General features: G+C 45.9%; 10 protein-coding genes across 41 annotated transcripts in view; 6 read left to right on the top strand and 4 right to left on the bottom strand.

The window, feature by feature from the left end:
• The window catches only part of LOC109886862 (cilia- and flagella-associated protein 47), a 49,731-nt gene extending 46,045 nt beyond the window's left edge, over window positions 1–3,686 (bottom strand). The window contains exons 1-6 of the mRNA XM_031813326.1: window positions 3,274–3,686; window positions 2,364–2,576; window positions 1,649–1,749; window positions 1,408–1,563; window positions 941–1,107; window positions 781–857 (exon numbers count right to left, since the gene is read on the bottom strand). Of these exons, the coding sequence (XP_031669186.1) occupies window positions 781–857; window positions 941–1,107; window positions 1,408–1,563; window positions 1,649–1,749; window positions 2,364–2,545 (683 nt within the window). The 5' untranslated portion in view covers window positions 2,546–2,576; window positions 3,274–3,686. The remainder of the gene's footprint in view (window positions 1–780; window positions 858–940; window positions 1,108–1,407; window positions 1,564–1,648; window positions 1,750–2,363; window positions 2,577–3,273) is intronic.
• A 125-nt stretch (window positions 3,687–3,811) lies between these two features.
• On the bottom strand, window positions 3,812–35,145 carry LOC109876695 (cilia- and flagella-associated protein 47-like). The gene is made up of 24 exons (XM_031813237.1): window positions 34,858–35,145; window positions 34,485–34,639; window positions 34,220–34,335; window positions 33,926–34,064; window positions 33,392–33,617; window positions 32,290–32,459; window positions 32,064–32,206; window positions 31,609–31,835; window positions 30,378–30,573; window positions 29,621–29,867; window positions 27,019–27,171; window positions 25,186–25,378; window positions 24,653–24,749; window positions 24,299–24,518; window positions 23,770–24,014; window positions 23,354–23,484; window positions 23,149–23,271; window positions 22,923–23,054; window positions 12,653–12,730; window positions 7,433–7,580; window positions 7,195–7,280; window positions 6,024–6,213; window positions 4,487–4,575; window positions 3,812–4,310 (listed from the first exon to the last, which is right to left on the bottom strand). The coding sequence occupies exons 1-24, from the start codon at window positions 34,999–35,001 to the stop codon at window positions 4,110–4,112; spliced, it is 3,849 nt and encodes a 1,282-aa protein (XP_031669097.1). The 5' UTR covers window positions 35,002–35,145; the 3' UTR covers window positions 3,812–4,109.
• An 8-nt stretch (window positions 35,146–35,153) lies between these two features.
• LOC116359760 (60S ribosomal protein L31-like) lies at window positions 35,154–39,335 on the top strand. Its single transcript, XM_031813301.1, has 5 exons — window positions 35,154–35,264; window positions 35,705–35,808; window positions 36,480–36,605; window positions 38,911–39,023; window positions 39,265–39,335. The coding sequence occupies exons 1-5, from the start codon at window positions 35,160–35,162 to the stop codon at window positions 39,294–39,296; spliced, it is 480 nt and encodes a 159-aa protein (XP_031669161.1). The 5' UTR covers window positions 35,154–35,159; the 3' UTR covers window positions 39,297–39,335.
• A 2,536-nt stretch (window positions 39,336–41,871) lies between these two features.
• Window positions 41,872–49,374, top strand: LOC109877543 (carbohydrate sulfotransferase 10). Of its 3 annotated transcripts, none has more exons than XM_031813280.1 (6): window positions 41,872–42,087; window positions 42,659–42,801; window positions 42,982–43,091; window positions 43,169–43,403; window positions 43,778–43,883; window positions 47,195–49,374. In XM_031813280.1, the coding sequence occupies exons 2-6, from the start codon at window positions 42,690–42,692 to the stop codon at window positions 47,751–47,753; spliced, it is 1,122 nt and encodes a 373-aa protein (XP_031669140.1). In that variant the 5' UTR covers window positions 41,872–42,087; window positions 42,659–42,689; the 3' UTR covers window positions 47,754–49,374. The 3 variants fall into 3 exon arrangements, with proteins under 3 accessions (XP_031669140.1, XP_031669139.1, XP_031669138.1); XM_031813279.1 differs by having other exon boundaries at window positions 41,974–42,142; XM_031813278.1 differs by lacking the exon at window positions 41,872–42,087 and adding an exon at window positions 42,368–42,559.
• A 5,459-nt stretch (window positions 49,375–54,833) lies between these two features.
• Window positions 54,834–72,423, bottom strand: zc3h13 (zinc finger CCCH-type containing 13). 7 transcript variants are annotated; one of them, XM_031813228.1, is made up of 21 exons: window positions 72,246–72,402; window positions 71,352–71,567; window positions 71,149–71,258; window positions 70,841–70,955; window positions 70,587–70,698; window positions 70,279–70,412; window positions 70,129–70,167; window positions 69,630–69,994; window positions 69,265–69,441; window positions 68,660–68,988; window positions 64,108–64,620; window positions 63,230–63,532; window positions 62,332–62,866; window positions 61,946–62,172; window positions 60,181–61,554; window positions 59,100–60,061; window positions 58,775–59,063; window positions 58,465–58,611; window positions 57,865–58,065; window positions 55,793–55,956; window positions 54,834–55,589 (listed from the first exon to the last, which is right to left on the bottom strand). In XM_031813228.1, the coding sequence occupies exons 2-21, from the start codon at window positions 71,556–71,558 to the stop codon at window positions 55,359–55,361; spliced, it is 6,534 nt and encodes a 2,177-aa protein (XP_031669088.1). In that variant the 5' UTR covers window positions 71,559–71,567; window positions 72,246–72,402; the 3' UTR covers window positions 54,834–55,358. The 7 variants fall into 7 exon arrangements, with proteins under 7 accessions (XP_031669088.1, XP_031669087.1, XP_031669090.1 ...); XM_031813227.1 differs by having other exon boundaries at window positions 58,775–60,061; window positions 70,285–70,412; window positions 72,246–72,423; XM_031813230.1 differs by having other exon boundaries at window positions 58,775–60,061; window positions 70,285–70,412; window positions 71,415–71,567; window positions 72,246–72,403.
• Window positions 72,424–72,489: 66 nt separating this feature from the next.
• LOC109888121 (cyclin-T2) lies at window positions 72,490–83,526 on the top strand. 6 transcript variants are annotated; one of them, XM_031813258.1, is made up of 9 exons: window positions 72,492–72,871; window positions 73,538–73,619; window positions 77,311–77,439; window positions 77,541–77,601; window positions 78,189–78,251; window positions 78,452–78,497; window positions 80,002–80,165; window positions 80,679–80,749; window positions 80,920–83,526. In XM_031813258.1, exons 1-9 carry the CDS (start codon window positions 72,714–72,716, stop codon window positions 82,033–82,035), a joined length of 1,890 nt encoding a protein of 629 aa, XP_031669118.1. In that variant the 5' UTR covers window positions 72,492–72,713; the 3' UTR covers window positions 82,036–83,526. The 6 variants fall into 6 exon arrangements, 5 of the variants coding, with proteins under 5 accessions (XP_031669118.1, XP_031669120.1, XP_031669117.1 ...); XM_031813257.1 differs by having other exon boundaries at window positions 72,493–72,871; window positions 80,679–80,773; XR_004206755.1 differs by having other exon boundaries at window positions 72,490–72,871; window positions 78,452–80,165; window positions 80,679–80,773.
• Window positions 83,527–96,374: 12,848 nt separating this feature from the next.
• On the bottom strand, window positions 96,375–181,242 carry LOC109876264 (DNA annealing helicase and endonuclease ZRANB3). The gene is made up of 23 exons (XM_031813254.1): window positions 181,009–181,242; window positions 180,647–180,753; window positions 180,169–180,345; window positions 166,951–166,969; window positions 166,455–166,633; window positions 164,229–164,460; window positions 163,298–163,383; window positions 162,810–162,981; window positions 153,388–153,522; window positions 151,623–151,742; window positions 147,090–147,209; window positions 141,721–141,900; window positions 139,543–139,716; window positions 137,310–137,832; window positions 133,414–133,731; window positions 129,065–129,183; window positions 128,130–128,231; window positions 112,366–112,508; window positions 111,070–111,222; window positions 104,485–104,655; window positions 104,140–104,332; window positions 101,147–101,278; window positions 96,375–97,879 (listed from the first exon to the last, which is right to left on the bottom strand). Exons 3-23 carry the CDS (start codon window positions 180,321–180,323, stop codon window positions 97,781–97,783), a joined length of 3,525 nt encoding a protein of 1,174 aa, XP_031669114.1. The 5' UTR covers window positions 180,324–180,345; window positions 180,647–180,753; window positions 181,009–181,242; the 3' UTR covers window positions 96,375–97,780.
• LOC109877641 (R3H domain-containing protein 1) lies at window positions 180,619–243,641 on the top strand. 15 transcript variants are annotated; one of them, XM_031813241.1, is made up of 25 exons: window positions 180,619–180,710; window positions 194,919–195,148; window positions 200,256–200,547; window positions 207,264–207,308; window positions 208,161–208,256; window positions 214,070–214,166; window positions 214,649–214,787; window positions 214,920–215,060; window positions 215,257–215,365; window positions 215,698–215,793; window positions 215,925–215,950; window positions 216,710–216,763; window positions 216,880–217,097; window positions 218,421–218,768; window positions 219,501–219,646; window positions 219,966–220,073; window positions 222,132–222,392; window positions 222,616–222,736; window positions 227,218–227,351; window positions 227,663–227,820; window positions 231,364–231,467; window positions 231,691–231,857; window positions 232,899–233,156; window positions 235,804–235,894; window positions 240,872–243,641. In XM_031813241.1, exons 3-25 carry the CDS (start codon window positions 200,308–200,310, stop codon window positions 241,297–241,299), a joined length of 3,585 nt encoding a protein of 1,194 aa, XP_031669101.1. In that variant the 5' UTR covers window positions 180,619–180,710; window positions 194,919–195,148; window positions 200,256–200,307; the 3' UTR covers window positions 241,300–243,641. The 15 variants fall into 15 exon arrangements, with proteins under 15 accessions (XP_031669101.1, XP_031669100.1, XP_031669104.1 ...); XM_031813240.1 differs by having other exon boundaries at window positions 180,685–180,761; XM_031813244.1 differs by lacking the exon at window positions 180,619–180,710 and adding an exon at window positions 181,375–181,487 and having other exon boundaries at window positions 214,923–215,060.
• Window positions 222,743–226,857, top strand: LOC116359759 (uncharacterized). 2 transcript variants are annotated; one of them, XR_004206758.1, is made up of 3 exons: window positions 222,743–223,424; window positions 223,502–224,499; window positions 224,577–226,857. XR_004206758.1 is itself a non-coding variant. In XM_031813299.1 (2 exons), exons 1-2 carry the CDS (start codon window positions 223,394–223,396, stop codon window positions 224,173–224,175), a joined length of 705 nt encoding a protein of 234 aa, XP_031669159.1. In that variant the 5' UTR covers window positions 222,743–223,393; the 3' UTR covers window positions 224,176–226,857. The 2 variants fall into 2 exon arrangements, 1 of the variants encoding a protein (XP_031669159.1); XM_031813299.1 differs by having other exon boundaries at window positions 223,502–226,857.
• Window positions 243,642–245,319: 1,678 nt separating the features above from the next.
• Window positions 245,320–249,290, top strand: LOC109877324 (probable GPI-anchored adhesin-like protein PGA55). Of its 4 annotated transcripts, none has more exons than XM_031813255.1 (5): window positions 245,321–245,617; window positions 245,812–245,909; window positions 246,723–246,915; window positions 247,010–247,101; window positions 247,235–249,290. In XM_031813255.1, the coding sequence occupies exons 2-5, from the start codon at window positions 245,859–245,861 to the stop codon at window positions 248,972–248,974; spliced, it is 2,076 nt and encodes a 691-aa protein (XP_031669115.1). In that variant the 5' UTR covers window positions 245,321–245,617; window positions 245,812–245,858; the 3' UTR covers window positions 248,975–249,290. The 4 variants fall into 4 exon arrangements, with proteins under 4 accessions (XP_020325194.2, XP_031669115.1, XP_031669116.1 ...); XM_031813256.1 differs by having other exon boundaries at window positions 245,327–245,709; XM_020469605.2 differs by lacking the exon at window positions 245,812–245,909 and having other exon boundaries at window positions 245,320–245,617.
• Window positions 249,291–275,000: the final 25,710 nt, after the last annotated feature.

The following is a 275,000-nucleotide window of genomic DNA, read 5'->3' as shown; positions in this document are numbered from 1 at the left end:
TGAGGTTTACCTTCTGAGAGAGCGTGGTAGAGAGATGAGGTTTACCTTCTGAGAGAGCGTGGTAGAGAGATGAGGTTTACCTTCTGAGAGAGCATGGTAGAGAGATGAGGTTTACCTTCTGAGAGAGCGTGGTAGAGAGATGAGGTTTACCTTCTGAGAGAGCGTGGTAGAGAGATGAGGTTTACCTTCTGAGAGAGCGTGGTAGAGAGATGAGGTTTACCTTCTGAGAGAGCGTGGTAGAGAGATGAGGTTTACCTTCTGAGAGAGCATGGTAGAGAGATGAGGTTTACCTTCTGAGAGAGCGTGGTAGAGAGATGAGGTTTACCTTCTGAGAGAGCGTGGTAGAGAGATGAGGTTTACCTACTGAGAGAGTGTGGTAGAGAGATGAGGTTTACCTTCTGAGAGAGCGTGGTAGAGAGATGAGGTTTACCTTCTGAGAGAGTGTGGTAGAGAGATGAGGTTTATCTTCTGAGAGAGTGTGGTAGAGAGATGAGGTTTACCTTCTGAGAGAGCGTGGTAGAGAGATGAGGTTTACCTTCTGAGAGAGCGCGGTAGAGAGATGAGGTTTACCTTCTGAGAGAGCGTGGTAGAGAGATGAGGTTTACCTTCTGAGAGAGCGTGGTAGAGAGATGAGGTTTACCTTCTGAGAGAGCGTGGTAGAGAGATGAGGTTTACCTTCTGAGAGAGCGTGGTAGAGAGATGAGGTTTACCTTCTGAGAGAGCGTGGTAGAGAGATGAGGTTTACCTTCTGAGAGAGCGTGGTAGAGAGATGAGGTTTACCTTCTGAGAGAGCGTGGTAGAGAGATTGGGTTTGGTCCACGGGGCCAGCCAAACTGACTGAACCACTTCTGTACGGCCTGCAAGCAATCAAGCAATCACATTTAGCTATACAGCCTTTGTTCTATCAGCAGTTGTCGCAGAGTGATTTACCAGTTGTTACCTGCAGGATGCTGTGGTAGTACAACCCCTCCTCTGAGTCCTGCCCTGGAAACACTGGTATACCCTGTTGCTGGTCAGTCACACCCTCAGTCTCCTTCTGGGGCCAGTCCTCCTTCCCTCTAGGTCCTGGTCCTGCACTCCCAGTCCTACTCCTGCTGTCTCCAGAGTCTGAGGACAGGTCAATATGTTTGATTCAGCTTGGAATGGGCACTTTGGGGTTATTATTTGTGGATTGTGGTAGTGGTACCTTTGTAGGGGGAAAACCAAGTTACGGCCCCAGTACTTCACCGTACTTCACATACTGTATTTGACCAGGTCTGGTGTGTAGCAGTGTAGCTGTGGAGGTGTGTCTCACCAGAGGTGGAGTGATTACTGGTGGAGGAGAGGAAAGCGAAGGTGGAGGAGGAGGAAGTGTAGCGAGAGAGAGGGCTGGGGGAGTAGCAGTGTAGCTGTAGAGGTGTGTCTCACCAGAGGTGGAGTGATTACTGGTGGAGGAGAGGAAAGCGAAGGTGGAGGAGGAGGAAGTGTAGCGAGACAGAGGGCTGGGGGAGTAGCATGGCTGTAGCACCGCCTTCCCTGTCATCTGAGAGGGCCCTGATTCGCCGCTGCAACCGCTCAGATAACCTGAGTGACAACCACATGGACCAGTTAGGGTGGGGGGTGGAAGAACAGAGATACTTAGATTAGTAGACAGGACAGCAGGACGTACCACTCTTGAGGACTATCTGCTGCTCAGAGCGGTGCAGAGCCAGGTAGGGCCACACTGTCAACAAACTGTTATCTGCTGTAGCACAGACCTCCACCCTGAACCTGAAGAGACCGACAGATAGGAGAGAAATTAATACATCATGTACAACTCTGGACTAAGACAGGAGAGAGAGAGGAGGAGAGAAATTAATAGATCATGTACAACTCTGGACTAAGACAGGAGAGAGAGGAGGAGAAAGAAACAGAGAGAGAGAGAGAGAGACAGAGAGAGAGAAAGAGAAGGAAACAGAGAAAGGTCTAGAGTGCAATAGAGAGAGAGATAATGAACAGTATGTAAATATTCACTTTATATATTATCTACCTCACTTGCTTTGGCAATGTTAACACATGTTTCCCATGCCAATAAAGCCCTTGAATTGAATTGAATTGAGAGAGAGAGAGAGAGAGAGAGAGAGAGAGAGAGAGAGAGACAGAGAGAGAGAGAGAGAGACAGAGAGAGAGAGCGAGAGAGAGACAGAGAGACAGAGAGAGAGAGAGAGAGAGAGAGAGAGAGAGAGAGAGAGAGAGAGAGAGAGAGAGAGAGAGAGAAAGAAACAGAGAGAGAGAGACAGAGAGAGAGAGAGAAGGAAACAGAGAAAGGTCTAGAGTGCAATAGAGAGAGAGATAATGAACAGTATGTGTGGCTGACTGGGATGAGGTTTCCTAAGTATCCGTACCTGTTGTTGAGGTGGTCCAGGAATGTGATGTGTGAGCTGAGGTCCAGGGGCTGAGGGGAGCAGAAGGTCACTGTGCAGCTGATAGGGGTCTGGGGCTCTGTGTGGGTCTTGGGAGGGACGGTGCCGTTGTGGGGCAGGCTGACTGAGAGGGTCTTCACCCGACTGCCATCCTTCAGAACCATCTCCTCCACCTCCACACGCAGACAGGAACCACTAGGGTCAGAAGGCAAAGGTCACAGAGGTGAGAATGGGACTGTATTACACTATATGGGATATTAATATATGACTCTATAATGACTCTATAACGACTCTATAATGGGACTCTATAATGGGACTCTATAATGGGACTCTATAATGAGACTCTATAATGGCTCTATAATGGGACTCTATAATGAGACTCTATAATGGGACTCTATAATGGGACTCTATAGTGAGACTATAATGGGACTCTATAATGGGACTCTATAATGAGACTCTATAATGGGACTCTATAATGGGACTCTATAGTGAGACTATAATGGGACTCTATAATGGGACTCTATAATGGGACTCTATAGTGAGACTATAATGGGACTCTATAATGAGACTCTATAATGGGACTCTATAATGGGACTCTATAGTGAGACTATAATGAGACTCTATAATGGGACTCTATAATGGGACTCTATAGTGAGACTATAATGGGACTCTATAATGGGACTCTATAATGGGACTCTATAATGGGACTCTATTCTGTATTATTACTGTATGTAAATGCAGATCTGTTTATCTGGAGCTGTAACACTGCTGGATCAGGTTATAAATACACAGGCCACCTATCAGAGCATAGAGATCATTACTCTACTACAGTAAACAGTCAGTTAGTGGGTGGAAGCCCATCATGACAGGCAGGTGGATGGGTGGTACATACCTGGGGTACCCGGTGGGGAGCAGGAAGAGGGTGGTGGTGGAGGGTGTGTCCAGAGGGACAGGGGTGAGGAGGACTCGAGGGGGGAGGAAGGTGATGCTGGGGGGGTGAGGGGTGGCACTGAGAGACAGCACCCTGTAGGGGTGAGGGGCTCCCCCCTCCTCAGACAGAAACAGAGGGAGGGACACCTCGATCTGACCCGCTGTCACTGGTAGAAAGAGTGAAGATGCAGAACAAAACACTTACAGAACCTCCATGAAATCATTCAGTAGCAGCAGGACCCATCTAAACATAACACTCCTTTGGAGGTCGGAAAACCTGAACCTGAGTGGTGCAAAGGTCTAAGGCACTGTATCTCAGTGCTAGAGGCGTCACTACAGACCCTGGTTCGATTACAGGCTGTATCACAACTGGCCGTGATTGGGAGTCCCATAGGGCGGCGCACAATTGGCCCAGAGTCGTCCAGGTTTGGCCGTCATTGTAAATAATAATTTGCTCTTAACTGACTTGTCATGTTAAATAAATAAATGAACTTTGGAGTGTTTATTATAATTATTATATTAACTGTCCACCAAATGTGAGCTCTGAGGGTGAGGTGAGAGAGGGGTTAACCTGGTGTGACTCTCTCAGGAGAGAGGGAGACAGTGACCGAGGTGAGAGAGGGGTTAACCTGGTGTGACTCTCTCAGGAGAGAGGGAGACAGTGACCGAGGTGAGAGAGGGGTTAACCTGGTGTGACTCTCTCAGGAGAGAGGGAGACAGTGACCGAGGTGAGAGAGGGGTTAACCTGGTGTGACTCTCTCAGGAGAGAGGGAGACAGTGACCGAGGTGAGAGAGGGGTTAACCTGGTGTGACTCTCTCAGGAGAGAGGGAGACAGCGACAGACACACACTGCAATGGCTCCAGTGTCCCAGCGGTAGGACAGACAGTGAACAGCCCCTCATTGCTGCTGGTGCTACTGCCCCCTCCTGGTGTTACTGCAGCGCTGCAGTCAATCCTCCAGCTCAGCCTCTTGTCAGACACGTTACTCAGCTCTACGGTCTGGAGACAACAGAGGAGAAGAGCTTCCAGCTGGTTGTAGCTCAGCCCAACAACACACAAACTGCCTCTCAGTTGGGAACATCAAGCTCTTTCTCTCTGCCAGCCATGAGAAACATCTGCCATTCAGAATCTACCTGCTTTAGTAGTTGGTGGAGTGGTGAGGTGACAGTAGCTACCTGAGTTTGTGAGGTAGTAGTGACTGAGCTAAAGGGCTCCAGATCAAACTGGAGACTTGATGGGGACATCTCCAGCGGGACACACAGGGCTGAGGGACACACAGGGACAGAATATCTTAAGTGCTAATTACACAGCTCCTAAACCACTCTTATCTTCAACCTATTGTCTTATCACAGCTCCTAAACCCCTCTTATCTTCAACCTATTGTCTTATCTCAGCTCCTAAACCACTCTTATCTTCAACCTATTGTCTTATCTCAGCTCCTAAACCACTCTTATCTTCAACCTATTATCTTATCACAGCTCCTAAAACACTCTTATCTTCAACCTATTATCTTATCACAGCTCCTAAACCACTCTTATCTTCAACCTATTGTCTTATCTCAGCTCCTAAAACACTCTTATTTTCAACCTATTGTCTTATCTCAGCTCCTAAAACACTCTTATTTTCAACCTATTGTCTTATCTCAGCTCCTAAACCACTCTTATCTTCAACCTATTGTCTTATCTCAGCTCCTAAAACACTCTTATTTTCAACCTATTGTCTTATCTCAGCTCCTAAACCACTCTTATCTTCAACCTATTGTCTTATCTCAGCTCCTAAACCACTCTTATCTTCAACATATTGTCTTATCACAGCTCCTAAACCACTCTTATTTTCAACCTATTGTCTTATCTCAGCTCCTAAAACACTCTTATTTTCAACCTATTGTCTTATCTCAGCTCCTAAAACACTCTTATTTTCAACCTATTGTCTTATCTCAGCTCCTAAAACACTCTTATCTTCAACCTATTGTCTTATCTCAGCTACTAAACCACTCTTATTTTCAACCTATTGTCTTATCTCAGCTCCTAAACCACTCTTATTTACAACCTATTGTCTTATCTCAGCTCCTAAAACACTCTTATTTTCAACCTATTGTCTTATCACAGCTCCTAAACCACTCTTATCTTCAACCTATTGTCTTATCTCAGCTCCTAAACCACTCTTATCTTCAACCTATTGTCTTATCACAGCTCCTAAACCCCTCTTTACTTCAACCTATTGTCTTATCTCAGCTCCTAAACCACTCTTATTTCAACCTATTGTCTTATCTCAGCTCCTAAACCACTCTTATCTTCAACCTATTGTCTTATCTCAGAGCCCTATGGAATGCTGAGTGTGTAGTGTTATTACTGTCTAGTACACTGCAGGGACAGAAACAACATAGCACATTGTGAGGTCATATGGAGTCTTACAAGTATTGGAAACAATGTTGGATGTGGATACAGTGGGAACATGTAGGTCTGAGAAAGTGTGATTTCATTGATGTTTGTGGAAATGTATGTAAATGTTAAGTTGTTTCTTGTTTTTGTCTGTTGTTTGTTTACTGTCAAGGAAAAGCATCAAGAAAAGTTTTATAAAAAAAAAAATATATATATATATATATATATTAAGTATACTGCAGGGACAGAACATCTCAGTCCATCTGTTCAGGCCAATGGTTCAGGCAGGCAACTGACACACTTTCTGACCCCGTATCTCCACCCCTCTAACCTGTGGCCTGCACCCTGCGTGATAGCGTCTCCATGGCGATGGGCAGCGGGCGCGGGGTGACGATGTGTTGGTCCCGGGAAGAGGAGGACTTGGGGACAGAGTTGGGAGGGACGGAGGCGGAGGAAGAGGAGAAGGGAGGCATGCCCACACCGTTGACCGTCACAGGCAGGTTGAAGTCATACGCTGCCACCTGCAGGACAAACACAGGAACTACCGACTGATAGAGATGGGATGGGGTTTGGGTCAGTTCAGTTTGGTGTAATGGTGAGGTTAGGATCATGATTATGGTGGGGAGAACGTATCCTTGATGTCTCTGTGTTCAGGGAAAATGTCTATTATAAACACAGATGTAGGTGGAGTACTGTGGAAGGTGGTTGATGTGTTGGTGACTAATAGACACAGATAGATGTAGGTGGAGTACTGTGGAAGGTGGTTGATGTGTTGGTGATTAATAGACACAGATGTAGGTGGAGTACTGTGGAAGGTGGTTGATGTGTTGGTGATTAATAGACACAGATAGATGTAGGTGGAGTACTGTGGAAGGTGGTTGATGTGTTGGTGATTAATAGACACAGATGTAGGTGGAGTAAAGGAGGAAGGTGGTTGATGTGTTGGTGATTAATAGACACAGATGTAGGTGCAGTACTGTGGAAGGTAGTTGATGTGTTGGTGATTAATAGACACAGATGTAGGTGGAGTACTGTGGAAGGTGGTTGATGTGTTGGTGATTAATAGACACAGATGTAGGTGGAGTACTGTGGAAGGTGGTTGATGTGTTGGTGATTAATAGAAACTGATGTAGGTGGAGTACTGTGGAAGGTGTTTGATGTGTTGGTGATTAATAGACACAGATGTAGGTGGAGTACTGTGGAAGGTGGTTGATGTCTTGGTGATTAATAGACACAGATGTAGGTGGAGTACTGTGGAAGGTGGTTGATGTGTTGGTGATTAATAGACACAGATGTAGGTGGAGTACTGTGGAAGGTGGTTGATGTGTTGGTGATTAATAGACACAGATGTAGGTGGAGTACTGTGGAAGGTGGTTGATGATTAATAGACACAGATGTAGGTGGAGTACTGTGGAAGGTAGTTGATGTGTTGGTGATTAATAGGTGAAAATGAGTATAGATGAGGGATAATGAAAACAGAGGAGGGAGGACGGAGCCCTTACTTGTTTAGGGGAGAACACCAGGCAACACTGGGCAGTCTGCTGCCCCTGTAAATCCATCACAAACACGTCTGGCTCCTGGCTCGTACCTGTAACACACCAACACCTGGCTCTCAATATTAGGCCTCCAGTTTAGTAATCCATACATCTAAATTGAACTAGGCTGACAGTTTATGACAGTCTATCTTCTCAGAGCATTTCAGTCACAGTCAATGTGTCTATCAATCAATCAAATACATACCTGCAGAGTGTGGAGGGAGGTGGATGGTGAAGTCAGTGTGTTCTGACAGGTCAAACTGGACCCGGGCCAGGGCAGAGGATCGGTTCCTCAGGGAGAACGGAACGCCACGACTGGAACCAGAATACACCCCGTGGAACAGGAAGGATTTCTGAGAGGAGGAGGAGGATAACAAAGATGGAGAGATGTTTCTGAGATGAGGAGGAGGATAACTAAGATGGAGAGATGTTTCTGAGAAGAGGAGGCTAACTAAGATGGAGCGATGTTTCTGAGAGGAGGAGGAGGATAACTAAGATGGAGAGATGTTTCTGAGATGAGGAGGAGGAGGATAACTAAGATGGAGAGATGTTTCTGAGATGAGGAGGAGGAGGATAACTAAGATGGAGAGATGTTTCTGAGACGAGGAGGAGGAGGAGGATAACTAAGATGGAGAGTTGTTTCTGAGAGGAGGAGGAGGAGGATAACTAAGATGGAAAGATGTTTCTGAGATGAGGAGGAGGATAACTAAGATGGAGAGATGTTTCTGAGATGAGGAGGAGGATAACTAAGATGGAGAGATGTTTCTGAGAGGAGGAGGAGGAGGATAACTAAGATGGAGAGATGTTTCTGAGAGGAGGAGGAGGAGGATAACTAAGATGGAGAGATGTTTCTGAGACGAGGAGGAGGAGGATAACTAAGATGGAGAGATGTTTCTGAGATGAGGAGGAGGATAACTAAGATGGAGAGATGTTTCTGAGACGAGGAGGAGGAGGATAACTAAGATGGAGAGATGTTTCTGAGATGAGGAGGAGGATAACTAAGATGGAGAGATGTTTCTGAGATGAGGAGGAGGATAACTAAGATGGAGAGATGTTTCTGAGAGGAGGAGGAGGAGGATAACTAAGATGGAGAGATGTTTCTGAGATGAGGAGGAGGATAACTAAGATGGAGAGATGTTTCTGAGATGAGGAGGAGGATAACTAAGATGGAGAGATGTTTCTGAGAGGAGGAGGAGGATAACTAAGATGGAGAGATGTTTCTGAGATGAGGAGGAGGATAACTAAGATGGAGAGATGTTTCTGAGATGAGGAGGAGGATAACTAAGATGGAGAGATGTTTCTGAGAGGAGGAGGAGGAGGATAACTAAGATGGAGAGATGTTTCTGAGAGGAGGAGGAGGAGGATAACTAAGATGGAGAGATGTTTCTGAGACGAGGAGGAGGAGGATAACTAAGATGGAGAGATGTTTCTGAGATGAGGAGGAGGATAACTAAGATGGAGAGATGTTTCTGAGACGAGGAGGAGGAGGAGGATAACTAAGATGGAGAGATGTTTCTGAGAGGAGGAGGAGGAGGAGGATAACTAAGATGGAGAGATGTTTCTGAGACGAGGAGGAGGATAACTAAGATGGAGAGTTGTTTCTGAGAGGAGGAGGAGGAGGATAACTAAGATGGAGAGATGTTTCTGAGAGGAGGAGGAGGATAACTAAGATGGAGAGATGTTTCTGAGAGGAGGAGGAGGATAACTAAGATGGAGAGATGTTTCTGAGATGAGGAGGAGGATAACTAAGATGGAGAGATGTTTCTGAGATGAGGAGGAGGAGGAGGATAACTAAGATGGAGAGATGTTTCTGAGAGGAGGAGGAGGAGGATAACTAAGATGGAGAGATGTTTCTGAGATGAGGAGGAGGATAACTAAGATGGAGAGATGTTTCTGAGACGAGGAGGATAACTAAGATGGAGAGATGTTTCTGAGAGGAGGAGGAGGATAACTAAGATGGAGAGATGTTTCTGAGAGGAGGAATATTTAAGGACCGAGTTGAATGTTTTGTTTTCTGACTGTGGCAAAAAAACAGCCTTCAGAAAATGAACAGGTCTGCTCTGTTCTGCTCTCTGAAAATGAACAGCACAGCTCTGTTCTGCTCTCTGAAAATGAACAGGTCTGCTCTGTTCTCTGAAAATGAACAGCTCAGCTCTGTTCTGCTCTCTGAAAATGAACATCTCAGCTCTGTTCTGCTCTCTGAAAATGAACAGCTCAGCTCTGTTCTGCTCTCTGAAAATGAACAGCTCAGCTCTGTTCTGCTCTCTGAAAATGAACATCTCAGCTCTGTTCTGCTCTCTGAAAATGAACAGCTCAGCTCTGTTCTGCTCTCTGAAAATGAACAGCTCAGCTCTGTTCTGCTCTCTGAAAATGAACAGCTCAGCTCTGTTCTGCTCTCTGAAAATGAACATCTCAGCTCTGTTCTGCTCTCTGAAAATGAACAGCTCAGCTCTGTTCTGCTCTGGAGAGGGAGGATCCAGTTAAAGGAGAGGGAGGATCCAGTTAAAGGAGAGGAGGGATCCAGTTAAAGGAGAGGGAGGATCCAGTTAAAGGAGATGGGGGATCCAGTTAAAGGAGAGGGAGGATCCAGTTAAAGGAGAGGGAGGATCCAGTTAAAGGAGAGGGAGGATCCAGTTAAAGGAGAGGGAGGATCCAGTTAAAGGAGAGGGAGGATCAGGTTAAAGGAGAGGGAGGATCCATTTAAAGGAGAGGGAGGATCCATTTAAAGGAGAGGGAGGATCCAGTTAAAGGAGAGGGAGGATCCAGTTAAAGGAGAGGGAGGATCCAGTTAAAGGAGAGGGAGGATCCAGTTAAAGGAGAGGGAGGATCCAGTTAAAGGAGAGGGAGGGTCCAGTTAAAGGAGAGGGAGGGTCCAGTTAAAGGAGAGGGAGGATCCAGTTAAAGGAGAGGGAGGATCCAGTTAAAGGAGAGGGAGGATCCAGTTAAAGGAGGGGGAGGATCCAGTTAAAGGAGAGGGAGGATCCATTTAAAGGAGAGGGAGGATCCAGTTAAAGGAGAGGGAGGATCCAGTTAAAGGAGAGGAGGATCCAGTTAAAGGAGAGGGAGGGTCCAGTTAAAGGAGAGGGAGGATCCAGGTAAAGGAGAGGGAGGATCCAGTTAAAGGAGAGGGAGGATCCAGTTAAAGGAGAGGGGGGATCCAGTTAAAGGAGAGGGAGGATTCAGTTAAAGGAGAGGGAGGATCCAGTTAAAGGAGAGGGAGGATCCAGTTAAAGGAGAGGGAGGATCCAGTTAAAGGAGAGGGAGGATTCAGTTAAAGGAGAGGGGGATCCAGTTAAAGGAGAGGGAGGATCCAGTTAAAGGAGAGGGAGGATTCAGTTAAAGGAGAGGGGGATCCAGTTAAAGGAGAGGGAGGATCCAGTTGGATCCAGCTGTAAGCGTGGCCTGCCCTCTTCAAAGCCTGCGTGGCCCAGCAGCTCATTCTACAGAGCCCAGCAGCTCATTCTACAGAGCCCAGCAGCTCATTCTACAGAGCCCAGCAGCTCATTCTACAGAGCCCAGCAGCTCATTCTACAGAGCCCAGCAGCTCATTCTACAGAGCCCAGCTAAGGGGCTGAGACAAACACTCCAAAGGAAAACAGGTCAATTCTGATTTTCTTTTAAAGAACTCCCCATTGCAAAAAGGAAACAGGACTACTCACACACAAAAAGTAGTCTATTTCTGTGTGTGAACCACCTGCTCATTTGAAGGCAGTAAACACCACCACATTCATCTTGTTCTGTTGGAAAAGGGGTTTCCATTCATTTCAAAACAGGAAGCAGCAGACTTTGTTGTTATGATAAATTGGTACAGATTGTTTGTTTTCCACAACTCAGCAGAAAAGGACTAGAGACTCTGCTGTAGTGTGCTCCTGACAGGGCATATTCAGGACACGCTGTTATGCTCTGCTGTTCTGTGTGTTTCGTACACACACACACACACACACACAGACAGACAGACAGACAGACAGACAGACAGACAGACAGACAGACAGACAGACAGACAGACAGACAGACAGACAGACAGACAGACAGACAGACAGACAGACAGACAGACAGACAGACAGACAGACAGACAGACAGACAGACAGACAGACAGACAGACAGACAGACAGACAGACAGACAGACAGACAGACAGACAGACAGACAGACAGACACACACATACATACACACACACACACACACACTGGCAAGAAAAGTATGTGAACCCTTTGGAGTTATCTGGATTTCTGCATAAATTGGTCATCAAATTTGATCTGACCTTCATCTAAGTCACAACAGTAGACAAACATAGTGTGCTTAAACTGATAACACACAAATGATTGTATTTTTCTTGTCTATATTGTTTACATCATTTAAACATTCGCAGTGTAGGTTGGAAAAAGTATGTGAACCCCCAGGAGTCTGGACTCAGCTAACCTGGAGTCCAATCAATGAGACGAGATTGGAGATGTTGGTTAGAGCTGCCCTGCCCTATAAAAACACTCACAAAATGTGAGTTTGCGATTCACAAGAAGCATTGCCTGATGGGAACCATGCCTCGAACAAGAGAGATCTCAGAAGACATAAGATTAAGAATTGTTGACCTGCACAAAGCTGGAAAGGGTTACAAAAGTATGTCTAAAAGCCTTGATGTTCATCAGTCCACAGTAAGACAACTTGTCTATAAGTGGAGAAAGTTCAGCACTGTTGCGACAGGAGAGTCCGTCCTGCAAAGATGACTGCAAGAGAAAAGCACAGAGCAGAATACTCCATGAGGTTAAGAAGAATCCTTGAGTGTCAGCTAAAGACTTACAGAAATCTCTGGAACATGCTGACATCTCTGTTGACGAGTCTACGATATGTTAAACACTAAACAAGAATGGTGTTCATGGGAGGACACCATGGAAGAAGCCACTGCTGTCTCAAAAAAAAACAATGCAGCACATTTGAAGTTAACAAAAGAGCATCTGGATGTTCCACAGCGCTTCTGGCAAAATATGATGTGTACAGATTAAACTACAGTTGAGTTGTTTGGAAGGAACACACAACACTATGTGCGAGGAAAAAAACACACATTGTTTGTGTGTTATTAGTTTAAGCACACTATGTCTATTGTTGTGACTTAGATGAAGATCAGATCAAATGTGATGACCAATGTATGCAGAAATCCAGGTAATTCCAAAGGGTTCATATACTTTTTCTTGCCACTGTACATACACACATACATTGGGGCAAAAAAGTATTTAGTCAGCCACCAATTGTGCAAGTTCTCCCACTTAAAAATATGAGAGAGGCCTGTAATTTTCATCATAGGTACACTTCAACTTTGACCAGGGGGGGGGGGCTCCACATATGAACTCACCACGTTGATGTTTACCAGGGGGGCTCCACATATGAACTCACCATGTTGATGTTTACCAGGGGGGCTCCACATATGAACTTACCACATTGATGTCCACCAGGGGGGGCTCGACCGACCCGCCCACTCTCAGCTCCAGAGATTTCATGTTCCTTAGAGCTATCTGCAACACACACCTCGTTAGACAAGCTCATCCATCATGACTATCTAGGTTTCTGAAATAATGACAGGTAAGACTAGAGAATATTTAGGTTTCTGAAATAATGACAGGTAAGACTAGAGGTTATTTAGGTTTCTGAAATAATGACAGGTAAGACTAGAGGTTATTTAGGTTTCTGAAATAATGACAGGTAAGACTGGAGGTTATTTAGGTTTCTGAAATAATGACAGGTAAGACTAGAGGTTATTTAGGTTTCTGAAATAATGACAGGTAAGACTAGAGGTTATTTAGGTTTCTGAAATAATGACAGGTAAGACTAGAGGTTATTTAGGTTTCTGAAATAATGACAGGTAAGACTAGAGGTTATTTAGGTTTCTGAAATAATGACAGGTAAGACTAGAGGTTATTTAGGTTTCTGAAATAATGACAGGTAAGACTAGAGGTTATTTAGGTTTCTGAAATAATGACAGGTAAGACTAGAGGTTATTTAGGTTTCTGAAATAATGACAGGTAAGACTAGAGGTTATTTAGGTTTCTGAAATAATGACAGGTAAGACTAGAGGTTATTTAGGTTTCTGAAATAATGACAGGTAAGACTAGAGGTTATTTAGGTTTCTGAAATAATGACAGGTAAGACTAGAGGTTATTTAGGTTTCTGAAATAATGACAGGTAAGACTGGAGGTTATTTAGGTTTCTGAAATAATGACAGGTAAGACTAGAGGTTATTTAGGTTTCTGAAATAATGACAGGTAAGACTAGAGGTTATTTAGGTTTCTGAAATAATGACAGGTAAGACTAGAGGTTATTTAGGTTTCTGAAATAATGACAGGTAAGACTAGAGGTTATTTAGGTTTCTGAAATAATGACAGGTAAGACTAGAGGTTATTTAGGTTTCTGAAATAATGACAGGTAAGACTAGAGGTTATTTAGGTTTCTGAAATAATGACAGGTAAGACTAGAGGTTATTTAGGTTTCTGAAATAATGACAGGTAAGACTAGAGGTTATTTAGGTTTCTGAAATAATGACAGGTAAGACTAGAGGTTATTTAGGTTTCTGAAATAATGACAGGTAAGACTAGAGGTTATTTAGGTTTCTGAAATAATGACAGGTAAGACTAGAGGTTATTTAGGTTTCTGAAATAATGACAGGTAAGACTAGAGGTTATTTAGGTTTCTGAAATAATGACAGGTAAGACTAGAGGTTATTTAGGTTTCTGAAATAATGACAGGTAAGACTAGAGGTTATTTAGGTTTCTGAAATAATGACAGGTAAGACTAGAGGTTATTTAGGTTTCTGAAATAATGACAGGTAAGACTAGAGGTTATTTAGGTTTCTGAAATAATGGCAGGTAAGACTAGAGGTTATTTAGGTTTCTGAAATAATGACAGGTAAGACTAGAGGTTATTTAGGTTTCTGAAATAATGACAGGTAAGACTAGAGGTTATTTAGGTTTCTGAAATAATGACAGGTAAGACTAGAGGTTATTTAGGTTTCTGAAATAATGACAGGTAAGACTAGAGGTTATTTAGGTTTCTGAAATAATGACAGGTAAGACTAGAGGTTATTTAGGTTTCTGAAATAATGACAGGTAAGACTAGAGGTTATTTAGGTTTCTGAAATAATGACAGGTAAGACTAGAGGTTATTTAGGTTTCTGAAATAATGACAGGTAAGACTAGAGGTTATTTAGGTTTCTGAAATAATGACAGGTAAGACTAGAGGTTATTTAGGTTTCTGAAATAATGACAGGTAAGACTAGAGGTTATTTAGGTTTCTGAAATAATGACAGGTAAGACTAGAGGTTATTTAGGTTTCTGAAATAATGACAGGTAAGACTAGAGGTTATTTAGGTTTCTGAAATAATGACAGGTAAGACTAGAGATTATTTAGGTTTCTGAAATAATGACAGGTAAGACTAGAGGTTATTTAGGTTTCTGAAATAATGACAGGTAAGACTAGAGGTTATTTAGGTTTCTGAAATAATGACAGGTAAGACTAGAGGTTATTTAGGTTTCTGAAATAATGACAGGTAAGACTAGAGGTTATTTAGGTTTCTGAAATAATGACAGGTAAGACTAGAGGTTATTTAGGTTTCTGAAATAATGACAGGTAAGACTAGAGGTTATTTAGGTTTCTGAAATAATGACAGGTAAGACTAGAGGTTATTTAGGTTTCTGAAATAATGACAGGTAAGACTAGAGGTTATTTAGGTTTCTGAAATAATGACAGGTAAGACTAGAGGTTATTTAGGTTTCTGAAATAATGACAGGTAAGACTAGAGGTTATTTAGGTTTCTGAAATAATGACAGGTAAGACTAGAGGTTATTTAGGTTTCTGAAATAATGACAGGTAAGACTAGAGGTTATTTAGGTTTCTGAATAATGACAGGTAAGACTAGAGGTTATTTAGGTTTCTGAAATAATGACAGGTAAGACTAGAGGTTATTTAGGTTTCTGAAATAATGACAGGTAAGACTAGAGGTTATTTAGGTTTCTGAAATAATGACAGGTAAGACTAGAGGTTATTTAGGTTTCTGAAATAATGACAGGTAAGACTAGAGGTTATTTAGGTTTCTGAAATAATGACAGGTAAGACTAGAGATTATTTAGGTTTCTGAAATAATGACAGGTAAGACTAGAGGTTATTTAGGTTTCTGAAATAATGACAGGTAAGACTAGAGGTTATTTAGGTTTCTGAAATAATGACAGGTTGTCATGACAGTTGTCTAATCTACTGTAGGTGTCTAATCTACTGTAGTTGTCTAATCTACTGTAGTTATCTAATCTACTGTAGGTGTCTAATCTACTGTTGGTGTCTAATCTACTGTAGGTGTCTAATCTACTGTAGTTGTCTAATCTACTGTAGTTGTCTAATCTACTGTAGGTGTCTAATCTACTGTTGGTGTCTAATCTACTGTAGGTGTCTAATCTACTGTAGTTGTCTAATCTACTGTAGTTGTCTAATCTACTGTAGGTGTCTAATCTACTGTAGGTGTCTAATCTACTGTTGGTGTCTAATCTACTGTAGGTGTCTAATCTACTGTAGTTGTCTAATCTACTGTAGTTGTCTAATCTACTGTGGTTGTCTAATCTACTGTAGTTGTCTAATCTACTGTAGGTGTCTAATCTACTGTAGTTGTCTAATCTACTGTAGTTGTCTAATCTACTGTAGTTGTCTAATCTACTGCTGGTGTCTAATCTACTGTAGGTGTCTAATCTACTGTAGTTGTCTAATCTACTGTAGGTGTCTAATCTACTGTAGGTGTCTAATCTACTGTAGTTGTCTAATCTACTGTAGGTGTCTAATCTACTGTAGGTGTTTAATCTACTGTAGGTGTCTAATCTACTGTAGGTGTCTAATCTACTGTAGGTGTCTAATCTACTGTAGTTGTCTAATCTACTGTAGGTGTCTAATCTACTGTAGGTGTCTAATCTACTGTAGTTGTCTAATCTACTGTAGGTGTCTAATCTACTGTAGGTGTTTAATCTACTGTAGGTGTCTAATCTACTGTAGGTGTTTAATCTACTGTAGTTGTCTAATCTACTGTAGTTATCTAATCTACTGTAGTTGTCTAATCTACTGTAGTTGTCTAATCTACTGTAGGTGTCTAATCTACTGTAGGTGTCTAATCTACTGTAGTTGTCTAATCTACTGTAGGTGTCTAATCTACTGTAGGTGTCTAATCTACTGTAGTTGTCTAATCTACTGTAGGTGTCTAATCTACTGTAGTTGTCTAATCTACTGTAGGTGTCTAATCTACTGTAGGTGTCTAATCTACTGTAGTTGTCTAATCTACTGTAGGTGTCTAATCTACTGTAGTTGTCTAATCTACTGTAGTTGTCTAATCTACTGTAGTTGTCTAGTCTACTGTAGTTGTCTAGTCTACTGTAGTTGTCTAATCTACTGTAGTTGTCTAATCTACTGTAGTTGTCTAATCTACTGTAGTTGTCTAGTCTACTGTAGTTGTCTAATCTACTGTAGTTGTCTAATCTACTGTAGGTGTCTAATCTACTGTAGTTGTCTAATCTACTGTAGTTGTCTAGTCTACTGTAGTTGTCTAATCTACTGTAGGTGTCTAATCTACTGTAGTTGTCTAATCTACTGTAGGTGTCTAATCTACTGTAGGTGTCTAATCTACTGTAGTTGTCTAGTCTACTGTAGTTGTCTAATCTACTGTAGTTGTCTAGTCTACTGTAGTTGTCTAATCTACTGTAGGTGTCTAATCTACTGTAGTTGTCTAGTCTACTGTAGTTGTCTAATCTACTGTAGTTGTCTAATCTACTGTAGTTGTTTAATCTACTGTAGTTGTTTAATCTACTGTAGGTGTCTAATCTACTGTAGTTGTTTAATCTACTGTAGGTGTTTAATCTACTGTAGTTGTTTAATCTACTGTAGTTGTTTAATCTACTGTAGGTGTCTAATCTACTGTAGTTGTTAATCTACTGTAGTTGTTTAATCTACTGTAGGTGTCTAATCTACTGTAGTTGTTTAATCTACTGTAGTTGTCTAATCTACTGCTGGTGTCTAATCTACTGTAGTTGTCTAATCTACTGTAGTTGTTTAATCTACTGTAGTTGTCTAATCTACTGTAGTTGTCTAATCTACTGTAGGTGTCTAATCTACTGTAGTTATCTAATCTACTGTAGTTGTCTAATCTACTGTAGTTGTCTAATCTACTGTAGTTGTCTAATCTACTGTAGATGTCTAATCTACTGTAGTTGTCTAATCTACTGTAGTTGTCTAATCTACTGTAGATGTCTAATCTACTGTAGTTGTCTAATCTACTGTAGTTGTCTAATCTACTGTAGTTGTCTAATCTACTGTAGTTGTCTAGTCTACTGTAGTTGTCTAGTCTACTGTAGTTGTCTAATCTACTGTAGTTGTCTAATCTACTGTAGTTGTCTAATCTACTGTAGTTGTCTAGTCTACTGTAGTTGTCTAGTCTGTAGTTGTCTAATCTACTGTAGTTGTCTAATCTACTGTAGTTGTCTAATCTACTGTAGGTGTCTAATCTACTGTAGTTGTCTAATCTACTGTAGTTGTCTAGTCTACTGTAGTTGTCTAATCTACTGTAGGTGTCTAATCTACTGTAGTTGTCCAATCTACTGTAGGTGTCTAATCTACTGTAGGTGTCTAATCTACTGTAGTTGTCTAGTCTACTGTAGTTGTCGAATCTACTGTAGTTGTCTAGTCTACTGTAGTTGTCTAATCTACTGTAGGTGTCTAATCTACTGTAGTTGTCTAGTCTACTGTAGTTGTCTAATCTACTGTAGTTGTCTAATCTACTGTAGTTGTTTAATCTACTGTAGGTGTCTAATCTACTGTAGTTGTTTAATCTACTGTAGTTGTTTAATCTACTGTAGGTGTTTAATCTACTGTAGTTGTTTAATCTACTGTAGTTGTTTAATCTACTGTAGGTGTCTAATCTACTGTAGTTGTTTAATCTACTGTAGTTGTTTAATCTACTGTAGGTGTCTAATCTACTGTAGTTGTTTAATCTACTGTAGTTGTTTAATCTACTGTAGGTGTCTAATCTACTGTAGTTGTTTAATCTACTGTAGTTGTTTAATCTACTGTAGTTGTTTAATCTACTGTAGGTGTCTAATCTACTGTAGTTGTCTAATCTACTGTTGGTGTCTAATCTACTGTAGTTGTCTAATCTACTGTAGTTGTCTAATCTACTGTAGGTGTCTAATCTACTGTAGGTGTCTAATCTACTGTAGTTGTTTAATCTACTGTAGTTGTTTAATCTACTGTAGTTGTTTAATCTACTGTAGGTGTCTAATCTACTGTAGTTGTCTAATCTACTGTTGGTGTCTAATCTACTGTAGTTGTCTAATCTACTGTAGGTGTCTAATCTACTGTAGGTGTCTAATCTACTGTAGTTGTCTAATCTACTGTAGTTGTCTAATCTACTGTAGTTGTCTAATCTACTGCTGGTGTCTAATCTACTGTAGTTGTCTAATCTACTGTAGTTGTTTAATCTACTGTAGTTGTCTAATCTACTGTAGTTGTCTAATCTACTGTAGGTGTCTAATCTACTGTAGTTATCTAATCTACTGTAGTTGTCTAATCTACTGTAGTTGTCTAATCTACTGTAGTTGTCTAATCTACTGTAGTTGTCTAATCTACTGTAGGTGTCTAATCTACTGTAGTTGTCTAATCTACTGTAGTTGTCTAGTCTACTGTAGTTGTCTAATCTACTGTAGGTGTCTAATCTACTGTAGTTGTCTAATCTACTGTAGGTGTCTAATCTACTGTAGGTGTCTAATCTACTGTAGTTGTCTAGTCTACTGTAGTTGTCTAATCTACTGTAGTTGTCTAGTCTACTGTAGTTGTCTAATCTACTGTAGGTGTCTAATCTACTGTAGTTGTCTAGTCTACTGTAGTTGTCTAATCTACTGTAGTTGTCTAATCTACTGTAGTTGTTTAATCTACTGTAGGTGTCTAATCTACTGTAGTTGTTTAATCTACTGTAGTTGTTTAATCTACTGTAGGTGTTTAATCTACTGTAGTTGTTTAATCTACTGTAGTTGTTTAATCTACTGTAGGTGTCTAATCTACTGTAGTTGTTTAATCTACTGTAGTTGTTTAATCTACTGTAGGTGTCTAATCTACTGTAGTTGTTTAATCTACTGTAGTTGTTTAATCTACTGTAGGTGTCTAATCTACTGTAGTTGTTTAATCTACTGTAGTTGTTTAATCTACTGTAGGTGTCTAATCTACTGTAGTTGTCTAATCTACTGTTGGTGTCTAATCTACTGTAGTTGTCTAATCTACTGTAGTTGTCTAATCTACTGTAGGTGTCTAATCTACTGTAGGTGTCTAATCTACTGTAGTTGTTTAATCTACTGTAGTTGTTTAATCTACTGTAGTTGTTTAATCTACTGTAGGTGTCTAATCTACTGTAGTTGTCTAATCTACTGTTGGTGTCTAATCTACTGTAGTTGTCTAATCTACTGTAGGTGTCTAATCTACTGTAGGTGTCTAATCTACTGTAGGTGTCTAATCTACTGTAGATGTCTAATCTACTGTAGTTGTCTAATCTACTGTAGTTGTCTAATCTACTGCTGGTGTCTAATCTACTGTAGTTGTCTAATCTACTGTAGATGTCTAATCTACTGTAGTTGTCTAATCTACTGTAGTTGTCTAATCTACTGTAGTTGTCTAATCTACTGTAGTTGTCTAGTCTACTGTAGTTGTCTAGTCTACTGTAGTTGTCTAATCTACTGTAGTTGTCTAATCTACTGTAGTTGTCTAATCTACTGTAGTTGTCTAGTCTACTGTAGTTGTCTAGTCTACTGTAGTTGTCTAATCTACTGTAGTTGTCTAATCTACTGTAGTTGTCTAATCTACTGTAGGTGTCTAATCTACTGTAGTTGTCTAATCTACTGTAGTTGTCTAGTCTACTGTAGTTGTCTAATCTACTGTAGGTGTCTAATCTACTGTAGTTGTCTAATCTACTGTAGGTGTCTAATCTACTGTAGGTGTCTAATCTACTGTAGTTGTCTAGTCTACTGTAGTTGTCTAATCTACTGTAGTTGTCTAGTCTACTGTAGTTGTCTAATCTACTGTAGGTGTCTAATCTACTGTAGTTGTCTAGTCTACTGTAGTTGTCTAATCTACTGTAGTTGTCTAATCTACTGTAGTTGTTTAATCTACTGTAGGTGTCTAATCTACTGTAGTTGTTTAATCTACTGTAGTTGTTTAATCTACTGTAGTTGTTTAATCTACTGTAGTTGTTTAATCTACTGTAGTTGTTTAATCTACTGTAGGTGTCTAATCTACTGTAGTTGTTTAATCTACTGTAGTTGTTTAATCTACTGTAGGTGTCTAATCTACTGTAGTTGTTTAATCTACTGTAGTTGTTTAATCTACTGTAGTTGTTTAATCTACTGTAGGTGTCTAATCTACTGTAGTTGTCTAATCTACTGTTGGTGTCTAATCTACTGTAGTTGTCTAATCTACTGTAGTTGTCTAATCTACTGTAGGTGTCTAATCTACTGTAGGTGTCTAATCTACTGTAGTTGTTTAATCTACTGTAGTTGTTTAATCTACTGTAGTTGTTTAATCTACTGTAGGTGTCTAATCTACTGTAGTTGTCTAATCTACTGTTGGTGTCTAATCTACTGTAGTTGTCTAATCTACTGTAGGTGTCTAATCTACTGTAGGTGTCTAATCTACTGTAGATGTCTAATCTACTGTAGTTGCCTAATCTACTGTAGTTGTCTAATCTACTGTAGTTGTCTAATCTACTGCTGGTGTCTAATCTACTGTAGTTGTCTAATCTACTGTAGTTGTTTAATCTACTGTAGTTGTCTAATCTACTGTAGTTGTCTAATCTACTGTAGGTGTCTAATCTACTGTAGTTATCTAATCTACTGTAGTTGTCTAATCTACTGTAGTTGTCTAATCTACTGTAGATGTCTAATCTACTGTAGTTGTCTAATCTACTGTAGTTGTCTAATCTACTGTAGTTGTCTAATCTACTGTAGTTGTCTAGTCTACTGTAGTTGTCTAGTCTACTGTAGTTGTCTAATCTACTGTAGTTGTCTAGTCTACTGTAGTTGTCTAATCTACTGTAGTTGTCTAATCTACTGTAGTTGTCTAATCTACTGTAGTTGTCTAGTCTACTGTAGTTGTCTAGTCTACTGTAGTTGTCTAATCTACTGTAGTTGTCTAATCTACTGTAGTTGTCTAATCTACTGTAGGTGTCTAATCTACTGTAGTTGTCTAATCTACTGTAGTTGTCTAGTCTACTGTAGTTGTCTAATCTACTGTAGGTGTCTAATCTACTGTAGTTGTCTAATCTACTGTAGGTGTCTAATCTACTGTAGGTGTCTAATCTACTGTAGTTGTCTAGTCTACTGTAGTTGTCTAATCTACTGTAGTTGTCTAGTCTACTGTAGTTGTCTAATCTACTGTAGGTGTCTAATCTACTGTAGTTGTCTAGTCTACTGTAGTTGTCTAATCTACTGTAGTTGTCTAATCTACTGTAGTTGTTTAATCTACTGTAGGTGTCTAATCTACTGTAGTTGTTTAATCTACTGTAGTTGTTTAATCTACTGTAGGTGTTTAATCTACTGTAGTTGTTTAATCTACTGTAGGTGTCTAATCTACTGTAGTTGTTTAATCTACTGTAGGTGTCTAATCTACTGTAGTTGTTTAATCTACTGTAGTTGTTTAATCTACTGTAGGTGTCTAATCTACTGTAGTTGTTTAATCTACTGTAGTTGTTTAATCTACTGTAGTTGTTTAATCTACTGTAGGTGTCTAATCTACTGTAGTTGTCTAATCTACTGTTGGTGTCTAATCTACTGTAGTTGTCTAATCTACTGTAGGTGTCTAATCTACTGTAGTTGTCTAATCTACTGTAGGTGTCTAATCTACTGTAGTTGTCTAATCTACTGTAGGTGTCTAATCTACTGTAGTTGTTTAATCTACTGTAGTTGTTTAATCTACTGTAGTTGTTTAATCTACTGTAGGTGTCTAATCTACTGTAGTTGTCTAATCTACTGTTGGTGTCTAATCTACTGTAGGTGTCTAATCTACTGTAGGTGTCTAATCTACTGTAGGTGTCTAATCTACTGTAGTTGTCTAATCTACTGTAGGTGTCTAATCTACTGTAGTTGTCTAATCTACTGTAGTTGTCTAGTCTACTGTAGTTGTCTAGGCTACTGTAGTTGTCTAATCTACTGTAGTTGTTTAATCTACTGTAGTTGTCTAATCTACTGTAGTTGTCTAATCTACTGTAGTTGTCTAATCTACTGTAGGTGTCTAATCTACTGTAGTTGTCTAATCTACTGTAGGTGTCTAATCTACTGTAGGTGTCTAATCTACTGTAGGTGTCTAATCTACTGTAGTTGTCTAATCTACTGTAGTTGTCTAATCTACTGTTGGTGTCTAATCTACTGTAGTTGTCTAATCTACTGTAGTTGTACATTGTCTTTCCATGTTGTGTGTTTGTAGAGACTTTACGATGTTGTGTGTTTGTAGAGACTTTATGATGTTGTGTGTTTGTAGAGACTTTACGATGTTGTGTGTTTGTAGAGACTTTACGATGTTGTGTGTTTGTAGAGACTTTACGATGTTGTGTGTTTGTAGAGACTTTACGATGTTGTGTGTTTGTAGAGACTTTATGATGTTGTGTGTTTGTAGAGACTTTACGATGTGTTGTGTGTCTGTTTCCTTCACCTCCACTCTGGTGTCAAACTTCATGATAGCGCCGGGGTTGAGGTGCACCTGGACTTCTGCCTGCCCCCCCACAGGTACCACACCGTCGGTGGGGGTCACCACCATGCCAGGCAGGGGGTACACGTCCAACACCTGATACCCACACACATACACACACACACGCTATACCTCTATAGAACACACACACAAGTATAAACGGTACAAAGACCCGGTGTGGAGTGTGTACCTGGAAGTAGGCATGGTTGTGTCCTGTGTTGTGTAGCGTTGCGGTCCTGACGGAGGGGAAGATGAGAGGTACTGATCCAAACACCAGATGTTTCTCAGCCAGCTGCACACTGGATGAACCAAGCTGGAGGGAGGGGAATGGGATCTCTCTCTACATTAACAATCACAGGAACCTCAACTACAGAAACACACAGATACACACACACCTTGGCCAGACATCGTAGCTGTGCGGTGTTTCCCTGGTGAACACACAGGTCAAACTGTCCCTCCAGAGGAGAGGAGAAAGAGGGATGCCACATCACCTCACAGTCTAACTCCCTGTACGCCTCCACAGTACCTGGCAGAGAGAAGAGAAGAGGAGGGAGAGAGAGAGAGAGAGAGAGAGGGAGAGGGGGGAGGGGGGGGGGAGAGAGAGAGAGGGGGGGAGGGAGAGAGGGGGGGGAGGGGGAGAGGGGGGGGAGGGGGAGAGAGAGGGGGAGGGACAGAGAGAGAGAGGGTGGTAGGGAGAGAGAGCAATACTAGAGACACATATAGAAGACTAGACTACAGTACATCACCATACAGAACATATAGAAGACTACAGTAGTGTGTGGTTTTGATAAGGCCCAGAGCAGCAGCCTACCTGTGGCTGGGCGTATGGAGAAGGCCAGGCCCGTCTCTGTGATGATGGGCCTCCAGGTGAAGTCAGCCGGGTGGTTCCTGGGGTTGACCAGGGTCACAGTACCCCTGTAGCCCGACTGGGCCAGGTAGCTGGGGGAAGGGGACAGGACCACCTGGCTCTGGGACAGCTGGAGGACCACAGGGACCAGCTGGGACTGAACCAGGACATGGCTTCGGTGATGACTATTCACCGTGTAGGAGATTGACCTGGGAGAGGGAGATGGAATCTACCAGTCAAATGTCAGCCAGGCAGTCAGTTAATCAACCAATAAGAATTGGACATGATTTGGTTTGTCATTTATCAATTAAGGAAACCTCTATATATATATATATATATATATATATATATATATATATATAGAGAGAGAGAGAGAGAGAGAGAGAGAGAGAGAGAGAGAGAGAGAGAGAGAGAGAGAGAGAGAGAGAGAGAGAGAGAGAGAGAGAGAGAGAGAGAGAGAGACAGACAACCAGCCACACACACAGTGACTAACTTGTGGAACTTTCCCAGCTTGGTGCTCTCTAAGACGAGGGGCAGGGTGGCTCTGGAGAGGGGGGGCAGGACGTGGGACAGGGGGCTGGAGCGCTGCAGCTCAGGACAGCAGTCTAACTCCAGCTGCACCCACACATACACCTGCAGGTTGTTCACCAGGTCCAGGTTCCTCACACACACTGAGGCCACACACACCTCACCAAAATCTATTAAGGATGGGCCTGGAAGGGGAGGAGGGGAAACCAAACTCTGATTCACATCTTTAAAATGCTAATTTTGTGAATATTCTCAGCCATGCGAGGGACAAGAGGGCTTAAGATTCCTAATGCAAACAAAGACTGCATGCGTGTCTCACCTATGACTACATGGTGGAGCTGCTGAACTGTCAGGGTGCGACTGCAGTCTGCCACCTCCTGGTTGGTGGATGGTAGTGCATTGATGCCCTCTGTCACCTGGACAGCAGAGGGTTAAAGAATGATAGAGACAGAGGAATTCCATACAGTCAGATATAGAATGATAGAGAGAGGAATACCATACAGTCAGTCAGGAAACACCAGATACAGAATGAAAGAGACAGAGGAATTCCATAGAGTCAGATATAGAATGATAGAGACAGAGGAATTCCATACAGTCAGATATAGAATGATAGAGACAGAGGAATTCCATACAGTCAGATATAGAATGATAGAGACAAAGGAATTCCATACAGTCAGTCAGGAAACACCAGATATAGAATGATAGAGACAAAGGAATTCCATACAGTCAGTCAGGAAACACCAGATACAGAATGATAAAGGGAGGGGATTGCAGAGGCTAAAACAGGTAACTGTAGACTTTAGAGGACCCATGAAAAATGGTTTACCAGAGACTTTAAACACCCTGCTTTACCTGTCTGAATCTGGACCTGGTCTCCATGGCAGCCAGCATACTGGTGGTCAATAGCTGGCTATGTCCCTGGTCGACGCTATGCCCCTCCTGGCTGTGATTGGACTCCAGGTCCCTCAGAGAGAGCTGGGGGGTGAGGAGTCCTGCGGCAGGCCGGAGCCCAATGTCTATGTTGTCCTCCACCTCACCATGCAGCCTGAGCATACATATGGAAAACATCGTCAGATACCACCTTGTTGTCAGCCTACAGCACATATTGAGGGGATTTTATTAAACTGGCCAGGTTGCACTGGGGTATGGCCCATCACGTGACTGGGCGAAGCTGGTGAGGGAGGCGCGCTCTGCTCATATTATCAACAAGTCAGCATGATGCATCGTTCAGAAACATCTATTTTTCATCAAATACAGGATATGTTTGAACCTTCAAACTAGTTTTCATTGGGAAGGAAGATAAAGCCTTTCATTCAAAAGAGAAGTGTGGAGTGCCAGATGAATCAGGTCCCCTCATAGGTCAAAGTTTTAGAAGGGGAGTGGCTAGGACCGAGCTTTGGAAAGGGGGGAGGGGTGGATTTGTCAGTTTCAGTTTGCAGTTTCGTTCTTGCTTAAAATGTTGAACCCACTAAGCAGTTACCGCCAGGCGATGTCTTTTGGACTTTGTTTTTGTGGTCCGGCTGTCTTATTCAGGTATTTTTTGTGGTGCGGTCTGGACCGGCCTTGATTTCAATATCCACTGATTTAGACAATATTTGAACCATTCATAGACATCTATATTTGGTTCAGATTTGGTCCAGTCCAGACCAGCCTTGATTTGACCCCAAAAAACAAGTCTATGATTGGCCTATGGGACTCCCAATCACGGCCGGTTGTGATACAGCCTGGAATTGAACCAGGGTCTGCAGTGACGCCTCTAACAGTAGAGCACAATACAGTAGAGCACAATACAGTACTTGTACTCTATTCTACTGAACTAAACTGTACTCCATAGTACTTTACTGAATAAAACTTAACTGTCCCGTACCATACCATACTCTACAGTACTTTACTGTACTGTACTGTAATGTGATTTTCATACGTGTGAAACAGCCTAGACGTCTATGATTCGTTCAGATTTGGATCTGGTCAGCACTGACCAAATTTGTACTTGTTTGGTGGTAAGGGTAGGTAACAACACACCCGACACGCTGATCATCAACACAGGGACCCCTCAGGGGTGTGTGCTCAGTCCCCTCCTGTACTCCCTGTTCACTCATGACTGCACGGCCAGGCACGACTCCAACACCATCATTGAGTTTGTTGATTTACACAACAGTGGTAGGCCTGATCACCGACAACGATGAGTATTTTCTTAAAACTGCATTGTTGGTTAAGGGCTTGTCAGTAAGCATTTCACTGTAAGGTCTACTACACCTGTTGTATTCAGCATTTCACTGTAAGGTCTACCTACACCTGTTGTATTCAGCATTTCACTGTAAGGTCTACTACACCTGTTGTATTCAGCATTTCACTGTAAGGTCTACTACACCTGTTGTATTCAGCATTTCACTGTAAGGTCTACCTACACCTGTTGTATTCAGCATTTCACTGTGAGGTCTACTACACCTGTTGTATTCAGCATTTCACTGTAAGGTCTACTACACCTGTTGTATTCAGCATTTCACTGGAAGGTCTACTACACCTGTTGTATTCGGCGCATGTGACAAATACAATTTGATTTGATTTGAAGACGCATTTTCAGCACCTGAAATGTCTTTTCAGGGTCATTTTGCTTACTGGGTAGCTCTTTGGTTGTGGGTGCCAAGATTACAACATACAGAACACACATCCCACTCTGTCTACCTCGCAGTGGTTTTCTGCAAGCGTGTCTTTCGCAGGCTCCTGATGAAGGCTAGGTAGTGATCTCTGTGTCTCTGTCTCTGCTGCTCCTCCTCCTCCGTGAAGGAAAAGTCAGGGTCCTCGTAGCGGTAACGCTCCACCCCCGTGAAGATGGTCCTGGGTGGAGGGAGAGAGGATATAAGCAGTTCATAAGAGTTCATAGGCAGAACATAGGGGCTACATAGGACTTTACAGAACATAGGGGCTACATAGGTCTTTAGAGAACATAGGGGCTACATAGGACATTAGAGAACATAGGGGCTACATAGGACTTTACAGAACATAGGGGCTACATAGGACTTTACAGAACATAGGGGCTACATAGGACTTTACAGAACATAGGGGCTACATAGGTCTTTACAGAACATAGGGGCTACATAGGACTTTACAGAACATAGGGGCTACATAGGTCTTTAGAGAACATAGGGGCTACATAGGACTTTACAGAACATAGGGGCTACATAGGACTTTACAGAACATAGGGGCTACATAGGACTTTACAGAACATAGGGGCTACATAGGTCTTTAGAGAACATAGGGGCTACATAGGTCTTTAGAGAACATAGGGGCTACATAGGACATTAGAGAACATAGGGGCTACATAGGACTTTACAGAACATAGGGGCTACATAGGTCTTTACAGAACATAGGGGCTACATAGGACTTTACAGAACATAGGGGCTACATAGGTCTTTAGAGAACATAGGGGCTACATTAGAGAACATAGGGGCTACATAGGACTTTACAGAACATAGGGGCTACATAGGACTTTACAGAACATAGGGGCTACATAGTAATTTACAGAACATAGGGGCTACATAGGACTTTACAGAACATAGGGGCTACATAGGACATTACAGAACATAGGGGCTACATAGGACTTTACAGAACATAGGGGCTACATAGGACTTTACAGAACATAGGGGCGACATAGGACTTTACAGAATATAGGGGCTACATAGGACTTTACAGAACATAGGGGCTACATAGGACTTTACAGAACATAGGGGCTACATAGGACTTTACATAACATAGGGGCTACATAGGACTTTACAGAACATAGGGGCTACATAGGTCTTTACAGAACATAGGGGCTACATAGGACTTTACAGAACATAGGGGCTACATAGGTCTTTAGAGAACATAGGGGCTACATAGGACTTTACAGAACATAGGGGCTACATAGGACTTTACAGAACATAGGGGCTACATAGGACTTTACAGAACATAGGGGCTACATAGGACATTAGAGAACATAGGGGCTACATAGGACTTTACAGAACATAGGGGCTACATAGGTCTTTACAGAACATAGGGGCTACATAGGACTTTACAGAACATAGGGGCTACATAGGTCTTTAGAGAACATAGGGGCTACATAGGACATTAGAGAACATAGGGGCTACATAGGACTTTACAGAACATAGGGGCTACATAGGACTTTACAGAACATAGGGGCTACATAGTAATTTACAGAACATAGGGGCTACATAGGACTTTACAGAACATAGGGGCTACATAGGACATTACAGAACATAGGGGCTACATAGGACTTTACAGAACATAGGGGCTACATAGGACTTTACAGAACATAGGGGCTACATAGGACTTTACAGAACATAGGGGCTACATAGGACTTTACAGAACATAGGGGCTACATAGGACATTATAGAACATAGGGGCTACATAGGTCTTTACAGAACATAGGGGCTACATAGGTCTTTAGAGAACATAGGGGCTACATAGGACATTAGAGAACATAGGGGCTACATAGGTCTTTACAGAACATAGGGGCTACATAGGACTTTACAAGAACACGGATGCAAATTGTAAACCAACCGCGCTGACTGCCCAGACATCTGGTCACTTTAATAATGCCACTTTAATAATGTTTACATATCTTGCATTACTCATCTCATATGTACATACTGTATCTTATACCATCTATTGCATCTTCCCTATGACACTCGGTTATCGCTCATCCATATATTTATATGTACATATTCTTATTCCATCTCTTTACTTAGAATTGTGTGTATTAGGTAGTTGTTGTGGAATTGTTAGATTACTTGTTACATATCACTGCACTGTCGGAACTAGAAGCACAAGCATTTCACTACACTCGCATTAACATTCTATGTGACCAATATAATTTGATTTGATTTGATCTGGCTAGTAGGTCCCTGCAAACCTGACTGCACTGATACTGTTTCCATCAATACTATTAGTAGTACTGATACTGTTTCCATCAATACTATTAGTAGTACTGATACTATTTCCATCAATACTATTAGTAGTACTGATACTGTTTCCATCAATACTATTAGTAGTACTGATACTATTTCCATCAATACTATTAGTAGTACTGATACTGTTTCCATCAATACTATTAGTAGTACTGATACTGTTTCCATCATTACTATTAGTAGTACTGATACTATTTCCATCAATACTATTAGTAGTACTGATACTGTTTCCATCATTACTATTAGTAGTACTGATACGTCTGTGGAATAGGTCACAGGGTGCCATGGCAGATACTCTCTGCCAGTATAACTCAGATGACCTGTAGGTGGTGTCTGGAGAGGCAGGGCGGATGCTGCAGGCCCTGTCGTTGGGGAAGGCCAGTAGCTCTCGCCGGCTACCGTCTAGACTCTGGTTCCTACGGTGGCTCTGGCTCTGACCGTGGCTGTGGAGCCGGGTCTTGGCCGTGCTGAGGACAGCTGCCCGCACCAATCCCACACACCTGCCCAGCTCACTGGAGGGCACCCGGGCATACTGGCCTGTCTCATTGGTCACAGCCGGGGTGATTCCTGATACATCACAGACAAAACAATGACTGGGTGGGTCCAATAACAGGTTGAAGATAGAATGCCAGACAATACTTTGAAGAACTATACAGTATGGAAAGGAGATCAGTGGACAGGGAAGTGAGGGGTTCAGTGTGAACTATACAGTATGGGACAGGGCAGCGAGGGGTTCAGTGTGAACTATACAGTATGGGACAGGGCAGTGAGGGGTTCAGTGTGAACTATACAGTATGGGACAGGGCAGTGAGGGGTTCAGTGTGAACTATACAGTATGGGACAGGGCAGCGAGGGGTTCAGTGTGAACTATACAGTATGGGACAGGGCAGTGAGGGGTTCAGTGTGAACTATACAGTATGGGACAGGGCAGAGAGGGGTTCAGTGTGAACTATACAGTATGGGACAGGGCAGTGAGGGGTTCAGTGTGAACTATACAGTATGGGAAGGAGATCAGAGGACAGGGCAGTGAGGGGTTCAGTGTGCTGGCTGTGTGCAGGGGGTGGTGTTGGGTCTCACCGGGGTTGAGTTTGGGTGTCTCGCATGCGGTCTGCGCTCGGCAAACGGCTGACAGGTGCAGGGTGATGGTGTGGAAGCTGCGGAGGCGGAGCTTGATGGAGGAGGGCTCCAGGTGTACCACCTGACCCAGCACCTCCAGCACCTGTTTCACCTTGAACGTCCCCATCTGGTGGGGGGCGAAGGACAGCACCACGTCCTGGACAAAAACACAGATCAATGATTCTGATCAGCTTTCTGTCAGACTCAGGGAGGATATCGAGGATATTGATAATTCATCCTCTCTGTCTGTTCTGTCAGAGAGGATGCTTGGAGGAGACTGGGGTTGTCTCCAAAATGGCTCCTATTTCCTATATAATGTACAACTTTAGGAACCAGACACTCTGTATAGTGGACTACTTTCCTCTGGCCAAAATAAGGAGCCATCTGAGCCTGGACCAGGGCTGTCTACCTGGCTCTGCCCTGGGGAGATGGTTCCACTAGGAGGGTCACTGATGAAGTTGACCATCTATCTACCTGGCTCTGCTCTGGGGAGATGGTTCCACTAGGAGGGTCACTGATGAAGTTGACCATCTATCTACCTGGCTCTGCTCTGGGGAGATGGTTCCACTAGGGGGGCCACTGATAAAGTTGACCATCTATCTACCTGGCTCTGCCCTGGGGAGATGGTTCCACTAGGGGGGTCACTGATGAAGTTGACCATCTATCTACCTGGCTCTGCCCTGGGGAGATGGTTCCACTAGTGGGGTCACTGATGAAGTTGACCATCTATCTACCTGGCTCTGCTCTGGGGAGATGGTTCCACTAGGGGGGGTCACTGATGAAGTTGACCATCTATCTACCTGGCTCTGCCCTGGGGAGATGGTTCCACTAGTGGGGTCACTGATGAAGTTGACCATCTATCTACCTGGCTCTGCTCTGGGGAGATGGTTCCACTAGGGGGGGTCACTGATGAAGTTGACCATCTATCTACCTGGCTCTGCTCTGGGGAGGTGGTTCCACTAGGAGGGTCACTGATGAAGTTGACCATCTATCTACCTGGCTCTGCCCTGGGGAGATGGTTCCACTAGTGGGGTCACTGATGAAGTTGACCATCTATCTACCTGGCTCTGCTCTGGGGAGATGGTTCCACTAGGGGGGGTCACTGATGAAGTTGACCATCTATCTACCTGGCTCTGCTCTGGGGAGGTGGTTCCACTAGGAGGGTCACTGATGAAGTTGACCATCTATCTACCTGGCTCTGCCCTGGGGAGATGGTTCCACTAGGGGGGTCACTGATGAAGTTGGCCATCTTTCGGAACTTGAAGGTGACAGGGAGATGAGGGGAGAGGTTGTGGAGCACACACAGGACGTCCACACGCTCTCCCATCAGGCACTGCTGGAAGCTGAAGCTGTGGCCGGGGCTGGGCACCAGGGAGACAGGGAGGGCTGAGCCAGTCACCGCCAGCTCCACACAGTAACCTGGGGATAGAGGTCAGGGCTTAGAGGTCAGAGAGGTCAGGGGTCAAGTACAAGACAGTCCCAGATCAAGCACAACACTTATGTTATAGCTGTTGTACACATGTCAGTCAGTACCCCTCACCAGAGAATGGCTTAAATTGTTGTTTATACTAATGATATAATATACACTGTTAAATTGCAGCATATTGTTCCTGCTATTGGTAAGGAACAGACTGAGGCTTGCTGTACCATTGTGGGGAGGTACAGTGGAGTGCTGCTGGTGGTTGAAGCCATCTTTACTTCCCACTGTCTGAAACTTGAGGAAGAGTGAGTAGTCTTGTTTACTGGCTGCTGCTGAGGCCCCACTGGTCTTCTGCTCCTCCCTGCTCCTTCTGAAGAACAGAACAACCATTATATACTGCCTGTTATAATATCTTTATACACACATAGACACACACACAGGAGGGCTGGATACCTTCTGCTGACAGGACGGAAGCAGACCCACAGAGTGGTTCTGTCGTAGGGTCTCAGTCGTCCCTCGTTGGGCACACAGGCGATCACAGTGGAGGGATCCACAGCGGTGGCCCTGTTACGAACACTCCTCTCTAGCAGCGCTGCGTCTGTACTCCTCTGGAGGTCAAAGCCCTGATGAAACACACACACAAAGACACACAAACACACAGGCAGACACACACACAGACACACACAGACACACACAGACACACACATACACACAGACAGACACACACACACACACACACACACACACACAAACACAGTTTAGTATAGTTGCACTTCAGTGTGAAATATGTCAAAAAATATTATTTAACATAATTTTACCAGATACATTGACTGAGAACACATTCTCATCTACAGCAACGACCTGAGGAATAGTTACAGGGGAGAGGGGGGGGGGGGGGGGGGGGGGGATGAGACAATTGTAAACTGGGGATGATTAGGTGGCCATGATGGTATGAAGACCAGATTGGGAATTTAGTCAGGACACCGGGGTTAACAGCCCTACTTGTACAATAAGTGCCATGGGATCTTTAGTGACCACACAGAGTCAGGACACCCTTTTAAAGTCCCATCCGAAAGACAGCACCCTACACAGGGCAATGTCCCCAATCACTGCCCTGGGGTGTTGGGGCATTGTTTTTAGACCAGAGGAAAGGGTGCCTCCTACTGGCCCTCCAACACCACTTCCAGCAGCATCTGGTCTCCCATCCAGGGAATGTGTCTGTGTTTTCTCTCTGTGTGTGTTGGTTCATGTGTGTGTCTGTGTTTTCTCTCTGTGTGTGTTGGTGCATGTGTGTGTCTGTGTTTTCTCTCTGTGTGTGTTGGTTCATGTGTGTGTCTGTGTTTTCTCTGTGTGTGTGTTGGTGCATGTGTGTGTCTGTGTTTTCTCTGTGTGTGTGTTGGTGCATGTGTGTGTCTGTGTTTTCTCTGTGTGTGTTGGTTCATGTGTGTGTCTGTGTTTTCTCTGTGTGTGTGTTGGTGCATGTGTGTGTCTGTGTTTTCTCTCTGTGTGTGTTGGTTCATGTGTGTGTCTGTGTTTTCTCTCTGTGTGTGCGTACCATTTCTGTCCCTGGAGCATCGTCCTGCAGCACCACCATCCAGTCGCAGGCCTGTGGTCCATTGTTCACCAGAACCACCTTTTCCACCCGGGACGTCCCAAAGAAGACGGGTCCGAAGCGGAGGCAGGACAACCTCTCCCCCTCTAGGTCCTGGAGCTCCAGGCTCTGCTCCAAAACATCAGCCCTGATCTTCAGGACCACGTCCTTACTGTTCTGCAGCTTCACCCTGAGAGAAAGGGAAGAAGGGAAGCCTGGTTCCTCTCTAGGTTTCTTCCTAGGTTTTGGCCTTTCTAGGGAGTTTTTCCTAGCCACCGTGCTTCTACACCTGCATTGCTTGCTGTTTGGGGTTTTAGGCTGGGTTTCTGTACAGCACTTTGAGATATCAGCTGATGTACGAAGGGCTATATAAATACATTTGATTTGATTTGATTTTGAGGGAGGGAGGAAACTCAATAAACAAAGAACCATAAGTAACACTAAGCAGAATAAGGTGGAGCGTTTAAGATGATGTTCAAGAGTCTCTAGTTTCCTTACTGGGCCTCCTCTCTGACCCTCGTGGGTCTGTCAGTGCAGAGTTCCACCTTCAGCCACTGGGTTGCGCCAGACTGCAGGACGCCACTGCTGGGAGAGAGCCTGATGGACTGGTCTCCATCATACAGCACCTGAAAAGATCCTTCAGCAAGGCCAAGGGCATGAACAGCAATCAATTAATATAACAATAAGAAATATACCATAAATAAATCAGCTAGATTACTGCAAATGTCAACTAAAATCAATCAATGCAAGTTTACAGAAGTGGGTTCAATGGGAGAGGCAAAAGCATAATACCTGGAGCAGATCCCTGATTGGTCAATTCCACCTCTTTGCTGATCACCTGACTGTTTGCCATCACAGAGCCGAAATCAGCGAGAGATTCCATGGTGAGAGAACACACTGGGGAGAACCTGCAGGAAAGCCCAAATATAAGTAACCTTGGATGAGAGCTGAAGATTGCATTAACCCGCTAATGCCTAGGCACATGTCTGTTGGAACCCGTGAAAGCAACTACATGAATGAGTGATGTCATAGCAGGTGTATATATGACTCTACTTACGCTAAGAGGGGGATCTCCATGGCTTTGTCTTCCAGGACAAGGAGCAGACGGTCACAGACATCCTCATCTTTCTCAGGCCTGAACTCTAGAGTGCCACTCAGGGACAATCCAGCAGCAATGGGGGTTTCAGTGTTTGTCACCCTGAATTTGAACAGCTTGAGTGGTAGGACAACGGGTTGATACAATTAAAGAAGAGGGGCAGGACAGTATGAAGGGTGGAAGTAACAAAAGTGTATAATAATCAATCAAAATGAGTTTATAAATTAGAATTAGGACAAAAGCGCAATGAAAACTAAGCACACGTTGCTCTGAATTTTACTAACGTATTACACACAAAGACAGCTGACAGGCAGCACTGCAGAAAGGATTTCACCTTTGATGTGGGTTCAAGCAGTCTCATTCTTTTCGAGGTAATTCCAGTGTTGGTCACCGTGACAGTGGTCTTGTAAACCTTCCCTGCTTTTACGTCGGTAAACTCAACAACCGGGGGATTAATTCTAACATAATTCGTTGTCATATTGTTATAGCTAAAAGTTGAGAGACTAATAGCAAAATTCGACGGCTTATCCCAGTTCGGGTTTTGGTCCTAAGTTATCAATGAAATAGGCTTCCTTTTCTGCACTAGCAATGTTTCAATGTATAAAGCTAACCACATACCGATACAGTGTAGCGTTCATGGTTACCATGGCAACAAGACGTAGGACCATTGTCATAGGTAGTTGGGACAACATTCAGCCGGATCTATTTCCGGTCCTTCCTTTTCAACAGTTCCCCACCAAAGTGAGTTTGGCTGATTGATAATCCTCGTACAATCTAACTCCATCCTGCAGTATTTATGCATAAAATACATATTTTCATTGTCCAAATCCAAAGTTGTGTACCTCATTGTCAATCGGATTTGAGTTTGTGATGCATTGTGCATTCATTTAGTTAACAAAAACAGTCAGAACTTTAGTTACCGTGCACACCACAGGCTCCGTAACATGCTAGCTGGCTAGCTATCAGACATAACATATACATTTGCCAGCTAACTACAGGCAGTCCAATTAATGGTTACATTTAGACATTTTCATGAGCCATTTTTGTTTCGGTGGAGCAGGGATGTTTTCGTTTTGGACGTTAGTGTACCTGGCTAGCTAGCTAACGTTAGCCTAGCAGTTCTGGCGTTTTACTTTGTATGGGACAATCTCAACTTGAACCGTCCCGGTTTGTCTTTTCAGATGGCTCCTACCAAGAAGGGAGAGAAGAAGAAGGGGCGTTCAGCCATCAATGAGGTGGTGACCAGAGAATACACCGTCAACATCCACAAGCGCATCCATGGAGTGTAAGTACTGTGGTGCAAATGGACAAATTCACCAACAGAAGTCAGGTCAATGTTGGCTCAGCGTCCTCAAAACACTTGTGTCATTTGCACCTGAAGTCGTTTTTCATCAGTACCAGAGGATATGGTCTGGTGTGACATCATATGGGAGTATTTACATCACAGAGCATGGTGTGACATCATATGGGAGTATTTACATCACAGAGCATGGTGTGACATCATATGGGAGTATTTACATCACAGAGCATGGTGTGACATCACATGGGAGTATTTACATCACAGAGCATGGTGTGACATCATATGGGAGTATTTACATCACAGAGCATGGTGTGACATCACATGGGAGTATTTACATCACAGAGCATGGTGTGACATCATATGGGAGTATTTACATCACAGAGCATGGTGTGACATCATATGGGAGTATTTACATCACAGAGCATGGTGTGACATCACATGGGAGTATTTACATCACAGAGCATGGTGTGACATCATATGGGAGTATTTACATCACAGAGCATGGTGTGACATCACATGGGAGTATTTACATCACAGAGCGTGGCTATTGACAAATCTGCTGTTCCTCTAAATTGGCAGGTGTCCCTCAAGATGTAGGCTAGTTTTTGTTAGTCCCCCGCGGCTGGTCTTGATCAGAACGTTCCTTCTCTCTACAGGAGCTTCAAGAGGAGAGCTCCTCGCGCTCTCAAAGAGATCCGCAAGTTCGCCATGAAGGAGATGGGAACTCCTGATGTACGCATCGACACCCGCCTGAACAAGGCTGTGTGGACCAAAGGCGTCAAGTAAGGACTAACGAGACGCCTGTTTTAAGATTAATCGGGTGTATTCATTAGTGCACACTAGCAGAATGTTTTGCAACAGTAAACATGGGGTTTCTATTGGACAAGTTCAGAGGTTTCTCCCCATTTCTGCTGTTTGCTTCCATTTGGTGTCTAGTGAATACACCCCTGTTATCATATGAATCAGGTATTACTGTACTCGTGTTTCCCAAACCATATTAAGTTGGTTAAACAATCACTAAGCCCATTAATTGAATGGGGCGCTTTCAGCAGGATTAAACGTTTTGGAACGTTCAGATAGAAATAGGGTATGTGGATCAAACATGCCTCTCTGACATGTAGAATAAGGAATCACATCTGCTCTGTTCATGGCATTTCTATCTGCAACGTTGGAGAACGTTTGGCAGCTGAACATGGCCCAGGTCTGCTTCCTCAGGAACAAATACGTGTTCAAATATCAAAACCATGGAATAGCTGCTTGAGGAAAGGGTTTGGTAACAGCTCTTTCTCTGCCCATACAACCACTTATGGTTGTTGACACACATAGCACTACAACATGTTGCACAAGCATGTTTTCATTCTGCTTAGTACTAATGTTCACCTGTGTTATTTACAGGAACATTCCATACAGGATGAGACTAACGTTCACCTGTGTTATTTACAGGATGAGACTAACGTTCACTATGTTATTTACAGGATGAGACTAACGTTCACTATGTTATTTACAGGATGAGACTAACGTTCACTATGTTATTTACAGGATGAGACTAACGTTCACCTGTGTTATTTACAGGATGAGACTAACGTTCACTATGTTATTTACAGGATGAGACTAACGTTCACTATGTTATTTACAGGAATGTGCCATACAGGATGAGACTAACGTTCACTATGTTATTTACAGGATGAGACTAACGTTCACTATGTTATTTACAGGATGAGACTAACGTTCACCTGTGTTATTTACAGGATGAGACTAGCGTTCACTATGTTATTTACAGGATGAGACTAACGTTCACTATGTTATTTACAGGATGAGACTAACGTTCACTATGTTATTTACAGGAATGTGCCATACAGGATGAGACTAACGTTCACTATGTTATTTACAGGAATGTGCCATACAGGATGAGACTAACGTTCACTATGTTATTTACAGGAATGTGCCATACAGGATGAGACTAACGTTCACTATGTTATTTACAGGATGAGACTAACGTTCACTATGTTATTTACAGGATGAGACTAACGTTCACTATGTTATTTACAGGAATGTGCCATACAGGATGAGACTAACGTTCACTATGTTATTTACAGGAATGTGCCATACAGGATGAGACTAACGTTCACTATGTTATTTACAGGAATGTGCCATACAGGATGAGACTAACGTTCACTATGTTATTTACAGGATGAGACTAACGTTCACTATGTTATTTACAGGATGAGACTAACGTTCACTATGTTATTTACAGGAATGTGCCATACAGGATGAGACTAACGTTCACTATGTTATTTACAGGAATGTGCCATACAGGATGAGACTAACGTTCACTATGTTATTTACAGGAATGTGCCATACAGGATGAGACTAACATTCACTATGTTATTTACAGGAATGTGCCATACAGGATGAGACTAACGTTCACTATGTTATTTACAGGAATGTGCCATACAGGATGAGACTAACGTTCACTATGTTATTTACAGGAATGTGCCATACAGGATGAGACTAACGTTCACTATGTTATTTACAGGAATGTGCCATACAGGATCAGACTAACGTTCACTATGTTATTTACAGGATGAGACTAACGTTCACTATGTTATTTACAGGATGAGACTAACGTTCACTATGTTATTTACAGGAATGTGCCATACAGGATGAGACTAACGTTCACTATGTTATTTACAGGAATGTGCCATACAGGATGAGACTAACATTCACTATGTTATTTACAGGAATGTGCCATACAGGATGAGACTAACGTTCACTATGTTATTTACAGGAATGTGCCATACAGGATGAGACTAACGTTCACTATGTTATTTACAGGAATGTGCCATACAGGATGAGACTAACGTTCACTATGTTATTTACAGGAATGTGCCATACAGGATGAGACTAACGTTCACTATGTTATTTACAGGATGAGACTAACGTTCACTATGTTATTTACAGGAATGTGCCATACAGGATGAGACTAACGTTCACTATGTTATTTACAGGAATGTGCCATACAGGATGAGACTAACGTTCACTATGTTATTTACAGGATGAGACTAACGTTCACTATGTTATTTACAGGAATGTGCCATACAGGATGAGGGTACGATTGTCCAGGAAGCGCAATGAGGATGAAGACTCCCCAAACAAACTGTACACACTCGTCACGTATGTCCCTGTCACAACATACAAAGGTGAGGCGTAGTCAATACCAAATGTGCCTTCGTAGGTTTGCTAGAGTGTCATTTATTATGCTGAAACGTCAACGATAGTCTGTTACTGTATATCCCTGTTCTGTTCCTGATTTTTCTAATAGCAAATATACCAATATGAAAGATTTAGTTCTATCATCTTTTCTGTCCTAGGATGATGAAGACAGAGGTTTATTATTGTCACGCTCTGTTGCTAAAACCTTTTTCTTTCCTTTGTCAACAGGTCTACAGACGGTCAATGTTGATGAGAATTAGATCTGTCTTCAACGCTTGTAGAATAAATGTATAGAAGGAGTTGTGTCTGATGTCTTTATTATACACCACAACACTACAACACCACAACACTACAACACCACAACACTACAATACCACAACACTACAACACCACAACACCACAACACTACAACACCACAACACCACAACACTACAATACCACAACACTACAATACCACAACACTACAACACTACAACACCACAACACTACAACACTACAACACCACAACACTACAATACCACAACACTACAACACTACAACACCACAACACTACAATACCACAACACCACAACACTACAACACTACAATACCACAACACCACAATACTACAATACCACAACACTACAATACCACAACACTACAATACCACAACACTACAATACCACAACACTACAACACCACAACACTACAATACCACAACACTACAATACCACAACACTACAACACTACAATACCACAACACTACAATACCACAACACTACAATACCACAACACTACAACACCACAACACTACAATACCACAACACTACAACACTACAATACCACAACACTACAATACCACAACACCACAACACTACAATACCACAACACTACAACAACACCACAATACCACAACACTACAACACCACCACAACACTACAATACCACAACACTACAATACCACAACACTACTACACCACAACAACACTACTACACCACAACAACACTACAGGTCCCCAACTTGTGGCCCACTGGTTTTATTTGCCCCCACAGTTTTCTGAGCAGAATAATATTTTAGTTGGATGGAAAGCGCTCTAAGTGATTTTAATTTCACATCTGTTCCCAAGTATTCCCCCATAATAGAGAGATACGTGATCATATAGAAATGTAAGCCAGGTTTGAAATGATTGTTTTAGTCAAACATCTGTTTGGGCTTCTTGCAGTCAATTTGCAGTCTACAAATGATTAGTAATTATGTTCCAGCCCCCCGACCATCCCCACTCCCTAAAAATGGTCCTGAGTCTGAATCTAGTTGATGATCCCTGCACTATCAAGTAGATGAACTGTTATGAATACAGGCCTACTTGAAGCGTGTCTGTGACTTGCATGTCTGAATGAGGTTGGATGCCTAAATGTAACTATTCATGACATTATAAACACACAAACACCTCACACTTCTCCCTTCCTTTTCTATTGACTCAAGCTACTGCCTTTTTCAACTTCCTCATACCCCTTATCCTCTGTGGAAGACCATTGTCCAAGAACTGCCAGAACCAATATATATATTTATTAGGTTCTTTGAGATTGTCATTGTGATGATAAGCACTATATCTAATAAATATTATTAGATGTGATTGAATCCCTATCCATTGACCAGTCATCTGTGTTAGCCAATATAGTCTCTTGAGGGTTTACCCATAATTTCCAAAAATGCTTGAATCCTGATCCCAGTGCCTATTGCCAGCTGGAGAGTTTTGCATTTTGAGTGCAAATTTCAGACACTCATCTCGTCTCTGCCACAAGTTATATGCTCTATTCTGATGTAACATGGGGAGATTTTTTTTAATGATGTGACGAGTGTCTGAAATTTACACTCAATTTCTCCAGCTGGCTGCCACAGGGGGTGTTGTGGTCTGCCCTCCAGGACACCTACAGCACCCTATGTCACAGGAAGGGCATAAAGATCATCAACCACCTGAGCCACTGCCTGTTCATCCTGCTATCATCCAGAAGGCGAGGTCAGTACAGGTGCATCAAAGCTGGGACGGAGAGACTGAAAAACAGCTATCTCAAGGCCATCAGACTGTTAAATAGCCATCACTAGATGACCTCCACCCAGTACTCTACCCTGATCTTAGTCACTGTCTCTAGCCGGCTACCACCCAGTTACTCAATCCTGCATGGAATCATAGGTCACTTTAATTTTGTTTACATACTGTTTTACTCATTTTATATGTATATACTTACTGTATTATAGTCAATGCCACTGACATTGCTTGTCCTAATATTGATGTATTTCTTAATTCCATTCATATAATAATTCATACATAATTCATATTGTTGTGAATTGTTAGATACTACTACACTGTTGGAGCTAAGAACACAAGCATTTCGCTACAACCGCAATAACATCTGCTAAATATGTGTATGCGACCAATACAATTTGATTTAACCTCCCTGGCACATCCAACTGGCTGTAAGGAATGATGAGCTGTTGGGGGGGTTCACCTTAGCTGAGTATGGTGTTCTTCTTAACACCCAAGCCCAGCTGCTCCTCAAGAAGACCAAGAGCAACAGCAGCAGTCATTTATGCAAACAATGCCAATAATACCCATGATGCCATGTAACCGAGGAATTGTATTTATTTAATTAAAAAAGAATTATATCACACGGTAAGCCTTATCCTGATATGTGTGTATGTTGTGCAACACTGGTACTCATTCCCACTGGCATCTGGATGTACAACAGGGTTGTTGTCCAAACACACATGACCAGCAGCATGGTGTGACTGGGGCGAATAGTCAATGTTGCATTGTGTGCCATATGAAGCCATGTATGATGGTAGCCCATAGCCTAAGCTCATTTTATATTTGCAGTGAGCATATGCACAACTTTTTGTGTAGAGTTTTTTATTATTTTTTTATATACAGGAGCATATGATATCACTGGCCAGTTGCATAGGTAGTTCTCGGGTAGTCTTGTCCAGTCTTATGTTGTGCGGTGTAAACATTTGAACGCTAGAGGGTGAAATTGGTCTGTGTTTATGCATCAACAACATGGATAACGGGACAGGTACGCGAACATCACAAGAAACGTTACTATTGCATTAGTTGCAATTACACAGCAGGTAAGACATCACATTTGGGTTGTACAATGGGAAACTAGCTATCAGATCATTTTTTGATCAAGTCAAACGTACTCAGGAGCAGGCCTAGCTTTCTACACCATTCGGAATGGTCAGGATTATGGCTAGCTAGCAAACAGCAACAAGCTAACAGTAGCTAACGTTAACCGAAGTTAGCCAGCTAGCTGAGCTAAATTGATCTCGCCCTGTCTTTCAGTAGGGACAGTTGTTTTGACCACGCCTGTAGTTAGTTGGTGATTGGCATAAATGGTCATGTAGTTTTACAGCCTGCTGAAATGGTAGCCTATGGATGCTAGCTAAGTAGCCTGCTAAGTAACTAGTCTCTCCTCACTGTCCCTGTGCCACTCCTCTGCCGGTGGAGCGCCCGTCTGAGTCCAAAGATTATGACAACTAGCTAACGTTAGTTAGTCCAAATATTATAGTAAGGTTTCCCCCTTTCATCTGTGCAGAGTCTGACGAGAAAGACTACCTGCTATTGCTAAACAGCTGTTTCTGCAGGTACCGTCGCTACTTCGATGGCCCACGGGTGATGCAAATAACGATGCGGCACCACTGGCTGCTCGTCGGGGCTTGCGGCTGGGTGTTGCTCATCCTTGTGTTTGCCAACAAGTTTATCAATTTTAACGCCAGAACCACGGATGGTAAGTTATCAGACTGAAACCTGATAGTTTTTTCTCATCAATACTAGCTATCTATACCTTTAAGTAATTGTTCAGCTAGAGCTGTAGCTATAGTTACATAACAACTATGCTGTTAGATTTGAATGTCTAGTCTATCCCCCTTGGAATTGTCTTGAGATCTCTTAGTGTTTTGTGTTTCAGACTATGGGGAGAAGACTGAGATGCAGAGTTGGACTCAACCAGGAGTTAAGACCATCAAATCACTGCCAGCTCAGAAATCAGACAGAAGAGCTCCCAAGTCATCAAACCTGGTAGGTGTTTTGCTTGCGTGTGTTCGCCCTTGAAACAGAATCATCAGTTACTTGAAGTGTGTGTGTGTGTGTGTCAGTCCTCAGTAGGCCCCTCCATGGCCAACCCAACAGACTGGAACACTGTGGAGACGAGGCGTCGGGAGCTGCTGTCAGCCGTGTGTAAGAACGACTCCCTCAAGAACCTCACTCACACCTCAATCAACAAGTTTGTCTTGGACCGCATCTTTGTGTGCGACAAGCACAAGATCCTCTTCTGCCAGACCCCCAAAGTGGGCAACACTCAATGGAAGAAGGTCCTCATCGTTCTCAATGGTGAGTGAGGGAGGACGGTAGGGAGAGAGTCAGTGAGGGAGGACGGTAGGGGGAGAGTCAGTGAGGGAGGACGGTAGGGGGAGAGTCAGTGAGGGAGGACGGTAGGGGGAGAGTCAGTGAGGGAGGACGGTAGGGGGAGAGTCAGTGAGGGAGGACGGTAGGGGGAGAGTCAGTGAGGGAGGACGGTAGGGGGAGAGTCAGTGAGGGAGGACGGTAGGGGGAGAGTCAGTGAGGGAGTGTCAGTGAGTGATGATGATGAGTAAAAGTTGACTCAAAACGTAAGCTTATCTGTCTGTAAATTGTAGTGATGTAGTAGCCTCGATCCCAGTGAAGGACGAAAAAATAGTGTTCTTCTCTGTCCTTTTGCCCCTCAGGAGAGTTCTCCACTGTGGAGGAGATCCCAGAGAACCTGGTTCATGACCACGAGAAGAACGGACTGCCCCGCCTCTCCTCTCTGACGGAGAAAGAAATCACTAAAAGGTTAAGGCCCTGCTTCAATACTTCAGAAATGCATCCTACCTTCCTTCCTTGAAGTAATCACAGATCTGAATGAGTTAGATTGGTTAAAGTAATAAGATGGTAATTTAGGCTACCATCGCTTACACCTACCCAATCACTTCAAATCAAATCAAATTTATTTATATAGCCCTTCGTACATCAGCTGATATCTCAAAGTGCTGTACAGAAACCCAGCCTAAAACCCCAAACAGCAAGCAATGCAGGTGGAGAAGCACGGTGGCTAGGAAAAACTCCCTAGAAAGGCCAATACCTAGGAAGAAACCTAGAGAGGAACCAGGCTATGTGGGGTGGCCAGTCCTCTTCTGGCTGTGCCGGGTGGAGATTATAACAGAACATGGTCAAGATGTTCAATGTTCATAAATGACCAGCATGGACGAATAATAATAAGGCAGAACAGTTGAAACTAGAACAGCAGCACAGTCAGGTGGAAGTTGAAACTGGAGCAGCAGCATGGCCAGGTAGACTGGGGACAGCAAGGAGTCATCATGTCAGGTAGTCCTGGGGCATGGTCCTAGGGCTCAGGTCAGTTGAAACTGGAACAGCAGCATGGCCAGGTGGACTGGGGACAGCAAGGAGTCATCATGTCAGGTAGTCCTGGGGCATGGTCCTAGGGCTCAGGTCCTCCGAGAGAGAGAAAGAAAGAGAGAAGGAGAGAATTAGAGAACGCACACTTAGATTCACACAGGACACCGAATAGGACAGGAGAAGTACTCCAGATATAACAAACTGACCCCAGCCCCCCGACACATAAACTACTGCAGCATAAATACTGGAGGCTGAGACAGGAGGGGTCAGGAGACACTGTGGCCCCATCCGAGGACACCCCCGGACAGGGCCAAACAGGAAGGATATAACCCCACCCACTTTGCCAAAGCACAGCCCCCACACCACTAGAGGGATATCTTCAACCACCAACTTACCATCCTGAGACAAGGCTGAGTATAGCCCACAAAGATCTCCGCCACGGCACAACCCAAGGGGGGGGGGGGCGCCAACCCAGACAGGATGACCACAACAGTGAATCAACCCACTCAGGTGACGCACCCCCTCCAGGGACGGCATGAGAGAGCCCCAGCAAGCCAGTGACTCAGCCCCTGTAATAGGGTTAGAGGCAGAGAATCCCAGTGGAAAGAGGGGAACCGGCCAGGCAGAGACAGCAAGGGCGGTTCGTTGCTCCAGAGCCTTTCCGTTCACCTTCCCACTCCTGGGCCAGACTACACTCAATCATATGACCCACTGAAGAGATGAGTCTTCAGTAAAGACTTAAAGGTTGAGACCGAGTCTGCGTCTCTGACATGGGTAGGCAGACCGTTCCATAAAAATGGAGCTCTATAGGAGAAAGCCCTGCCTCCAGCTGTTTGCTTAGAAATTCTAGGGACAATTAGGAGGCCTGCGTCTTGTGACCGTAGCGTACGTATAGGTATGTACGGCAGGACCAAATCAGAGAGATAGGTAGGAGCAAGCCCATGTAATGCTTTGTAGGTTAGCAGTAAAACCTTGAAATCAGCCCTTGCTTTGACAGGAAGCCAGTGTAGAGAGGCTAGCACTGGAGTAATATGATCAAATTTTTTGGTTCTAGTCAGGATTCTAGCAGCCGTATTTAGCACTAACTGAAGTTTATTTAGTGCTTTATCCGGGTAGCCGGAAAATAGAGCATTGCAGTAGTCTAACCTAGAAGTGACAAAAGCATGGATTAATTTTTCTGCATCATTTTTGGACAGAAAGTTTCTGATTTTTGCAATGTTACGTAGATGGAAAAAAGCTGTCCTCGAAATGGTCTTGATATGTTCTTCAAAAGAGAGATCAGGGTCCAGAGTAACGCCGAGGTCCTTCACAGTTTTATTTGAGACGACTGTACAACCATTAAGATTAATTGTCAGATTCAACAGAAGATCTCTTTGTTTCTTGGGACCTAGAACAAGCATCTCTGTTTTGTCCGAGTTTAATAGTAGAAAGTTTGCAGCCATCCACTTCCTTATGTCTGAAACACATGCTTCTAGCGAGGGCAATTTTGGGGCTTCACCATGTTTCATTGAAATGTACAGCTGTGTGTCATCCGCATAGCAGTGAAAGTTTACATTATGTTTTCGAATAACATCCCCAAGAGGTAAAATATATAGTGAAAACAATAGTGGTCCTAAAACGGAACCTTGAGGAACACCGAAATTTACAGTTGATTTGTCAGAGGACAAACCATTCACAGAGACAAACTGATATCTTTCCGACAGATAAGATCTAAACCAGGCCAGAACATGTCCGTGTAGACCAATTTGGGTTTCCAATCTCTCCAAAAGAATGTGGTGATCGATGGTATCAAAAGCAGCACTAAGGTCTAGGAGCACGAGGACAGATGCAGAGCCTCGGTCCGATGCCATTAAAATGTCATTTACCACCTTCACAAGTGCCGTCTCAGTGCTATGATGGGGTCTAAAACCAGACTGAAGCATTTCGTATACATTGTTTGTCTTCAGGAAGGCAGTGAGTTGCTGCGCAACAGCCTTCTCTAAAATTTTTGAGAGGAATGGAAGATTCGATATAGGCCGATAGTTTTTTATATTTTCTGGGTCAAGGTTTGGCTTTTTCAAGAGAGGCTTTATTACTGCCACTTTTAGTGAGTTTGGTACACATCCAGTGGATAGAGAGCCGTTTATTATGTTCAACATAGGAGGGCCAAGCACAGGAAGCAGCTCTTTCAGTAGTTTAGTTGGAATAGGGTCCAGTATGCAGCTTGAAGGTTTAGAGGCCATGATTATTTTCATCATTGTGTCAAGAGATATAGTACTAAAACACTTGAGCGTCTCTCTTGATCCTAGGTCCTGGCAGAGTTGTGCAGACTCAGGACAACTGAGGTTTGGAGGAATACGCAGGTTTAAAGAGGAGTCCGTAATTTGCTTTCTAATAATCATAATCTTTTCCTCAAAGAAGTTCATGAATTTATCACTGCTAAAGTGAAAGTCATCCTCTCTTGGGGAATGCTGCTTTTTAGTTAGCTTTGCGACAGTATTAAAAAGGAATTTCGGATTGTTCTTATTTTCCTCAATTAAGTTAGAAAAATAGGATGATCGAGCAGCACTTGCTATCTTTAATGCACTAATTGATTAATGCACTAATTGTATGTCGGTCTGGATAAGAATGTCTGCTAAATGACTGAAATGTTATAGAGCTGTGCTTACGTTAAGTTTTGCTGAACACCTTTACTGGCTTGTTTGGCCCTGTATTCCATTGTGGTGCTCTGATTCTACGGGACGGTGCTTTTTGTTTTCTCTCGCCAGGTTAGCCACATACTTCAAGTTCTTCATCGTCAGAGACCCGTTCGAGCGCCTCATCTCCGCCTTCAAGGACAAGTTTGTGAAGAACCCGCGCTTCGAGCCCTGGTACAAGCACGACATCGCTCCCGCCATCATCCGCAAGTACCGTAAGAGTCACCGTGACAACGACGACAACCAGGCGACTACGGGCCTGCGCTTCGAGGACTTCATCCGTTACCTGGGCGATGAGCCCGGGCGGCGCCGCATGGACCGTCAGTTTGGGGAGCATGTTATCCACTGGGTGACGTACGCGGAACTCTGCGCCCCCTGTGACATCACGTACAGCGTCGTGGGGCACCACGAAACTCTAGAACGCGATGCCCCCTACATCCTGAAAGCTGCCGGGATCGAGCGTCTGGTATCGTACCCCACCATCCCCCCAGGGATCACCCGTTACAACCGGACCAAGGTGGAGCGCTACTTCTCAGGCATCAGCAAGCGGGACGTCAGGCGGCTTTACGGCCGGTACCAAGGAGACTTCAGCCTCTTCGGATACCCGAGCCCGGACTTCCTGCTGAACTGAACGACGACGACACTAAAGAAAGACTGTTTTGCAACAATAATATGTCTCTCTAATCTAACATGCATCTTAATCAGTGTGTGGTTTACTGAAGAGGTAGGGAGGGTGTAGCTAGCTAGCCGCCTAGCCTGGCTGCTCTAACTAGGAGCCATAGTAGAGACTAGTGATACCCACCATCCGGGTTCAAGCCAGGGAGGGATGGAGACTACAGGTTGGTCTGATATAACGTGCTGATCTGCTGTAGGATGATCGTCACTCCTCTACCTGGCTGACAGTAATTCCTGTCTCGACCTAGCAACACTTCCTGCCTCTGCCTAGCAACTGTCACCATGGGCGATGACTGTACTACATGCCTCTACTTCCTGGTAGCCGTCACCATGGTGGCCATGAATGGCATGAGGACCGAGTTGATGGAGAGTTACTCACTATGGTCATGGTTAATGGCTATATTCGCCATACGACCAATGAATTAAGTGCCACATTTCAACGTTATTTAACAAAGCTTTTTGTATTATAATAACTTTATTTAAACCAGAGATTACTGTTACATACTGTGCTAAATTGTACCACCCTCTGCACTACTTCCACACAAAGCAGGTCTGCATTATGGACTAACACTGAAGTGGGTTTGGGAGACAGTAGCCTGGTTAAACCAGACTGAATGCTGAGCACACCATTGAAACGTAGCAGAATCAGTATGAATGCGATGGTAATAGAGATGGTAGTGAAACACTAACCAGTTAACAATATCAGAGCCCCAGCTCTCTTCCCTCCAGTCTAACCGCTCATACAGAGTAAAGCAACACCATCTAGCTTCAAGACTCTGCGCCTATATAAATGGTGTGATTCTGTGACCTCAAAGGGTTGACAAGCGCTGAGTGGGAGGAGTCAGTGTCTACAATGCCTGTGTTCAGGTGACAGGGGGAAGGGTCACTGTGGCGTAACTCCTGCTGATTGGCTGAAGCTACTACAGTGGGGTGTACAGTCCCTGGGTCTTACCTCATGTTCCCATCCAGTACAGTAGACAGACAGATATATAGATGTCCTTCAGGGTTAATCCAGTTAAATTCAGCCCAGACACATAATATGGGATCATGGCAATAGGGATTGGAGGCATACAGCCAACCCTCTTCTATACCAATACTTATGTCAAAGGTGGATGAACAAAGATGTCTTACTCAGGCTGTTTACGTTCTACTTATTAAGGGGTGGCTCTCCCATAGACACCATTGCGATAGCAGCTGTGTCTGGTCTACTTAGTTCCTTGACTGTATATAAACCATAAAGTGAGGGAGTGGGATGCCTCGCTTCCTCTTCCGTCTCAGTTTGCCACCTGTAAGGGCAGTACATTAGACTACATTGGCACTGTACCTGGGAGAAGGAAAAAATGGTTTCACTTTCTCATCCTCAGAACTGTTATTTCACAATTGAATTCCATGAATTGTCTTATTCTTCATCCTAAACATGACGCCGTCCAATGGCGTCCATGAAGAGAAGTGAGTGACAGTTTCCTGTTGACCTTTTTTAATCAACCAATGTTTGGTATGGTCAGTCACATGGTATTGACAGCTAGGTGGACAGATGAGGGTTACTGAGTAATAAAGGTTTCATGTCAAATATAAAACTGGTCTTTTTCACTCTTCTCTGTACCACAACACATGTATGATGCTTTCAGTTATTTTCCCTTTACATGTGAGGTCAGTTAAACTCTGCAGTAGACCTGATATTCTCATTCTAGCAGTAGACCTACTACCACAATTCATTCAATTACACCTAGGGTTGGGCCATATGGGCACAATATTATCGCAAGGTATTTTCTTTATTAATTTTATGATTTTTAATAATAAAAGTTCTAAATGTGCTTTATGAGTAGTGAGTGATCCTAGGGTGCTTTATGAGTAGTGAGTGATCCTAGGGTGCTTTATGAGTAGTGAGTGATCCTAGGGTGCTTTATGAGTAGTGAGTGATCCTAGGGTGCTTTATGAGTAGTGAGTGATCCTAGGGTGCTTTATGAGTAGTGAGTGATCCTAGGGTGCTTTATGAGTAGTGAGTGATCCTAGGGTGCTTTATGAGTAGTGAGTGATCCTAGGGTGCTTTATGAGTAGTGAGTGATCCTAGGGTGCTTTATGAGTAGTGAGTGATCCTAGGGTGCTTTATGAGTAGTGAGTGATCCTAGGGTGCTTTATGAGTAGTGAGTGATCCTAAGGTGCTTTATGAGTAGTGAGTGATCCTAGGGTGCTTTATGAGTAGTGAGTGATCCTAAGGTGCTTTATGAGTAGTGAGTGATCCTAGGGTGCTTTATGAGTAGTGAGTGATCCTAGGGTGCTTTATGAGTAGTGAGTGATCCTAGGGTGCTTTATGAGTAGTGAGTGATCCTAAGGTGCTTTATGAGTAGTGAGTGATCCTAGGGTGCTTTATGAGTAGTGAGTGATCCTAGGGTGCTTTATGAGTAGTGAGTGATCCTAGGGTGCTTTATGAGTAGTGAGTGATCCTAGGGTGCTTTATGAGTAGTGAGTGATCCTAGGGTGCTTTATGAGTAGTGAGTGATCCTAAGGTGCTTTATGAGTAGTGAGTGATCCTAAGGTGCTTTATGAGTCGTGAGTGATCCTAAGGTGCTTTGAGTAGTGAGTGATCCTAAGGTGCTTTATGAGTAGTGAGTGATCCTAAGGTGCTTTATGAGTAGTGAGTGATCCTAGGGTGCTTTATGAGTAGTGAGTGATCCTAGGGTGCTTTATGAGTAGTGAGTGATCCTAAGGTGCTTTATGAGTAGTGAGTGATCCTAGGGTGCTTTATGAGTAGTGAGTGATCCTAAGGTGCTTTATGAGTAGTGAGTGATCCTAGGGTGCTTTATGAGTAGTGAGTGATCCTAGGGTGCTTTATGAGTAGTGAGTGATCCTAAGGTGCTTTATGAGTAGTGAGTGATCCTAAGGTGCTTTATGAGTAGTGAGTGATCCTAGGGTGCTTTATGAGTAGTGAGTGATCCTAGGGTGCTTTATGAGTAGTGAGTGATCCTAAGGTGCTTTATGAGTAGTGAGTGATCCTAAGGTGCTTTATGAGTAGTGAGTGATCCTAAGGTGCTTTATGAGTAGTGAGTGATCCTAAGGTGCTTTATGAGTAGTGAGTGATCCTAAGGTGCTTTGAGTAGTGAGTGATCCTAAGGTGCTTTATGAGTAGTGAGTGATCCTAAGGTGCTTTATGAGTAGTGAGTGATCCTAGGGTGCTTTATGAGTAGTGAGTGATCCTAAGGTGCTTTATGAGTAGTGAGTGATCCTAAGGTGCTTTATGAGTAGTGAGTGATCCTAAGGTGCTTTGAGTAGTGAGTGATCCTAAGGTGCTTTATGAGTAGTGAGTGATCCTAAGGTGCTTTGAGTAGTGAGTGATCCTAGGGTGCTTTATGAGTAGTGAGTGATCCTAAGGTGCTTTATGAGTAGTGAGTGATCCTAAGGTGCTTTGAGTAGTGAGTGATCCTAAGGTGCTTTATGAGTAGTGAGTGATCCTAAGGTGCTTTATGAGTAGTGAGTGATCCTAGGGTGCTTTATGAGTAGTGAGTGATCCTAGGGTGCTTTATGAGTAGTGAGTGATCCTAAGGTGCTTTATGAGTAGTGAGTGATCCTAAGGTGCTTTATGAGTAGTGAGTGATCCTAGGGTGCTTTATGAGTAGTGAGTGATCCTAAGGTGCTTTATGAGTAGTGAGTGATCCTAAGGTGCTTTATGAGTAGTGAGTGATCCTAAGGTGCTTTATGAGTAGTGAGTGATCCTAAGGTGCTTTATGAGTAGTGAGTGATCCTAAGGTGCTTTATGAGTAGTGAGTGATCCTAAGGTGCTTTATGAGTAGTGAGTGATCCTAGGGTGCTTTATGAGTAGTGAGTGATCCTAAGGTGCTTTATGAGTAGTGAGTGATCCTAAGGTGCTTTATGAGTAGTGAGTGATCCTAAGGTGCTTTATGAGTAGTGAGTGATCCTAAGGTGCTTTATGAGTAGTGAGTGATCCTAGGGTGCTTTATGAGTAGTGAGTGATCCTAGGGTGCTTTATGAGTAGTGAGTGATCCTAGGGTGCTTTATGAGTAGTGAGTGATCCTAGGGTGCTTTATGAGTAGTGAGTGATCCTAAGGTGCTTTATGAGTAGTGAGTGATCCTAAGGTGCTTTATGAGTAGTGAGTGATCCTAAGGTGCTTTATGAGTAGTGAGTGATCCTACGGTGCTTTATGAGTAGTGAGTGATCCTAAGGTGCTTTTTGAGTAGTGAGTGATCCTAGGGTGCTTTATGAGTAGTGAGTGATCCTAAGGTGCTTTATGAGTAGTGAGTGATCCTAAGGTGCTTTATGAGTAGTGAGTGATCCTAGGTGCTTTATGAGTAGTGAGTGATCCTAAGGTGCTTTATGAGTAGTGAGTGATCCTAAGGTGCTTTATGAGTAGTGAGTGATCCTAAGGTGCTTTATGAGTAGTGAGTGATCCTAAGGTGCTTTATGAGTAGTGAGTGATCCTAAGGTGCTTTATGAGTAGTGAGTGATCCTAAGGTGCTTTATGAGTAGTGAGTGATCCTAAGGTGCTTTATGAGTAGTGAGTGATCCTAAGGTGCTTTATGAGTAGTGAGTGATCCTAAGGTGCTTTATGAGTAGTGAGTGATCCTAAGGTGCTTTGAGTAGTGAGTGATCCTAAGGTGCTTTATGAGTAGTGAGTGATCCTAAGGTGCTTTGAGTAGTGAGTGATCCTAGGGTGCTTTATGAGTAGTGAGTGATCCTAAGGTGCTTTGAGTAGTGAGTGATCCTAGGGTGCTTTATGAGTAGTAGTGATCCTAAGGTGCTTTATGAGTAGTGAGTGATCCTAAGGTGCTTTATGAGTAGTGAGTGATCCTAAGGTGCTTTATGAGTAGTGAGTGATCCTAGGGTGCTTTATGAGTAGTGAGTGATCCTAAGGTGCTTTATGAGTAGTGAGTGATCCTAAGGTGCTTTATGAGTAGTGAGTGATCCTAAGGTGCTTTATGAGTAGTGAGTGATCCTAAGGTGCTTTATGAGTAGTGAGTGATCCTAAGGTGCTTTGAGTAGTGAGTGATCCTAGGGTGCTTTATGAGTAGTGAGTGATCCTAAGGTGCTTTATGAGTAGTGAGTGATCCTAGGGTGCTTTATGAGTAGTGAGTGATCCTAAGGTGCTTTATGAGTAGTGAGTGATCCTAAGGTGCTTTATGAGTAGTGAGTGATCCTAAGGTGCTTTATGAGTAGTGAGTGATCCTAAGGTGCTTTATGAGTAGTGAGTGATCCTAAGGTGCTTTGAGTAGTGAGTGATCCTAGGGTGCTTTATGAGTAGTGAGTGATCCTAAGGTGCTTTATGAGTAGTGAGTGATCCTAAGGTGCTTTGAGTAGTGAGTGATCCTAAGGTGCTTTATGAGTAGTGAGTGATCCTCTGGTGCTTTATGAGTAGTGAGTGATCCTAGGGTGCTTTATGAGTAGTGAGTGATCCTAAGGTGCTTTGAGTAGTGAGTGATCCTAAGGTGCTTTATGAGTAGTGAGTGATCCTAGGGTGGCAACACATAGATACTGAGTGATTTCAATGAGTCTTTCTGCATTCTTTGTTATACCGTTCACTTCAACCCCCCAAAAGTCAGAATTTTCATAGATTTCTGCATTTGAGATCATTTCTACACTGCCACGTAGGGCTACACGATATGGGCAAGCAATCTGGGCCTTACTTTTAACCAAATGTTGCAATTTGACTTGCATTTAGGAGCATAACACTTAACTGTTGGAATCATGGAAATAGAATGTCTATTCTAGTTATATAATAGTGGGCACTTTTAAATGCCAGGGAGGAGTTATTGTGACAGTGTAGGAACTAAAGTGTTGATGATAGGTGTTTCCTAGGGGGCCCTTTAATCTTTGGCTACATTAAATGTTTTCTCTTAGCTACATGAAGTAGCTAACATGTTCTTGCTTTGCGTTTACCTCTAATTTAGAAAATGCTGTTGCACAAACATGCCGATTTAGGTCTACACCATCACTGGTATTATCAGGCTGATAAGCTAATTACGCTTGCTCTTACTAGGACATTTATTAGCTAGCGATTAGCATTAGCGGCTAACAAGATTTAGGAACAACTTGTTAAGACAAACTAGCTGTTTGCAGATGTAAAAAAAAAAAAGAAGCTAATAGTGTAATTATAGAATGCTAGTAGATTTATATTAAGACACAAAGTGACAACTGCATTGTTGTCATCAACCCTTGTTGCATGTGCTGCGTATACCATGCAGACTAAACGCAAGTGTCTCGTGGTCGAGGAAAAACAAATGCGCTCCTTGAGTGAAAGGACCTGGAGCCAGCGCTAGGTCTGTGTGGAAAGCCGCATGGGGAGAGAAGACTCAAGTAGTGAACTATAAAAATGGACGTTACACACTACGTATCTCATTTAACAAAACATACATTCAAATACCGGTATAGAAGGTAAAATAAAAACCCAAACCGGTCCATGCATCAATATCGGTATATCGCAAAAAACGGTATACCGCCCAGCCCTAATTACACCCACCACCAGAATCAATTCAATTAGACCTACCACCACAATTCATGTAATCTTTCAACCTGCAAACAGAATACATTAAGACAATTCAACACTGCTACAGAGAGTCATCATATTTTAAGAGTCAAATCCATCTCCTGATTGGATTATGTTCAGGCCAGCCAGAGTCCTGTCGGTAAGAGTCTAGACTGGAGTGTTGTTATGGCACAGCAGTCTGAGGGTGTTGGCTGAGTTTAACCCAGAGGTCCTAGCAAAGTAGGCCATTGCCAAAGTTTCGAGTGACCTCAAGAGAAATGTATTCATGTCGGGGTGGAGTAGCCTAGGCAGTACAGTAAACATTCATACAAGTCACTCAGAGATTTGAGTGCATTTGGCCAGGGTGCATCCCAAATTACACCCTGTACAGCGCACTATTTTTGACCCGAGCCCTATGGGCCAGGTCAGAAGAAGTGCACTACATAGGGAATAGGGTGCCATCGGGGATGTAAGTCAATGTCTCTTGAACAATACACAAATGACATCAAGCAACACATGGCACTAAGACTGAACTCCATACAAAGCAAGGATAAGAGCCATTACAAATGAACAACTAGCCACTTTAATCTTAAAAACCAATGCACAACAAAAGAAACAAAAAACAATAAATCAGCGGCATTACGAAAGGGAGACTTATCCCCCTCCGACAACAAATATCCAATCGCACAAAAACAACTGTGTTATTCGGGAAAATGCATGTCTTTCCTGTAGCATTGTCATTTCTAGTTCAAGGTACAGTACATTGTACAAGGCCTCTATCAATCCCTCCATAGGCTAGTATCTCCAATAGTCTCTATGGTAGAAGCAGTACAGTACTTGCGGATCAGATCAGTCTTCCATAATGACAGCACTGCTGACTGACAAGAGTTTCAGCGTTTTGTTAGATTTTTCCTTGTGATTAACAAAGCTATAGCAGGGGGGCGGGTTTTAGCATTAGGGGGCAGGGTTTAGAGTTAGGGGGCAGGGACTCAGAGCAGGCTTAGTAGTCAGAGCTGATTCAATTTCTGATCACAGGTCAGTTTCATCATGCAGCGTTTGTTTTTACCCATAAGCCCCGCACGCTCTCAGGAGACACACATCTCGGGGGGCTGTGGTGTACTGGGCTTGGCTACCGGTGAAGCTGCCGGTACCAACCCCGGTGGCCCCTTGTCGGCCTTCTCTGGGCCTGCTGGGGGCCCCAACGGGGGCTGGTTGCTTCTGGCGGCGGCTACAGTCTTCTTGAAGAGACGCATGCTGAGTTGGAAGAGCTCACTGTCCACCACAGGAACACTGGGGTACATCTGCTTGGCCAGGCCCTGGAGAGAGAAAGAGTTAGCTTACTATACAGCGATAGGCAGTGTGTGTCAAAATATTGCTGCATCTATTATAATATACTATCTACATATACCCAGTCCATTCCTCCATATATCCTACAGCAGAGGGCCATCTTAGTCAATTGGTATATGGTCTAGAATAGTCTATGGTTCTGGGTACAAGTCGTTTTTCTTGGAGCACTCACCTTTTCGTTCTTGAGGAGCTGCCGTCTGATGGCCATGTCCCTGCGGGCACAGAGGGCCTTACAGCAGGGGCCCAGGTTCCTCAGCAGACCTGCCCTCTCTATCTTCCTGTTCAGAGCTGCCTTGTTCAGAGCACCCAGGTCGTGCTCAAACAGCTTGTCAGCATCTGGAGGAATGGACGGAGAGCTGGGTTAGACTCACTGCATATTTCCGGTGATGAATGGAAGCAACATACAAAAGATGCTTCTATTGCTGCTGCTTAGTGCTTTATCATATGCTAGCACCACACTGACTGCTTAGTGCTTTATGATATGCTAGCACCACACTGACTGCTTAGTGCTTTATCATATGCTAGCACCACACTGACTGCTTGGGGGGCTTTATGATATGCTAGCACCACACTGACTGCTTAGTGCTTTATGATAGCACCACACTGACTGCTTGGGGGGCTTTATGATATGCTAGCACCACACTGACTGCTTAGTGCTTTATGATATGCTAGCACCACACTGACTGCTTGGGGGGCTTTATCATATGCTAGCACCACACTGACTGCTTGGGGGGCTTTATGATATGCTAGCACCACACTGACTGCTTAGTGCTTTATGATATGCTAGCACCACACTGACTGCTTGGGGGGCTTTATCATATGCTAGCACCACACTGACTGCTTAGTGCTTTATGATATGCTAGCACCACACTGACTGCTTAGTGCTTTATGATATGCTAGCACCACACTGACTGCTTAGTGCTTTATCATATGCTAGCACCACACTGACTGCTTGGGGGGCTTTATGATATGCTAGCACCACACTGACTGCTTAGTGCTTTATCATATGCTAGCACCACACTGACTGCTTGGGGGGCTTTATGATATGCTAGCACCACACTGACTGCTTAGTGCTTTATGATAGCACCACACTGACTGCTTGGGGGGCTTTATGATATGCTAGCACCACACTGACTGCTTAGTGCTTTATGATATGCTAGCACCACACTGACTGCTTGGGGGGCTTTATGATATGATAGCACCACACTGACTGCTTGGGGGGCTTTATGATATGCTAGCACCACACTGACTGCCTGGGGGCTTTATCATATGCTAGCACCACACTGACTGCTTAGGGGGCTTTATGATATGCTAGCACCACACTGACTGCTTGGGGGGCTTTATCATATGCTAGCACCACACTGACTGCTTAGGGGGCTTTATGATATGCTAGCACCACACTGACTGCCTGGGGGGCTTTATCATATGCTAGCACCACACTGACTGCTTGGGGGGCTTTATCATATGCTAGCACCACACTGACTGCTTGGGGGGCTTTATCATATGCTAGCACCACACTGACTGCTTAGGGGGCTTTATGATATGCTAGCACCACACTGACTGCCTGGGGGGCTTTATCATATGCTAGCACCACACTGACTGCTTGGGGGGCTTTATCATATGCTAGCACCACACTGACTGCTTAGGGGGCTTTATGATATGCTAGCACCACACTGACTGCCTGGGGGGCTTTATCATATGCTAGCACCACACATTCTCACACAACTGAGCCACATTCTAAGTATGCATACTTCCATGAACAGTCTGTGTCTTGTAAAGTAGACAGAGCTGGTAGGGATAATGTTTGTCATATTATACATGGTTCTAAAATCCAGTAGGAGAAAGACGGAATAGAGTATGTAATAGTATTAATATAATCCAGTAGGAGAAAGATGGAGTACAGTATGTAATAGTACTAATATAATCCAGTAGGAGAAAGATGGAGTACAGTATGTAATAGTACTAATATAATCCAGTAGGAGAAAGATGGAGTACAGTATGTAATAGTACTAATATAATCCAGTAGGAGAAAGATGGAGTAGAGTATGTAATAGTACTAATATAATCCAGTAGGAGTACAGTATGTAATAGTACTAATATAATCCAGTAGGAGAAAGATGGAGTAGAGTATGTAATAGTACTAATATAATCCAGTAGGAGTACAGTATGTAATAGTACTAATATAATCCAGTAGGAGAAAGATGGAGTAGAGTATGTAATAGTACTAATATCTCCTCCAATCACCTTTAGGGTCGTCCAGCTCCTTTTTGCAGACCTCCCTGACTCTTTCCAGGAGCTCGGGCCCAGCCAGCCGCTTGGAGACGCCCGCCCTGAGGAGCACTGCCCCTGGGGTGAACCGGAGCAGAGCTGCCCCTGCCGCCCGGGGCTCCTGCTTCTGCTTGGGCATCAGGCTGGACCAGTCCACATCAATCACATCCAGGGGACCTGTAGGAACACAGCACATATGAAGGACTTAGACCACAATAACCAAACAACAATTTAGTTCACAATAATAATAAAAAACACAACAGTTTGTCTTTTACCAGTGTCCAACTGCAGACTAGACAGGGTTGCCAGGTGTGTGATATTGGGCTAGTTTTGAGCTGGTTTGGGGGAGCCATTGGACCAGAATTTCTCATGACCTGGCAACCCCGCTGGCAAACAATAAGGACTGTGTAGCCCTGTTCTCAGCCAGAAGGACTGTGTAGCCCTGTTCTCAGCCAGAAGGACTGTGTAGCCCTGTTCTCAGCCAGAAGGACTGTGTAGCCCTGTTCCCAGCCAGAAGGACTGTGTAGCCCTGTTCTCAGCCAGAAGGACTGTGTAGTCCTGTTCTCAGTATTGTACCTGGCGTCTTCTCTTCTTCCTGCCCATCCTCTCTCTTCTGGGCGCTGTCCGCCAAGATCTCATCTAACTCGTCATCACTGATTGGCTCGTACTCCTCCCCGCCAGACACCACCGACACAGCGTCATCCGCCTTCGCGTCATCTTCGTCTGAGGACAAACAAATAAACTCACTCAATAACCTGCTACCATATCAACACAAACATAGACAAACAGATCTGGGACAAGGCTGTTGTTGCCAGCTCCCTTGGTCACTGTCACACCAACAGTTCTGGGATCAGGCTAGTAGTCTGTGATTGTAGATGATCCTTACCGGCAACGCTGTCCTGTTTCTCTGCTTCCTGTATCTGTCCTCCCACAGGGTGATGGCTGTTGCCTGCTTTGTCCTGGTCCATGCCGCCGTGTCCCAAGGCTTCGTGGGGGAGCAGGAGAGAGAACTCAGCCCTGTCCGGCCCCCTGATATCTGGTCTCATGTGATCTGGCCTTATGTCCGGTCTTATATCTGGCCCCCCTCTCATATCCCCTCGAATGTCTCCCCTAATATCAGGTCTCATATCCCCTCGAATGTCTCCCCTAATATCAGGTCTCATGTCCCCTCGAATGTCTCCCCTAATTTCAGGTCTCATGTCCCCTCGAATGTCTCCCCTCATATCCCCTCGAATGTCTCCCCTAATATCAGGTCTCATGTCTCCCCTCATATCAGGTCTCATGTCCCCTCGAATGTCTCCCCTCATATCGGGTCTCATATCCCCTCGAATATCTCCCCTAATATCGGGTCTCATGTCTCCCCTCATATCAGGTCTCATATCCCCTCGAATGTCTCCCCTAATATCAGGTCTCATGTCTCCCCTCATATCAGGTCTCATGTCCCCTCGAATGTCTCCCCTCATATCAGGTCTCATATCTCCTCGAATGTCTCCTCTCATGTCTCCTCTCATATCCCCTCGAATGTCTCCCCTCATATCAGGTCTCATATCTCCTCGCATGTCCCCTCTTAAATCTGGTCTGTCTCCCCTCATATCTGGTCTGTCTCCCCTCATATCTGGTCTGTCTCCCCTCATATCTGGTCTGTCTCCCCTCATATCTGGTCTGTCTCCCCTCATATCCATCCTGTTCTTGGGGTCCCCATGTGGCGGCAGGTCCATCAGCAGTATCCTCTCCCGCTCCCGGTCGTTGCCATGGTCGCCACCGCGGCCAATGCCCCTGTTGCCACCACGCTCCCTTTCCCGCTCTCGTTCGTGCTGCTGCAGGAGACCCTCGGGCAGAAGCCGCTCTCTCTCACCCCGCATGTCACGGAGATCACGCTCTCTGTTGCCTCCACGCATGAGGAGGGGTTCACGGCCCCTCCCACCCCACTCCCGTGGCCCCTCGGGCTCCCAGTCTCTCTGCTGCCCCTGCTGCTGGAGAGGAGGTAGTGGCCCCGGAGGCCCCTGTTGCTGTCGGAGGTCCTTGCGCTCACGCTCCCTCTCAAACTGTTCCCGCTCCCTCTCTCTCTCCCTCTCACGCTCTCGGCCATCGTAGGACCCGGCCCGCGACTGCACCTGACGCTCTGACTCAGGAGAGCTACGTCTGGAGCTGTGGCTGCGAGAGTCCTGCCGGTCTGGGAAGGAAAACCAACAGAAAAGTAATATAAGAGATAATAATATCAATCAAATCAAACTAGTAAAGGAGCTCACTGTTTTCTCAACAAAACCTGTTAATAGTATGTGTCTGGCGTACCTGAGGAGGTGCTGCGACTGGGCTCTCCTCTCCTCAGCTGGTCGATGCGTGACTTCCGCTCCTCTCCCCTCACCACTGGAGGCTCTGTGAGCACTGGTCCCCTCTCTCTCTCACCACGCTCCCTCTCTCTTTCCCTGTCTCGCTCCCTTTCTCGCTCCCTTTCTCGTTCCCGGTCTCGGGAGTTGGCCCCCTGGAGCTGGTGTCCTCTCCTGGGTCGGCCTGGTCCTTGGCCCTGCTGAGGGTCCTCTCTGTGGGCTGACTCGTTGGAGGGAGAACGGAGACGTCTGGATGAGGCCCTGCTCTGGTTGCTTCCCATACTGCTGCTCCTCTTCTGCTCCGGAGGATGCTTCCTCAGCAGGGGCTGGGACATGAGGGGCTGGGGAGGCAGGGTCTGGAGTAACATGGGAGGGTCCTGGGACAGCAGAGGGGCGATGGGCAGGGGAACAGGCCTCTCCAACCTCTCCTTGCCCCCCCTCGGACCTCCTCTCCTGGGAAGAGCTTCGGTCGGAGTCCTCTCAGTTGGGACTGTGGGGGGTGCCTTAACGGGAGCCGATCCACCACCGCGCTCCAGCACATCCTCGTCAGACCAGTCGCTGAAGTTGGCGTCCATTTTGACGGGCTGTGGCAAGGGCTCTGCAACTGAATGTGGCATGGCCCTCTGGGATAGCAGAGCCTCCTTTGGCGCGGGCGGGGGTGTCCGGGGACCCCTCTTGTTCCTCTTGCCCGGGGGAAGATGGGAGGAGCCTGGTTCCTCCTCAGACGCGTCCGACTCAGCGCCACGGGATCGTTTCCTCTTCTTGTCCAGCGCCTTCTTCTTAGGCGCTTTGCGGGGAGAGAGGAGAGGGGGCGGGGGGCCGTCCGAGAGGGCCATGGAGGAGGGGGGCTCTGGGTTGGTGAACCTCTCTGGAGCTCCTGAAACACCTCCTGCCACAGCCTCCTCCTTCCTCCCCTTCTTCAGGCCTTTCTTCTGGGACTTAGTCTTCTTCTTGCCCTCCTCATGACCTGCCGGGACTGGAGCATCTCTGTCCTCAGTGACCAGGGCCACGGGAGGCGGGGGAGGGGTGGGCTCCCGACCGTCCCTCTCTTTACCCCTCCTAGAGTCCGAGCCGGAGGCCGAGACAGGGGTACTGCTATCTGAGGGGTGCTCCCCCCGTCTCTCCCCTCCTCTGCCTGCTCCTCCTCTGTCTCCGCGGGCGTCGGCCTCCTCGTTCCGGCGGCTCCTCCCCTCCCTCTTGTCCCCGCCTCCACGGCGCTCCTCGTCCTTCCAGCGGCTGGGCTTGGCGTCCTCCGCTACAGAGGTGCTGGGGGGGGAACGCAGGAGGGGGTCCTGGGGCGGGAGTACCACCTGACTCAACAGTCGGTGTTTCTCAACACCTGAACACACACCAAGAAGCCGAGGGATTCTGTTAGCACCAAGGTTTATCAACATCATGGAAATGTCGACAAAGGTCAAAGAAACAAAACACCTTGTTATCTTAAAGGGCGCCTTGGCTCGGTCTCAAAGATCTCTGATCGCCTTCTAATAACAATCAAACCCCAGCTGTTACTTCTATGTCAGCACGTTGACTTCCAGTCTGTCTCTATGAAATGTGCTCAAACATTAAAAGGTATTATCACCATTACTGAGTGTGCCCTGGGCTCACGTGGAGGGATATTGAAGTGATCAGGCCAAGGCACCCTTTGGGGAGGTGTTAATCCATACGGGACTAGTTTCCTCCAGACAGAACCAGTGCTGTTTGTTTTTCCCATTAAAGATTGTCCCTACTGTCAAGCACTGGAGGAGGAGGACACACTGGTACTGTGACGGGGAGGATGGTGATTGGGCCAGAGCCAGAGGTGGGGCGGACCTTGGGCTGACCTCCACCAATCAAACGCTCACTTTTCTCCTCAGGGCTGTTGTATTCCTCGCCGTCTCCTGGGGTGGCGTCCCTTGCTCGCTTGGGAGAGGGGCGAGTCGGGCTGGGTGTGGTCTCTACCCTATGCCTCTTCCGGCTGCAGATGACACACACAGAGAAGAGGGGTTAGAGGTCAGCTGGGTTGTGTTAAGTTGGAAAGAAACAGACGGAAACCACAACTAAGGTAAAACAATGGAGTGATTCTAGTTAAGTGTCATGGGTTAGTTGTTACCTGGTGGTTACTACTGATACTTGCCTGGTCTTGCGGTCTTCATGCGAGTCTCGGACAGAGCGGTCATCCCTTGGTTCATCCCTAGTCCGTTCCCGTCGCTCATCCCTTCCTTTCTCACGCTCCTCCCATTCCCGCTGCCTCTCCCTCTCTCTTTGCTCTCGCTCCCTCTCCCGCTCTCGTTCCCTCTCCCGCTCTCTCTCCTTCCTCTCCCTATCTCGCTCCTCCCTCTCCCGCTCCCTCTCTTCCCTCTCCCGCTCCCTCTCTCGCTCCTTTTCCCTCTCTTTCTCCTTTTCCCTCTCCCTTTCCTTTTCCCTCTCTCGCTCCCTCTCTCGCTCCCTCTCCCGAACCCTCTCCCGCTCTGCCTCCCTCTCCTTCTCCTTCTCTCTTTCTCTCTCCTTCTCTCTTTCCCGTTCCCTCTCTCGCTCCCTCTCTCGGGCCCTGTCCTCTCGCCTGTCCCCTCCCTTTTCCTCTCCTCTGCGTTCATCCCTCCCTCTGGTCTCCTCCCTGTCTGGCTCTTCTCCTCTGGCTGGGTGCCGACCAGGAGAGGAAGCTCTTTGGTCTGTTAGAAACAGAGGAAACAGCCAGTCAGTCACAACATCCAACACCAAGGGTTCATTCTGAATGAATGTTTCAAAAAGCACTAGAGGGCCTGGATGTTCTTCTCCCTACGAGGGAGAGACAGGATGCTTTACGAAGGCTTTCTGTTACATATAACCGTGTTTCTTGTTGGCCTTGCCTCTTGTAGCATCAGCTGTGTACTTTGTCAGTTGCCTTGTCTAGCTGTGTCCTTTTCTGTCTATGTCTCCTTTCTATTTTAAATCACTCACGACAGAACATTGAGATTGTTTTTCAATGAAAAGCGTATTACAAATGGTATTTTATTTAACTAGTATTATAGATGAAATTTATTTTTTCTTCTCACCTCTCTCCCTGTTCTCTCTGCGGTCACCACGGTCGGTGTGACCACCTCTACGGTCGTAGGATGAGTCTCTCCCAGTCGCCTGCTCCCCTCCTCTCCTGTCTCCGTCATAACGGTCACGCTCCGCTCCTCCTCTGTCGACACCTCCTCTTTCGGCGCCTCCTCCTCTCTCTGCGCCTCCTCTCTCCGCCCCACGGTCGGTGCTCCTCTCCGCACTCTTCTCACGGAAGCCTCCGCCGCTACGTGACTCCCAGCCGTCATGACCACCGCTCTCCAGCTGGGAGCCTCGGGCATTCCGGGTGGAGCCTGAGGAAACGGAGGCAGGAGGGACAGAGTTAAGAGTATGCTGAAACAGACACAGAGGGGATTGGATTATCTGGCCTGGGATGCCCCGGTGGGAGGAGTTCGCACCAGGTGAACAGTGACTGTATTCGTTTTGGAACCGGGCGACCTCCCAGGCACGAGCCAGGTGCCCCCCTCTGGGCTGACGGCGAAACAGGTACAAAACAAAAGTGCCGTATGTTATGAACGTGGAGTAATGAGTAGGAATCAGAGGCTTTTCTCACGTCCCAAAGTGATTGCTTTTGATATAAACGCTTTATCTGCCTTCCCAATGAAAACTCATTTGATCAAAAAGAGATGTTTCTGTATGTTGCTCCATGCTGCTTTGTTGACAACATGGCCGAGCGGCACAGATTACTGTTCCATTTGAGAAGGGAGCTCCTCCCTCAGCCATAGACTGGTGCACCGCAGTTCATCTTGATCAAATTCCCTCACTTCCACAGACACAACAGCAACAAACACATTAACAACTGTTACTCCAACTGGCCATTAGTAGATTTTGCTGGTCATAAGATGTGTGATGTCATGCGTGACCTCACCTTTGTCAGATGCGTCAGCCTCGCGGCCCCTACCCCTGCCAGGTCTCTCAGCTCTACTCTCTGTCCTCGTCTCCCCCCTCCCTTCAGTCCTCCCTCCTTCCTCTCGCCCGTGGCCCCTCCCATAGCCCCTCCCCTCCTCCGGGACAGCCTCCTCCTTCCTGTCCGTCTTCTCCCTCTCTCCTCTCTCCCGCTCCCTCTCTTTCTCCTTTTCTCGCTCCCTCTCCCGTTCTCGGTCCCTGTACTCCAGAGGGTCTCGTCCGGAGCGTGTTGACGTGGTCTCTGTGGTTCTGGGTTCCCGGGTCGAGTCCTTGGTGTCCCGGTCTCTATCCCTGGTGGGGTCCCTGGAGGTACTGGTGGAGTCTCCTCGTCGGTCGCTGCGCCCGTCACCCCGGCGCTCTCGCCCCTCTTTTGTCTCCCGGTCCTCACGGGCGGCATCACGAGAAGAGCTCGTCTCTGCCACCTCGTAGTCCCGGTCGTCACGGGTACCGTCTTTCTCTCGCTTCCCGCGGCTCTCTGCATGGACGAGACAAAAACACAGGTGTCATTACAGCGTCCAGTCAAACGACACAATGTAGAGACTGTGTTCATATAAACAAACAGCCACATATAGAAAACCAGTAGTTTATTTAAAGGGAGGTGACCACATATAGAGAACCAGTAGTTTATTTAAAGGGAGGTGACCACATATAGAGAACCAGTAGTTTATTTAAAGGGAGGTGACCACATATAGAAAACCAGTAGTTTATTTAAAGGGAGGTGACCACATATAGAGAACCAGTAGTTTATTTAAAGGTGGTGACCACATATAGAGAACCAGTAGTTTATTTAAAGGTGGTGACCACATATAGAAAACCAGTAGTTTATTTAAAGGTGGTGACCACATATAGAGAACCAGTAGTTTATTTAAAGGGAGGTGACCACATATAGAGAACCAGTAGTTTATTTAAAGGTGGTGACCACATAAAGAACCAGTAGTTTATTTAAAGGTGGTGACCACATATAGAGAACCAGTAGTTTATTTAAAGGGAGGTGACCACATATAGAAAACCAGTAGTTTATTTAAAGGGAGGTGACCACATATAGAAAACCAGTAGTTTATTTAAAGGGAGGTGACCACATATAGAGAACCAGTAGTTTATTTAAAGGTGGTGACCACATATAGAAAACCAGTAGTTTATTTAAAGGTGGTGACCACATATAGAGAACCAGTAGTTTATTTAAAGGTGGTGACCACATATAGAAAACCAGTAGTTTATTTAAAGGGAGGTGACCACATATAGAGAACCAGTAGTTTATTTAAAGGTGGTGACCACATATAGAGAACCAGTAGTTTATTTAAAGGGAGGTGACCACATATAGAGAACCAGTAGTTTATTTAAAGGGAGGTGACCACATATAGAGAACCAGTAGTTTATTTAAAGGGAGGTGACCACATATAGAGAACCAGTAGTTTATTTAAAGGGAGGTGACCACATATAGAAAACCAGTAGTTTATTTAAAGGGAGGTGACCACATATAGAGAACCAGTAGTTTATTTAAAGGGAGGTGACCACATATAGAGAACCAGTAGTTTATTTAAAGGGAGGTGACCACATATAGAAAACCAGTAGTTTATTTAAAGGGAGGTGACCACATATAGAGAACCAGTAGTTTATTTAAAGGTGGTGACCACATATAGAGAACCAGTAGTTTATTTAAAGGTGGTGACCACATATAGAAAACCAGTAGTTTATTTAAAGGTGGTGACCACATATAGAGAACCAGTAGTTTATTTAAAGGTGGTGACCACATATAGAGAACCAGTAGTTTATTTAAAGGGAGGTGACCACATATAGAAAACCAGTAGTTTATTTAAAGGTGGTGACCACATATAGAGAACCAGTAGTTTATTTAAAGGGAGGTGACCACATATAGAGAACCAGTAGTTTATTTAAAGGTGGTGACCACATATAGAGAACCAGTAGTTTATTTAAAGGGAGGTGACCACATATAGAGAACCAGTAGTTTATTTAAAGGGAGGTGACCACATATAGAGAACCAGTAGTTTATTTAAAGGTGGTGACCACATATAGAGAACCAGTAGTTTATTTAAAGGGAGGTGACCACATATAGAAAACCAGTAGTTTATTTAAAGGTGGTGACCACATATAGAGAACCAGTAGTTTATTTAAAGGTGGTGACCACATATAGAGAACCAGTAGTTTATTTAAAGGTGGTGACCACATATAGAAAACCAGTAGTTTATTTAAAGGTGGTGACCACATATAGAAAACCAGTAGTTTATTTAAAGGTGGTGACCACATATAGAGAACCAGTAGTTTATTTAAAGGTGGTGACCACATATAGAAAACCAGTAGTTTATTTAAAGGTGGTGACCACATATAGAAAACCAGTAGTTTATTTAAAGGTGGTGACCACATATAGAGAACCAGTAGTTTATTTAAAGGTGGTGACCACATATAGAAAACCAGTAGTTTATTTAAAGGTGGTGACCACATATAGAAAACCAGTAGTTTATTTAAAGGGAGGTGACCACATATAGAGAACCAGTAGTTTATTTAAAGGTGGTGACCACATATAGAAAACCAGTAGTTTATTTAAAGGGAGGTGACCACATATAGAGAACCAGTAGTTTATTTAAAGGTGGTGACCACATATAGAAAACCAGTAGTTTATTTAAAGGTGGTGACCACATATAGAAAACCAGTAGTTTATTTAAAGGTGGTGACCACATATAGAAAACCAGTAGTTTATTTAAAGGTGGTGACCACATATAGAAAACCAGTAGTTTATTTAAAGGGAGGTGACCACATATAGAGAACCAGTAGTTTATTTAAAGGTGGTGACCACATATAGAAAACCAGTAGTTTATTTAAAGGTGGTGACCACATATAGAAAACCAGTAGTTTATTTAAAGGTGGTGACCACATATAGAAAACCAGTAGTTTATTTAAAGGGAGGTGACCACATATAGAAAACCAGTAGTTTATTTAAAGGGAGGTGACCACATATAAAGAACCAGTAGTTTATTTAAAGGTGGTGACCACATATAGAAAACCAGTAGTTTATTTAAAGGGAGGTGACCACATATAGAGAACCAGTAGTTTATTTAAAGGTGGTGACCACATATAGAGAACCAGTAGTTTATTTAAAGGGAGGTGACCACATATAGAGAACCAGTAGTTTATTTAAAGGGAGGTGACCACATATAGAGAACCAGTAGTTTATTTAAAGGGAGGTGACCACATATAGAAAACCAGTAGTTTATTTAAAGGGAGGTGACCACATATAGAGAACCAGTAGTTTATTTAAAGGGAGGTGACCACATATAGAGAACCAGTAGTTTATTTAAAGGGAGGTGACCACATATAGAAAACCAGTAGTTTATTTAAAGGTGGTGACCACATATAGAAAACCAGTAGTTTATTTAAAGGGAGGTGACCACATATAGAGAACCAGTAGTTTATTTAAAGGTGGTGACCACATATAGAAAACCAGTAGTTTATTTAAAGGGAGGTGACCACATATAGAAAACCAGTAGTTTATATAAAGGGAGGTGACCACATATAGAAAACCAGTAGTTTATTTAAAGGGAGGTGACCACATATAGAAAACCAGTAGTTTATTTAAAGGTGGTGACCACATATAGAAAACCAGTAGTTTATTTAAAGGGAGGTGACCACATATAGAAAACCAGTAGTTTATTTAAAGGTGGTGACCACATATAGAAAACCAGTAGTTTATTTAAAGGTGGTGACCACATATAGAAAACCAGTAGTTTATTTAAAGGGAGTTGACCACATATAGAAAACCAGTAGTTTATTTAAAGGTGGTGACCACATATAGAAAACCAGTAGTTTATTTAAAGGGAGGTGACCACATATAGAAAACCAGTAGTTTATTTAAAGGGAGGTGACCACATATAGAAAACCAGTAGTTTATTTAAAGGGAGGTGACCACATATAGAAAACCAGTAGTTTATTTAAAGGTGGTGACCACATATAGAAAACCAGTAGTTTATTTAAAGGTGGTGACCACATATAGAAAACCAGTAGTTTATTTAAAGGTGGTGACCACATATAGAAAACCAGTAGTTTATTTAAAGGTGGTGACCACATATAGAAAACCAGTAGTTTATTTAAAGGGAGGTGACCACATATAGAAAACCAGTAGTTTATTTAAAGGTGGTGACCACATATAGAAAACCAGTAGTTTATTTAAAGGTGGTGACCACATATAGAAAACCAGTAGTTTATTTAAAGGGAGGTGACCACATATAGAAAACCAGTAGTTTATTTAAAGGGAGGTGACCACATATAGAAAACTAGTAGTTTATTTAAAGGTGGTGACCACATATAGAAAACCAGTAGTTTATTTGAAGGTGGTGACCACATATAGAAAACCAGTAGTTTATTTAAAGGTGGTGACCACATATAGAAAACCAGTAGTTTATTTAAAGGTGGTGACCACATATAGAAAACCAGTAGTTTATTTAAAGGTGGTGACCACATATAGAAAATGGTCTGTGTTTTATGTTAATGAGTTGCTGTACCGTCTCGACGCTCGTGTCGGTTCTCCTGGGCAGGTGGGCTCCTCCCCCTCTCGCTGCGTCCTCTCTCACGCCCCCGAGAGTGGTTTCGTCCTCCGGGGCTAGTCCTCCTCTGAGGAGAGGAGGTGTCCCGGGAGGCTGCAGGGGAGCGGGAGGAACACCTCTGGCCAGGAGGTGAGGAGGCGGCTGGGGGATCGCGGTTGTAGGCGGGGGATGCCGAGCGGCGTCGGCGGGGGGAAGGAGAGTGTCTCTGGGCTGAGGAGCCAGAGTGGGAGGAGGGGGAGTGGTGGCGGGGCGGAGTGGGGGTGCGCTTGTGGCGGGGAGGGGGAGACCTGGAAGACCAGGAGAGGACGAGGGGTTATGGTTATTCAGGGAAAGTGACCGTCTTGCTAGTCTGTCTACCATCTACACCAACTCATGAGAATCCTGCTAATAACATGACTGAAAATGCTAGTGTTAGGATAGATGGCATCTTTAGACCATCGTCTCAGGTTCAGGTGCTGCTGCATATTTCTCCATTTCTGCAAGCCGATGTTTATACTGTCATCTTACTGCTTCCGGCATGACAATGATGTTGTTATCTTCTTAGTGTCTAACAGGCTACTGACCTGTGAGGTGGGGAGGCAGGCGCAAGGGTCTTCTGGGAGGCTACTTTTGGGGAGGTGGACTTGTTCTTCCTGGCTGACGGGGACGCCTCTCGGTCTCTGGAAAGAGAGGACACGCTGCCGGATCGTTCCTCAGACATCACTGACCGCTTGGCCTTGTGGGAGCTGTCTGACCGGTCTCTGCAAGCGCCAAGAGAAACTAAAAGTGAGTCCCTTTCATAGTATATTCAACAACAGTGCTAACAGACTTAAACAGTTTAAACGGCTGTTGTTTTCAGTGGGTCTTGTTATGCCTATTCAACGAGGCTGCTAGATCCCTCTACAGCTTGGAGTGGAGCTGGACAAAGCATGGCAGTCAACCTCTTTACCTGCGTTTCTCCTTCTTCTCCTTGTGTTTCTCCACGTCTCTCCCCCTCTCCTTTCCCTCCTTGGGCGGCTTCTCCTCACACTTCTCCTTGTTCTTGTGCTTCCCCTTGTGTTTCTTCCCCCCGGCTGCCACGACAGGGTTCACCAGCGGAAGCACCGGAGGAGGGGGGCTGGGGGTGCGGGGACCTTTCTTCTTCCCGTGGCCCCCCTTGGAAGATCTGGCCGTGGCGGATGCAGAGGACGACACAGAGGTCTTCTTCTCCTTCTTCCTAGAACCGGAAGCTTTAGGTCCTTTAGTGTGTTTGGGAGATCCACTGGACTTCCTGGAGGAGGGGGAACCTTTCGAGCTGGAACGCTCCGGGGATGTCTGGAATTACAACGTGGAATAAAGGCAGAATTGGTTAGCATGGACACTGAAAGGAGAGAAGTCTAAACCAGATATGAGTGTTGATATGGATGGCTCCTGAATGACAATAAGGTTAGGTAGGTATCTCTTCTTACCTTTGATATGATAGTGGTCCTAGTTTTGGTGGTCGGCTCCTAGTGAGAGATTGTAAGTGTATAAGGTTATAAAACAGATCAACCTCAGTCTTAAATCATACAGGGCTCTATGAACTATAGTAGATATAGCTACAGTCGATACATGCATACCGGTACCTCTTTCTTGATAACAATCTCCTCTCTTTTCTCCATATTCTCCTGCTCCAACTTCATGAGCTCCCGCTGAATCTTCTGTCTCTTCATCTCTAGGGATAATTCGTAGTCGTAGTCGCCGTTATCCGAGTCTAAAAGACAAATACAACACCACATTACTTAAGGTTAGAATATGCAATACAAACAACTTTTCCCAATAGAGTGAAAAACGGTTCGACATTCATTAGTTCTCCTTTCATATGTTAATAAGGGCTTTCTTTCTTTTCGTTGTGCCTATTGAACACGGCCCTACTTTCAAACCTCACCTTCGCGGTTGGCTTCCCACTCGGTGGTCTCTTCTTCGCTGGCAGGGCTTCTCTCTTTAGTGATTTTTATATCTTCCTTCTCCCTGTGGCGGCCTCGGGACGAGTCTCGCTGCTGCAGAACACAGACAAGTGTTCCCATACATGTTGGTCTAATATCTAACCCCAAGGGGGGCCACAAAATGGTTGTTCACTATGTCCTAAAGAACAAAAGAAAACCGGACATGAAAGTGAGGTGTGTGTGGAGAGTAACTCACTCTGGCTGTGGGGGACGTAGGCTCCTCTGGGTCTCTCTTTGTAGCATCTGATTCAACATCCTGCCTCTTATTCTTCATCCTCTCTCGCAGATCGCCAGTTGGTCTCTCCGCTGACCTGTTTACACACAAACATATGGTAATCTCCGGCATTGGTTCAGCATAAGACAACTGGCTTATCAAATACAATAAGAAACAGCCACGGGAGAATATTTGGACCGTCTGACTGTGTTGCCCACTTGGATAAAATAAATATATTTTTCAGTTGCCTGCATACACGGGTCACAGGCAATTCTCCAAGGCCATCTAACCTGCTAAAAGATCCACTAAATCCTTTGCCTCGTGGCTGAGTTCCATGTGTGTAGCGACAAGTATTGCCGTAACTGCAATTCCCAGTCTTCAACCAATTTCTACAATTAGTCTGAAAGGAAGAAAGCAAGAAAGTGTCATTTCATGAAGCAGAAATTGGGTTTTGCTCTGATGAATCCAAAATTCAAAGATGTTCTTTCTCTACCTTCTCTGGACATGCATGTGTTGTATCTGTCAGTGGGTTAGATGCAGGTGTAGAGGTACACACCTCGACAGCATTACTACCAGTGCTGGGGCCAAGTCTTTCAAACACGCTGGGCCGGCGAGACGGGGTGGTGGTGGTCTGGCTACTGCTGCTGTCAGATATGGTTTTAGAATTCTCCACTGTTACCCTCCGCCTTATCTTGGACATTCTGCAGGGCTGCAATGGTAGAATAATATATTATAAACCTGCATTGGTACATACAGAAATCTGAATATGCACTTTACTGTAAACAACAAAACATTTCAACGTTGGTTTGTCAAACAACAAAAATCAGTAGCCTGGTTGACATTTCCATTTGAAACTAATGTAGCAAATTGATGCAAAGAAACATTGGGGATTTTGTGAATCTTTTTACACACTGGACACACTGATCTGGGGTGTAATTATTCTTCCAAACAGTTGCAAAACGTTCCATTTTGCAACAAAAAATAGTTTTTAATTGTACAAATTCAGTTAGCTCCCTCCCCGTTTCGTTTGCTTCCGTTTAAGAAGTTTTGCAACAGAATCGGCTTTAATGAATACACCCCAACATCAACGTTAACGCTACCAATCAAGCCCCGATGATGAGTTAACATTAGCATATTGATACTGACTAGTTACTAACACGTTAGTTAACTAATCATTTATGCATATTTTTTTGCCAGAGATCGTATCTGAAAATGCAGTTTGGTAGCTAGCTAGTTAACTAGCGAATGAAAAGGGAACTTTGGATATTTATGATAACGTATTAGCATAAGCTAGCTATGCTCTCTGGGCCCGAGGCCTGTATAAGCCATCCCCATATTCAAAGATCCTGGAAAGCTATTGCACATTGCATTAAAAGAGTTGCCTCACCCAAAATATTAATTCGGTGTCGCATCTATTTTCGTAGGCAATGGGATTCGCTACCTCTTGAAATCACAAGTTGTATTCTTGTATTTCAATGGCAGGGGCTCCCCTATCCGCCTTCATGTTGGCAAAGGGTGCGTGTGTAATGATTGGGTGTGTTTTTGACCGTAGAGATCTAAAAGTGGAGCCGCAATATAATCTACACGCGCGGGGAACTATGGGATACTGGGTGTCTTCTTTTTTCTTTACACGACTTTGAGCCTGCAAGTTTGGACAGAATGGACCTATTATCATATCCATGATTCTCCACAATTTGTGAGAGATTTTTTTATTTGCTATATTGAAAGTTAAAATAGTGCTAATTTGCTGAGAAATTGGTTTACTAGTCCTAGGAGAGTAGCCAACACGCATGCGCGTTTTGTTTCCTACGCTCCCTACCCTCTCGAGCCACCAGGGGCTAGTCGTTGGAGCGCAATGGCGGTGCACCGGGGACCTTCTTCGAAATGGCTCTTTTCCCGGGAGCAACTAGAAACAACGCCGTCCCGCCGCAGTGGAGTCGAATCTGATAGGGAACTTTCTTACCGACAGCAAGCCGCCAACCTAATTCAGGATATGGGCCAGAGACTCAACGTGTATCCTTTCTGAAAATGAGTCTTTCAGCCCGCTATGTGGCAGCTAGGCTAACTAGCTACCAAAATGTTTGTGCCGTTTGTTAGCTTGGTACCTAGTAGCTAGGTACCTAGCTTTCTTTGCAAGTAACTGAAACACAGCTAAATGTGTCCATTTAAAATACAAGTTGAATGTTTTACTTCGACTAACGTTATGTCTTGGTCGGATTACAAAATAGGATACTTAACGAAGCAACCGTAACCTTTGAGGTTGTTACGCTAGCTAGTTCTTCAGCTAACTTGATAGCTACCATGCTAACCTCGTTCTGTTATGTGATCAGCTAACGGTAGCTATTATTTTGGCCTGCTAGACGTTCGCCTTAGCAGCTCTTATCGTCTACTGGATGTACGAGTAACTATTAGTTAATCATTTTTATGAACATATATAATATGGTTTGTTATCTCACGAGGTTGTTAGTTGTGACATCTTGGTCAGCTGTGTCTCATTATTGGAGTAACGTTAGTGAACCTGAGCTAACTAGCTGAGATGGGAACAAAGCTAGGTGGATTGTCACCCAACTACCGGTAAATGACATCAGCCAGCTATGATGTTAGAATAGTTTATGCATTGAATTCAGTATTACTGTTGTTTCCGCATATCACTTGGAAAACCTTAACCCTTGTATTCAGCTCTCAACTCATCATCAACACTGCAATCGTTTACATGCATAGATTTTATATGATTCACTCTTTCACTAAGTTTCATAGGAATGTAAGTAATCACCATCTCAATTGTAACATTCATTTTTTTCATTTTCTGACTCGCCTCTTCCTATATCTCTTTGTGCTGTCTTGCCAACTCTTATAGTCATTGTGCTTTGGTGTGACAATGACTTGCAGCACAAACAGATTTGGGACAAGGCTAACTTCTATCTACAAGGGAGATCTGATGGATTTTCTTGTCATCTTGGCAGTATACCGGGTTATTTGGAAATAGCCAGTTAAGTGCTCTCTATAACATTTAAACTATTTAATATAAGCTTTTCTATACATTTTAATATTTGTAGCTACTTTTTAAGCAAATACCTGCAGTCAACTTGTACGTTTGAGTCATTTAGCAGATGCTCTTATCCAGAGCGACTTACAGTAAGTAGTAAGCACACATTTTCATACTGGTCCCCTGTGAGAATCGAACCCACAACCCTGGCGTTGTAAGCTCCATGTTCTACCAGCTGAGCCACATTGTACTACCTACACTAGTTCCCTACCATAGTTCCCCCAGAACAGTTGAGCTAGTCACATGTTTTGTAAATAGCAACACTGGGGAAAGTGGGAGCAGGTGAATCCAACTGTGTATTGACAGAGGTTGTGTTTTATATTGAAAGTCAAGTGTGTTTTGCCTCAGTAGAGTGATCGGGGATGTGCAACTATAGTTTTTCTTCACAGAAAATACAACACATTCGGCAGAAAATAAGCATAATTTTTATCTGATGACGACAGAATTGCAATGCTATTTGGCTGGCAGCCACACAAGTAGGCTAAATGAGCTTACAATTTTAAAAAGCTATGTATTTTTTTTGAGAAAACGATGCATGGCCATCATATTTCTGTTTTATCATAGAAAGAATGTAGCCAGTTAATCTGGCGTTTTACCAGAGAGAAGTAGGCTGGCTACATAGAGAAAAGTGTCATAGAAAAGTAACTACACATCAGTCAGAGCGCTGTCTGCTGATAATGTGTGAATTCTCATCAATCAAATCACATTTTATTGGTCACATATTTAGCAGATGTTATTGCGGGTGTAGTGAAATGCTTGTGTTCCTAGCTCCAACACTGCAGTAGTATCTAACAATTCACAACAATACACACATGTAAAATTATGGAATTAAGAAATATATAAATATTAGGACGAGCACTGTCGTAGTGGTATTTGAGGTGTCAAAGCCTTTGGATGAGTTAGCTGTACAGCTGCCACTGCAGCTTGATCGGAGAGCCTGTTGCCCGGACCTCTGGCAGTCTCTATAGGGGTACCACAGGGTTCAATTCTCGGGCCGACTCTTCTCTGTATACGTCAATGATGTCGCTCTTGCTGCTGGTGATTTTCTGATCCACCTCTAAGCAGATGACACCATTCTGTATACTTTTGGCCCTTGTTTGGACACTTTGTTAACTAACCTCCAGCCAAGCTTCATTGCCATACAACTCTCCTTCCGTGGCTTCCAACTGCTCTTAAATGCAAGGAAAACTAAATGCATGCTCTTCAACCGATCACTGCCTGCACCTGCCCGCCCATCCAGCATCACTGCTCTGGACAGTTCTGACTTAGAGTATGTGGACAACTACAAATACTTAGGTGTCTGGTTAGGCTGTAAACTCTTCTTCCAGACTCACATTAAGCATCGCCAATCCAAAATTAAATCTAGAAGCGGCTTCCTATTTCGCAACAAAGCATCCACTCATGCTGCCAAACACCCTCGTAAAACTGACCATCCTACCGATCCTCGACTTTGGCGATGTCATTTATAAAATAGCCTCCAAGACTGCATCCAATTTGTTGAGTAGAGTTTATCACAGTGCCATGTGCCAGCTTTGTCACCAAAGCCCCTTTACACTACCCACCACTGCGACCTGTACGCTCTCGTTGGCTGGCCCTGGCTTCATACTCGTCGCCAAACCCACTGGCTCCAGGTCATCTACAAGTCTCTGTTAGGTAAAGCCCCGCCTTATCTCAGCTCACTGATCACCATAGCAGCACCCGCCTGTAGCATGCTCTCCAGTAGGTATATTTCACTGGTCACCCCCAAAGCCAATTCCTCCTTTGGCCGCCTTTCCTTCCAGTTCTCTGCTGCCAATGACTGGAACGAACTGCAAAAATCACTGAAGCTGGAGACTCATATCTCCTTCACTAGCTTTAAGCACCAGCTGTCAGAGCAGCTCACAGATCACTGCACCTGTACATAGCCCATCTGTAAATAGCCCCATACAACTACCTCATCCCCATACTGTATTTATTTATCTTGCTCCTTTGCACCCCAGTATCTCTACTTGCACATTCATCTTCTGCACATCTACCATTCCAGTGTTTAATTGCTGTATTGTAATTACTTCACCACCATGGCCTATTCTTTGCCATACCTCCCTTATCTTACCTCATTTGCACTCACTGTATATTATTTATTTTGTTCTACTGTATTATTGACTATATGTTTAGTTTATTCCATGTTTAACTCTGTTGTTGTATGTGTCGAACTGCTATGCTTTATCTTGGCCGGGTCGCAGTTGTAAATGAGAACTTGTTCTCAACTAGCCTACCTGGTTAAATAAAGGTGAAATAAAAAAACAAATCCTTCTGTTTTCCTCTCCGTTCTGGGCCCGTCTGCTTCTCCCCTATCATCTCAGAGCAGGCAGGCCCGTTGGCCTAGCGACTCCATACTCCACACATGCATAGCGTGTACACATGCTGCTCCACAACCAGTATTGTTCAGTTGCACAATGTCTAACATTCCCTTGTAAATGTACAAACTCACCAAAAATGACTTTACATTAAAAAAAATTATTTAACTAGGCAAGTCCGTTAAGAACAAACTCTTATTTACAATGACAGCCTAGGAACAGTGGGTTAACTGCCTTGTTCAGGGGCAGAACGACAGATTTTTACCTTGTCAGCTCAGGGATTTGAACTTGCAACCTTCCGGTTACTAGTCCACCTCTCTAACCATAACCTTCCGGTTACTAGTCCACCTCTCTAACCATAACCTTTCGGTTACTAGTCCACCTCTCTAACCATAACCTTTCTGTTACTAGTCCACCGCTCTAACCACAACCTTTCGGTTACTAGTCCACCTCTCTAACCATAACCTTTCGGTTACTAGTCCACCTCTCTAACCACAACCTTTCTGTTACTAGTCCACCTCTCTAACCATAACCTTTCGGTTACTAGTCCACCTCTCTAACCACAACCTTTCTGTTACTAGTCCACCTCTAACCACAACCTTTCGGTTACTAGTCCACCGCTCTAACCACAACCTTTCTGTTACTAGTCCACCTCTCTAACCATAACCTTTCGGTTACTAGTCCACCTCTCTAACCACAACCTTTCGGTTACTAGTCCACCTCTCTTAACCACAACCTTTCGGTTACTAGTCCACCTCTCTAACCACCGGTCCACCTGCCGCTCCTCAGTAGCCCCTTCCTGTATATGTATAACTTTGAGCTGGACTGTCTGTTTTTGAAGAAAACAATATGTTTTGTGCTCGATAGCATATTTAGCTAGCAGCCTCTCTATTACTTGTGCTCAGTATGTTAGCATTCTGGTAAGACTTCCAATAGGCGTTTTCACCCAGTTTTATGGCGCACCCTTGTGCATTAAGCCTATAATACCGTAAATCCTGGGATGAGTGAAGGACGGTAGGACGATATGAAAACCTGGATACCGCCCAACCTTAATGTCTTTATTTCTACAGATCATCTCCCAAACAACCTTGTTCTTGGCTGCGAAGGTGGAGGAACAACCCAGGAAGCTTGAACATGTCATCAAAGTGGCCCACGCCTGCGTTAACCCCCAGGATGCCCCACTAGACACCAAGAGTAATGTAAGTGAGGCCTCTGTACCTGGGTGTTGTGATGTGGATCTCTTGTCATGGTGATACTGAGAGAGAGACACATTACAAATATGAAATCTGTTGAACTTTAGGCCTACCATCAGCAAGCTCAGGAGCTGGTGATACTAGAAACGATAGTACTGCAGACGCTAGGTAAGGATCTGTCTATAGATGGATGATACATGGAAACTTCATGGGCTGCATCCCAAAGGGCACCCTATGCTTTACACACAGTAAAATGCTTTTATTGTACAAGGGCACTACCCCAGTGGGGTCTGGTCTAAAGTAGTGCACTATCCCAGTGGGCCCTGGTCTAAAGAAGTGCACTATCCCAGTGGGCCCTGGTCTAAAGAAGTGCACTATCCCAGTGGGCCCTGGTCTAAAGTATTGCACTACCGCAGTGGGCTCTGGTCTAAAGTAGTGCACTACCCCAGTGGGCCCTGGTCTAAAGTAGTGCACTACCATAGTGGGCCCTGGTCTAAAGTAGTGCACTACCCTAGTGGGCCCTGGTCTAAAGTAGTGCACTTTCCCAGTGGGCCTTGGCCTAAAGTAGTGCGCTACCCTAGTGGGCCCTGGTCTACAGTAGTGCACTTTCCCAGTGGGCCCTGGTCTAAAGTAGTGCACTATAAAGGGAATGGGGTGCCATTTGGGACGTAGTCGTGGTACTTGTTGGTTAATTTGCATCTGGATGGCCAGTGGGCTCTGGAATGTCTAATCATGTTCCATTCCATTGTTTTCAGGTTTTGAAATAACGATTGAACATCCTCACACTGATGTTGTGAGATGTTCCCAGCTAGTGCGAGGTACAGCCTTCTTCCTGTGTCTTTCCATCTTATCACCTTCTCTCATCTTTGACACACACACCCCGACACAGACACGTGTACTTTTATTAAACCTCTCCTGTGTGTAGTAACCAGTTCAAAAATGTTTTCATTTGATTTAATTCCAGTGCTTGTCTGAGATTCCGAGCTAACCTTTGACCCCTCTCTTCCTTCTATTACAGCAAGCAAGGATTTGGCACAGACTTCCTATTTCATGGCTACCAACAGGTTGTTATCCTGACCCCGCCCCCCCACTATGTTGCACTGTGATGGCACACTATAGCTTCCTGTACTGGCAGGTCCCCCTTCCTGTGTCCAACGCCCTCTTTGCGCCAGGCAGGTTTCTGGTAAACCCCTAGGGGCGGTACCGGACAGCCAGCCAGGCTGCAGCAGTGCGGTGTATTGTACAAGGGCTCAGTGTTGGCACATAGGGGTTGAATGCACAATGTGAACGTGTTGGTTGTGCTGTAGACTGTCCTCACTGACCGTTTGGTTGCTCCAGAGTGCATATGTCTCCTCCTTCCTAAAACACAATTGGTAGCCTGAATATAGCTTGCCACTAAAGATCAGTGAAAAGATGTAAACTATAGCATCTGTCCCGGTAAGTATTAATAACCTTTAGTTTTTTCTTGATTTATGTTTGATAAATAGATAGATATATATATATACACACACAAGGGTAACAAGCTAATTCTTAGTGATAATTGACACACCTAATACTCCAGTAGTAAAATGATCATCCATAATTCTCTCTAATATATGAATGACTTGTATGCTATAGGTATCCTCTTCTTTACCATAGTAGAATATAAACATTACAGTTCATTATTTTCCTAAATGTAATTTTAGTAACTGTACTTGCCCTGACTTAGATGAATAATTTTGCTATCCTATCAACAGCAGTATACAATGTCTGGACAGAGGGCAAAAAAATGTTAGTTTTTTTACACGGTCAAAAGGCTACTTCCATAATGAATGTATTGCCCAGATTTTTGCAATGCAAGACGATTGAACCATTTTGAAAAGGGACATTTTAAAAAGAAAGTTGGCAAAGGTATGAGTGAGATGGCATAACTTGACAGGCTGGACTGGAACACAGCAGGTGGATGGTGGACATCAATTATCTCTAGGAAACGAGCTTGATCCCAATAAAATGCTCAGTACTCTCAAAGAACAAGTTTACCGTCTAGGTTGTCCTCAATGTATCAGTTTTCTACGGTAAGATTCTGTATGAAATGGTAAGAGAAACAGCCACGATCATCCATCATAGAAAACCACCTGTGGTACGTGCCTCTGCCACTCACTCTCTCAACAGTCTGGAATATGAAGGCAGTATTATAATATGGACTGTATGCATGCAGATCAGCTGCACTCTGAGCTTTATTAGACCAGAGACATGGCTCTAGTCTGGAGACACCATAGAGATGTTCAAACCTCTCCCCGGGGACCCCCAGCCCTTCCACAACTAGCACACCTGATTCAACTTGTCAACTAATCGTCAAGTCCTTGATTAGGTGATTCAACTTGTCAACAAGTCCTTGATTAGGTGAATCCGTGCTCTAGTTCAGGGCTGCAATAGAATTGTGAAACGTCTGGGATTTCCCGGGGAAAGGTTTGAAAACCAGTTCCATATGGGACTTCAGCCATGTCCCAGGGATAGTGCTAATGTCCTGTATTCCAACCCTAGAACTGTAGCTAACGGGTGTCTCCTCTGTGGTCTTCCCTCCGACAGCCTCCACCTCACCACGTTCTGCCTGCAGCACAAGCCCACAGTCATCGCCTGCGTCTGCATCCACCTGGCCTGTAAATGGTCCAACTGGGAGATCCCGGTCTCCACTGATGGGAAACACTGGTGGGAGTATCTGGACCGCACCGTCACGCTCACACTGCTGGACGGTCAGAAACATTTGTGTTTTGATTTTAATTTTAAGGACAGTGGAATTCCACCCTCGTAGGGGGAAATTGGGAACACTTGATTGAAGGTGTTGAACCCAAGACCTTCGGGATTCTATAGTGGAATTCCACCCTCTGTTTAGTATTTCTTGTTTATTCCGACTGAGTTGTCTTTGTCTGACGTAGAGCTGAACCATCACTTCCTTCAGGGTTCTAATAGTTGTCTTTGTGTCTGACGTAGAGCTGAACCATCACTTCCTTCAGGGTTCTAATAGTTGTCTTTGTGTCCGATGTAGAGCTGAACCATCACTTCCTTCAGGGTTCTAATAGTTGTCATTGTGTCTGATGTAGAGCTGAACCATCACTTCCTTCAGGGTTCTAATAGTTGTCTTTGTGTCCGATGTAGAGCTGAACCATCACTTCCTTCAGGGTTCTAATAGTTGTCTTTGTGTCCGATGTAGAGCTGAACCATCACTTCCTTCAGGGTTCTAATAGTTGTCTTTGTGTCCGATGTAGAGCTGACCAATGAATTCCTGCAGATTCTGGAGAAGACGCCCAGCAGGCTGAAAAGGATACGTAACTGGAGGGTAGGTTCTGCTCTCACAACTGGTGTAAGTGTTTCAGCATTTAGCCCTAGTAGCTACTACTTCACTGTTTCATCAGATTGGTTTTCTGAATGATATTGACTGACATTTGGGTGTGGAATTGTTTGGTGTTGCCCTTTTGTTAACTGAATTTCACCACATCGCTATTCCAGGCCACACAAGCTGCCAAGAAGCCCAAGATGGACAGTCAAACGGGCGACACCTCCTTCCAAGGGACCTCCTCATTGGACGGCATCACCGGTGTGGCCGGCAGCAACTCATTCTTCTCTTCGTCTCTGTCAGACTCTGGGGAGATGGCTTCACTAGACGACATGTCTATCCCGTTCCCTCCCTACCAGGCCCTGGCTGGGGACCACGCTGAGCTGCTGGGGCTGGACCAGGGCCTTGCGTTTCTTCCTCAAGCCATCCCTTCAAAGTACCCATCAGGCAAACACGAACACAAAACGGCCAGTGCAGGCAAGCACCCACAGGCCCTACCCAATAACCCCTCGCCCTTCACCCGGCCCCCACAGAAACTCTCCCTGGATAAGTACAGAGAGAAACAGGCGGCAGACCTGCAGACCATGCAGAACGGTGTCCGAGAGGAGCAGAGCGGTGTGGACATGTACCAGTCCCCCGCCCTCCCTCACCACCAGTCCCATAAAAGACGCTCCCAGCCTGGGCAGGGTGTCTCCCAGCACGGGGACAGCAGGAGGGACAAGGCCAGCTCTAAAAAGACACGAGGTCTCCCACCACAGGCTTCGGCGGTTGAGAACGGCGTTGCGGCCAGCAACGAGGAGCTAAAGATGAGAATCAAAGTATCAGCTGAGAGGGACCAGGGCGGCCATGTTGGTGTCCCACAGGGCAAAGAGAAGTACAAAGACCACTCTGGCCCCAGCAGACACCCCAAGCACGGCCACTCGCACCCCTATTCCCTCAGCGGGAACGGCCGAGGGGCCATCGACCCCGCCCTGGCACTCAGAGTCCTCGGGGGCCATGGTAGCGACCTAGGGGGCTCCAGTTCCTCCTCCAGGAAACGGGCCAACCCTGACGTCAGTAGTCATAACAACCACCACCACTCTGCTAAGAGCAGCAGGAGTTCCAAAGGGGCCGGAGGCTCCTCCCACTACTCTTCGGACGGTGGTGGTGGCCCGAGGACTGTGGAGAGACACCACGGTGGCCCGGAGGGGTCAAATGGAGTGCTGGGGTCTAACGGCCAACACACCGACTACAAAGACACTTTTGACATGCTGGACTCTCTGCTAAGTGCCCAGGGAATGAACCTGTAAATTCAGACAGTCGTTTAGCCTGGGTGCAGGCTGTTTGGCTCTCTTGCCAACTCCGTCCAAATATGTTTGGCTTGACATTTGAGTTGGCAAGACTGGACAAACTAATCTGGATAGTAGGCTTGGCAGGAGTTGTTGGATAGAGATAAAATAATTCTGGAAAAAAAGTTTTTTATGATTTAAAACAAGTAAAACATGATTTTATAACTTTGAAGTTATGTGAAAGTAACTTCGTCACCCAGTCAGTCAGTCAGTCCTGTCCACACACGGTAATAATTACTGATGCTTTAAGGATCTTCAGAAATGTCCACATGATATATACACAGTGCTGTAATGCTACTTGTCTGCTTGCTAAAAAAACCCCGGGAGCCACATTCACTGGTTCTGTGATTGACAAAATTCCAGATTTTTAATTCTGTTCTTTTAAGGGAGAGATAAAGAGAAGTCTGCGTTTTTATTAGTTATTTGTTATTAATGATGTGCATGTTTCAATCACATAAGGGAAGATAGCAGCCTGGTGGCGGTTCAGTGTCCACGTAAATGCGTGTACGTTTTTGTATGTTAAGAAACAACCTTATTCCTTGAAATACTCAGGTCTTGAAACATTTTTTGATATAAAGAACGAAATAAATCTTCCTCTCTTGGCGTAATACCTGTATCTGTAGAGATGTATAACTTCTGTCATGTTGTTGGTTGAAGGCTGCAGAAGTACAGCATCTATCTGACTGTAGAGGCTGTTTCAGTGTGCTTGTCTTCTAATGGGAGGACACGCAATCCAACTCATCACACATGGCTAGTCAGAGGACATACCAAGGCCCTTTCCCAGATCACCACCTCATAGACCCTATGTGTGTATCCAAAATGGCACCCTATTCCCTATGTAGGACACTACTTTTTGACCAGGGCCCGCAAAGTTCCCAGCTGGGAAAAACACTGGGTCCTGATCGAAAGTAGTGTACTACATAGGGTATAGTGTGCCGTTTTGAGAGAGACATCCTTATGCGCTTGTGGGATCTCAAGTACTTAGGGTCTAGGGGTTGATTGGGGACTGGACATTATGCTGTCTACTGTCAAACTAAGTGGATGCCAAAGGCTGTGCCTGTAAAACGTACGGCAGATTATTCTAGAGCTATAAAAGAAGTTTACGTTATATCTGCTGTGAAGTGCATTTAAAAAGATATCTCGGCATATTTACAAAAAGCCTTGTGATTGTAACAAGTCGTCAACAAGTTGCTATTCTTCAATTTTGATTAATGTCTAATTAACCAACCGCCATCCTATGAAAAGATCTCTAGAGGTGATTGTATATAGGACTGCAGTTCTGAGTTATAACTAGCTAGTCGGTTGACTTGTTACACCCTCAGACCACACATTCTATTCTGCCATAACAGTGTATTAGGAGGTCCTAAAGCGGACACTATTGAACAAATCCTTAATATGTGTACTGGGAACCCAAATAAATGTGTAAAACTGTCGTTTTTACACACAAACACATCATGGTCTTGTGTATTTTATAATGGTTAATTGTGCTACCACATACATCCACTGGGTGGTGCTGTTCAATCATTGATTAGTTGTCATCACTTGGTCTGGCAAAAAGATCAAATCAAATTTATTTGTCACATACACATGGTTAGCAGATGTTAATGCGAGTGTAGCGAAATGCTTGTGCTTCTAGTTCCGACAATGCAGTAATAACGAACAAGTGATCTAAGTAACAATTCCAAAAAAAACTGTCTTATACACAATGTAAGGGGATAAAGAATATGTACATAAAGATATATGAATGAGTGATGGTACAGAGCAGCATAGGCAAGATACAGTAGATGATATCGAGTACAGTATATACATATGAGATGAGTATGTAAACCAAGTGGCATAGTTAAAGTGGCTAGTGATACATGTATTACATAAGGATGCAGTCGATGATATAGAGTACAGTATCTACGTATGCATATGAGATGAATAATGTAGGGTAAGTAACATTATATAAGGTAGCATTGTTTAAAGTGGCTAGTGATATATTTACATCATTTCCCATCAATTCCCATGATTAAAGTGGCTTGAGTAGAGTCAGTGGCATTGACAGTGTGTTGGCAGTAGCCACTCAATGTTAGTGGTGGCTGTTTAACAGTCTGATGGCCTTGAGATAGATTTGGTCTTTTGACCAATCAGATCTTTTGAAAGATTAAAATATATCGCGGCTCCCGAGTGGCGCAGCGGTATAAGGCACTGCATCTCACTACAGTCCCTGTTTCACATCCGGTCATGATTGGGAAGCCCATTGGGCGGCGCACAATTGGCCCAGCATTGTCCGGGGGCGTCATTGTAGATAATAATTTGTTCTTAACTGACTTGCCTAATTAAATAAAAAATACAATAATAATATTGACCAGAACAAACCAGTCGACCTTTGCCTACTCCTCCCCGACCGCATATATCAGGAAGTCTCTTTCGTCTGAAAACTAAGGGACTTCTTAATATGGATTCCATAGTTGCAATGTATTATTGTAGAGTTATGTCAAGAGAGAGAAGGGTCTTGGCGTGCCGCTGCCAACACTTAACGGAACTAACTAGTCTTATTAGCTGTAGCTATGTGCAAAAGTGAACAATTTATTTCAATCTCTAACCAGGTTTCCATGATCCAATATTTTATTATGTGACTAATGTGTCTGATCAAACATGTAATGACAGATCTAATGCAAATGGAACATTTGTCGGTAAACAAAATACCCAAGACAAGGTGAAATCTATTTGTTTCGGTATTATGCGAGAAATGTCGGTGGAAACGATTTTATGCGCAAATATTGGTATAGTAACTATCATATCGAAGTATGAAGTACTTCTCGTCGGAAAGCATGCAGTTATGCTACAGATGAAATTCACCGAGATGGTGAAAGAGCAAGGTGATGAGTTTGATGCTCCTTTCCAATAAATATCGAGGTTCTTTATTCTGGTGACATGATAGAATAATCTCTCTGTTGTCCACAATAATCTGACCATGTAGGTAGTGTATCTGTGGGCTGTTGACTGCCAGTACCAGAGTAGGTACACTCGCTATATAACGCACTTCTTTTGTGTGAGAAATCATCAGTATTGTTGAAGATGTAATGGACATCCATTTAACTTGTATTTTTTATTCGGTACATGCGAATATAACAGCAAAACGTAATTTTATGTGCACTTCGTCATCACGCAGACTTTTATAGGCGACAAGTCAATTTGACGGAAACATCACTGGTTAGGAAATGCGCATTGTTTTAATGCCGTTTTTTAAAAACATTCGCATGAAGATTTCTCGCCAATCGAAAGAAAAGTGTCAATTTGGGACAAAATCTATCTGGGGGTCCAAGCCCAGTTTTGCCACCCGGTAGCGCCGGCACTGACCGTCTGATTAATGGCTGTTGTCACTGTATTGTGCTCATGGATGTATTACGGAAGTAACATCCTGGTCTTATTTGGATCATCCAGGTGCTTCATTCTGCCAGCTCAGTACAGACTCAGCAGAACTAGCAGGTGTAGGTCGTTACATAGGGGATTCATATCATCATACATTATGTCCCTCAGTCAGAAATAAATTCATGGTTCATTTCTCCACAAAGTCCCCAGCTGGCAAAAACAATCATATGTTCTGGTGACAATGCAGTCTTGCCTTGCTCACAGAGTGCAAAACTCAAGCAAATATTTATTTGGTGAAACTTTGCAAAAGTGTCCCCAAATATAACTGCCCCCAAAGCTCCAGCTGTCCCTTTAAAAACCGGTTGAAACCAGCCAATTTTAGGTTTCCTCCCTTGTCATCAATAATTCACCATCTTTGACATTTCAACTAATTATGGTCCATAGTGTGACCTATTTGAGCTGGGCTGTGTCTAGGCCAGGGCAGAGTTGGAGAGAGGACAGAGAGCCAAGTACACTAATTTTAGTGTTGATATCTAGGTTAACAAATACTATGGCAGCGAATGTAGAGAATATTCAATCAACAGTTGTACATGTGTTCAATAATGCCTCTATGACTGCATCCCAGTGTCTTCAACAGTGCAAAGAAACAGTGTCTTGTCTTGTGTGTGAGCAGATAAACAGGAACCACTCAGGCTCACAATCACAGCCCTCTGAGGACACGGGTGGCTGACCACTGGGTGAGTTGCGTGCCGTTCACAGCCTGGCTTGGTGAGTGTCTTGTTTGAAATTCCAGTCATCACCTCACCTCGTAATTTCTAATGAAGCGGAAGTCTCCTACCCCCCCCCCTCCACCAGAAGTCTCCTCACCTCCCCCTCCGCCAGAAGTCTCCTCACCTCCCCCTCCACCAAAAGTCTCCTCACCTCCCCCTCCACCAAAAGTCTCCTCACCTCCCCCTTCACCAAAAGTCTCCTCACCTCCCCCTCCACCAAAAGTCTCCTCACCTCCCCCTCCACCAAAAGTCTCCTCACCTCCCCCTCCACCAAAAGTCTCCTCACCTCCCCCAAAAGTCTCCTCACCTCCCCCTCCACCAAAAGTCTCCTCACCTCCCCCTCCACCAAAAGTCTCCTCACCTCCCCCTCCACCAAAAGTCTCCTCACCCCCCCCTCCACCAAAAGTCTCCTCACCTCCCCCTCCACCAAAAGTCTCCTCACCCCCCCCCCCCACCAAAAGTCTCCTCACCTCCCCCTCCACCAAAAGTCTCCTCACCTCCTCCCTCCAACCCAGAAGTCTCCTCATCTCCTCCATCCACCCCAGAAGTCTCCTCACCTCCTCCCTCCACCCCAGAAGTCTCCTCACCTCCCCCTCCACCAAAAGTCTCCTCATCTCCTCCCTCCACCCCAGAAGTCTCCTCACCTCCTCCCTCCACCAGAAGTCTCCTCACCTCCTCCCTCCACCAGAAGTCTCCTCACCTCCTCCCTCCACCAGAAGTCTCCTCACCTCCTCCCTCCACCAGAAGTCTCCTCACCTCCTCCCTCCACCAGAAGTCTCCTCACCTCCTCCCTCCACCAGAAGTCTCCTCACCTCCTCCCTCCACCAGAAGTCTCTTCACCTCCTCCCTCCACCAGAAGTCTCTTCACCTCCTCCCTCCACCAGAAGTCTCCTCACCTCCTCCCTCCACCAGAAGTCTCTTCACCTCCTCCCTCCACCAGAAGTCTTCTCACCTCCTCCCTCCACCAGAAGTCTCCTCACCCCCCCCCCCACCAAAAGTCTCACCTCCCCCTCCACCAAAAGTCTCCTCACCTCCTCCCTCCAACCCAGAAGTCTCCTCATCTCCTCCATCCACCCCAGAAGTCTCCTCACCTCCTCCCTCCACCCCAGAAGTCTCCTCACCTCCCCCTCCACCAAAAGTCTCCTCATCTCCTCCCTCCACCCCAGAAGTCTCCTCACCTCCTCCCTCCACCAGAAGTCTCCTCACCTCCTCCCTCCACCAGAAGTCTCCTCACCTCCTCCCTCCACCAGAAGTCTCCTCACCTCCTCCCTCCACCAGAAGTCTCCTCACCTCCTCCCTCCACCAGAAGTCTCTTCACCTCCTCCCTCCACCAGAAGTCTCTTCACCTCCTCCCTCCACCAGAAGTCTCCTCACCTCCTCCCTCCACCAGAAGTCTCTTCACCTCCTCCCTCCACCAGAAGTCTTCTCACCTCCTCCCTCCACCAGAAGTCTCCTCACCTCCTCCCTCCACCAGAAGTCTCCTCACCTCCTCCCTCCACTAAAAGTCTCCTCACCTCCTCCCTCCACCAGAAGTCTCCTCACCTCCTCCCTCCACCAGAAGTCTCTTCACCTCCTCCCTCCAACAGAAGTCTTCTCACCTCCTCCCTCCACCAGAAGTCTCCTCCCCTCCTCTCTTCACCAGAAGTGTAATTAGTCTGTTGCTCAGCTCAGCCTATTTATATTCTCTAAAGAGCTAAACTAATAGTTTCTCTGGCTCAGGAGAGCTTTCATTAGAGACACAGTAATAACCCTTATGTCAGGAACAAAGGGCACTTCAGAGACAGAGAGAATAGTAGGTTTTGATAAAGGTTTTCAAAACTTGAATTTATATTTCTGCCCACGGGATCTTCCTGAATTTCAGTGTCGACTGTAACCACACAAGGGTTTCTACAGTCCATGGAGGTAGTCCTTACCTTGGACCAGGGTTACTATGGAGGTAGTCCTTAACTTGGACCAGGGTTACTATGGTAGTCCTTACCTTGGACCAGGGTTACTATGGTAGTCCTTACCTTGGACCAGGGTTACTATAGAGGTAGTCCTTACCTTGGACCAGGGTTACTATGGAGGTAGTCCTTACCTTGGACCAGTGTTACTATGGAGGTAGTCCTTACCTTGGACCAGGGTTACTATGGAGGTAATCCTTACCTTGGACCAGGGTTACTATGGAGGTAGTTCTTACCTTGGACCAGGGTTACTATGGAAGGTAGTCCTTACCTTGGACCAGGGTTACTATGGAAGGTAGTCCTTACCTTGGACCAGGGTTACTATGGAGGTAGTCCTTACCTTGGACCAGGGTTACTATGGAGGTAGTCCTTACCTTGGACCAGGGTTACTATGGAGGTAGTCCTTACCTTGGGCCAGGGTTACTATGGAGGTAGTCCTTACCTTGGACCAGGGTTGCTATGGAGGTAGTCCTTACCTTGGACCAGTGTTACTATGGAGGTAGTCCTTACCTTGGACCAGTGTTACTATGGAGGTAATCCTTACCTTGGACCAGGGTTATTATGGAGGTAGTCCTTACCTTGAACCCATTTCAAACTGAATTGATTCAGACTAGTCTGAGGAGATCAGATTAACTTGGGTTATTTCAGTGTACAGTAGTTTGTGTTGTGTAGCTGTAGTGTGAAAAGGACTGTGTTCTGTGTCTAATCTCTTCTCACAGCCACTGTGTGGACGACTGTGGACAGGTCTGGTCCTCATTAAATGCATGTCATTGGCTGTGTGTTCATTAGGCAGGTGACAGGCAGGGTGAAGGGGTGATTGAAGAGGTGCAGAAAGTGGTGATGGGGTGTCTGTATCCAGGGGTGACAGAGGTGTTCAGACTGCTCTCTGTCTGTCTGTCTGTCTGTAGCTCAGTAATGATACTAAGGACCTCTCCCCCCCCTCTCTCTTTCAATTCAATTTGAGGGGCTTTATTGGCATGGGAAACATGTTTACATTGCCAAAGCAAGTGAAATAGATAAAACAAAAGTGAAATAAACAAAAATTAACAGTAAACATTACACTCACAGAAGTTCCAAAGGAATAGAGACATTTCAAATGTCATATTATGTCTATATACAGTTTAGTAATGATGTGCAATTAGTTAAAGTGCAAAAGGGAAAATAAAAAACAAATATGGGTTGTATTTACATTGGTGTTTGTTCTTCACTGGTTGACCTTTTCTAGTGGCAACAGGTCACAAATCTTGATGCTGTGATGTCACATTGTGGTATTTCACCCAGTAGATATGGGAGTTTATCGAATTCTTTGTGGATCTGTGTAATCTGAGGGAAATATGTATCTCTAATATGGTCATACATTAGGCAGGAGGTTAGGAAGTGCAGCTTAGTTTCCACCTCATTTTGTGGGCAGTGAGCACATGCCTGTCTTCTCTTGAGAGCCATGTCTACCTATGGCGGCCTTTCTCAATAGCAAGGCTATGCTCACTGAGTCTGTACATAGTCAAAGCTTTCCTTAAGTTTGGGTCAGTCACAGTGGTCAGGTATTCTGCCACTGTGTACTCTCTGTTTAGGGCCAAATAGCATTCTAGTTGACTGTTTTTTTGTTAATTCTTTCCAATATGTCAAAGTAATTATATTTTTGTTTTCTCATGATTTGATTAGGTCTAATTGTGTTGATGTCCTGAGACTCTTGTGGTGTCTGTGAACAGAGCCCCAGGACCAGCTTGCTTAGGGGACTCTTCTCCAGGTTCATCGCTTTGTAGGTGATGGCCTTATTATGGAAGGTTTGGTAATCACTTCCTTTTAGGTGGTTGTAGAATTGAACTGCTCTTCTCTCTCGTCACATGAGCTATAACGAATAGCATTAAGGTATGTATTGCTACAGCAATATAAATGAATCTACCACCGACTGGGAAATGTATGAATGATACTAAGCACCTTGTCCTCTCTTTCCCTGGATCCATTACTTTGTGAATTGATTGTGTTTTTGGTCTTCATCCTCTTCTCTGCATGCAACACATCCTGGAGGTAGACTACAGAGAGCCTCTTCAATAAATACGCTTAGCCAGGGATGGTCTATCATTTAACAGGCTTTGGTTTAGCACCTGAAAGATATCACCTCCCTGTATGGTACTGGGAGGATGGTTACTGTATATCCCATCTAGAGATCACCTCCCTGTATGGTACTGGAAGGATGGTTACTGTATATCCCATCTAGAGATCACCTCCCTGTATGGTACTGGAAGGATGGTTACTGTATATCCCATCTAGAGATCACCTCCCTGTATGGTACTGGAAGGATGGTTACTGTAAATCCCATCTAGAGATCACCTCCCTGTATGGTACTGGAAGGATGGTTACTGTATATCCCATCTAGAGATCACCTCCCTGTATGGTACTGGAAGGATGGTTACATCCCATCTAGAGATCACCTCCCTGTATGGTACTGGAAGGATGGTTACTGTATATCCCATCTAGAGATCACCTCCCTGTATGGTACTGGAAGGATGGTTACATCCCATCTAGAGATCACCTCCCTGTATGGTACTGGAAGGATGGTTACTGTATATCCCATCTAGAGATCACCTCCCTGTATGGTACTGGAAGGATGGTTACTGTATATCCCATCTAGAGATCACCTCCCTGTATGGTACTGGAAGGATGGTTACTGTATATCCCATCTAGAGATCACCTCCCTGTATGGTACTGGAAGGATGGTTACTGTATATCCCATCTAGAGATCACCTCCCTGTATGGTACTGGAAGGATGGTTACATCCCATCTAGAGATCACCTCCCTGTATGGTACTGGAAGGATGGTTACTGTATATCCTGGACTTCCTGACGGGCCGCCCCCAGGTGGTAAGAGTAGGCAACAACACGTCTGACATGCTGATCCTCAACACTGGGGCCCCTAGGGGTGTGTACTTAGTCCCCTCCTGTATTCCCTGTTCACCCACGACTGCGTGGCCAAACACGACATCAACACCATCATTAAGTTTGCTGACGACACAACAGTGGCCTGATCACCGACAACGATAAGGGAACCTATAGGGAGGAGGTCTGAGAACTGGCAGTGTGGTGTCAGGACAACAACCTCTCCCTCAAAGTGAGCAAGACAAAGGAGCTGATTGTGGACTACAGGAAAAGGCAGGTCGAACAGGCCCCCATTAACATTGACAGGGCTGTAGTGGAGTGGGTCAAGAGTTTCAAGTTCCTTGGTGTCCACATCGCCAACAAACTAACATGGTCCAAACATACCAAGACAGTCGTGAAGAGGGCACGACAAAACCTATTCCCCCTCAGGAGACTGAAAAGATTTGGCATGGGTCCCATCGAGAGCATCCTGACCAGTTGCATCACTGCCTGGTATGGCAACTGCTCGGCATCTGACCGTAAGGCGCTACAGGGGGTAGTGCGTCCGGCCCAGTACATCACTGGGGCCAAGCTTCCCGTTGTAATCCAGGACCTATATCATAGGCAGTGTCAGAGGAAAGCCCATAAAATTGTCAGAGACTCCAGTCACCCAAGTTCTAGACTGTGTTCTCTGCTACCTCACGGCATGCGATACCGGAGCACCAAGTCAGGGACCCAAAGGCTCCTCAACAGCTTTTACCCCCAAGCCATTAGACTGCTGAACAGTTCATAAAATCGCCACCGGACAATTTACATTGACCCCCCTCCCTTTTGTACACTGCTGCTACTCGCTGTTTGTTTGTTACCTATGCATAGTCACTTCACCCCCACCTACATGTACAGATTACCTCAACTAGCCTGTACCCCTGCACACTGACACAGTACCGGTGCCCCCTGTATATACCCCCCACACTGACTCGGTACAGGTGCCCCCTGATATATACCCCCCCACACTGACTCGGTACCGGTGCCCCCTGTATATACCCCTGCACACTGACTCGGTACAGGTGCCCCCTGTATATACCCCCCACACTGACTCGGTACAGGTGCCCCCTGTATATACCCCCCCACACTGACTCGGTACAGGTGCCCCCTGTATATACCACCCACACTGACTCGGTACAGGTGCCCCTGTATATACCCCCCCACACTGACTCGGTACAGGTGCCCCCTGTATATACCCCCCACACTGACTCGGTACAGGTGCCCCCTGTATATAGCCTCCACACTGACTCGGTACAGGTGCCCCCTGTATATAGCCTCCACACTGACTCGGTACAGGTGCCCCCTGTATATACCCCCCCACACTGACTCGGTACAGGTGCCCCCTGTATATACCACCCACACTGACTCGGTACAGGTGCCCCTGTATATACCCCCCCACACTGACTCGGTACAGGTGCCCCCTGTATATAGCCTCCACACTGACTCGGTACAGGTGCCCCCTGTATATACCCCCCACACTGACTCGGTACAGGTGCCCCCTGTATATAGCCTCCACACTGACTCGGTACAGGTGCCCCCTGTATATAGCCTCCACACTGACTCGGTACAGGTGCCCCCTGTATATACCCCCCACACTGACTCGGTACAGGTGCCCCCTGTATATAGCCTCCACACTGACTCGGTACAGGTGCCCCCTGTATATATAGCCTCGTTGTTGTTATTATTATTGTGTTACTTGTTATTTTAACTTTTTATTGTAGCCTACTTGGTAAATATTTTCTTAACTCTTCTTGAACTGCAGTTGGTTAAGGGCTTGTAAGTCAGCATTTCACAGTAAAGTCTACACTTGTTGTATTCGGCGCATGTGACAAGCTTAATTTGATTTTCTCTAAATGTAATTTGCAAAGGCTATCAGACAGTTATAGCAAAGCTAACCACCCATCAGACAGACAGGATGGACAGTGGAGATAGACTACTACCTCTGTTACTGTGGACTGTTCTCCTTTCTTAACACCAACTGACAGTGATATTGTTTTTCCCAGGGCCTGGCGGGAGGGTCTGGAGTTTACCCAACACAAACAGACGAAGCATCACGTGACTCTGGCTGCTCTTTAATCAACGGGCCCTCTGGGAAGAGAGAGAACGCCGCGATGCAGCCGCACGTCTTCATCTGATGCCAGGACGCTCCATACGGCTCCCTCCGTCTGGGCTTGGCGTTATTAAAGTTCTCCCCCCCAATCCTCCCTCCTGGCTTGAGTGTAATAAAAGAAGCAGGGAGCCGTATGAGTGGAGGGAGAGAGAGGCCCGGCTGCAGTAACATTTGTAAAGTTGCATCCATCTACAGGTGTGGACCGAAGAAAGCAGGCAGTGGAGCGCTGGCTGTCAGGACAGGGACAGAAAGCAGGCAGTAGAGCGCTGGCTGTCAGGACAGGGACAGAAAGCAGGCAGTAGAGCGCTGGCTGTCAGGACAGGGACAGAAAGCAGGCAGTAGAGCGCTGGCTGACAGGACAGGGACAGAAAGCAGGCAGTAGAGCGCTGGCTGACAGGACAGGGACAGAAAGCAGGCAGTAGAGCGCTGGCTGTCAGGACAGGGACAGAAAGCAGGCAGTAGAGCGCTGGCTGTCAGGACAGGGACAGAAAGCAGGCAGTGTAGCGCTGGCTGACAGGACAGGGACAGAAAGCAGGCAGTAGAGCGCTGGCTGTCAGGACAGGGACAGAAAGCAGGCAGTAGAGCGCTGGCTGTCAGGACAGGGACAGAAAGCAGGCAGTGTAGCGCTGGCTGACAGGACAGGGACAGAAAGCAGGCAGTAGAGCGCTGGCTGTCAGGACAGGGACAGAAAGCAGGAAGTGGAGCGCTGGCTGTCAGGACAGGGACAGAAAGCAGGCAGTAGAGCGCTGGCTGTCAGGACAGGGACAGAAAGCAGGAAGTGGAGCGCTGGCTGTCAGGACAGGGACAGAAAGCAGGCAGTAGAGCGCTGGCTGTCAGGACAGGGGCAGAAAGCAGGAAGTGGAGCGCTGGCTGTCAGGACAGGGACAGAAAGCAGGCAGTAGAGCACTGGCTGTCAGGACAGGGACAGAAAGCAGGAAGTGGAGTGCTGGCTGTCAGCTGACAGGACAGGGACAGAAAGCAGGTAGTGGAGTGCTGGCTGTCAGCTGACAGGACAGGGACAGAAAGCAGGCAGTGTAGCGCTGGCTGACAGGACAGGGACAGAAAGCAGGCAGTAGAGCGCTGGCTGTCAGGACAGGGACAGAAAGCAGGAAGTGGAGCGCTGGCTGACAGGACAGGGACAGAAAGCAGGAAGTGGAGCGCTGGCTGTCAGGACAGGGACAGAAAGCAGGCAGTAGAGCGCTGGCTGTCAGGACAGGGACAGAAAGCAGGAAGTGGAGCGCTGGCTGTCAGGACAGGGACAGAAAGCAGGAAGTGGAGGGCTGGCTGTCAGCTGACAGGACAGGGACAGAAAGCAGGCAGTAGAGCACTGGCTGTCAGGACAGGGACAGAAAGCAGGAAGTGGAGCGCTGGCTGTCAGGACAGGGACAGAAAGCAGGCAGTGGAGCGCTGGCTGTCAGGACAGGGACAGAAAGCAGGCAGTGGAGCGCTGGCTGACAGGACAGGGACAGAAAGCAGGAAGTGGAGCGCTGGCTGACAGGACAGGGACAGAAAGAGCGTGTCAGGATGCTGCCTCCCTGTGAGATGACCAGTACTCAAAGCGAGCCTGCCGGCTCAGTCAGACAGACAACAGAGGGTCAACAGCCATATTAAGTGGAGACCTGGCTGGAGCCCTGCAGCAGATGTAGAGGACTGAGGATGAGGCACAAGGCTCCCGATAAAGAGACCATATTAAGTGGAGACCTGGCTGGAGCCCTGCAGCAGATGTAGAGGACTGAGGACGAGGCACAAGGCTCCCGATAAAGCTGTTAGTGGTCTCGCATGGAATCGAAACTGAGAAGCTCAGTTGAAACAATGCTGAACCAGGAAGTTAGCATTCCAGACTAGAAGTGGTCTTAGCTGGGCTGGGGATACCTTTATCTGATGTGATTGGTTGACATGAGCTGTATTAGGGATACTGAGGTTCCATTCTCTGTGCACATCATCCTCCTTTCTCCTTTGTCTGGTCTGAGCCAGTCAACCAGGTCTGGTGTGGATTTATTCTATCAGGAGGGTTGGGATCAAGATCTGCAAGCTCAGCTGCAAACTCCCAGAACCAACATGGCCGACTCATGTTCCCACTGTCCCAACGAGCTGGATGGACCACCTGAGACAGTGTTGAGTAGAGATACTTTGATGGCAGACTGATACAGACAGGAGGCTGGTGAGATACTCTGAAGGCAGACTGATACAGACAGGAGGCTGGTGAGGTACTCTGATGGCAGACTGATACAGACAGGAGGCTGGTGAGATACTCTGATGGCAGACTGATACAGACAGGAGGCTGGTGAGATACTCTGATGGCAGACTGATACAGACAGAAGGCTGGTGAGATACTCTGATGGCAGACTGATACAGACAGGAGGCTGGTGAGATACTCTGATGGCAGACTGATACAGACAGAAGGCTGGTGAGATACTCTGAAGGGCAGACTGATACAGACATGAGGCTGGTGAGATACTCTGATGGCAGACTGATACAGACAGAAGGCTGGTGAGATACTCTGAAGGGCAGACTGATACAGACATGAGGCTGGTGAGATACTCTGATGGCAGACTGATACAGACAGGAGGCTGGTGAGATACTCTGATGGCAGACTGATACAGACAGAAGGCTGGTGAGATTGATTGCAGCCAGCCAGCTGCTGATCTGTAGCCTGAACTCTAAACAGAGGAGCTGTGAAAATGATTCAATATTCTGCCTCCGCAATGCCGATCACCAACACACAGGTCTACTGTTTCCATAGTAACCTTTCCTTCCTCTCTCTTTCTTCTTTATTGAGTTAAGTCCTTTCAGAAGAACACAGGGGGGCAGGAAGATGGATCGACATGTCAGAATGTGGATATTAGTACCTTTCTGATGGACTTTAAGCGATGCACATTTGCACAGTACATTTTATGCTGTGAGATGCAGTTCTGTACATTCCTAATAACGGTACAATGGTTTGCCTGGGAAAGCCCTCCTACACTCCAGACCCTGGTTCAATCCCGCTGTATCACAACCGGGAGTCCCATAGGGCGGCGCACAATTTGGCCCAGCGTCGTCCGGGTTAGGGAGGGTTTGGCAGGGGTAGGCCGTCATTGTAAAATAAGAATTTGTTACCGACTTACTTGCCTAATTAAATAAAAGGTAAAAAAAAAAAATATATATATATATATATATATAAACTCCTGAGACGTTTGACTTTGAAACAACCACCACAACCACACAGACAACAGATCACTCAACAGGAGAATAATAGAGTTTTATTTTCATTTCAGTCGAGTTTGTTCATCCATTCATGCTCAGTCTAACAAATCCAAGACTCCAGCTAAAACAGTAGACATCACAGAAAACCTATCATCTAGACTACATGTAGAGGACATAAAGACACTATCATCTAGACTACATGTAGAGGACATAAAGACACTATCATCTAGACTACATGTAGAGGACATAAAGACACTATCATCTAGACTACATGTAGAGGACATAAAGACACTATCAACTAGACTACATGTAGAGGACATAAAGACACTATCAACTAGGCTACATGTAGAGGACATGAAGAAACTATCATCTAGACTACATGTAGAGGACATAAAGACACTATCAACTAGACTACATGTAGAGGACATGAAGAAACTATCATCTAGACTACATGTAGAGGACATAAAGACACTATCATCTAGACTACATGTAGAGGACATAAAGACACTATCATCTAGACTACATGTAGAGGACATAAAGACACTATCAACTAGACTACATGTAGAGGACATAAAGACACTATCAACTAGACTACATGTAGAGGACATAAAGACACTATCAACTAGACTACATGTAGAGGACATGAAGACACTATCATCTAGACTACATGTAGAGGACATAAAGACACTATCATCTAGACTACATGTAGAGGACATAAAGACACTATCAACTAGACTACATGTAGAGGACATAAAGACACTAGACTACATGTAGAGGACATAAAGACACTAGACTACATGTAGAGGACATAAAGACACTATCATCTAGACTACATGTAGAGGACATGAAGGAAAACACTTGTGATATCCTGTCAAGATGTAAACTAGAGCATCACACATATCAGGGTTTTTCTACCAAGTTTGCACAACCTAAAATAGCAGCGAGCGCTCGGCAGGCATGCAGGCAGGCTGGCAATTCAAACAGGCAGCAGCCTGCCCAGCTTGGTTCAGTTCAGCCTGTATCTGAGCTAGATAAGCCCGTTATAAATCAACCCAGGCTCACTGCTGACGGTTCGGGGACAACATGGGAAGGAGCGTAGCTGCTCATTTGGAACATTTGCATTTGATACAGGCAGCATTGTTTAGTCAAATCTATTCAGGTAACTCAACAAAAACAACCCTGAAAGAACAGTCTTCACGTCAACACTCTCAATGATCCAACTTGAACATGGTGTCATTAAAGGAAGGAGGCGATGTTCGTCTACATTGGATTGCTGGTGAATCCATAACATGGACAGCAGTGGCAGCATTGAGAACCAACTGTGACATGTAGCCTTCTTCACAGAGATGACAACACACTGAAGAAACATCCTTCCTATGTCACTCAGTACTCCTGACTTTCCCTCCTTCCTTGGTTGAGGAAAACATTTGGTTTTAATGTTCATTTCTTTATGAAGAAGCGAGTGATGTCTGAAGCCACCTTGGAGGCTGCCAGTCCTTTCTTCACCTGGCTTCTGTCCTTGGCTTGCTGAGCTGTCCTCTGTAAAACACACAGCCTACTGTCATCAGTACTCTGTCCTCTGCAAAACAAACAGCCTACTGTCATCAGTACTCTGTCCTCTGTAAAACACACAGCCTACTGTCATCAATACTCTGTCCTCTGCAAAACACACAGCCTACTGTCATCAGTACTCTGTCCTCTGTAAAACACACAGCCTACTGTCATCAATACTCTGTCCTCTGCAAAACAAACAGCCTACTGTCATCAGTACTCTGTCCTCTGTAAAACACACAGCCTACTGTCATCAGTACTCTGTCCTCTGCAAAACAAACAGCCTACTGTCATCAGTACTCTGTCCTCTGTAAAACACACAGCCTACTGTCATCAATACTCTGTCCTCTGCAAAACACACAGCCTATTGTCATCAATACTCTGTCCTCTGCAAAACACACAGCCTACTGTCATCAGTACTCTGTCCTCTGCAAAACACACAGCCTACTGTCATCAATACTCTGTCCTCTGTAAAACACACAGCCTACTGTCATCAGTACTCTGTCCTCTGTAAAACACACAGCCTACTGTCATCAGTACTCTGTCCTCTGCAAAACACACAGCCTACTGTCATCAATACTCTGTCCTCTGCAAAACACACAGCCTACTGTCATCAATACTCTGTCCTCTGCAAAACACACAGCCTACTGTCATTAATACTCTGTCCTCTGCAAAACACACAGCCTATTGTCATCAATACTCTGTCCTCTGCAAAACACACAGCCTACTGTCATCAGTACTCTGTCCTCTGCAAAACACACAGCCTACTGTCATCAATACTCTGTCCTCTGCAAAACACACAGCCTACTGTCATCAATACTCTGTCCTCTGCAAAACACACAGCCTACGGTCATCAATACTCTGTCCTCTGCAAAACACACAGCCTACTGTCATTAATACTCTGTCCTCTGCAAAACACACAGCCTATTGTCATCAGTACTCTGTCCTCTGTAAAACACACAGCCTACTGTCATCAGTACTCTGTCCTCTGCAAAACACACAGCCTACTGTCATCAATACTCTGTCCTCTGCAAAACACACAGCCTACTGTCATCAATACTCTGTCCTCTGCAAAACACACAGCCTACTGTCATTAATACTCTGTCCTCTGTAAAACACACAGCCTACTGTCATCAATACTCTGTCCTCTGTAAAACACACAGCCTACTGTCATCAATACTCTGTCCTCTGTAAAACACACAGCCTACGGTCATCAATACTCTGTCCTCTGCAAAACACACAGCCTACTGTCATCAGTACTCCGTCCTCTGTAAAACACACAGCCTACTGTCATCAATACTCTGTCCTCTGTAAAACACACAGCCTACTGTCATCAATACTCCATCCTCTGTAAAACACACAGCCTACTGTCATCAATACTCTGTCCTCTGTAAAACACACAGCCTACTGTCATTAATACTCTGTCCTCTGTAAAACAAACACTACTGTCATCAATACTCTGTCCTCTGTAAAACAAACAGCCTACTGTCATCAGTACTCTGTCCTCTGTAAAACAAACAGCCTACTGTCATCAGTACTCTGTCCTCTGTAAAACAACAAAGGACCACTTTATACTGTAACATGGTATTAAATTATAACATGTTGGTGTATTATACTATAACATGATATTATACTATAACATATTATACTATAACATATTATACTATAACATGGTATTATACTATAACATATTATACTATAACATGGTATTATACTATAACATATTATACTATAACATGGTATTACATTATAACATGGTAATATCACATGGTATTACATTATAACATGGTGGTGTATTATATTATAACACAGTATTATAACATGGTATTATATTATAACATGGTATTATACTATAACATGGTATTATATTATAACATGGTATGATACTATAACATGGTATTATATTATATCATGGTATTATACTATAACATGGTATTATATTATAACATGGTATTATATTATAACATGGTATTATACTATAACATGGTATTACATTATAACATGGTATTATATTATAACATGATATTATATTATAACATGGTATTATACTATAACATGGTATTATATTATAACATGGTGGTCTATTATACTATAACATGGTATTGTATTATATCATGGTATTATACTATAACATGGTATTATATTATAACATGGTGGTCTATTATACTATAACATGGTATTGTATTATATCATGGTATTATATTATAACATGGTGGTGTATTATATTATAACATGGTATTATATTATAACATGGTATTATATTATAACATGGTGGTCTATTATATTATAACATGGTATTATATTATAACATGGTATTATATTATAACATGGTGGTCTATTATACTATAACATGGTATTATATTATAACATGCTATTATAACATGGTATTATATTATAACATGGTATTATATTATAACATGGTGGTGTATTATAACATGGTATGATATTATAACATGGTATGATATTATAACATGCTATTATAACATGGTATGGTATTATAACATGGTATGATATTATAACATGGTATGATATTATAACATGGTATGATATTATAACATGGTATGATATTATAACATGCTATTATAACATGGTATGGTATTATAACATGGTATGATATTATAACATGGTATGATATTATAACATGGTATGGTATTATAACATGGTAATATAACATGCTATGATATTATAACATGGTGGTGTATTATAACATGGTGGTGTATTATATTATAACATGGTATGATATTATAACATGGTATGGTATGATATTATGGTGGTGGTTTGAGGGGGCATATGGGTGTAATGAAGCACCATGTGGGACTGAGTGTTTATGTCGACACAGAGGAACGGGGACCAGGACCCTTGTGGTTCTGTGGCAGACGGTGCAGTGTCTGTAGGTTGTCCAGGGAACACTGTGTGTCTGTGTGTGATGGTGTGTGTGTGTGTGTGTCTGTAGGTTGTCCAGGGAACACTGTGTGTCTGTGTGTGATGGTGTGTGTGTGTCTGTGTGTGATGGTGTGTGTGTGTCTGTGTGTACTCAACTCTTACGGTTCTCTGGCAGACGGTGCAGAGTGTCTGTAGGTTGTCCAGGGAACACTGTGTGTTTGTGTGTGATGGTGTGTCTGTGTGTGTCTGTGTGTACTGGACTCTTACGGTTCTGTGGCAGACATTGCAGAGTGTCTGTAGGTTGTCCAGGGAACACTGTGTGTTTGTGTGTGATGGTGTGTCTGTGTGTGTCTGTGTGTACTGGACTCTTACGGTTCTGTGGCAGACAGTGCAGAGTGTCTGTAGGTTGTCCAGGGAACACTGTCCTCCCCCACTGTAGACGGGTCGGATGTGGTCCACCTGCCAGAACTGACCCTCCACGGGGGCACGGATCATCTCATTCAGCTGGACACAACAGACAACTTTAATAAACACATTTCTCAGTAAAGGAGGTAGTATAATGATTATATAATGTACAGTTTTAATAGCTCAAATGGGTAAAAAAAACAATTTGGTGTAAGAAATATTTGTAAAATCCCTTGTGAGTTTTGTCCATGTGTTTTTCATAATAGGATCTTGTCAGCCTTCCCGTGTCAGCATCACATTGCCTCCGCCTGTCTGTCTTCAGACAGAGAGAATGACAAGGCTCTAATGTAAGAGAACGAGCTGGGGACTCTGGGAACAGGTAGGAAACCAAACGCCTGTAATTCTAGTTCTATGGCCTGGAGCTGGGGACTCTGGGAACAGGTAGGAAACCAAACGCCTGTAATTCTAGTTCTATGGCCTGGAGCTGGGGACTCTGGGAACAGGTAGGAAACCAAACGCCTGTAATTCTAGTTCTATGGCCTGGAGCTGGGGACTCTGGGAACAGGTAGGAAACCAAACGCCTGTAATTCTAGTTCTATGGCCTGGAGCTGGGGACTCTGGGAACAGGTAGGAAACCAAACGCCTGTAATTCTAGTTCTATGGCCTGGAGCTGGGGACTCTGGGAACAGGTAGGAAACCAAACGCCTGTAATTCTAGTTCTATGGCCTGGAGCTGGGGACTCTGGGAACAGGTAGGAAACCAAACGCCTGTAATTCTAGTTCTATGGCCTGGAGCTGGGGACTCTGGGAACAGGTAGGAAACCAAACGCCTGTAATTCTAGTTCTATGGCCTGGAGCTGGGGACTCTGGGAACAAGTAGGAAACCAAACGCCTGTAATTCTAGTTCTATGGCCTGGAGCTGGGGACTCTGGGAACAGGTAGGAAACCAAACGCCTGTAATTCTAGTTCTATGCCCTGGAGCTGGGGACTCTGGGAACAGGTAGGAAACCAAATGCCTGTAATTCTAGTTCTATGGCCTGGAGCTGGGGACTCTGGGAACAGGTAGGAAACCAAACGCCTGTAATTCTAGTTCTATGGCCTGGAGCTGGGGACTCTGGGAACAGGTAGGAAACCAAACGCCTGTAATTCTAGTTCTATGGCCTGGAGCTGGGGACTCTGGGAACAGGTAGGAAACCAAACGCCTGTAATTCTAGTTCTATGGCCTGGAGCTGGGGACTCTGGGAACAGGTAGGAAACCAAACGCCTGTAATTCTAGTTCTATGGCCTGGAGCTGGGGACTCTGGGAACAAGTAGGAAACCAAACGCCTGTAATTCTAGTTCTATGGCCTGGAGCTGGGGACTCTGGGAACAGGTAGGAAACCAAACGCCTGTAATTCTAGTTCTATGCCCTGGAGCTGGGGACTCTGGGAACAGGTAGGAAACCAAACGCCTGTAATTCTAGTTCTATGGCCTGGAGCTGGGGACTCTGGGAACAGGTAGGAAACCAAACGCCTGTAATTCTAGTTCTATGGCCTGGAGCTGGGGACTCTGGGAACAGGTAGGAAACCAAACGCCTGTAATTCTAGTTCTATGGCCTGGAGCTGGGGAACACTAGAACCAAAATGGAGGCATTTCAATTTGAAGCTAAGCCTTTTCTTTTCTCCATTTTATGTGGAAAGAGCCAGAGAAGGGGAACCCTGGGGACGATTCAGCCCAGAAATCAATCTCCATTCCTGGGAAGAAGCGGTAGATAGAGTAGCGCTCTCCCAACATTAGCCACAAGAGAACCGGGGGGGGGGTCACATACCCACAGAGGAGAAGAAAAGCAAAGCTGTACTCAGGAACAAGCTCCGTTCCACCACGACTACCGACCCACCTCCACCCCCTCCTCGGTCCATACAGAACATTCACTCTGCATTCCCCCACTGGTCTACTAATGCCTTAGAAAGCCTTTACTAAAGCTAGAGTCCTCAGACCTCCTATACAGCGCACCAATACAATGCGTTAATCAGCAGTTGTTATCGGTGGTTTCTGTGCAGTACAGAGGTCCTGTTAGTGTTAGGCCAAATCCATCCATTGATCTGTGAGCGAGAAGGCAGAAGGTCTTTCCAGTAGAAATGGCAGAGCCAAATCTAACAGGCTCTTGGCTGAGGTGAGGTTGAGCTGTGGGAGAAATCCATGGAGGATCTGACAGTACTGGCCAATCTATTTACTGTGAGCCGAGAGAGAGGAAGTCACACACGCACACAGGTTGAGAGAGGAACTTGTGTGTCCACAGTACAGTACACCCCCTCCACACACACCCGTCATCCACACCCACACCCACACCCCCTCCACCCACACATCTAATGGTTTATCTTCCCCCAGCACAAAGCAGCAGTTTCCAGGGAAGATAAGTGTCAGTCAGTAGTAGAGAGGACTGAGTCCCTCTCATTTCAGTCTCTTCTCTGTGTTCTCCCCCTCCTCTCCCAGTGTATAATATAATGTCTACTAAAGCCTTTAGTGGTCTCCCCAGATCCAGGGGATTAGTTGGAACAGGTGACACCCGTCTGTTCTCCACACTACACACGCTGCTTTATATCAGAAGTGGCTTCAAATGTCTAAATGGGTCCTTTCCATTTCAGTGTTTTCTGTAAAACTTCAGTAGTGTGATATGCTAATTTGAGAAGAGAGAGATGATACTGCTCTTGATAAATCCAGTTGAAAATCAACCCACATGAATAGTATGACTGTTCTCTCTGTCTGTAGATTTGTGCACCTTTAAAAAGCTCATGTCTGTAAAGGGCTCATAAAGTCATGTAGAAGACTGTATCCCGACTAAGAGAGCTCAGGTAGTGTAGGTCAGACCCCATACAGAGTAATGGAATGCTCCTAGGTCCCCCCATACAGAGTAATGGAATGCTCCTAGGTCCCTCTCTGTATCACAGACCTGGGGGGCTAAAGACATCCAAAACAACCAACCTGTTTGAGTGACAGCTGGGCCAGCCCGGTGTTCTCTAGCATCTCCTTCCTGTGTGTGGGCGGGGCGTCGCGGACCTTCAGGTACAGCTGGTGGGCTTGCAGGCCGCAGCTCTGACACACCCCCTGCTCCGTCTGCAGTACCCGGGCACGCATGTAGGCCTGGCTGGAGCGCAGCTGGAACTCCTCCTGACACCTAAGTAGAATACAACAGAATAACTTGATGTTTTCTTTGTAGAGCTTTAATTAAGGAACGCAGTAGGCCTACGAGGCAACACTAATAATAGCAGGGTATACAACACCACTGATGGGTGAACTTGGCTTTACTTTGATGATACTGCTACTTACGTCTGGCTACAGAAGCAGGTGTCCCAGGCTCCTCCGGTGGACCCACAGGCCTTGTGGCAGGACAGACACAAGGGTCGACCCTCACTGTCCAGCACCTGCAGGTACCCAGCTTCAGCCTCTGACGGGCCCTCAGGAGCACCAACAGGAGGCTCTGGGTGCACCTCGGATGGTCTGGGGGGAGAGATGGAAAGAGACAGAGACACAGAGAGGGAGGGAGGATTGTCAGTCATCTGCCCAACAAGTGAATAAATAGTATTAATCCACTGGGCACAGACATCAATTCAACGTCTATTCCACGTTGGTTCAACGTAATTTCAACGACATGACGATTCCGTCTGCCTTGCGGTCAGACGCCAAGCAGTTGCCGTACCAGGCAGTGATGCAACCAGTCAGGATGCTCTCGAAGTTGCAGCTGTAGAACCTTTCGAGGATCTCAGGACCCATGCCAAATCTTTTTAGTTTCCTGAGGGGGATTAGGATTTGTCGTGCCCTCTTCACGACTGTCTTGGTGTGTTTGGACCATGTTAGTTTGTTGGTGATGTGGACACCAAGGAACTTGAAGCTCTCAACCTGCTCCACTAAAGCCCTGTCGATGAGAATGGGGGCGTGCTCGGTCCTCCTTTTCCTGTAGTCCACAATCATCTCCATAGTCTTGGTTACGTTAAGGGATAGGTTGTTATTCTGGCACCACCCGGCTAGGTCTCTGACCTCTTCCCTATAGGCTGTCTCGTCGTTGTCGGTGATCAGACCTACCACTGTTGTGTCATCTGCAAACTTAATGATGGTGTTGGAGTCGTGCGTGGCCATGCAGTCGTGGGTGAACAGGGAGTACAGCAGGGGACTGAGCACCCACCCCTGAGGGGCTCCAGTGTTGAGGATCAGCGTGGCAGATGTGTTGTTACCTACCCTCACCACCTAGGGACGGCCCGTCAGGAAGTCCAGGATTCAGTGGCAGAGGGAGGTGTTTAGTCCCAGGATCCTTAGCTTAGTGATGAACTTTGAGGGTACTATGGTGTTGAACGCTGAGCTGTAGTCAATGAACAGCATTCTCACGTAGGTGTTATTTTTGTCCAGGTGGGAAAGGGCAGTGTGGAGTGCAATAGAGATTGCATCATCTGTGGATCTGTTTGGGCGGTATGCAAATTGGAGTGGGTCTAGCGTTTCTGGGATAATGGTGTTGATGTGAGCCATTACCAGTCTTTCAAAGCACTTCATGGCTACAGACGTGAGTGCTACGGGTCTGTAGTCATTTAGGCAGAACAAATGTTCTTGGGCACAGGGACTATGGTGGTCTGCTTGAAACATGTTGGTATTACAGACTCAATCAGGGACATGTTGAAAATGTCAGTGAAGACACCTGCCAGTTGGTCAGCACATGCCCGGAGCACATGTCCTGGTAAACCGTCTGGCCCCGCAGCCTTGTGAATAATGACCTGTTTAAAATATCTTACTCACGTCAGCTACGGAGAGCGTGATCACACAGTCGTCTGGAACAGCTGATGCTCTCATGCATGCCTCAGTGTTGCTTGCCTCAAAGCTAGCATAGAAGTGACTGTGACGTGGCTGTGTTTCGATTTGTAGTCTGTAATAGTTTGCAAGCCCTGCCACATCCGACGAGCGTCGGAGCCGGTGTAGTACGATTCAATCTTAGCCCTGTATTGACGCGTTGCCTGTTTGATGGTTCATCGGAGGGTATAGCAGGATTTCTTATAAGCTTCCGGGTTAGAGTTCCGCACCTTGAAAGCGGCAGCTCTACCCTTTAGCTCAGTGGGAATGTTGCCTGTAATCCATGGCTTCTGGTTGGGGTATGTACGTACAGTCACTGTGGGGACGACGTCCTCGATATACTTATTGATGAAGCCAGTGACTGATTTGGTGTACTCCTCAATGCCATCGGAAGAATTCTGGAACATGTTCCAGTCTGTGATAGCAAAACAGTCCTGTAGTTTAGCATCTGCTTCACCTGACCACTTTTTTATAGACCGATAGCCAATTGTAAACTGGGGATTATTAGGTGACCGTGATGGTTTGATGGCCAGATTGGGAATTTAGCCAGGACACCGGGGTTAACACCCCTACTCTTACGATAAGTGCCATGGGATCTTTAATGAGTCAGGACACCCGTTTAACATCCCATCCGAAAGATGGCACCCTACACAGGGCAGTACCAATCACTGCCCTGGGGCATTGGGATATTTTTTAGACCAGAGGAAAGTGTGCCTCCTACTGGCCCTCCAACACCACTTCCAGCAGCATCTGGTCTCCCATCCAGGACCAACCCTGCTTAGCTTCAGAAGAAAGCCAGCAGTGGTATGCAGGGTGGTATGCTGCTGGCAAGGTATTGCATATTTAATATGCTGGTAGAAATGAGGTAGAACTGATTTAAGTTTCCCTGCATTAAAGTCTCTGGCCACTAGGAGCGCCGCCTCTGGGTGAGTGGTTTCCTTTTTGCTTATTTCCTTATACAGCTGACTGAGTGCGGTCTTAGTGCCAGCATCTGTCTGTGGTGGTAAATAAACAGCCACAAAAAGTATAGCTGAAAACTCTAGGCAAGTAGTGTGGTCTGCATTTTATCACAAGATTCTCTACTTCAGGCGAGCAAAATCTAGACTTCCTTAGATTTCGTGCACCAGCTGTTGTTTACAAATATTCACAGACCGCCCCCCCCTCGTCTTACCGGAGTGTGCTGTTCTATCCTGCCGGTGCAGCTTATATCCCGCTAGCTGAATATCCATGTCATCATTCAGCCATGATTCCGTGAAACATAAGATATTACAGAGTATGATGTCCCGTTGGTAGGATTTTCGTGATCGTACCTCGTCTAGTTTATTGTCCAATGATTGCACATTGGCGAGTAATATTGACGGTAACGGCAGCTTTCCCAGTTGCCTTCTGCGGATCCTTACGAGGCATCCCGCTTTGTGTCCTCTGTACCTGCGTCTCTTCCTCTTGCAAATAACTGGGATGTTGGCCTTGTCGGGTGTTTGGAGGATGTCCTGTGCGTCCTGCTGGTTGAAGAAAACATCTAATCTGAGGTGAGTGATCGCTGTCCTGACATCCTAACTAACGAACTGGTGCCTGTATAGAGGCTCGCTACTGTATAGAGGCTCGCTACTGTATAGAGGCTCGCTACTGTATAGAGCCTCGCTACTGTATAGAGCCTCACTACTGTATAGAGTCTAGCTACTGTATAGAGCCTCACTACTGTATAGAGTCTAGCTACTGTATAGAGTCTAGCTACTGTATAGAGTCTAGCTACTGTATAGAGCCTCACTACTGTATAGAGCCTCACTACTGTATAGAGCCTCACTACTGTATAGAGCCTCACTACTGTATAGAGCCTCACTACTGTATAGAGCCTCACTACTGTATAGAGCCTCACTACTGTATAGAGTCTAGCTACTGTATAGAGTCTAGCTACTGTATAGAGCCTCGCTACTGTATAGAGCCTAGCTACTGTATAGAGCCTAGCTACTGTATAGAGCCTAGCTACTGTATAGAGTCTAGCTACTGTATAGAGCCTCACTACTGTATAGAGTCTAGCTACTGTATAGAGTCTAGCTACTGTATAGAGCCTCACTACTGTATAGAGCCTCACTACTGTATAGAGCCTAGCTACTGTATAGAGTCTAGCTACTGTATAGAGCCTCACTACTGTATAGAGTCTAGCTACTGTATAGAGTCTAGCTACTGTATAGAGTCTAGCTACTGTATAGAGCCTAGCTACTGTATAGAGCCTCACTACTGTATAGAGTCTAGCTACTGTATAGAGTCTAGCTACTGTATAGAGCCTCACTACTGTATAGAGTCTCACTACTGTATAGAGCCTCACTACTGTATAGAGTCTCACTACTGTATAGAGTCTCACTACTGTATAGAGCCTCACTACTGTATAGAGCCTCACTACTGTATAGAGTCTAGCTACTGTATAGAGCCTCGCTACTGTATAGAGCCTCTCTACTGTATAGAGCCTCGCTACTGTATAGAGCCTCACTACTGTATAGAGCCTCGCTACTGTATAGAGCCTAGCTACTGTATAGAGTCTAGCTACTGTATAGAGTCTAGCTACTGTATAGAGTCTAGCTACTGTATAGAGCCTAGCTACTGTATAGAGTCTAGCTACTGTATAGAGCCTCACTACTGTATAGAGCCTCACTACTGTATAGAGTCTAGCTACTGTATAGAGCATCACTACTGTATAGAGTCTAGCTACTGTATAGAGTCTAGCTACTGTATAGAGCCTCGCTACTGTATAGAGCCTCACTACTGTATAGAGTCTAGCTACTGTATAGAGTCTAGCTACTGTATAGAGCCTCACTACTGTATAGAGTCTAGCTACTGTATAGAGCCTCACTACTGTATAGAGTCTAGCTACTGTATAGAGTCTAGCTACTGTATAGAGCCTAGCTACTGTATAGAGCCTAGCTACTGTATAGAGTCTAGCTACTGTATAGAGCCTCACTACTGTATAGAGTCTCACTACTGTATAGAGCCTCGCTACTGTATAGAGTCTCACTACTGTATAGAGCCTCACTACTGTATAGAGTCTAGCTACTGTATAGAGTCTAGCTACTGTATAGAGTCTAGCTACTGTATAGAGTCTAGCTACTGTATAGAGCCTAGCTACTGTATAGAGCCTAGCTACTGTATAGAGCCTAGCTACTGTATAGAGTCTAGCTACTGTATAGTCTAGCTACTGTATAGAGCCTCACTACTGTATAGAGCCTCACTACTGTATAGAGCCTAGCTACTGTATAGGGTCTAGCTACTGTATAGAGCCTCACTACTGTATAGAGCCTCACTACTGTATAGAGCCTCACTACTGTATAGAGCCTCACTACTGTATAGAGCCTCTACTGTATAGAGCCTCACTACTGTATAGTCTAGCTACTGTATAGAGTCTAGCTACTGTATAGAGTCTAGCTACTGTATAGAGCCTCACTACTGTATAGAGTCTAGCTACTGTATAGAGCCTCACTACTGTATAGAGTCTAGCTACTGTATAGAGCCTCACTACTGTATAGAGCCTCTACTGTATAGAGCCTCACTACTGTATAGAGTCTAGCTACTGTATAGAGCCTCACTACTGTATAGAGTCTAGCTACTGTATAGAGCCTCACTACTGTATAGAGCCTCACTACTGTATAGAGTCTAGCTACTGTATAGAGCCTCACTACTGTATAGAGCCTCACTACTGTATAGAGCCTAGCTACTGTATAGAGCCTCACTACTGTTATTTTCACTGTCTTTTTTACTGTTGGTTATTTCTTATCTTACCTATTGTTCACCGAATACCTTTTTTGCACTATTGGTTAGAGCCTGTATGTAAGCATTTCACTGTAAGGTGTCTACTCTACACCTGTTGTAGTCGACGCACGTGACAAATAAACTTAGATTTGAAACAACGTTGATTCAACCAGTGTGTGGAAGCTACTGTATTACTATACAGTTACAAGGCATTCATTCAATAGGAACATCTAAGCATGGCTTTGGGGAGCTGGGACATATGGTTGTTGTCTGTGTGAGTCCTCCTCCTGGCTGGAGAAGCAGAGGGAGAGGAAGGTGAGCCTGGACCACTGCCACAGTGTGGATGTGTTTCTTACAGCGCTCCACCAGGGTACTTGCCTGTCCGCACGTTAGGGAACAGATGGGACACGGCTCTCTGGAGCGCCCCCGATGATCCTCGAACCAATCAGCAAGACTCGCTGGGTGAGAGAGAAAGAGCCAGTCCCTGTGGTGGTTGCCATAGCGATGTGCTCCATCTATCCAACAAGCCTTCAGTCAATTGCCTCTAAAACAGTGGATTATAGCCTGGTTCCTCTGTGGTAAACACTCACTGGTCCCATAGCCTCTAAAACAGTGGATTATAGCCTGGTTCCTCTGTGGTAAACACTCACTGGTCCCATAGCCTCTAAAACAGTGGATTATAGCCTGGTTCTCTGTGGTAAACACTCACTGGTCCCATAGCCTCTAAAACAGTGGATTATAGCCTGGTCGCTCTGTGGTAAACACTCACTGGTCCCATAGCCTCTAAAACAGTGGATTATAGCCTGGTTCCTCTGTGGTAAACACTCACTGGTCTTGTACAGGCCAGGACATAGACAAGTGTTCATTGAGCCTCACTGGCGAAACCCACGAAAAGACAGACTTACTTCAACCTTCTAAACGTCAAGTGAGGACACATTTAGTTCCTTGGGTACTGAACAACATTTAGTTCCTTGGGTACTGAACAACATTTAGTTCCTTGGGTACTGAACAACCATTAGTTCCTTGGGTACTGAACAACAATTAGTTCCTTGGGTACTGAACAACAATTAGTTCCTTGGGTACTGAACAACAATTAGTTCCTTGGGTACTGAACAACAATTAGTTCCTTGGGTACTGAACAACAATTAGTTCCTTGGGTACTGAACAACAATTAGTTCCTTGGGTACTGAACAACAATTAGTTCCTTGGGTACTGAACAACAATTGTACAGACAGGACATACCGTGGTCTTTCAATGTAATATCATTTCAATGTGGAGGGGAAAGTCTGGCACTGTGAACTAGTGTTGCTATGACTCTCTAGGAGACTGGAGACCTACTTCTCTGGGACGGAGGCAGAGGTGTTGGGTCGGGACATAGAGGCAGTTCTCCTCTTGGTGAAGAAGATCTCCTTGTTGACCATGCGGACAGTTCCTCCATCACACTGGGCCTTACTGAGAGAGGCCTGGGACACATCTTCTTTGGTTAGATACCTTGATGGAGGGAGGAAGAGTATGGTTAGATACCTGGATGGAGGGAGGAAGAGTATGGTTAGGTACCTGGATGGAGGGAGGAAGAGTATGGTTAGATACCAGAACGGATGGATGGGGGAGGAGAGTGGGAGTTTGGTTAGGATGGAGGGAGGCAGGCAGGCAGGGAGGGAGGAGAAAGTTACCTGGGGGGAGGAAGGAGGAGGAAGAGTAAGGTCAGATAGTTGGATGAGGAGAGGAAGGGGACACATCAAAGAGGAGGAATCTTGAAGAAAGGAGGAGGAGGAGGAAGAAGAGAGGAAGGGGCAGATTTGCATGAAAGAAAGAAGGGGTGAGGGGACTGTTGGGCTTCAAACAGCCCAGTGTAGAGAGGCTGGATGAAAGGACATGAAAGCCAGGTCCAGCTGACAGTAGTACTGAGAGGTGTTGGGCGGAGGGGTGTGTGTGTGTGTGTGTGTGTGTGTGTGTGTGTGTGTGTGTGTGTGTGTGTGTGTGTGTGTGTGTGTGTGTGTGTGTCCAAAAGGCTAAACTGATCCTATATCAGCAGCACTCCTACTCTGAGTCCCTTCGTGAAGACGGCCCTGATCCTTCAGGACAACCCAGCACAGCACTACAGCAGAGTCTAACTAACCTCAGGATAATCACCTTCCCATCCATCTTCTTACTACAAGATAATCACCTTCCCATCCATCTCCTCACTACAAGATAATCACCTTCCCATCCACCTCCTCACTACAAGATAATCACCTTCCCATCCACCTCCTTACTATAAGATAATCACCTTCCCATCCATATCCTTACTCCTGTATTGTATTAGCTCAGTTACAGTGTGAATCTCTACCTCTGTAGGAACCAGGGTTCGCAGTTGGACTTCGTTTCTACCATACTTTCTCAGCTTGAAGTCTTTAACCAACATATCATCTCTGGAAATCAGCTTGATGCGCAGTCAATGGGGCAAACCTTGATTAGCGAATAAATCCCACATTCTGTCAAATGCTTTCCTCCTACGTCCACTGTGATTGGCTCTTGAGACACCCACCCCCACATGAACCAGGATGAATCTGTGATTAACTGATGCCGTCTGGGCACCAACACAGCAGGATGGAGACATAGGACAGGTTCAACCCCCCTCCCCCCACCACCTACCTCTTGGTGCTGCTGTGTTTGCGCTGGGTGCTGGTCAGTTGGTCCAGGACCAGGACTGGGCTGCAGAACAGGAGACCACTGCGGCGGATCAGTCTCTGCTTCATGGCTGTCAGAGTGCTCCACTGCTGAACAAACCTCAATATCTGACCCACACAGACAGTCACATCAACACCACTTTAAACCTCAGTGCCTTACCCACACAGATAGTCACATCAACTCCACTTTAAACCTCAGTGCCTGACCCACACAGAGAGAGTCACTTTGAAGCAGTCAAAAAAGACACAATCTGTAATTCATTTTACAGCCAAACGGCAGCCACATTAAATGAAATGACCATTGAACAGTGCCTTTAAATGACTGTGCCTTTAAAATGCCTACCTCTAGGCGACAGCTTCCCTGTAGTGACTACAGTGACGTCTACCTCTAGGCGACAGCTTCCCTGTAGTGACTACAGTGACGTCTACCTCTAGGCGACAGCTTCCCTGTAGTGACTACAGTGACGTCTACCTCTAGGCGACAGCTTCCCTGTAGTGACTACAGTGACGTCTACCTCTAGGCGACAGCTTCCCTGTAGTGACTACAGTGACGTCTACCTCTAGGCGACAGCTTCCCTGTAGTGACTACAGTGACGTCTACCTCTAGGCGACAGCTTCCCTGTAGTGACTACAGTGACGTCTACCTCTAGGCGACAGCTTCCCTGTAGTGACTACAGTGACGTCTACCTCTAGGCGACAGCTTCCCTGTAGTGACTACAGTGACGTCTACCTCTAGGCGACAGCTTCCCTGTAGTGACTACAGTGACGTCTACCTCTAGGCGACAGCTTCCCTGTAGTGACTACAGTGACGTCTACCTCTAGGCGACAGCTTCCCTGTAGTGACTACAGTGACGTCTACCTCTAGGCGACAGCTTCCCTGTAGTGACTACAGTGACGTCTACCTCTAGGCGACAGCTTCCCTGTAGTGACTACAGTGACGTCTACCTCTAGGCGACAGCTTCCCTGTAGTGACTACAGTGACGTCTACCTCTAGGCGACAGCTTCCCTGTAGTGACTACAGTGACGTCTACCTCTAGGCGACAGCTTCCCTGTAGTGACTACAGTGACGTCTACCTCTAGGCGACAGCTTCCCTGTAGTGACTACAGTGACGTCTACCTCTAGGCGACAGCTTCCCTGTAGTGACTACAGTGACGTCTACCTCTAGGCGACAGCTTCCCTGTAGTGACTACAGTGACGTCTACCTCTAGGCGACAGCTTCCCTGTAGTGACTACAGTGACGTCTACCTCTAGGCGACAGCTTCCCTGTAGTGACTACAGTGACGTCTACCTCTAGGCGACAGCTTCCCTGTAGTGACTACAGTGACGTCTACCTCTAGGCGACAGCTTCCCTGTAGTGACTACAGTGACGTCTACCTCTAGGCGACAGCTTCCCTGTAGTGACTACAGTGACGTCTACCTCTAGGCGACAGCTTCCCTGTAGTGACTACAGTGACGTCTACCTCTAGGCGACAGCTTCCCTGTAGTGACTACAGTGACGTCTACCTCTAGGCGACAGCTTCCCTGTAGTGACTACAGTGACGTCTACCTCTAGGCGACAGCTTCCCTGTAGTGACTACAGTGACGTCTACCTCTAGGCGACAGCTTCCCTGTAGTGACTACAGTGACGTCTACCTCTAGGCGACAGCTTCCCTGTAGTGACTACAGTGACGTCTACCTCTAGGCGACAGCTTCCCTGTAGTGACTACAGTGACGTCTACCTCTAGGCGACAGCTTCCCTGTAGTGACTACAGTGACGTCTACCTCTAGGCGACAGCTTCCCTGTAGTGACTACAGTGACGTCTACCTCTAGGCGAAGCTTCCCTGTAGTGACTACAGTGACGTCTACCTCTAGGCGAGAGCTTCCCTGTAGTGACTACAGTGACGTCTACCTCTAGGCGACAGCTTCCCTGTAGTGACTACAGTGACGTCTACCTCTAGGCGACAGCTTCCCTGTAGTGACTACAGTGACGTCTACCTCTAGGCGACAGCTTCCCTGTAGTGACTACAGTGACGTCTACCTCTAGGCGACAGCTTCCCTGTAGTGACTACAGTGACGTCTACCTCTAGGCGACAGCTTCCCTGTAGTGACTACAGTGACGTCTACCTCTAGGCGACAGCTTCCCTGTAGTGACTACAGTGACGTCTACCTCTAGGCGACAGCTTCCCTGTAGTGACTACAGTGACGTCTACCTCTAGGCGACAGCTTCCCTGTAGTGACTACAGTGACGTCTACCTCTAGGCGACAGCTTCCCTGTAGTGACTACAGTGACGTCTACCTCTAGGCGACAGCTTCCCTGTAGTGACTACAGTGACGTCTACCTCTAGGCGACAGCTTCCCTGTAGTGACTACAGTGACGTCTACCTCTAGGCGACAGCTTCCCTGTAGTGACTACAGTGACGTCTACCTCTAGGCGACAGCTTCCCTGTAGTGACTACAGTGACGTCTACCTCTAGGCGACAGCTTCCCTGTAGTGACTACAGTGACGTCTACCTCTAGGCGACAGCTTCCCTGTAGTGACTACAGTGACGTCTACCTCTAGGCGACAGCTTCCCTGTAGTGACTACAGTGACGTCTACCTCTAGGCGACAGCTTCCCTGTAGTGACGTCTACCTCTAGGCGACAGCTTCCCTGTAGTGACGTCTACCTCTAGGCGACAGCTTCCCTGTAGTGACGTCTACCTCTAGGCGACAGCTTCTCTGTAGTGACTACAGTGACGTCTACCTCTAGGCGACAGCTTCCCTGTAGTGACTACAGTGACGTCTACCTCTAGGCGACAGCTTCCCTGTAGTGACTACAGTGACGTCTACCTCTAGGCGACAGCTTCCCTGTAGTGACTACAGTGACGTCTACCTCTAGGCGACAGCTTCCCTGTAGTGACTACAGTGACGTCTACCTCTAGGCGACAGCTTCCCTGTAGTGACTACAGTGACGTCTACCTCTAGGCGACAGCTTCCCTGTAGTGACTACAGTGACGTCTACCTCTAGGCGACAGCTTCCCTGTAGTGACTACAGTGACGTCTACCTCTAGGCGACAGCTTCCCTGTAGTGACTACAGTGACGTCTACCTCTAGGCGACAGCTTCCCTGTAGTGACTACAGTGACGTCTACCTCTAGGCGAGAGCTTCCCTGTAGTGACTACAGTGACGTCTACCTCTAGGCGAGAGCTTCCCTGTAGTGACTACAGTGACGTCTACCTCTAGGCGACAGCTTCCCTGTAGTGACTACAGTGACGTCTACCTCTAGGCGACAGCTTCCCTGTAGTGACTACAGTGACGTCTACCTCTAGGCGACAGCTTCCCTGTAGTGACTACAGTGACGTCTACCTCTAGGCGACAGCTTCCCTGTAGTGACTACAGTGACGTCTACCTCTAGGCGACAGCTTCCCTGTAGTGACTACAGTGACGTCTACCTCTAGGCGACAGCTTCCCTGTAGTGACTACAGTGACGTCTACCTCTAGGCGACAGCTTCCCTGTAGTGACTACAGTGACGTCTACCTCTAGGCGACAGCTTCCCTGTAGTGACTACAGTGACGTCTACCTCTAGGCGACAGCTTCCCTGTAGTGACTACAGTGACGTCTACCTCTAGGCGACAGCTTCCCTGTAGTGACTACAGTGACGTCTACCTCTAGGCGAGAGCTTCCCTGTAGTGACTACAGTGACGTCTACCTCTAGGCGAGAGCTTCCCTGTAGTGACTACAGTGACGTCTACCTCTAGGCGACAGCTTCCCTGTAGTGACTACAGTGACGTCTACCTCTAGGCGACAGCTTCCCTGTAGTGACTACAGTGACGTCTACCTCTAGGCGACAGCTTCCCTGTAGTGACTACAGTGACGTCTACCTCTAGGCGACAGCTTCCCTGTAGTGACTACAGTGACGTCTACCTCTAGGCGACAGCTTCCCTGTAGTGACTACAGTGACGTCTACCTCTAGGCGACAGCTTCCCTGTAGTGACTACAGTGACGTCTACCTCTAGGCGACAGCTTCCCTGTAGTGACTACAGTGACGTCTACCTCTAGGCGACAGCTTCCCTGTAGTGACGTCTACCTCTAGGCGACAGCTTCCCTGTAGTGACGTCTACCTCTAGGCGACAGCTTCCCTGTAGTGACGTCTACCTCTAGGCGACAGCTTCTCTGTAGTGACTACAGTGACGTCTACCTCTAGGCGACAGCTTCCCTGTAGTGACTACAGTGACGTCTACCTCTAGGCGACAGCTTCCCTGTAGTGACTACAGTGACGTCTACCTCTAGGCGACAGCTTCCCTGTAGTGACGTCTACCTCTAGGCGACAGCTTCCCTGTAGTGACGTCTACCTCTAGGCGACAGCTTCCCTGTAGTGACTACAGTGACGTCTACCTCTAGGCGACAGCTTCCCTGTAGTGACTACAGTGACGTCTACCTCTAGGCGACAGCTTCCCTGTAGTGACGTCTACCTCTAGGCGACAGCTTCCCTGTAGTGACTACAGTGACGTCTACCTCTAGGCGACAGCTTCCCTGTAGTGACTACAGTGACGTCTACCTCTAGGCGACAGCTTCCCTGTAGTGACGTCTACCTCTAGGCGACAGCTTCCCTGTAGTGACTACAGTGACGTCTACCTCTAGGCGACAGTGACGTCTACCTCTAGGCGACAGCTTCCCTGTAGTGACGTCTACCTCTAGGCGACAGCTTCCCTGTAGTGACGTCTACCTCTAGGCGACAGCTTCCCTGTAGTGACGTCTACCTCTAGGCGACAGCTTCCCTGTAGTGACGTCTACCTCTAGGCGACAGCTTCCCTGTAGTGACGTCTACCTCTAGGCGACAGCTTCCCTGTAGTGACGTCTACCTCTAGGCGACAGCTTCCCTGTAGTGACGTCTACCTCTAGGCGACAGCTTCCCTGTAGTGACGTCTACCTCTAGGCGACAGCTTCCCTGTAGTGACGTCTACCTCTAGGCGACAGCTTCCCTGTAGTGACGTCTACCTCTAGGCGACAGCTTCCCTGTAGTGACGTCTACCTCTAGGCGACAGCTTCCCTGTAGTGACGTCTACCTCTAGGCGACAGCTTCCCTGTAGTGACTACAGTGACGTCTACCTCTAGGCGACAGCTTCCCTGTAGTGACTACAGTGACGTCTACCTCTAGGCGACAGCTTCCCTGTAGTGACAACAGTGACGTCTACCTCTAGGCGACAGCTTCCCTGTAGTGACTACAGTGACGTCTACCTCTAGGCGACAGCTTCCCTGTAGTGACTACAGTGACGTCTACCTCTAGGCGACAGCTTCCCTGTAGTGACTACAGTGACGTCTACCTCTAGGCGACAGCTTCCCTGTAGTGACTACAGTGACGTCTACCTCTAGGCGACAGCTTCCCTGTAGTGACTACAGTGACGTCTACCTCTAGGCGACAGCTTCCCTGTAGTGACTACAGTGACGTCTACCTCTAGGCGACAGCTTCCCTGTAGTGACTACAGTGACGTCTACCTCTAGGCGACAGCTTCCCTGTAGTGACTACAGTGACGTCTACCTCTAGGCGACAGCTTCCCTGTAGTGACTACAGTGACGTCTACCTCTAGGCGACAGCTTCCCTGTAGTGACTACAGTGACGTCTACCTCTAGGCGACAGCTTCCCTGTAGTGACTACAGTGACGTCTACCTCTAGGCGACAGCTTCCCTGTAGTGACTACAGTGACGTCTACCTCTAGGCGACAGCTTCCCTGTAGTGACTACAGTGACGTCTACCTCTAGGCGAGAGCTTCCCTGTAGTGACTACAGTGACGTCTACCTCTAGGCGACAGCTTCCCTGTAGTGACAACAGTGACGTCTACCTCTAGGCGACAGCTTCCCTGTAGTGACTACAGTGACGTCTACCTCTAGGCGACAGCTTCCCTGTAGTGACTACAGTGACGTCTACCTCTAGGCGACAGCTTCCCTGTAGTGACTACAGTGACGTCTACCTCTAGGCGACAGCTTCCCTGTAGTGACTACAGTGACGTCTACCTCTAGGCGACAGTGACGTCTACCTCTAGGCGACAGCTTCCCTGTAGTGACGTCTACCTCTAGGCGACAGCTTCCCTGTAGTGACGTCTACCTCTAGGCGACAGCTTCCCTGTAGTGACGTCTACCTCTAGGCGACAGCTTCCCTGTAGTGACGTCTACCTCTAGGCGACAGCTTCCCTGTAGTGACGTCTACCTCTAGGCGACAGCTTCCCTGTAGTGACGTCTACCTCTAGGCGACAGCTTCCCTGTAGTGACGTCTACCTCTAGGCGACAGCTTCCCTGTAGTGACGTCTACCTCTAGGCGACAGCTTCCCTGTAGTGACGTCTACCTCTAGGCGACAGCTTCCCTGTAGTGACGTCTACCTCTAGGCGACAGCTTCCCTGTAGTGACGTCTACCTCTAGGCGACAGCTTCCCTGTAGTGACGTCTACCTCTAGGCGACAGCTTCCCTGTAGTGACGTCTACCTCTAGGCGACAGCTTCCCTGTAGTGACTACAGTGACGTCTACCTCTAGGCGACAGCTTCCCTGTAGTGACTACAGTGACGTCTACCTCTAGGCGACAGCTTCCCTGTAGTGACAACAGTGACGTCTACCTCTAGGCGACAGCTTCCCTGTAGTGACTACAGTGACGTCTACCTCTAGGCGACAGCTTCCCTGTAGTGACTACAGTGACGTCTACCTCTAGGCGACAGCTTCCCTGTAGTGACGTCTACCTCTAGGCGACAGCTTCCCTGTAGTGACGTCTACCTCTAGGCGACAGCTTCCCTGTAGTGACGTCTACCTCTAGGCGACAGCTTCCCTGTAGTGACGTCTACCTCTAGGCGACAGCTTCCCTGTAGTGACGTCTACCTCTAGGCGACAGCTTCCCTGTAGTGACTACAGTGACGTCTACCTCTAGGCGACAGCTTCCCTGTAGTGACTACAGTGACGTCTACCTCTAGGCGACAGCTTCCCTGTAGTGACAACAGTGACGTCTACCTCTAGGCGACAGCTTCCCTGTAGTGACTACAGTGACGTCTACCTCTAGGCGACAGCTTCCCTGTAGTGACTACAGTGACGTCTACCTCTAGGCGACAGCTTCCCTGTAGTGACTACAGTGACGTCTACCTCTAGGCGACAGCTTCCCTGTAGTGACTACAGTGACGTCTACCTCTAGGCGACAGCTTCCCTGTAGTGACTACAGTGACGTCTACCTCTAGGCGACAGCTTCCCTGTAGTGACTACAGTGACGTCTACCTCTAGGCGACAGCTTCCCTGTAGTGACTACAGTGACGTCTACCTCTAGGCGACAGCTTCCCTGTAGTGACTACAGTGACGTCTACCTCTAGGCGACAGCTTCCCTGTAGTGACTACAGTGACGTCTACCTCTAGGCGACAGCTTCCCTGTAGTGACTACAGTGACGTCTACCTCTAGGCGACAGCTTCCCTGTAGTGACTACAGTGACGTCTACCTCTAGGCGAGAGCTTCCCTGTAGTGACTACAGTGACGTCTACCTCTAGGCGACAGCTTCCCTGTAGTGACTACAGTGACGTCTACCTCTAGGCGACAGCTTCCCTGTAGTGACTACAGTGACGTCTACCTCTAGGCGACAGCTTCCCTGTAGTGACTACAGTGACGTCTACCTCTAGGCGACAGCTTCCCTGTAGTGACTACAGTGACGTCTACCTCTAGGCGACAGCTTCCCTGTAGTGACTACAGTGACGTCTACCTCTAGGCGACAGCTTCCCTGTAGTGACTACAGTGACGTCTACCTCTAGGCGACAGCTTCCCTGTAGTGACTACAGTGACGTCTACCTCTAGGCGACAGCTTCCCTGTAGTGACTACAGTGACGTCTACCTCTAGGCGACAGCTTCCCTGTAGTGACTACAGTGACGTCTACCTCTAGGCGAGAGCTTCCCTGTAGTGACTACAGTGACGTCTACCTCTAGGCGACAGCTTCCCTGTAGTGACTACAGTGACGTCTACCTCTAGGCGACAGCTTCCCTGTAGTGACTACAGTGACGTCTACCTCTAGGCGACAGCTTCCCTGTAGTGACTACAGTGACGTCTACCTCTAGGCGACAGCTTCCCTGTAGTGACTACAGTGACGTCTACCTCTAGGCGACAGCTTCCCTGTAGTGACTACAGTGACGTCTACCTCTAGGCGACAGCTTCCCTGTAGTGACTACAGTGACGTCTACCTCTAGGCGACAGCTTCCCTGTAGTGACTACAGTGACGTCTACCTCTAGGCGACAGCTTCCCTGTAGTGACTACAGTGACGTCTACCTCTAGGCGACAGCTTCCCTGTAGTGACTACAGTGACGTCTACCTCTAGGCGACAGCTTCCCTGTAGTGACTACAGTGACGTCTACCTCTAGGCGACAGCTTCCCTGTAGTGACTACAGTGACGTCTACCTCTAGGCGACAGCTTCCCTGTAGTGACTACAGTGACGTCTACCTCTAGGCGACAGCTTCCCTGTAGTGACTACAGTGACGTCTACCTCTAGGCGACAGCTTCCCTGTAAGTGACTACAGTGACGTCTACCTCTAGGCGACAGCTTCCCTGTAGTGACGTCTACCTCTAGGCGACAGCTTCCCTGTAGTGACGTCTACCTCTAGGCGACAGCTTCCCTGTAGTGACGTCTACCTCTAGGCGACAGCTTCCCTGTAGTGACGTCTACCTCTAGGCGACAGCTTCCCTGTAGTGACGTCTACCTCTAGGCGACAGCTTCCCTGTAGTGACGTCTACCTCTAGGCGACAGCTTCCCTGTAGTGACGTCTACCTCTAGGCGACAGCTTCCTGTAGTGACGTCTACCTCTAGGCGACAGCTTCCCTGTAGTGACGTCTACCTCTAGGCGACAGCTTCCCTGTAGTGACGTCTACCTCTAGGCGACAGCTTCCCTGTAGTGACGTCTACCTCTAGGCGACAGCTTCCCTGTAGTGACGTCTACCTCTAGGCGACAGCTTCCCTGTAGTGACGTCTACCTCTAGGCGACAGCTTCCCTGTAGTGACGTCTACCTCTAGGCGACAGCTTCCCTGTAGTGACGTCTACCTCTAGGCGACAGCTTCCCTGTAGTGACGTCTACCTCTAGGCGACAGCTTCCCTGTAGTGACGTCTACCTCTAGGCGACAGCTTCCCTGTAGTGACGTCTACCTCTAGGCGACAGCTTCCCTGTAGTGACGTCTACCTCTAGGCGACAGCTACCTAGGCCCCCTGTAAGTGACGTCTACCTCTAGGCGACAGCTTCCCTGTAGTGACTACAGTGACGTCTACCTCTAGGCGACAGCTTCCCTGTAGTGACTACAGTGACGTCTACCTCTAGGCGACAGCTTCCCTGTAGTGACAACAGTGACGTCTACCTCTAGGCGACAGCTTCCCTGTAGTGACTACAGTGACGTCTACCTCTAGGCGACAGCTTCCCTGTAGTGACTACAGTGACGTCTACCTCTAGGCGACAGCTTCCCTGTAGTGACTACAGTGACGTCTACCTCTAGGCGACAGCTTCCCTGTAGTGACTACAGTGACGTCTACCTCTAGGCGACAGCTTCCCTGTAGTGACTACAGTGACGTCTACCTCTAGGCGACAGCTTCCCTGTAGTGACTACAGTGACGTCTACCTCTAGGCGACAGCTTCCCTGTAGTGACTACAGTGACGTCTACCTCTAGGCGACAGCTTCCCTGTAGTGACTACAGTGACGTCTACCTCTAGGCGACAGCTTCCCTGTAGTGACTACAGTGACGTCTACCTCTAGGCGACAGCTTCCCTGTAGTGACTACAGTGACGTCTACCTCTAGGCGACAGCTTCCCTGTAGTGACTACAGTGACGTCTACCTCTAGGCGACAGCTTCCCTGTAGTGACTACAGTGACGTCTACCTCTAGGCGACAGCTTCCCTGTAGTGACTACAGTGACGTCTACCTCTAGGCGACAGCTTCCCTGTAGTGACTACAGTGACGTCTACCTCTAGGCGAGAGCTTCCCTGTAGTGACTACAGTGACGTCTACCTCTAGGCGACAGCTTCCCTGTAGTGACTACAGTGACGTCTACCTCTAGGCGACAGCTTCCCTGTAGTGACTACAGTGACGTCTACCTCTAGGCGACAGCTTCCCTGTAGTGACTACAGTGACGTCTACCTCTAGGCGACAGCTTCCCTGTAGTGACTACAGTGACGTCTACCTCTAGGCGACAGCTTCCCTGTAGTGACTACAGTGACGTCTACCTCTAGGCGACAGCTTCCCTGTAGTGACTACAGTGACGTCTACCTCTAGGCGACAGCTTCCCTGTAGTGACTACAGTGACGTCTACCTCTAGGCGACAGCTTCCCTGTAGTGACTACAGTGACGTCTACCTCTAGGCGACAGCTTCCCTGTAGTGACTACAGTGACGTCTACCTCTAGGCGAGAGCTTCCCTGTAGTGACTACAGTGACGTCTACCTCTAGGCGACAGCTTCCCTGTAGTGACTACAGTGACGTCTACCTCTAGGCGACAGCTTCCCTGTAGTGACTACAGTGACGTCTACCTCTAGGCGACAGCTTCCCTGTAGTGACTACAGTGACGTCTACCTCTAGGCGACAGCTTCCCTGTAGTGACTACAGTGACGTCTACCTCTAGGCGACAGCTTCCCTGTAGTGACTACAGTGACGTCTACCTCTAGGCGACAGCTTCCCTGTAGTGACTACAGTGACGTCTACCTCTAGGCGACAGCTTCCCTGTAGTGACTACAGTGACGTCTACCTCTAGGCGACAGCTTCCCTGTAGTGACTACAGTGACGTCTACCTCTAGGCGACAGCTTCCCTGTAGTGACTACAGTGACGTCTACCTCTAGGCGACAGCTTCCCTGTAGTGACGTCTACCTCTAGGCGACAGCTTCCCTGTAGTGACGTCTACCTCTAGGCGACAGCTTCCCTGTAGTGACGTCTACCTCTAGGCGACAGCTTCTCTGTAGTGACTACAGTGACGTCTACCTCTAGGCGACAGCTTCCCTGTAGTGACTACAGTGACGTCTACCTCTAGGCGACAGCTTCCCTGTAGTGACTACAGTGACGTCTACCTCTAGGCGACAGCTTCCCTGTAGTGACGTCTACCTCTAGGCGACAGCTTCCCTGTAGTGACGTCTACCTCTAGGCGACAGCTTCCCTGTAGTGACTACAGTGACGTCTACCTCTAGGCGACAGCTTCCCTGTAGTGACTACAGTGACGTCTACCTCTAGGCGACAGCTTCCCTGTAGTGACGTCTACCTCTAGGCGACAGCTTCCCTGTAGTGACTACAGTGACGTCTACCTCTAGGCGACAGCTTCCCTGTAGTGACTACAGTGACGTCTACCTCTAGGCGACAGCTTCCCTGTAGTGACGTCTACCTCTAGGCGACAGCTTCCCTGTAGTGACTACAGTGACGTCTACCTCTAGGCGACAGCTTCCCTGTAGTGACTACAGTGACGTCTACCTCTAGGCGACAGCTTCCCTGTAGTGACGTCTACCTCTAGGCGACAGCTTCCCTGTAGTGACTACAGTGACGTCTACCTCTAGGCGACAGCTTCCCTGTAGTGACTACAGTGACGTCTACCTCTAGGCGACAGCTTCCCTGTAGTGACTACAGTGACGTCTACCTCTAGGCGACAGCTTCCCTGTAGTGACTACAGTGACGTCTACCTCTAGGCGACAGCTTCCCTGTAGTGACTACAGTGACGTCTACCTCTAGGCGACAGCTTCCCTGTAGTGACTACAGTGACGTCTACCTCTAGGCGACAGCTTCCCTGTAGTGACTACAGTGACGTCTACCTCTAGGCGACAGCTTCCCTGTAGTGACTACAGTGACGTCTACCTCTAGGCGACAGCTTCCCTGTAGTGACGTCTACCTCTAGGCGACAGCTTCCCTGTAGTGACGTCTACCTCTAGGCGACAGCTTCCCTGTAGTGACGTCTACCTCTAGGCGACAGCTTCCCTGTAGTGACGTCTACCTCTAGGCGACAGCTTCCCCTGTAGTGACGTCTACCTCTAGGCGACAGCTTCCCTGTAGTGACGTCTACCTCTAGGCGACAGCTTCCCTGTAGTGACGTCTACCTCTAGGGGACAGATTCCCTGTAGTGACGTCTACCTCTAGGCGACAGCTTCCCTGTAGTGACGTCTACCTCTAGGCGACAGCTTCCCTGTAGTGACGTCTACCTCTAGGCGACAGCTTCCCTGTAGTGACGTCTACCTCTAGGCGACAGCTTCCCTGTAGTGACGTCTACCTCTAGGCGACAGCTTCCCTGTAGTGACTACAGTGACGTCTACCTCTAGGCGACAGCTTCCCTGTAGTGACAACAGTGACGTCTACCTCTAGGCGACAGCTTCCCTGTAGTGACAACAGTGACGTCTACCTCTAGGCGACAGCTTCCCTGTAGTGACTACAGTGACGTCTACCTCTAGGCGACAGCTTCCCTGTAGTGACTACAGTGACGTCTACCTCTAGGCGACAGCTTCCCTGTAGTGACTACAGTGACGTCTACCTCTAGGCGACAGCTTCCCTGTAGTGACTACAGTGACGTCTACCTCTAGGCGACAGCTTCCCTGTAGTGACTACAGTGACGTCTACCTCTAGGCGACAGCTTCCCTGTAGTGACTACAGTGACGTCTACCTCTAGGCGACAGCTTCCCTGTAGTGACTACAGTGACGTCTACCTCTAGGCGACAGCTTCCCTGTAGTGACTACAGTGACGTCTACCTCTAGGCGACAGCTTCCCTGTAGTGACTACAGTGACGTCTACCTCTAGGCGACAGCTTCCCTGTAGTGACTACAGTGACGTCTACCTCTAGGCGACAGCTTCCCTGTAGTGACTACAGTGACGTCTACCTCTAGGCGACAGCTTCCCTGTAGTGACTACAGTGACGTCTACCTCTAGGCGACAGCTTCCCTGTAGTGACTACAGTGACGTCTACCTCTAGGCGACAGCTTCCCTGTAGTGACTACAGTGACGTCTACCTCTAGGCGACAGCTTCCCTGTAGTGACGTCTACCTCTAGGCGACAGCTTCCCTTAGTGACGTCTACCTCTAGGCGACAGCTTCCCTGTAGTGACGTCTACCTCTAGGCGACAGCTTCCCTGTAGTGACGTCTACCTCTAGGCGACAGCTTCCCTGTAGTGACGTCTACCTCTAGGCGACAGCTTCCCTGTAGTGACGTCTACCTCTAGGCGACAGCTTCCCTGTAGTGCGTCTACCTTAGGCACAGCTTCCCGTGTGACGCTCCTCTAGGCGACAGCTTCCCTGTAGTGACGTCTACCTCTAGGCGACAGCTTCCCTGTAGTGACGTCTACCTCTAGGCGACAGCTTCCCTGTAGTGACGTCTACCTCTAGGCGACAGCTTCCCTGTAGTGACTACAGTGACGTCTACCTCTAGGCGACAGCTTCCCTGTAGTGACTACAGTGACGTCTACCTCTAGGCGACAGCTTCCCTGTAGTGACTACAGTGACGTCTACCTCTAGGCGACAGCTTCCCTGTAGTGACTACAGTGACGTCTACCTCTAGGCGACAGCTTCCCTGTAGTGACTACAGTGACGTCTACCTCTAGGCGACAGCTTCCCTGTAGTGACTACAGTGACGTCTACCTCTAGGCGACAGCTTCCCTGTAGTGACTACAGTGACGTCTACCTCTAGGCGACAGCTTCCCTGTAGTGACTACAGTGACGTCTACCTCTAGGCGACAGCTTCCCTGTAGTGACTACAGTGACGTCTACCTCTAGGCGACAGCTTCCCTGTAGTGACTACAGTGACGTCTACCTCTAGGCGACAGCTTCCCTGTAGTGACTACAGTGACGTCTACCTCTAGGCGACAGCTTCCCTGTAGTGACTACAGTGACGTCTACCTCTAGGCGACAGCTTCCCTGTAGTGACTACAGTGACGTCTACCTCTAGGCGACAGCTTCCCTGTAGTGACTACAGTGACGTCTACCTCTAGGCGACAGCTTCCCTGTAGTGACGTCTACCTCTAGGCGACAGCTTCCCTGTAGTGACGTCTACCTCTAGGCGACAGCTTCTCTGTAGTGACTACAGTGACGTCTAACTCTAGGTGACAGCTTCCCTGTAGTGACGACAGTGACGTCTACCTCTAGGTGACAGCTTCCCTGTAGTGACTACAGTGACGTCTACCTCTAGGCGACAGCTTCCCTGTAGTGACTACAGTGACGTCTACCTCTAGGCGACAGCTTCCCTGTAGTGACGTCTACCTCTAGGCGACAGCTTCCCTGTAGTGACGTCTACCTCTAGGCGACAGCTTCTCTGTAGTGACTACAGTGACGTCTAACTCTAGGTGACAGCTTCCCTGTAGTGACGACAGTGACGTCTACCTCTAGGTGACAGCTTCCCTGTAGTGACTACAGTGACGTCTACCTCTAGGCGACAGCTTCCCTGTAGTGACTACAGTGACGTCTACCTCTAGGCGACAGCTTCCCTGTAGTGACTACAGTGACGTCTACCTCTAGGCGACAGCTTCCCTGTAGTGACGTCTACCTCTAGGCGACAGCTTCCCTGTAGTGACTACAGTGACGTCTACCTCTAGGCGACAGCTTCCCTGTAGTGACTACAGTGACGTCTACCTCTAGGCGACAGCTTCCCTGTAGTGACTACAGTGACGTCTACCTCTAGGCGACAGCATCCCTGTAGTGACTACAGTGACGTCTACCTCTAGGCGACAGCTTCTCTGTAGTGACTACAGTGACGTCTACCTCTAGGCGACAGCTTCTCTGTAGTGACTACAGTGACGTCTACCTCTAGGCGACAGCTTCCCTGTAGTGACTACAGTGACGTCTACCTCTAGGCGACAGCTTCCCTGTAGTGACTACAGTGACGTCTACCTCTAGGCGACAGCTTCCCTGTAGTGACTACAGTGACGTCTACCTCTAGGCGACAGCTTCCCTGTAGTGACTACAGTGACGTCTACCTCTAGGCGACAGCTTCCCTGTAGTGACTACAGTGACGTCTACCTCTAGGCGACAGCTTCCCTGTAGTGACTACAGTGACGTCTACCTCTAGGCGACAGCTTCCCTGTAGTGACGTCTACCTCTAGGCGACAGCTTCCCTGTAGTGACTACAGTGACGTCTACCTCTAGGCGACAGCTTCCCTGTAGTGACTACAGTGACGTCTACCTCTAGGCGACAGCTTCCCTGTAGTGACTACAGTGACGTCTACCTCTAGGCGACAGCTTCCCTGTAGTGACTACAGTGACGTCTACCTCTAGGCGACAGCTTCTCTGTAGTGACTACAGTGACGTCTACCTCTAGGCGACAGCTTCTCTGTAGTGACTACAGTGACGTCTACCTCTAGGCGACAGCTTCCCTGTAGTGACTACAGTGACGTCTACCTCTAGGCGACAGCTTCCCTGTAGTGACTACAGTGACGTCTACCTCTAGGTGACAGCTTCCCTGTAGTGACGTCTACCTCTAGGCGACAGCTTCCCTGTAGTGACGTCTACCTCTAGGTGACAGCTTCCCTGTAGTGACTACAGTGACGTCTACCTCTAGGTGACAGCTTCCCTGTAGTGACTACAGTGACGTCTACCTCTAGGCGACAGCTTCCCTGTAGTGACTACAGTGACGTCTACCTCTAGGTGACAGCTTCCCTGTAGTGACTACATTGACGTCTACCTCTAGGTGACAGCTTCCCTGTAGTGACTACAGTGACGTCTACCTCTAGGTGACAGCTTCCCTGTAGTGACTACAGTGATGTCTACCTCTAGGTGACCTCCTGTGACTAGACTACAGTGATGTCTACTTGCGGGTCAAACAAACCGACCTGTGTCCTGTTCTCTCTGCGTCTGAAGGCTTCAGGCAGGTCCTCCCAGCTGTCCAGTTTAATGTCCAGAGGAATGAAATTCCAGTGCAGTGGACTGTCCTCCTGATGAAGGGAGAGACAGAGGATAAGACACATTCACACACTTCAGCTGTTAGCCAAGTCCTCATACGTTATACTTTACATTTCACCCAGATTGATAAATCTGATCCCATTTTCATTCAGCAGTTGATTAAATCCATTTCTGAATAATGTGAGTGGCCTAGGATGAATCAAATCCGACATGATTTAAAAGGGTAAACCACGTCTGATTTATGCCTTAAAAGGGTATTATTATGTTGAAGAAGGTAGATAGATGCTTATCCTTTGATGGTACATAAGAGGTCTGTCACAGAAAATTTTCCATTTCCATTTCAATTGGTCACTCATATCAAAGACATATTGGACTACAGGTATTAAAGAGGGGAAATGAAGGAGTAGGAGAGAGGAGGAAGAGGAGAAGGAGGAGGAGGGAGGAGGAAGAGGAGATAGGGGAAGAGGAGTAGGAGAGAGGAGAGGGGAAGGAGGAGGAGGGAGGAGGAAGAGGAGGAGGAGGAGGGAGGAGGAAGAGGAGAGAGGGGGAGGAGGAGGAGGGAGGAGGAAGAGGAGAGAGGGGAAGGAGGAGGAGGAAGAGGAGAAGGAGGAGGAGGGAGGAGGAAGAGGAGAGAGGGGAAGGAGGAAGAGGAGAGAGGGGAAGAGGAGTAGGAGAGAGGGGAAGAGGAGAGGGGAAGGAGGAGGAGGGAGGAGGAAGAGGAGAAGTAAGAGGAGGAGGAGAGGGGAAGGAGGAGAGAGGGGAAGATGGAGGCGAGAGGCAGAAGAGGAGGCGAGAGGGGACGAGGAGGCAAGAGGGGAAGAGGAAGGAGGAGTGTTGAGTACAGAGTAGCAGCATCGTCATGTACCTGGGAGTAAAGGTAGATACGCTCAGTGTTCTTGCTGGCGCAGAACTTCATGTTGGGGTACAGGGGGAGACTGGCCGTAGCATCACCATCAGCAGGACTAAATACACTGTCTGTCTGGGCTGCAGGGAGGGAGAGAGGAGAAAGGTCACTACGGTCTAGGGGTGAGGCTCCCTAATGATCACAATGCCTGCAAGAAAAGGTCAATTGGTGGAAATCAGACTCCATATTACATCTAGGAGGGACAGTCACAGTACACAGCAGCTTTAGTTAGAACAGACAGGATATCTATCTAGGTGGACGACAGCAGCTTTAGTTAGGACAGGATATCTATCTAGGTGACGACAGCAGCTTTAGTTAGAACAGACAGGATATCTATCTAGGTGGACGACAGCAGCTTTAGTTAGAACAGACAGGATATCTATCTAGGTGACGACAGCAGCTTTAGTTAGAACAGACAGGATATCTATCTAGGTGACGACAGCAGCTTTAGTTAGAACAGACAGGATATCTATCTAGGTGGACGACAGCAGCTTTAGTTAGAACAGACAGGATATCTACAGTGCCTTGCGAAAGTATCCGGCCCCCTTGAACTTTGCGACCTTTTGCCACATTTCAGGCTTCAAACATAAAGATATAAAACTGTATTTTTTTGTGAAGAATCAACAACAAGTGGGACACAATCATGAAGTGGAACTACTTTTATAACAAATCAAAAACTGAAAAATTGGGCGTGCAAAATTATTCAGCCCCTTTACTTTCAGTGCAGCAAACTCTCTCCAGAAGTTCAGTGAGGATCTCTGAATGATCCAATGTTGACCTAAATGACTAATGATGATAAATACAATCCACCTGTGTGTAATCAAGTCTCCGTATAAATGCACCTGCACTGTGATAGTCTCAGAGGTCCGTTAAAAGCGCAGAGAGCATCATGAAGAACAAGGAACACACCAGGCAGGTCCGAGATACTGTTGTGAAGAAGTTTAAAGCCGGATTTGGATACAAAAAGATTTCCCAAGCTTTAAACATCCCAAGGAGCACTGTGCAAGCGATAATATTGAAATGGAAGGAGTATCAGACCACTGCAAATCTACCAAGACCTGGCCGTCCCTCTAAACTTTCAGCTCATACAAGGAGAAGACTGATCAGAGATGCAGCCAAGAGGCCCATGATCACTCTGGATGAACTGCAGAGATCTACAGCTGAGGTGGGAGACTCTGTCCATAGGACAACAATCAGTCGTATATTGCACAAATCTGGCCTTTATGGAAGAGTGGCAAGTTTAAAGTTTGCCACAAGCCACCTGGGAGACACACCAAACATGTGGAAGAAGGTGCTCTGGTCAGATTAAACCAAAATTGAACTTTTTGGCAACAATGCAAAACGTTATGTTTGGCGTAAAAGCAACACAGCTCATCACCCTTAACACACCATCCCCACTGTCAAACATGGTGGTGGCAGCATCATGGTTTGGGCCTGCTTTTCTTCAGCAGGGACAGGGAAGATGGTTAAAATTGATGGGAAGATGGATGGAGCCAAATACAGGACCATCCTGGAAGAAAACCTGATGGAGTCTGCAAAAGACCTGAGACTGGGACGGAGATTTGTCTTCCAACAAGACAATGATCCAAAAGAATGGTTAGAATGGCCAAGTCAAAGTCCAGACCTGAATCCAATTGAGAATCTGTGGAAAGAACTGAAAACTGCTGTTCACAAATGCTCTCCATCCAACCTCACTGAGCTCGAGCTGTTTTGCAAGGAGGAATAGGAAAAAATGTCAGTCTCTCGATATGCAAAACTGATAGAGACATACCCCAAGCGACTTACAGCTGTAATCGCAGCAAAAGGTGGCGCTACAAAGTATTAACTTAAGGGGGCTGAATAATTTTGCACGCCCAATTTTTCAGTTTTTGATTTGTTAAAAAAGTTTGAAATATCCAATAAATGTCGTTCCACTTCATGATTGTGTCCCACTTGTTGTTGATTCTTCACAAAAAAATACAGTTTTATATCTTTATGTTTGAAGCCTGAAATGTGGCAAAAGGTCGCAAAGTTCAAGGGGGCCGAATACTTTCGCAAGGCACTGTATCTAGGTGGACGACAGCAGCTTTACTTAGAACAGACAGGATATCTATCTAGGTGACGACAGCAGCTTTAGTTAGAACAGACAGGAAATCTATCTAGGTGGCGACAGCAGCTTTAGTTAGAACAGACAGGATATCTATCTAGGTGACGACAGCAGCTTTAGTTAGAACAGACAGGATATCTATCTAGGTGACGACAGCAGCTTTAGTTAGAACAGACAGGATATCTATCTAGGTGACGACAGCAGCTTTAGTTAGTACAGACAGGATATCTATGCCTCTCTGTCGTCTAGAATCTAATGCCTCTCTGTCTTCTAGAATCTAATGCCTCTCTGTCGTCTAGAATCTAATGCCTCTCTGTCGTCTAGAATCTAATGCCTCTCTGTCGTCTAGAATCTAATGCCTCTCTGTCGTCTAGAATCTAATGCCTCTCTGTCGTCTAGAATCTAATGCCTCTCTGTCGTCTAGAATCTAATGCCTCTCTGTCGTCTAGAATCTAATGCCTCTCTGTCGTCTAGAATCTAATGCCTCTCTGTCGTCTAGAATCTAATGCCTCTCTGTCGTCTAGAATCTAATGCCTCTCTGTCGTCTAGAATCTAATGCCTCTCTGTCGTCTAGAATCTAATGCCTCTCTGTCGTCTAGAATCTAATGCCTCTCTGTCGTCTAGAATCTAATGCCTCTCTGTCGTCTAGAATCTAATGCCTCTCTGTCGTCTAGAATCTAATGCCTCTCTGTCGTCTAGAATCTAATGCCTCTCTGTCGTCTAGAATATAATGCCTCTCTGTCGTCTAGAATATAATGCCTCTCTGTCGTCTAGAATCTAATGCCTCTCTGTCGTCTAGAATCTAATGCCTCTCTGTCGTCTAGAATCCTCTCCCCCTCTCGATGGGAAACATGTGTTAACATTGCCAAAGCAAGTGAGGTAGATAATATACAAAAGTGAAATAAACAATAAAAATGAACAGTAAACATTACACTCATAGAAGTTCCAAAAGAATAAAGACATTACAAATGTCATATTATGTCTATATACAGTGTTATAACGATGTACAAATGGTTAAAGTACAAAAGGGAAGCATAAATAAACATAAATATGGATTGTATTTACAATGTTCTTCACTGGTTGACCTTTTCTTGTGGCAACAGGTCACACATCTTGCTGCTGTGATGTCACACTGTGGTATTTCACCCAATAGATAAAGGGAGTTTCTAACAATTGGTTTTGTTTTTGAATTCTTTGTGGATCTGTGTAATCTGAGGGAAATATGTGTCTCTAATTTAGTCATACATTGGGCAGGAGGTTAGGAAGTGCACCACAGTTTCCACCTCATTTTGTGGGCAGAGTGCCCATAGCCTGTCTTCTCTTGAGAGCCAGGTCTGCCTACGGCGGCCTTTCTCAACAGCAAGGCTCTGCTCACCGAGTCTCTCTCTCATTAAGCCGCTCCAAACCCCATAGGTCACTTTTATTGGTCCACTGCAGTGTTCCACATGAGACTGAAGAACGTCTGTCTGGAAATAGAACCCCCAGCCACTAGTGTCACATCACCAACAGGAGTGAGTGACATACACAAGGCCATTAACTGCCATTAAAAGAGCTTCAGGAAAAGTCCTGAATGGGAAAGACCAGACAAGGCAGGACTAACAGAACACACTTCTTTATTTCTGGACATATTTCTGGATCAGAATGTGTGATGTGTTATGATGACTGGATGCAGGGTGTCTGGAACTGGTTGGTGCTGTTGAGGGTGTTAATTCATGTAGAGACAGACAGACAGACAGAGACAGACGGACGGACAGACAGACAAGACATGACTCATTCTTATGGAGTTTTTCAGAGCAATTAAAAAGCAATTAAAAACTTGAGGTAAATGCAAAATACACTAAATAAAAGCAATTTTATGAACCTTTAGTTTAGAGCCAGTTTAAATCCCATAAGGCTGTGAAGAGAAGAAACAATCCCCTTCTATAATAATACTAACAATAATAAGTCACACCCTCCCTTACCCAATCACCACACAACGGAGGGAGGCAGCTGGCGGCATATTGATGACTACCTCAGTGATACATAGCATTACAACATTACAACATATGGGTGACTATTCACCCCAGACAATATCCCCCAGATATGTAGAAGGAAAGAAGGAAAGGAGGGTAGCAGGAAAGGAGGGTAGCAGGAAAGGAGGGTAGCAGGAAAGGGAAGATTAAAGTTGGATTACCATCAGTGTGCTCATGAGGGGCTGACTGGTTCTCTCCTGGTGATTGTTTACCTTTGAGCTTCTCCTCCTCCTGCTCTCTCTGTTGCCCGTCTGTCTGTCTCTCCTCCTCCTGCTCTCTCTGTTGACCGTCTGTCTGTCTCTCCTCCTGCTCTCTCTGTTGCCCGTCTGTCTGTCTCTCCTCCTGCTCTCTCTGTTGACCGTCCGTCTGTGGTTCAGTTGTCCTGGGAGAGGCAGGACCAGGACAGGGGGGGTCCTCCTGCTTGCTGTCCGACCCAGAGAGGACGATCCAGGGGTGTTCTCTAGGGGTGGACTGATCAGGCCTGGAGCCTGGGGACACAGCAGGTGAACCTGTAGATTGTGTGTCTGGAGCTGAGAGGTGGAAAAGAGAAAACACCAGGTTCTTTAGATGTACATGTAGCCTAACAGTTCATATCCGTGTAGAAAACATGTACAACCACACAGATTAGTTCTGTACAGTTGTGTTCAGTGAAATGTACAAAGGCCAAGATTACAGGAAGTAGTTCAAAGACCTGTTAGGGGAGCAGAGAAGCAATGCGTCACAGTCACTAAAATAATGTGCGAATTCAAATGTGAGCAGCTGCTTGTTGAGAGACACAGATTCTTGTCATTCTGCTCAGACAGCGTGGAATATTTGTGACTTGGTAACACATGGTGAAAACTAATAACATGCTGCTGATATGTTGAAAATTAGCAAGATGAAGCCATCAATATCTAACTGATTCTCAACTCAAATTTCATCTGTGGGCAATTATGGGCCCCTTCTTTGATAAATTGTGACATCCTGAACGTGTTTTGTTTTGTTGTGGACGAACAGGGGAAGAACTGGAACTAACAGAGTAATTCATGATGTTTCCATTATAAGGTTTGTTTCTGAAAGGCCATCCTCTTATAGATTTTCTCAAATGTCACCTGAATTTCCCAGCGCCCGACGTCGAGCCCCTACAACTAACGAGCTGAGGGGACCAGAGACTGCAGCTCAATTCTCCTCAGACTAGACTGCTGCCTGCCAAACAAGACATTCTCCTCAGACTAGACTGCTGCCTGCCAAACAAGACATTCTCCTCAGACTAGACTGCTGCCTGCCAAACAAGACATTCTCCTCAGACTAGACTGCTGCCTGCCAAACAAGACATTCTCCTCAGACTAGACTGCTGCCTGCCAAACAAGACATTCTCCTCAGACTAGACTGCTGCCTGCCAAACAAGACATTCTCCTCAGACTAGACTGCTGCCTGCCAAACAAGACATTCTCCTCAGACTAGACTGCTGCCTGCCAAACAAGACATTCTCCTCAGACTAGACTACTGCCTGCCAAACAAGACATTCTCCTCAGACTAGACTGCTGCCTGCCAAACAAGACATTCTCCTCAGACTAGACTACTGCCTGTCAAACAAGACATTCTCCTGACGATTCTTTTGTCAAAAGTCTGTGAATGCAATATGCATTTATTTCCTAATGCTGTGATATAATAGTGCTTATTTTCTCAGCATTTCCTGTTTGGTGACAGTGATTACAGTGTCATGTTTTGAGAGATGTGAAGTCTTAATACCATCAGAGTTGTTGTTCTGCCTCGGTTGTCATTGCAGATCTGACGGCCTGGTAAATTCCCCTTCTAACATGCTGCCTGTGGTGCCTGCAGTACCATAACAGAGAACCGTGTTTGTTTGCTGATTAGATATCAAACATTACACACCTCAGTCAAGCATGACATGGAGAGGATTTTGTTAATGGATTGTGTATGTGTGTGTGTGTGTGTGTGTGTGTGTGTGTAAAAAAAAACACACACTTGTAATGGTGTGTTTGATCAGTCCTTGATGATCGAGCTAGTCTAGCATAGAAGTACAATGTATGTTCTAGTGATCCTATTTCTATGATTGAGACCACCCTCCTCTAGTGTTGACAGACAGTCAGGTGCCTGTATAACATCCCCTACACCAGCGCTATTCAGATCTCACCTGCATTTCTGTTCTACCTGATAACTCTACTGAACATAAATGTTAAAGCAACCTGTAACCATTTCAACGATTTTACTGAGCTACAGTTCATATATGGAAATCAGTCATTTTAAATCAATTAATTAGGCCCTAATCTATGGATTTCACATGACTGGACAGAGGCGTAAGCCATGGGCCCACCCACTGAGGAGCCGGGCCCAGCCACTGAGGAGCCGGGCCCAGCCACTGAGGAGCCGGGCCCAGCCACTGAGGAGCCGGGCCCAGCCACTGAGGAGCCGGGCCCAACCACTGAGGAGCCGGGCCCAACCACTGAGGAACCGGGCCCAACCACTGAGGAGCCGGGCCCACCCACTGAGGAGCCGGGCCCACCCACTGAGGAGCCGGGCCCACCCACTGAGGAGCCGGGCCCACCCACTGAGGAGCCGGGCCCAACCACTGAGGAGCCGGGCCCACCCACTGAGGAGCCGGGCCCAACCACTGAGGAGCCGGGCCCACCCACTGAGGAGCCATGGGCCCACCCACTGAGGAGCCGGGCCCACCCACTGAGGAGCCGGGCCCACCCACTGAGGAGCCGGGCCCACCCACTGAGGAACCATGGGCCCACCCACTGAGGAGCCATGGGCCCACCCACTGAGGAGCCATGGGCCCACCCACTGAGGAGCCAGGCCCACCCACTGAGGAGCCATGGGCCCACCCACTGAGGAGCCATGGGCCCAACCACTGAGGAGCCATGGGCCCACCCACTGAGGAGCCAGGCCCACCCACTGAGGAGCCAGGCCCACCCACTGAGGAGCCAGGCCCACCCACTGAGGAGCCAGGCCCACCCACTGAGGAGCCAGGCCCACCCACTGAGGAGCCATGGCCCCAACCACTGAGGAGCCAGGCCCAGCCAATCAGAATGAGTTTTCACCCACAGGGGTTTACTACAGAAAGACAAACTGCTCTGTTTCATCTGCTGTCCAGGGGGAGCTGGTCTCAGACGATCCCGCAGGTGAAGAGGCCGGATGTGGAGGTCCTGGGCTGGTGTGGTTACACTCGGTCTGCGGTTCTGAGGCCGCTTTGGACGTATTGGCAAATCCTCTAAAATGTAGTTGGAGCCGGCTTCTGGTTGAGAAATGAACATTCAACTCTCTGGCAACAGCTCAGGTGGACATTCCTGCAGTCAGCAGGCCAAATGCACACTCTCTCAAAATATCTGTGGCATTGTGTTGTGTGACAAAACAGCACATTTAAGAGTGACCTTTTATTGTCCGCAGCACAAGGTGCACCTGTGTGATGATCATTCTTGATATGCCACACATGTCAGGTGGATGGATTATCATGGCAAAGAGCAGCAACCCAGCCTTACAGAGCAGCAGCCCAACCTTACAGAGCAGCAACCCAGCCTTACAGAGCAGCAACCCAGCCTTACAGAGCAGCAACCCAGCCTTACAGAGCAACAACCCAGGCAGGTAGCAGGGTTATTCTGGGTTATTATTACTGAGAGACAGACAGGAGGGATGCTGCTGTGTGAATTCCCTGTGCCGCTCGGTCGTGATGGATGGAAGAATCCTTTAAAGACTGAGGACTGATCTCAACCCTCCTTCACCCCCCTCTTTACGCCCTCCACTTCCCCCCGGTACTGCCAACTGAACCAGGAGGTGTCTGTGTTTGAGGAGAGACAGTTACCTTCCTTCTCCCAGTCCTATTAGATAGTCAGCCAGAGTGCCTTGGGGAACTTTAACTTCAGCCGGGGCCAATTCATCAACTTTACTTTGTAAACTTTGAGACGCTCGCTGCACAACGAGAACAGGCCTTGTGACTGTTTCTCACTTGACAGTCAGGTGAACAGTGTGTTGCGTCCTCTTCTACTCGTTGTCATCTAGCAGAGACACGTTGTCACGCTGGTCTATTTCTGACTTGGTGTATGTTACGCCTGCCAACGTGTGTGTGTGTGTGTGTGTGTGTGTGTATGTGTGTGTGTGTACTCACCAGTGCTGGGCCTGTGGAGTGGGGACTCACACACCTCACAGTAAAGGAGAAGGATGCTGTTGGAGTAAGTACAGGCCCCACAGCTCCACTCATCTCCCTTCCCCTGATCTGGTGGTCCTGGTCTGGGGCTCAACCTTGGTTGCGGGGTCCCTTTCTCAGAGAGCCGACGGGGGGTAAACAGAGAGGCCAGGGGGCTGCTGCTGGTGTCTCTCCCCCCATGGAGGGACCTCCGTTTCCCCCCAAGACGAGACCTGGGGCTGTGGGTAGCGCTGGGGGTGAGGGTGGAGGTGGGCAGCCGCAGCCTCTTCACCTGGGGAGAGAAGTCTAGGTCCTGGAGGTCAGGGGGATCTTGGGAGTTGTAGTTTTTCTCCTTGTCACTCTCTGAGTTCTCCACATCTATAGAACCCTCCTTCTCTGAGGGGGTAACGGGGGAAAGGCAAACCTCTGTTCTTTTCCTCTTCTTCTCTTTACCCGCGTCCGGAGAGAAGAACGAACGGATGTCGTGCTGTTTGTCCTTCTCAAACTGCAGAGAGGAGGGATAGAGTCACGGTAAGACTGTTGTAAAGCCTGTCCTTCTCAAACTGCAGATAGGAGGTATAGAGTCACGGTAAGACTGTTGTAAAGCCTGTCCTTCTCAAACTGCAGAGAGGAGGGATAGAGTCACGGTAAGACTGTTGTAAAGCCTGTCATTCATCTGATCTGTTGTAAAGCCTGTTTGTTCATCTGATCTGTTGTAAAGCCGGTCTTTCATCTGATCTGTTGTAAAGCCTGTCCTTCATCTGATCTGTTGTAAAGCCTGTCCTTCTCAAACTGCAGAGAGGAGGGATAGAGTCACGGTAAGACTGTGGTAAAGCCTGTCATTCATCTGATCTGTTGTAAAGCCTGTCCTTCATCTGATCTGTTGTAAAGCCTGTCCTTCATCTGATCTGTTGTAAAGCCTGTACTTCATCTGATCTGTTGTAAAAGCCTGTCCTTCATCTGATCTGTTGTAAAAGCCTGTCCTTCATCTGATCTGTTGTAAAGCCGGTCCTTCATCTGATCTGTTGTAAAGCATGTCCTTCATCTGATCTGTTGTAAAGCACGTCATTCATCTGATCTGTTGTAAAGCACGTCATTCATCTGATCTGTTGTAAAGCGCATCATTCATCTGATCTGTTGTAAAGCCTGTCATTCATCTGATCTGTTGTAAAGCCTGTCCTTCATCTGATCTGTTTTAAAGCCTGTCCTTCATCTGATCTGCTGTAAAGCCTGTCATTCATCTGATCTAACAGTATCATGTCAGAGTTCATTTTGTCCCTTTAGACCTCTTTTGAGAGAGAGAACTAACACATTATATTCATAAATAATAGCAGTTTAAGATGGTTTCCAGATAATGATGCATTATCATTTAGTAATATATATGATACATTGTCGTTTAGTGATGTGTATACTACATGATCCTTTAGCGATATACATTATCGTTTAGTAATGTGTATGATGCATTATTGTTTAATACTATATATAACACATTGTCGTTTAGTGATATGCATAATGCATTATCATTTGGAGATATGTATAATGCATTATCGTTTAGTAGTATGTATAATGCATTATCGTTTAGTGATATGTATACTACATTATTGTTTAGTGATATGTATGATGCACCTACATGTCTATACTGTTAGACAGACATAAACATAAAGTAGCAGTATGATTGCTAGGATTCAAAACCTTCCCAGTGTTAGAACACCATCTGCACACACATTAAAGAACCCAGATCACTAGACCAGTGCCTCACATGGTTAAAGAACCCAGATCACTAGACCAGTGCCTCACATGGTTAAAGAACCCAGATCACTAGACCAGTGCCTCACATGGTTAAAGAACCCAGATCACTAGACCAGTGCCTCACATGGTTAAAGAACCCAGATCACTAGACCAGTGCCTCACATGGTTAAAGAACCCAGATCACTAGACCAGTGCCTCACATGGTTAAAGAACCCAGATCACTAGACCAGTGCCGCACATGGTTAAAGAACCCAGATCACTAGACCAGTGCCTCACATGGTTAAAGAACCCAGATCACTAGACCAGTGCCTCACATGGTTAAAGAACTCAGATCACTAGACCAGTGCCTCACATGGTTAAAGAACCCAGATCACTAGACCAGTGACTCACATGGTTAAAGAACCCAGATCACTAGACCAGTGACTCACATGGTTAAAGAACCCAGATCACTAGACCAGTGACTCACATGGTTAAAGAACACAGGATCTTTGTCATTGTCAACCACTCCTCCTGCTGCCAGGGTCGTCTCGCTTGGTGTCCACGCCTCAGCGAAATTCAGGAAGTCCCATTTGTCCTTATCCCCCAACTCTGCCTTTAAGTACTCCTTCTTACCGTTCAGAGTACTGCCCGTTACCGTTTCCTGTCAACAACAACACACACACAGTCTCCTATCAGAACAACACGTACAGGGAAACTCCACTCAAAAATAAAATGTTTTGGACTTTCAAGAAGCATTTTCCTTTTAAGCACTTAATGGCAGAAAATTGACTAAATCAGGGAGCCGCACGCAGGACTTATCCAATAAGAAACACTTGTTTTGCTACAATGTGCACTAATGAATGTGACCATAAACTGCTCTGTTCTTTGCAGCATAATTAACAACAACAAGGTCAATAAACAACAAATAAACACCAAGATCAACAACCTCACTCTGATACATCTGTAATGGTCTTTAAAAGTTTTTTTCTAAAGAAGGAAGGCGGTCATTTTATTGATTCAAATCCAGTTCATTGGAAACGGTGGTCCTGCAGTGGATATTAGTACCCCATAGAATTACAGATATATTGAGTGAACCCGCTATTCAACCCACTGTGTTCCAGTCAAAATGACAAGGTGGTCTCGGGGCTTTGTGCTGTCCCTTTAAGTAAATCTACAGTACCAGTCAAAATGACAAGGTGGTCTCGGGGCTTTGTGCTGTCCCTTTAAGTAAATCTACAGTACCAGTCAAAGTTTGGACACACCTACTCATTCAAGGGTTTTTCTGTATTTTTAATAGTGAATACATCAAAACTATGAAATAACACATATGGAATCATGTAGTAACCAAAAAAGTGTTAAACAAATCAAAGTATATTTTAGATTCTTCAAATTAGCCACCCTTTGCCTTGATGACAGCTATGTACACTCTTGGCATTCTCTCAACCAGCTTCATGAGGTCGACACCTGGAATGCATTTCAATTAACAGGTGTGCCTTGTTGAAAGTTACATTTGTCGATTTTATTTCCTTCTTAATGCATTTGAGCCAATCAGTTGTGTTGTGACATGGTAGGGGTGGTATACAGAAGATAGCCCTATTTGGTTAAAGACCAAGTCCATATTATGGCAAGAACAGACCAAATAAGCAAAGAGAAACGACAGTGCATCATTACTTTAAGACATGAAGGTCAGTCAATACGGAACATTTCAAGAACATTGAATATTTCTTCAAGCAGTCGCAAAAACTATCAAGCGCTTTGATGAAACTGGCTCTCAAGAGGATCACCACAGGAAAGGAAGACTGCTGCAGAGGATAAGTTGATTAGAGATAACTGCACATCAGATTGCAGCCCAAATAAATGCTTCACAGAGTTCAACTAACAGACACATCTCAACATCAACTGTTCAGAGGACAGAATCAGGCCTTCATGGTCAGATTGCTGCAAAGAAACCACTACTAAAGGACACCAATAAGAAGAAGAGATTTGCTTGGGCCAAGAAACACAAGCAATGAACATGACTGGTGAAGCATGGAGGAGGTGGTGTGATGGTAATACTGTAAGTGATTCATTTAGAATTCAAAGAACACTGAACCAGCATGGATCCACAGCATTCTGCAGCGATACGCCATCCCATCTGGTTTGCGCTTAGTGGGACTATCACTTGTTTTTCAACAGGACAAAGACCCAACAGTAATATTTGACCAAGGAGAGTGATGGAGTGCTGTATCAGATGACCTGGCCTCCACAATCACCCGACCTCAATCCAATTGAGATGGTGTGGGATGAGTTAGACCGCAGAGTGAAGGAAAAGCAGCCAACAAGTGCTCAGCATATGTGGGAACTCCTTCAAGACAGTTGGAAAAGCATTCCTCATGTAGCTGGTTGAGAGAATGCCGAGAGTGTGCAAAGCTGTCATCAAGGCAAATGGGTGACTACTTTGAAGAATCTAAAATATATGTTGATTTGTTTGGTTACTACATGATTTGTTTGGTTACTACATGATTCCATATGTGTTGTTTCATAGTTTTGATGTCCACTATTATTCTACAACATAGAAAATAGTAAAAATAAAGAAAAACCCTTGGATGCGTGTGTCAACTTTTGACTGGTACTGTATTTCTATGAAAAGTACCTTCCTTCCAGTTAAAACTAAACACACACACACCTTCCTGTTGAGCATGCCCCACATGACGGTGTCAAAGGTTCCCTTGGCGATGAGGTAGTGCACGTGGACGGAGGCGGTCTGTCCGATGCGGTGCGCCCGGTCCTCAGCCTGCTTCACATGGCCAGGGTTCCAGTACAGCTCAGCAAACACCACGTGAGTGGCTGCTGTGAACGTCAGGCCCTGGACACCACAGAACACACAGGACACACTCACTTAAGGGAAGAACTCTCCGGAAGCAGACAGGCGGAGAAAGCAGAGAGAGGCGGGAGAACAGTACGGGAACAGGCAGAGCGAGGAGGGTGAACAGTACGGGAACAGGCAGAGCAGTGACTGTATGCTAGCAGGATAGTACAGATACAGTTGAAGTCGGAAGTTACATACACTTAGGTTGGAGTCATTAAAACTCGTTTTTCAACCACTCCACAAATGTATTGTTAACATACTATAGTTTTGACAAGTCGGTTAGGACATCTACTTTGTGCATGACACAAGTAATTTTTCTTACAATTGTTTACAGACAGATTATTTCCCTTATAATTCACTGTATCACAATTCCAGTGGGTCAGAAGTTTACATACACTAAGTTGACTGTTCATTTAAACAGCTTGGAAAATTCCAGAAAATGTCATGGCTTTAGAAGCTTCTGGCTAATTGACATCATTTGAGGCAATTGGAGGTGCACCTGTGGATGTATTTCAAGGCCTACCTTCAAACTCAGTGCCTCTTTGCTTGACATCATGGGAAAATCAAATGAAATCTGCCAAGACCTCAGAAAAAAACATTGGAGACCTCCACAAGTGTGGTTCATACTTGGGAGCAATTTCCAAACGCCTGAAGGTACCACATTCATCTGTACAAACATTAGTACGCAAGTATAAACACCATGGGACGACGCAGCTGTCATACCGCTCAGGAAGGAAACGCGTTCTGTCTCCTAGAGATGAGCGTACGTTGGTGCGAAAAGTGCAAATCAATCCCAGAACAAAAAGGACCTTGTAAAAGATGCTGGAGGAAACGGGTACAAAAGTCTCTATATCCACAGTAAAACGAGTCCTATATCAACATAACCTGAAAGGCCGCTCAGCAAGGAAGAAGCCACTGCTCCAAAACCGCCATAAAAAAGCCAAACTACGGTTTGCAACTGCACATGGGGACAAATATCGTCTTCCAAATGGACAATGACCCCAATCATACTTCCAAAGTTGTGGCAAAATGGCTTAAGGACAACAAAGTCAAGGTATTGGAGTGGCCATCACAAAGCCCTGACCTCAATCCTATAGAACATTTGTGGGCAGAACTGAAAAAGCGTGTGCGAGCAAGGAGGCCTACAAACCTGACTCAGTTACACCAGCTCTGTCAGGAGGAACGGGCAAGAATTCACCCAACTTAATGTTGGGAAGCTTTTGGAAGGCTACCTGAAGTGTTTGACCCAAGTCAAACAATTTAAAGGCAATGCTACCAAATACTAATTGAGTGTATGTAAACTTCTGACCCACTGGGAATTTTATGAAAGATATTCTGACATTATTATTATTATTATTATTATTATTCTGACATTTCACATTCTTAAAATAAAGTGGTGATCCTAACTGACCTAAAACAGGGAATTTTTACTAGGATTAAATGTCAGCAATTGTGAAAACTGAGTTCAATGTATTCAGCTAAGATGTACGTAAACTTCCGACTTCAACTGTAATATTATAATATTATCTACGCTTTTATCTCACAGTCATGCACACATTTGACATATGGGTGGTCACGGGAATGGAACCCACCACCCCGGCTTTACAAGCGCCATGCTCTACCAACTGAGCTACAGGAAGGAGTGCCATGCTCTACCAACTGAGCTACAGGAAGGAGTGCCATGCTCTACCAACTGAGCTACAGGAAGGAGCACCTTGCTCTACCAACTGAGCTACAGGAAGGAGCACCTTGCTCTACCAACTGAGCTACAGGAAGGAGCGCCATGCTCTACCAACTGAGCTACAGGAAGGAGCGCCATGCTCTACCAACTGAGCTACAGGAAGGAGCGCCATGCTCTACCAACTGAGCTACAGGAAGGAGCGCCATGCTCTACCAACTGAGCTACAGGAAGGAGCGCCATGCTCTACCAACTGAGCTACAGGAAGGAGCGCCATGCTCTACCAACTGAGCTACAGGAAGGAGCGCCATGCTCTACCAACTGAGCTACAGGAAGGAGCGCCATGCTCTACCAACTGAGCTACAGGAAGGAGCGCCATGCTCTACCAACTGAGCTACAGGAAGGAGCGCCATGCTCTACCAACTGAGCTACAGGAAGGAGTGCCATGCTCTACCAACTGAGCTACAGGAAGGAGCGCCATGCTCTACCAACTGAGCTACAGGAAGGAGCGCCATGCTCTACCAACTGAGCTACAGGAAGGAGCGCCATGCTCTACCAACTGAGCTACAGGAAGGAGCGCCATGCTCTACCAACTGAGCTACAGGAAGGAGCGCCATGCTCTACCAATTGAGCTACAGGAAGGAGCGCCATGCTCTACCAACTGAGCTACAGGAAGGAGCACCATGCTCTACCAACTGAGCTACAGGAAGGAGCGCCATGCTCTACCAACTGAGCTACAGGAAGGAGCGCCATGGTCTACCAACTGAGCTACAGGAAGGAGCACCATGCTCTACCAACTGAGCTACAGAGGACCACACCTCCAATCAGCTTTGCTGATAGCAATGTTGTTTCCATAAGTGGATGAATTGGTGTAATTTAGCATGTATAGTAAAGCCTTAACCCTTAGCTACCTCTTCCAATTCAAATGAGCTCGGGAAAAAAGTTGGTATTGTTTTGTGTGAATACATCTCTAGCGACACAACACAACACAAAAATGGAGACACGTTTTAATTGAGTGAGGCGACCTGCCCGCCCCGCTTCGGTTGGGTCATTAGAATTCAAAACAACAGATTCTAAAATAAATTCACACACACGCTTCGCATGCTCGCCTTTAGTGAGTTTAGGCCATTAGTCAAGAACTTTCTCACTGTTTTTAATGCTCGTTTTAATTTGAGAGCTCTGGAAAGAAAGACTTCCTATCCATTTATTACACATAACAAATAAACTGGACCATATCAATCAAAAAGTGTTACTGGGACTGGAATTAGGACATGGTGGATGTACACAGTGTTACAGGGACTGGAATTAGGACATGGTGGATGTACAGTGTTACAGGGACTGGAATTAGGACATGGTGGATGTACACAGTGTTACTGGGACTGGAATTAGGACATGGTGGATGTACAGTGTTACTGGGACTGGAATTAGGACATGGTGGATGTATACAGTGTTACAGGGACTGGAATTAGGACATGGTGGATGTACAGTGTTACTGGGACTGGAATTAGGACATGGTGGATGTATACAGTGTTACAGGGACTGGAATTAGGACATGGTGGATGTACAGTGTTACTGGGACTGGAATTAGGACATGGTGGATGTACAGTGTTACTGGGACTGGAATTAGGACATGGTGGATGTACAGTGTTACTGGGACTGGAATTAGGACATGGTGGATGTATACAGTGTTACAGGGACTGGAGTTAGGACATGGTGGATGTACAGTGTTACTGGGACTGGAATTAGGACACACGGTGGATGTACAGTGTTACTGGGACTGGAATTAGGACATGGTGGATGTATACAGTGTTACAGGGACTGGAATTAGGACATGGTGGATGTACAGTGTTACTGGGACTGGAATTAGGACACACGGTGGATGTACAGTGTTACTGGGACTGGAATTAGGACATGGTGGATGTACAGTGTTACAGGGACTGGAATTAGGACATGGTGGATGTACAGTGTTACTGGGACTGGAATTAGGACACACGGTGGATGTACAGTGTTACTGGGACTGGAATTAGGACATGGTGGATGTACAGTGTTACAGGGACTGGAATTAGGACATGGTGGATGTACAGTGTTACTGGGACTGGAATTAGGACATGGTGGATGTACAGTGTTACTGGGACTGGAATTAGGACATGGTGGATGTACAGTGTTACAGGGACTGGAATTAGGACATGGTGGATGTACAGTGTTACTGGGACTGGAATTAGGACATGGTGGATGTACAGTGTTACTGGGACTGGAATTAGGACATGGTGGATGTACAGTGTTACTGGGACTGGAATTAGGACATGGTGGATGTACAGTGTTACAGGGACTGGAATTAGGACATGGTGGATGTACAGTGTTACAGGGACTGGAATTAGGACATGGTGGATGTACAGTGTTACTGGGACTGGAATTAGGACATGGTGGATGTACAGTGTTACTGGGACTGGAATTAGGACATGGTGGATGTACAGTGTTACTGGGACTGGAATTAGGACATGGTGGATGTACAGTGTTACTGGGACTGGAATTAGGACATGGTGGATGTATACAGTGTTACAGGGACTGGAATTAGGACATGGTGGATGTACAGTGTTACTGGGACTGGAATTAGGACATGGTGGATGTATACAGTGTTACAGGGACTGGAATTAGGACATGGTGGATGTACAGTGTTACTGGGACTGGAATTAGGACATGGTGGATGTACAGTGTTACTGGGACTGGAATTAGGACATGGTGGATGTACAGTGTTACTGGGACTGGAATTAGGACATGGTGGATGTACAGTGTTACAGGGACTGGAATTAGGACATGGTGGATGTACAGTGTTACTGGGACTGGAATTAGGACATGGTGGATGTACAGTGTTACTGGGACTGGAATTAGGACATGGTGGATGTACAGTGTTACTGGGACTGGAATTAGGACATGGTGGATGTACAGTGTTACAGGGACTGGAATTAGGACATGGTGGATGTACAGTGTTACTGGGACTGGAATTAGGACATGGTGGATGTACAGTGTTACTGGGACTGGAATTAGGACATGGTGGATGTACAGTGTTACTGGGACTGGAATTAGGACACATGGTGGATGTATACAGTGTTACTGGGACTGGAATTAGGACACATGGTGGATGTACAGTGTTACAGGGACTGGAATTAGGACACATGGTGGATGTACAGTGTTACAGGGACTGGAATTAGGACACGTAGTGGATGTATAGTGTTACTGGGACTGGAATTAGGACACGTAGTGGATGTATAGTGTTACAGGGACTGGAATTAGGACACATGGTGGATGTATAGTGTTACTGGGACTGGAATTAGGACACACGGTGGATGTATAGTGTTACAGGGACTGGAATTAGGACATGGTGGATGTACAGTGTTACAGGGACTGGAATTAGGACATGGTGGATGTATATGCCCAGTAGAGGGTCTGTACCGTAGAAATATAATCACTATTCTATCATCAGTGTTTCTATGGTCTGTACGTGCAGTACCTGCCCAGCTGCCTGTATGCTGAGGACGGCCACGCGCGTCTCAGGGTCATTCTGGAACCGGTGAACCAAGTGGATACGCTCTGAGGACGGAACACTGCCATCAATACGGATGTAACTGGCCTGAGAGAGGGGGGGGGGGGGGGGATGGGGAGAGAGGGAGCGCGTGGTCATTACTGATGGGACACTGCCAATGATATGGATGTAACTGGCCTGAGAGAGAGGGGGGAGAGGGAGAGCGTGGTCATTACTGATGGGACACTGCCAATGATATGGATGTAACTGGCCTGAGAGAGAGAGGAGATAGGGAGAGAGGTAAATGTCAGCGCTGATTAAAACCTTGACCTCTGAACCCACCACTAAAACGACAGCAACATCCTATAGCATTGCTGTTTAGAAAAACAACCATTTACTAATACATCGGTGTACACGTCACTGACAAGCTGAAATGGTCCACTCACACAGACAGTGTGGTGAAGAAAATGGGGCTTGTCACCTAAAACCCTCAAACTTCTACAGATGCACAATCGAGAGCATCCTGTCGGGTTGTATCACCGTATGGTACGGCAACCGCACCGCCCACAACCGCAGGGCTCTCCAGAGGGTGGTGCGGTCTGCCCAACACATCACCGGGGGTGCGAACTACCTGCCCTCCAGAACACCTATAGCACCCAATGTCACAGGAAGGCCAAAAAGATCATCAAGGGCAACAACCACCCGAGCCACTGCCTGTTCACCCCGCTATCATCCAGAAGGTGACGTCAGTACAGGTGCATCAAAGCAGGGACAGAGAGACTGAAAAACAGCTTCTATCTCAAGGCCATCAGACTGTTAAACAGCATCACTAACATTGAGAGGCTGCTGCCTATATACATAGACTTGAAATCACTGGCCACTTTAATAAATAGAACACTAGTCACTTTAATAATGTCTACATATCTTTCATTACCCATCTCATATGTATATACTGTATCCTATACTATATCTTATTCTATACCGCTCTCACATTGCATGTCCATATATTTGTATAGGTTTAATTCCATTCCTTTACTAGGTGTGTGTGTATTGGGTATATGTTGTGTAATGGTTAGATATTACTTGTTCGATATTACTGCACTGTCGGAGATAGAAGCACAAGCATTTCTCTACACCAGCAATAACATCTGTTAAACACGTGTATGTGACCAATAACATTTGATTTGACATTTAGTCAATTCCACTCCACACAGACTGTACCCATATACAGGAAGAACAATGTAGTGTTCTAATACACCCATCGCAGTGATGTCATCGATTTGATTTTGATTTGATTGGATTAGTCGTGTCTCCCGCCCTCTGTCTCCCCCTCCGTCTCTCTCCCCGTCTCCCCCTCCGTCTCTCTCCCCGTCTCCCCCTCCGTCTCTCTCCCCGTCTCCCCCTCCGTCTCTCTCCCCGTCTCCCCCTCCGTCTCTCTCCCCGTCTCCCCATCCGTCTCTCTCCCCGCCCCCCCCTCCGTCTCTCTCCCCGTCTCCCCCTCCGTCTCTCTCCCCGTCTCCCCCTCCGTCTCTCTCCCCGTTCTCACGGCTGTAGTTCATCACGGCAGCATGCAGCTCCTTATTTTAGTCTTGTTCCTGTTAATGGGTGATGATGATGCTTCAGCGAGTGGGAGACTTCTCAAATTAGAAGATGTGATCACACTTGATCACGTATCAGATAACAGCAGACGACACCTATACCCTTCCTCTCACATCACTGCCATCGAGCTGAGAAACGCATGAAACTGGCTTAAAATAAAAATTGTGTGTGTGTGTGTGTGTGTGTGTGTGTGTGTGTGTGTGTGTGTGTGTGTGTGTGTGTGTGTGTGTGTGTGTGTGTGCATTTTACAAACTTCTGTTTTGAGTTTCTACATAATTGGAGATGAGATTCAGCAACACTTGGAGAACAAATGGAATAAAATGATTTATTTTTTATTTTAAAGCTTCTTTATTGCTAAAAAGTAATTGGTTCATAAAAATAGTTATTAAATAAATTCCACATTCAGTGTTGCTGAATCTCCTCTCTCCTTGGTTTGAAAGAGAGGAAGCGACAGTGATCCCTTCCCTTTGAGTTTCTACATAGTCTGTTCTAGTGAAAACACAAGTGTGAGTGGTATCACTGCCAGTGGCTGGTTCAACATGTATAGACTTGAGGGGAAAGTACACATGTACACAACACTAACATGTATAGACATGAGGGGAAAGTACACATGTACCCAACACTAACATGTATAGACATGAGGGGAAAGTACACATGTACCCAACACTAACATGTATAGACTTGAGGGGAAAGTACACATGTACCCAACACTAACATGTATAGACTTGAGGGGAAAGTACACATGTACCCAACACTAACATGTATAGACTTGAGGGGAAAGTACACATGTACCCAACACTAACATGTATAGACTTGAGGGGAAAGTACACATGTACCCAACACTAACATGTATAGACTTGAGGGGAAAGTACACATATACACAACACTAGCATGTATAGACTTGAGGGGAAAGTACACATGTACCCAACACTAACATGTATAGACTTGAGGGGAAAGTACACATATACACAACACTAGCATGTATAGACTTGAGGGGAAAGTACACATGTACCCAACACTAACATGTATAGACTTGAGGGGAAAGTACACATATACACAACACTAGCATGTATAGACTTGAGGGGAAAGTACACATGTACCCAACACTAACATGTATAGACTTGAGGGGAAAGTACACATATACACAACACTAGCATGTATAGACTTGAGGGGAAAGTACACATATACACAACACTAGCATGTATAGACTTGAGGGGAAAGTACACATGTACCCAACACTAACATGTATAGACTTGAGGGGAAAGTACACATGTACCCAACACTAACATGTATAGACTTGAGGGGAAAGTACACATATACACAACACTAGCATGTATAGACTTGAGGGGAAAGTACACATGTACCCAACACTAACATGTATAGACTTGAGGGGAAAGTACACATATACACAACACTAGCATGTATAGACTTGAGGGGAAAGTACACATGTACCCAACACTAACATGTATAGACATGAGGGGAAAGTACACATGTACCCAACACTAACATGTATAGACTTGAGGGGAAAGTACACATGTACCCAACACTAACATGTATAGACTTGAGGGGAAAGTACACATGTACCCAACACTAACATGTATAGACTTGAGGGGAAAGTACACATGTACCCAACACTAACATGTATAGACTTGAGGGGAAAGTACACATGTACCCAACACTAACATGTATAGACTTGAGGGGAAAGTACACATGTACCCAACACTAACATGTATAGACATGAGGGGAAAGTACACATATACACAACACTAACATGTATAGACTTGAGGGGAAAGTACACATGTACCCAACACTAACATGTATAGACTTGAGGGGAAAGTACACATGTACCCAACACTAACATGTATAGACTTGAGGGGAAAGTACACATATACCCAACACTAACATGTATAGACTTGAGGGGAAAGTACACATGTACCCAACACTAACATGTATAGACTTGAGGGGAAAGTACACATATACACAACACTAGCATGTATAGACTTGAGGGGAAAGTACACATGTACCCAACACTAACATGTATAGACTTGAGGGGAAAGTACACATATACACAACACTAGCATGTATCTGCTGCTGTCTCCACTGTATCTGCCATTCTGCACTCAGAGCCAAACACACACAGGGCATCTACATTTTATTCATTTAGCCGACGCTCTTACCCAGAGGGACTTACAGGAGTAATTTGGGTTAAGTGCCTTGCTCAAGGGCAGATCGACAGATTTTTCACCTCGTCCGCTCTGGGATTGGAACCTTTCGGTTACTGGCCCAATGCTCCGAACCGCTAGGTTACCTGCAGCTACAGGGTGGAACTCACTGGCGTTGTGTAAACAGTGACAGTCTATGACCCCCACGCCTGGGAATCTATGACCCCCACGCCTGGGAATCATGATCCCTACAGGGCTGTGACGACAACATCAGGGTTTTGTAACTCAGTTGCTTTATATTTGTGTTCAGTGTAGTTATTTTGTTAGATACTTTTCCCTATTAGCTGAAATCATCCTTAGCTAGCAAACATGTTTCACTATAAAACAACAAAATACTGCACTCTTGAACCACACAACTTTCCTAGATTCATGAAAGTGTTGTTAGACAACAGAAGAAATGTCAACTTCAATATGTGATGTAGTTTTAGGGGAATTTGCAGCAGTTGTTGGTAAGTAATGAATGTGCTAGCTTCTAGAGTAACTTCCTCAACCTTTAAGTGGTTTAGGATTTGAAGACAGGTATGGAACAATCTCCATAATAGTTTGACAGGTCTGAGAAAGTGCCTGAGGGCACATCTGTGTGCTGTGTCAGGGAGAGGGACAGAGATGGCCCCTTAGTGGGGAATTTGTGACAGAGGGGCTGCTGAACAGTGGGAGAGGTGTGCGTGTCCATTAGTTGTGATGAGTGAACAACCGTTACCTTGGCTTCGATGACAGCCTCGGTACATGCCTGTAGCATGGTCAGGTGATGAGCGAACACCAGGAACTTTAACTTCTCAGTCTCCAGCAGCATCTTTATGTAGTCTTTCACTGCTCCGGCCTATAGGAGGAGACCACAGAGGGGCCAATAGAAATGCAACAACAACATATTAGAATACATCTCTATGTGAAGGCCATACAGGGGAAATCAACCACAGGAAGGAAGGGAATGAATTGCTATGAGACACATACTCAAGACTTTGTCTTGAAGGACCACATATACGATACACCCCCCCCCCCAATCGACAGTCCTGTCCTGCTGTCCACATGCCACACACCTCCTGGACTTCAGACCTCTCTCACCAGTCTCTCCTCGTTCACCTAGAGACTTGGACTGTTAATTATCAGAAGGCCTTTCCTCTCAGAGGGAGGATAATGAAAGTAGGTCTAAGCAGGTCTAGCTAGAAGCCCCCTCCTCCATCTGCTAATGGGAACTTCTCATTACTGGGTTGCTGGGTTGCTTTTAACTCTGCAGAAGTTTAATTAGTGCAACACAAACTTCCTGTCCACTGAAGCAGTGATATGTTATCTCTCTTTAAAGTCCATCATCAGAGGCAGCAGGGTCTCTGGGTAATTGGGAGCATCTGCTGCTGCTGGTAGACGGGGTAAAAATAAAAACCCTGTCCCCTTTCACACTGCCAAACTCGGTCCCAACATGACACCCTATTCTCTATGTAGTGCACTACTTTTGACCAAGGCCCATAGTGCTCTGGTTAAAAGTAGGGCACCATGTAGGGAATAGGGTGCCATTTGGGATGCATCCATGGTCCACTCGCCAGGCATTCACATACGCTTCAGAAGTGACATGAGATGTGTGTGTGTGTGTGTGTATCCACTCACCCCCCAAAAAAGTTATTTTCTGTCAGAGTGTGTGTAGCGGCAGCCAACCAAAAGGGCGAGGAAATGAGACAGGAAGATGACACGTCTACAGCGACGGTGAACTTTAATCAAGCGGAGGAAGGGAAACTGAGAGGAACCAATCAGCAAACAAGACGGAGCGAAACAAGCCAACCGGTGAGGAAGGATTCCTCCGTTGATTACGTTCAGCAGGCGGAGGCAGTCTGAGGCTTTGTTAACCTTGGTGTCGGTATCCTTATTACAGAGGAGCCTGGGTCATGTTCAGTTAGACACCAAACAAAAGTAAAACGGTCCAAAACGGAGCGAAACAGGTGGAGGTACTATCTGTGCTTGTTTTCTGTTTTCTGTTGAAAAAACGTTTGTATCCTTGGTACCAAGTCAGCTTCCTTCACTTAAAGTCACCTGGAAGTTAACGGCTGACATTCTTGCCTGGTGGCGTTACCATGGCAACCACATTAGAAGTAACACCTTGAAAAGGTTCCACTATATTTGGGTTCGGTCTGCTGTGTCGAAAAGGTTTACTTTAGAAAAAAACAGAGAAATTGAAAGGCCACAGTTATGGCTGTCCAGAGTTATGATGGCCAGCCAGAATGCTTTCACTAAGGGGTGGCAGACCTTCACTCTGTTCCCATGGCGATGCGCTCTGAGTAATGTGAAGCATAATAACCTATGGGAGGGAGGGCCTTGCATCTGAGGAGAAGAAAAAAACATGCTTCTCACCTTTTGACATCGCCCTTCAACAAACAACCTCTCTAGAGAGTGAGAGAGAGAGAGACCCTTTTCTAGAACGGTGCAGAAGTGCTGGGCCAGGAGGGGGTTAGGTGCCTGTGTGTGTATATACACTGTACCTTAGCGATGGCGGTCTGTTTGTACATGCGTGTCACGAGCCCCATGACTTCAGTGAAGGGGTTGTCCGTGGCAGAGACCCCCGAACCCATCGTCCTCATCAGGCGCTCCCACTCCTCCAAGCTGCCGCTCGCCTCCTGCACACGCACACACACACACACACACACCACACACACACCACACACACGTCAAAAGGCCTGTCTCTTTCTTTCTCTTTCCCCTCTTCTCTGTTTGCTATAAGGGCAGAACATGTTGCTGTGGATGGTACCCTACTTTTCCTCCTTCAGGTAGAGAGAAAGGAGGAGAGAGAAAACGAAAGACAAGACAATTCCCAAAGACGCTTCTCCCCTCCCCTCCCCTCCCCTCCTCTCCTCTCCTCTCCTCTCCTCTCCTCTCCTCTCCTCTCCTCTCCTCTCCTCTCCTCTCCTCTCCTCTCCTCTCACGTCAGTAGTGCCTAGGTAGGTCACATGGGCTAGCCCAATTATAGCTGGATTGTGACAAGGGGATGTTGAAGATGGAGAACACACTATCCCAATACAATAAATCACACACAGTCTGTTCTCAAGGTGAAACACAATGAGTATTTAGGGGAGTTACTGTACAACGGTAGTATGAAGGAGTATTTAGGAGAGTTACTGTACAACGGCAGTATGAAGGACTATTTAGGGGAGTTACTGTAGAAAGGCAGTAGGAAGGAGTATTTAGGAGAGTTACTGTACAACGGCAGTATGAAGGAGTATTTAGGGGAGTTACTGTAGAAAGGCAGTATGAAGGAGTATTTAGGGGAGTTACTGTAGAAAGGCAGTACGAAGGAGTATTTAGGGGAGTTACTGTAGGAAGGCAGTGTGAAGGAGTATTTAGGGGAGTTACTGTAGGAAGGCAGTATGAAGGAGTATTTAGGGGAGTTACTGTAGAAAGGCAGTGTGAAGGAATATTTAGGGGAGTTAGGGGTATTACTGTAGAAAGGCAGTATTTAGGGGAGTTAGGGGTATTACTGTAGAAAGGCAGTATGAAGGAGTATTTAGGGGAGTTACTGTAGAAAGGCAGTATGAAGGAGTATTTAGGAGAGTTAGGGGTATTACTGTAGAAAGGCAGTATGAAGGAGTATTTAGGGGAGTTAGGGATATTACTGTAGAAAGGCAGTATTTAGGGGAGTTAGGGGTATTACTGTAGAAAGGCAGTAGGAAGGAGTATTTAGGGGAGTTAGGGGTATTACTGTAGAAAGGCAGTATGAAGGAGTATTTAGAGGAGTTAGGGGTATTACTGTAGAAAGGCAGTAGGAAGGAGTATTTAGGGGAGTTAGGGGTATTACTGTAGAAAGGCAGTATGAAGGAGTATTTAGAGGAGTTAGGGGTATTACTGTAGAAAGGCAGTAGGAAGGAGTATTTAGGGGAGTTAGGGGTATTACTGTAGAAAGGCAGTATGAAGGAGTATTTAGAGGAGTTAGGGGTATTACTGTAGAAAGGCAGTAGGAAGGAGTATTTAGGGGAGTTAGGGGTATTACTGTAGAAAGGCAGTACGAAGGAGTATTTAGAGGAGTTAGGGGTATTACTGTAGAAAGGCAGTAGGAAGGAGTATTTAGAGGAGTTAGGGGTATTACTGTAGAAAGGCAGTAGGAAGGAGTATTTAGGGGAGTTAGGGGTATTACTGTAGAAAGGCAGTAGGAAGGAGTATTTAGGGGAGTTAGGGGTATTACTGTAGAAAGGCAGTAGGAAGGAGTATTTAGGGGAGTTAGGGGTATTACTGTAGAAAGGCAGTAGGAAGGAGTATTTAGGGGAGTTAGGGGTATTACTGTAGAAAGGCAGTAGGAAGGAGTATTTAGGGGAGTTAGGGGTATTACTGTAGAAAGGCAGTAGGAAGGAGTATTAGTTAGTTAGGGAAGCAGCTCTGAGAAGACAACAGATACACCTGATTGTATTGCAAGTATTTTTGTAATGTATATATATTTTTTCGCCTTTATTTAACCAGGTAAAAATTGGGCGTGCAAAATTATTCAGCCCCTTTACTTTCAGTGCAGCAAAATCTCTCCAGAAGTTCAGTGAGGATCTCTGAATGATCCAATGTTGACCTAAATGACTAATGATGATAAATACAATCCACCTGTGTGTAATCAAGTCTCCGTATAAATGCACCTGCACTGTGATAGTCTCAGAGGTCCGTTAAAAGCGCAGAGAGCATCATGAAGAACAAGGAACACACCAGGCAGGTCCGAGATACTGTTGTGAAGAAGTTTAAAGCCGGATTTGGATACAAAAAGATTTCCCAAGCTTTAAACATCCCAAGGAGCACTGTGCAAGCGATAATATTGAAATGGAAGGAGTATCAGACCACTGCAAATCTACCAAGACCTGGCCGTCCCTCTAAACTTTCAGCTCATACAAGGAGAAGACTGATCAGAGATGCAGCCAAGAGGCCCATGATCACTCTGGATGAACTGCAGAGATCTACAGCTGAGGTGGGAGACTCTGTCCATAGGACAACAATCAGTCGTATATTGCACAAATCTGGCCTTTATGGAAGAGTGGCAAGAAGAAAGCCATTTCTTAAAGATATCCATAAAAAGTGTCGTTTAAAGTTTTCCACAAGCCACCTGGAAGACACACCAAACATGTGGAAGAAGGTGCTCTGGTCAGGTGAAACCAAAATTAAACTTTTTAGCAACAATGCAAAACGTTATGTTTGGCGTAAAAGCAACACAGCTCATCACCCTGAACACCCTATCCCCACTGTCAAACATGGTGGTGGCAGCATCATGGTTTGGGCCTGCTTTTCTTCAGCAGGGACAATGGTTAAAATTGATGGGAAGATGGATGGAGCCAAATACAGGAGCATTCTGGAAGAAAACCTGATGGAGTCTGCAAAAGACCTGAGACTGGGACGGAGATTTGTCTTCCAACAAGACAATGATCCAAAACATAAAGCAAAATCTACAATGGAATGGTTAAAAAAAAAACATATCCAGGTGTTAGAATGGCCAAGTCCAGACCTGAATCCAATCGAGAATCTGTGGAAAGAACTGAAAACTGCTGTTCACAAATGCTCTCCATCCAACCTCACTGAGCTCGAGCTGTTTTGCAAGGAGGAATGGGAAAAAAATGTCAGTCTCTCGATGTGCAAAACTGATAGAGACATACCCCAAGCGACTTACAGCTGTAATCGCGGCAAAAGGTGGTGCTACAAAGTATTAACTTAAGGGGGCTGAATAATTTTGCACGCCCAATTTCTCAGTTTTTGATTTGTTAAAAAAGTTTGAAATATCCAATAAATGTCATTCCACTTCATGATTGTGTCCCACTTGTTGTTGATTCTTCACAGAAAAATAGTTTTATATCTTTATGTTTGAAGCCTGAAATGTGGAAAATGGTTGCAAAGTCGAATACTTTCGCATGGCACTGTACATGTCCCCTTACCTTTGGTATGTAAATACAAAGACAAGCTATATATTATGATGTTTAGACATACAGGGCCTTCAGAAAGTATTCAGACCCCTTGACTTTTGACACATTTTGTTATGTTAAAGCCTTATTCTAAAATGGATTAAATGGTTATGTTTCTCCTTCAATCTACACACAATACCCCATAATGAAAAAGCAAAAAACTGTTTTTAAGAAATGTTTGCTAATTTATTAAAAACACAAATATCACATTTTCATAAGTATTCAGACCCTTTACTCGGTACTTTGCTGAAGCACCTTTGGCAGCGATTACAGCATCGAGTCTTCTTGGGTATGATGCTACAAGCTTGGCACATCTGTATTTGGGGAGTTTCTCCCATTCTTCTCTGCAGATCCTCTCAAGCTCTGTCGGGTTGGATGGTGAGCATCGCTGGACAGCTATTTTCAGGTCTCTTCAGAGATGTTCGATCGGGTTCAAGTCCGGGCTCTGGCTGGGCCACTAAGGAACATTCAGAGACTTGTCCTGAAGCCACACCTGTGTTGTCTTGGCTGTGTGCTTAGGGTCGTTGTCCTGTTGGAAGGTGAACCTTCGCCCCAGTCTGAGGACCTGAACACTTTCCACCGTTCAGCTTTCCCTCGATCCGGACTAGCCTCCCAGTCCCTGCCGCTGAAAAACATCCCCACAGCATGATGCTGCCACCACCATGCTTCATCGTATAGGGATGGTGCCAGGTTTCCTCCAGACTTGACACTTGGCATTCAGGCCAAAGATTCCATCCTGGTTTCATCAGACCAGAGAATCTGGCCACTCTACCATAAAGGCCTGATTGGTGGAGTGCTGCAGAGATGGTTGTCCTTCTGGAAGGTTTTCCAATCTCCACAGAGGAACTCTAGAGCTCTGTCAGAGTGACTATCGGGTTCTTGGTCACCTCCCTAACCAAGGCCCTTCTCCAGATCTGTGCCTCGACACAATCCTGTCTGGGAGCTCTATGGACAACTTATAACAACTCTGCAATCATTTCCAACCAATTGAATTTACCACAGGTGGACTCCAATCAAGTTGAAGAAACGTCTCAAGGATGATCAGTGGAAACAGGATGCAGCTGAGCCTCATAGCAAAGGGTCTGAATATGTACGTAAATAAAGTATTTGTTTTTAATACTTTTGCAAACATTTAAAAAAAAACTGTTTTTGCTTTGTCATTATGGGGTATTCTGTGTAGATTTGCTGGAAAAAAAATGTAACCGATTTTAGAATAAGGCTGTAACGTAACAAAATGTGGAAAAAGTCAAGGGGTCTGAATACTTTCTGAATGCACCATACATGCATAAATTAATTATTTCATTCACACTGACTGCATACATACAGTCCTTAAATTAGCCAGCCAATGGAGAGCATAGGCTGAGGAGTGTGTGTGTGTGTGTGTTGCCAGCATGTGATTTGAGTGCAGCAGCAGGTGAGGTCTCTTTGTACTGAGAGAGAGAGACAGATAAAGAGAGAGAAATCAGAGAGAGATCAGAGTGAATCAGAGAGAGAGAGAGAGATCACAGCGAGAGAGAGATCATAGAGAGAGAGATCAGAGTGAATCAGAGAGAGAGAGATCACAGAGAGATCCCAGAGAGAGAGAGAGAGATCAGAGAGAGAGAGAGAGAGAGATCATAGAGAGAGAAAAGAGGGAATGTGCAGGCCATGCATTCCTCTGGCCGACAGAGGTAACAGAGGATGAGTTCTACTTCATTACTTCAGCCTTATACAGAGAGGAGAGGAGCGTAGCGCACAGAGTTTAGAGCTCACCGAGTAACGTTTACACACTAGAGAGCTCACAGAGAGGCTAGCGGAGAGTGAAGCTCACAGAGTAGTTTACACACTACTAGAGAACTCACAGAGAGGCTAGCGGAGAATGAAGCTCACAGAGTAGTTTACACACTACTAGAGAGCTCACAGAGAGGCTAGCGGAGGGTGAAGCTTAGAGAGTAGTTTACACACTACTAGAGAGCTCACAGAGAGGCTAGCGGAGAGTGAAGCTTAGAGAGTAGTTTACACACTAGAGAGCTCACAGAGAGGCTAGCGGAGAGTGAAGCTCACAGAGTAGTTTACACACTACTAGAGAGCTCACAGAGAGGCTAGCGGAGAGTGAAGCTCACAGAGTAGTTTACACACTACTAGAGAGCTCACAGAGAGGCTAGCAGAGAGTGAAGCTCACAGAGTAGTTTACACACTAGAGAGCTCACACAGAGGCTAGCGGAGAGTGAAGCTCACAGAGTAGTTTATACACTAGAGAGCTCACACAGAGGCTAGCGGAGAGTGAAGCTCACAGAGTAGTTTACACACTAGAGAGCTCACAGAGAGGCTAGCGGAGAGTGAAGCTCACAGAGTAGTTTACACACTACTAGAGAGCTCACAGAGAGGCTAGCGGAGAGTGAAGCTCACAGAGTAGTTTACACACTACTAGAGAGCTCACAGAGAGGCTAGCAGAGAGTGAAGCTCACAGAGTAGTTTACACACTAGAGAGCTCACACAGAGGCTAGCGGAGAGTGAAGCTCACAGAGTAGTTTATACACTAGAGAGCTCACACAGAGGCTAGCGGAGAGTGAAGCTCACAGAGTAGTTTACACACTAGAGAGCTCACAGAGAGGCTAGCGGAGAGTGAAGCTCAGAGTAGTTTACACACTAGAGAGCTCACACAGAGGCTAGCGGAGAGTGAAGCTCACAGAGAGGCTAGCGGAGAGTGAAGCTTAGAGAGTAGTTTACACACTACTAGAGAGCTCACAGAGAGGCTAGCGGAGAGTGAAGCTCACAGAGTAGTTTATACACTAGAGAGCTCACACAGAGGCTAGCGGAGAGTGAAGCTCACAGAGTAGTTTACACACTAGAGAGCTCACAGAGAGGCTAGCGGAGAGTGAAGCTCACAGAGTAGTTTACACACTAGAGAGCTCACACAGAGGCTAGCGGAGAGTGAAGCTCACAGAGAGGCTAGCGGAGAGTGAAGCTTAGAGAGTAGTTTACACACTACTAGAGAGCTCACAGAGAGGCTAGCGGAGAGTGAAGCTTAGAGAGTAGTTTACACACTAGAGAGCTCACAGAGAGGCTAGCGGAGAGTGAAGCTCACAGAGTAGTTTACACACTACTAGAGAGCTCACAGAGAGGCTAGCGGAGAGTGAAGCTCACAGAGTAGTTTACACACTACTAGAGAGCTCACAGAGAGGCTAGCGGAGAGTGAAGCTCACAGAGTAGTTTACACACTACTAGAGAGCTCACAGAGAGGCTAGCGGAGAGTGAAGCTCACAGAGTAGTTTACACACTACTAGAGAGCTCACAGAGAGGCTAGCGGAGAGTGAAGCTCACAGAGTAGTTTACACACTACTAGAGAGCTCACAGAGAGGCTAGCGGAGAGTGAAGCTTAGAGAGTAGTTTACACACTAGAGAGCTCACAGAGAGGCTAGCGGAGAGTGAAGCTCACAGAGTAGTTTACACACTACTAGAGAGCTCACAGAGAGGCTAGCGGAGAGTGAAGCTCACAGAGTAGTTTACACACTAGAGAGCTCACACAGAGGCTAGCGGAGAGTGAAGCTCACAGAGTAGTTTACACACTAGAGAGCTCACAGAGAGGCTAGCGGAGAGTGAAGCTCACAGAGTAGTTTACACACTAGAGAGCTCACACAGAGGCTAGCGGAGAGTGAAGCTCACAGAGAGGCTAGCGGAGAGTGAAGCTCACAGAGTAGTTTACACACTAGAGAGCTCACACAGAGGCTAGCGGAGAGTGAAGCTCACAGAGAGGCTAGCGGAGAGTGAAGCTCACAGAGTAGTTTACACACTAGAGAGCTCACAGAGAGGCTAGCGGAGAGTGAAGCTTACAGAGTAGTTTACACACTAGAGAGCTCACAGAGAGGCTAGCGGAGAGTGAAGCTTAGAGAGTAGTTTACACACTACAGAGCTCACAGAGAGGCTAGCGGAGAGTGAAGCTTACAGAGTAGTTTACACACTAGAGAGCTCACAGAGAGGCTAGCGGAGAGTGAAGCTTAGAGAGTAGTTTACACACTAGAGAGCTCACAGAGAGGCTAGCGGAGAGTGAAGCTTAGAGAGTAGTTTACACACTAGAGAGCTCACAGAGAGGCTAGCGGAGAGTGAAGCTCACAGAGTAGTTTACACACTAGAGAGCTCACACAGAGGCTAGCGGAGAGTGAAGCTCACAGAGTAGTTTACACACTAGAGAGCTCACAGAGAGGCTAGCGGAGAGTGAAGCTCACAGAGTAGTTTACACACTAGAGAGCTCACAGAGAGGCTAGCGGAGAGTGAAGCTCACAGAGTAGTTTACACACTAGAGAGCTCACAGAGAGGCTAGCGGAGAGTGAAGCTTAGAGAGTAGTTTACACACTACAGAGCTCACAGAGAGGCTAGCGGAGAGTGAAGCTTACAGAGTAGTTTACACACTAGAGAGCTCACAGAGAGGCTAGCGGAGAGTGAAGCTTACAGAGTAGTTTACACACTAGAGAGCTCACAGAGAGGCTAGCGGAGAGTGAAGCTTACAGAGTAGTTTACACACTACAGAGCTCACAGAGGCTAATTAAGAGATTATGGAGTTCACACTGAGTTTATAGAGCACACTGAGTTTAGATCTCACAGGGTAGAGAGCTATAGAGCTCAGAGTTTACACACTAGACTAGAGAGCTCGTTCAGAGATGATGGAGTTTACACTGAGTTTATACAGCTCAGAGTATAGAGCTCACAGGATATAGAGATCACAGAGATCACAGAGTTTAGAGCTCACGAGATATAGAGCTCACAGGGTACAGAGCTATAGAGCTCACAGGGTACAGAGGTATATGGGATGGGGCCACAGTGTCTCCCGACCCCTCCTGTCTCAGCCTCCAGTATTTATGCTGCAGTAGTTTGTGTCGGGAGGCTAGGGTCAGTCTGTTATATCTGGAGTACTTCTCCTGTCATATCCGGTGTCCTGTGTGAATTTAAGTATGCTCTCTCTAATTCTCTCTCTTTCTTTCTCTCTCTCATTCAGAGGACCTGAGCCCTAGGACCATGCCCCAGGACTACCTGACATGATGACTCCTTGCTGTCCCCAGTCCACCTGGCCGTGCTGCTGCTCCAGTTTCAACTTCCACCTGACTGTGCTGCTGCTCCAGTTTCAACTGTTCTGCCTTATTATTATTCGACCATGCAGGTCATTTATGAACATTTGAACATCTTGGCCATGTTCTGTTATAATCTCCACCCGGCACAGCCAGAAGAGGACTGGCCACCCCACATAGCCTGGTTCCTCTCTAGGTTTCTTCCTAGGTATTGGCCTTTCTAGGGAGTTTTTCCTAGCCACCGTGCTTCTACACCTGCATTGCTTGCTGTTTGGGGTTTTAGGCTGGGTTTCTGTACAGCACTTTGAGATATCAGCTGATGTACGAAGGGCTATATAAATACATTTGATTTGATTTGAGAGGTATAGAGCTCACAGGGTAGAGAGGTATAGAGCTCACAGGGTAGAGAGCTCACAGGGTAGAGAGGTATAGAGCTCACAGGGTAGAGAGGTATAGAGCTCACAGGGTAGAGAGGTATAGAGCTCACAGGGTAGAGAGCTGAGTATACTGTCCACAGAGCTCATGGTGGATAAAAGAGCCCACAAAATACAGATATGATGGAAATAAAGTTAAATGAAATAGAAATGAACTGGCTAATGTTTGAATATGCATTCAGTTTTATAGAACAGACAGCGAGTGCTGATCAGTATGAAAGGCTACTTTACTTATGAACGGAAAAGGGCAAGACTGAAATAAGAACCATATGGCAATGGGAGATAAAATGATAACTAGTGTAAATTGGATACTATTGCCGAGCAACAGGATGGGAGAGCAAGAGAGGGAGGGTGGGGGAGTGTGAGAGAGAGAGAGATATGATAATGAGGGGATATTTTCTGAATATTTAGCACCCTGTCTCCCCTCTGCCTAGAGGGGTCTGTCCGTCCAGCCGTTTGTCAGCGTGTATGTGTGTGTTTCGGTCTGTCTGCCCGTCTGTCTGTCCGTTACCTTGGCAGCGTCTTTGGGCAGGTCGAAGGGGATGCGCTGGCGTATTTTGGGGGGTAGCTGGGGGAGGACCTGGACCTTCAGCCTCCGGATCATGATCTCACTGAGACGCTGGTGGAGTTCCTCAAGATGAGAGGCACCACGACTGTCCCACTGTCTCCTATTACCAAAGAACCTGAGAGGGACAGATCATAAACAGTCCCACTGTCTCCTGTTACCAAAGAACCTGAGAGGGACAGATCATAAACAGTCCCACTGTCTCCTGTTACCAAAGAACCTGAGAGGGACAGATCATAAACAGTCCCACTGTCTCCTGTTACCAAAGTGTCATTATGCGACTGCCCAGTATGTACACACTGCTGTTTGTCATTTTGGGAGATGTAGCATTTTCACCATGCCAATGATCATTATTACTGTGTGTGTGTTTGTATGTATGTGTGTGTGTGTGTGTGTGTGAGTGAGTGAGTGAGTGTGTGAGTGTAGGGCGTTACCTGTAGTGGGCGTTACAGTATTGTTTGGCGTAGTCACTCCACGTTCCAAACATCCTAGGATAGAGAGCCTCTATCTGCATAAAGAGCTGTGGAAACATAATAAATGTAATGTGTGTGTGTGTGAGAGGTGTGTGTGTGTGTGTGTGTGTGTAAGAGAGGTGTGTGTGTGTGAGTGAGTGTGTGTGTGTGTGAGTGAGAGAGGTGTGTGTGTGTGTGTGAGAGAGGTGTGTGTGTGTGAGAGAGGTGTGTGTGTGTGTGTGTGTGAGAGAGGTGTGTGTGTGTGTGAGAGAGGTGTGTGTGTGTGTGTGTGTGTGTGTGTGTGTGTGTGTGTGTGTGTGTGTGAGTGAGAGAGGTGTGGCAGATGTGTTCTACCCCCTCCATTCTAACCATCATCACTCTCCAAGGCACTAAACGGAACATTTCTACCATGATGATAATAATGGACAATTATTCAAATGGATCTTTTCAGGCAGCAGCCATGTGAATAACTACAGCCACTGTGAATGTCCTCATCAAAGCACTGTAGCAGCACAGTGGAGCCAAGAATACTCTGCTGTTACACGGGGAAATGGAAGGTTTGGTGTCGGGAACAATAGTAACACGTGGGTGGAAGGAAAGGAGCGATGCTGGTTCTCTGGCACGGGCTCTGTGGTTGGTGTGTGTGTGTGTCATTTTAAAGTTATAAATACTACAGAAAGAACAGAGCTGCAATGGTTTCTAGAGCCTTTAAATCCCAGACCATCTGTACTCAACCAGCCCTTCATGCTTCCTCTAGACGCAGACAGGTTCAATGCAGATCTGTGTCTGTGAAGTACTAATGGAATGATAGGATCCCAGCGGGCCAAGCTGGTTCAAATGTCAGAATAGAACAGAAATGTGTGATCGGGGGATGGCGTGTGTTCGGACGTTTGGACCTTCGGGGGTACCGTACCTCCTCTGGCCGTCCCAGGGCCGGGGTGCCCGTCAGTAGGATGGCCCGCTTGGCGTTCTGGATGAGTGGTACCAGTATCTTAGACCTGGCTGCGTTCCTGGATTTGAGGTAGTGGGACTCATCCACCACCACCACATTAAACCTCTGTCTGGTCAGAGCCTCCACCAGGGGGCGTGCATCTGTGGTGAGCAGCCCGTAACCTAAAACTGTTACCTTACTGCTACTGATCCCCCTATATAACACACAGAGGGTTATAATGTGTTATGTATGGGTTAGTGTGTTATAATGGGTCTGTGGTGACCAGCCCGTAACCCAACACTGTTACCTTACTGCTACTGATCCCCCTATATAACACAGAGGGTTATAATGTGTTATGTATGGGTTAGTGTGTTATAATGGGTCTGTGGTGACCAGCCCGTAACCCAACACTGTTACCTTACTGCTACTGATCCCCCTATATAACACACAGAGGGTTATAATGTGTTATGTATGGGTTAGTGTGTTATAATGGGTCTGTGGTGACCAGCCCGTAACCCAACACTGTTACCGTACTGCCTCTGTAGAGTGGACAGAGACACACCGATTATCGATCATCTCTAACAGTGAAAACATTGACTGCTGCTGTACTGATACTGTCAACTTGAACTAAATTGATTGAGAAAATAGACCTTCATTTAGCGGGAATGAAAATATCAATTTGCACATTTACAATTTTAAACTGCAGGTTAACATTTATTGTCATGAGTCTTGTCCAGGAGGCAGAACTGAAAGATCTCCCTTAGTTAGACCAGCTGCAAAGTCAACATGTACTATGTTGTAAAAATCATGAAAACAAAATGAGCTTTTTGGTCTTAATTGAAGGTTATAGTTTGACATTAGGGTTAGCAGTGTGGTTAAGGTTAGGGTTAGCAGTGTGGTTAGGGTTAGACATTAGGGTTAGCAGTGTGGTTAGGGTTAGACATTAGGGTTAGCAGTGTGGTTAAGGTTAGACATTGGGGTTAGCAGTGTGGTTAAGGTTAGACATTGGGGTTAGCAGTGTGGTTAAGGTTAGACATTAGGGTTAGCAGTGTGGTTAAGGTTAGGGTTAGACATTAGGGTTAGCAGTGTGGTTAAGGTTAGACATTAGGGTTAGCAGTGTGGTTAAGGTTAGGGTTAGACATTAGGGTTAGCAGTGTGGTTAAGGTTAGGGTTAGACATTGGGGTTAGCAGTGTGGTTAGGGTTAGACATTGGGGTTAGCAGTGTGGTTAAGGTTAGTGTTAGACATTGGGGTTAGCAGTGTGGTTAAGGTTAGGGTTAGACATTGGGGTTAGCAGTGTGGTTAAGGTTAGGGTTAGACATTGGGGTTAGCAGTGTGGTTAAGGTTAGGGTTAGACATTGGGGTTAGCAGTGTGGTTAAGGTTAGGGTTAGCAGTGTGGTTAAGGTTAGACATTAGGATTAGCAGTGTGGTTAAGGTTAGACATTAGGGTTAGCAGTGTGGTTAAGGTTAGGGTTAGACATTAGGGTTAGCAGTGTGGTTAAGGTTAGGGTTAGACATTGGGGTTAGCAGTGTGGTTAGGGTTAGACATTGGGGTTAGCAGTGTGGTTAAGGTTAGTGTTAGACATTGGGGTTAGCAGTGTGGTTAAGGTTAGGGTTAGACATTGGGGTTAGCAGTGTGGTTAAGGTTAGGGTTAGACATTGGGGTTAGCAGTGTGGTTAAGGTTAGGGTTAGACATTGGGGTTAGCAGTGTGGTTAAGGTTAGGGTTAGCAGTGTGGTTAAGGTTAGACATTAGGATTAGCAGTGTGGTTAAGGTTAGGGTTAGACATTAGGGTTAGCAGTGTGGTTAAGGTTAGACATTAGGGTTAGCAGTGTGGTTAAGGTTCGACATTAGGGTTAGCAGTGTGGTTAAGGTTAGGGTTAGACATTAGGGTTAGCAGTGTGGTTAAGGTTAGACATTAGGGTTAGCAGTGTGGTTAAGGTTAGGGTTAGACATTAGGGTTAGCAGTGTGGTTAAGGTTAGGGTTAGACATTGGGGTTAGCAGTGTGGTTAAGGTTAGTTAAGAGTTGATGACTTTGTGGCTGTGCTAGTTAGTGACCACTCTGCAGAGGTGCCTCTAGAACAAACTAAAAACATTAACCTGCATTTTAACAGGAGGAGAACTTCAGTAGGGAAACCAGGACCACAACCAAGCAGCGCAGGAAAAGCAGACCTGAGTCCAGGTGAAGTTAACATGGGGTAACGTACAGCGTGTCACTCTTCGTCTCCACCAGGTTGATATCTCCAGGGTTGAGCTCAGGGATCCACCTCTCCATCTCCTCGATCCAGGGGTACTTTAGAGAAGAGGGCACCACGATGAGCAGAGGCCACTCCTGTCTGTAGGCGTAGGCCACAGAGATAGCCTGAACCGTCTTCCCTAGACCCATCTGGAGAAGAGGATTAACAGTACAATGTAGAGGATGAAAACAATGATGTATGGATATAATCCATGAAAACCCATTTCAAAAACAAAACAAACCGAACACAATCATTGCCTGGCTCAAAGGAAGCATGTGATGGAGTGTTCCTGACATTCTGAGACACCAATACATTCTAGAATGACTTTATGTCAAAAATGATTACATGGCTAGGAAGGTTTCTTAAACTTGACAAATTAATTCAGAGGGAAGCATAGCATATATTATTTGAGGAAAATAGATTTGATAGGACTGGGGAGTTGGGTTGTGTGTGCCTCAGGGCTTACCTCATCTGCGATCATACACCTGAAACAGAGAAGAGAACGACGGGGGGGTTGAGAGTGGAGGACATAGAATACTTCATGTATTCACGCAATATTGCACTAGCAATCAAATCCAAATGGATTGGTCACATGCGCCGAATACAACAGGTGTAGACTTTACCGTGTAATGCTCGTTTACGAGCCCCTTTCCCAACAACACAGTCTAAAAATAATAATACTAATAACACACTGTAACACAAGAATGGAGTTATACAGGAAGTACCAGATCAATGTGGAGCTATATACAGGAAGTACCAGATCAATGTGGAGCTATATACAGGAAGTACCAGATCAATGTGGAGCTATATACAGGAAGTACCAGATCAATGTGGAGCTATATACAGGAAGTACCAGATCAATGTGCAGCTATATACAGGAAGTACCAGATCAATGTGGAGCTATATACAGGAAGTACCAGATCAATGTGGAGCTATATACAGGAAGTACCAGATCAATGTGGAGCTATATACAGGAAGTACCAGATCAATGTGGAGCTATATACAGGAAGTACCAGATCAATGTGGAGCTATATACAGGAAGTACCAGATCAATGTGGAGCTATATACAGGAAGTACCAGATCAATGTGGAGCTATATACAGGAAGTACCAGATCAATGTGCAGCTATATACAGGAAGTACCAGATCAATGTGCAGCTATATACAGGAAGTACCAGATCAATGTGCAGCTATATACAGGAAGTACCAGATCAATGTGGAGCTATATACAGGAAGTACCAGATCAATGTGCAGCTATATACAGGAAGTACCAGATCAATGTGGAGCTATATACAGGAAGTACCAGATCAATGTGGAGCTATATACAGGAAGTACCAGATCAATGTGGAGCTATATACAGGAAGTACCAGATCAATGTGCAGCTATATACAGGAAGTACCAGATCAATGTGGAGCTATATACAGGAAGTACCAGATCAATGTGGAGCTATATACAGGAAGTACCAGATCAATGTGGAGCTATATACAGGAAGTACCAGATCAATGTGGAGCTATATACAGGAAGTACCAGATCAATGTGGAGCTATATACAGGAAGTACCAGATCAATGTGGAGCTATATACAGGAAGTACCAGATCAATGTGGAGCTATATACAGGAAGTACCAGATCAATGTGGAGCTATATACAGGAAGTACCAGATCAATGTGGAGCTATATACAGGAAGTACCAGATCAATGTGCAGCTATATACAGGAAGTACCAGATCAATGTGCAGCTATATACAGGAAGTACCAGATCAATGTGCAGCTATATACAGGAAGTACCAGATCAATGTGGAGCTATATACAGGAAGTACCAGATCAATGTGCAGCTATATACAGGAAGTACCAGATCAATGTGGAGCTATATACAGGAAGTACCAGATCAATGTGGAGCTATATACAGGAAGTACCAGATCAATGTGGAGCTATATACAGGAAGTATCAGATCAATGTGCAGCTATATACAGGAAGTACCAGATCAATGTGGAGCTATATACAGGAAGTACCAGATCAATGTGGAGCTATATACAGGAAGTACCAGATCAATGTGGAGCTATATACAGGAAGTACCAGATCAATGTGGAGCTATATACAGGAAGTACCAGATCAATGTGGAGCTATATACAGGAAGTACCAGATCAATGTGGAGCTATATACAGGAAGTACCAGATCAATGTGGAGCTATATACAGGAAGTACCAGATCAATGTGGAGCTATATACAGGAAGTACCAGATCAATGTGGAGCTATATACAGGAAGTACCAGATCAATGTGGAGCTATATACAGGAAGTACCAGATCAATGTGGCAGCTATATACAGGAAGTACCAGATCAATGTGGAGCTATATACAGGAAGTACCAGATCAATGTGGAGCTATATACAGGAAGTACCAGATCAATGTGGAGCTATATACAGGAAGTTACCAGATCAATGTGGAATACAGGAAGTACCAATCATGTGAGCTATATACAGGAAGTACCAGATCAATGTGGAGCTATATACAGGAAGTACCAGATCAATGTGGAGCTATATACAGGAAGTACCAGATCAATGTGGAGCTATATACAGGAAGTACCAGATCAATGTGGAGCTATATACAGGAAGTACCAGATCAATGTGCAGCTATATACAGGAAGTACCAGATCAATGTGGAGCTATATACAGGAAGTACCAGATCAATGTGGAGCTATATACAGGAAGTACCAGATCAATGTGCAGCTATATACAGGAAGTACCAGATCAATGTGGAGCTATATACAGGAAGTACCAGATCAATGTGGAGCTATATACAGGAAGTACCAGATCAATGTGGAGCTATATACAGGAAGTACCAGATCAATGTGCAGCTATATACAGGAAGTACCAGATCAATGTGGAGCTATATACAGGAAGTACCAGATCAATGTGGAGCTATATACAGGAAGTACCAGATCAATGTGGAGCTATATACAGGAAGTACCAGATCAATGTGGAGCTATATACAGGAAGTACCAGATCAATGTGGAGCTATATACAGGAAGTACCAGATCAATGTGGAGCTATATACAGGAAGTACCAGATCAATGTGGAGCTATATACAGGAAGTACCAGATCAATGTGGAGCTATATACAGGAAGTACCAGATCAATGTGGAGCTATATACAGGAAGTACCAGATCAATGTGCAGCTATATACAGGAAGTACCAGATCAATGTGCAGCTATATACAGGAAGTACCAGATCAATGTGGAGCTATATACAGGAAGTACCAGATCAATGTGCAGCTATATACAGGAAGTACCAGATCAATGTGGAGCTATATACAGGAAGTACCAGATCAATGTGGAGCTATATACAGGAAGTACCAGATCAATGTGGAGCTATATACAGGAAGTATCAGATCAATGTGCAGCTATATACAGGAAGTACCAGATCAATGTGGAGCTATATACAGGAAGTACCAGATCAATGTGGAGCTATATACAGGAAGTACCAGATCAATGTGGAGCTATATACAGGAAGTACCAGATCAATGTGGAGCTATATACAGGAAGTACCAGATCAATGTGGAGCTATATACAGGAAGTACCAGATCAATGTGGAGCTATATACAGGAAGTACCAGATCAATGTGGAGCTATATACAGGAAGTACCAGATCAATGTGGAGCTATATACAGGAAGTACCAGATCAATGTGGAGCTATATACAGGAAGTACCAGATCAATGTGGAGCTATATACAGGAAGTACCAGATCAATGTGAGCTATATACAGGAAGTACCAGATCAATGTGGAGCTATATACAGGAAGTACCAGATCAATGTGGAGCTATATACAGGAAGTACCAGATCAATGTGGAGCTATATACAGGAAGTACCAGTACCAGATCAATGTGGAGCTATATACAGGAAGTACCAGATCAATGTGGAGCTATATACAGGAAGTACCAGATCAATGTGCAGCTATATACAGGAAGTACCAGATCAATGTGGAGCTATATACAGGAAGTACCAGATCAATGTGGAGCTATATACAGGAAGTACCAGATCAATGTGGAGCTATATACAGGAAGTACCAGATCAATGTGGAGCTATATACAGGAAGTACCAGATCAATGTGGAGCTATATACAGGAAGTACCAGATCAATGTGCAGCTATATACAGGAAGTACCAGATCAATGTGGAGCTATATACAGGAAGTACCAGATCAATGTGGAGCTATATACAGGAAGTACCAGATCAATGTGGAGCTATATACAGGAAGTACCAGATCAATGTGGAGCTATATACAGGAAGTACCAGATCAATGTGCAGCTATATACAGGAAGTACCAGATCAATGTGCAGCTATATACAGGAAGTACCAGATCAATGTGCAGCTATATACAGGAAGTACCAGATCAATGTGCAGCTATATACAGGAAGTACCAGATCAATGTGCAGCTATATACAGGAAGTACCAGTACCAGATCAATGTGCAGAGGTATGAGGTAATTGAGGTAGATATGTACATGAAGGCAGGGTAAAGTGACTAGACATCAGGATAGATAATAATAAGGTATTTGAGGTAGATATGTATATGAAGGCAAGGTAAAGTGACTAGACATCAGGATAGATAATAATAAGGTATTTGAGGTAGATATGTATATGAAGGCAGGGTAAAGTGACTAGACATCAGGATAGATAATAATAAGGTATTTGAGGTAGATATGTATATGAAGGCAGGGTAAAGTGACTAGACATCAGGATAGATAATAATAAGGTATTTGAGGTAGATATGTATATGAAGGCAAGGTAAAGTGACTAGACATCAGGATAGATAATATTAAGGGAAAAATAAAGAACAGAGTAGCAGTAACAATGATGAGTGTAAACGTGTGTGTGTGTGTGTGTGCGTGTGCGCGTGTGCATGTGTGTTTGTGTTGTGTCGGTATGTGTGTGTGTTAGCATATGTAGTGTATATGAATGTGTGTGGGTTTTGTGTGGGAGTGTCAATCAATTTTTTTATTTTATTTTACCTTTATTTAACTAGGCAAGTCAGTTAAGAACAAATTCTTATTTTCAATGACAGCCTAGGAACAGTGGGTTAACTGCCTGTTCAGGGGCAGAACAACAGATTTGTACCTTGTCAGCTCGGGGGTTTGAACTTGCAACCTTCCGGTAGTGAGTGAGTATGTATGTACAGTGTCTTCAGGGAGTATTCAGACCCCTGGACCTATTCCACATGTTGTTGTGTTACAGCCTGAATTGCTCTCACCCATCTACACACAATACCCATAATGACAAAGTAAAAACATGTTTTTAGAAAGTTGATAATTTACTGAAAATGAAATACAGAAATATCTAAATTTACACACAGTAAGTATTCACACCCCTTTGCTATGACACTCCCAATTGCTCAGGTGCATCCAATTTCCTTTGATCAACGATGAGACGTCACCACAACTTGGCTGGATTCCACCTGTGGCCAATTCAATTGTTTGGACATAGAAAGAAACCCACCTGTCTATATAAGGCGCCACAGATGACAGTGCATGTCAGAGCAGGAACTATCCCCTGAAGTCCAGGGAACTGTCCGTAGAGCTCCAAGATAGAATTGTCATGAGGCATATATCTGGGGGAGGGTATAAAACAATGGATTCCAAGAGCACAGTGGTCTCCATCATTGAGAGAATTATGGAACTACCCAGACTCTGCCTACAGCTGGCCCTCTGACCAAACTGAACAACTGGACAAGAAGGACCTTGGAACTACCCAGGCTCTGCCTACAGCTGGCCCTCTGACCAAACTGAACAACTGGACAAGAAGGACCTTGGAACTACCCAGACTCTGCCTACAGCTGGCCCTCTGACCAAACTGAACAACTGGACAAGAAGGACCTTGGAACTACCCAGGCTCTGCCTACAGCTGGCCCTCTGACCAAACTGAACAACTGGACAAGAAGGACCTTGGAACTACCCAGACTCTGCCTACAGCTGGCCCTCTGACCAAACTGAACAACTGGACAAGAAGGGCCTTGGAACTACCCAGGCTCTGCCTACAGCTGGCCCTCTGACCAAACTGAACAACTGGACAAGAAGGACCTTGGAACTACCCAGGCTCTGCCTACAGCTGGCCCTCTGATCAAACTGAACAACTGGACAAGAAGGACCTTGGAACTACCCAGACTCTGCCTACAGCTGGCCCTCTGACCAAACTGAACAACTGGACAAGAAGGACCTTGGAACTACCCAGGCTCTGCCTACAGCTGGCCCTCTGACCAAACTGAACAACTGGACAAGAAGGACCTTGGAACTACCCAGACTCTGCCTACAGCTGGCCCTCTGACCAAACTGAACAACTGGACAAGAAGGGCCTTGGAACTACCCAGGCTCTGCCTACAGCTGGCCCTCTGATCAAACTGAACAACTGGACAAGAAGGACCTTGGTCAGAGAGGTGACCAAGAACTCAATGACCACTGACAAAAGTACAGAGTTCCTTGACTGAGATGGGAGAACATGCCAGAAGAACAACTGTGTATCTACAGAACTTCACCAATCTTGCCTTTATAGGAGAGTTGCCAGACGGAAGCCACTCCTGGAAAAAAAGGCACTTGACAGCACGACTGGAGTTTGCAAAAAGGCACCTGAGACTCAGATCATAAGGCAAAAGATTCTGTGGTCTGATGAGACTGAAATTGAACTCTTCGTTCTGAATGCAAAGCGCTATGTTTGGAGAAAACCAGGAACCGCGAATCACCGGTCTAACACCGTCCCTACCGTGAAGCATGGTGGTGGCGGAATCATGTTATGTGGCATGCAGGGGTATGTGCTTAGTCCCCTCCTGTACTCCCTGTTCACCCACGACTGCGTGGCCAAGCATGACTCCAACACCATCATTAAGTTTGCAGACGACGCAACAGTGGTAGGCCTGATCAACCACGATGAGACAGCCTATACGGAGCAGGTCAGAGACCTATCGTTGTTGTCCTGGCACCACACTCTCTCCCTCAATGTGAACAAAACAAAAGGAGCTGATTGTGGACTACAGGAAAAGGAGGGCCGAACAGGTCCCCGTTAACATCGACTGGGCTGCAGTGGAGCAGGTCGAGAGTTAAGTTCCTTGGTGTCCACATCACCAACAAACTATCATGCTCCAAAAACACCATCACCAAAACACCTTCAGTTGGCGCTCCCTATTGTGATTTTTACACAAACATTCCTTCATCTGATGTTTAGTTTGTTCCCTGTCTTTAAGTTGTGTTGGATTGTCCTTTTGTTTGCCTCTTCTTGGACAAATTTAGTGGGCGTTCATGGTGGGTGTCTTTTAAGTCCCCGTTGTTGCTCGTCAACTTTCAGTGGACACCCCCATGAGTGTCTTTCAGAAGCCCTCCTGAACCTGTTTAGGCTGTTGTCAGTGACTCTGTTAGTTCCCCTTTCTGTTTGAGTGACATTCTTGCTGGGGAACGTAACACAACTAAATGTGGAATAAGTCAAGGGGTATGAATACTTTCTGAAGGCCCTGTAGTGTCTATATATGTATATATATATATATTAGTCTAGTGAGTGTGCAGTAACAATATAGCCTAGACTATGGTCCCCATTTCAAACTGAGAATCAAGTTGATATTGCTAAATGTATTATGACATAATCAACATCAGCACAAATATCAAATCAAATCAAATCAAATCAAATCAAATCAAATCAAATAAGAGGTATGATTTCCATTCAGGTCTGTCCATCAGTTGGATACGACAGAGCCACTGCCACTCAAAACATAATCACACCACAGCTTCCTCCCTTTGCAATTCTAGTAGGTCCACAGATCAATGATGACAGTTTTATTACCCTGCTCACAAGGTTATACGCTGTTAGCCTGTTCCCTCCACCAGCTTTTACAAAACAGGCTTTTATCCACACCTCCCTGTTCATGACGGATTCCACCAACCCACTTTCTAGCATTTATTTTTCAGATAGTAGCTACAGTGCATTCGGAAAATATTCAGACCCCTTCCCTGGGGATAGAAAACCCAAAACATTTCTGCAGCATTGAAGGTCCCCAAGAACACAGTGGCCTCCATCATTCTTAAATGGAAGAAGTTTGGAACCAACAAGACTCTTCCTAGAGCTGACCGGTCAGCCAAATTGAGCACTCGGGGGAGAAGCGCCTTGGTCAGGGAGGTGACCAAGAACCCAAATGGTCACTCTGACAGAGCTCCAGAGTTCTTGTATGGAGATGGGAGAACCTTCCAGAAGGACAACCATCTCTGCAGCACTCCACCAATCAGGCCTTTATGGTAGAGTGGCCAGACGGAAGCCACTCCTCAGTAAAAGGCACATACCAGCCTGCTTGGAATTTGCCAAAAGTCACCTAAAGGACTCTCAGACCGTGAGAAACAAGATTCTCTGGTCTGATCTGATAAAACTCTTTGGCCTGAATGCCAAGTGTCATGTCTGGAGGAAACCTGGCACCATCCCTACGGTGAAGCATGGTGGTGGCAGCATCATGCTGCGGGGAGGTTTTTCTGCGGCAGGGACTGGGAGACTAGTCAGGGTCGAGGGAAAGATGAACAGAGCAAAGTACAGAGAGATCCTTGATGAAAACCTGCTCCAGAGTGAAGGTTCAACTTTCAACAGGACAACGACCCTAAGCACACAGCCAAGACAACACAGGAGTGGCTTCGGGACAAGTCTCTGAATGCTCAAGTGGCCCAGCCAGAGCCCGGACTTGAACCCGATCTAACATCTCTGGGGAGACCTAAAAATAGCCAATCTGACAGAGCTTGAGAGGATCTGCATAGAACAATGAGAGAAACTCCCCAAATACAGGTGTGCCAAGCTTGTAGCGTCATACTCAAGAAGACTCGATGTTGTAATCGCTGCCAAAGGTGCTTCAACAAAGTACTGAGTACTGAATGCTTATGTACATTTGATATTTACGTTAAAAAAAATATATATATATACATTTGCAAACATTTCTTAAATCTGTTTTTGCTTTGTCATTATGGGGTATTGTGGGTAGATTGATGAGAGGGGAGGGGGGGGGGGGAACTATGTAATCAATTTTAGAATAAGTCAAGGGGTCTGAATACTTCCAGAATGCACTGTATATTGAAATAGGTTTTAGGCTTCTCCTAATTATGATTATCATGGCTGTTCGTGGTCGTTTGGGCTTCTTTAGTAGAATGGACTGATTGTAAGTCTCTGTGGATAAGAGCGTCTGTTAAATTACTTGAATGTAAAATGTAACACAGGTAGGCAACACCAGTCTGCAATGATCGTGAGATGTGATATTCAAAATGTAGCCCAGGTAGGTAGAGCTAGTCTACCCATGAGAAAAGCAGTTGTGATCCCCCTCCCTCCCCTTCAGTTGAACAGCATGATTAATGAGCACCTTCCACTGGTGTTTCTTCTAATTGCCAGCCCACTCTGCTCAACCAGCATAATGCATACACACACAATGGGAGTAGAGAGATGGAGAGAGGGAGGGAGAGAGGGAGGGAGAGAGCGAGGGAGAGATCGAGAGAGATAGAGAGAGAGAAAACAGAGGGAGAAAGACAGCGAGAGATGCTCCTTTCAGCCAGGTGCTTTCCATTTCTCCACACATTAATCATTCTTCTTTCAATAACCTGGGTGCATCCCAAAAGGCACCCTGTTCCCTATGTAGTACACTCCTTTTTAGCCCAGGCTGTTGTCAAAAGTAATGCACTATACAGGGAATAGGAGGCCCGTTCAGCCAGACAGCTGGTTTCATGGAGGATACTCTGATTGCCACCGTTGCTTGACAACAGCACGTTGAACAACGTTTTCATGTTATCTGTGAAACCCACCAGCACCAAGATGTCTGTAAACGTAGCTCCTCCTCCCGGGATGGAGGCGGGGTCTTTGACCTTCCACACAATCATTTAAGTCTTTTATCTTGTCTTCAATGAATGGAGCATAGACTAGACTACTTACACTGAGGCTCATACATTACCATACATTCATATTATTCATGCTTTCTTATCAACGGGCAGGTAGGCTATTTAAGTAGCGGGATGATTTTTTCTGGGACCTGTACCTATCTTTTAATAATCAACAACCTTATGTTATTTTTAGTATTACACAGTTATTGATTACTGTATTGTTGGGTTTAGAGTTAGCAAAAAAGGCATTTCACTGTAAACAATAAACTTAAACGTTTTAAAATGGGAACACACCTCACTAATCCTATCAGATCTACAAGCTCTAGGATCATTAAGCGAAGTCATTCACTAGGCCCATGTCAGCATGAAAATAAAGCTATTTTACATACTTGTCATATTTTCCTTGTCACTGCATCGTGATGAATCAGCATTTTGTAATTAATTCAATAATCAGCCTTTATAATTGATGTAGAGCTGTTTCTGCTCAGTCTGGCTCAGCAAAGCAAACGCCTGGCTGACATTTACACCCCCCCATCTCGAATGAAACACTGTTTATATCATACAATAAGGAGGGGGGTAGTTTAAACTTATTTTAAAGTCATATCTTTAAATCTATTGGCTAGGGATGTGACAAATCACACATGACATCCAAACTGAGAATATCATCGGGGACCAGTTGTGTGTTGGGGATCTGTGTTGGGGTCCGGGGATTTGATGCACACATCAACATCAACATCTGGTATTGTATTTCACAGTGATTTTGAAGCTCAGGCAAGAGAAGCAACAACACAGTCTATCTGTCTATTGATCTGTTGTAACACCAGCGTCGGCGTGGCAACCCTTACAAGTGGCCCCGGCAGACACTTACAATAACGCTTCAGTTAGATGGCATGTGATGTACTTCGCACAACCTCATTCAAATAGAATGTTTAAGCCAACTGACATTATGCCCAAGTGGAATGCAATGTAACTGACATTATGCCCAAGTGGAATGCAATGTAACTGACATTATGCCCAAGTGGAATGCAATGTAACTGACATTATGCCCAAGTGGAATGCAATGTAACTGACATTATGCCCAAGTGGAATGCAATGTAACTGACATTATGCCCAAGTGGAATGCAATGTAACTGACATTATGCCCAAGTGGAATGCAATGTAACTGACATTATGTCCAAGTGGAATGCAATGTAACTGACATTATGCCCAAGTGGAATGCAATGTAACTGACATTATGCCCAAGTGGAATGCAATGTAACTGACATTATGCCCAAGTGGAATGCAATGTAACTGACATTATGCCCAAGTGGAATGCAATGTAACTGACATTATGCCCAAGTGGAATGCAATGTAACTGACATTATGCCCAAGTGGAATGCAATGTAACTGACATTATGTCCAAGTGGAATGCAATGTAACTGACATTATGCCCAAGTGGAATGCAATGTAACTGACATTATGCCCAAGTGGAATGCAATGTAACTGACATTATGTCCAAGTGGAATGCAATGGAACTGACATTATTCCCAAGTGGAATGCAATGGAACTGACATTATGTCCAAGTGGAATGCAATGGAACTGACATTATGCCCAAGTGGAATGCAATGGAACTGACATTATGCCCAAGTGGAATGCAATGGAACTGACATTATGCCCAAGTGGAATGCAATGGAACTGACATTATGCCCAAGTGGAATGCAATGTAACTGACATTATGCCCAAGTGGAATGCAATGTAACTGACATTATGCCCAAGTGGAATGCAATGTAACTGACATTATGTCCAAGTGGAATGCAATGTAACTGACATTATGCCCAAGTGGAATGCAATGTAACTGACATTATGCCCAAGTGGAATGCAATGTAACTGACATTATGCCCAAGTGGAATGCAATGTAACTGACATTATGCCCAAGTGGAATGCAATGTAACTGACATTATGCCCAAGTGGAATGCAATGTAACTGACATTATGCCCAAGTGGAATGCAATGTAACTGACATTATGCCCAAGTGGAATGCAATGTAACTGACATTATGCCCAAGTGGAATGCAATGTAACTGACATTATGTCCAAGTGGAATGCAATGTAACTGACATTATGCCCAAGTGGAATGCAATGTAACTGACATTATGCCCAAGTGGAATGCAATGTAACTGACATTATGCCCAAGTGGAATGCAATGTAACTGACATTATGCCCAAGTGGAATGCAATGTAACTGACATTATGCCCAAGTGGAATGCAATGTAACTGACATTATGCCCAAGTGGAATGCAATGTAACTGACATTATGCCCAAGTGGAATGCAATGTAACTGACATTATGCCCAAGTGGAATGCAATGTAACTGACATTATGCCCAAGTGGAATGCAATGTAACTGACATTATGCCCAAGTGGAATGCAATGTAACTGACATTATGCCCAAGTGGAATGCAATGTAACTGACATTATGCCCAAGTGGAATGCAATGGAACTGACATTATGCCCAAGTGGAATGCAATGTAACTGACATTATGCCCAAGTGGAATGCAATGTAACTGACATTATGCCCAAGTGGAATGCAATGTAACTGACATTATGCCCAAGTGGAATTCAATGTAACTGACATTATGCCCAAGTGGAATGCAATGTAACTGACATTATGCCCAAGTGGAATGCAATGTAACTGACATTATGCCCAAGTGGAATGCAATGTAACTGACATTATGCCCAAGTGGAATGCAATGTAACTGACATTATGCCCAAGTGGAATGCAATGTAACTGACATTATGCCCAAGTGGAATGCAATGTAACTGACATTATGTCCAAGTGGAATGCAATGTAACTGACACTACATTATCATAAGAGGAATAGTGTCAGGCCCCCAGATACTATCAGGCTCCCAGCCCGTCTAAATTGCATTACAAATAATAAATCAAATAAATTGGCATCAACTTAATTCCAAACCAGGCTACATATTGATGCGAGGTGGGCAATTAAACAACCTGATTCTCTATTAGAAGAGTCTGTATAATTTATATAACTATTAGCTAGAGTTCTTCAATACAAACATGTCAACCTCTGTCCACGGAGGGTGTCCTAAAAGATTAACCAAACTTGGCAGTCAATGTGTGTGTTACTCTGATCCGCCTCAGCCTCTGGTCCCACTACAACAACTCCAACACAGCACCTGGCTCTCCTGATCGCTAACAGCTTGCATCACTCGTCTCCATGGAGAAACCGTACACAGAACCCTACAAAGCCCAGATAGTGTTTACGGTCACATTGATGTCTCCAACATATTGACTGGATGACTCATCCTCACAGTACATCACTTCTACTGTCCCTGTATTGATCTACTGCTCAGGCTGACTACTCTGACCTGACTGTCCCTGACTGCCTGTCTCCTGGGATTCTTACATCCACTGATCGACTGACTGACTGACTGACTGACTGGCTGGCTGACTGACAGACTGACTGACTGACAGACTGACTGACTGACTGACAGACTGACAGACTGACTGACTGACTGGCTGACTGACTGACTGGCTGACAGACTGACTGGCTGGCTGACTGGCTGGCTGGCTGACTTGACGGACGAGTAGTCTGGCTCTGGCTGGCTTTTTCTTCTGCTGCTCACATAGTGTGAGGCTGAGGTGATTCAGGCTACAGGCTTAATACACATTTTAACTATTTTTTTTGCTTTTAAAGTAACAATGACTTGGTGAATAAAGTGAGCACAAACTTCTGCTTACTATTTGGGGCCTTGGCCAGGTTACTGTAAAGTACTTTGTGACAAAGCTGTTGATGTAAAAAGGGCTTGATTCACTAACAACCACCTACCTTCCATTCTTTGATAGGGCGAATTTGACCCCCTCCTTTTGGAATGGCATCAGTCTCTGTTGTAGCTTGTCTGGGAGGACTGACAACTGACTGTCCCATCTCCTGTCAACATGGGAGTTATGGGGATCACAATCCCTATCCTTTACCTCACTCATGGCCCGTCTCGACTTTTAGATGCTTTTGCAGAGAATGAAAAGAGAGAGCGAAAAAACAACAGTAAGAAGAAAGACCAACCCTGGCTGACAATTAATCACCAGGACTGGCTTTGGCATTTTGCAAAAAATTTAGGCACTACTCAAATTTGTCTCCATGTGGGTTCCATTCCCACGGGGGCCAGTATGAAAATGTATGCACCAACTAATGTAAGATGCTATGGATAAGAGCGTCTGCTAAATGACTAAAATGCCTTCAGTGCTGTTTTACATCTTGGTGATGCACCATGTCTCAGCTCAACTGTCATCTCAAGGCATGGATTTACCTGCGACAATATCAGGAACAGGCTGCTGAACTGCCACGAGATGACCGCTCCTCTGCTCTTATTGGTAAGGTGCTAAGAGACTGCTGGGTTACCCAGTGCAAGGATATCTGTTAAGGTAAGACAAAGAACGAGAAGACTATTGATGCTAGGAAGAATAGGGATACAGGAGGATGGTTACAAGGGTACTCTGACAAATACGGTTACTTCCACGGTAACGTTAGCTAACTAGCTAGCTATGCACAGCAAATTCCCATCCACGTTTTTAGTTACAGCTCAACCCACTTCAAATGTACAAGAGATTATACATGCTAAGGCTTTGCACTTGTTAGTTTGAAAAAATACATTAGTAAGAGGATACAGACCACCAGTGCAGAAATGTTTTGATATAGATTTGCATGTGCAGTAGTTTCGCGGGAAACTTTGACAGCAACTACGTAGTTTGCGTAGCGGATTCCATAGGAGTTGCGTTCAAGATAAGAAGCCTGCAACTTTCTAGAATCTTGACTAAAAAGCTGTTTAAAAAAATAAAATAATTCCAACGATACTTTTCTAAGTGATTTCAAATTCATATCAACTTTTCTATCAGACTCAAAAGCATGCTCAATACATCTAATTTTAGTAGTACATGACCCCTACAGTAGACCGATCACTGGACGCTCATTCGGATTTGCTGGGCAGACTGTCAGTCCCGGTGCTTCCTGCTGTACTCTCCAATTTCCCGGATTTGCCGTTTCGTCTTGTGCCGAATGTTAGCCTCGGTCTGTTGCCGCTACACACTGATCTTTTCCGTGGCCACACGCAGCTGTTTTTATAAATCATTCTGTTTTTGTCAACGTTTCTGGTAAGACAACATGTGTTTGTTTCTTCGCACACGTTCTTTGTGGGGATTAACGGTGAATTTGTGTAGTTAGGTTATCAAATGACCATTTTAGTGGCAAATTTAGCTAGCTTAGTTAGCTAACTAGCTACGGTCGGAATAATTTGTCGAGCTGAAGGGCTACGTTAGCTAACTAGCTTGTTGGCTAGCTAGCTAAACTCAAACGAATTCAAATATCAACTTGGCACAGGTAAGAGTTGCGTTTAGATGGCTTGATTTTAATACAAACAAGTCATTGGTAACGAGCTAGTTAGCTAAAATAGTTATCATTTATCGTGGTTGGCTAACGTACCTAGCTTCCCCCGAAGCAAGGCCTGCTCGTTTGCCTCATCAACAACTAGCTAGCTTTGCAAACTCGCTGTTGGCTAGTTAACAATAGTAACTAGCTATTTAGCTATGCATTTTTAGACATGCAGGAATGATACCTCTGTACAAACTAAATATACATGTTTGAAATAACACTGTTCTAGTTAGCTCTAGTTGGTAGAACTAAGGAACACTAACGTTATACCCTGCAGTTCGTGCCTTTTGAAGTAACTTTGTTTTCGCGTTAACTGTCCGCTAATGGCAATGGTTCACGTTCACCAGCCTGTATATGTCAGTGTGAGAATAAATAACATGCTAAAATGGTGGAGAGAACAACGTTGCTCCCCAGTCCGTGGTACCTGTTGAGAAAATCCACAAGAGGTGTCCGTTCACAATACACAAACAAAACACTCCTTCACATAGTTCTCGAGCTCTGGTGCAGTTCATAATTGGAGCGTGGACAACATCTTATTTCAAGGCATGTCATGACCATGACGCTAAAGCTCCACTAACTAGTTGGGATAATTGTGTTTGACATATTCTGCATGACACTTCTCTTCATGTATCATGTTCAGCTGTCCTCATATCGCTTGCTATTCCTCTTGTCAGGGGGATGGAGTGCTGAAAGAACGGTCACTGACAGGGCTTGTCTTCAGACTTTCATTCTAAAGTAGGGAATGTATTAATGTTCAATCACTATCATGCCACCAATAACGTGTAATTTGATTGCCAATTTGCTGGGATCTCTCTATGCAGGTATACCTGGGCTCCCGAGTGGTGCAGCAGAATAAGGCAATGCATCTCAGTGCTTGAGGCGTCACTACAGACACCCTGGGTCGAGACTGTATCACAACCGGCTGGAGTCCCATAGGGCGGCGCACAATTGGCCCAGCTTCATACGGGTTTTGCCGGTGTAGGCCATCATTGTAAAAAATAATTTGTTCTTAACTGACTTTCCTAGTTAAATAAAGGTAAAAACATAAAAGTACCTACAGTAATTATGGTGCCTACCATTGGCTTGGCTGGTGTGATGAAGTGTTTTATTCTACTAAAGTAAATGGGTGACATGTCAGCTCAGTGTCCTTCCTACCGCTTCTATAATGAGGATGCAGAGTCTACTACAGGAGTGTTTCCCTGCTGTCTGTTCAACCCAAGGGTGGCTCATTAGGATAGTATTATGCTATTGCCATAAATGGAGAACTCGGTGGGGAAATATAGCCTAACTAAGCACATCCTTCACTTCTCACAGCAAATTAAAACGCAACGCCTAATAGGCTAATGTATGAAGCGTTGCCGAGACACCGCAGTTTTGTTGAAATAGTGGTCCCTTTTTTGTCTGGCTTTGGAGTTGGTTAATCAAAGAGGAAAGGCTCCAGTTAGCTGATAGCTAGATGCAGAACCCCACTGTGGGCTTGTTTGATGAGTAGTTCTATTGTTTTTTAAACAGGACTATAGCTGGGTTTGACAGTGACTTATGCTAGGCTACAGTTTTATACATTTCACTGCCGTATTGTATTTAATGTCTAGTTATAAAGTCAAGGAGGCACACTTCCTGCCTGAGTTATGAACTATCTATCCTGGTTGTCTAGTGCTGCCATTAATAATTCTGAGACGAGGCTCACCGATTTGGCTTTCATTGCTGGAGGCTCTGCCGTTAGGAGTGCAGTGACACAACTCTTGATTTATGTCCAAATTAGGGGTGTAAATTCAGAATATTGAATAGTCTAATGCTGTGTCATTTCTTTAATTACTCAGGTGTGTGTGCGCTCACGCGCAAGCGTGCGTCTGTGCATTTGTGTGTGTGGTGGGGGGAATCATGGTGAAATTGTACACTAAATGCTTTATGTTCTTATCCAACTTCCTCCTCCTCGTGATATTGTCAGACAGACGTCAGTAACGTAGGTAGGCCCATCCGGTTTCACAGCTTGACACAGTGAACATTGCAACGTGATTGATTCCTCTTTGTTTATCGATTGGCTGCATCAAAGGAGACTACTGGCAGTTTGCGAGGCTGTTGGGGTTTATGAGATTCAGTGACCGTGTTGGTGGCGTAGCTACTTCAGTTGGTGGACTTGTAACTGTAGTGAAAAATGTGATCAGATCAGTTGTCACCAGCGTCTGTTGCTAAGGGACAGGAAGAGCTTTCCTCCTACCCTGACAGCATCTATTATTTACTTCAGTTTTTAAGGGATTGGAACAAATAACACCTGATTTCCCCTATAACTACGTTTTATGATCACTCTGAACGTCTCCATTAATTAGTAGCACTTTAACATACTACAATTAACTTGAGCATATTTTCTGTGGTTAGTTGTAGAGATGGGTGGTACACCGTATTATACGATATACTGGTATTGATGCACGGACCGGTTTGGGTTTTTACTTTACCTTCTATAACGGTATTTTAATGTTTGGTTTGTTAAATGTGATACACCGTGTGTAAAGTCGTCTCTCTGCTCTCCATCTATCCATGCTGCTTTCCACACAGACCTAGCTCCATCTAGCCCCATCTAGCCCCATTTGTTGTTGCTTGACCACGAGACACTTGCGTTCAGTTTGCATGGTCAACATGCAAAAATGTTAATGACAACGATGCTGTTTTCATTTAGCTTCTTAATGTAAATCCCCTAGCGTTCTATAATTACACTATTAGCTTGTGTTTCTTACATCTGCCAACCGCTAGTTTGTCTTGGCAAGTTTGGCCTAAATCTTGTTTGCTGCTCATCGCTAGTTAGCTGGCTAGCTAGCTAACTAGTTCAAATCCAAATCAGTGTATTTGGTCACATACACATGGTTAGCGGATGTTAATGTGAGTGAAGCGAAATGCTTGTGCTTCTAGTTCCGACAGTGCAGTAATATCTAACAAGTAATCTAACAATTCCACAACTACCTTATACATACAAATGTGAAGGGATGGAATAAAAATATGTCCATATAAATATATGGATGATTGATGGCCGAGCGGTATAGGCAAGATGCAATAGGTGGTATAAAATACAGTATATACATATGAGATGAGTAATGTAAGATATGTAAACATTATTTAAAGTGACTTGTGATCCATTTATTAAAGTGGACAATGATTTGAGTCCGTATATAGTAGAGGTCGACCGATTTTATGATTTTTCAATACCGATTATTGGAGGACCAAAAAAAAAAGCGGATACTGATTTATCGACCGATTTTTCTTTAAAAAATGTGTTTTATATATATGTAATAATGACAATTAAAACAATACTGAATGAACACTTATTTTAACTTAATACGTCAATAAAATCTATTTATTCTCAAATAAATAATGAAACATGTTCAATTTGGTTTAAATAATGCAAAAACAAAGTGTTGTAGAAGAAAGTAAAAGTGCAATATGTGCCATGTGAAAAAGCTAACGTTGAAGTTCGTTGCTCAGAACATGAGAACATATGAAAGCTGGTGGTTCCTTTTAACATGAGACTTCAATATTCCCAGGTAAGAAGTTTTAGGTTGTAGTTAATATAGTATTTATAGGACTATTTCTCTCTATACCATTTGTATTTCATATACCTTTGACTATTGGATGTTCTAATGGGTACTTTAGTATTGCCAGCCTAATCTCAGGAGTTGAAAGGCTTGAAGTCATAAACAGCTCAATGCTTGAAGCAAAGCGAAGAGCTGCTGGTAAATGCACGAAAGTGCTGTTGGAATGAATGCTTACGAGCCTGCTGCTGCCAACCACCACTCAGACTGCTCTATCAAATCATAGACTTAATTATAATATAACAACACACAGAAATACGAGCCTTAGGTCATTTATATGGTCAAATCCGGAAACTATAATTTCGAAAACAAAAAGTTTATTCTTTCAGTGAAATACATAACCATTCTGTTTTATCTAACGGGTCCATGAGTCTAAATATTCTTGTTACATTGTAACAACCTTCAATGTTATGTCATAATTACATACAATTCTGGCAAATTAGTTCGCAATGAGCCAGGCAGCCCAAACTGTTGCATATACCCTGACTCTGCATGCAATGAACGCAGGAGAAGTGACACAATTTCACCTGGTTAATATTGCCTGCTAACCTGGATTTCTTTTAGCTAAATATGCAGGTTTAAAAATATATACTTGTGTATTGATTTTAAGAAAGGCGTTGATGTTTATGGTTAAGTACACATTGGAGCAACGACTCGTTGATTGATTGTTTTTTATAAGATAGGTTTAATGCTAGCTAGCAACTTACCTTGGCTTACTACATTTGCGTAACAGGCAGACTCCTCGTGAGGCAGGTGGTTAGAGCGTTGGACCAGTTAACTGTAATGGGATCCCCCGAGCTGACAAGGTAAAAATCTGTCATTCTGCCTCGTTCCTAGGCCGTCATTGAAAATAAGAATGTTCTTAACTGACTTGCCTAGTTAAATAAAGACTAAATAAAGGTGTAAAAAATTATATGAAAAAATCGGCACCCAAAAATACTGATTTCCGATTGCTATGAAAACTTTAAATCGGCCATTCCGATTTGATCGGTCGACCTCTAGTTTAGACCTAAATCAGCATGTTTGTGCAACAGTGTCTTCTAAATCAAAGGGGAATACGCAAAGCATGAATATGTTCGCTACAGGAAGTAGCTAAGAGAACATTCAATGTAGCCAAAGGTTATAGAGTCCCCTTGGAAACACAACACTTTTGGTTCCTACCTTGTCACAATAACTCCTCCCTGGCATTTTCATTCGTTGTCATGTCAAACAACACTGTATTCAAAGTGCCCACTATTATATTCTAACTATAGAATTAGAATAGTCATTCTATTTTCATGATTCCAACAGGTCACAAGTGTTTACTCTAAAGTCAAAGTCAAGTCAAATTCCAATTGCAACGTTTGGTTCAAAATAAGGCCTGTATTGTTTGTCCACCTCATGCAGCCATGTGTGGCAGTGTGGAAATGATCTCTAATGAGTGTAGGAACTTATGAAAATGCTGAAAATGATTTTTGTTTGAATTTGAACAGTATAAAACTATCAGAATGGAGAAAGACCCATTTTGAGATCACGTATCAATGTGTTGCCACCCTAGGATCACTCACTACTCATAAAGAACATGTACAACTTTTATTATCCAAAAACCTAAAATAGTGGCAAATACCATCAATTTTTTGTTTTATGCAGTAATATGATATTTGGGCCATATTGCCCGGCGCTAGTTGGTTGGAGCAGTCTTGTGCTTTGTCGCCGTCTGGTTGAAATATACCCAACTGTAATGAGCAAGGTACACTTTGAACAGCTTGTCCTCTCATTGGACATCCATCCCCTCCCATGGTGTGTCCTGTTCTCTCATTGGCCATCCATCCCATGGAGCGTTGTTTGTTCTGTTCTCTCATTGCTGTATATGGGGAGACAGATGCCCCTCCTGTCTCTCTCGTCTGTCTCTCTCCTCTCTGTCCCCCTACTCTCTCTCTCCTCTCTGTCCCCCTACTCTCTCTCTCCTCTCTGTCCCCCTACTCTCTCTCTCCTCTCTGTCCCCCTACTCTCTCTCTCCTCTCTGTCCCCCTACTCTCTCTCTCCTCTCTGTCCCCCTACTCTCTCTCTCCTCTCTGTCCCCCTACTCTCTCTCTCCTCTCTGTCCCCCTACTCTCTCTCTCCTCTCTGTCCCCCTACTCTCTCTCTCTCCTCTCTGTCCCCCTACTCTCTCTCTCTCCTCTCTGTCCCCCTACTCTCTCTCTCTCCTCTCTGTCCCCCTACTCTCTCTCTCTCCTCTCTGTCCCCCTACTCTCTCTCTCTCCTCTCTGTCCCCCTACTCTCTCTCTCCTCTCTGTCCCCCTACTCTCTCTCTCCTCTCTGTCCCCCTACTCTCTCTCTCCTCTCTCTCTCCTCTCTGTCCCCCTACTCTCTGTCCCCCTACTCTCTCTCTCCTCTCTGTCCCCCTACTCTCTCTCTCCTCTCTGTCCCCCTACTCTCTCTCTCCTCTCTGTCCCCCTACTCTCTCTCTCCTCTCTGTCCCCCTACTCTCTCTCTCCTCTCTGTCCCCCTACTCTCTCTCTCCTCTCTGTCCCCCTACTCTCTCTCTCTCTCTCTCCTCTCTGTCTCCCTCCTGCTTTCCTTTGTCCCTCGCCTCCCACCTCTGGTGTAAGCGCATGGCAGGGCAGCAGAATCGGTAATGAAGAAAGTGCCCAATTTAGCCTCCTCAGCCGCACGCTCCTCTGAGATGTGCTTCCTGCCTGCCTCTCTGCCTGGGTGCAGCGAGGCGGGATGCTGTGAGTGGCTGAGCTAGAGCTGACATCACAGGGGCCAGCTGTTGATTTGGTGCTGTCTCTGAGGCTGGGGCGAGTCACTGACTCTGTCAGGCGCCTACTGAGGGGCTCTGGCAGGTAGACACACACACACACGAACCCACGACGATAGGAGGCTGTGTGAGACTGCTGCAGGGAGCGAGTCACTGACTCTGTCAGGCGCCTACTGAGGGGCTCTGGCAGGTAGACACACACACAAACCCACGACGATAGGAGGCTGTGTGAGACTGTTGCAGGGAGCGAGTCACTCCAAGCAGCTACGTCCTCCTCAACCAATGCTGCCTTGGGTACTACGGACTCCTCCAACAGCTTGCAATGAACATAAGGAGGGCTACTATGTGGCAGGTAGGTCTTGGTTTCTGTTCTTACCAAAGAGTTTGTATTTGGTGAAGGAAGGAGCACATTGGAAAATCAGGAGTAATGGTTTAAGTGCTAGATAATAGCTACTAAGGCTTTTGGTAGCCTTTTCAGACTTGAATCATTCAGACATTGTGCTGGGTTCTCAATCATGTGCTGGGTTCTCAATCATGTGCTGGGTTCTCAATCATCTGTCTGTCACTATCTAAGACCTTGAGCTTCATTTTTGAAAGCCGTGATTTATTGTTGAGGTTCAGTTTTGGTGGCTATGTTTTCAATATGATCCTATTGAGACGCAGTTAAACATCACAGCAGTCTTCTACAATATGATCCTATTGAGACACAGTTAAACATCACAGCAGTCTTCTACAATATGATCCTATTGAGACACAGTTAAACATCACAGCAGTCTTCTACAATATGATCTAAGCTACAATTGTGAATTTCTTTGACCATTTAAGCTACAGGGTTTATCTGGTGACGATAAGGGCTCGGTTTCCAAAGGATGCACAGCAAGGCTGCATTCAGTGATCAGGGGATCTGTAGACTGTGTTCAGTGTGTTGGGGAACAGGGGATCTGTAGACTGTGTTGGGGAACAGGGGATCTGTAGACTGTGTTCAGTGTGTTGGGGAACAGGGGACCTGTAGACTGTGTTGGGGAACAGGGGATCTGTAGACTGTGTTGGGGAACAGGGGATCTGTAGACTGTGTTGGGGAACAGGGGATCTGTAGACTGTGTTGGGGAACAGGGGATCTGTAGACTGTGTTGGGGAACAGGGGATCTGTAGACTGTGTTGGGGAACAGGGGATCTGTAGACTGTGTTGGGGAACAGGGGATCTGTAGACTGTGTTGGGGAACAGGGGATCTGTAGACTGTGTTGGGGAACAGGGGATCTGTAGACTGTGTTGGGGATCTGTAGACTGTGTTGGGGATCTGTAGACTGTGTTGGGGATCTGTAGACTGTGTTGGGGATCTGTAGACTGTGTTGGGGATCTGTAGACTGTGTTGGGGATCTGTAGACTGTGTTGGGGATCTGTAGACTGTGTTGGGGATCTGTAGACTGTGTTGGGGATCTGTAGACTGTGTTGGGGATCTGTAGACTGTGTTGGGGATCTGTAGACTGTGTTGGGGATCTGTTAGACTGTGTTGGGGAACAGGGGATCTGTTAGACTGTGTTGGGGAACAGGGGATCTGTAGACTGTGTTGGGGATCTGTAGACTGTGTTGGGGATCTGTAGACTGTGTTGGGGATCTGTAGACTGTGTTGGGGATCTGTAGACTGTGTTGGGGATCTGTAGACTGTGTTGGGGATCTGTAGACTGTGTTGGGGATCTGTTAGACTGTGTTGGGGAACAGGGGATCTGTTAGACTGTGTTGGGGAACAGGGGATCTGTAGACTGTGTTGGGGATCTGTAGACTGTGTTGGGGATCTGTAGACTGTGTTGGGGATCTGTTAGACTGTGTTGGGGAACAGGGGATCTGTTAGACTGTGTTGGGGAACAGGGGATCTGTAAGACTGTGTTGGGGAACAGGGGATCTGTAAGACTGTGTTCAGTGTGTTGGGGATCTGTAGACTGTGTTCAGTGAATCCCCAATATGAATTTAGCAGCAACGCACCTACACTGCTAAATCGTGTCCTTCACTACAAATTAAAAAAAAAAAAAAATATATATATATATATATATATATATATATATATATATATACATACATACATACATACATACATACATACACACACACACACACACACACACACACACACACACACACACACACACACACACACACACACACACACACACACACACACACACACACACACTTTTCGGGATAGGAAAAGGTTTTCCGTTTAAACCTAAACAACTAAAACCAGATATAAAGTATGTAGACAATATAATGGAGCAATAAATGTATCAATAAGATCATCTTTGAGAACTAACAATCAGGGAGAATCTAAAATTCCCAAAATGTCTTGACACTCTGCCGCCGCTGAAAAAAATCCTAGGGGAAACACTGCAATGTGTTGGTGAACAGGGGCTGTGTTCTGATTACCGTTGTGTCTTGGCTTTCTTTCATCAGCGCACTAATGACCATAGATAAGCCATTAAGAGGCTTGTGTTGCGTTGTTTCTGCACAGCTTGCATTTCTGCTCCTCAGTATATTGTTTCTGCAGGTGTTTCTGTTATTACAAATGGGTTTTTAATGACGGACTCCACTAGTGTGATGTACAGAGCCTTCAGAAAGTATTCATACCCATTGACTTATTCCACATTTTGTTCCAGACGCAATTCAAAATGGATTAAATATAATTTATTTATCTCACCCATCTACACTCTATACCCCCATAATGACAGTGAAAATATGTTTTTAGGAATGTTAGTTAATATATTTTAAATAAAATACTGAAATATGTAATTTACGTAAGTATTCACACACCCTGAGTCAAAACTTTGTAGAAGTACCTTTGGTAGCGATTACGGCTGTGTGTCTTTCTGGGTAAGTCTCCAAGAGCTTTCCACACCTGGATTGTGCAACATTTGCCCATTTTAAATAAATAGATATATTTTCATAATTCTTCAAGCTCTGTCAAATGAGTTGTTCATCATTGCTAGACAACCATTTTCAGGTCTTGCCATAGATTTGAGTCAACTTGTTTTAGGTTATTGTCCTGCTGAAAGGTGAATTCATCTCCACTGGGAGAAACCAGACTAAACCAGGTTTTCCTCTAGGATTTTTCCTGTGCTTAGCTCTTTAAAAAAAATCCTAAATAGCTCCCCAGTCCTTAACGATTACAAGCATACCCATGACATGATGCAGCCACCACTATTTGCCCTAAACATAACACTTTGTATTCAGGACAAACAGTTAATTGCTTTGTCAATTTTTTTGCAGTACTATTTTAGTGCGTTGTTGCAAATAGGATGCATGTTTAGTATTTGGTTTTTAAAATAAGATTTCGCATGATTTTTTTCACTCTGTCATTTAGGTTAGTATTGTAGAGTAACTATAATGTTGATCCATCCTCCGTTTTCTCCTGTCACAGCCATTAAACTCTGTAGCTGTTTTAAAGTAGCCATTGTCCTCATGGTGAAATCCCAGAGCGGTGTCCTTCCTCTCCGGCAATTGGCTTAGGAAGGACGCCTGTGTCTTTGTAGTGACGGGGTGTGTTGATACATCATCCAAAGTGTAATTAATAACTTCAACGTGCTCAAAGGGATATGCAATGTCTGCTTTTATTTGCCTTGGTTTGAGAGGCATTGGAAAATCTCCTTGGTTTTTGTGGTTGAATCTGTGTTTGAAATTCACTGTTCGACCTGAGGGACCTTACAGTTATTGGTATGTGTGGGGTACAGAGATGAGACGGTCATTCAACAAATCATGTTAAACCCTTATTTCACGCACAGTGAGTCCAGGCAACTTATGTGACTTGTTAAGCACATTTACCTGTAATTGAGGCTGAGCGGGGAAATGAATACCTTTTTAGTCTACACTTTATACCCCAGAGGGCTTAAGTCTCAATTATCATCAGCTCTCTCTAATCAATAACTCTCCTTATTATCAGACGTGGCTCTGACCCGGGGTACGGCCTTATTTACCCTGTTCAACACACTGATTATCAATGTATTTTATTAGGCTTAACGTCACCGGTATTACTATTCCTATTGATGGTTGGGCGGTACCTCCCCCCCCTGCCCAATGCATTAGATCTCTCTATGCTTTTCCACTGTTGTTTTCTGTGTGGCTGGAGAGCTGGAGAAGACCGCCTCGTGTGTCTGACTGTCAGCTACACAGTATGTTGGATGGATGGATGGATGGCTGTGGCTGCTTTTCTCTGCTCTTGTATTGTTCCATCCTCCTACACACAGTCTGGGAGGGAGAGAGTCTCTCCTCTCGCTTGCTCCCCCCTGCTTTTACTCCCCCCAGCACTTGGGGGGGGGGGGGGGTACCGCCCAAGCCTAGTGTGTACCGCCCAAGCCTAGTGTGTACCGCCCTGTCTGTGCGTGCAATCAGAATGGCCTCTTGTGCATTCCACAGGAGCAATTTCCTATTCGCTGTGCTAACATAATTGTCATTGAGTGGTCCATTTACAGCCGGCATATGATTAGTTAGCTCCCATTCCCCTGTCTGGCAGAGTGGCTGTGCCCTTTTGACCTCATTGTAGGTTTTTGAGAATACATTTTCATGGGCAGAAAAGTGTAGCGTGGAAAAAGGCTTAGGCACTTATTCACCACTTCTACAGGCAGGCAGTATGGGTGTGTTTGTACTGTGGGGAAGGGAGTTAAAGGGACTGTGAAGAGGCTCTTTACGTTTCAACCACTCAGATCAACTCAGAGTCTCAGATTCTGTTGTCAAATACAGAGGAGCTGCTCAGCAACAGGAGACCCAGAGGATTCTACTGGGCTGTGTGTGTGTGTGTGTGTGTGTTTTCTTGGGTACGTGTAGACTTCTGGTCTGTTTGTGCCTGCCAGTGTTTATTCATGTGTGTGTCACACTGCGTTCCATCTGCATGCATTAAGCCCCCTGTCCCTGACACCTCCTCCCCCGTGTGTCACACAGACTGTCCCTGACACAGAACTGACACTGACGTTGTGATCTCCTGAACTCAGCGGCTAGCTCAGCCCTGCTGTTCCTCCCTGTCCGTGCAGCACAGCTCTGACTCCTAATGCAGCTTGTGTCTGGGGCCAGAATCTCTCTTGCTGTCTGTCTGGTTGGTAGAGTTCTACTGGTGTCACCAGCTAGTAGAGCTGACTGTAGTCATGTGAAGTTCCACACCTCTTTGTGTTGCTGCTGACTGCCAGACTAGAAGTTACCTTTGGTCTAGTAGTGCCTGCAGTTTACTGTCAAACCAGGATCTGCATACACTGCAAGGTGAGGTGAGGTGGGGTAAGGTGAGGTGAGGTGGGGTATGGTGAGGGTATGGTGAGGTGGGGTATGGTGAGGTGAGGTATGGTGAGGTGAAAAAGGATTATAAAGTGAGCAGGAATCCACCACTTGACCTTTTATCTGGCAGCATGCATGGGTCTGCTTCCCACTGGTCTGACGGGACTGTGTGGGATCAGGAGGCGGGACTGTGTGGGATCAGGAGGCGGGACTGTGTGGGATCAGGAGGCGGGACTGTGTGGGATCAGGAGGCGGGACTGTGTGGGATCAGGAGGCGGGACTGTGTGGGATCAGGAGGCGGGACTGTGTGGGATCAGGAGGCGGGACTGTGTGGGATCAGGAGGCGGGACTGTGTGGGATCAGGAGGCGGGACTGCATACTGGTTGCCAGAGAGAGCTACTGTGGCGGGCGCTCTGCCCGGTAGATGCCACTGTGCTCTGGGACTAGGAGGAGACGGGACTGCCTACTGGTTGCCAGAGAGAGCTTACTGTGGTGGGCGCTCTGCCCGGTAGATGGCACTGGGCTCTGGGACTAGGAGGAGACGGGACTGCCTACTGGTTGCCAGAGAGAGCTTACTGTGGTGGGTGCTCTGCCCGGTAGATGGCACTGGGCTCTGGGACCAGGAGGAAGGTTGGAGTGGAAGAACATGGGGGAAGATGTAGAGCCCTTCTGACTGAAGATGGAGAATCTGTTACAAACCTTCTGTTACCTTCCATGTGAAGCATCCATGTGGGAAATGACATGTCTTTCAGTGTCCACTCCAAAATTGGTTTTCTAAATATCATAGGGTTTTGATAGTGTTATCTTCTGTTTTTTCACGGCTGTTATTCCTGAATATGTAACGCTGCTCTGTTTTACATAACTGGCACGACAGAGTGGGTTTAACACGACCCTCCACCCAATGGCTCTGATGGATGAAACCTGTTTTATACATAGGCATGCACAGCCACAATATCGCTTTATGTCTCTTTCCCTGTCTCTCTCTCTCCCCATTTTTCTCTCTCCCTCTCTCTTCCCATTTTTCTCTCTCCCTCTCTCTTCCCATTTTTCTCTCTCCCTCTCTCTCTTCCCATTTCTCTCTCTCCCTCTCTCTCTTCCCATTTTTCTCTCTCCCTCTCTCTTCCCATTTTTCTCTCTCCCTCTCTCTCTTCCCATTTCTCTCTCTCCCTCTCTCTCTTCCCATTTCTCTCTCTCCCTCTCTCTTCCCATTTCTCTCTCTCCCTCTCTCTCTTCCCATTTTTCTCTCTCCCTCTCTCTCTTCCCATTTTTCTCTCTCCCTCTCTCTCTTCCCATTTTTCTCTCTCCCTCTCTCTCTTCCCATTTTTCTCTCTCCCTCTCTCTCTTCCCATTTTTCTCTCTCCCTCTCTCTCTTCCCATTTTTCTCTCTCCCTCTCTCTCTTCCCATTTTTCTATCTCCCTCTCTCTCTCCCCATTTTTCTCTCTCCCACTCACACATGTGATATCCCCTGGACTCTGTCTGTCCATGTCAGCCCTGTCACTGTCAGCGACCTATAACCCCGTTCCATCAGTGTTCTCTAAGGGTCCTGACCCCCCTGACCTCTTTCTTCTCTCCCTGTGACAGGTCTGTGATGGCCATGAGCATCTTGGAGGGCAGTGCCACCGAGGCCGTTCAGATCTGGACACCAGAGACTCCGAGCTGGTGCTAAGGACATGGGACTCTCCCTCAGAGTTAGCGACAGGCTCAGCAGCACGAGACGTTACAGTGACAAACCAGCGGTGGTGCAGGACTGCTGCCCTCAGAGCCTTCTCACCCCCTGCAGGACGTCACCACCACAGGCCCAGCAGCTCCCAGTAAGTAGCTACCCGTAAGGTGCATTGGGGGGCCGGGGGGAAATTAAAAACAGTGTTGACATCACTCCAGTCGAGAGACTGACAGATATTACAAATCAGCAATGCTGCACTGGAGTAGAAAAGATTCCATTTGTGTGCTGGAATAACTTAATAGATGTGGACCAGCCTGGTGTTTTTAGTTCTCTTCAAGATGAACATTTTTGATCTGCCTCTCAGCCAGTTTCCACTCAGTATTCAGTAAAATAACTAAACTGACACTGCAGAACAAAAGAACAACATACATTTTGTTATTGAAGAGCGAGTTTAAAGATGGGTGTGAGGAGCAGGTTTTGGGGGAGTAACTAAGTACATGTAATCTGATTTACAATTTTTTTTTATAAATTACAATACCAGCTAAAATATTGTAAACAGATTACATACTTTTGAAAAACTAGATTACTTTAAAATTCAGAACGGATGTTTGTGAGAGAAAGAAATGCATTTAGACACCTTTCGGTTTCTCAGTGACATTCAATTCACCATTGAAAAAAGGTGTTTCAGTTTGTTTCACCTGAGAGTCTGATCACCAGTCAGACCACCATGATGACACACCAGATGATGACCACCAATCAGAGACCACTATGATGACACACCAGATGTGTTTGATGGATCCTTTTCTAAAAGCCGGTGTGATGTGTTTTACATCATTCCTGCTATATTTCTGTATTTTGGAACTTCTGTATCTTGAAAATTGTATTGCTTATATACAAAACATTTAGTCAACAATGGACAAATGATACAAATTAAGGGGAAGTAATCCAAAAGTAATAGAAAATAATCAGATTACCTCACGGAGTTTGAGTAATCCAAAACCTACGTTACTGATTACAATTGTGGACAGGGAAGGTGCTGTTTTCAAGGGATTGTTAAATATATGAACTATTTGGTTGTAATATCAGCACCTCTTAAAGAGCAGAGTCAGAACAGCACATCCCATTATTCCATGTTTATCTCTATCAGAGTTCTACAGCAAGGAACTGCATGCTTTTCATCAGTAAACATCAACTGGTCATTTAACTCACAATATTGCTCAATATTGGCCACCATTAATTGGATTTGAGTGATCTAAAATAAGTTGAATATACTTGCCTAGTATGAGTGGTTTTAGGTTCATTTCCCATCCTTTGTGGGCTCTGCTTGTCAAGCAGCAGAAGGACCAATTCGCCGATGTACTGTTATCTGATATTTACTTTGCTAGCTACCTGATGATAATGTTTACTCTGCTAGCTACCTGATGATAATGTTTACTCTGCTAGCTACCTGATGATAATGTTTACTTTGCTAGCTACCTGATGATAATGTTTACTCTGCTAGCTACCTGATGATAATGTTTACTCTGCTAGCTACCTGATGATAATGTTTACTTTGCTAGCTACCTGACGATAACATTTACTTTGCTAGCTACCTGACGATAATGTTTACTTTGCTAGCTATCTGATGATAATGTTTACTTTGCTAGCTATCTGATGATAATGTTTACTTTGCTAGCTACCTGATCATAATGTTTACTTTGCTAGCTACCGGTAGACCTAATGTCGTTTTTCTCCCACCAACCCAGGCTTATCTAGTGAAGTTGGCTAACATTATCCCCTTTCAACATTGTTAATAAGGGTTTAATCAGGATTGCTGCTGATAGACGACATTGACTGAGGGACCACGTCAAATTGGCTAGTGGGCTAACAACAAATGACGTCAATATGGCGAGTTAACAAGTTACCATTCAGGGGATAAACTAGATGGCCGTATTGGAATATCTATAGTAGGGTTGGGCGGTTTCCAGATTGTCATCCTCATACCGTCCTTCTCTCACACCGGGATTTAGGGTACTACTGGCTTAGTACACAAAAATGCAAAGAAGCCCATTGGGCGTCTATTAGCAAAATAACAACAAAATTAGCACAAGTAACAGCAAAATATTGCTAGCAAAATATGCTAACGAGTGCAAACGAAAGTAAACAAATTGCGAAGGCAGGCAATGCAGCTCATAAAGTTATACATATATAGGTAGGAGCCACCGAAATGATATGTTTGATTTTAGACATTTTACAAACGAATATGAGCGAGAGACATTATTAATTTGCACAAAGTTTTGACGGCATGCTTGTCTGAAGGACACGGTCTGTGTGGCGTCGCTAGGGCAACGGGCCCGCGCTGTTCTGAGGCGATGGGGAGAAGCAGACGGCCCAGAACGGAGAGGAAATCAAGCTGCAGTGGCAGCTGTACAGAACTCATTCAACGGGCTTTGACACCTCAAACACAGCAGAAAGCTCACGCAATATGATGCACCGTGACGTTATTCATTCAGCCACGTACTTAGATAACGAGCAAGTTAATCTTAGGTGTCGCCCTAATGCAGAAAGATAACACTTCCTGTGTTTTGTAAATGTAGATCTACAATGCTTCTTATTGTAATGTCTGCTCGGCATCAGACTGATTTCGTTCTTCAGTTGCACTTCTTCACTCAGAATGGCCGTTTGTGAATTCTCATCTATCAGCAGATTGTGCTTTGACTGATGTGAGGCTACTGTTCTCCAGTACTTTCCCCTGGGTAGCCAGCCTACTGTTCTCCAGTACTTTTCTCTGGGTAGCCAGCCTACTGTTCTCCAGTACTTTTCTCTGGGTAGCCAGCCTACTGTTCTCCAGTACTTTTCTCTGGGTAGCCAGCCTACTGTTCTCCAGTACTTTTCTCTGGGTAGCCAGCCTACTGTTCTCCAGTACTTTCCCCTGGGTAGCCAGCCTACTGTTCTCCAGTACTTTTCTCTGGGTAGCCAGCCTACTTGTTCTCCAGTACTTTCCCCTGGGTAGCCAGCCTACTTGTTCTCCAGTACTTTTCTCTGGGTAGCCAGCCTACTGTTCTCCAGTACTTTTCTCTGGGTAGCCAGCCTACTGTTCTCCAGTACTTTTCTCTGGGTAGCCAGCCTACTGTTCTCCAGTACTTTTCTCTGGGTAGCCAGCCTACTGTTCTCCAGTACTTTTCTCTGGGTAGCCAGCCTACTGTTCTCCAGTACTTTTCTCTGGGTAGCCAGCCTACTGTTCTCCAGTACTTTTCTCTGGGTAGCCAGCCTACTGTTCTCCAGTACTTTTCTCTGGGTAGCCAGCCTACTGTTCTCCAGTACTTTTCTCTGGGTAGCCAGCCTACTGTTCTCCAGTACTTTTCTCTGGGTAGCCAGCCTACTGTTCTCCAGTACTTTTCTCTGGGTAGCCAGCCTACTGTTCTCCAGTACTTTTCTCTGGGTAGCCAGCCTACTGTTCTCCAGTACTTTTCTCTGGGTAGCCAGCCTACTGTTCTCCAGTACTTTTCTCTGGGTAGCCAGCCTACTGTTCTCCAGTACTTTTCTCTGGGTAGCCAGCCTACTGTTCTCCAGTACTTTTCTCTGGGTAGCCAGCCTACTGTTCTCCAGTACTTTCCCCTGGGTAGCCAGCCTACTGTTCTCTGGTAAAATGCTACCTTCACCTATCTGAAATTACATGATCAATTGCTAAACTTCCAGATAATGAAAAGCATGCATTTCCTTGCAGTGTAACTCTGATAAAACTAAATGTGGAATTTTGGGAAATGTGTAGTCCTGACTGCTCTTCAAGAGGTGATGATATTGAAACCAAATCGTTAGATTTATTTAACAAGCCCTTAAACGGCACATAGTTGTCAATGGTTTAGAGGAGCTGGTGGTCTCCTTGCTCATCAGCAGTCAAATGGAACGTTCCACACTGTATTGGGGCGTTGTATTGATAACTGCCTATAGAGAGGGCCGTAGAGTCACGGAGGCACTCTGAACATTCTGGGATCCACGGTGTCAGTGGTATTTTTCTATAGCCACAAGCTCTGTCCTCCAATAGTACTGGCTGTCTCACAGGCTCTTTCTCAATGTGTCTTTCTGGGATTCTTCTATCCTCAAAATGAATTGGTCACTCCCCTCTGACCTTCTCCGTCATGGGGTTTGAGAAGGAATCAAGGAAAGTTCAATTGAGACAGAGGCACAGAGCCACAGTGTTAATGTCAGAGACTGAATCAGATGGGGCCTCTCAACCTCTAATTAAAATCATTAATCACAGCTCTCATAAACCAGATGTCTCTCTAGGATGTCTCCTTCCCTCTTCTCCTCTATGATGTCTCCTTCCCTCTTCTCCTCTCTATGATGTCTCCTTCCCTCTTCTCCTCTCTATGATGTCTCCTTCCCTCTTCTCCTCTCTATGATGTCTCCTTCCCTCTTCTCCTCTCTATGATGTCTCCTTCCCTCTTCTCCTCTCTATGATGTCTCCTTCCCTCTTCTCCTCTCTATGATGTCTCCTTCCCTCTTCTCCTCTCTATGATGTCTCCTTCCCTCTTCTCCTCTCTAGGATGTCTCCTTCCCTCTTCTCCTCTCTAGGATGTCTCCTTCCCTCTTCTCCTCTCTAGGATGTCTCCTTCCCTCTTCTCCTCTCTAGGATGTCTCCTTCCCTCTTCTCCTCTCTAGGATGTCTCCTTCCCTCTTCTCCTCTCTAGGATGTCTCCTTCCCTCTTCTCCTCTCTAGGATGTCTCCTTCCCTCTTCTCCTCTCTAGGATGTCTCCTTCCCTCTTCTCCTCTCTAGGATGTCTCCTTCCCTCTTCTCCTCTCTAGGATGTCTCCTTCCCTCTTCTCCTCTCTAGGATGTCTCCTTCCCTCTTCTCCTCTCTAGGATGTCTCCTTCCCTCTTCTCCTCTCTAGGATGTCTCCTTCCCTCTTCTCCTCTCTAGGATGTCTCCTTCCCTCTTCTCTATGCTACTGCTACTGCAAGAGACACTTGCTGCATAATTAGGCCACATTATTACCAAAAACCACTGCCCTGTCACTGTCTCTGCATTAGCCCCATTACAGTAGTCATTAGATTTCAGATGTAACTAATAGAGACGTTTACAATATGTCTCTTTAGCCCGTGTTTTCTGTCTGTTCTCTGTAAATGCCTGATATTTCAATGCCCATGTTTTCTCTCTCTGTTCTCTGACTGTAGGTGTAAGATGTCTTTTGTAGCTCTAATGGAAAATGATTTGCATTTTGATTAGTAAAATCCCAGTGTCTCTCCATCGTCTGTCTCTTTCTCCATCTCCAGGACCCCAGTAACAGCAGTGTTGTATAGAGACTCTCTGTAAGCTGTGCGTCTGATGAGGATGTCTGATCCTGTTACTGTAAAGGACATCAGTAGGACTGAGACCATGAAGGTTTGTGAGGCTGGAGTGGAGCTGGAGGCAGCAGACTGGACCGACACCACAACATTAGGAGCAGACAGCAGACAGAACGGTGTGAAGGACAAACCCAAACCGTCTGGGAGCCTGGTGCCGGAACACAATGCCACCGGTCACCAAGACGGAAGCTGCTGTGACAACAAGAGGGAAACGTCACAGGTAAACACACCTGTGTAAACATAAACGGAGCCTTTTAGTGTGGACCAATGAGATCAGTTTTCCATTATATCACAGCCACAATTTGAACATGTTTTACCAGTACCAACAATGTAAATATGGTAATATAATTGAACTATGATAATGTGATTGAGCTCAGGATCAGTCATTAAAACACTCTAATGTAACAGCTAATACAAGTTGGTGGAAGAAGATGAGCTGATGCAGTGCAGCAAAACGTTCCTTTGTCTCTGGGTTGGAGGTAATGTTGACAGGCAGCAGAGAGGGTATTGTCTCTGGGTTGGAGGTAATGTTGACAGGCAGCAAAACGTTCCTTTGTCTCTGGGTTGGAGGTAATGTTGACAGGCAGCAAAACGTTCCTTTGTCTCTGGGTTGGAGGTAATGTTGACAGGCAGCAAAACGTTCCTTTGTCTCTGGGTTGGAGGTAATGTTGACAGGCAGCAGAGGGTAATGTCTCTGGGTTGGAGGTAATGTTGACAGGCAGCAGAGAGGGTATTGTCTCTGGGTTGGAGGTAATGTTGACAGGCAGCAAAACTTTCCTTTGTCTCTGGGTTGGAGGTAATGTTGACAGGCAGCAAAACGTTCCTTTGTCTCTGGGTTGGAGGTAATGTTGACAGGCAGCAAAACGTTCCTTTGTCTCTGGGTTGGAGGTAATGTTGACAGGCAGCAGAGGGTAATGTCTCTGGGTTGGAGGTAATGTTGACAGGCAGCAGAGAGGGTATTGTCTCTGGGTTGGAGGTAATGTTGACAGGCAGCAGAGAGGGTATTGTCTCTGGGTTGGAGGTAATGTTGACAGGCAGCAGAGGGTATTGTCTCTGGGTTGGAGGTAATGTTGACAGGCAGCAAAACGTTCCTTTGTCTCTGGGTTGGAGGTAATGTTGACAGGCAGCAGAGGGTAATGTCTCTGGGTTGGAGGTAATGTTGACAGGCAGCAGAGGGTATTGTCTCTGGGTTGGAGGTAATGTTGACAGGCAGCAGAGGGTATTGTCTCTGGGTTGGAGGTAATGTTGACAGGCAGCAGAGGGTATTGTCTCTGGGTTGGAGGTAATGTTGACAGGCAGCAAAACGTTCCTTTGTCTCTGGGTTGGAGGTAATGTTGACAGGCAGCAAAACGTTCCTTTGTCTCTGGGTTGGAGGTAATGTTGACAGGCAGCAGAGGGTAATGTCTCTGGGTTGGAGGTAATGTTGACAGGCAGCAGAGGGTATTGTCTCTGGGTTGGAGGTAATGTTGACAGGGTATTGTCTCTGGATTGGAGGTAATGTTGACAGGCAGCAGAGAGGGTATTGTCTCTGGGTTGGAGGTAATGTTGACAGGCAGCAAAATGTTCCTTTGTCTCTGGGTTGGAGGTAATGTTGACATGCAGCAGAGGGTATTGTCTCTGGGTTGGAGGTAATGTTGACAGGCAGCAGAGAGGGTATTGTCTCTGGGTTGGAGGTAATGTTGACAGGCAGCAGAGAGGGTATTGTCTCTGGGTTGGAAGTAGTGTTGACAGGCAGCAGAGAGGGTATTGTCTCTGGGTTGGAGGTAATGTTCACATGCAGCAGAGGGTATTGTCTCTGGGTTGGAGGTAATGTTGACATGCAGCAGAGAGAGTATTGTCTCTGGGTTGGAGGTAATGTTGACAGGCAGCAGAGTGTCTCTGGGTTGGAGGTAATGTTGACAGGCAGCAGAGGGTATTGTCTCTGGGTTGGAGGTAATGTTGACAGGCAGCAGAGGGTATTGTCTCTGGGTTGGAGGTAATGTTGACAGGCAGCAGAGGGTTTTGTCTCTGGGTTGGAGGTAATGTTGACAGGCAGCAGAGGGTTTTGTCTCTGGGTTGGAGGTAATGTTGACAGGCAGCAGAGGGTTTTGTCTCTGGGTTGGAGGTAATGTTGACAGGCAGCAGAGTGTCTCTGGGTTGGAGGTAATGTTGACAGGCAGCAGAGTGTCTCTGGGTTGGAGGTAATGTTGACAGGCAGCAGAGTGTCTCTGGGTTGGAGGTAATGTTGACAGGCAGCAGAGTGTCTCTGGGTTGGAGGTAATGTTGACAGGCAGCAGTATAAATGGGAAGCAGGAGAAGTAAAAGTGGTCGGTGGCTGGCGCTCCAGCCAGACTGAAGAAGACAGATAAGCCAGGATTTGGGATCCAGATTATCTACAAACTTCCAGTGTGTCACCCTGAGAGAGAGACTGAATGGGTGCCGGATGGGGGGAGAGAGGGAGTGGTGTGCTCTTCTCTGTGTCACCCTGAGAGAGAGACTGAATGGGTGCCGGATGGGGGGAGAGAGGGAGTGGTGTGCTCTTCTCTGTGTCACCCTGAGAGAGAGACTGAATGGGTGCCGGATGGGGGGAGAGAGGGAGTGGTGTGCTCTTCTCTGTGTCACCCTGAGAGAGAGACTGAATGGGTGCCGGATGGGGGGAGAGAGGGAGTGGTGTGCACTTCTCTGTGTGTCTCTCCTCTGTGACTTTGCCACCATCTGCCCCAGCCACGTTCTCTCTCTCAGGCCAGGTACCTTGTAGTGCAGACGTCAGCGTTTCCTTCTCTCCTCTCTCTTTGTCCCTTTCCTTTCTGCCCTGTTCAATTATCTGATCTACTGGTGCGTTCACACCTACTGTCTCACACACACACGCGCGCCACTCACTGTCTCTAAGGGTCATACACATGCCTGAAAATGGTCCATTTCCATCTTTATTTCATTAATGTTATCTGACCCTCCAGCGCAGCGGGGAAAGGAACTGTCCTCTGGTTGGTTTTAGAGGACGGGGCCAGGAGAAGAGGGAGTGTGTGTGTGTGTGTGTGTGTGTGTGTACAGACGGTGTCTCAGCAGCAGCCCGAGTGGAGCATGGAGCCTGCCAGCCGTTCTGTCTAAATCAGACTCCGCTTTCGTCTCTGACTCTCTAGGACCTCTCCCTGTACACACACGCTCTCGAACACACACACACACACACACGAAGAGCAGAGGCATTGAGATGTCGTCCCCTGCTGCCTCCTGCTCCTCTTCAAACTCAGAACACTTCTCTTTGCTCTAGTCTACATGACAGGAAACTGGGTCTGAGAGAGAGAGATGTGAAACTGGGTCTGAGAGAGAGAGATGTGAAACTGGGTCTGAGAGAGAGAGATGTGAAACTGGGTCTGAGAGGGAGAGATGTGAAACTGGGTCTGAGGGGGAGAGATGTGAAACTGGGTCTGAGGGGGAGAGATGTGAAACTGGGTCTGAGGGGGAGAGATGTGAAACTGGGTCTGAGGGGGAGAGATGTGAAACTGGGTCTGAGGGGGAGAGATGTGAAACTGGGTCTGAGGGGGAGAGATGTGAAACTGGGTCTGAGGGGGAGAGATGTGAAACTGGGTCTGAGGGGGAGAGATGTGAAACTGGGTCTGAGGGGGAGAGATGTGAAACTGGGTCTGAGGGGGAGAGATGTGAAACTGGGTCTGAGGGGGAGAGATGTGAAACTGGGTCTGAGGGGGAGAGATGTGAAACTGGGTCTGAGGGGGAGAGATGTGAAACTGGGTCTGAGGGGGAGAGATGTGAAACTGGGTCTGAGGGGGAGAGATGTGAAACTGGGTCTGAGGGGGAGAGATGTGAAACTGGGTCTGAGGGGGAGAGATGTGAAACTGGGTCTGAGGGGGAGAGATGTGAAACTGGGTCTGAGGGGGAGAGATGTGAAACTGGGTCTGAGGGGGAGAGATGTGAAACTGGGTCTGAGGGGGAGAGATGTGAAACTGGGTCTGAGGGGGAGAGATGTGAAACTGGGTCTGAGGGGGAGAGATGTGAAACTGGGTCTGAGGGGGAGAGATGTGAAACTGGGTCTGAGGGGGAGAGATGTGAAACTGGGTCTGAGGGGGAGAGATGTGAAACTGGGTCTGAGGGGGAGAGATGTGAAACTGGGTCTGAGGGGGAGAGATGTGAAACTGGGTCTGAGGGGGAGAGATGTGAAACTGGGTCTGAGGGGGAGAGATGTGAAACTGGGTCTGAGGGGGAGAGATGTGAAACTGGGTCTGAGGGGGAGAGATGTGAAACTGGGTCTGAGGGGGAGAGATGTGAAACTGGGTCTGAGGGGGAGAGATGTGAAACTGGGTCTGAGGGGGAGAGATGTGAAACTGGGTCTGAGGGGGAGAGATGTGAAACTGGGTCTGAGGGGGAGAGATGTGAAACTGGGTCTGAGGGGGAGATGGAATGGCTGAGGGATGTGAAACTGGGTCTGAGGGGGAGAGATGTGAAACTGGGTCTGAGGGGGAGAGATGTGAAACTGGGTCTGAGGGGGAGAGATGTGAAACTGGGTCTGAGGGGGAGAGATGTGAAACTGGGTCTGAGGGGGAGAGATGTGAAACTGGGTCTGAGGGGGAGAGATGTGAAACTGGGTCTGAGGGGGAGAGATGTGAAACTGGGTCTGAGGGGGAGAGATGTGAAACTGGGTCTGAGGGGGAGAGATGTGAAACTGGGTCTGAGGGGGAGAGATGTGAAACTGGGTCTGAGGGGGAGAGATGTGAAACTGGGTCTGAGGGGGAGAGATGTGAAACTGGGTCTGAGGGGGAGAGATGTGAAACTGGTCTGAGGGGGAGAGATGTGAAACTGGGTCTGAGGGGGAGAGATGTGAAACTGGGTCAGAGGGGGAGAGATGTGAAAATGGGGTCTGAGGGGGATGTGAAAATGGGTCTGAGAGGGAGAGGGGTGTGGAAATGGGGTCTGAGGGGGATGTGAAAATGGGTCTGAGAGGGGTGTGGAAATGGGGTCTGAGGGGGAGAGGGGTGTGGAAATGGGGTCTGAGGGGGAGAGGGGTGTGAAAATGGGTCTGAGAGGGATGTGAAACTGGGTCAGAGGGGGAGAGATGTGAAACTGGGTCAGAGGGGGAGAGATGTGAAACTGGGTCAGAGGGGGAGAGATGTGAAAATGGGGTCTGAGGGGGAGAGGGGTGTGGAAATGGGGTCTGAGGGGGATGTGAAAATGGGTCTGAGAGGGGTGTGGAAATGGGGTCTGAGGGGGAGAGGGGTGTGGAAATGGGGTCTGAGGGGGAGAGGGGTGTGAAAATGGGTCTGAGAGGGATGTGAAAATGGGGTCTGAGGGGGAGAGATGTGAAACTGGGTCAGAGGGGGAGAGATGTGAAACTGGGTCAGAGGGGGAGAGATGTGAAACTGGGTCAGAGGGGGAGAGATGTGAAAATGGTGTCTGAGAGGGGTGTGGAAATGGGGTCTGAGGGGGAGAGGGGTGTGGAAATGGGGTCTGAGGGGGAGAGGGGTGTGAAAATGGGTCTGAGAGGGATGTGAAAATGGGGTCTGAGGGGGAGAGATGTGAAACTGGGTCTGAGGGGGAGAGATGTGAAACTGGGTCAGAGGGGGAGAGATGTGAAACTGGGTCAGAGGGGGAGAGATGTGAAAATGGGGTCTGAGGGGGAGAGGGATGTGAAAATGGGGTCTGAGGGGGAGAGGGGTGTGGAAATGGGTCTGAGGGGGATGTGAAAATGGGTCTGAGGGGGAGAGATGTGAAACTGGGTCTGAGGGGGAGAGATGTGAAACTGGGTCTGAGGGGGAGAGATGTGAAACTGGGTCTGAGGGGGAGAGATGTGAAACTGGGTCAGAGGGGGAGAGATGTGAAACTGGGTCAGAGGGGGAGAGATGTGAAAATGGGGTCTGAGGGGGATGTGAAAATGGGTCTGAGAGGGAGAGGGGTGTGGAAATGGGGTCTGAGGGGGATGTGAAAATGGGTCTGAGAGGGGTGTGGAAATGGGGTCTGAGGGGGAGAGGGGTGTGGAAATGGGGTCTGAGGGGGAGAGGGGTGTGAAAATGGGTCTGAGAGGGATGTGAAACTGGGTCAGAGGGGGAGAGATGTGAAACTGGGTCAGAGGGGGAGAGATGTGAAACTGGGTCAGAGGGGGAGAGATGTGAAAATGGGGTCTGAGGGGGAGAGGGGTGTGGAAATGGGGTCTGAGGGGGATGTGAAAATGGGTCTGAGAGGGGTGTGGAAATGGGGTCTGAGGGGGAGAGGGGTGTGGAAATGGGGTCTGAGGGGGAGAGGGGTGTGAAAATGGGTCTGAGAGGGATGTGAAAATGGGGTCTGAGGGGGAGAGATGTGAAACTGGGTCTGAGGGGGAGAGATGTGAAACTGGGTCAGAGGGGGAGAGATGTGAAACTGGGTCAGAGGGGGAGAGATGTGAAACTGGGTCAGAGGGGGAGAGATGTGAAAATGGGGTCTGAGGGGGAGAGGGATGTGAAAATGGGGTCTGAGGGGGAGAGGGGTGTGGAAATGGGTCTGAGGGGGATGTGAAAATGGGTCTGAGAGGGGTGTGGAAATGGGGTCTGAGGGGGAGAGGGGTGTGGAAATGGGGTCTGAGGGGGAGAGGGGTGTGGAAATGGGTCTGAGGGGGAGAGGGATGTGAAAATGGGTCTGAGAGGGATGTGAAAATGGGGTCTGAGGGGGAGAGGGGTGTGGAAATGGGGTCTGAGGGGGAGAGGGGTGTGGAAATGGGGTCTGAGGGGGAGAGGGATGTGAAAATGGGTCAGAAGGGGAGAGATGTGAACATGAGCTGAGAGAAAATACATTTTAATGTACATAGTAGTCAGACTCTGCCTATATTGATTGGCTGAGCTCTTTAGTGGGATGCACGTTGACATCCAACATGTGTGACGTATGTATTCAGCCTTCCTGTTGTTCTGGACCACAATATTCATTAACCTTGTAGTCTTGTTAGCTAAACTCCTCCTTTTTGTGGTCCGTTTGGGACAGCAGCAGTCTCCTGTATCAGCTGGCCAGTCGGTGAGGGGCTCTAAGGTACAGTCGGTGGATTAGCATGATGCCTGGCATGTCTGCCTGGCAACTACCACATAATCATTTTATCTCCGGTGTTTCTGCTGAGAAGACGGATTTATCCCGCATGTCTTATTATATATTTGCCTGCTGTTGACTTGGTTCTTGTGATGTAGTGAACAGGGGGGTTCATACTCATTCTGTGGAGGCCCTAGTGTCCGAGGGTTTGGGGTTTGTCATTTCAGTTAAGACCGAGACAACCAGGTGAGTGCAGCTCTTTACTAATTAGTAACCTTCATTTATCAATGGAGTACCAGGGACCTGCAGACACTCTGCCCTCCGTGGAATGAGTCTGACACGTGATTAAAGTCATCCCTTTAAAAACATCCAGTGGAATGAGTCTGACATGTGATTTAAGTCATCCCTTTAAAAACATCCCGTGGAATGAGTCTGACATGTGATTAAAGTCATCCCTTTAAAAACATCCCGTTGAATGAGTCTGACATGTGATTTAAGTCATCCCTTTAAAAACATCCAGTGGAATGAGTCTGACACGTGATTTAAGTCATCCCTTTAAAAACATCTAGACTTGTGGTGGCGCGTTAGTATTATTTATCTCCATTTGCATGATGTTCAGATGTTTAAACTGACTTATTTACGTGTTTGCTAACCATCACGTTAGTTACATGCTTGGATTGGATTCACCCAAGTCATTTTGAGGTCTGAACATATTCTGTTGGTCGTGATTGGTGCTTGCTGGCCTTTACGTCTTGGTTTGTATTTTTATTTGGTCGGTTCGCGTTTTGAAATGATCAACGCACGTTATCTAAAGGAATATATTTTTAACCGTTGTCAATATACTGTACTCTCCCTCAGTCCAGGGCCAAGGTAAAGTTAGTACGGAGCCTGGCTGTCTGTGAAGAGTCCTCTCCTCCCTTTCTAACTGCACACCAGCTGACTCCAGATCCTCAGGTAAACCTTTAGTCACACACACACCTCTCTGGGTAAACCTTTAGACACACACACACACACACACCTCTCTGGGTAAACCTTTAGACACACACACACACACACACCTCTCTGGGTAAACCTTTAGACACACACACACACACACACCTCTCTGGGTAAACCTTTAGACACACACACACACACACACCTCTCTGGGTAAACCTTTAGTCACACACACACCTCTCTGGGTAAACCTTTAGTCACACACACACCTCTCTGGGTAAACCTTTAGACACACACACACACACACACACACACACACCTCTCTGGGTAAACCTTTAGTCACACACACACCTCTCTGGGTGAACCTTTAGTCACACACACACCTCTCTGGGTAAACCTTTAGACACACACACACACACACACACACACCTCTCTGGGTAAACCTTTAGACACACACACACACACACACACACACACACACACACACACCTCTCTGGGTAAACCTTTAGTCACACACACACCTCTCTGGGTAAACCTTTAGTCACACACACACCTCTCTGGGTAAACCTTTAGACACACACACACCTCTCTGGGTAAACCTTTAGACACACACACACCTCTCTGGGTAAACCTTTAGACACACACACACCTCTCTGGGTAAACCTTTAGACACACACACACCTCTCTGGGTAAACCTTTAGTCACACACACACCTCTCTGGGTAAACCTTTAGACACACACACACACACACACACACACACACCTACCTCTCTGGGTAAACCTTTAGACACACACACACACACACACACACACACACACACACACACACACACACACACACACACACCTCTCTGGGTAAACCTTTAGACACACACACACACACACACACACCTCTCTGGGTAAACCTTTAGACACACACACACACACACACCTCTCTGAGTAAACCTTTAGACACACACACACACACACACCTCTCTGGGTAAACCTTTAGACACACACACACACACACACACACACCTCTGAGTAAACCCCCAGACGACTCCTTCTACCACATTAGCTGTGGCTCATTTCACAAACGTCACTCTGCCTTCTCACCGGACACACACACGAGCCAGAAGCTAGAGGGCCTTGCATTTCATCCAGTCAGCACTAACTTCATCAAACCCACGAGGGTGTTCTCCACCACCAGCCGTTTTGTGTGTGTGTGTGTACCTGCGGTGTGTGTGTGTGTGTGTACCTGCGGAGTGTGTGTGTGTGTACCTGCGGTGTGTGTGTGTGTGTGTGTGTGTGTGCGTCCTGTATTACTCACATCCATTTTAGAGAAGATTGTATTTTCGCGTGTCAGAACATGGAGTCCTGTGGATTGATATAATTGAATAGTAAGGTTGTCACTATGATGTTAGTTCCTCCAACCCATTCCTTTGTCTGGCAGCGCCACTCAAACATGTCCTTGGCTAATGGTGTTTGAAGTGATACAGGTTTTTTTGGGGGGGGGGGGGGGGTGTTGTCTTTCTATGTTAAGTTGCAATTTTTTATGCCAATTATTTCTCCTTGAGTGGAAATGTTTCCTTGGTGTAGACGAGAAAACGAAATGATTCTACTTCTCTGTAAAGATGCATTGTCCTTGTTGTGAAACCGGTTACTAGGAAACCCTGACTAGGTGTTTAAATGGATAGACTTCCTTGAACTAGTGAGATTTAACCCCCTCCTTCTCCGAGTTCTATTCAGTCCTCTTTCACTCTTATCTATCTTTCTCTTCTTCCTCCCTCTCTTTCTCCTCTTTCTGTCTTATGCTCTCTCATTTGCCCTCTCTCTACTTACGCTCTCTCATTCGCCCTCTCTACTTACGCTCTCTCATTCGCCCTCTCATTCGCCCTCTCTCCGCTTACGTTCTCTCATTCGCCCTCTCTCCACTTACGTTCTCTCATTCGCCCTCTCTCCACTTACGTTCTCTCATTCGCCCTCTCTCCACTTCCGCTCTCTCATTCGCCCTCTCTCCACTTCCGCTCTCTCATTCGCCCTCTCTCTACTTCCGCTCTCTCATTCGCCCTCTCTCTACTTCCGCTCTCTCATTCGCCCTCTCTCTACTTCCGCTCTCTCATTCGCCCTCTCTCTACTTCCGCTCTCTCATTCGCCCTCTCTCCACTTACGCTCTCTCATTCGCCCTCTCTCCACTTACGCTCTCTCATTCGCCCTCTCTCCACTTACGCTCTCTCATTCGCCCTCTCTCCACTTACGCTCTCTCATTCGCCCTCTCTCTACTTACGCTCTCTCATTCGCCCTCTCTCTACTTCCGCTCTCTCATTCGCCCTCTCTCTACTTCCGCTCTCTCATTCGCCCTCTCTCTACTTCCTCCCTCTCATTCGCCCTCTCTCTACTTCCGCTCTCTCATTCGCCCTCTCTCTACTTCCGCTCCCTTCCTCACATCTCTTTCTTTGTTGCTTTTCTGTAGTAATATTAGTTATTTTGTTAACCAGTTGTGCTGAATAACTACAGCAAAGCCTCCCTGAGAGGCAGAGGATGTCTTCTTTTTCTTACCTTTTATTTAACTGGGCAAGTCAGTTGAGAACAAATTCTTATTTTCAATGACGGCCTAGGAACAGTGGGTTAACTGCCTTGTTCAGGGGCAGGACAGATTTGTACCTTGTCAGCTGGGGGATTTGATCTACCAACCTTTTGGTTACTGGGCCAACGCTCTAACCGCTAGGCTACCATTATATCACTAATGTAAACATTACATCTACCTTCCAGAAACCACTGGCTCCTAACTTCTTTCCCTAGTTGCCTCTATCCTGAAGTGGTATTTAATTTAAGCTTCTTGCAGCCAGCCCTCTGAATCTGTGTTCCAAATGGCACCCTATCCCCTATGGGCCCTGGTCAAAAGTAATGCCCTATATAGGGAATAGGGTATAATTTAGGTCGCAGGCTGAGTTTCAGTGTGCTGTTCAGCTTTTAGCTCCTCTCTGCCTTTTGTACTAGTGTTGAATAGTGAATCAGAGCAGGGAATGAAGCGCAGCAGAGATTAAGATGAGTAGTGGGGTTAAGCCAAGGTCATGGCTGGGATGCTGAGAAGGCCTTGAAACACACATAACTGGAATGATAGGAATGTACATTTCTCATTCAAGTCAGTACTGTCAAATGGTTATATTCTCCATGCTCGCTAAGCCTTAGACATTTAACAATTCATATTTTAGTAGTTTAGCAGACTCTTATCCAGAGCGACTTACATGCACAATTAGGGGGTTAGGGCAAGGACACATGAACCAATTTTTTTCCACCTAGTCAGCTCGGGGATTTGAACCGGCAACCTTTACTGGCCCACCGCTCTTAACCACTTGGCTACCTGCCACCATTATAACATATAATTAAAGCGAGTGTCAAATGGCCCCCCCCATTCTAGTTATTGTATTTATATGCTAGTCTTCCAAAGGGAGTTCTTTCATGTGGTACAATAAAGGAAATGATTGATGTTAAGGTGTGGAAGGTGAGACAGGCTTTCTATTGGATGGATGTTAAGGTGTGGAAGGTGAGACAGGCTTTCTATTGGATGGATGTGAAGGTGTGGAAGGTGAGACAGGCTTTCTATTGGATGGATGTGAAGGTGTGACAGGCTTTCTATTGGATGTGTTCTCTTCCCCCAACATAAAGCAGATCTATATTTGACTCTCAGTATTCACTCCTCTGTAGGTCCATGTACTGTTAGTGTTTGTTTAGTCACATCATTGTAATGTCAAAATGACGTATGATTTTCGGAAGTTTAAAGATGAAATAAAACAATGTTAATCGTTGTGATGTAATTGACGAGGTGTTTATCGTACGTAGAGGAGGAGGGTTTAACACTCTGTGCAGCACAGGGTTTTAGCTGAGCTGTTATTTGAAATGAAAACGGTGCTCTCGTAGTAAATAAGATGTTTTTTTTTTTTTTATGAGGTCGGTCGGCATGTACTTGTTTTCACAAGCTAAACATGTAAAACCCTTAAATATGTTTTCATTAACTTCCAACCAAGTGTGCGATTGTGAGGATAATTAGATGCAAATTCTTAATGTGACATGCTAATTAATTCAGTCTATTTTAATTTAATTGTAGTGTACTTCTCATATGGCACCCTATTCCCTACAGCGAGGGGGGGAAAGTATTTGATCCCCTGCTGGTTTTGTATGTTTTCCACTGACAAAGAAATGATCAGTCTATAATTTTAATGGTAGGTTTATTTGAACAGTGAGAGACAGAATAACAACAACAAAAATCCAGGAAAACGCACGTCAAAAATGTTACAAATTGATTTGCATTTTAATGAGGGAAATAAGTATTTGACCCCCTCTCAATCAGAAAGATTTCTGGCTCCCAGGTGTCTTTTATACAGGTAAAGAGCTGAGATTAGGAGCACACTCTTAAAGGGAGTGCTCCTGATCTTAGTTTGTTACCTGTATAAAAGACACCTGTCCACAGAAGCAATCAATCAGATTCCAAACTCTCCACCATGGCCAAGACCAAAGAGCACTACAAGGATGTTAGGGACAAGATTGTAGACTTACACAAGGCTGGAATGGGCCACAAGACCATCGCCAAGCAGCTTGGTGAGAAGGTGACAACAGTTGGTGCGATTATTCGCAAATGGAAGAAACACAAAAGAACTGTCAATCTCCCTCGGCCTGGGGCTCCATGCAAGATCTCACCTCGTGGAGTTGCAATGATCATGAGAACGGTGAGGAATCGGCCCAGAACTACACGGGAGGATCTTGTCAATGATCTCCAGGCAGCTGGAACCATAGTCACCAAGAAAACAATTGGTAACACACTACGCCGTGTAGGACTGAAATCCTGCATCCCCCTGCTCAAGAAAGCACATATACATGCCCATCTGAAGTTTGCCAATGAACATCTGAATGATTCAGAGGACAACTGGGGGAAAGTGTTGTGGTCAGATGAGACCAAAATGTAGCTCTTTGGCATCAACTCAACTCGCCGTGTTTGGAGGAGGAGGAATGCTGCCTATGACCCCAAGAACACCATCCCCACCATCAAACATGGAGGTGGAAACATTATGCTTTGGGGGTGTTTTTCTGTTAAGGGGACAGGACAACTTCACCGCATCAAAGGGACGATGGACGGGGCCATGTACCGTCAAATCTTGGGTGAGAACCTCCTTCCCTCAGCCAGGGCATTGAAAATGGGTCGTGGATGGGTATTCCAGCATGACAATGACCCAAAACACACAGCCAAGGCAACAAAGGAGTGGCTCAAGAAGACGCACATTAATGTCCTGGAGTGGCCTAGCCAGTCTCCAGATCCTAATCCCATAGAAAATCTGTGGAGGGAGCTGAAGGTTCGAGTTGCCAAACGTCAGCCTCGAAACCTTAATGACTTGGAGAAGATCTGCAAAGAGGAGTGGGACAAAATCCCTCCTGAGATGTGTGCAAACCTGGTGGCCAACTACAAGAAACGTCTGACCTCCAACAAGGGTTTTGCCACCAAGTACTAAGTCATGTTTTGCACAGGGGGTCAAATACTTATTTCCCTCATTAAAATGCTAATCATTTTCTAACATTTTTGACATGCGTTTTCTGGATTGTTTTGTTGTTATTCTGTCTCACTGTTCAAATAAACCTACCATTAAAATTATATGATAGACTGATAATTTCTTTGTCAGTGGGCAAACGTACAAAATCAGCAGGAGATCAAACACTTTTTACCCCTCACTGTATGTAGTGCACTACTTTTGACCAGGGCTCATAGGGAATAGGCTGCCATTTAGGATACAGATTAATCATGGGGATATTGCTAGTAGCTACCACTGAAGCTTTTATTTTTTACCCTTCAAATTCTCATCCAGATATCCCAGTCCTTTGATAAGGAGGAGCTGTCTGCCAAGGAGGAGAAAGAGAAGGTGGAGAAACCAGAGAAGATGTCCAGGAAAATGCTGTCAAGAGGTGTGTGAGAGAGTTGGCGGAGAGGTTGATTATCTTTGTGTTGAAAATATAATGGCCATCGCTGCCTTCAGACAGACACGGTTGTGTGTTACAATACAGGACCTTGGAGACGTGAGTTTTAGTCTAGAGAACTAATGAACTGATTCCGGAACATTGAGCTCTCTGAGAATTCTAATATAGAATCCTAGGAGACATTGGGTGTGTTCGTAAATTCACTCTGGCTGTCTACTCCCGGGTTCAGAGCACTCACGTCGGAGTGTGCCAGAGCGCACAATAACCCATTTATTTACTAATGCACAACACCCTTTGAATATGAATATATTATATATGACCAGTGTAAACGTAAGCCCAGTTCGTGCATTCGGAAAGTATTCAGACCCCTTGGACTTTTTCCCACTTTTGTTACAACCTTATTCTAAAATGAATTAAATAGTTTTTTCCCCTCATCAATCTCACACAATACCTGGTCCTCTTGTGTCTAGATTCCAGCCAGGACTACACAGACTCTACTGGAATAGACCTGCATGAGTTCCTGGTCAACACTCTAAAGAACAACCCCAGAGACAGAATGATGCTGTTGAAGTTGGAGCAGGACATTCTGGATTTTATCAGTAATAATGAGTAAGTTATTTAATAAAAACATTTAATGTATTTTTATAAATTTATAGTTAATGCAATTTTATTCGAATTCAATTCTATAGTTGTAGTATTTTAGCCTTTCAGTAAAGCTCATTCAGCTCTTGTGTCTCCTAGAAGCCAGAAGAGGAAGTTCCCTCCCATGACTTCGTACCATAGAATGCTGCTACATCGAGTGGCTGCCTACTTTGGCATGGATCACAATGTTGACCCCACTGGGAAGTCTGTCATCATCAACAAAACTAGCAATACAAGAATGTATGTTTTTCAGTTGATACCAGTCAGTTTTAAAACATTTTTAAATACATTATTACTAAACTACAATAATACATTTTATTACATTCTATGAAGCTTAAATACATCAAATTGCTTTGAAAGTAGAAAGTATGTATTTGGTGTAGGTTTGTTTTTCCCACTCCTCTAAACTTCCAGCAATGTAAATTGTTTTCCACAGACCAGATCAAAAATTCTCAGAACACATAAAAGACGACAAAACGGATGATTTCCAAAAACGCTACATTCTCAAAAGAGACAACGCCAGCTTCGACCGGGAAGACGGCATGGTAGGCCGTTTCTGTGTTCCAATCAAATGTCAACTTGTGTCCCAAATGACACCCTATTCTCTATATAGTGCCCTATGAGCCCTGGTCAACAGAAGTAAAGTATATAGGGAATAGTGTTCCATTTAGGATGCATCCTCAGCGATATGTCTTTGAGAGGGTGACAATCTGGTGCTGCTTTGCGGAAGCTGCTGGCTAGGCTAAGCTGTGCGGAAGCTGCTGGCTAGGCTAAGCTGTGCGGAAGCTGCTGGCTAGGCTAAGCTGTGCGGAAGCTGCTGGCTAGGCTAAGCTGTGCGGAAGCTGCTGGCTAGGCTAAGTTGTGCATGTGCTTGCAGATACGAATGCGCCTGAAAGACGACAGGAGAAGCAAATCTATCGAGGAGAGGGAGGAAGACTATCAGAGAGCCAGGGACAGGATATTTGCACCAGATGTGAGATTTTGGCTAATCAATTTAGATTAATGATGCATTTGTGTTTATTATGAAGTAAAATATGGATAGGCTTTATGGACTGCAAATGACATGTAAGTAAGACATTCAAATAGATGTATTTCTTTCTACAGGGAGATCATTTCCACCTAGATGGAAGGTAAATATTATTCACATATCAGTCTAATTTGACACTTACAACATTTGACTGGTTGGTCCAACGTGGACGGTTTGTCTGGTTGGTCCAACGTGGACGGTTTGTCTGGTTGGTCCAAAGTGGACGGTTTGTCTGGTTGGTCCAAAGTGGACGGTTTGTCTGGTTGGTCCAAAGTGGACGGTTTGTCTGGTTGGTCCAAAGTGGACGGTTGGTCTGGTTGGTCCAACGTGGACGGTTGGTCTGGTTGGTCCAACGTGGACGGTTGGTCTGGTTGGTCCAACGTGGACGGTTGGTCTGGTTGGTCCAACGTGGACGGTTGGTCTGGTTGGTCCAACGTGGACGGTTGGTCTGGTTGGTCCAACGTTGACGGTTCGTCTGGTTGGTCCAACGTTGACGGTTCGTCTGGTTGGTCCAACGTGGACGGTTGGTCTGGCTGGTCCAACGTGGACGGTTGGTCCAACGTGGACGGTTGGTCTGGTTGGTCCAACGTGGACGGTTGGTCTGGTTGGTCCAACGTGGACGGTTGGTCTGGTTGGTCCAACGTGGACGGTTGGTCTGGTTGGTCCAACGTGGACGGTTGGTCCAACGTGGACGGTTGGTCTGGTTGGTCCAACGTGGACGGTTGGTCCAAAGTGGACGGCTCGTCTGGTTGGTCCAACGTGGACGGCTCGTCTGGTTGGTCCAACGTGGACGGCTCGTCTGGTTGGTCCAACGTGGATTTGATACCCTTTGATAATGTTGCATGGTCATCTCCCCATGCAGGAGCCCTGATGAAGAGGCTTGTATCAGCACTCAACAGAGGCGGCAACTCTTCAGGTACTTCCTTTCTGTCACAGATCTCTCTCTCTCACACACACACACACACACACACACACACACACACACACACACACACACACACACACATATCCATCCATTCCTTGTTTCCTCAGACTAGGGGACGGGCGGTCAGCCAGCAGTAGACAGAGCAGCTCTGAGAATGACCCCAAGAACTGTGATGCCCGGCCGTGGAGCAGCACTGATTCAGACAGCTCCAACCGTAACCTGAGGCCGACCATGACCAAGGCCAGCAGCTTCAGCAGCATCTCTGTCCTCATCAGAGGAGACAGCTCAGCCAGCAGCAAGAGCACTGGACGCCTCTCCAAAACAGGCAAGTAACTGGGGGAGGGTGGGGGGGGGTAGTCAAATGCACGTGCGACGTATGGTGTCCAGTCTGCTTTGTTCCACAGCATAGTGAAGCACCTGTTTTAATAACAGAATGAACCCTAAGAATGAAAAAAAAAAATCTGTGTCCATGACTACTGATTTACCCCAAGTGTGGTCAGTCACCCTTAGACAATGTGATACACTAGTTTCTGACTGACATGAGTTGGAATTGGTCCTTCACTGTGTGTCTGTGTGCACCATCCCTGTTTAATACAGGCATACTGGGGGAATGGAGACCCTGTTTTCTTTGTTTCTGCTGTTTTGGTTCTTCCTCGTTCCTTGTCTTTTTGTTGTTGTTGCTGCCTTTGTTCTGGAGGCTTTTCCTCTTGGTTTCATGTGACTCCATTTCCACACTGACTGCGCAGTTTGTTCTTTAACGTTGTTTACGAAGACGGGGCTCACTTTGTGCAGCACAACATCAGCTCTGCTGCTACTGGGAGGCCATTTTGTGTTCCTGTTCGCTCTGTCCTGTGGCTCATCTCTTCTGCATGCAGAGCATGTCATCTTTTTGGTTCTTTGGCGTCATTTCGCATCTTTTGGTTTTAGCATTTTTTCTAATTTTGTTACAGTATCCCCAATTTCTTTAAGTGCTGGTTGTTTAGTTTGTGTAGAAAACATGAAGAATGATGGCCATCACAATTCTGAATTCATTGGCTTTTACTGTTGGCAAGACAGAGAGACATGTTTCTCTCCTCTCCAGTAATACGTCCAGAGACCAAACTGGAGCCCAGATTTCCTCTCTTGTCTGTCCAGATTTCAAAGCTCCTGATGGCTTTGCTTTTGACATCAACTATTAGAGGTTTGCGTACGTGCCAGACGACGAACTTTGACGTTCTACACCAGGAAAAGTTGTCTGTGGTTGCATTACTGACAAACTAATAACATGTTTGTGGTTATACTCTTTAAGATGTGGACCACTTAAAATTACACTTGATACGGGCTCATGCAAGATGCCCACAGAGGGACAAATATCACCTATAGCCAATGAATTCACTCACCGTGTGTCCCACTTTTGAATGGACCAATGGCTATGCTGCTTCTACCCCTGTTACTGCAGAAGTGACCAATAGCTGTCGTCCTTGTACCCCTGCCCAGAGGCTGGCTGTGCATGTGTTACAAGCCACGGTCTCTATTTTTACTTTTTATTTAACTAGGCAAGTCAGTTAAGAACAAATTCTAATTTACAATGAGGGTTACACCTATAGGACGCCTTTCTTGATCCTCTCTGTAGGACGTTTAGTGATCTTTTCATCCCTCCCTCCTCTAGGTTCTGAGTCTTCTAATAGTGTAGGGTCTTCTACGAGTTCCATCTCTCGCCCCCAAGTACTCCACCTGCCTCTCCCTGTCCCAGCTGCTCTAACCCAGGCAGCCGGCCCTGTCGGGGGCCCCAGCACGGTGCTACCTACACCCTCCTCCTCCTCTGCGTCCTCCGCTGCCACGGCCCCCAGCAGTAGTAGAGCTTCTGTACACTGTGATCGGGGCAGCAGGAATGGCCCGGCACCTGCATCCGGCCCAGCGCCAACCCAGGCCACTGCTAATGCTACTAGTTACTATTTGCTTCCCCCAGAAGCCACAGGGATACCGCCTGGCAGTATACTGGTCAACCCACACACAGGTTGGTATCTTCTGATCAGGGTTGGTTCTCGTCCTCAGTTCATATAGGCTGATTGGCCCGTCTCTGTGCTGTCTTTATTTTGGGTTTGATGTGATGTTTTATTCCTGGTTGGTTTTGATCATAGTTCTTGTAAAACAAACTTCTTATTCAGTCTATAAGTCTGTCTGCTCTTCTCTTAAGACTGTTCCTGAAATTTCCACAAACTACATATTTTGTTTTGGGTCACATTTTTATCAAAGCCTTTCCAGATTGAATGGACTAAGGGAGTTGGTAAACCTGTGTATATATTCATGGTGTAGTCATTATTCAGGATACATGTTACTATAGCATAACTCCTATTGACAAAATTATACTCAAATGTCCTATAGCCTCTACTGCAGGGCTGTCCAACCCTCTTCCTGGAGATCTACTGTCCTGTAGGTTTTCAGTCCAACCCTCTTCATGGGGATCTATTGTCCTGTAGGTTTTCAGTCCAACCCTTTTCCTGGAGATCTACTGTCCTGTAGGTTTTCAGTCCAACCCTCTTCCTGGAGATCTACTGTCCTGTAGGTTTTGGCCTGAAAACCCACAGGATGGTAGATCTCCAGGAAGAGGGTTGGACTGAAAACCCACAGGATGGTAGATCTCCAGGAAGAGGGTTGGGCCGCCCTGTTTGGGCCGCCCTGGTTGGGCCGCCCTGGTTGGGCCGCCCTGGTCTACAGTGTATCTAAGTTTGTTGTTCCCCACCTGCAGGCCAACCCTTTGTGAACCCTGACGGCAGTGCTGTGGTCTACAACCCCTCGATGACCTCACAGCAAGGTGGGAGGAGCCAGCAGTCCTTGGCCCCTCCCCTACCACCCCCAGCCCCGCACCAGCCAACCAATCACGTCCTCTCCCAGGTCAGTCAATGAGTCGACAGCTCATGTATCCCTTCAGCCCATTCACTCCCTGCATGCAGTCATTTCTTTACTCTACCTGTTCTCAATTAATATAGTAGATTAGAATACATCATTTTTAATTCATGCCTCCTAATTTCCCAGAGAACATTCATCTACGAGCTAGGGCTGAGTGAATTATCCAGATATCAATCAGGTTCAATTAATTGTGATATTAATCAGCCAGCTCTAGTTCCTCCTATTCAATCACCTCTGACTTCTTAACTTAATGGAGGTCTCTCTCCTCTCTTTCCCTCTGTTCTGTCCTTTTCTCCTCCTTCAGCCGGTTCGGCATCTCCAGCCCTCTGCTCCACAGCCGATCCAGTACTCAACCATCTCTTACCCTCCTCCTCAGTTCCTGCCACTCTCCTCTAACCAACAATACACTTTGGTACCTATCAAACCTCTCTATCTCCCACCTGTCTGTTTCTGTCCAGTTGCCTCTTCAGCACCTTGTCACTTTAATTAGGTGGTCTTTTATAAGACATGGTCGTTACGTGTGTTAATTCCAGACGTGTATATTTTTATACAGAATCTTTGATGTAATGTATGATGGAAAGCCATCTTTATCTGGGAAGACTTTGTGATTGAAGTAGTGTTCAGCAGGATCCTGGATCATGTTCATTTGGCAGAAGACATTTGAAACCAGCAGTTATCCAATGGGAACCCAGAACCTTGTTTTCTGTTGCAAAATGTCTTGCAACTGAGTGCTTGTTGAACATGACCCTGTTTGCCCTTTGACCCAGTTGGGTAGAACATGACCCGGTTAGGTGGAACATGACCCTGTGACCCGGTTAGGTGGAACATGGCCCGGTTAGGTGGAACGTGGCCCGGTTAGGTTGAACGTGGCCCCGTTAGCCGGTTAGGTTGAACGTGGCCCCGTTAGCCGGTTAGGTTGAACGTGGCCCCGTTAGCCGGTGAGGTTGAACGTGGCCCCGTTAGCCGGTGAGGTTGAACGTGGCCCCGTTAGCCGGTGAGGTTGAACGTGGCCCCGTTAGCCGGTGAGGTTGAACGTGGCCCCGTTAGCCGGTGAGGTTGAACGTGGCCCCGTTAGCCGGTGAGGTTGAACGTGGCCCCGTTAGCCGGTGAGGTTGAACGTGGCCCCGTTAGCCGGTGAGGTTGAACGTGGCCCCGTTAGCCGGTGAGGTTGAACGTGGCCCCGTTAGCCGGTGAGGTTGAACGTGGCCCCGTTAGCCGGTGAGGTTGAACGTGGCCCCGTTAGCCGGTGAGGTTGAACGTGGCCCCGTTAGCCGGTGAGGTTGAACGTGGCCCCGTTAGCCGGTGAGGTTGAACGTGGCCCCGTTAGCCGGTGAGGTTGAACGTGGCCCCGTTAGCCGGTGAGGTTGAACGTGGCCCCGTTAGCCGGTGAGGTTGAACGTGGCCCCGTTAGCCGGTGAGGTTGAACGTGGCCCCGTTAGCCGGTGAGGTTGAACGTGGCCCCGTTAGCCGGTGAGGTTGAACGTGGCCCCGTTAGCCGGTGAGGTTGAACGTGGCCCCGTTAGCCGGTGAGGTTGAACGTGGCCCCGTTAGCCGGTGAGGTTGAACGTGGCCCCGTTAGCCGGTGAGGTTGAACGTGGCCCCGTTAGCCGGTGAGGTTGAACGTGGCCCCGTTAGCCGGTGAGGTTGAACGTGGCCCCGTTAGCCGGTGAGGTTGAACGTGGCCCCGTTAGCCGGTGAGGTTGAACGTGGCCCCGTTAGCCGGTGAGGTTGAACGTGGCCCCGTTAGCCGGTGAGGTTGAACGTGGCCCCGTTAGCCGGTGAGGTTGAACGTGGCGAAGAACGTTTGTTCTTAACTGACTTGCTTAGTAAAATAAAGGTTAGATAAATGTTGGGTAGACTAGATCGGGCCGCGTTCTGTCGGGTAGGCTGGATCGGGCCGCGTTCTGTCGGGTAGGCTGGATCGTGTCGCGTTCTGTCGGGTAGGCTGGATCGGGTCGCGTTCTGTCGGGTAGGCTGGATCGGGCTGCGTTCTGTTGTCCTCCTTTCCTGACCTGCTTTCACCCAACACATCCCTCTATGGCTGATTTACTGAAACGGTTTGTAATCATTAATTCAATACCAGATGTTGAATAATCCATGAGTAGATACGCTAAACTTCCAATTTCCTGCCACTGAACAGCTTGTCATAGATGACCTAGACTGAGGTAGCCGACTCTGGTGCTATAAATACCCAGTTTGGGTTCCCTGGGTGGTGTTCGGCATCAAACGGTAGAAAACTGACTGAAACGGGGAGAGACGACTAGAACTTGGCTCCAATAAGACACATTCATTTTCTGTTTCAAAATGTTTTGCTACGGTGTGCCCTAATAAATATGACCCTAATGATTTCGTCCCTGGTCTTGATGCACGTTGCCTCTGGCCCTGTCTGTTGATTGATTGGATTGGACCATTATAAAGGACATGTCCAGACAGTACACATGTTGTTTTCAGCATTGTTCTCTCCCCACAGCAAGAAGGGCTGGCTGCCCAGTTCAGCCACATGAGTGTGGTGCGCCAGGCGTCCAGCGACGTCACTAACGGTGGCCCCCACCCTGCCATGTACCCCTCGGGCCCTGTGGTGCTCCAGGCCCCCCTGCAGCACCAGCAGACTGGCTACATGGTGGCCCCTCCAGGGCCCCCTGTGGTGGGGCAAACCCAGGCCTACCCCGGCCCTGCACACCCTATGAGCCAGCCGGTCATGCAGCAGCAGCAGGGCTACATGCCACAGCAGGTACAACAGTTACAGTCACTCACATGGTCAGTCAACACACCATCTCATGGCATCGTCTACTTCCTACCTACTTGTTGGTCTCAGTCTCCTTCAGTAATATCAGTGATATTATCCAGAGATGATCACAATCTAGATTGACCTCAGATCCGCTCTGAGAAAAGTGTTCAGATTCCAAGGTGACCAGAGAAACTGTTGTCTGCTCATTGTCCTTCCTCTCCTGTAGATGCACACATGTTACTGTGCTCCAGCCCAGGACCCCCACTCCCACTGCAACCAGCACTATCGCCCTGTCAGCCCCGTGCACTACACCAGCCCCCAGAACCAGCCTCTTCCCCAGCAGCCAGGTAAACACACACACTGCTCTCTCTCTCTGTGTTTGTCTTGATTAACTGAGCTGTCTCCCAGTGAGCTGCAGTATTCTGTTTCTCTGCACCCTGGGGGGGGGACACAATTGTTATCTACAGCCTCCTGCCTCAACACAGCTTTGTTTTACTGGTTGTCTACAGCCTCCTGCCTCAACACAGCTCTGTTTTACTGGTTGTGAGCTACAGCCTCCTGCCTCAACACAGCTCTGTTTTACTGGTTGTGAGCTACAGCCTCCTGCCTCCAACACACCACAGCTCCTTTTTACTGGTTGCCTCCTGCTGAACGCAGCACTGTGGCCATTTACTGGCTTTAATGTGGAGGAATGCTACTCTATCGTCTGTCGGGGGAATTAGGAGGCATCTCTTGGGGCTGAGCAGAGGGACAAATTAGGCTATATACTGTCTACTAGTGCATAAACAGTGGAATATCCAGACACAGTGAAAATAATGACTGTTTACAAACCACTTGCATAAGGAAGTTGCTTCTGCAATTAAACAGTTTTGCTGAAGGCTACAGTATAAATGATGCTTGTGGGAATTGAACCTACAACCTCACCACACTCTTAACTCAGCCACACTGGACCACAGAGGTGTTGGTGATGGGAAAGTCTGGACTGGATCACAGAGGTGTTGGTGATGAAGACCAGGAGTCTGGACTGGAACACAGGTGTTGGTGATGAAGACCAGGAGTCTGGACTGGAACACAGGGGTCTTGGTGATGGGAAAATCTGGACTAGAACACAGAGGTGTTGGTGATGAAGACCAGGAGTCTGGACTGGAACACAGAGGTGTTGGTGATGAAGACCAGGAGTCTGGACTGGAACACAGAGGTGTTGGTGATGAAGACCAGGAGTCTGGACTGGAACACAGAGGTGTTGGTGATGAAGACCAGGAGTCTGGACTGGAACACAGAGGTGTTGGTGATGAAGACCAGGAGTCTGGACTGGAACACAGAGGTGTTGGTGATGAAGACCAGGAGTCTGGACTGGAACACAGAGGTGTTGGTGATGAAGACCAGGAGTCTGGACTGGAACACAGAGGTGTTGGTGATGAAGACCAGGAGTCTGGACTGGAACACAGAGGTGTTGGTGATGAAGACCAGGAGTCTGGACTGGAACACAGAGGTGTTGGTGATGAAGACCAGGAGTCTGGACTGGAACACAGAGGTGTTGGTGATGAAGACCAGGAGTCTGGACTGGAACACAGAGGTGTTGGTGATGAAGACCAGGAGTCTGGACTGGAACACAGAGGTGTTGGTGATGGGAAAATCTGGACTAGAACACAGAGGTGTTGGTGATGAAGACCAGGAGTCTGGACTGGAACACAGAGGTGTTGGTGATGAAGACCAGGAGTCTGGACTGGAACACAGGGGTCTTGGTGATGGGAAAATCTGGACTAGAACACAGAGGTGTTGGTGATGAAGACCAGGAGTCTGGACTGGAACACAGAGGTGTTGGTGATGAAGACCAGGAGTCTGGACTGGAACACAGAGGTGTTGGTGATGAAGACCAGGAGTCTGGACTGGAACACAGAGGTGTTGGTGATGAAGACCAGGAGTCTGGACTGGAACACAGAGGTGTTGGTGATGAAGACCAGGAGTCTGGACTGGAACACAGAGGTGTTGGTGATGAAGACCAGGAGTCTGGACTGGAACACAGAGGTGTTGGTGATGAAGACCAGGAGTCTGGACTGGAACACAGAGGTGTTGGTGATGAAGACCAGGAGTCTGGACTGGAACACAGGTGTTGGTGATGAAGACCAGGAGTCTGGACTGGAACACAGGGGTCTTGGTGATGGGAAAATCTGGACTAGAACACAGAGGTGTTGGTGATGAAGACCAGGAGTCTGGACTGGAACACAGAGGTGTTGGTGATGAAGACCAGGAGTCTGGACTGGAACACAGAGGTGTTGGTGATGAAGACCTGGAAAGCGGAGTGGCAGAATGCGGGGCCGGGATGCTGTCTGAGAGTTCTATGATTCTCACAGTGAACCGGTCTCTTTTTCAGCCCCTCACTTCTCTTCAGTCTCTCTCTCCTCTCCTCCAGCGGTCTCTATTTTCAGCCCCTCACTTCTCTTCAGTCTCTCACTCTCCTCTCCTCCAGCGGTCTCTATTCAGCCCCTCAACTCTTCTTCTCCAGCGGCCATAATGATGATGACTTCCTGTTCCTTCAGGGTCGTCATCTGTGTTATTACAATGTGTCTTTTTGGAACCGTTCAGTCCTGCAGATTACAACATAAAGGCACACTGACAATAGACATAAAGCACCTGTTAGTAACTTCCTATTTCACCTGCTGTACCAAGGCAATCCAACCCCGTTCTCTGTGAGCTCAGGTGGAATGGTGTGTGGGGGATATAATGGGAGAGTCATTTCATGCTTGGTTTGTGAGCAGAGGTCTGGAGAGAGACTGGAGGGCGGTCAAAATAGTGTCCCGCTCCTTCACATATGAAACCATTCATTGTATATTGGTCTCGTCTTGTTCCACTTTTCCTGATTGGGGCTAAAGAATGTTCCAGTCACCTTTTTTTTTTACAAAAGGACGACGACGACTAATGCGGTCCCTGGATTTCTCTGTGAGAAGCAGCAGGCTGTAACCTTGACATTCAGCTGTCCACTATAGAACAAGCACTACTATTTCCAGCACCGGTTTGACTTTACTAGAGAGACCACCCTTTTGACTTTACTAGGGAGACCGCCCTTTTGACTTTACTAGGGAGACCGCCCTTTTGACTTTACTAGGGAGACCGCCCTTTTGACTTTACTAGGGAGACCGCCCTTTTGACTTTACTAGGGAGACCGCCCTTTTGACTTTACTAGGGAGACCGCCCTTTTGACTTTACTAGGGAGACCGCCCTTTTGACTTTACTAGGGAGACCGCCCTTTTGACTTTACTAGGGAGACCGCCCTTTTGACTTTACTAGGGAGACCGCCCTTTTGACTTTACTAGGGAGACCGCCCTTTTGACTTTACTAGGGAGACCGCCCTTTTGACTTTACTAGAGAGACCACCCTTTTGACTTTACTAGAGAGGCCACCCTTTTGACTTTACTAGAGAGACCGCCCTTTTGACATTGCTACGGAGACCGCCCTTTTGACTTTACTAGGCAGACCGCCCTTTTGACTTTACTAGGGAGACCTCCCTTTTGACTTTACTAGGGAGACCGCCCTTTTGACTTTACTAGGGAGACCGCCCTTTTGACTTTACTAGAGAGACCGCCCTTTTGACATTGCTACGGAGACCGCCCTTTTGACTTTAATAGGCAGACCGCCCTTTTGACTTTACTAGGGAGACCTCCCTTTTGACTTTACTAGGGAGACCGCCCTTTTGACTTTACTAGGGAGACCGCCCTTTTGACTTTACTAGGGAGACCGCCCTTTTGACTTTACTAGGGAGACCGCCCTTTTGACTTTACTAGGGAGACCGCCCTTTTGACTTTACTAGGGAGACCGCCCTTTTGACTTTACTAGAGAGACCTCCCTTTTGACTTTACTAGAGAGACCGCCCTTTTGACTTTACTAGAGAGACCGCCCTATTGACTTTACTAGAGAGACCGCCCTTTTGACTTTACTAGAGACCGCCCTTTTGACTTTACTAGAGACCGCCCTTTTGACTTTACTAGGGAGACCGCCCTTTTGACTTTACTAGGGAGACCGCCCTTTTGACTTTACTAGGGAGACCGCCCTTTTGACTTTACTAGGGAGACCGCCCTTTTGACTTTACTAGGGACACCTCCCTTTTGGCGTTGCTAGGGAGACCTCCCTTTTGGCGTTGCTAGGGAGAGCGCCCTATTGGCGTTGCTAGGGTGACCGCCCTATTGACGTTGCACATTTTGCGTCGTCTGTTTTTGTAATTTGCTTATGTATTAGTCTTTGTTTTCACTGTGTTTTTTCTCACTACGCTCTTCCTTCCTTGGAATCAATATTGTATGATTTTCACCATGTTTTAGATGTCTTCTACATTGTAATGGGTATCATAAACTGGGTGGTTCGAGCCCTGAATGCTGATTGGCTAACAGCCGTTGTATATCAGACAGTTTACCACGGGTATGACAAAACATGTATTTTTACTGCTCTAATTACGTTGGTAACCAGTTTATAACTTTAAAGCAATAAGGCACCTGGGGGTTTGTGGTATTTGGCCAATATACCATGGCTAAGGGCTGTATCCAGGCACTCCGCGTTGCGTCGTGTGTAAGAACAGCCCTTAGCTGTGGTATATTGGCCACATACCACACCCCCTCGGGCCTTATTGCTTAATTCTAATAAAGTAAAGAGAGATCATCTCCCAAGACAACAGAGGCATATTAAATATGTTTCTCATTTCACTTGGGCTCATTCATTCATAGTCGTTGTGAATAGAATTAATGGCACCATTTTGTTTAAAAACAATTAATTGAAATGTTCTACATCTCAGTAGATTATTTCAATAGAAGTGAATTGTAACGTCCTAATGTTACTGAAGGTTACCACGCTGTGATGCCAAATCAGCCCCAAGTCCCTCAGCATCAGAACCTGGTGAACAACCAGCAGCACAGCAATATGGGAAATCACATGACGGCCTTCATGGTCCAGTACCCTTCAATGCCGTCTTATCAGGTACGTTCTTATTGGCTTGTCATTATTAAACTGTTTTATCAATTAAAGAATCAAATTGATTTGTCCTGTCCTTTTGCTTTGACATGGTTTGATCTTCTATTGTGAACATCTTGCTCTTGTGAACATCTTTGCCTGACTGAAAATCTTTTAATTAGATCAACCGAACTCTGAAATGTTAAATAGTTTGAGGATTGAATTGAAAAGAGATTTGAAAGGGATCCAACATCAGATGTCTGTATCAATTGTAGATGTAAAAAATAAATACTCCTGCTTAACCCTGTTTTTCCATATGGTCTGTGTGCGTGGTGCAGGTATCAATGCCCCAGGGGTCTCAGAACATGCCTCCACATCAGCAGGCATGTCAACAGCCCATGATGATCCAGAGCCATCCAAGCCAAGCTCCCATGGCCATGTCAGGCATGCAGGTTTACTACAGTGTCATGCCCCCAAATCAACACAGCACCATGAGGTAGGAACTGAGCTGTTCTGTTGTTGACAGTAGGAAGCCGGACTTTGTATTAAATAGTCTAAGTGTTAGGTCTGTAATCTGGGACTGTTTCATATTCCTAAGTAGTTCAACGTTGATGAAAGTGGCGCAGATACCGATGTACCAACCAAACTGCCAACACCATTTACAACAGTCCATTATAGTAGCTTGTAGCTAGACTCTATAGAGGCCCCCCCCGTTCCCCCCCAGGGCCATAGTTCTCCTATAGTGTGGTTGATGAAGGGAGTTATTGCCGGTGTAGAAACCGTTCCTCATGGGAGCTGAGGTGTACTATTAAGACTGGGCTGCACTGCACCTGTTTATCAGCCTTATAAATCATGCTCCAGACTGCCCTACTAACAGAAGCTCCACTGAGCTGAAAGTGACCTCCAAACTGCCCTACTAACAGACTCCACTGAGCTGAAAGTGACCTCCAGACTGCCCTACTAACAAACTCCACTGAGCTGAAAGTGACCTCCAGACTGCCCTACTAACAAACTCCACTGAGCTGAAAGTGACCTCCAAACTGCCCTACTAACAGAAGCTCCACTGAGCTGAACGTGATCTCCAGACTGCCCTACTAACAAACTCCACTGAGCTGAAAGTGACCTCCAGACTGCCCTACTAACAAACTCCACTGAGCTGAAAGTGATCTCCAGACTGCCCTACTAACAGACTCCACTGAGCTGAAAGTGATCTCCAGACTGCCCTACTAACAGACTCCACTGAGCTGAAAGTGATCTCCAGACTGCCCAACTAACAGACTCCACTGAGCTGAAAGTGATCTCCAGACTGCCCTACTAACAAACTCCACTGAGCTGAAAGTGACCTCCAGACTGCCCTACTAACAAACTCCACTGAGCTGAAAGTGATCTCCAGACTGCCCTACTAACAAACTCCACTGAGCTGAAAGTGATCTCCAGACTGCCCTACTAACAGACTCCACTGAGCTGAAAGTGATCTCCAGACTGCCCTACTAACAGAAGCTCCACTGAGCTGAAAGTCACCTCCAGACTGCTCTACTAACAAGCTCCACTGACTGAGCTGAAAGTGATCTCCAGACTGCCCAACTAACAGACTCCACTGAGCTGAAAGTGATCTCCAGACTGCCCTACTAACAAACTCCACTGAGCTGAAAGTGATCTCCAGACTGCCCTACTAACAAACTCCACTGAGCTGAAAGTGACCTCCAGACTGCCCTACTAACAGACTCCACTGAGCTGAACGTGACCTCCAGACTGCCCTACTAACAAACTCCACTGAGCTGAAAGTGACCTCCAGACTGCCCTACTAACAAACTCCACTGAGCTGAAAGTGACCTCCAAACTGCCCTACTAACAGAAGCTCCACTGAGCTGAACGTGATCTCCAGACTGCCCTACTAACAAACTCCACTGAGCTGAAAGTGACCTCCAGACTGCCCTACTAACAAACTCCACTGAGCTGAAAGTGATCTCCAGACTGCCCTACTAACAGACTCCACTGAGCTGAAAGTGATCTCCAGACTGCCCTACTAACAGACTCCACTGAGCTGAAAGTGATCTCCAGACTGCCCAACTAACAGACTCCACTGAGCTGAAAGTGATCTCCAGACTGCCCTACTAACAAACTCCACTGAGCTGAAAGTGACCTCCAGACTGCCCTACTAACAAACTCCACTGAGCTGAAAGTGATCTCCAGACTGCCCTACTAACAAACTCCACTGAGCTGAAAGTGATCTCCAGACTGCCCTACTAACAGACTCCACTGAGCTGAAAGTGATCTCCAGACTGCCCTACTAACAGAAGCTCCACTGAGCTGAAAGTCACCTCCAGACTGCTCTACTAACAAGCTCCACTGACTGAGCTGAAAGTGATCTCCAGACTGCCCAACTAACAGACTCCACTGAGCTGAAAGTGATCTCCAGACTGCCCTACTAACAAACTCCACTGAGCTGAAAGTGATCTCCAGACTGCCCTACTAACAAACTCCACTGAGCTGAAAGTGACCTCCAGACTGCCCTACTAACAGACTCCACTGAGCTGAACGTGACCTCCAGACTGCCCTACTAACAAACTCCACTGAGCTGAAAGTGACCTCCAGACTGCCCTACTAACAAACTCCACTGAGCTGAAAGTGACCTCCAAACTGCCCTACTAACAGAAGCTCCACTGAGCTGAACGTGATCTCCAGACTGCCCTACTAACAAACTCCACTGAGCTGAAAGTGACCTCCAGACTGCCCTACTAACAAACTCCACTGAGCTGAAAGTGATCTCCAGACTGCCCTACTAACAGACTCCACTGAGCTGAAAGTGATCTCCAGACTGCCCTACTAACAGACTCCACTGAGCTGAAAGTGATCTCCAGACTGCCCAACTAACAGACTCCACTGAGCTGAAAGTGATCTCCAGACTGCCCTACTAACAAACTCCACTGAGCTGAAAGTGACCTCCAGACTGCCCTACTAACAAACTCCACTGAGCTGAAAGTGATCTCCAGACTGCCCTACTAACAAACTCCACTGAGCTGAAAGTGATCTCCAGACTGCCCTACTAACAGACTCCACTGAGCTGAAAGTGATCTCCAGACTGCCCTACTAACAGAAGCTCCACTGAGCTGAAAGTCACCTCCAGACTGCTCTACTAACAAGCTCCACTGACTGAGCTGAAAGTGATCTCCAGACTGCCCAACTAACAGACTCCACTGAGCTGAAAGTGATCTCCAGACTGCCCTACTAACAAACTCCACTGAGCTGAAAGTGATCTCCAGACTGCCCTACTAACAAACTCCACTGAGCTGAAAGTGATCTCCAGACTGCCCTACTAACAGACTCCACTGAGCTGAAAGTGATCTCCAGACTGCCCTACTAACAGAAGCTCCACTGAGCTGAAAGTCACCTCCAGACTGCTCTACTAACAAGCTCCACTGACTGAGCTGAAAGTGATCTCCAGACTGCCCTACTAACAAACTCCACTGAGCTGAAAGTGACCTCCAGACTGCCCTACTAACAAACTCCACTGAGCTGAAAGTGACCTCCAGACTGCCCTACTAACAGAAGCTCCACTGAGCTGAAAGTCACCTCCAGACTGCCCTACTAACAGAAGCTCCACTGAGCTGAAAGTTACTTCCCTCCCTGTTGTAATGGTTCCTCTATTCCGCCCCACAGCATCAGTACTGTCAGTGTTAATATTAAGTGTCCCAAATAAAACCCTATTCCCTATATAGTGCACTACTTTTAACCAGAGCCCTATGGGTACAGTACCAGGCAGCTGTAATGTCATCCTTCAGTCTGATGACAGAGTGATTCAGGTCATAAAGAGGAAATGAATGACATGTTTGTTTGTTCTCATGGACTGTCACCATTAATCAGAGATCGTTAACCTACCTTTAATACAAGACTATTTCTGAAACATTGTGTTGGGGCTCTTTAAGGGAGACTTTGAGAGCGAATATAAAGTGGCTGGCTGCTGGTGCTATCAATGTCTTTTAATTGATGCCTCATATAGAGCTCCATAAATATATTGACTAAGCAAGTGTCTCCACAGTCCATCGATGGGTTTCTTACCTCCTGCTGGGGCAGAGCAGATGCAGTTTCCCCGGGCTTCGTCTCCGTGTGGAACCCAGCAGCTACCAGGACAGCAGTGCTCAGGTGACATTACCTCTCAGCAACACCAAGGTCGTGGGTTCAATTCCCCCCGGGATCACACACACATACTAAAATAGATACCGTTCGCTTTGAAAGACCCTTAAGTATGAGAATTGAAACCATTGAAATGGTTTTCCTGCCTTGTGTGTCCTGTCCATCCGAGGATGGAAACGTTCCTTTGACAATGAAGCTGTGATTTTGAGGTTGTTGTTGTAACTGTGTGTAGGTGTGCTCCCCGGTCCTCACAGTGGTGGGATGGTGATGATGCAGCTGACCCTGCCCCCTAACCACCAGCCCAGAGCCCACTCCCCTCCACAGTGGAAACACAACAGATACTACAGTCTGGATCACACACGCAGCCAGAGGTCCTCAGAACAACTAAATAACTCACAGGTAACTACTCAGAACAACTAGACAACTCACAGGTAACTACTCAGAACAACTAGACAACTCACAGGTAACTACTCAGAACAACTAGACAACTCACAGGTAACTACGCAGAACAACTAGACAACTCACAGGTAACTACTCAGAACAACTAGACAACTCACAGGTAACTACTCAGAACAACTAGACAACTCACAGGTAACTACTCAGAACAACTAGACAACTCACAGGTAACTACTCAGAACAACTAGACAACTCACAGGTAACTACTCAGAACAACTAGACAACTCACAGGTAACTACTCAGAACAACTAAACAACTCACAGGTAACTACTCAGAACAACTCACAGGTAACTTCTCAGAACAACTAGACAACTAACAGGTAACTACTGAGCTGCTGATAATTAGACATAACCAGTCAGGAGTCTTTGTAATATTCTGCATGTTGGAGAGAGGGCAGGATCAGCCTGGGAGAGAGGGCAGGATCAGCCTGGGAGAGAGGGCAGGATCAGCCTGGGAGAGGGGGCAGGATCAGCCTGGGAGAGGGGGCAGGATCAGCCTGGGAGAGGGGGCAGGATCAGCCTGGGAGAGGGGGCAGGATCAGCCTGGGAGAGGGGGCAGGATCAGCCTGGGAGAGGGGGCAGGATCAGCCTGGGAGAGGGGGCAGGATCAGCCTGGGAGAGGGGGCAGGATCAGCCTGGGAGAGGGGGCAGGATCAGCCTGGGAGAGGGGGCAGGATCAGCCTGGGAGAGGGGGCAGGATCAGCCTGGGAGAGGGGGCAGGATCAGCCTGGGAGAGGGGGCAGGATCAGCCTGGGAGAGGGGGCAGGATCAGCCTGGGAGAGGGGGCAGGATGACTGATCTACACATCTTGCATCCCAAAAAACTGCTAATTGTGTTATCAAGATAAGCGACTCCGAGCATCTTGCTCAGGCCTGTCTCTTTGAACTAGGGATACACTTTCCCTCTGATGGACTATATATAAGGGTTTCTATGTCCCCTCTGACCCCCACCTCCCTGTCCCTCCTTTTTTGCCTCTGTCCTATAGAACAGTCCTCAGCTGGGCGGCCCCAGCACGCCTCCAGCCCAGCCCCAAGCCCCAACCCACCAACTCACCTCCATAAAGAACCTCCGCTCGGCCGGCCTCACCCCCATCCCCATAATGACCCAGTTCCCCAGACCCTTCGGCCCAGGGCAGGCAGTGGACGGCAGATACCCATTGCTGGGTCAACCCCTCCAGTACAACCCTGCCATCAGGCCTCCGCTGATCCATGGCACACACCACATGATCCCCAACCACCACCACGTGAGTCCTCAGAACACACACACACACCACATGATCCCCAACCACCACCACGTGAGTCCTCAGAACACACACACACACCACATGATCCCCAACCACCACCACGTGAGTCCTCAGAACACACACACACCACATGATCCCCAACCACCACCACGTGAGTCCTCAGAACATACACACACCACATGATCCCCAACCACCACCACGTGAGTCCTCAGAACACACACACACACCACATGATCCCCAACCACCACCATGTGAGTCCTCAGAACATACACACACCATATGATCCCCAACCACCACCACGTGAGTCCTCAGAACACACACACACACCACATGATCCCCAACCACCACCACGTGAGTCCTCAGAACACACACACACACCACATGATCCCCAACCACCACCACGTGAGTCCTCAGAACATACACACACCACATGATCCCCAACCACCACCACGTGAGTCCTCAGAACACACACACACACCACATGATCCCCAACCACCACCACGTGAGTCCTCAGAACATACACACACCACATGATCCCCAACCACCACCACGTGAGTCCTCAGAACACACACACACACCACATGATCCCCAACCACCACCACGTGAGTCCTCAGAACATACACACACCACATGATCCCCAACCACCACCACGTGAGTCCTCAGAACATACACACACCACATGATCCCCAACCACCACCACGTGAGTCCTCAGAACATACACACACCACATGATCCCCAACCACCACCACGTGAGTCCTCAGAACATACACACACCACATGATCCCCAACCACCACCACGTGAGTCCTCAGAACACACACACACACCACATGATCCCCAACCACCACCACGTGAGTCCTCAGAACACACACACACCACATGATCCCCAACCACCACCACGTGAGTCCTCAGAACACACACACACACCACATGATCCCCAACCACCACCGCGTGAGTCCTCAGAACACACACACACCACATGATCCCCAACCACCACCACGTGAGTCCTCAGAACACACACACACACCACATGATCCCCAACCACCACCACGTGAGTCCTCAGAACACACACACACACACCACATGATCCCCAACCACCACCACGTGAGTCCTCAGAACACACACACACCACATGATCCCCAACCACCACCACGTGAGTCCTCAGAACACACACACACACCACATGATCCCCAACCACCACCACGTGAGTCCTCAGAACATACACACACCATATGATCCCCAACCACCACCACGTGAGTCCTCAGAACACACACACACACCACATGATCCCCAACCACCACCACGTGAGTCCTCAGAACACACACACACACCACATGATCCCCAACCACCACCACGTGAGTCCTCAGAACATACACACACCACATGATCCCCAACCACCACCACGTGAGTCCTCAGAACACACACACACACCACATGATCCCCAACCACCACCACGTGAGTCCTCAGAACACACACACACCACATGATCCCCAACCACCACCACGTGAGTCCTCAGAACACACACACACACCACATGATCCCCAACCACCACCACGTGAGTCCTCAGAACACACACACACACCACATGATCCCCAACCACCACCACGTGAGTCCTCAGAACACACACACACCACATGATCACCAACCACCACCACGTGAGTCCTCAGAACACACACACACACCACATGATCCCCAACCACCACCACGTGAGTCCTCAGAACACACACACACCACATGATCCCCAACCACCACCACGTGAGTCCTCAGAACACACACACACACCACATGATCCCCAACCACCACCACGTGAGTCCTCAGAACACACACACACCACATGATCCCCAACCACCACCACGTGAGTCCTCAGAACATACACACACCACATGATCCCCAACCACCACCACGTGGTCCTCAGAACACACACACACACCACATGATCCCCAACCACCACCACGTGAGTCCTCAGAACACACACACACCACATGATCCCCAACCACCACCACGTGAGTCCTCAGAACACACACACACCACATGATCCCCAACCACCACCACGTGAGTCCTCAGAACATACACACACCACATGATCCCCAACCACCACCACGTGAGTCCTCAGAACATACACACACCACATGATCCCCAACCACCACCACGTGAGTCCTCAGAACACACACACACCACATGATCCCCAACCACCACCACGTGGTCCTCAGAACACACACACACCACATGATCCCCAACCACCACCACGTGAGTCCTCAGAACACACACACACCACATGATCCCCAACCACCACCACGTGGTCCTCAGAACATACACACACCACATGATCCCCAACCACCACCACGTGAGTCCTCAGAACACACACACACCACATGATCCCCAACCACCACCACGTGAGTCCTCAGAACATACACACACCACATGATCCCCAACCACCACCACGTGGTCCTCAGAACATACACACACCACATGATCCCCAACCACCACCACGTGAGTCCTCAGAACACACACACACACTTGACAAAGGAGCTTGTTTCATATGATAAAATGTACCAAATCTGTGACATGAAAATGTAAGATTAAAATATGAAAAAGTAGACAAAATCTCAGTCCAGTCAACATGTCTGCCTCCTTTTCCTTTTCCCTCAGGGCCCAATGGGAATCCGGCATCATGGGGGGCGAGGGAGGAGACCACCACCTAGGAAGTCATTATCATCAGATCTTAGTGTAGGTGACCCAGGTAATAGAGAGGAGAGACCATGACCCAGGGACGGGCGAGGAGAGACCTTAGTTGTTGATCTTAGGCAGGGAGAGAGCCTACCTGTTCATGGTGGTTTGATCAATAGGACCGTGACGTTCCCGGTTGTAAGAGGACTCCAGTGGTATTTACATATTGGCATGTATCCATTCAGCTGCATTCTGTGGCTTTTGGTAAATGCTTTCTAATGGTCTGAAGTCGCACTGTTGCTACTGCCTGTAAACACACAGTCCAGTTCAAAGTGAATGATGACAGGTCCTACTGCCTGTAAACACACAGTCCAGTTCATAGTGAATGATGACAGGTCCTACTGCCTGTAAACACACAGTCCAGTTCATAGTGAATGATGACAGGCCCTACTGCCTGTAAACACATAGTCCAGTTCATAGTGAATGATGACAGGTCCTACTGCCTGTAAACACAGTCCAGTTCATAGTGAATGATGGCAGGCCCATGTGGCAAATGGTTTATTTGCATAAATGCCTACTGTAGCTTTGATTGGCTATGATGCACCGGTCTGTGTAGAGTCTGGTTCTGGACAAGACAGACACGTTCTTATTGGGTTTATTTGCTGCAGTGTCTATTAATTGTCCAATAGCACGGCCACTTTCCCACTATATATTGTTCTAGAATTTTAACAAATGCCTTACTCAATGTCAGTTCCCAAACATTCTATGAAAATGTGAAAATGACCATATCTAAGAGCTCGTCAGAGAATGTACTTTTGTTTTAATGGAAGTGCCATTCTCCCTGGGGGGGGGGTGTGATCAGATTTGTATAAGATTTCATTTTTCTAAAACACTGTCAGTTCCACATCAAACTACTAAAACCGGATATTAGACACATAGAACATATAATGGACCTATATATTTTTTAATAATATCGTCTTTGAGAACTAATAATAACCTAATTAAAAGCTAGACGAGGATAATTTTTTTTAAATGATTCATTCAGGAGTTTTGTCATGGCTTGAGGCCCCCATGTTTTTTCATTTAGTTTGTCACTCAGATAGCAGAAGCCTTGACAAAATGTGTTGAATTGCAGGAAATTAGCTTTTAAACAACATTTTATCACTCAGGCCAATAGGACAGCCTCAAATGTAAGTTGGTGAACCCATAGCCACACCCACCACCTAAGCCCCGTTTTGATCCAGAAAAACCCCTGTATGTGTGATTAGATTATGTAACCCCCTGTATGTGTGATTAGATTATGTAACCCCCTGTATGTGTGATTAGATTATGTAACCCTGTATGTGTGATTAGATTATGTAACCCCTGTATGTGTGATTAGATTATGTAACCCCTGTATGTGTGATTAGATTATGTAACCCCCTGTATGTGTGATTAGATTATGTAACCCTGTATGTGTGATTAGATTATGTAACCCCTGTATGTGTGATTAGATTATGTAACCCTGTATGTGTGATTAGATTATGTAACCCCCTGTATGTGTGATTAGATTATGTAACCCTGTATGTGTGATTAGATTATGTAACCCTGTATGTGTGATTAGATTATGTAACCCCCTGTATGTGTGATTAGATTATGTAACCCTGTATGTGTGATTAGATTATGTAACCCTGTATGTGTGATTAGATTATGTAACCCTGTATGTGTGATTAGATTATGTAACCCTGTATGTGTGATTAGATTATGTAACCCCCTGTATGTGTGATTAGATTATGTAACCCCCTGTATGTGTGATTAGATTATGTAACCCCCTGTATGTGTGATTAGATTATGTAACCCCCTGTATGTGTGATTAGATTATGTAACCCCCTGTATGTGTGATTAGATTATGTAACCCCCTGTATGTGTGATTAGATTATGTAACCCCCTGTATGTGTGATTAGATTATGTAACCCCCTGTATGTGTGATTAGATTATGTAACCCCCTGTATGTGTGATTAGATTATGTAACCCCCTGTATGTGTGATTAGATTATGTAACCCCTGTATGTGTGATTAGATTATGTAACCCTGTATGTGTGATTAGATTATGTAACCCTGTATGTGTGATTAGATTATGTAACCCTGTATGTGTGATTAGATTATGTAACCCTGTATGTGTGATTAGATTATGTAACCCTGTATGTGTGATTAGATTATGTAACCCTGTATGTGTGATTAGATTATGTAACCCTGTATGTGTGATTAGATTATGTAACCCTGTATGTGTGATTAGATTATGTAACCCTGTATGTGTGATTAGATTATGTAACCCTGTATGTGTGATTAGATTATGTAACCCTGTATGTGTGATTAGATTATGTAACCCTGTATGTGTGATTAGATTATGTAACCCTGTATGTGTGATTAGATTATGTAACCCTGTATGTGTGATTAGATTATGTAACCCTGTATGTGTGATTAGATTATGTAACCCTGTATGTGTGATTAGATTATGTAACCCTGTTTAGTCCCATTTTATATATTTTGGAGTATAAATCATAATGGTCTGTGAATGGATTCCTGTTGATCATCACACTTGAGTCTGAGAACAATATTTTTTCTAATATAATATTTATAAACATAAAAATATTTATAAAAATGTATATACAGTACATGTCAAAAGTTTTGGACACCTACTCATTCAAGGGTTTTTCTTTATTTTTACTATTTTCTATATTGTAGAATAATAGTAAAGACATCAACTGAAATAACACATTGAATCATGTAGTAACCAAAATAGATTTTAGACTCGTCAAAGTAGCCACCCTTTGCCTTGATGACAGCTTTGCACACTCTTGGCATTCTCTCAACCAGCTACATGAGGAATGCTTTTCCAACAGTCTAGAAGGAGTTCCCACATATGCTGAGCACTTGTTGGCTGCTTTTCCTTCACTCTGCGTTCCGACTCATTCCAAACCATCTCAATTGGGTTGAGGTTGGGTGATTGTGGAGGCCTCATCACTCTCATTCTTGGTCAAATAGCCCATACACAGCCTGGAGGTGTGTTGGGTCATTGTCCTGTAGAAAAACAAATTGTAGTCCCACTAATCACAAACCCAGATGGGATGGCGTATCGCTGTATAATGCTGTCGTAGCCATGCTGGTTGAGTGTACATTGAATTCTAAATAAATCACAGACAGTGTCACTAGCAAAGCACCATCACACCTCCACGCTTCATGGTGGGAACCACACATGTGGAGATCATCCGTTCACCTACTCTACGTCTCAAAGACCAGAAATCTCCAGTTTGGATAATGTTCATAGCTCATGACCAGAAATCTCCCAGTTTGGATAATGTTCATAGCTCATGACCAGAAATCTCCCAGTTTGGATAATGTTCATAGCTCAAAGACCAGAAATCTCCAGTTTGGGTAATGTTCATAGCTCAAAGACCAGAAATCTCCAGTTTGGGTAATGTTCATAGCTCAAAGACCAGAAATGTCCAGTTTGGATAATGTTCATAGATCATGACCAGAAATGTCCAGTTTGGATAATGTTCATAGCTCATGACCAGAAATGTCCAGTTTGGATAATGTTCATAGCTCATGACCAGAAATGTCCAGTTTGGATAATGTTCATAGCTCATGACCAGAAATGTCCAGTTTGGATAATGTTCATAGCTCATGACCAGAAATCTCCAGTTTGGATAATGTTCATAGCTCATGACCAGAAATCTCCAGTTTGGATAATGTTCATAGCTCATGACCAGAAATCTCGAGTTTGGATCATGTTCATAGCTCATGACCAGAAATGTCCAGTTTGGATCATGTTCATAGCTCATGACCAGAAATGTCCAGTTTGGATCATGTTCATAGCTCATGACCAGAAATCTCCAGTTTGGATAATGTTCATAGCTCATGACCAGAAATCTCCAGTTTGGATAATGTTCATAGCTCATGACCAGAAATCTCGAGTTTGGATCATGTTCATAGCTCATGACCAGAAATGTCCAGTTTGGATCATGTTCATAGCTCATGACCAGAAATGTCCAGTTTGGATCATGTTCATAGCTCATGACCAGAAATCTCCAGTTTGGATCATGTTCATAGCTCATGACCAGAAATGTCCAGTTTGGATAATGTTCATAGCTCATGTTTCCTGGACCAAGCAAGTCTTTTCTTTATTGGCTGACCTTCATGTCTTAAAGTAATGATGGACTGTTGTTGCTCTTTGCTTATTTCAGCTGTTCTTGCCATAATATAAACTTGGTCTTTTACCAAATAGGGCTTCTGTATACCACCCCTACCATGTCACAACGAATCTGATTGGCTCAAACGCATTAAGAAGGAAAGAAATTCCACAAATGTAACTTTCAACAAGGCACACCTGTTAATTGAAATGCATTCCAGGTGTCGACCTCATGAAGCTGGTTGAGAGAATGCCAAGAGTGTGCAAAGCTGTCATCAAGGCAAAGGGTGGCTACTTTGAAGAATCTCAAATATAACATGCATTTTGATTTAACACTTGTTTTGGTAACTACATGATTCTATATGCGTTTCATAGTGTTGATGTCTTCACTATTATTCTACAATGTAGAAAATAGTCGAAAATAAAGAAAAACCCTTGAATGAGGAGGTGTGTTAGAAACGTTTGACTGGTACTGAATGTGTGTATATATTCTCATTATAAACCACTTGCTGTGCACTGAAGGACCATACGGGAGTGTATTTGTTCATGTAAGAAGAAGAATTTATAGACTAGGCAGAATTCACACCTGGCTAAATAAATGAACTGGTGTACCTAGGTGTTGGGAATATAGTGATTCTCTCACATACTGGATTGGATTCCACACAGCAAGATTTTATTTTAGAAGGAAAAATGATCCGTATTGAAATCACTCTAGTAGTGTTTATTGGTCCACAATTACTCCCCAAAAACAGCTAAACTAAATGTCATCCCTGTTGCCACTAGAGATGAACAGCTTCCGTTGGTCTCCATGCAGTAATTGGTAAAAGATCATGTTGTCAATAACTCTCCTGGTGAATCAATCAATTCTCTCTCTGTGCAGTGAACGGTGGAGTCCTGGAGGTGCTGGAGCTACCAGAGGGCATCAGTCGTACGGAGGCAGACTCTCTCCTGGGGGAACTGTACAGAGGAGGGGCCATGATCAAGTGGTTGTCTGAGACCCAACAGCACCAACACCAGTCTGGTGAAACCCTGCTGAAGCACTGTGGGGCTGGGGGGGACGGTAACAACGGTGACACAAACACTGACACTACTTCCTGTTCCAAACCCCCCAGTAGTAACCATAATGACCTGGCGTCCACCTACACCATCCTGGCTGTGTTTCCCTCCAGGTACGCAGCTCAGAACGCCTTGCTCAGACACAGTGGCCCTGCCGGCCCTGGACCCATTCTTACCACCACGTTCAAACTCAGAACTAGCAAGAGACACTCTGATGAGTTTCACAACCAGGAGAGGACCACCTCTCAATAACAGGGTAGGGTGCTGTAGCCAGCCAACCAGGAGAGGACCACCTCTCAATAGCAGGGTGGGGTGCTGTAGCCAGCCAACCTGGAGAGGACTTGCTCTCAAAAGCAGGGTGGGGTGCTGTAGCCAGCCAACCTGGAGAGGACTTGCTCTCAAAAGCAGGGTGGGGTGCTGTAGCCAGCCAACCTGGAGAGGACTTGCTCTCAAAAGCAGGGTGGGGTGCTGTAGCCAGCCAACCTGGAGAGGACCACCTCTCAATAGCAGGGTGGGGTGATATGTTACTAGGGCCCCTGAGAGGTTGTTCTAGGGGCTCCCACGGGCTACCTTGAGGGGCTGCCGGTCACGGGCCCTCGCCATGGCCCCTCCACCCCACCACCACCTCCACTGCTGCCATCGGCCAACCAATCACACACCCCTCTTCTGCAAGCATCACTCACTAGTCTCCACTCCCCACCGGACTGACAGACAGACTGATGGAGTATCACTCGCTAGTCTCCACTCCCCACCGGACTGACAGACAGACTGATGGAGTATCACTCGCTTGGCATTACCTAACAGCTTTTTCACTTGAGTTGTAGAGGCTTTCTGTGAATGTGTTAATGCCTTTGGAACGTTCTCTACTTTATGAGATGAAAATGTGTAAAAAAAGGATCTGACAACACACCAATGTTGAAACACAAAGACACAGACAGAAAAACAGGAATGAAGTTCCTAAAGTGTCATATTTTATTTGCAGACAGAACATGGAAGCAGCATGTTTTATTTGATTTCGTTTTATGTTTAAAAGCTGCAGTCAGAACACCCAAAGCAGGGTTGTACTCATTCATTACAATAATATACCAAGTGTCTCTCATTGGACAAGAGTGTCTCTCATTGGACAAGAGTGTCTCTCATTGGACAAGAGTGTCTCTCATTGGACAAGAGTGTCTCTCATTGGACAAGAGTGTCTCTCTTTGGACAAGAGTGTCTCTCTTTGGACAAGAGTGTCTCTCTTTGGACAAGAGTGTCTCTCATTGGACAAGAGTGTCTCTCATTGGACAAGAGTGTCTCTCATTGGACAAGAGTGTCTCTCATTGGACAAGAGTGTCTCTCATTGGACAAGAGTGTCTCTCATTGGACAAGAGTGTCTCTCATTGGACAAGAGTGTCTCTCATTGGACAAGAGTGTCTCTCTTTGGGCCGGATTCTGATGTTGAGATCTGCAACGGATAACTCCAGATTTCAGTTTAAAATGTCCTGTTGATTTACACGAAAGCCTGAGTTGTGCCGGCGTATAATATCAAGTTAGGATTTGGCCCGTAGAGTCAGTCTCCCGTTAGCCAGTTGGTGTGCTACTACAACAGAAGATTAGTCTTCTAGAACAAGGTTGTGTCCCAAATGGCACCCTATTTCCCTATATAGTGCACTACTTAGGTCCCATAGGGCTGTGGTCTTATGAGCCCTATGGGACCTGGTCTAAAGTAGTGCACTATCTAGAGAATAGGGTTCTATTTGGGACTTAGCCCAACAGAATGGTGCCTTCTAACTGGGCTCGGGTGCCACTATCCATCCCTCTCCCCAACACCCCTAAAGACACCCCATCCAATTCCATTTGTATAAACTCTGACCCACCCATTTCTTTCACAATCAATCATCACTGATATGGTAGCTAAATTATTCTCACTTTTCTACACAGTTAATGGTATGTTTGCATTGGCACAAGGGAGAAATGTTTGTTTTGATAGTGGTTTATTGTTTTTAAGGAAAAGATGAGAAGAACCTTGGTGCATCTCATTGATGGTTTATTCTATTTGAGCTATTCTAAAATGAATGTCCTTCTCACCAACCCTCCTCTCTGTTCAGTCCACCCATTCCCTGGTTATGTATCAAATGGCACCCTATTCCCTATGGGCCCTGGTCAAAAGTAGTGCACTATATAGGGTGGCCAGGCCAAATTCCTTTCATGTTTAGTTCGTTTTACCGTTCGTATCCTATCAGAAGGGTCACTGGAAAAGTCGCATTATTCACAACACACCCCAACCCCCATCACACCCCCAACCCCATCCCAACCCCCAGCACACCCCCAACCCCATCACACCCCCAACCCCCATCACACCCCCAACCCCATCCCAACCCCCATCACACCCCCAACCCCATCCCAACCCCCAGCACACCCCCAACCCCATCACACCCCCAACCCCATCCCAACCCCCATCACACCCCCAACCCCATCACACCCCAAACCCCCATCACACCCAAACAAATGTCTATTAAAGATGGTTGTTGGTGGTGGATTCAGGAGAGATGTCCAGTCTGCTGGTGCAACATGTTTTTATGTCTGTTTGAAGCCAATAAATGTTTACACCAAAACGATGTGCTTGGTCATTCCAACAACACTCCTGTCGTTTGACAAAATATGAGATTCTTTCTGCTTGCTTCATTACCACCATACAGGTAACTGCCAACATGGTGGCCCAACACCCTATGAAGACACTGTGAGCCAGAACTGCTTCAATGCACCTCGGCATAGATTATACAAGTGTCGAACTCTGTCGGAGGGATGCAATGCCATTATTCCAAAATGTGGTGTTTTATTTGATGGTGGAAAATGCTGTTTCATTCACTTCTCCAGAATCTCCCATAAGTGTTCAATTTGGTCGCTATCTGGTGACAGACGGCCATGGCATATGGTTTAGATCGTTTCTCATGCTCATCAAACCATTCCGTGACCACTTGTGCATGGGGACATTGTCATCCTAAGGAGGCATAGCCATGGTTACCAAAATAATGACCCACCCAGTATTTTTATCCACTTTAGCATGATGGGATGTTAATTAAACCACACCTGTGTGGAAGCACCAGCTTTCAATATACTTTGTATCCCTCATTTACTTTAAAGTGTTTTCATTATTTTGGCAGTTACCTGTATAATTTATCATATTAGCTACAGTAATTGTGTTCTTGTATAAACATTGAATTTAACATGGTTTGTTCTCCGTATGATATCATCATCCAACGTAACATATAAAAGCCCCCGAGAAACGGTACCTTCAATATTGTGGTTGTCATCCTACAAGGAGAATCTGTAATATATTTTTGTTTCTTGTGCCGATAGTATGAACCGAATTTCAAGATTGATTGTTATTGCTTTTTCACTACCCCACATGCTCAACTCGGCGGAAAATCTGTCTTCCTCCAGTAGGTGGCGTATGTTCATTGTTTCGCGCATCAAGCAAATAGAATTTGTATGGAGATGTGCGCTTACACATGTTGACCATACTTGCTACAAAGTTACAGAACGCTAAACCAACAACTACACAAACTGAAATGGGATACATTGTAAACGCAGGTTCAACGAGGAAAAAAACTTGGCTGGCGAAGAGACATTTTTTTGGAGCATCTGATGACCTAACGTGGTGAGTGATGAACATGAACTTCTCTGGTCGCTGTACTGTTCTGGCATCCTCCCACATGTTTCTAGTATGACCAGCGGTTTTCAGTAACATTTATTTATTCAGTTGTCATATTGGCAGGTTTGATAGCTTCTAGCGTAGTGTTTTATATGCAATGCGATCTCGTAACAGTCAGTGTTCACGAGTGTCCTGACGAGAAGGAAAACTTGTATAACTGTGTCGGGCATTATCAGCTCATTGTTATGGATATATCTTAATGAGTTGAGAACGGATAAGAAGTTACTTTGCTGTTATTCTGTCTGCAGACTAGGTCGTGATTGTGTTCTTCGTAGCTGGCTGGCAAACGAGATAGTAACGTCATGGCAACGGAGCATAAGGACGAACGACTGGGTCGCGTCTCTAGCAACCAACAATGAGAAAGTATGACTTCGCTTATATAAATGAAAATATAAACGATTTTTTTTTCTACCGGTAAATATGTGCTTAGTATTGTTTTCTTTGAAAACTGGTATAAGCGGGATAAACAGCTTAAACAAACGCAACGGAATAAACGTTATTCTTGGTGCGGAGGGGGTGACTGTGTGTTGCCGTAGTTGGCTCGGAGGCGTTTACGTATCCTTACGTATCCACCAATCCACAGAACGGATAGGCGGGAGCTAGACAGCCTGCGGTGGCGCGTTGGGCGGAGAGACCTGTAATTATCTTCTTATGCAGCGATCAAAACAACTGGGAACTGGGACTTCAGTGAGTTTAAAACAAGATCTTTGACTTGGTATTTTTAGAGATCCCAGTTGTTTTGAACGTATGTCTATAATTATTGAGTAGACGCAGGTCTAGCATCCGCGTATCCAACTGAAATCCATAAAGCAGAAATGCTAAACTGACCTTAGATCAGGCATTCTACTCGGATTCACACATCGAAACCGAAACAAGGTAAATGCGTTTGGTTGTTATATGGTCAATGGCAGTCGACATATAGTACATCTCGCTCTGAGTTGAAATTAGTGTTGTTTAAAATGAAACGGGTAAGTTCTACTTCATGCATGATAGATCCAGTTTTCTGCTAAGTTATGGCATGATTTAGGGTGCGTTCGTAAATTCACTCTGGCTATCTACTCCGATTTCAGAGCACTCTCGTCCGTGTGCCAGAACGAACGCTCAACACCGGTTAAATATGACCGGTGTCAGTCAACGTCGGCAAAAAAATTTTTTGCCAGCAGCACAGGTACAGTCACCAATGCTCTAGATAACATTACAACAGCCTAACCAGCTCTTCTAAGGTGAGTAAAATGGTCAGATTGAGGCGTTCCCTAATTCTTGTCTGGACGTAGCTAGCAAGCTAGCTAACTTTAGCCAGTTAGCTTGGGTGCGTGACAGCCATTGTGAGGTCAGAACACTCGGATCAACCCCACTCCTCGACCAGAGCCTCCAGTGTGGCTCTAATCAGACACTCCAGAGTGAATTTATGAACACCCAATCAGACACTCCAGAGTGAATTTATGAACACCCAGAGGCCAATCAGACACTCCAGAGTGAATTTATGAACACCCAATCAGAGTGAATTTATGAACACCCAGAGGCCAATCAGACACTCCAGAGTGAATGTATGAACACCCAATCAGACACTCCAGAGTGAATTGATGAACACCCAATTAGGCACTCCAGAGTGAATTTATGAACACCCAGAGACCAATCAGACACTCCAGTGTGAATTTATGAACACCCAATCAGACACTCCAGAGTGAATTTATGAACACCCAATCAGACACTCCAGAGTGAATTTATGAACACCCAATCAGACACTCCAGAGTGAATTCATGAACACCCAATCAGACACTCCAGTGTGAATTTATGAACACGCTTAAAACCATTCAAGAGTCGTTGGTTATTTCTTTTAAAATCCACAGCATTTTAAGAGATCAGGTCAGAGATAATACATTTTAACTAGAGATACGTTTTACAATCTGAATTATTGGTATCTTTTAGATAGGCTAAACCTCCACATGACCATGGTTTATTTGCATACCATTCATTCTAGGTGATGAACCTCTCAGAGGAGAACAGGACAGTCGTGGTCTCTGGTGTACCAGACACACTGTCCAGCAGCCGCATGGCAGACAAACTGGTTATTCACTTCCAGAGCTCCAGAAGCCACGGAGGAGATGTAGAAAACATCAAGTACCCGACCAGCTTCAAGGGGGTGGCTTTTGTTACATTTGAAAACACCAGAGGTAACAGAAATACTGTAACAAAAGTGTTCTTAGCTGGGATGTAGTTTTGTTACATATATGCCTCTAGATCATAACAAAAAATGTATTGTAACAGATGCTGAGATGGTAATCAGAAAGAAGCAGATAATGTGTGACAAGGAGTTCCCTCAAGACTACCCTATCACTGTATTCAGATTCACCCAAGACGTGAGTACAGTCAAGCAATCAGATCAATCAAACAGTAAATCAATATAGTAAATGTTTCTATTCCTGCATGGAAGGAACAGTAGCACACAGTCCAGTACACATACTGACTGAGCCTATATTCATCATGCCATAGGTGTTGTTCTACGTGAACGCTAAAGTGGACCTGTCAATCTGCGGTGACGAGGAACAGCAGGAGACCCTGATCCAAAGCTTGCAGTCTGCTCACAGATCAGTGAGGATCTGCCTTCTACCCAACCAGGAGGGTAAAGCTTCAGTGGAGGGACCCTTCTCTGCCATCAGGGACCTGAGAGAGGACCTGCTCCAGCGGGCCACTGCCAGCAGCAGCAGTCACCCAGGGGAGAAGCACAGGGCTCCATCGAGCTCTGGTTACTCCCTGACCTCAGTGGCAGCAGGGAATGGGGTATCCCAGGTCAGCAGCAGTCACCCAGGGGAGAAGCACAGGGCTCCATCGAGCTCTGGTTACTCCCTGGCCTCAGTGGCAGCAGGGAATGGGGTATCCCAGGTCAGCAGCAGTCACCCAGGGGAGAAGCACGGGGCTCCATTGAGCTCTGGTTACTCCCTGGCCTCAGTGGCAGCAGGGAATGGGGTATCCCAGGTCAGCAGCAGTCACCCAGGGGAGAAGCACGGGGCTCCATTGAGCTCTGGTTACTCCCTGACCTCAGTGGCAGCAGGGAATGGGGTATCCCAGGTCAGCAGCAGTCACCCAGGGGAGAAGCACAGGGCTCCATCGAGCTCTGGTTACTCCCTGGCCTCAGTGGCAGCAGGGAATGAGGTATCCCAGGTCAGCAGCAGTCACCCAGGGGAGAAGCACGGGGCTCCATTGAGCTCTGGTTACTCCCTGGCCTCAGTGGCAGCAGGGAATGGGGTATCCCAGGTCAGCAGCAGTCACCCAGGGGAGAAGCACGGGGCTCCATTGAGCTCTGGTTACTCCCTGGCCTCAGTGGCAGTAGGGAATGGGGTATCCCAGGTCAGCAGCAGTCATGCCTGGGAAAGGCACAGAGCTCCATCTCCATCAAGCCATGATCATTCCCCGAGCTCTGTGGTAGCAGAGAGTAGGTCTTCCAGGGTCAGACCTGGGGATGGTGCTGAGGTGGACTTCCGGGTCAGCTGTTACACCTGGGAGAAGAAGAACAGGGCAGCTGATCATTCTCTGTCAAGCTCTGTGGCAGGAGGGAGTGTGGCTTCTACAATAAATCAATCCTTGGAAAAGCACCGCAGGGCAGCTCCATCAAGCTCTGATCATTCTCTGAGCTCCATGGCATCAGGGAGTGGAGAATCCAAGGTCATCAGCAGCAGTCACACATTAGAGAAGTACATCGCTCCATCAAGCCATAATCAATCTCTGCCAAGCCCAGTGGCAGCAGGAACTTCCAAGGTCAGCTCAGGTGGTGATGTTGACATGGAAGAGGAGTCCACGTGGGTGGACACAAACATATTTCTTTACATTCAGAGATTTTCTAAAGACCAGTTTGACCAATGTTTTAGGAACCACGGTGTGTCAGCTGTGTTCGATGACAATGATGTGGCCGACCTGACTCTGATATCACTGAGAGGGCGCCGCGACAGCAAGGGTCTCTCTGAAGTCCAACTGACCATATCAGAGCTGACTGATTTGGTTGCTGTGTGGCAGTCAACCCTGAGAATCCACACTATAGACTACAGAAGGCAGGACCTGCGTGAGAGAAAGAGGCTGCTGCAAATCTGTGCCGAGGTGAACAACATTTATGAGGACGTTCTGTACGTGCAGAAGGAGCTCAGTGTCCGGGTCATCGGTCCCTCTATTTCCAGTCATCTCTTTACTGAGTGGGTGAAGGATCGAAGGGATCAACCGCATAAAGAGGACTTCATGTAGTGGTGGTCAGAATGTGGATCATTTTACCATTCTGCATTAGCAGCTAGTGCACAAAGAGCTTTTTTTGCGCGGTATATATTGATAGCACTGTGAGACGTTTTCAAGAGATTTCTGTGACAACTAAATAGAATTGAGTTAGTGTTATTTGCTGTGTCTCAACAAGGATGCTGTTTCGTGTCAAGCTAGCCATGAGGGCATAACTAGATAATAGACTAGAAACTACATGTTAATGAGTCAACACTAGAGGGTGCTGTTGTACCGAATATACACAATTTGTTCCATTAAATCAATTATTTCTGTGTGTCCTGACTGTCAATCCACCTGTGTATTTATTTGGGGCTGTAAGCCTCCACCTCAGCTGAGATCATGCATGGGACAAATGAACTGTGTCATCAAGGCCAATATCTCCTGTCCCAACCATGATTAACTAAGTACAGTACCAGTCAGACGTTTGGACACGTCTATTGTATACATTGTAGAGTAATAGTGAAGACATCAAAACTATGAAATAACACATATGGAATAATGTAGTAACCAAAAAAGTGTTAAACAAATCAAAATATATTTTATATTTGCGTTTCTTCAAAGTACCCACCCGCCAGGTCACTGTTGTAAATGAGAACTTATTCTCAAATAGTCTACCTGGTTAAATAAAGGTGAAATAAAACTTCTTATTTTTTATTTACCTTGACGACAGCTTTGCACACTCTTGGCATTCTCTCAACCAGCTTCATGAGGTAATCGTCTAGAATGCATTTCAATTAACAGGTGTACCTTGTTAAAAGTTCATTTGTGGAATTTCTGTCCTTTGTAATGTGTTTGAGCCAGTCAGTTGTGCTGTGACAAGGTAGTGGTGGTATACAGAAGATAGCCCTATTTGGTACAATACCAAGTCCATATTATGGCAAGAACAGCTCAAGTAAGCAAATAGGAATGGCAGTGCATTATTACTTTAAGACATGAAGGTCAGTCAATCTGGAAAATGTAAGAACTTTGAAAGTTCAGCTGCAAAAACCATCAAGCGCTATGATGAAACTGGCTCTCATGAGGACCGCCACAGGAAAGGAACACCCAGAGTTCCCTCTACTGTAGAGGTTAAGGTCATTAGTTACAGTAACTGCACCTCAGATTGCAGCCCAAATAAATGCTTCACAGACTTCAAGTAAGAAACACATCTCAACATCAACTGTTCAGAGGAGACTGTGAATCAGACCTTCATGGTTGAATTGCTGCAAAGAAACCACTACTAAAGGACACCAATAAGAAGAAGAGACTTGCTTGGGCCAAGAAACATGAGCAATGGACATTAGACCTTGGAAATCTGTCATTTGGTCTGATGAGTCCAAATGTGAGATTTTTGGTTCCAACCACCGTGTCTTTCTGAGATGCAGAGTAGGTGAACGGATGATCTCCACATGTGTGGTTCCCACCGTGAAGTGGGGAGGTGTGACGGGTGGGGGTGCTTTTGCTGGTGACACTGTCAGTGATGTATTTAGAATTCATGGCACACTTAACCGGCATAGCTACCACAGCATTCTGCAGCGATACTCCATCCCGTCTGGTTTTCACTTATTGGGACTATGTTTTTTTTTCAGTAGGACAATAGCCCAACACATCTCCAGGCTGTGTAAGGGCTATTTGAACAAGAAGGAGAGTGATGGAGTGCTGCATCAGATGACCTGGCCTCCACAATCACCCGATCTCAATGGAGTTTAATTAGTTTGGGATGAATGGGACCGCAGAGTGAAGGAAAAGCAGCCAACAAGTGCTCAGCATATGTGGGAACTCCTTCAAGACTGTTGGACAAGCATTCCAGGTGAAGCTGGTTGAGAGAATGCCAAGAATGTGCCAAGCTGTCATCAAGGAAAGGGTGGCTACTTTGAAGAATATAAAATATATGTTGATTTGTTTTACACTTTTTTTTGGTTACTACATGATTCCATATGTGTTTTTTCATAGTGTTGATGTCTTCACTATTATTCTACAATGTAGAACATAGTAAAAATCCTTGAATGAGTAGGTGTGTCCAAACTTTTGACTGGTACTGTATGTCATCAAGGCTAATATCTTTAGTGCCAATCTCATAACTATGCACAGTGCATTCGGAAAGTATTCAGACCCCTTGACTTTTTCCAAATTTTGTTACGATACAGCCTTATTCCAAAATTGATTCATAGAAAAAAATACATATTGTCAATCTACACACAATACCCCATAATGACAAAGCAAAAACTAGTTTGTAGAAATACCCATTTAAATAAGTATTCAGACCCTTTACTCGGTACTTTGTTGAAACACCTTTGGCAGCGATTATAGCCTTTTTGGGTATGACGCTACAAGCTCACACATTTAGAGACTTGTCCCGAAGCAACTCCTGCGTTGTCTTGTCTGTTTGCTTAGGGTCGTTGTCCTGTTGGAAGGTGAACTTTTGCCCCAGTCTGAGATCCTGAGCTTTCTGGAGCAGGTTTTCATAAAGGATCTCTCTGTACTTTGCTCCGTTCATCTTTCCTTGGATCCTGACTAGTCTCCCAGTCCCTGCCGCTGAAAAGCATCCCCACAGCATGATGCTGCCACCACCATGCTTCACAGTAGGAATGGTGCCAGGTTTCCTCCAGACATGACACTTGGCATTCAGGCCAAAGTGTTCAATCTTGTTTCTCATGGTCTGAGAGTCCTTTAGGTGCCTTTTGGCAAACTCCAAGTGGGCTGCGATGTGCCTTTTACTGAGGAGTGGCCACTCTACAGAGATGCTTGTCCTTCTGGAAGGTTCTCTCATCTCCACAGAGGAACTCTGGAGCACTTTCAGGGTGACCATCATTTTTTTTGGTCACCTCCCTGACCAAGGCCTTTCTCCCCCAATTGCTCCATTGGCCGGGCGACCAGCTCTAGATGAAGGCCACTGTGTTCTTGGGGACCTTCAATGCTGCAGAAATGTTTTGGTACCCTTCCCCAGATCTGTGCCTCGACACAATCCTGTCTCGGAGCTCTACGGATAATTCCTTCGACCTCAAGGCTTGGTTTTTGCTCTGACATGCACTGCCAACTGTGGGACCTTATATAGACAGGTGTGTGACTTTCCAAATCATGTCCAACCAATTGAATTTACCACAGGTGGACTCCAGTCAAGTTGTAAAAACATCTCAAGGATGATCAGTGGAAACAGGATGAACCTGAGCTCAATTTCAAGGGGTCTGAATACTTTCCGAATGTACTGTACAGTATGTCATCATGGCCAATATCTCCCATCCCAACCTCATGATTAACTATGTCATCAAGGCCAGTATCTCCCATCCCAACCTCATGATTAACCACGTCATCATGGCCAATATCTCCCATCCCAACCTCATGATTAACTATGTCATCAAGGCCAATATCTCCCATCCCAACCTCATGATTAACTATGTCATCAAGGCCAATATCTCCCATCCCAACCTCATGATTAACTATGTCATCAAGGCCAATATCTCCCATCCCAACCTCATGATTAACTATGTCATCAAGGCCAATATCTCCCATCCCAACCTCATGATTAACTATGTCATCAAGGCCAATATCTCCCATCCCAACCTCATGATTAACTATGTCATCAAGGCCAATATCTCCCATCCCAACTTCATATTAACTATGTCGTCAAGGCCAATATCTCCCATCCCAACCTCATGATTAACTATGTCATCAAGGCCAATATCTCCCATCCCAACTTCATATTAACTATGTCGTCAAGGCCAATATCTCCCATCCCAACTTCATATTAACTATGTCGTCAAGGCCAATATCTCCCATCCCAACTTCATATTAACTATGTCATCAAGGCCAATATCTCCCATCCCAACCTGGTGATTTTGTGTGGTTCTCCTGTCATGCAACAGGCCGGATCTCTGTCCCTTTTGACATTTCTTTCATGCTTGTGTTCATTTTGTGGTCATCTGGTATCAGAGCACGTTATGGAACGGGTCAACACAAGGCGGACAAAATGTTTATTATTTTCATGTACATCCTCTTTTTGGGCTTAGTTGTAGTCAATTAGCAGTGTGCAAATTATTTTAATTATGTTCCGACCATCCGCTCCGACAGAAATGGTCCCGCTGCTGAATCTAGTTGCCTACCCCTCTCATATAAGATCAACTATGATTTGCTTTCATACACAAATGGCATCTTCTTCCACACAGGGGTTCACCCAATTCTGATTTAATGGGCAGGCTAGCCAGCCAGGCTAAAGGCTAGAAACACCAAGCTTTGTTCTTGATACAATGTTTTCCCCTTACACAGCAGTTTCATTTGTTTTTGGCAACTGTTCTTTAAACATGTTGCTAGTGGTGATTTTAATACATTTCCAATTGAACCCGTCCCTTAATTAAGAAGACATGCTCATAATTAATACCTCTGAAGTCATTCAAATAGCAGATGCTTGACCCAGCAATCCTCATTATTACTGCTGTTGATTAATAGATATATTCAGGTCAGTAGTTGTAGTATTTTAATCTGTAGGCAATGTTCTCTACACAAACGTGTCTGGTACAGTGTGGTTCATTTGGGATCTTTGACATTTCCACCAAGGTCCATGACTATGTTTGGAATATTTATTTCTCCCTCAAAAAGGACAAGTGGACCAATATAACTTTTGTACTATGGGGGATAGTAGACATAAGCTAGTGTTTTTTCTGTTGGTTAGGCCTACTCGTCTGGTTGGCTGATGAAAGTACATGTGGACAGTTCTTCTAGCATCTTCAATATGAACGCAGTTGCGTCGCCAATGTGTCTGTCTTCACTTGTAGCTGAGATGCCTGTGAGAAGGATCTGATCACTTGATGCTGATTGGCTAATAAGAATGGCGATATCTGAGAGAGCCATCTGAGGGAGCACACTTTGTAGCACGCAGCCTGGTGAAGGGAATTATAATGATTATATTCAGGGGCACAATGGCCACTGGCCGCAAAAGGCAAGGATTTTTATTTTTTAGGGGCATTCCCACCACGCAAGGGGGAAGCCGCCGGGAAATTCAAGGTATTATCAAGTGCTTGTTAAATTGTGAATGAGAGACTGATGAAGTGTGTACAGCTTGCGCAAGAAACCAAGTGGAGCTCAAGCCTTTCATGTGACTGTTTTCAAATCCTCATTAGAGTCGTGTCATGCAGCCTTAAGAATGTATTAAAAGTCTTTGTTAACCTCTCAACACAGCATGAACACTCCCTCAGAAATTGTTTGGCGAAAACATCCTTTTTATTTAATTCATCTATGTTCAATTGTATTCTTCATACTGTAAAATAATGCCACAGAATTCTAAGCGCATTTTGTCTGCTAAAGGAACAAGTGTAGCTCACAGCCATATGGCATAGCAAGATCAGGGCCTAGCATAAGGACAACTCAGAGTCTGCTATTCTGTTCTTCCGAAATATCATGTTTCTTTAGACCTGTCTAAGATAAATCATGGATTTATTGTGATGGTGTAGGCTATATTATATGGATTTATTGTGATGGTGTAGGCTATATTACATCACTGGTTGACAGAATGTAATGACCACCACAGCTCTAGTATAACGTCACATTACTAGTCACTGGTTGACAGAATGTAATGACCACCACAGCTCTAGTATAACGTCACATTACTAGTCACTGGTTGACAGAATGTAATGACCTCCACAGCTCTAGTATAACGTCACATTACTAGTCACTGGTTGACAGAATGTAATGACCTCCACAGCTCTAGTATAACGCCACATTACTAGTCACTGGTTGGCAGAATGTAATGACCACCACAGCTCTAGTATAACGTCACATTACTAGTCACTGGTTGACAGAATGTAATGACCTCCACAGCTTCTGTTCTTCCGAAATATCATGTTTCTTTAGACCTGTCTAAGATAAATCATGGATTTATTGTGATGGTGTAGGCTATATTATATGGATTTATTGTGATGGTGTAGGCTATATTACATGGATTTATTGTGATGGTGTAGGCTATATTACATGGATTTATTGTGATGGTGTAGGCTATATTACATGGATTTATTGTGATGGTGTAGGCTATATTACATGGATTTATTGTGATGGTGTAGGCTATATTATATGGATTTCTTAGACTTTTTAATGTGTAGATGTCCTAAAGGTTGGCGTCAGAGGCTTGTAGTGTGTGGAAGCCAGGAGACGCTAAATGTGTTTATGTTAATTCACGGTCAATTACTGTGAGACCGGACGTTATTTGCTTGACAGTCACTGGCTGGCAGAATGTAATGACCGTCACATTACTAGTCACTGGTTGACAGAATGTAATGACCGTCACATTACTAGTCACTGGCTGGCAGAATGTAATGACCTCCACAGCTCTAGTATAACGTCACATTACTAGTCACTGGTTGACAGAATGTAATGACCTCCACAGCTCTAGTATAACGTCACATTACTAGTCACTGGTTGACAGAATGTAATGACCTCCACAGCTCTAGTATAACGCCACATTACTAGTCACTGGTTGACAGAATGTAATGACCTCCACAGCTCTAGTATAACGTCACATTACTAGTCACTGGTTGACAGAATGTAATGACCTCCACAGCTCTAGTATAACGCCACATTACTAGTCACTGGTTGACAGAATGTAATGACCTCCACAGCTCTAGTATAACGTCACATTACTAGTCACTGGTTGACAGAATGTAATGACCACCACAGCTCTAGTATAACGTCACATTACTAGTCACTGGTTGACAGAATGTAATGACCACCACAGCTCTAGTATAACGTCACATTACTAGTCACTGGTTGACAGAATGTAATGACCTCCACAGCTCTAGTATAACGTCACATTACTAGTCACTGGTTGACAGAATGTAATGACCTCCACAGCTCTAGTATAACGCCACATTACTAGTCACTGGTTGGCAGAATGTAATGACCACCACAGCTCTAGTATAACGTCACATTACTAGTCACTGGTTGACAGAATGTAATGACCTCCACAGCTCTAGTATAACGTCACATTACTAGTCACTGGTTGACAGAATGTAATGACCTCCACAGCTCTAGTATAACGTCACATTACTAGTCACTGGTTGGCAGAATGTAATGACCTCCACAGCTCTAGTATAACGTCACATTACTAGTCACTGGTTGGCAGAATGTAATGACCTCCACAGCTCTAGTATAACGTCACATTACTAGTCACTGGTTGACAGAATGTAATGACTGCCACATTACTAGTCACTGGCTGGCAGAATGTAATGACCTCCACAGCTCTTGTATAACGTCACATTACTAGTCACTGGTTGACAGCATGTAATGACCTCCACAGCTCTAGTATAACGTCACATTACTAGTCACTGGTTGAAAGAATGTAATGACCACCACAGCTCTAGTATAACGTCACATTACTAGTCACTGGTTGACAGAATGTAATGACCTCCACAGCTCTAGTATAACGTCACATTACTAGTCACTGGTTGACAGAATGTAATGACCACCACAGCTCTAGTATAACGTCACATTACTAGTCACTGGTTGACAGAATGTAATGACCGCCACATTACTAGTCACTGGTTGACAGAATGTAATGACCGCCACAGCTCTAGTATAACGTCACATTACTAGTCACTGGTTGACAGAACGTAATGACCTCCACAGCTCTAGTATAACGTCATATTTCTAGTCACTGCAGGTGGCAGTAGTACACCTCTCTGTTGGTACATGTATCATCCTATAGGATCAAGTCCTGCAAGCTAAGTTGTGGGTAACATAGTGTCATGGCACATTGCTGTGAGTTATCATGGTCTGGTGCCCATGCAGAGCAGTAGAGTCTTGGTGGCACATTGCTGTGAGTTATCATGGTCTGGTGCCCATGCAGAGCAGTAGAGTCTCATGGCACATTGCTGTGAGTTATCATGGTCTGGTGCCCATGCAGAGCAGTAGAGTCTCATGGCACATTGCTGTGAGTTATCATCAAATCAAATCAAATCAAATTTATTTATATAGCCCTTCGTACATCAGCTGATATCTCAAAGTGCTGTACAGAAACCCAGCCTAAAACCCCAAACAGCAAGCAATGCAGGTGTAGAAGCACGGTGGCTAGGAAAAACTCCCTAGAAAGGCCAATACCTAGGAAGAAACCTAGAGAGGAACCAGGCTATGTGGGGTGGCCAGTCCTCTTCTGGCTGTGCCGGGTGGAGATTATAACAGAACATGGCCAAGATGTTCAAATGTTCATAAATGACCAGCATGGTCGAATAATAATAAGGCAGAACAGTTGAAACTAGAGCAGCAGCACAGTCAGGTGGAAGTTGAAACTGGAGCAGCAGCATGGCCATGGTCTGGTGCCCATGCAGAGCAGTAGAGTCTTGGTGGCACATTGCTGTGAGTTATCATGGTCTGGTGCCCATGCAGAGCAGTAGAGTCTCATGGCACATTGCTGTGAGTTATCATGGTCTGGTGCCCATGCAGAGCAGTAGAGTCTCATGGCACATTGCTGTGAGTTATCATGGTCTGGTGCCCATGCAGAGCAGTAGAGTCTCATGGCACATTGCTGTGAGTTATCATGGTCTGGTGCCCATGCAGAGCAGTAGAGTCTCATGGCACATTGCTGTGAGTTATCATGGTCTGGTGCCCATGCAGAGCAGTAGAGTCTTGGTGGCACATTGCTGTGAGTTATCATGGTCTGGTGCCCATGCAGAGCAGTAGAGTCTTGATGAGCCGGCCATGTCAAAAAGCCAACTGGGCAGCATATGATGGTGCCTGTACTGTCATTCCCCTGGTTTTGTTCCTGGTTCTGGTTCTTGTCTGGTCCTGGTCTGGTTCTGGTCCTGGTTCTGGTCCTTGTTCAGTCCTTGATTCTTGTCTGGTCCTGGTTTCTCCCCAGTTTTGGTCCTGGTTTTGTCCCTGGTTCTGGTATGGTCCTCATCTCTCCCCAGTTTTGATTCTGGTTCTGGTCCTGGTTCAGTTCCTGGTTTTGGTCCTGGTCCGTGAATAGGGTGCATTTGGGATGCAGTCTTACACATTCCGACCATTCCAAGCCAGACTATTTATGCTACAGTATATGCACCTGTTCTGTATGATGGATGAAAGCCAATGATTTGAAGTGCTTGGTAATGCAATCAAATAAGATCGAGATGTCGTGTGGTGGAGGAGGACTGTATAATATCTCCAGACAGTCTGTCCCTGTATAGAGGTGTGGTGGTGGGGGGGGGGGGGGGGGGGACTGTAGAATATCTCCAGACAGTCTGTCCCTGTATAGAGGTGTGGTGGAGGAGGACTGTAGAATATCTCTAGACAGTCTGTCCCTGTATAGAGGTGTGGTGGTGGAGGACTGTATAATATCTCTAGACAGTCTGTCCCTGTATAGAGGTGTGGTGGTGGAGGACTGTATAATATCTCTAGACAGTCTGTCCCTGTATGGAGGTGTGGTGGAGGAGGTCTGTAGAATATCTCCAGACAGTCTGTCCCTGTATAGAGGTGTGGTGGTGGGGGAGGACTGTAGAATATCTCCAGACAGTCTGTCCCTGTATGGAGGTGTGGTGGAGGAGGACTGTAGAATATCTCTAGACAGTCTGTCCCTGTATAGAGGTGTGGTGGAGGAGGACTGTATAATATCTCTAGACAGTCTGTCCCTGTATAGAGGTGTGGTGGAGGAGGACTGTATAATATCTCTAGACAGTCTGTCCCTGTATGGAGGTGTGGTGGAGGAGGACTGTATAATATCTCTAGACAGTCTGTCCCTGTATAGAGGTGTGGTGGAGGAGGACTGTATAATATCTCCAGACCGTCAGTGGTGGAGCTGCATGCTGGTGATGGATTGCTTCCTCTGGGCCAGACAGTGGTAGGCAGGGAAGTCTTCTGCCTCTGAGTGATAGTTTAGACTTGTCTGTGTTTGTGTGTGAAGCTTTCTGTGTGTGATCGTGTGGAAACCTCTGACAGATAGCTCCATTACCAAGCTCTGTTCAGAGCATCAATCCAAAGAAAGGGGGAGAAATATGACTGAAATATATCGCCTGCTGTGAATGTTGAAAGGAATTGGGACCAAGTGGGGTTACGGCAGGGGAGGACTGGCCATTTGGCATTTCGGGCAAATGCCATCTGGGCTGGTCCATTTTTTTTAGCCCAGTGGGCCTCATTATCTGGCTAGTAATGGGTCCTCAAGGGAGAAAATGGGCCGGTGTGTTAGAAATACCAGGGCCAATTTCTGGTCCCAGATCACCCCTGGGTTACGGGAGCGTGGAGCACTGTTAGGGCCCTTACCCAGAGGTATGTTAGGGCCCTTACCCAGAGGTATGTTATGGCCCTTACCCAGAGGTATGTTAGGGCCCTTACCCAGAGGTATGTTATGGCCCTTACCCAGGGGTATGTTAGGGCCCTTACCCAGAGGTATGTTATGGCCCTTACCCAGAGGTATGTTAGGGCCCTTACCCAGAGGTATGTTAGGGCCCTTACCCAGAGGTATGTTAGGGCCCTTACCCAGAGGTATGTTAGGGCCCTTATGCAGAGGTATGTTAGGGCCCTTACCCAGAGGTATGTTAGGGCCCTTACCCAGAGGTATTTTAAGGACCTTACCCAGAGGTATGTTAGGGCCCTTACCCAGAGGTATGTTAGGGCCCTTACCCAGAGGTATGTTAGGGCCCTTACCCAGAGGTATGTTAGGGCCCTTACCCAGAGGTATGTTAGGGCCCTTACCCAGGGTTATGTTAGGGCCCTTACCCAGAGGTATGTTATGGCCCTTACCCAGAGGTATGTTATGGCCCTTACCCAGAGGTATGTTATGGCCCTTACCCAGAGGTATGTTAGGGCCCTTACCCAGAGGTATGTTAGGGCCCTTACCCAGGGTAGCAGCAGTGTGTTTGGGGGGAAACAAGAGGCGGCAAATAATGGATGGAGACAATTTATCCATTTACTTAGGCTGGGTGAAGATTCATTAACATTTGTTTGACCCTGTTTTCTTACATCGATGCACTGGACTGATTTTAAATGAGCAGTTGATTAAAGATAATTGGCATTTTAACCCCAAAAATGTAAATTAACTCAAATCTGTACTAAGTTTCAGAATTTCCTAATTGTCTTATTCATCGATGTGGCAGTAATACTGTATGGTCATATTATAAATCATGCCTGTGATGTGGTCTGAATACATGTTGTCATGGTGATTTAGGCATAAATGAGTGTAAAATGCATTATGTTTGTCTACATTTCTTCCCAAACAACTCATAATAACTAGAAAGGTTTTCAGACAGTTTCTGCACAGTCCAGTGTGTGCTGAGAGGCATCTTACAAACATGACTACTGGTATAAGGGGTCATGCAGCACACAGGACTCCAGTCCACTGTTTGCAGAGCAAAGAAAGCAATCTCCATTTAAGTGCTGCTTTAAATGGACCTGACCCAGAGTCAGAGTGATGATTCAAATGGACCTGACCCAGAGTCAGAGTGATGATTCAAATGGACCTGACCCAGAGTCAGAGTGATGCTTCAAATGGACCTGACCCGGAGTCAGAGTGATGCTTCAAATGGACTTGTCCCGGAGTCAGAGTGATGATTCAAATGGACCTGACCCAGAGTCAGTGATGCTTCAAATGGACTTGACCCAGAGTCAGAGTGATGCTTCAAATGGACCTGACCCAGAGTCAGAGTGATGCTTCAAATGGACTTGACCCAGAGTAAATGTGGCCAGACCTCACTGTAAACGTGGCCAGATCTCACTGTAAATGTGGCCTGATCTCACTGTAAATGTGGCCAGACCTCACTGTAAATGTGGTCAGTCCTCACTGTAAATGTGGCCAGTCCTCACTGTAAATGTGGCCAGACCTCACTGTAAATGTGGCCAGACCTCACTGTAAATGTGGTCAGTCCTCACTGTAAATGTGGCCAGTCCTCACTGTAAATGTGGCCAGTCCTCACTGTAAATGTGGCCAGATCTCACTGTAAATGTGGCCAGACCTCACTGTAAATGTGGCCAGTCCTCACTGTAAATGTGGTCAGTCCTCACTGTAAATGTGGCCAGTCCTCACTGTAAACGTGGCCAGATCTCACTGTAAATGTGGCCAGACCTCACTGTAAATGTGGCCTGATCTCACTGTAAATGTGGCCAGACCTCACTGTAAATGTGGTCAGTCCTCACTGTAAATGTGGCCAGACCTCACTGTAAATGTGGTCAGTCCTCACTGTAAATGTGGCCAGTCCTCACTGTAAATGTGGCCAGTCCTCACTGTAAATGTGGCCAGATCTCACTGTAAATGTGGCCAGACCTCACTGTAAATGTGGCCAGTCCTCACTGTAAATGTGGTCAGTCCTCACTGTAAATGTGGCCAGTCCTCACTGTAAATGTGGCCAGTCCTCACTGTAAATGTGGCCAGTCCTCACTGTAAATGTGGTCAGACAAGAATGTGACTCCCACTGCTAGGGATTCACAGCCAGAGGCAGCAGAAGCTCCAGCATAGGGAGAGCGCATGGTAAAACAACAGGTACATTACCAAGGACCAGAACCCAACACAGTGGATATAGGGTCAGAACACAACACAGTGGATATGGGGTCAGAACACAACACAGTGGATGTAGGGTCAGAACACAACACAGTGGATGTAGGGTCAGAACACAACACAGTGGATATAGGGTCATAACACAACACATTGGATATGGGGTCAGAACACAAACACAGTGGATATGGGGTCAGAACACAACACAGTGGATATGGGGTCAGAACACAACACAGTGGATATGGGGTCAGAACACAATACAGTGGATATGGGGTCAGAACACAACACAGTGGATATGGGGTCAGAACACAACACAGTGGATATGGGGTCAGAACACAACACAGTGGATATGGGGTCAGAACACAACACAGTGGATATGGGGTCAGAACACAACACAGTGGATATGGGGTCAGAACACAACACAGTGGATGTAGGGTCAGAATACAACACAGTGGATGTAGGGTCAGAACACAACACAGTGGATATAGGGTCAGAACACAACACAGTGGATACGGGGTCAGAACACAACACAGTGGATACGGGGTCAGAACACAACACAGTGGATATGGGGTCAGAACACAACACAGTGGATATGGGGTCAGAACACAATACAGTGGATATGGGGTCAGAACACAACACAGTGGATATAGGGTCAGAACACAACACAGTGGATACGCGGTCAGAACACAACACAATGGATATGGGGTCAGAACACAACACAGTGGATACGCGGTCAGAACACAACACAGTGGATACGCGGTCAGAACACAACACAGTGGATATGGGGTCAGAACACAACACAGTGGATATGGGGTCAGAACACAACACAGTGGATGTAGGGTCAGAATACAACACAGTGGATGTAGGGTCAGAACACAACACAGTGGATATAGGGTCAGAACACAACACAGTGGATACGGGGTCAGAACACAACACAGTGGATACGGGGTCAGAACACAACACAGTGGATATGGGGTCAGAACACAATACAGTGGATATGGGGTCAGAACACAACACAGTGGATATAGGGTCAGAACACAACACAGTGGATACGCGGTCAGAACACAACACAGTGGATATGGGGTCAGAACACAACACAGTGGATATGGGGTCAGAACACAATACAGTGGATATGGGGTCAGAACACAACACAGTGGATATAGGGTCAGAACACAACACAGTGGATACGCGGTCAGAACACAACACAATGGATATGGGGTCAGAACACAACACAGTGGATACGCGGTCAGAACACAACACAGTGGATATGGGGTCAGAACACAACACAGTGGATATGGGGTCAGAACACAATACAGTGGATATGGGGTCAGACCACAACACAGTGGATATGGGGTCAGAACACAACACAGTGGATGTAGGGTCAGAACACAACACAGTGGATGTAGGGTCAGAACACAACACAGTGGATATGGGGTCAGAACACAACACAGTGGATATGGGGTCAGAACACAACACAGTTGATATGGGGTCAGAACACAACACAGTGGATATGGGGTCAGAACACAACACAGTGGATATGGGGTCAGAACACAACACAGTGGATATGGGATCAGAACACAACACAGTGGATATGGGGTCAGAACACAATACAGTGGATATGGGGTCAGAACACAACACAGTGGATATGGGGTCAGAACACAACACAGTGGATATGGGGTCAGAACACAACACAGTGGATATGGGATTGCATAAATAACTATTAGATCCTCTACTCTGAATGTTTACAGTGTAGAGGAAGGAGGGGAGAACTTCATCAGAGAATCTGAAACAGAGACAAGTCATTGACCTGTTCAACCTCCAGTAGTCAATACAATTCAGTACACGTGTTACATACACCTCTTTGTAAAATTACATTAATTACCTTTAAATTCTATATTCAGCCCATGGTATAAGGATGAGGATAAGAGGTATTATAAACCTGGTAGTTTGGGTCCTGGATGCTGATTGGCTAAAACAGCCATTCAGCTGTGTGTACATCAGACAATATACTGCTGGTATGACGCAGAAATACTTGTCTACTGTTCTACTTATGTTGGTGACCAGTTTATAATAGCAATGAGGTACTTTGGGGGTTTGTGGTATATGGTATATTCGCATCGTGCATAAGAACAGCCCTTTGGCCAATACACCACACCCCCTCGTGCCTTAATACAGACAGTGTAGGGTTAATACAGACAGTGTGTACAGTAACTATAACGTCATGCTCATTGACCTCATGATGAGTCACTCAGTGTGGACTACCTCTCCAAGCTCTTTATTAGTCATGCTACCATGTTATTTAGGGAGGAACAGTCGACTGACAGGACTACTGTATGTACTGTAGGTTGTTAGACGAATACAAGGGGTTTTTACCTTCATTCTTGATTCACTATGTTTCTCTAACTGATGGTCAGCAGAGTGGAACTGGGATATTAAATAAGTTCATTCTAGAAATAGTGGCTGGGTTCTAGATGGCTTGTATATATCTTATTATATCGGTCTTTATGAGGTCACTCATAGTCTGCTCCATGAATTCTATTCTCAATAATCTTTGTGAAAACCTTTCTGACCTGAAGTTGAAAACACAGAAATATGCTGCTATTATTTAAACCATAAATAAAGTGGTTTTGAGATGATCAGTTTCGGTCGTGAAGGCAGATCTGATTTATATAAGAATGTGGAGGGTCTATGTCAGACTGAGAAAACATCTGTAAAAAGGAATTTGTAATGGAGGGTTGGGTTAGGGGAGGGGAATGATGGGAGGATGGGCGAGTCCATCACAGATGGCATGGGACTGGCGACTGGTGATTTCTGACAGCATCTGAAATGAATATTTTCATGATGAATGGCAGAGGTTTTTAAAGATGTTATCACACTGAGGAGAGAGAGAGAGAGAGGGAGAGAGAGGAGAGAGAAAGTGGGGGAGAGGGAGAGAGAGGAGAGAGAGAGTGGGGGGGAGAGAGGAGAGAGAGAGAGAGCGGGGGAGAGAGAGAGGGGGGGGGGGAGAGCGGGAGGGAGAAAGGGAGAGAGAGGGGGAGAGGGAGAGAGAGAGCGGGGGAGAGGGAGAGAGAGAGAGGGAGATGGAGAAAACTAATTTAGAAGCTCATGTCCCAGGGAATCACAAGGAATCTCAATTTCCCATCCTACACCATTTTTAGGGGAACAGTTCAGTGCCCCATAAATATTATAAATATACAGTGTGCATAAACTGATCAAACAAAGGCATAAATGTACCTTCAATTGCAGTGTGCAAAGTGTCAGAAAAACCCATTGTTTTGATTAAAACTCCTGACTTTTAAAAGTCCTCAACATGTTAGCAGAAATCATCAAAGGCCTTCTTCATAAAGCCCCGCATCAAAGACATTCCTGCCATACTGCTGCTGTTATATAGCTGGCTGACAGGCTGGATGTCTGCATCTGTACAGCATGATTGGTTTTATGGAGGCTCAGACTCCTGTAGACAGAGAGGAAGGAGAGAGTGAGAGAGAGAGGAGAGAGCAGAGGGAGAGAGCGAGAGAGAGGAAGGAAGGGGAGAGAGAGAGAGAGAGTGGAGGGAGAGAGTGAGAGAGAGGAAGGAGAGAGTGGAGGGAGAGAGAGAGAGAGAGAAAGGAGGGAGTGAGAGAGAGAGGAGAGAGCAGAGGGAGAGAGCGAGAGAGAGGAAGGAAGGAGAGAGAGAGTGGAGGGAGAGAGTGAGAGAGAGGAAGGAGAGAGAGAGAGTGAGAGTGAGAGAGAGAGGAGAGAGCGAGAGAGAGGAAGGAGAGAGTGAGAGAGTGGAGGGAGAGAGAGAGGAAGGAAGGAGAGAGAGCAGAGGGAGAGAGAGAGAGGAAGGAAGGAGAGAGTGAGAGAGAGTGGAGGGAGAGAGATAGAGTGGAGGGAGAGAGGGAGAGAGTGGAGGGAGAGAGAGAGAGAGTGGAGGGAGAGAGAGCAGAGGGGGAGAGAGAGTGAGAGAGAGAGAGAGAGAGAGAGAGAGAGTGAGTGAGTGAAGTGACATGTCCTTTCCTCAGAGCCCAGTCCCTACCTGCTGCCAGGGAGATGTAATAGCTTTATCTCTGACTCTATGAATAGTTAAGTAGTTTGGGGGTGGGAATGCTGAGAATTATTTTGTCGATTTTTGATTTATTGGGGGGTGCTTCAGCACCCTCAGTACTCCTACTTCCCTCTGCTATATCTCCATGTCTCCATGTCTATAAGGGGTTTCCTCCTCTTCGTCTGAAGAGGAGGTGTAGCAGGGATCGGACCAAAACGCAGCGTGGTAAGTGTCCATATCGTTTTTAATAACAAAAACACTGAACACTATGAAATACAAAAACAATAAACTAATACGTGAAATGACAAAACCGAACCAGTACCGTGTGGTGAAAAACACAGACACGGAAACAAACACCCACAAACAAACAGTGAAACCCAGGCTACCTAAGTATGATTGTCAATCAGAGACAACTAACGACACCTGCCTCTGATTGAGAACCATACTAGGCCGAAACATAGAAATCCCAAAATCATAGAAAAAAAAACATAGACTGCCCACCCCAACTCACACCCTGACCATACTAAATAATGACAAAACAAAGGAAATAAAGGTCAGAACGTGACAATGTCTCTATGGCTCCATGTCTCAATGGCTCCATGGCTCTATGGCTCCATGTCTCTATGGCTCCATGCCTCTATATGTCCATGTCTCTATGGCTCCATGTCTCTATGGCTCCATGTCTCTATGGCTCCATGGCTCTTTGGCTCTATGTCTCCATGCCTCTATGTGTCCATGTCTCTATGGCTCCATGTCTCTATGGCTCCATGTCTCTATGGCTCTATGGCTCCATGTCTCCATGTCTCTATGGCTCCATGTCTCTATGGCTCTATGTCTCCATGTCTCTATGCCTCTATGGCTCCATGGCTCTATGGCTCCATGTCTCTATGGCTCTATGTCTCCATGTCTCTATGCCTCTATGGCTCCATGTCTCTATGGCTCCATGTCTCTATGGCTCTATGTCTCCATGTCTCCATGTCTCCATGTCTCTATGCCTCTATGGCTCCATGTCTCTATGGCTCCATGTCTCTATGGCTCTATGGCTCCATGTCTCTATGCCTCTATGGCTCCATGTCTCTATGGCTCTATGTCTCCATGTCTCCATGTCTCTATGCCTCTATGGCTCCATGTCTCTATGGCTCCATGTCTCTATGGCTCTATGGCTCTATGGCTGCTGCTGTTGCCTGGTACAAATGTATGGATGTCAAGTGTTACTACACCCTTAGAAAAAAGGGTTCTGCGGCTGTCCCCATAGGAGAACACTTTTAGGCTCCTGTCACGCCCTGACCACAGAGAGCCTTTTATTCTCTATGTTGGTTAGGTCAGGGTGTGACTAGGGTGGGTTATCTAGGTTGTTTTATGTCTATGTTGGCCTGGTATGGTTCCCAATCAGAGGCAGCTGTGTATCGTTGTCTCTGATTGGGGATCATATTTAGGCAGCCATTTCCCCACTGGGTTTTTGTGGGTTCTTGTTTTGAGTTAGTGCCTGTTGCACCTCGTTGCTGTTTCCTTTTTCTTTTGTAAGTTTCACAAGAAAATAAAGATGTGGAACTCAGAGCCACGCTGCGCCTTGGTCCGTCTTTACACACAACCGTGACCGTTCCAGCCAGTTAGAACCCTTTTTTCTACATGGAACCAAATGGGTTCTACCTGGAACCAAAAGGTGTTGTTCAAAGGGTTCTCCCATGGGGACAGCCTAATACTCAGTACACACTGAGTGTACAAAACATTAAGAACACCTTCTCTTTCCATGACACAGACTGACCATGTGAATCCAGGTGAAAGATATGATCCCTTATTGATATCAGTCATTAAATCCACGTCAATCAGTGTAAATGAAATGGAGGACACAGGTTAAAGAAGGATTTTTAGCTCTGAGAGGAGACATGTAGCTCTGAGAAGAGACCTGTAGCTCTGAGAGGAGACCTGTAGCTCTGAGAGGAGACCTGTAGCGCTGAGAGGAGACCTGTAGCGCTGAGAGGAGACCTGTAGCGCTGAGAGGAGACCTGTAGCGCTGAGAGGAGACCTGTAGCGCTGAGAGGAGACCTGTAGCGCTGAGAGGAGACCTGTAGCGCTGAGAGGAGACCTGTAGCGCTGAGAGGAGACCTGTAGCGCTGAGAGGAGACCTGTAGCTCTGAGAGGAGACCTGTAACTCTGAGACCACTTATGAGGATCAAAAGGGCAGGATCCTGGGTTGAACCCACCCCCTGGATCATTGCAGACAGACACAGGCGCCACTTCCTCCACTTCTCCCTGGCCGACCTCCCTGTGTGCTAGGTCTCGTGACGTTGTATTAGTTAATGTGACGACTGTTGTTCATCGAATGATTAAAGTTTCTATTTGCATGATTAACTGAATCAAGCAATTATTAACTCATTAACCTGGAGCACCATGGGAAAACTAGTTTTTATTGAGTTTCTATTTCCCAAATTAACTCAAAGAATATCAGAATATCGATTTTACAACAGCCGCTATTAACCAGTTACCTCTATCTATCTCGTTCTGAACGTCATATAGCCCGTGAATCTGCACAGACCCAGGTCTCACCAATGAGACTATGGCGCATGTTACCCAAAATGGGGATTTCAAAGAGAGAGAGAAAAAATAAAGTACACGAGAGATATATACATTTGAGTGAATTTGTCAGCTATGCTATTCTAACCTTAGCCTTGCCCCAAACTGCCGCTCTTATGGGTCAGAATATAATGATGTAATTACGTGGGGATGATCTCCGAGGATTCTCTGCGTGGACCGTTCAGGGGACCGTTCAGGGGACCGTTCAGGCTGCTCGATGACGCACTACTCCGGCACACCTCTCTGACCATTCTCCCGATGTCAGTGTCCTTTTGGCTTAGGAGTCTGTTCCCTCACCCTTTGCTCTGGAAGGGGTCTTCTGAGGACATACAGCTCTGTAGCTCAGAGCTCACATCATAGGAATGAAACCCTTTAGATACCACGATTCGCTAGGATTGGATGCTAAAGGGGGTCCGGCTTGAATTCACCCGCTTAGACACAGCTACTCATCCTTAGCTTGGGTAGAAAATGATTTCTTTGTCTTCAAACTTGTGTAGCGTTCTGGGTTCGTTGACTTTTTAGACCTTGGCTGCAGCTTGGGTCACGTAGTCTTGTCTGTGAATTCTTTACTCACAGGTTTTATACCCTTTGGTCAGAAGTGGGCGTAACCGTCTTTAGGGCAATTCTCTGGGCGTACCAAGTTAATGAGGCAAGGTCTAGATTTCACTCAAATCCAATTTTAGACAACTAACTTAACATTTCATCTTCCCCAAAACATTCCCTTTGATTTGGATATTTTCCATACAACGTACAATGTATAAACATCAAACATCTACTAGGAAAACTCTTCACGTTACAGTGTTTTCGTAATAACGTCATCTATTAACCTTTAATAACAAAACAAAAATGACATACATTTTCATATTCCATCTATCGTCATGACCACCATTGTGGCTGACGGAAACCATTGTTCCAAAATCCCTTTATTTCATGTTTAATGCTCTGAGGCTGGTTCTCCATAGTAACAGGACAAAGGAATTTGTCTGTGGCCTGAGATTTACCAGGGGCTTGAGGGGTCATAAAACCCCCACATCTTCAGACCCCTAGATCTCTCCTCCTTTGTTGGGGTTGAGAGATAATCTGTAGGGTTGTGGTCTCCTGTAACCTGACCTGGTCAGGACAGTCATGACAGGCTAGCTAGGCTGGCTGGGTTGGAGGGAGGGAGGGAGGCTGTGTTGGATTGGAGGAAGCTGACATGCTGTTTCCATGTACCGTCATCTGGTGGTGGTTTCCAGGCTGCTGCTCTGTGCTGTGCTGGGCCATCCCATCCCAGTCGGGGCTGTGGAAGAAATCCAGGCTGCTGCTCTGTGCTGGGCCATCCCATCCCAGTCGGGGCTGTGGAAGACATCCAGGCTGCTGCTCTGTGCTGGGCCATCCCATCCCAGTCGGGGCTGTGGAAGACATCCAGACTAGGAGAGAGAGAGAACAGTCCTAGAGAACAGTCCTACGTCTCCCTCTCATCTGACAGAGAGAACAGTCCCAGAGCCTGTTACTTCTCCCTCTCATCTGACAGAGAGAACAGTCCCAGAGCCTGTTACTTCTCCCTCTCATCTGACAGAGAGAACAGTCCCAGAGCCTGTTACTTCTCCCTCTCATCTGACAGAGAGAACAGTCCCAGAGCCTGTTACTTCTCCCTCTCATCTGACAGAGAGAACAGTCCCAGAGCCTGTTATTTCTCCCTCTCATCTGACAGAGAGAACAGTCCCAGAGCCTGTTACTTCTCCCTCTCATCTGACAGAGAGAACAGTCCCAGAGCCTGTTACTTCTCCCTCTCATCTGACAGAGAGAACAGTCCCAGAGCCTGTTACTTCTCCCTCTCATCTGACAGAGAGAACAGCCCCAGAGCCTGTTACTTCTCCCTCTCATCTGACAGAGAGAACAGTCCCAGAGCCTGTTACTTCTCTCTCGGCACTAATGCTCACAGAATTCTTCTCCTGTTCTCTCCTCTCTCCGTTCATGGTACAGTAGATCCACGGTGACTTTTGAAGTGAAGGAGACATTAGGAAAGAGATTAAAGGTCTACCATGTCTGATCTGATGTTAATTCTGACAAGCGTCTGCCGAGAGACAGAGTACAATAAAACACGGTGTTGTGCAACATGCTTCATGAAGTCAGCATAGAGCTGATCTGGGTTAAGCAGTAAATAACTGGGACATGGAACAGATTGGATGGAAGCCATAAGATCATTAGGTCTGTGGTGTACAGTCTGACTGCATGGTTAACAGCAGACACATGGACCACGGCTCCTCTTGTTAACAACTTAAAGGGCTGTTCTGGAGGGCATTTTTTACTGCGACTCTCATCTATGCCTCACAAATCATCCACACACACACATTCTGCTCCTAATGCTAAAGGCCCCAGTTTCGCGTGTGTGTGTGCGTATGTGTGTGCGTATGTGTGTGTGTGTGTGTGTGTGTGTGTGTGTGTGTGTGTGTGTGTGTGTGTGTGTGTGTGTGTGTGTGTGTGTGTGTGTGTGTGTGTGTGTGTGTGTGTTTGTGTGTGTGTGTGTGTGTGTGTGTGCGCGTGTGTGTGCGCGTGTCTGAGACTGTGGTGGGTCCGACCTTAGTCACAGTCGTAAAAACCCACATCCTCACTTCACACAACAGCCAGGCCTTTCAGAGGATGGGAGTGAGTTCTGGGTTCTGGCAGGATGAACTGTGTGCAGGATATATTTAGCTCATTACAGGTTGTTGTGTTATTATTTAAAATCAGCATTTTTCTATATTAGATCAACAACATTTAAACTGTGTATAGACATGCAAAACAAGTACAGTAACTGGCGGTTGTATCATGAAATACACCACAAGCATCCTGTCACATTGTGTTAATCTGACCCCAGTTATGACAGTATATCAGATTAACAACATCCTGTCCTGTTGTGTTAGTCTGACCCTAGTTATGACAGTATATCAGATTAACAATATCCTGTCACATTGTGTTAATCTGACCCTAGTTATGACAGTATATCAGATTAACAATATCCTGTCACATTGTGTTAATCTGACCCTAGTTATGACAGTATATCAGATTAACAATATCCTGTCACATTGTGTTAATCTGACCCTAGTTATGACAGTATATCAGATTAACAATATCCTGTCACATTGTGTTAATCTGACCCTAGTTATGACAGTATATCAGATTAACAGTATGCTGTCACATTGTGTTAATCTGACCCCAGTTATGACAGTATATCAGATTAACAATATCCTGTCACATTGTGTTAATCTGACCCTAGTTATGACAGTATATCAGATTAACAGTATCCTGTCACATTGTGTTAATCTGACCCTAGTTATGACAGTATATCAGATTAACAGTATGCTGTCACATTGTGTTAATCTGACCCTTGTTATGACAGTATATCAGATTAACAATATCCTGTCACATTGTGTTAATCTGACCCTAGTTATGACAGTATATCAGATTAACAGTATGCTGTCACATTGTGTTAATCTGACCCTAGTTATGACAGTATATCAGATTAACAATATCCTGTCACATTGTGTTAATCTGACCCTAGTTATGACAGTATATCAGATTAACAATATCCTGTCACATTGTGTTAATCTGACCCTAGTTATGACAGTATATCAGATTAACAATATCCTGTCACATTGTGTTAATCTGACCCTAGTTATGACAGTATATCAGATTAACAATATCCTGTCACATTGTGTTAATCTGACCCTAGTTATGACAGTATATCAGATTAACAGTATGCTGTCACATTGTGTTAATCTGACCCCAGTTATGACAGTATATCAGATTAACAATATCCTGTCACATTGTGTTAATCTGACCCTAGTTATGACAGTATATCAGATTAACAATATCCTGTCACATTGTGTTAATCTGACCCTAGTTATGACAGTATATCAGATTAACAATATCCTGTCACATTGTGTTAATCTGACCCTAGTTATGACAGTATATCAGATTAACAATATCCTGTCACATTGTGTTAATCTGACCCTAGTTATGACAGTATATCAGATTAACAATATCCTGTCACATTGTGTTAATCTGACCCTAGTTATGACAGTATATCAGATTAACAATATCCTGTCACATTGTGTTAATCTGACCCTAGTTATGACAGTATATCAGATTAACAATATCCTGTCACATTGTGTTAATCTGACCCTAGTTATGACAGTATATCAGATTAACAATATCCTGTCACATTGTGTTAATCTGACCCTAGTTATGACAGTATATCAGATTAACAATATCCTGTCACATTGTGTTAATCTGACCCTAGTTATGACAGTATATCAGATTAACAGTATGCTGTCACATTGTGTTAATCTGACCCTAGTTATGACAGTATATCAGATTAACAATATCCTGTCACATTGTGTTAATCTGACCCTAGTTATGACAGTATATCAGATTAACAGTATGCTGTCACATTGTGTTAATCTGACCCTAGTTATGACAGTATATCAGATTAACAATATCCTGTCACATTGTGTTAATCTGACCCTAGTTATGACAGTATATCAGATTAACAATATCCTGTCACATTGTGTTTATCTGACCCTAGTTATGACAGTATATCAGATTAACAACATCCTGTCACATTGTGTTTATCTGACCCTAGTTATGACAGTATATCAGATTAACAATATCCTGACACATTGTGTTAATCTGATCCTAGTTATGACAGAATATCAGATTAACAATATCCTGTCCTGTTGTGTTAATCTGACCCTAGTTATGACAGTATATCAGATTAACAATATCCTGTCACATTGTGTTAATCTGACCCTAGTTATGACAGTATATCAGATTAACAATATCCTGTCACATTGTGTTTATCTGACCCTAGTTATGACAGCATATCAGATTGACAATATCCTGTCACATTGTGTTAATCTGACCCTAGTTATGACAGTATATCAGATTAACAATATCCTGTCACATTGTGTTAATCTGACCCTAGTTATGACAGTATATCAGATTAACAATATCCTGTCACATTGTGTTAATCTGACCCTAGTTATGACAGTATATCAGATTAACAATATCCTGTCACATTGTGTTAATCTGACCCTAGTTATGACAGTATATCAGATTAACAATATCCTGTCACATTGTGTTAATCTGACCCTAGTTATGACAGTATATCAGATTAACAATATCCTGTCACACTGTGTTAATCTGACCCTAGTTATGACAGTATATCAGATTAACAATATCCTGTCACATTGTGTTAATCTGACCCTAGTTATGACAGTATATCAGATTAACAATATCCTGTCACATTGTGTTAATCTGACCCTAGTTATGACAGTATATCAGATTAACAATATCCTGTCACATTGTGTTAATCTGACCCTAGTTATGACAGTATATCAGATTAACAATATCCTGTCCTGTTGTGTTAATCTGACCCTAGTTATGACAGTATATCAGATTAACAATATCCTGTCACATTGTTTATCTGACCCTAGTTATGACAGTATATCAGATTAACAATAGAAGTATGGTCTGGTCTGTAATCTGTGTCATATCCTGACAGTGTTTAAATTACATTTTAATTAACATGCTCACTTGGTATAAGTGACAGATAAGATAATTATTCTATCATGTGGATTGACTTGGGGAGATGCTAACGGCCCCACAAACAAATTTCATCCGTAATTAAACTGACCCCCTTAAACTAAGCATCAAGTAGGTAAACCTACTTGGAGAGGGAGGGAGGCGAGAGGGAGGGAGGCGAGAGGGAGGGAGGCGAGAGGGAGGGAGGAGAGAGGGAGGGAGGAGAGAGGGAAGGAAGAGAGAGGGAAGGAGGAGAGGAGGAGGGAAGAGGGAGGGAGGGAGGAGAGGGAGGGAGGGAGGAGAGGGAGGGAGGGAGGGAGGGAGGAGAGGAGGAGGGATTAGAGAGGGAAGGAAGGGGGGAAGGGAGGAGAGGGAGGGAGGAGAGAGGGAGGGAGGAGAGGGGGAAGGAAGAGAGAGAGGGGGAAGGAAGAGAGGGAGGAGAGGGGGAAGGAAGAGAGAGAGGAGGGAGGAAAGAGGGAAGGAAGAGAGAGGGAAGGAGGAGAGGAGGAGGGAAGGGAGGGAGGAGAGGGAGGGAGGGAGGAGAGGAGGAGGGATTAGAGAGGGAAGGAAGGGGGGAAGGGAGGAGAGGGAGGGAGGAGAGAGGGAGGGAGGAGAGGGGGAAGGAAGAGAGAGAGGGGGAAGGAAGAGAGGGAGGAGAGGGGGAAGGAAGAGAGAGAGGAGGGAGGAAAGGGGGAATGAAGAGAGGGAGGGAGGAGAGGGGGAAGGAAAAGAGGAGGAGGGAGGAGAGGGGGAAAGAAGAGCGAGAGGGAGGAGAGGGGGAAGGAAGATAGAGAGGAGGGAGGAGAGGGGGAAGCAAGAGAGGGAGGGAGGAGAGGGGGAAGGAAGAGAGAGAGGAGGGAGGAAAGGGGGAAGGAAGAGAGGATGAGGGAGGAAAGGGGGAAGGAAGAGAAGGAGGAAGGGAGGAGAGGGGGAAGGAAAGGGGGAAGGAGGAGAGGAGTAGGGAGGAGAGACGAGAGGAGGAGGGAGGAAAGGGGGAAGGAAGGAGGAGGGAGGAGAGGGGGAAGGAAGAGAGAGAGGAAGGGAGGAGAGGGGGAAGGAGGAAAGGCGGAAGGAGGAAAGGGGGAAGGAAGAGAGGAGGAGGGAGAAAAGGGGGAAGGAAGAGAGGAGGAGGGAGGAGAGGGGGAAGGAAGAGAGGACGAGGGAGGAAAGGGGGAAGGTTGAGAGAGAGGGAGGAGAGAGGGAGGGAGGAGAGACGGGAGGAGGAGGGAGGAAAGGGGGAAGGAAGAGAGGGGGGGGGGGAGAGGGGGAAGGAAGAGAGGAGGAGGGAGAAAATGAGGAAGGAAGAGAGGAGGAGGGAGAAAATGAGGAAGGAAGAGAGGAGGAGGGAGGAGAGGGGGAAGGAAGAGAGGAGGAGGGAGGAAAGAGAGAGAGGGAGGAGAGAGGGAGTGAGGAAAGGAGGAAGGGGGAAGGAG

This window comes from Oncorhynchus kisutch, unplaced genomic scaffold, assembly GCF_002021735.2.
Source record: "Oncorhynchus kisutch isolate 150728-3 unplaced genomic scaffold, Okis_V2 Okis05a-Okis16b_hom, whole genome shotgun sequence".
Classification (NCBI taxonomy): domain Eukaryota; kingdom Metazoa; phylum Chordata; class Actinopteri; order Salmoniformes; family Salmonidae; genus Oncorhynchus; species Oncorhynchus kisutch.
This window is presented reverse-complemented; position numbering and strand designations above follow the sequence as displayed.

Coding starts and splice junctions, on each gene's coding strand:
- LOC116359759 (XM_031813299.1), top strand. CDS start 223,394: ATGAAGACCAGGAGTCTGGACTGGAACACAG. Junction 223,425..223,501: donor GAGTCTGGACTGGAACACAG/GTGTTGGTGATG, acceptor ACTAGAACACAG/AGGTGTTGGTGATGAAGACC.
- LOC109876264 (XM_031813254.1), bottom strand. CDS start 180,323: ATGAGTGAGGTAAAGGATAGGGATTGTGATCCCCATAACTCCCATGTT. Junction 147,210..151,622: donor AGGCTGTCATCGAAGCCAAG/GTAACGGTTGTT, acceptor CCCCTCTCTCAG/GCCAGTTACATCCGTATTGA. Junction 133,732..137,309: donor ACTCCACAGGCCCAGCACTG/GTGAGTACACAC, acceptor TCCACCTCTCAG/CTCCAGACACACAATCTACA.
- LOC109877543 (XM_031813280.1), top strand. CDS start 42,690: ATGCAAATAACGATGCGGCACCACTGGCTGCTCGTCGGGGCTTGCGGC. Junction 42,802..42,981: donor TAACGCCAGAACCACGGATG/GTAAGTTATCAG, acceptor TTTGTGTTTCAG/ACTATGGGGAGAAGACTGAG. Junction 43,884..47,194: donor GAGAAAGAAATCACTAAAAG/GTTAAGGCCCTG, acceptor TTCTCTCGCCAG/GTTAGCCACATACTTCAAGT.
- LOC116359760 (XM_031813301.1), top strand. CDS start 35,160: ATGGTTACCATGGCAACAAGACGTAGGACCATTGTCATAGGTAGTTGG. Junction 35,809..36,479: donor CACAAGCGCATCCATGGAGT/GTAAGTACTGTG, acceptor TTCTCTCTACAG/GAGCTTCAAGAGGAGAGCTC. Junction 39,024..39,264: donor CCCTGTCACAACATACAAAG/GTGAGGCGTAGT, acceptor CTTTGTCAACAG/GTCTACAGACGGTCAATGTT.
- LOC109877641 (XM_031813241.1), top strand. CDS start 200,308: ATGAGGATGTCTGATCCTGTTACTGTAAAGGACATCAGTAGGACTGAG. Junction 222,393..222,615: donor AGGGCTACATGCCACAGCAG/GTACAACAGTTA, acceptor CCTCTCCTGTAG/ATGCACACATGTTACTGTGC. Junction 231,858..232,898: donor AACAACTAAATAACTCACAG/GTAACTACTCAG, acceptor TCTGTCCTATAG/AACAGTCCTCAGCTGGGCGG.
- LOC109888121 (XM_031813257.1), top strand. CDS start 72,714: ATGGCGGTGCACCGGGGACCTTCTTCGAAATGGCTCTTTTCCCGGGAG. Junction 72,872..73,537: donor ATGGGCCAGAGACTCAACGT/GTATCCTTTCTG, acceptor CCTTGTATTCAG/CTCTCAACTCATCATCAACA. Junction 80,166..80,678: donor CACGCTCACACTGCTGGACG/GTCAGAAACATT, acceptor TGTCCGATGTAG/AGCTGACCAATGAATTCCTG.
- LOC109876695 (XM_031813237.1), bottom strand. CDS start 35,001: ATGACAACGAATTATGTTAGAATTAATCCCCCGGTTGTTGAGTTTACC. Junction 23,272..23,353: donor AGCTACGATGTCTGGCCAAG/GTGTGTGTGTAT, acceptor CCCTCCCTCCAG/CTTGGTTCATCCAGTGTGCA. Junction 7,281..7,432: donor CCTCCCTCCACACTCTGCAG/GTATGTATTTGA, acceptor GGTGTGTTACAG/GTACGAGCCAGGAGCCAGAC.
- LOC109877324 (XM_031813255.1), top strand. CDS start 245,859: ATGACCGGTGTCAGTCAACGTCGGCAAAAAAATTTTTTGCCAGCAGCA. Junction 245,910..246,722: donor ATTTTTTGCCAGCAGCACAG/GTACAGTCACCA, acceptor CATTCATTCTAG/GTGATGAACCTCTCAGAGGA. Junction 246,916..247,009: donor TACATTTGAAAACACCAGAG/GTAACAGAAATA, acceptor GTATTGTAACAG/ATGCTGAGATGGTAATCAGA.
- zc3h13 (XM_031813226.1), bottom strand. CDS start 71,558: ATGTCCAAGATAAGGCGGAGGGTAACAGTGGAGAATTCTAAAACCATA. Junction 70,413..70,586: donor GTGGGAAGCCAACCGCGAAG/GTGAGGTTTGAA, acceptor TTTGTCTTTTAG/ACTCGGATAACGGCGACTAC. Junction 70,168..70,278: donor TTATCAAGAAAGAGGTACCG/GTATGCATGTAT, acceptor ATCTCTCACTAG/GAGCCGACCACCAAAACTAG.